Here is a 245,610-nt window from a genome sequence, read left to right as displayed (position 1 = left end):
AGATCTGCCTCTTGAAACTTCGTTAGATAAAACTTTACATTAATTGACACTTTTGGGGGTCAGTTGTCCTTGGTGTTGATGATTTTCGTGTTATTTTCCCCAAAAATTTAGCGTTCTAGATATTATAAACAATTTCAAATGTTTGTCTTTATTTTACGATGACCTGCAATTTTTGAAACTGGGTAACCTCTGTCTGTGAGCTTTTTGTCAGTTTTCAATAGTTATGCCTTCATTTTCAGCTGCTTTCCTGAGTACGAGTCTGCTGCCGTACGAGGGTCGTTCAAAACGCTGTTATGTCTCGCATGGTTTTGTCCTTCAAAAATTTTAGCCACCGTTTTTATTAGATGATCATCATGTTGTACTCATCCTCGCCGACACTTTGCCATGTGTCATTTCCGACTTAACCATTCCCATTACTCCTGAAACAGAGAGTTTCTCAGCCGACCCGATTTTGCGACCTCCATTTTCATGCTTGACCCATGGTCAGAGATGAACCCTTTTTGTGGGCTCATGAAGGGTCGAATGCGCTTGAAAACAATGCGACTGGGGGAAGGTTGTTACCAATGCCCATGCAAAATTTCGACTGTTAATTCCTCGTTTATTCAGAATTATTGACAAAAAGCATGGCTGGTACCTGTATGCGAACTTTTGAGACACCCTGTAAATCTTGAGTGCCTAGATCCTCTAACCGTTATCTCTAATTTGGCCTCTGCTCTGGCTCGTTCGAACAGCGCAGCTCTCGGCCCAATTCCGCGTAGTGCTCGTTTTTAGCGGCGGCGGCGCCGTGACCCTGGCCAAAGTACAGCGATGGGCGCGCTCCGCTGACTCAGGACGCGGTGGCTATCGTGGCCGCGGCGTCCGACGGTGACCGCCCCGGGTCCGACCGACCCCGGGTCGACCTGCGCGACCTCGGGCACGGGGCGTGTGCCGCTCGGCAGTTCCGACTGGCCAAGAGGTGTACGATCGGCCGGCGGTGTCCCTGGCAGGTCTGTCGGTGTTCATTTCCTCTTGACAGCGTCAGATCGACTGGGGATTGGCTATTTGCGTGCTGTCGCCGGTAGGTCGTCGCGGGTCATTAGCTGGTGTCGACTCGATATGATGTAATGATTTATTGACGGCTGATTATTCCGTGGGAAGACGGCCAGCGGTGCCTGATATTTGCCGAGTGGGCCATCACACGCATGGCTGGCCAGCCGCAGCTGGGCTAGCCAGAGCCGTGTTTGGCCTTGATCGATCAGAGTGGCACCGGCGAGGGCTGGCCGGTTTTATTTACCAGACCCGTCCTGCTTAACGCTCGAGCTCTGCTTTTAGAGTTAACAACTACTCGAGTTTCAAACAACTGGCGCGTGTGTATGCCGCACGTGAAGAGCTCACTCGAAGCTCTGTTTCGCTCAGGAGGTGGAGGTATGTTTGCGGTCTGCCAAGGGAAGCGTCCACTTTCCGGTAATGGTGTTAAGTAGCGGTCAGCGGCTGGATTGATGAGATATCCGGCGGTTGAGCTAATATCCGACGGTCAACAGCTGCCCGCTGACTGTCGAGTAACTGGTCAATGATAATTGATAACTCAAGGGTCACCACCGACCGGTGACCCGCGACCGTTGGGCGACGACCGGTCATTTGTGACCCATTGATGTTGGCCAGTGATCCATGATTGCTAACCTTTAACTGAGGCAGCAGCGGAAGACTGATCTCAGACCAAGGCTGTTGACCAGGGATGCGGAGCCGGAGCCGGAGTCGGAGCCGGAGCCGCCGGAGCCGGCATATTTTGCCCGGAGCCGGAGCCGGAGCCGGAGCCGTGAAACAATATAGCCCGGAGCCGGAGCCGGAGCCGGAGCCGCCAAAAAAGGGGGCGACTCCGGCTCCTTTTATTTTTTGAAGAGGAAAAAAATAATTGACCTATTTCGGTTTGACAGTACAACGCAGTGAAACATATCGTACTATTGGTCTCAATATAAGTGCCCAGGCGACCTGTAGTTTTGATGCGGTGAATACCCTCACCCTCGCCACAATGCGAGTGGGGGTGGCGCTGGCTGGGAGGAGGGGTGCACTCGGCCCGAGTTGTGGCGAGGGTAAGGGTATTCACCGCATCAAAACTACAGGTCGCCTGGGCCCTTATCTTGAGACCAATAGTACGTCATGGGCCATCAAGTGAATGAAAAAGCCGAATATCCCCAGTATCCCACAGTACGCAATCAACTTCCTGTCTGCTCCTCCTCCCCCCTCACGTCTACTGCATCCCCAGGACATGAGGACCGGTCATCAGGTGACGGCCATTGTTTTGAAGCCAGTGCAGTGGACTGCGACTCCCAGCACCGTCTCTTCCCACCCCCACCCCCCACCCCCCAATGCAGCCGAGATTGGTGTCAGCTTACGATGGTTCAGTGAACTCCGATTCGCGGCGACTGCGTTTCCAATGCCATCGCTTCCTAGTCCTTTGTTCTGCCAGTTCTCTCCGAGGTGCGTTTGCGCGGGGACGCGATGAGCCGGTCATGGCAAGAGTAGGTAACGCGTATAACCAATCCAATTTTTCTTCCACCCGTATTTAATTGATTGCATAGGGGATGTACTGAGTCGGAGCCGGAGCCGCCGGAGCCGGAGCCACCGGAGCCGGACCATTTTATTCGGAGCCGGAGCCGGAGCCGGAGCCGCCATAACATTTCACCCGGAGCCGGAGCCGGAGCCGGAGCCGATTTTTTTCTCCGGAGCCGGAGCCGGAGCCGGAGCCGTTTGAAATTTCCACGGCTCCGCATCCCTGCTGTTGACCCTTTGATGTCGACCACCAGATATCATCAGAAGTCGGCCACCTACGTAAGAGTGGCGCGTGTGGCCTCTACGGCCGGGTGTGTGCAGCCTCTGCGGGGGTGTGTGCGGCATCACACGTCGGCCGCTCCGCCGTCCTCCCCTCTCTCACGACGCACACCAGCTGGGGACTGTCGTGGGTGTCCCGTACCGCGCGTGACCGCCTGTGAGGTCCCGGGAGCGGGTCGCTGGACCAGCGCTGGTGGAGAGGTACCGCCCGCGCCACGCTGTTCGCTCTCGACGAAGGGAGAGGTGCCGCTGCTTACAAAAACGCGTGAATCATCCGGTATTGTGGGATGGCCTTGGGTCTACAGACTGGTTACGTTTTTGTGAGCCACCTCAAATCCATTTTGGAGCGGTGGCTGAGATTCGGCGAAGAGCTATTGATGTGGTTTCTCTCGTCAACGAAATTAGTTTGATTTTTTTCTGTATCTGGAAATGTAATTTGTCGCTCTGTCGGCGGAGTGCATTGAGAGCTCTGATGAACATTGAGCACCCAATCATACGGTGTTGGCAGACTTTCATCGCAGCGTCATTTCGTGATTTCCCTGCGGGTAGCCGTAGCAGACGCTGGTCGGGGAAATATTCATCATGCTCTCGATCTGAGCGACTCAAGAATCATTTCTCCTCCTCAGTCGCGGGGTTCTCAGTAATCAGATATCCCTCCTCCACCTCCGCCGTCTGGCTCCTCTCAGAACCTCTGCGGACCGCTCCCTGAGCTGCCGGGTCGCGTCCCTGCTACCCCGGGGGTCTCGCGGTCCGGAGCTCCTCGGCGCGTCTCCCTGGCCCGGGAGACAGCCGCTCCATCAGTGGCCCACTCCGGCCGCTCCTGTGCATTCCCCGGAGATTGGCGACGTCGCTCCATCCAGCGCCGCGCCCGCTGCTCAATTGGATAATTGTGCGTAAATGGGATTGACCTTTGATTGGGTCGGGAGTGCTTCTATCTCGGCTCGCTGCCGGAGGTGCCTCGCGGGATTGGCCTGGCTGGTGGTCAGGTCGTCTCCCCCCCCCCCTCGCCCATGGACAATGGTGGCTGGACGCTGCCCCACCGCCGCTGCATTCTGCGTGTGTGTGTGCTGTAGCGAGCCAGTCGCCTGCTCCACAGCTCAGACGCCGCCCGGGACAGTATTGTCAATACAGACGGCGGCTAACAGTGGCTTTCGGGCGGCTGATTGAGAAAAGTCGGCCCGGTTTCCTGTTTGCGTGCGGCGAGAACGCACCTTGGTGACAGGCTTTGGCGCGGATGAGGCATTCCGACGGCGCAGATGAGAGGGTTTGTCAGAGCAGATGATACATGCCGGCTGCGTACCTGCTCAGATGAGAGGCTGGCTTGCCGGGGATTTAGAAGGGAAAGGTATGATGGAATACCTTCCTAATCCCTCGGATGCATTCCGTCTATCAACTGACCATGACGCATGTTCATCTGAGATTTTTTGCATACCTATCCTATATCTATCTCGATGTCTGCTGTGCCGCTCTCAATCGTCTGTGACGTTTGTTATGTATCCTGTGACATGCATTTGTGATACCTGGCGAGTGACCATTTGTTGGTATAATGTGAACACTATCGCCCCAATAATCGTAAAATGTTTATTGGGTTGCGTAACAAGGATAGGCTCCAGATAAGGATCAGAATCGGTATCCAAGGAAGTCATATAAGTCAGGCGCTGTTTCTCTACTTATTGGAATGTGTCAGAGCTTAGCAGCGCAAGTCATCGATGAGCTGTCCCATTGCTTAGGACGTTTTTTTTTCTGTCAACCCACATTTGCGACGGTCACGATCCCGACAAGGCGCCTCACTCAGTCAAAGTCAGTGTCACAGCAGAGACTCTCCTCAATCGGACCGGCTGCGACCTCTGCCGTTCTGCCGGGTCATCCAACTCAGAGAGGTCAAAGTTACGGCACTCACTGGCGCAATCAGGCGCTGACTAAGCGGCCGGCACTCAACTCTCGGTTAGTAGGTGTTCAGAGCTTCTCCGAACGGCGCTCGATCGTAAAGCCGAGCACGCCCTCGCCCCCCGGGGACGGCCGTGTCGCGCCGAGCTGTGTCGGCCCGTGTCCGCCTCTCAGTCCGGCGCCGCGCTCTCTGGTGCTGCGTCACTCCCGGGAATCGGCAGAGGTGATGGCGCCGGTCTCACTCTGCCGGCTCGGCTGGACGGTGAATAGGCGAGTGGAATGGACGCGGGACGGCCGTTATTGTCACCGTAAACCGGACTCGGCGCTGCCGTAAAGCTGACGGCGATCGGTCGGCCGGGCGGGTCGGGAGATCGGGCCGGGCGTTACCGGCACGAGCGGGGCGGACGGTATCGCTGCCGCTGCCGCCCTGCCGCCTGCAGCGACCGCGCCTGTTGCCGTGTGGGCGGCGCGGATGGCTGCCGTCCCCGGGCCGACTGGAAGACTGAGCTGTCGGCGGCAGGGTGGGCGGACCGGCGCCTGTGAAAGGGTCCGGTCTCCGGCCGGCGCCAGGCAGCCGTGCCAGAAACAGCGGAGGACTGCCAGCGCTGCGCCGGCGCCGGCCATGCTCAGTGCCAGCGCGGCGCTGTGTCTAGCGTCTTTGTGAACGGCTGGTGTGAGTGATCGCCGCGTCACGGGTGATACACGTGCGCCGCCGTGAGCACTGACGTGCCTCCCCAGCTGGTTGTAAGGCGTCTTGGAGGGTCCGCCGCCACGGACGGGGGCGGCACGCGCCGCACAGGGCGTTCACGTGAGACTGCATAAATACAGCTGTCTCCGGCCGTCCAAGGCTACGTGCTGGGTCTGGCCGAGTGGCCGGCCGGCCGACTCTCTCCGGCCAAACAGCGCGCCGAGTGCGGCCACTGACCCCGACTGACCCGAGCGGCACTGCACGACTCCCACCGGTCTCTGCTGGTCCCTAGAGGGCCGTCCGGACCGGCACCGGACCGGGCGACCCACGTCAGTCGACACATACGAAACTGGACCACACGCATAGATCAGCGGATAGAGGTCGCCGAACTGTACTGTACCGAACTGAACTGGAGGGTGTTCTGCAAGGGTGTTCATCGGGTCCTAACTACTTGTTTCGGTTCTTTTGGATTTGCTTAATCGCGATATTTTTAGAGGTGCGATATTTATGTGTAAACAGAAATGAATGAGCACCAGATGTGGCGTTTTTCGCCTCATCCGTCAGACCGATTGTTTGCATCATCGGGTATCACGCGGTGTGTCTCTCGGCTGACAACATGGTATCTCGGTGCAGGGAGTCGTGTCGGGCCGGACCAGGCCGCTCAGTGGTGTTTATTTAAAGCATGGTCATCGCACAGGGAGTGTGCAGGCTGGCTGGGCTGGCGTCATCGGTCCGGCGGCTGGGCCGCGAGGGCAACTCTGCTCGGCCGTGACACTCGCCGTCCGCGACTGGGCAATGAACAGCGTGGGATGCAGCCGTGCATTTGCAAAACTATTGCGCCGCTAATGTTCTACAATTGAATTATGTTTGACAGTGAAATCCTGGAGTGGTTAGTGTGTTTGAACGAAAGAGCCGGCTGACATGCCGTGGAATTATTCAGCGCTGGCATACCGCTTGGCGTTTGCTGTGCTAATGCTGAGCTTTCTGCCAGGCCGGGTTGCATCTCCAGTGCTGTCTGACCTGATGGAATTATATCCCCCCTGGTGGTGCTGCGGTGTAATTCATTCGCTGTGTTGTAGCGCCCGCGGTGCAGCTGCACTGCGGGCCGACGACCGTGGCAGGAGAGCGGGGCAGGCGGGGTCACAGCCGGGGTCAGGGCACCAGCCGGACTCTGCCGACGTTCGACCGAACTGTAAACCTGGGACCGGGAGCAGCACTGATGAGCACCTGAGCCCTGGCAGTTTGTAAAGACCGCGTGATGAAAGGATTTTCCGGTCTGTGTTGCATGAATTGGGATGACTTTGTTAGTTAATACTTCACATCTGGCGGAAGTTGTCGCTAGGGCCGTCTTCTAGTGTGCACGTGTTCTTTAACTAACGAAGCTGTCTGTGCAGCTATAGCGTTCAGATGGCCTTGCATTGCGAACACCTGTCGGCGCGCTGTAACACTTGGTTAAGCCCCATCTACTCACATACCGGAAACAGTGTACTGATGCACTTATCCCGCGTCATGCTTGTAACGGTGGCATTAGAGACCCGTACTGAGTGCTGTGGTTAGGGTGCTCGCCGCGACCAGGATGTGTCAGTCTTCGCTAAGCTGCAGAGGCCGATTTCTCCAAGTTTGCATCCTTTCAGCGTTAAGCTCATTTATCCAACGGATATAAGTTGAGAAATACCGTAAAAACTTTCAGATCCTCTCAAACGAGAAAAGGAAAAATGGAAGTACTTTGGCTCTTCCGTTCTAAGGGATTTCAAGTTTCCAATGTTTGAGATGTGAGCGTCGAAATGAGATAACTTTGGCGATCGCTTGTTCTGGCAGGCGCCCGCTGTTTGCCGATGACAGAAGTAGTTGTCTCTGCCGGCCTCGGGCGCGGCGAGTCGCCGTCGAACGATCCTCAATCTCCGTCGGTCAGGCTCTAGGTTCCCGGGTCCGGAGCCGGGCAGCTCGGCCGTAAACTCGGAACTGATCGTCGCTATCGGCGCCGGACAGAAGCCAGCGCTGTGCAGGCGGCCGGCGCGGCCGACAGAGCAGGGGTTGCCGGGGAGCTGTCCGGCAGAGCAGAGGTTCCCGGGGACCCGGCAGCGGATCTGGCAGGGAGCTCCGCTCGATAGTAGCTCATTCCGCCGGCCGAGAGGGGCGCGGAGAGGCCTGGCGCGCTGCCCTATCATTGTCGGCGTTCCTCCCCCGTCTTCCTTCCTGTCTGCCGCTCTGCTGGGAGGCTCGGAGTCTGCTCCCATCCGCTGGAGGCCCGGTCCTCGGTCGGTGGTCCGACTGGCTGGCGTCAGAGCAGCTGGACCAGCCCGGACCGGGTCGCGGGTCCGGCATACCTCCGCGCTGCACGGCGCGCCAGATGAGCCGATATACGGCGCACTGGAGGCGACAGCGGCGCGCCGCGGCCGCCTGGAGACGCTCCTGGAGCTGCGATAAAGCGGGCCGCGGCCGGCGCTCGGGGCCGGGTGGACGGGCGCCCGGGGAGGAGTGGACGGGCGCCCGGGGAGGAGTCACCAGAGCTCCCAGCGATAGAAAGGCCGGCCGAGTCGGGCCAAATGGACGGGAACGGCGAGGGAGGAGACGATATCGGATAAAATGGCCCGATCTGCCGCCGGACTGGGGCTGCACCGGGACCGGGAGACAGGAAATTGCGGGAGCCAGTATAACTGTGGAGCGATAAAACTGACCGCAGTTAAGGAAAGCAAAAGTGCTGTGACTGCCGAAAGGCAAAATGTCATAAAGACTGTGCTGAGAATCTTCTCTTGATACCCGTCGGGATGGTGACGACGAGCTGTGCTGAGTGTTTTCTGTAGGCATTCAGACCTAGTGGCATCAAAGGAACTCGGATGATAGTAATGCCGATCGGATTGGATCAGCTTTCCCCGTGGTGTTTCGCATTCAGTAGCGCATTTCCTACGAGGATGAATAGCTTATCACCAACCTTGGTCTGTCACATTAAATATTTCCGGTTACCTCCCACATTCTTTCGCCGAGTCGGACAATTTCCTCTCGTTTCTCATCGTCCAGCTTTTCCGGATGCGTCGTCGGGCAGATTGTGACGGACATTAGCGCTGTGACGGGCAGTGCTGACTGCCGGCGGCCGGGCGACCGGCCGCAATCCGTCCCATCTCCATATCTGCCACTGTGACTGCCTTCAGCTCTGTCTCGGCGGTGAGCGATCGTGTCATCATCATCCATCGCGCGCCCCGGCGCCGCCCCGCCGTGACCGACTCGCCATGCGACGGTAGCGACGGTAGCGACGACGGGCGACCTCGATCGGTCTTTATGCCGACCGTGCGACGCATTCGGGGCGTGACGCTTCTTCCAGGGACCGGCGAGCGACCGTCAGCGAGGACAAAAAATGACCCGGAACGTCGGTGCTGGCGACCCGCCCCCTTTCCGCCCGCCGCCCTCACCCCCGGCCCCGTCCGCGTCACTGCCGGCCTCCGAGTGCCGCAAAGTGGCGGAGGGGGCCGGTCGACCGGCGGACTAGCACGCCCCATTGTCTGGCTTCCGGACGCCGGCGTCGGGGGCTGTGTCAATCGACGTTGTGATTACCATACACAGCCGGGGGCCTGCGTTTGCTCATCGCGCCGATGTAGCTTGCAGCGCACTGAGCGACAGAATGCGACTGCCGGGGTCGAGCGCCGAAATGCGGCGCCGTGGGGCTGAGCTGTTGCGCAGATCGCTGTGTGATAAGTGTGGTCGCTGATCCGGGGATGAGATGTTGATTTGGTCGTGACATTGGTCCGGCATACCGCTGCGATAGCCGTGTCGTGGTGCGGGCTATCTTATCGTCTGGTGTCATGGGCAGCGTCGCGCTGGCCTTAAGTAGGGACTAATTCTGCCTTAGTTCAGGGCCTGAGCTGGGTTGTTCTTGAAGTCAAGTCATCCAGCTTTCAGCTCTGGTGCTAAGATAATATCTGTGATAATCTACAGTAGCTGTGTGTCCCCACTTGCCTTCATTTCTGACCGTTATACTAACCACGCCGAGTGTCTCCCTCTTCTCTCTGTCCTAGTTTTCTTGTCACCTCCCCTCTCCCTCCACTCTTTCCTTGCTCGTCCCTGGTGATGCCGATCTGTCTTCGTTCTGCGTGGACAGGCCCATTCACCGGCTCCCCTCGCCTTGTCCGTCTGTCGTCGCACCCGTTCGGGTCTGTTCCCCATCCGGCAGCTGTCTTCTTTGGGTCCGGGAGACAGAGCTCCCTTACGAACAAAAGACCCTACAACTAGAGATTGCAATCCCGGGATCGGGATCCCGGGATCCCGGCGGGATTTTAATCCCGATCCCGATCCCGAAATTCCGCCAATCCCGGGATCCCGAAAAGAATCAGCAAGAAATTGCAGCCGCTGCACGAATCTTGTTTACACTGTTTATTGTGCTGCGTGACATAAAGCAGATTGGCACCCCGTATTGGCCGTCCACAATCGACCGTGTTGGTAGCTCTCGGGTATCACCCACAGCGGTTAAGCCGCTTAAATACGTACGAAAAAAGGTCCCGAAAGCCCCCCCCCCCCAAAAAAAAATGCAGCATCAGCGCTGCAACATCTTTATCAGGATCACAGATCGTTCAGCGATTCTGACTTGCCCGTCCGTGGCCGGAACAAAGGAGGTCATCAAGACAGTCTTTGAGCTCGTGTCGCAGAAAGATGTCACAGATGTCACGCAAGTGACGGCAGAGCTCACTGATTCAGACGTTGAAGACGGTAGAGTGGAGCTCTCCCAGTCAGTGACTCTGCTCACTGACTGGGAGGTAGATTTTCAGCGACTTTCGAGCAAATTCTGAGAGACATTAATGATGAAAGCGGAACCGGAAGGAGGTAAAGTGACCAAGCGACGTTTTGAAAACACTGTGAAATAGGGAGCTGCCAAAGTTGGCGTACACTGGTTGCGAGTTTTTAAATAGACCAACATGGCAATGGCTTAAAACTGTCGCGCTAACTACGAGTAGCGTAGACGAATAGTGAGTGAGGCGTGGATGTGCTGGAACCTGTCTAGTAAACGATCTGGTCGACGCACAATTTTATGAAGGCCAATTGGGAAGAAATGCTAATGCTAATCAAATCGAAACGTTTTATTCGCAAATTCAATCGTTTTTAATGCAAATGACATGGCCTAAGGATGGCTTTTGGTTGCCTCTTTGTTTGTGGTAAGCTTAAAGACACAAAATATGTCAGTAGGAAATCACTCTTACGACATTTAGTGACAAGGTCGGGATCCCGGGATCCCGGGATCCCGAAATAAAAACTTTCGGGATCCCGGGATTGGCAAAACGTTCCGGGATTGCAATCTCTACCTACAACCCCGTCCGTCTCGTCCCTGGGCCGACCGGCCTCGGTCCCGTCCAGTCTCGAACACTGTCCCTCCTGTGTTGAGGAGTCGCTGTGACTCCGAGTGCCATCTTTTTACCTCCTCCTCCCCGTCACCCCGTGCTGAAGCCACTCTGTGTACGCCGGACACAGACAGACACTCAGACGCAGACGGGCACAGTGACACGCGGAAGTGAAACCGGCCGCCGCTGGCAGGCTTGGTAGCGGGGCGGTCTCGGCGGGTCCGTCGGCCTCCGCCCCGCGTGCCGCCGAACGGGGAGCGACGGACCGCACCGGGCGGGGCCACCGAGACGGGTTACAAATAATCCTCCTCACCTCTTGGCTAGAGCGTGGGACTGAGACCCACGAGAATGTGGATCAGAAGTTTTTCTTCAGCGTTTTTTTTTTCTCCTCCGAACAGGCCGTGAACGATTCAATATCACGACTTGAAATTCCACGACCGTTTTTACTGGCCATTGTTTTCGTATCTGTTGGCTCGCGAACCTCTAAAAAGTCATCCGCCCGGAGCGGGGCCGGCTCGGTGTGCCAAATACGGCGCTTTCGATGCGGTGCGCCGGGTTTCGCCGCCGCGCCGGCCGGAATGCATATTACCTCGTTGTCGCCGGCGCCGGCTGCTGGTGACGTGTCGCCCCGTTCGGCCCGCCTCCTCCGTCTTGCCCAGCTGCTGTCCGGAATGGTAAATAGAGGCGGTGATTATGAGCACAGCGTCGCCGATAGAGAGGGTGACACGCGACTGGAGCTGCTGATGAGATCAAGCTGGATCGCTCGCCGGCGCTGTTTTGCGCCATGTAAGCCAGGATTCGGCGGAGACTGTCGATGAGGATTATGGTTGGATGAAGGAAGTCCTCGCGGGTTTTGTGGCTGCTGTGGCAGAAAGATTGGCGAAGGCTGCCAGCCTGAGATACACAGCTTGTGGGTTTTCACTCTGACCATGGGTCTGGTTATTTCTGGCGGTGATGTGGGAAGTCGGGATGACTTGGCGACTCGATCGCTCTCTGAAGCTGATCTCCCCTAACCTGCCTGTACTGCTATCGTCTCCCGGACGTGTCGATTCCGTGAAGCTGTTTTGAAGTGTCGCCTGGTGATCGCTCGGCGTCTATCACTGCCTCGGGTTCGGTGTGAGGCGCTGATTGGATGGGCGCCGTCGGCCCAGGCAGTGGCCATTGTGGACACTGGCGACCATCGATTATCGCCTGAGGCGTCTGACCTCTATTCCCAACCCCTCCCTTCGACTCGCACTGCCTGAGTGGGGCAGCCAGACTGCCGGCTGGGTAGAGCTCCCCGGAGCTCGTCTCACGGATTTGGAGCACCCGACCGGGACTCGTGACAAACGGCCCGTCGGACCGACTCCCGACGGCGATAGATCGTCGTCACCGCCTCAGACTCCGGCGCTGCCGACGGCAGAGACGGACCGTCGGCGACGACAGCGACGAGTGCCGTAAAACCGTGTCGAGACGCCGGATGTCCTGTAGACAGAGTTCAGCGCGTTGTGTCCGAACTGCTAGTCGTGCAGTGCCGCTATTCTGTTACTAACGAACTCCACTCCTAATGCCGTGCTCACGGGGTCCACTCGTCATGCGGGACTTTGCGTGCTCATAAACGTCACTGGAGTGCAGGTCACGCCTGCATAAATCCCCGGTCGCCGCGGCTGGCTGCGGTGAGCGAGCCTGTGATGGCCAGAGGAGCACCGCGGCCATCGCCGCTGATACCGCTGCCATCGACTCGTACTCAAATGAACGTCTCTTGGCCGTGGGGCAGGTGTCCGTAGTCGCATGTGCTCCGTCCGCCAGGCTGGGCTGCTTGGCATGAGCCAGCCGGGAGACCAGCTGCTCTCGTTGACAGCCGTGTCCCTGTGTGTTATCAGTGGGGGCCTTGACGGGTTAGGAACATTATGGGGTTCTCGGGTCCCCTTGTAGGGCGGGAGGATGAGGGCAGGTGGCGCGCAGGTGAGGCGCGTGCCGCTTTGTAAGGCGCTCCGACCACCTGCCGCGACGGGCCACAAATCAGGGTGCAAGGCCCCGCGCTGGTCTGCGGCGGTGGTCGGTGGCTAGATTGTCGTCTCAGACTGAAGTGTCCACCTCAGGGGGAGCTAAGAGGAGGTGACGTTTGCCAACCGTACACACTCCAGGGTCTCAGCCGTCTGATCCGCGGCGAATCCCGTTCCCGACGGACGGGCGGGCGGCAGTGTTTTTTGTTGTCATTGTTTGCAGGTAAGAGGCTACGATGACATTTAGCCTCAGGTGAAGCCACTTGACTTGGTGACGGTCTGTACCATTATAAGCAGCTGTGCCGCCGGCTTTGCCGCAAGCCCTTCTTGGCGGAGCTTGCAGAGCGCGGCGCAGCTGTGCCCCAGTTTCCCCTCCCTCCACTCCGCCGCCCAGCCAGCACTCACTCCAGCCATGTGAAGGCTCTGAACCGTCTGGCACATATGTTCTGCAGCCGGGCGGCGTCCTCACGCTTGTGTGTGTGTTCTCTGCGACTGTTTGTCGTCCCAGCTGTGTGCCAATAGCCCGGCGTCTCGGACGGCAGGTGCCGCTCCGACACCGGACGGCGGCGCTGTTTGCTGCGATACGCCGGCCGGTTAGTGGTCCCCTGGGAATCACCTGGCGGTAACGAGGTAATTGGCAGCGCTAAAGGTGCTGTGTAGCGTTCCTACTTGTCTCGAACCCGGATCGGCGTCGAAGATGCCCTACCGCGTGCGCACAGCCCCCAGCGGCCCTGAGTCGACCCTTGGCCGCCCTGTGTGGCAGCTGCCGCAGCCGTCCAACCGTCTCACGGTTCTCGTTCATGGCGGTGGGGAGCTCCGAGTACTGGGTGGGGTGCGCGGTCTACCCTTTGCACGATAGTAACCGGAGCCGACCGCCATCTGCCGCCGCCGCCGCCGCCGCCCAGAGCAGTGTGTTTACCTTGGGCGGCTGGGCGGCGGCGGCAGGAGACCGGTTCCATGCCGCCGCCGCCGCAGGAGCGAGGCGCTGCCTGCTGGAACGCCCTGCTGCCTCCGCGGTCGGAGGGTCGGTCGCCGAACGACCGGTCGTGACGGTCGGACTGCTGACGTCACAGCGGTACTGGTCAGCTGATCGGCAGGTGCTGGGCCGGCCGACCTCGCCGGCGCGGCGGTAGGCTACCCGTGATGGAAGGCGCCGGGGTCGGCGGGCGCTCCCGGACCTGGGCTGTGCTTTAGAACAAGTGGCTGACTGCCGGCCTGGCTAGGTCGGTGGGCTACGGGTCGCGCGGCCCACTGACACGGAGCTGACTGGTCGGTCAACTGAGCGCTTCTTAGACAGCGGACAGGATGATGAGCAGGTGACTAGGCCGTTCCAGGTGTTAGCATCCTTCGGAGGGAGCTGTTGAAGTCCCTGATGAATCGCACTGATTTCGGGGAAACGAAGCTTCAGAAAGGCTGTTCTGTGATGAACATATTGCAAGTAAATTTCGTGTAGCTCACTTGAAATACACTTTCAAACCTGTTGTTTGTGCTTCTATATTTTGTTTGTTATCCTCTCTGTTAGCCTGAGACCCTGTACCCAGGCACTCAGTGATCATCGTGAGACCATCCACCACTCCCTGCCCTATGTAGCACCCTCTGCAGCTCCACCATCTCGCTGCGACCGTCCACTGTTTGTGATGACGTGATAGCGTCCCCGGCGCCGCCCCTGGCCGGCCGGCCGCTCTGTTTGTTTGGTCGCGGAATGTGACGCGACGCTGCAGCAGCCGCAGACGATCGCGCCGCAGCGCTGCATGACCGGAGACGATCGCACCGCAGCGCTGCATGACCGCAGGCGATCGTGGCGCAAAGCGATGCGGCTATTCGTCAGGACACCGGACGCCAGCGGGGTCACTTGGTGTCATTCAGCGGCGGTAGACAGGACTCTATGACACTACTGCGCCACTGTTCATGCAATTGTTTGCTGTTACACATGGAGGGTACCCGGCGCAGACCTCTGACCTGGCTTTGAATGGTATTGCGGTAGAGCTGCCAGTTTTCCTGCATGGATAGACCGCCCTCAGACGTGAGACTCTTCCAGACCGAACAAAGAATGTTATTCCTGGAGGAAACGTGTGGAATCCCAGTGAGTTGCACCAAAAACATCAGCTGTGAAAGCATTACGTTAGCCGGAGAATGGATCACCACGTCAGCGCGGCGTCACGTCGTGAGTCAAAGACCGCTGTTAGACCGTCCGAGGTTACGGGTGCACTGTGCTCTGTTGTCGGCCGCGAACAAATAGCGCCCCGTGCAGCTTTGTTTGACTGGCCGTGCTCGTCAAAACGGGCGAGTCGTATCGCCTTTGATACGGTATCGGCACCGGAGCAACAGCACCCGCGCGCGAACGGTGTGCGCGCTTTTTATGGCGCGCCATTATAGTGAGTCGCGGGGTTTTTGTGTGGTGGTGTGGTGACCACCACACCTGGCGCACGGGTGTGAACGGCCAGCCTCGGGAGGTAATACCAAGCGGAGACTGGAGGGCAAAGATCAGCGAGGTTGGGGATGGGCTTTACAAACACTGACGCGGTGTTTTGCTCCCACGAAGGCAGTAGATCATCATCGGAATTCTCTGTGATTCGGACCTTCATGCGATCGAGCGAGGGTGGATAGTTTATGAGCGGAGCTTTGTCCCCCGTTTGGTGGCTATCTGATCGCGGGCTCCCGTCATGCCTGTCAGCGCCGATAGTGCAAAGAACGGCTCCCCGGTGCACTGCAGCCTTGCTTTTTGTACGGCGCGTCCGTGTCCGAGCCGTATTAGGTCAGTGACGCACCGGGATGGGGGCGGAGGCATCTCACCGCGACTACAGAGTCGAGTGAGCGGCCATTACCGACCAAACGGCCTTCGTGGAAAGGCAGGCCGCGGATGAATCACACAACTTCACCATGTATCACCGTGGGAGGTCAGTAGTTCGCCCTGGGGTCACTAATATCAACGATGACCGGACAATGGCTTGGAGGCTGGCCATTGGTCACCGGAGCTGCAGTGCCGACGGCGCCGGTTGACCGATGGGTCACCGAGCCTCGGGTATCCGCTTACACCGGAAGGCGGCCAATTAGCGACCGGTCTCCGGGGCACGGCACTGTGTGTGCCCAGTGGCAGTGGGGTGCCGGTGGGCCGGCCGTCCCTCTGAGAAAGGGTCGCGGCGGCGGTGACGTGGGAACGGGTGACGGTCGGGGTTCCTGTGGTTACAGGCCGTGTGACTGAGCGTTAGGGTCGCCGCACTTGTCCGAGGCTTTTTAGCGGGCACGTAGAGGGGGAACCTGTAGTTATATCACCTCCGTGGTCGCTTTCCGCGTCGAATTCTGTGGAACCAGCGGCTGTCAGAACATTATCTGATCCTCTGCGGCCGGCCAGTAGCCGTGATAGTTCCAGTGACATCAGTTGTCTGGGGACTCTCTTCTGGGTAGGGAATGTAAGGGGAAGAAGTCGCGGTGGTTCACGGGAAATGTCCAGGACGAAAGTTAAGAGAACGTGAAGCTGAGGTGCTATGTCTTTGCCTTCCCTGTTTCGGAGGCTGAGTGATATAGACCTTCTTCTAAGGGATTTTATGCTCTGAGAGCTTCACAAAAGCTGCGTTTTGTAGCGTTCTTCTGCGTCTATTATTGGTTGCTGAAGGCTCTGAGGGCTAAGCTAAGCAGGATACTGTGGAACTAGACACTGTTGCCAGGGACGTGTTGCCGTGGGGAGGACTGGACCGATTGCGGCAAATCGGGTCGCCCGTCGCCAGCACTCTCTCCCGATATAGACGGCGGTGGGGTGTGTGCGTGACAGAGACACGATCTGGCGCCGACGGGTCCGGTCGGCCAGGACGAGATTGGCGCTCTGCGTGACCCAGAGACCGCCCCGCGGCCTGTGTGGACCAGCCCGACTCGGCAGAGTGACGGCCGGGTGACGGACAGGAGGGACGAGTGTCGGCGTGTCACGGTGTGACGTGTCGGTGGGTGGGTGTGACTTGACGCTGGGCGGGATGGAGTTCGTGGGCGGACAGGCGGACTGACGGTCGGGTCAGGGGTGGGCGGGACTGAGACCGTTATCCGTGATACACGACTGGCTGTATTCAGTCGATAGGTGCGGGTGTCTGTCAGCTCGGCAGCTCCGCCCGGCGGGTGAAGCTCAGCTCAGCTGGAGCGCCCGGTGACCGGTGGAAGGACCGGACCGGTCGGTGACGGCCGCTAGTACCCGGTGACAGTCGCTGCAGACCGACTGACCGCTGTCAGCCAGTGACAGTCACTGCAGGCCGGCAGGCTGTCAGTCGGTGACGGACACTGCAGCCGCTCTCTGTCACCACCCGGTGACCTCTGGTGACGACCCTGACGTCAATCGTCGCCGTCCAGTCCCACTGTCGACCTGCGCTCGCAGCCGGTCCTCGGGTCAGTCGGGCCGCCCACCGACTGGTCCGAGCGGCCTCGGTCAGCCGGTATTTACGTATTGCCAAGGGCGCCGCGGCCGCGACACTGATGACGTCACGGGGTAGCTAATGACGTCACTGGGGATCGGGATGGAGCACTGTCGACCGACCAGATTTATACACAGAGAAAAGACTCGACGGCGGACCGTAGTTGAAATACATTCGTATCCGTGACTGGGGTCCGCTGGCTGCAATATCTGAGCCCGATAAGTAGGCCGCTGAATGTGGATCAGAGAAACCAGAATGGAAAATGGAAATAAGATGTGGACTTTGTCTGAGAACGGAATGCATTGCCTAGAAATGATGATGATATGGAAACCTGATGCCTGTGTTATCTGGAAATAATGACGTGGTCTGATGGAGTAAGACGAGCATGCAATCGGATATTGTTCGTTAGTTGTGATTCTCTCTCGGTTGATCTTTACCTGGGAGGATTATCTGACCAGTCAGTCTCGCTGTCTGGTCAATCAGCCTCACTGCTTGTTATGCTGATTTCCCGGGCTGCTGGGCTGTAGGTCCCAGGCTGTGCTATTCCCGCCTGGTCTGACTGACGGTAAGGGAGGTGAACACTGAACAGGGGAGCCGGCGGCGCCTTCACGGCGCTGTCAGTCTATATTGAGCGGCCCGTTATCCTGGCCTTTGTTGGCTGGGTTAGGCTGTCAGGCCGGCGGGCGCGCAGCTGGCTGCTTTTTCCCCCTGGATCGCCGCTCAAATCTGGCTTAAGCCGGCGCCTACCCTATCGACCGTCCTATATCGCAGAATCAGCGCTCCGGGAGGAGATTGCGGAGACTTCTTGTGTGGGGAGATTGCCTGCGGTGGTGCCGCTGCGGCGCTGCTGACGTGGGGCGGTCTGCATCAGTGACGTCCAGATTGAGTTATCCGCGACATTAGCTGTCCTGTACCGCTGGCCGGTGTCATAGAAGCTGCCTTGACCTTTCAGCGTACGTCACATGCTCCCGCCCCTGCCTTTGCCACCGCCCCCTGCTCGCTCTGTTATGCTTTCAGCTGTTCACCAGATAACGATTATGTGTCTGCCGATTATGCCGGTTATTACATGCCGGATCCGGATGCCGGCGTGCGTTGCTTTGATGCGTGCATTTATGCCTCCCCTTCCTTCTCTCCCCTCCCCCTCCCCTCCCCCTCCCCCTCCCCCTCCCCCTCCCCCCCTCTCTCTCTCTCTCACTCACTCACTCACTCACTCACTCACTCACTCACTCACTCACTCACTCTTGCCATCAATGTGCTCTCCCCGTACTTACTCCCCTCTCCGTTGTTTCGACAGGCGTGGTGTACGAGCACCCCCGCATCGGCTCCGACGGAGAATCGGAGGAGGCGAGCGGCACGTCAGACGAGCTCACCAGTCCAGTACACGTCAAACTACGGCAGAGGAGGGACCGGGAACGGCGGCCCAGTGCTAACGTAAGGAGAACGGCCGGCTGATGTGGTAGCGAACGGCGTGAGGGAGGGTCACGGCACGAGACGGCTGTGACAGGGACAGTGAGCTTGTGGGGATGGGCGGCGCCGGAGAGAAATGAAAACGGATCAGAGGAGTGATCTGGTATATTATGTGCTACTGGGCTGAGAGGGAGGGCTGGTGGGCTCTTTGTCTTTCAAATGAATTTGATTTACTACTTGCTGCTAGGTCGCTAGGCGTTGCTCGAACCACGGTCGTAATGGGATGTATGCATGCAGTAAGGGCACTGGTTATACTGCATGACGCTGGCTACTAAAAAGACTGATCAAGCTGATGCATACAAGGAACTGCTATCGTCCAGAGGTCGCCGTAAAACGTTAGTCGCGATTCGGAGCGTGCCATTCCGATTGCCCAATGCCATTTCGCTGGTGCGGTGAATGGAGAGAAAGTTTTACGCACTCTGCCTAAAAACGTGGCCGCGCGCATTGGCACATGTGGAATCGTGCACGTCGGCAGGTCCGCTCTGTGACAACGTCCTTGGGAAACCGGTAGAGGAAGAAAGAAAGAGAAAAAGAGAGAGAGAGGGAGGAGGAAGAGAAAAAAGTAAGAGAGAAAAAGTGGAAAGAGGGATAAGAGAGGGATAGGCTGGATTAAAGGATGCGGAGGGTGAAAGGATCAGAAAAGAGAGACCGAAAGAGTCGTCGTTTCTGCGCTCTGGGCTGTTTGGGGAACTGCTTAGATGCATGAGCCGATAAATTGCAATCATCTGGAACCGGATTGTGAAGGTGTTGTCAGCACGTGTTTGACGCCGGAGGTACGACCTTGGATTGTGATGCATGCTGCGGACCTTGAGCAGCTGGGCGCTGGAATTCGTTAGCCGTGTTTGTTGGATGACAAAAGGTGATAACTTACCTGCCCGTCCTGTTTGGCAGCAATGCTAATTATTTCGTGATGTTTGCTGCTTGTGAACAGAGTTAATCCATTTAAGAGCCTGGATGAAGTGACGGTAGCTTTAAATTGCTCGATCCAAGCATCTTCAACAAATTATTGGCATCTTGCTAGACGACGATAGAAGGTTCAGTTTAAACTTTAATGTTTCACTCCGGGGTTCACTAAAAGAAATAACATTTAACGTCAGGGTAGAGCCACTGTGACTTTATCCCTGTCCCACTGATAAACTCTACATCTATCGACTATCGCTCGCAAGAAGTTCTCGAGGTCGTACCTTGCCAACGTCTGGTCTGGCTTTAAAGCATGCATTTCAAATGCGTCGGATCGATGACGCCGGGCTCGCTCGCACTGTCGAACTGGTCTACGAACCGTGGTTGTCGATCGTCGTACGGGTCACTGGCCAGTGGCCATGTTTGTGTCGGAGTCGCTCAGCGGTGGGGGGGGGGGGGGGGGAGGGTCTGTATCGACGTGTGGAACCCGTCCTACACTGCCCAGTGTAGCGTGGCGCCCCATCCCCAAAGTTGGCCCGGGTTTGGGTACGCGCTGTGGGAGGAGGGGGAGAGACTCGTGTGGGCGGGTGAGTCATTGCCGTCTCTACAGAGTGCAGCTGACCGTCCCTCCATGTGTCGGCATTTCATAATGTATCAGTCTGTTTACCTGTCTGTCTGTCGGTATGCCTATCTGTACGTTTTCTTATCCATCCGTTTAGACCTGCTCCAGCACCAGCTCTGACCGACTCCAACCAGACCCGGCGCCGATCGCGGCTCGCGCGTGACTCATAGATGCACGTGCACGGACTCAGGGGGAGCCCGTGAGCCGTGAGCCAACCGGCACCGCCGCCCGCCGCCAGACGGCCAGGTGGCAGCCGGCGACGCGCCGCTCGCGCCGCGATCGCGCCGTTTTTCGTCGCGCCGCGGCGCTGTTTGCCGTGCACGCGCCACTATCGGTGCCCGGCGCCGCCGTGTGGTGTCGGTCGACCTTTGCGTGCAGTAGCGGCGGGGGCGGGGCGGACCGTTCCGCCCGCGTGTCTGTGTGCCGACGGCGGCTCACCGGGTCGGCCGGTGAGCGTTCCTCTGCCGTGGAGAGACGCTCTGCCGCGGCGCGATCGTTCCGCTGTTCATCTCCTGTTCTGGTGACGTAGCCGCCTGACTGGTCCGGCGGAGGTGGCGCAGTGGCGGCCAGGGTGGCGCGGCGGCGGCAGTGGCGGCGCCAGCGGGCCCATTGCTGCCCGCGTCCATGCGCCGCGTCTCTGTCACGGTAGATATCGTTCCGGGGTGGGGCAGCGAGTGTGATAGCGAGTGTGGCGGGGGTGGAGTGGAGTGCGGTACGGGAGTGGAGAGTGGGTTGAGTGAGCTGTGTGGATTGTGAGTGTCGGCCATGTCAACTATCAGTTTTGCCGCGTATGGTGGATTCGCTCGGCTTGGCAGGGGTCTGGGAGTTTTGGGAGAGAAACAGTTGCCGAGTGGTGTGGTTAGGTTATGTGAGTGCTGTGAGTGCAGAGTGCTCTGTGAGTTATGAAAAGTGTTTCCTGTGCTCGTCAGTGTATGCAGAGTGACTCGTCCCCATTGAGGCAATGTGCTGTGCGCTGTGGCTATTTGCAGTGCAATGGATGTGCTCTGTTGTCATTGAACCCATTGTGAGGCTCCCAGCATGCATCATTGCATCTGCGCAGCAGGATGGTGTGCTTAGTTGGCTGTGTGTCAGTATCTACGTTCTCTGTTGCACCTCTTCTAAATCTACGAGAAGAGTATCTATTTTTACTACTTTTGCCACTTTTTTCTGGTTATTCCCAGAACACATCATGTGTTTAAGAACAGAGCAGCCCCCACACGCGCTGTGCGTGTTTCACTGCTCGCTGTTCACTGCTGCGTGAGTGTTCACCAGGCTAGAGGGCCTTGGTTCACCAGTGCGTGTGATTGACGGCGGTGAGTCGGCGCACCGGCGGCTGACTCACCGCGCCGTCACCTCCCCATTTCTCACCCGAGCTCGCCGGCCACGTGCCGAGTGTGACGTACGCTCCTCTGTCGACAGGAGATCAACAAACGGCTGTCGCTGCCGGCCGATCTCCACCTGCCCGAGTCTTTCCTTCAGAAACAGTCGCTCAGTCCGACCCTGGATGGGAGTCTGACCCGAGCCACCCGACGACAGTCACTCTCAGAGATCGGCTTCGGCCAGCAGGACACCTACATCAAACTCGACAAACTCGGAGAGGTGAGAGTTGAAAATTCGCGGACACCGTTGCCGGCAATGCTAAGATAGTGTGACAGACGTGTCCCAGTTTGCTTTTTCTGCGTCAAGGTTTTCATTTTAAAAGTGTCAATAATCTGACATGGCATCGACAGCACTTGCTCTGTCGGTTGTTTTTGTGTCAAAGTTAACCCCCGAGTAGTGCAGCCCAGCTGTGGTATTTTCCTTGCCATGGTCTTATCTCGCCTTCCTGTGCAACTGCCGGCCACTGCCGGCGATGTGGTGTGGCGACAGCGCTGTGCACCCGGGCCGCTGCACTCGGACACGCCGGTCTGACGGGGACGGATGCGGTAGTGCGTCCATTCATCTTCCTGTACGGTACTGCGCGGGGAAACTGGCACATCGGTCCTTCCCTGACGGGTGTTCAGTCGTGGGCCTCCTCGGCCTGGGGAGAATCTCGGCTGCGATGCGACCGCGCCAAAAAAGAATCTTGGCGTTGATATGGTGTTGTTAGGCAGTGGTTGTAACCTCGTGTATGTTTTGTTTGTAATTCATTGATAGAGGGTCAGGGAGAAGATGCGCATTTCGCCATGTGTTCGTTTCCGGAGACAGCTTATGTAATGATATCGTGAACTTCTGAGCTCATGCTGTGTGGAGCAGCAAACAGAAGATATTTATTTGTGGAGTCCCCAGCCGAGTTCTACGGTCCTAAGCACTTCGGTTCCGGAAACCAGACTGATGTTTTGATAGTGGAGATTCGTAAGTAGTAGCCTTCTCTGATGTTGTCGCAGTTGGCCCGTGCTCCCGTGTTTCAACATCCTTGGATTAGGTCAGGTTAGGGTCGGGTCAAGTCCGGTCAAGGCAAGTTAGGTCAGGACGGGTGGGATCAGATCAGGTCAGATTGGAGTTTGGTCAGATCAGGTCCTGTTGACCTATTTTTGTCGGTTCGTGTGAGGTGGGGGTTAGTTCCAGCTCAGGTCGGATCAGGTCGGGTCACCCTGACCGACCACGCGACTGTCCAGTGAGCGGGTGTTGGACACGGACCTGGCCTCCACAGCACAGTCGCACGTGCAGCTGGGGCTCCACCCCACACCATGTAAGGCTGTACCGGCCGGCCAGCCGCCGCTGCACCGTGCTATCCACGTGCACGCCGCCTCTCACGGCCGGTGTGAGGGTTCTGCAGCTCCGCCCCCGCCCCCGCCCCCGCCCGGCGGACCCGTCCCGGGCAGTCCGGCCGCTATCGTCGGCGCCGTGTTTTTGGACGGGTCCGGTGCCAATTAGGGCTTCCGGGCGGCGGGCCGCGCCGGGCGACGGTCGATACAGAGAGCTGCTCTGTGATACCGCTGCTGGACTGTCACCCCCGGAGGCGGCGGCGGAACGGCGCGGAGGAAATTAGCGCCGCCAGAGCCGTCCCCACCCCTCTGTCTCTGTCCCCATCTCTGTCCCCATCTCTGCTGCTCCGCCCCGCGGGCGCGCCTCTGAGGATCTTTGTTCGCCCACGGGATGGCGCTTCTAGTGAAGAGTTTGCAGCACGACCTCTGCCCTTTAAAAGTTGACGTCACCTATCTTTTTCTTCTGCTGTGTCCGTGTTCTCCCTCCCTCTCTCCCTATTCGCCGGCCCGCTCTTTCTTCACCAGTCACTGCCTGAGGGTCCTTCCTTACAGTCACGGCTCCTCAGCGCCGACCTTCTCAACACTAGTCTTCTCTCTTGATGGCTTATCACGTCCAATTCTATTTCTTTTCCTGTTTTTTTTTTTTCATCACCACTGGATAAAACCACCGCCACTACCAACGGTCTGAGCTCGCAGCAGCACTGCAGGGTGGTAAAAAATATGTTTATATTCTGTAGCTATCTTCCAAGATGTCGATGTTTTAATTCTTAGCACTTCGTAGTTCGTATAACATCACGGACAATGGTTCTATTTGCTCTCATCTCGGGCTAAAAGGATGAGTCCTTATGACCCCTCCCTGCAGTGGCCCGCGGTCCTTCCCCGCCCCTGCGCGGCCTTCAGACGACCTTGCCTGTGGCCGGGCGGCCGCCGTCTCCCGCGGTAGCCATCTCCATATGGATGGAGCCATTAGAGGTGCCATATTTTCCCGTCAGACAGACAGACAGCGAACATTCCCAGTACAGACTGGAATCTGTGCGGCTAATGGTAATGTGCGGTCCGGCTGGTGTAATTCTGTTGTGAGGGGCGGTTTGATGGTGTAATTTAGCACTCCGGTGCGGTGCGGTGTGTGCTGAATTTGCTGAGTCGTTGCACCTCTGAAGGAGTGGCCGTCTGCTGTGTGTATTCATGCATACATAAGAGCGTGCCCTGTTGTGGATGGTCACCTGTGTGTATCACTGGATCGACTGTCTGTTCGGACCAGGGCCGTATTCACGTCGATCTTTTTCGTAAGAATTTTCTTAAGTTTGACCTACTTCTTAAGTAAATTTTTTTAATCACGTGAACTCCATCGATAAAAACTTAAGAAGTGTCGACGTGAATACCAAATTATACTTACGAAAGAAAATCGACTTACGAAGTCGACGTGAATACGGCCCCAGAACGCCTCCCGTCGCCAGTGTGTCTGTTCTGAGGACACATCTACAAACCATATCTACCTCGGGCCTTGTCCGACCCGAGTGGCTTTCCTTCCTCCTGGTGCGACCTTCTGGTATTACCTTCTGGCGACCGCATTCGGCCGAAAGGCTTGTTTTCCTGACCACTCCCGTCTAGCATCATCTCTGTCGATCTCGTTACTATGATGTACTTATGTTTTTGTGTGTCTGTGTTATGTCTGCATCTGTCTATCCATATTGTCTTTTTGCCATATGTCGGTCTGTATATGTTTCCATCTTCAACCTTTCCCCTCCATCAAGACACCAAGCTCTGCCGTATGGAAAATCCGCCACTGACGTCTGTTCTCTTCCCACAGGGTACCTACGCTACTGTCTATAAGGGCAAGTCGCGACTCATTCCGAACCGGATCGTGGCATTGAAGGAGATTCGGCTGGAGCACGAGGAGGGCGCGCCCTGCACCGCCATTCGCGAGATCTCCCTGCTGAGGAAACTCAAACATGCCAACATCGGTCAGTGGAAGAATGGGAGGGATGTAACAGAAGGAAAGGGAAGGAGGGATGGAGGGAGAGATGAAAAGAGCTAGATAGGGAACCAGAGGAAGCGTAAGGTAAGGAAAGGCAAAGCGTTAGGAAGAGGGAAGAGTAAGGCAGGGATGTGATTGCAGAGTGATGATTGGTTGTCAGGTTTTGGCGCAGCACTGTTTGATTCGCTGTGAGCGCAGAAGGGGGCGTGACAAAGTAGACGGAAATGTGACGAAAGTCGATGTAAGAATGTGACATCCAGTTATTGCTTCTGGAGTTTTCGTTCGGTTATTGTTTATTCCCCGGTGGGCAATATCTGAGTACATTTGGCTCTTCAGGGGCATGCTGGGTTCCCGTTATGTAAGCAATCAGCTTCCCAGCAGTATCAGGAAAAATACTTGCCTGCAACAAGTGATATCCACTTGACATACGATCCTTATCACAAATGTCGTCGACGATTTTCCAATATCTTCGCTATCATAGCCAAGTTTATGAAAAACATTTTCCAAGATGCTTTCGTAAAAGAAAATGTGTTTATGCAAAAGATGTGTGACGATCAATGGCAAAAAAAAATCGTTGAAGGAATGCTGCCTAGGTATGCGCTCAATCGCGGACCTGCGTGGTGTGGTAATTACTAATTAGTTTTGCGCCTAATGGCCACGTCGGCAAACTAAGCGGCAACTGCGTCGTACTGCTGACATGACGCCTGCTCTGCTAGCCGGCCGTGCGGACGGCCGCGTCGCGGAGGGGCTAGGAGGGGGAGGGGATAATTAATGAATAAGGATATCACGTCTGACTGGGGGTAGCTGGGAGAGTGACGAACGCAGCGAGCGTGCCGGCGAGGTGAGCGGTCGGTAGATCTCTCGGCGCAATCTCGCCAACCATAGATCACTCCCGGGGGATGGTGGCCGTCCGTACAGCGCCCGGGGGCTGGCTTCCCGCCGGTGGATGTGTTAATATCGTGTTTGGTGCCCCGCATTGGGTAGCGTGTCGGCGCAGATTCTGGTTTCTTTGTTCGGCTGAGTCCGTATCGGCTTTGCGGTATTGACGTGTCTGTATCGCCAATCGGGAATGTGTGTGTGTAGGTCGGGGGGATGAATCACCGCTGTGGGTTCTGGGAATGTTGCGTGACCGCTCCGCCCGCTGGGTATCACATCCGGTAAGGCGTCTGGGATCTGTGAACGGTGTTCGCCACCCTTCTGAACGTGCCTAGCCCTTATTTATCCCCCAGGAACCCTAGGGAAGCGAGGCGAAGCCCCTAAGCATCCGATTGTGAGATTTTAGAACGCCCCTGTCGACAGCCAGTGACTGCTATTCCCGGAAACCCTTCACTCTGTTTCTCCCGCTCTACCCTGTTTCTCCCACCATACCCTGTTTCTCCCACTCTACCCGGACCCAGGCCGCAGGTGCGCCTCCACACAGTCGACGTCCCTCCCGGGTCCCCTCTGACACACCGTCCGGCTGTGTCCGGGTAGAATGGGCGGGACAGCGGCTCTGTGGACAGTGTTCTCCACTCCCCGTACCTGTCACCGGGGACTTGCTTTATGTCGGGGACGCTGTGCGGTGGTGGGGGGAACGTCTGATGGCTACCCACTCACACCTCTGGCATGTCCTGCCGGGGTGTGGACGGACGACTGCGGAGGCAGGGGGAGGGACTGGCCGCTCCATATCGGGCAGTGAGACTTGCGGCGGATTGGCGGGGTGTGTGCACTGTGCAGGCGTCGAGGCAGGAGGGAGGGTAGGCTCCGGCGATAGCCTTTTGTGTGATGGTAGGCGTGACAGTGCGTATGCTAAGTGGGATTTGGTGCGTGCCCGTGAGTGGGTTTTGAACAAATTTGGTGCGATTAAAGACTCTGTGCGTGTCTTTTGAGTGAGGCTTATGTAAACCTAGTGAGCTTTTATGTGGTTAAACAAAGACATAATCTTCGATTATGCTTCCTTATTTGCTTCAGTAATCAGTGTTCAACTGTTCTTTACTTATTAGTGTCAGTCGTTCATCCTGTTCATGTTAACAGCTCTTCTATTAATGGTGACTCCCGGCCTTACGATATTATCTGACCTCATGGTGACCTGGAGACATCCTCTGACCTAAGCGCGACCCCTATTCTGCCCTCAGTGACCCTCCACGACGTGTGTAACACCAGTACGTCAATGACGCTGGTTTTTGAGTTTCTGGAGAAGGATCTCAAACAGTACATGGAAGACTGCAATAACGTACTCAGCCTCAACAACGTCAAGGTAAGCGAAACGGTAGGCTAATCTCTCAGGGTTGTCTGTCTGGTAGACATGTTGGAGTTCAGTCGTCATGTGCAGTCACTTTTAGAAACTTATGAGAAGGGGACATTGGGGAGTAAGTTGTGGCACGGATGATTGGTAGAGCAATTTCGAAAGTGATGTTAGCATTCCCCAAGCTAGACTTCCGCATGATTGAAGTCGTTCCGAGTGTTCACATTAATCTTGTGATGACTAGTGTTGCGTGACGTTTTACTATCAACTAAGTTGTCGTCACTGGGCCACTCATTACTGAGTGAAGTCTTTTGTATGGAATTGCAGGTCCCAGAAGTCCCATCCCAGTTGCCGATTAGGCCGGTGGGCGGTGGGCGTTAAGCGCTGTAAGAGGGACTCCCTCCTCTTCCATCCTCTCCTCTCTTCTCCCCTCCCCTTCCGCTCCTCCCCCTTTCCTTCCCCACCCCTTCCCATCCGTCTTTGGCGACTGTGCCGGCTCCCCCCGGCGGCTATCGTCTCCACGCCTGACCTGTCCCCGGCCCGGTTAAAGTGTCCGCCTCAGCGCTTCCCGCTGACGAATGACACCCATATATCTGCACGGCATTGTCATAATGTCAACGTAGATCATCTAATATTTCAGCCAAAGTGGCCGACTTCGTTATGGACGGAATCTCTGTATGAAATTGCAATGAATTTGAGAACTGGTGGTCCCCTAGCGACCTGTTTTACTTACGATTTTAAGCCGTGTAGGAATGTATGTTCAGTTGGTGATTTCGTCATCGCATGGGCGATAGATCATATTTGAAGGACTATCGCCGAAGGAATTTGTTTACTTGTCAATATGGCCGCTACTTTTTGCAAAGCTCTCCTCGAGCAGCACTTGACTGAATGTTTACATAGAGTCGATTCTCACCACACTTTCTGAATTTGCACGAGCCGCCACGCCGCTTCACAGCTACCTCCGCTACACGGCTGGAAGCCCGTTTTGGTCAGAAATGTCTCATCCATCAGTCGCCAGTGTTTTTGTGAATGACATATGAGGAAAAGTGGTGCGGCGCGTGTCACCCGGGTAGCCGAGCTCTGGTTCAAAGTATAGGTTTTTGGCGGCGCGCGGCAGGCCGGTAATACGGTCTGCGACGACCGTTAGTTGCTGAAGGGAGTGTCGCGGTGATGGAAGCGATATGCAGCACGCGAAATACGCCCACCGCTGGTCACTAGTGTGTGACGGCAGCGCGATGAAGCTGCCGGAGAACGCGTCGAACGGAATGAGACCTCAGGACGGAGATGGGGAACTGATTTGAAAAAAATACGGTCTCTTAATTTGAGAAGTTACTAGTGTCTTAGACCCGTGTCTTGGGCAATGTTTTTAGTCAAGAACCCAATTGGACTTGCATTCATAAGCACATAGGCTCACGTAGGTATCAGCTTTCTTCCCCATGACATATGATATAAGGTCTGGGGTAAGGCTGATAAATTGGGCTGTGCCGTTAGAATTACTGAATTCTGGTTAGAGTCTGCTTCCGCGTGGGCCGGTTCGTCGGCACGGCCACCCCATCACCCCAGCCTTATAACCGGCCGTGGCCGCGGCTCCACTGCCGGCGTCTCTGGGCCCGCTGAGTTAGACCGGCGCCGGCTCCCCGACCCATTGTCACGCACTTTTTACGGCTGAGCTCGTGACTCAGCGGGCGTCTGGACCTCGTGAGGCGGCCACAAAAAGACGACCTCCCTCTGCCGAATAGGCCGCTTGCAAATGGCATGTGATTTTCAATCTTGGCGTGGCGCTGCTGAATGGGCCGACTGATACGGGCCTGCTATTGGAGCAGCGCCGGAAATATGTGGCCCAAATGGCCTCCCCCGGGAAAATATGTGGTAGCGATTGGGGCCGCGCCGGCCGGAGCCGCGCCGAACGGCCGAATAATCAGATCGCCGGCGGGCCGTCTGTAAATTCTCACTGTCGAACCGGGCGCCGTTGCGCCGTCTATTGGACGTTATAAGAATTGATGCCTTGAGCTGCTTTGGTGTTCCTATGGGCTGTATATCTTCGGCGTTTTGTTAATTGCAGCTAAAGGGATCGTTATTGGTTGTGCCGCTCCTACAGCGCGCGGCTAGTTGGATTGCTGCAGACGAATTTCTAGATAGGAGCTCATTAGCGCGAACGAAACTTGGCCATCTCATGCACATTTGAGGCGATCGATGCTAACGGCAAACTTCCCAATTTCGTTTGTTCGTTTGATGCACTTTTAGTGCCCTGGATGTACTCTTTGAACTGTGAGTCGTGCACGATCTGGTTCATTGTATTGCCATGGCTTTACTTGGCCTTCTTTCTGTTTTCACTTTAACGACGCGGTCTGCTCCGTTGTATTTTGTGCAAAGTTTACCGTTCTGAGCTATCTTCGGGGTTGGTTATTATGTATGTAAACAAGGCGCCCTCCTGTATGGCAGCCCTTCCCTGCCATCGTTCATCGTTTGACCCCTCTACGTCTCGCCAATCAATCCCCTCTCACCCTTCAGCTCCGAAATTCTCGTCTCCCGACCCTACCATCTATACAGTCTTTCTCTTAGACATCACATCATCACCCTTGCTTGTATGATTGTTGCTGCCGTGTCTTACGTCCAACTGTGCTGCATCCCGCTCCCTGACCCCACCCAATTCCCTCTCTCGACTGCTGCTGTCCCGCTGACCGCCCCGTGCGCCCGCCCAGACATCTGTATATCTGTCCGCTGCTATATTCCGCTCTCTGACCGCCCTCTGTGCCCTCCCCGGCAGCTGTTTCTGTTCCAGCTGCTGCGCGGCCTCGCCTACTGCCACCAGTACCGGGTGCTGCACCGCGACCTGAAGCCGCAGAACCTGCTCATCAACCAGCTGGGCGAGCTCAAACTGGCCGACTTTGGCCTGGCGCGCGCCAAGTCAGTGCCCACCAAAACCTACAGCAACGAGGTGGTGACACTGTGGTACCGGCCGCCGGATGTGCTGCTCGGATCCACCGTCTACTCGACGCCGATCGACATGTGGTGAGTGGCCGCTATCCTCCCTGACTCTTCCGTTGTTCGATCTTCCAAGCAGATTTACTGTAGGTTCTTTGCCGTTTTCTGGCTGGTTTCCCGTCGATTACCTTCCTGACTCCCTTGCTGTTTCCCCTTTTGCTTCCCAACCACGCTCCCGTCCTTATCGATATTCCTGCTGCTTTCCCGTCGTTTTCTTCAGGACTCTGGCTCTGCGGTGCTGAGCCGTTAGCGAATCTCGGTCTGGTCTTGGTCAGCTCCCGTGCCAATATTTCCTCCGGTGTAGCGTCCAGTGGTTCCTCTCTGGGTGGGCGCCGGACAGACTAGCTCATGCTGATGTTGGAACGGGAGGTGTTGATCCAAAGGCTACTGCCAATCACTGGAGTGTGATTCGTGCTCAGGCTTAAGCCGAGGAATCTGTAAGGGGCTGCTGTAATCTCAAGCTCATCAGTATCACTCACATACGCGCTTCAGGTAACTGAAGGTAGATCTTTTGGTTAATCTCTTCTCGGCCGATCGCCAGAGACGATAAAAGAGCCGTGTAGATGTTTCCAGTTTACGTTGAGCATTGCCTGGTCGTGTGGTCTCGTTACCTTGTGCCGTTGGGCCCGAACCGCCCACTCCGGATAGTGCGCTCGTTAAACGGAGGACGATCGTTGCCGTAGGGGTTGTATTCTCTCGGTTAGGACGATGGTGGCCACGGGGGGCGATTCACTCGATCGCCGAGAGTGGAGGAAGCTGTAACCGTGGGTCGTTTGGTCCAAAGATCTCGTTGCTGTGTGGTGTAGAAAGGATAGTCGGCACTGCAGAAATCTGTTGGTGATATGGAGGATTTTAATGGTATTGATGCGAACCAACCTACGAGGCTTGAGCCTTTGCTTCCACCATGGTTTCTCTTGTGGTAGAACCCAAGAAGGATGGAAAATATTGTGCTTGGGCTGAAGACAGATAAAGACAAATTCTCTGCTTACTAAGCAAGGCAATCGTCTGAAATGGACTGCAAGTCATCCGCAGCAACAATATCTCCATAGCGAATCCAGCATCGAATGCCTTTCGGATTTGGGCCACGACATCCGTACTCTGTTTCTCACACAGGGCGAGCCCACACGGAAGGATGCAGGTCATCCCAAACGTCCCGTATTGCGTCATTTCGGTTGGCGTCGACAACGAACGCGCCTGTTTGTCTCCGAATGAATGGCGCAGCAGTCGGAAGTTACCCCGGGTCCGTGTCCGCTGTTACAGCTAACGGCCAAACACTTGGCCGCGTCTAAACTGGCGCGCCGGTGGCGTTTACAGCGCAGCGAAAGGCGCCACCAGTCGCCTCCAAGGTAAACAGCGGCGGCGCCGGCGGCAGCAGCTGCCATGTGCCGCTGCCAGCTCCGGCGTCAGCGCAGAGTTTTACCCGTCTATTTTGGAGTGAAATTCTGGGAAACTGAACAGTTTGAGGCTATTTTGAGTGCGGTATTTTGGGGCGGCCGTGCTGACCCCGAGTCCGTGCGGCGGAAGGGGGTGTGGGTGTGTCCGGTTGGCGCTGGGATGTGTTAGATCACTGTGGGATCAAGGTTCCTGCTGTTATGATCGGAGTGGGATTTTTATCACGATGGAGAAATCGCTGTTTCGAATTTTCGCTTAGGTGCTACCAGATACTGCGGAGAAGCTAGGATGTATTAAGTTGCGAAGGGCAGAAAGCAGATAGTCGAGATGGACCAATGAATGAGAATGAATTGCAGCCGAAAGATCCAAAATGTGAATATTTGCATGCCTTCGTTTTTGAGTGATCTCGACGAACGTTTGGATGCCATTCGTATCATATCATATGGAGCGACGGCTGCCACTTCTGAGACGGTCCTACACCGCTATTTTGTGGAATAGCTGCAGATGCTGATTCCAACCTACAAGATAGTGTTCCGCCTTGAATCCGGGAGCATCCCGACTCCCCTGGCGGGTGCTGTCGGTTGCTTTGGGTCGGGTTGAGAGCTGTTTTCGATCTGCATATGTGCTTGGGTGTCCAGAAGTAGCGGAATGCTATCACGTTGGGTTCTTGTATTCGCCGCTCCCCGGTCGAAGGGCGTGTCCAGGACGAGCCCGAGGCATGGCTGCGTAATTCGTTCACAGAAATGGGTGTAACTCATCCGGCACAGCAGACTAGGGCTTGCGACAAACATGATTGTGGCATTGCCAGAGAAATGAATTGGATGAGTTCCATAATGAAGTCGAATTAGCTATCTCAACACAATTGTCTGCGACGTAGACGGCATTGTTTCTTTAGGTTGGGCTGAGGGGAGGGAAGCTGCCTGAAAGTAAAGAAAATAAGCCGTTCCTGTTCCAAGCATGTTCCATGTTGTACATCCACCGAAAGCGTTTTTGCTATCGAAAGCACTAACCAGTCGCCTGTCAGCATCCGTGTATGTCCGTATCAACTAGTCTGCGTACGGAGAACTAATCATCCAGCGCTGCTTTCCACCCTGCTCTCCACGTCAGTGGCTGCTCTGGAGCGCTGACGAGCCAGCCGTATCCCGTTCCGATGGGCGTCAGCCCGCGGCGGTCTGCGACTCCCACCCGTCATCCGCCACGGCTAATGAGGCTGTGCGCCGCCATCCGACACGGGGTCCCTCCGGGCGAGCGAGATGGAGGTCCGTGTGCTGTCATATGATACCCGGTCGCCCAGGGCGAGATGAAGATATGGATCTGAGCCTCGCCATATGACAATTTGTCCTCTGGGTGACCTGGAGACAGGTCAAGGATGGGCGGGGTGGGAGCTGGCCTGGGTGGTCTGCGCAGCGCTTGTGTGTGAATGTAACGGGACGGTTGGACGCTAATTTTTTGTAGTCCGTGGAATCTGGACAGAAGCTGGTCCTTCCGCACTACGTCGATAGTTGTCGCGGTCAATGATGGTGACACGGCTGTCTTCGATCGGGATTCGAAAGGTCAACCTAAATCAGTCAGCTGGAGTGGAACTGAGCGTCGTTACAGGGCGACAAAAGTTCGCCTCCTAACTCTGGTCGAGCCAGAGCGGTGTGATCGGACAGAGGACGCCTTGGTTGGTTTGATGAGGACTGGGCAGAGAGTGACAGTGACTAACCAACCAGCAGTGATTGGTTGGGCAGTGACCCATTCACAGACGATGTGAACTGGAAAGGACATTACCATTCACCACGGATGCTTGGAGGAGTCCCCGCATTTGATGGAGCAGCTTCTAATGCTCGTTGTAAAAAGCAATGGAATTGTGTGCTGCCTGAATAGTTATTGTGGTCCTTGCCGTTATGCGTGCTGCCACGTCTGCATGATGACTCATTGCTGTCAGTTGTCAAGAACTGTCGTCGTTCACTTTTCCCTTTATAAAACATTGTCCTGCATGCCATCATCGATGTAAGCTTATCTTGAAGAACGCCGTCGCTTTCAACTGATCTACACAGTGCGCAGTGCGCACCGTCTGGCCAGTCCGGTTGTGCGCGGTCCAAGGCGAATCCCGAGTAGTGTTGTGGACGTCCTACGACACTGAAGCCCCACAGGACACCGCAGTCACGCAGAAACGCACGCCGCATTGACGCGCATTGGCAGCTCTCTAGGACGGCATTGATTTGCTGAACAGCCTTGGAAGTTAGTTCCGCGATTATCGTAATTGCTACTAAGGCTTCGTCGTACGATCAAATCTGCTGCTTACATAATATGCTTTACTTCCAAGTGTGTCTGTGTGATGTCAGGGTAGCCTATGTTTTAACCGAACCGTTTATTTTGGTTTGCGATCTGTTAGTTAACGTTATTGCGCATATGTGATCGGTGGAATCCCAAACAGAGTAATGTAATCCACCCTTTTTTGTGTCCAGAAACTAGGTTACGTGATGTTCTGTCTTCTTTCTCTGGTCATTGCTCGAGACTAGCTTTTGGTCAACGTGTATCTGCTTTTTTCCTTCGTTGTGTGATTTTCTAATTCAGCAGAGAAGTTCAGAAGGCACCCATAGCGTATTAACCTGTATGTTTTAGCGCTGTTCTGTGCCAGCAGCCATTTCGCTTTCTGTCTCTAACCGGACTCTTCCTTCAACAGGGGCGTGGGCTGCATCTTCTTCGAGATGGCGGCCGGCCGGCCCCTCTTCCCCGGCTCCACAGTCAAAGACGAGCTGATGCTCATCTTCAAGACACTGGGCACGCCGACCGAGCAGACGTGGCCAGGGGTGACATCTATCGACGAGTTTAAGCAGTACAACTTCCCGCCGAGCCGCTCCGAGTCGCTGGCGGAGCGGTGTCCGCGGCTGGGCGGCGACGGTCTGGCGCTGCTGCGACAGTTCCTGCTGTACGAGGTGACGGGGCGGATTGCCGCCGCCGACGCCATGCGACACCCGTACTTTGGCTCCCTGGGACCGGCTGTGCTATCACTACCAGACGGTGAGTATCGGTGGGGAGAGAGTGGGAAGGAACGAGTTGGGGGAGATCGAGGATCGGAATGAGGCGGGGAGGAATCAGATTACGAGACTGTGCAGGGTGATACAGCATTGTTAGGCTTAGAGGGTAAAGTTGGGTGGTATAGGGGCTGAGGCCGTGATTGTGACACTTGTGACATGGTTTTGCATTGGGGAGATAGCTGGGAGAACCAATAGGATTTCAGGATTAAGATAGAAAATAATGTGAGCTGATTGAGGGCCTGGCAGCTCGTGCAAGTGTCAGCCATGGCAGGGTTGTTTAGTTGGCACATGCTTTACCAGTCGTAACTCGTATCGTAACGTTTCTCCCTGCTCTGTGTTTTCAGATGTTTCAATATTCACGCTGCCGGGCATCAGTCTGTGCCGGGAGCACGGCCGCGGCGGCAGCAGCGGCGGCCAGTCGCAGTCCGGCGCCAGGCAGCGGCGGCAGACGCTGCTGCTCTGAGCCGGCCGCGCCCAGCGCCGCCACGCGGCAATATTCCGAACTAGTAGTGTGTGCGCCGGCCGCCGGGCGGCGCGGCTCGTCATTCCGGCCGGTGATGCTCGCTCGCGGTGGTCCACTAGTCTCTCAAGGTCCGACCGGTCGTCTTTCAGCCGCGCCGGCCCGCGCCCTGGCTGACCGTCTCCGGCCCACGCGGCAGCGGCGCTGACAGACAGACAGACATACGGGGCAACACGCCGAGCGAGCGACTGAGATAGAAAGAACGAGCGAGAGATAAAGGGAAATATTTGTCAAATCGCGTGGCTGTAACTTCTTTTGCGCGTTCATATCTACGTATATAAATAACCTTATGATGCGTTCCCAATGTGCCGTGTCGTGTGTGCGACGTGACTATGTGTATTTGCCGGATCTAGTGACATAGCCGAAATCCGAGCGTTCTCTGACGCTCTTCAGTGGCGGAGGGTCGGCGGGCGGCGCTGGCTGACCTGGGGTCCTCGCCCCGACCCGGCTCCCCGCCGGGCCGGTCGGACGCGCCCCGGCCGACCCTCCCCGCAGTTGTTTAGTCGTGGGAAGTCTATTTTTGCAGCGTTCTGCGGACATTGTGTGGGAACGGCTCGCTGGGTGTTGTTGTGATGTGCGGTCCCGAGTCCCTTGTCAGAGGCGAAATGTTCACACACAAACACACACACATACACACACATACACAGTGTTGCCCGACCAAAATCGTCAATAAAGCTGTTTGTATAGCTGGTGTTTCACGTCAGATGGGGGCGATATGTCGATGAGTCTGCGGAGCGTGGGTGGGCGGCCGTGGCGGTCTATGCAGTTTGGGACTTGATGGAAGTGACTTCTGAATGGGTCGAAGCGATGCAGTTTGGGTTGAAGTGTGTCAGTTGGAAAGGAAAAATGCCCATTGATCACCCACAGACATAAGCTAGCGTCGCCGTCACTGAAAGGGCTATTCTTCGAAGTTCGATGCATCGCTTTCGGCACCCCATCGGCATACGAGACTCCCCCGGACGCAATGAATCTGCTTTTTTGGGTATCGTTTCTCTCCAGTCTCCAATGGGCAGAGCAGCTACCTCGATTTCCACCGGATCGCAGTAAACTCGTCAGCACACCTCACTGCCCAGTAGCAACCCGGAACTTGGCCAGGTGATGAGTCAGTTCGCAAAGTTCAGCCGTCACTTATAACAGGCGGCGAACATCTCACCCTACCGCGTCACGGTTCTGATTCATACGCTGTTTGAGAAGTCTGTCACCTGTTAAAAAGACCAAATCAGCCCTCACTCAGTATCTACGTCGTTTGCGTTCTTTTCCCATTCACTCCTTACCTTTTACTTCCCAGAATCTTTTGCATTTTCCCGAGTTCCGTCTCTTCCCTTACCTTTTTCTCTCAGTCTTCTCTACTCTAAACATATCTTCTACCTCATCTTCAGTCCACTCCCGCTCGCCCCCCCCCCCTATTCCCTCCCTCCTCCCCCTATCTGTATCTGGGCCCAGCTCGCCGTCACGTCTTTATTTCTATGGTCGTCACCATCAGACTGGTTCCCGATGTGGTTATCGTCCGTCGGCGTAACAGCAGGCAGTCGGATCATACGGCGTAACGGCGACGTAACGGCGGCGTAACGGACATCAGTCGGCGCCGGTCCCGGACGGGTGGTCCCAAGCCGAGTGTGTTGATGTGTTTAGTAGCCGTCCGTGACCGATCAGATGGTTTATCAACACCCCGAGTGTGGAATGATTGACGCACCGTGACCATCGGGCCGCCAGTACCGCACGGACATAGAGCCATCACAGCGGACGGGGATGGAGGGCGCCTTCTGCGCGTGCAGTGAACTGTTACAGCCCGGGCTTCGCTATACGTGTTTGTCAATTTAGTGTTAGCCTTCAATGTCTTCATCTGTCTCGTCTATTGCAGGCATTTGGGTTGTATTCCTTGGATTTCCTTGGGTGTTTCCCTTGTGTATATGCCCTGCGGCTCACCGCCCTGACCTACCCCTGTGTCCTAGTAAACCCTCCTCTCGGGTAAGACCCCAGCCGAAGCCAGGTCATACTAGTCCCGACGACGAGCTGGCCGGCGCGGAGGTGGGCGGCCGGCATTGTGTCAGTAGTGTGGGCCGCCCCGATGGGTGGAGTCGCTGTCTGAATCACGGTTAGAAAGTGTCTGGTGAGGCCAGGCTGCTCCCGGGAAGCATTGTTCGGTGCCAAATACGCGGTTTATGCTGAACGTTACTGCACGTATGGTGGTCTTTAGGGGAACTAAGTGAACGGTTTTGATGGATGGGATTTTGTATCGATCAGCGTACCACGAGATCATTAAAAATCGCCGTAGTCCACATGAATTAAAAGCCTTCTGCTATCCTTCATGGTTAACTAGGCTTCATGGCTAAGCCCTTTCGTGCCGCCCTGATTGACCCAGCGAGGTGACGTGACGGTGGTTTTACCTCCTGGGCTGACAGATCGGCGAGGTGGTGCCGAGTCAGAGGTCAGGCCCCAGCAGATCGTGGACGTGGGTCTTTCAATCACCATCTAACCTTCAAAACCGCACGGCGCCTTACAACACCTTATAAATCCATCACACAGCCGCAGACAGATCTATCTAATCACGCTGCCACGCGCTCTCCAAGGACCCGTCTGACCCCCGAATCTTCCATCGTGCCATGCCTGCGGCAGGCTTTGCTTTGTAACACGGAACACCCAGCCAGTCATGCCCTTACGGTGGAGATACCAACCGGATGATTCTGTCGGTATAAACGGGCAGAATGTGATGTTGCTCATTGTTCATGATGCAGTGTACTGATTGGTCACTAACCAATGTTTGTTCGATCCGTGCGGGAGTCGGCACGGGCGCCGCCGGCCCGCCATGGTGACGTTTGTCGCACGCTCTCCTGTCTCTCCTCTCCTCCACATCGGTAGCTTGAACGTCTGCGGTCTGACCCTCGTCCGGTTGGTGAATTTGTCACTATCAAGTGTCAACACAGTGACAAGTGATAAGCTGGTCTTCGATATCAACGAGACTTGCATCATAGAGGTGCCTCTGAGTTAGCACGGCAGGTGCACCTAAGTTGACGGGTCTGAACTGTTCGTCGAAATATAACACCGAAGTCGAGGCCCCGGGGTGTGGGGAGGGGGACGCTGACGCGTAATTCTTTTTTCCAGCGACGCTGACGGTAGGTGTGACGGGGGGGGGAGGTGATACTAGCGCGTGCCCGGCGGCGGCCCGAGTCGCTTCTTCTCAGACATACAGGACATCTGGGATGATGATACGGATGATACGGCACGCCCCGTGAGAGTGACCCCGGAGCCCGCGCGGGGATTAGAGCTGATCCTGAACGATCGGTTTACGACGCGTCTCGATGGTCCTCGTCCCCGGCTCCCGGTCGTCGAGAGAGGAGAGCGGCAGCGAACGTCGCACTTTGAGCCGGATGAGGTCTTACCTGCATGTCGCCGGTCATAGGGCGTGGGATGGTCCGATGTCCGGCGAACAGTAACGCCGAACGCGTGTCCCGATAGGCCCATTAATTCCGCTCGGAAGATCTTATCTGCAGCCGCAGTGCACGCACTGTCCTCGGATTTATGCGCTGAAGTGGAGTGGGTACGTAACGTGTGCATGTGCGTGACAGGACAGACGTACGTACCTGCTCAGAATTTCAGGTATTTATACCTACCTATGACTTAAAAATTGATCCTATACTTAAGGTATAGGTAATTGACTGAGACGGATAAATGCAATGCTTGTCGTTTTAACTCTCCCTCGGTGCTCGCTGCTTTGTAAATGTAAAGTAGGTACCTAAACTCACCCAATAATCAATATACCCTGTGTAAGCATGCATTGATGTTACAGCTCCTGTCACATGGCTTTGACGACAAACGCTTGGATTTCTGCCCTATTAGCTCGTGCCTCGTGTTTTCTGTTTTCATTACGCCGAGGTAAAACCCTCAGCCTATGTGGAGAACGTTAACCCTGTTTGCATTATTAAGCGATACCTATCTACTTCTATCTTCATAATCAGTGTAGGTATGCGTCATGATTATATCCTACAGTTATCACAAACGGCAGCGCACAAGCCATGACAAAACAAAACTGATGCCATACACTTTTATGATCTATATAATCATATCATGATGGATGCTGTGCGACTGCGTTTCATGGTGATACAACGGTTTTGTCTATAGCTCTCCTGGTCCTGAGATTTATCGTTTCCAGTGTCATTAAGCATGAGTCACACAACATATAGACTAAAACTTCCGGTGCCATGATGCATTTTGTTGAATGTTGGTCCTCCCAGTTAATTAGTTTCAACTGGAACGTGTCAGTGAGCTGCACATCGGTAAACTGAGAGGGCGTCGAGTTGCGCAGTAATACCGCCTCACTGACCTGACACCGGTCAACACACCCATTTAGGTGCCACTATTTATTTCGAGACATTTTCCGTTGCGATGATTGGAGTACGCAGTCAGAAGTCGTTAGCACGTTACCTTTTAACTGCCTCCAAGATGTTACGCTCCGAGTTTCGCTTACTCTCAATTCTCAAAGGTCAAATTACCTTTATTAGGTAAGTGGCTTCCCCTGTCAGCATCGCATGCTTTGTCGGAAATCACAATTTAAAGCCTTGCTCACATGACTTCTGACGAACGGTCCAGCTCTCAGGGGCTGTATCTGGAGCACCGTCCGTCGCCGCTGTGATGTCGGGCCACCCCGAGGGCCGCTCCTTTCCCAATCCTGAGTGATGAGCCGCCGTCAGCCGGCGGTCAGCGCGGCGGCGGAGGACGCGGAGTTTTTCAACGGGTGACGGACCGTCCCGTCTAGTGGACGGACCGGCGGTGTCTTCAGAGTGACACCGACACGTCTGACCCCCGCGGTGACACTGACACATTTGACCCGACCCGGGACGGCGTGACCTCGAGACGGAGCGATCCAGGTCAGAGTCGTCACGAAGGGCGGCGGCCGCATCAGACTGATGAAAGGCGCTCATTTCGCCGGGAGTTATCGACGAAAGGTGAGTAGAAACACCTTTTGAGGGATGGGCCAGTCAGCGGAGTCGTAAAATGCCGGGGTAACGGACCATTACATGAACAGGTTCATCAGTTGGTCAGCGGTTAAGGCTGCCTGACATGGAACGGAACACAGTAGGTAAGCGTGCCATACAGCGCTTACCGACATGTTTCGTCAATGGAATGTGGCATTCAGCGAACACCGTTTTACCCATTTACGAAATGACCAAATAGGTAGCAGTCGTTCGCTTTACAAGTTTAGTAAGCAGGACTCAATGTCTAAGCTGGAGCTCACCGAACGGTGTTGTGTCGTCTGATTTACACGGTAACAAAAACGCAATTAATCGTTCACATGACATGGCACACCTTTTTCTCACTAAGAACCGTTTACTCGAACTGTCATGATGTGGGTAGGCTAGGGTTCTTCATTCTTCCTAGAAAGAAAGTCAAAGACGACGATGCGTAACACTTTTATAACTACTCTGCGTATGCATTTAGTGATCATCTTATTCATGCGGTATACGGTGAATCCGAGTCGCTATGTTGATGTGGCATATGAGCCATGAACGATCAAACATCATTCATTCTATCAACTAACCCATGAAGGATTCCATAGGCGGCCAGTACAGTGGTGAGCCTCTGCAGAATCTCACATGACCTCATCTGCCACGTAACAAATGACCCGAGTCCCGACTCGTGCATCATCGTCGCACCCTCGCCGTCACGTCACGGTCTTGAGAACGGCTTCCGTCGTGAGCCGCTCGGAACAGGGTTACCAACAGGAATTTTTCTAAATCCCAAGATCGCCGCGCGAATTTCCCAAAATCGAGCTCCATATCCCAAGGTCGACAGGATCAAAGCCCAGTGTGCATCCCAAGGTCTATAGAAACCAAATATAGAGCAAATAAAGTGTATTTGACATATTTTCAAATCTTTGGTTGACTAAATAAATCAATATCGTTAACATAACTTGCATTCGACACAGTTACACACGCAGGCATAGGTACAGAGACACAGCAAGTTACCTGTCTGGGTTTTACGAGTTGAAGCATGATCCGTCGCAGTGGCGGATCCAAGGGGGGGGGGGGGGGGCAAAATGGGCATTTGCCCCCCCCCAAACGGCATAATTTTGAACATTACGCCTATGGACGATGGCATGGAAAGAATCGATAAATTTTATGGTTTGCCCCCCAAAACTCTGAGCTGGATCCGCCTCCGATCCGTCGGGCGTCACAATTCGCAAACAGCGGCCAGGCCGGGTGTTAATCGACGCGGAAGCCACTGGGTATTTCGCTAAATGTCTCACTTGAGAGCTGAGACGGGAGAAACAAAGTGAAGACGCGTCAAATAAGGATAACTTATTCGTGCTTCGTTGGTTGCTTGGTAAGGTACAGTGAAACCAAACGAAAGAACGCTCGGTTGTGTTCGTCCAAAAAGGACGGTTTACAAAAAACAAACAATTAAGTTGTGTTAGATGTGTTCCTGATTCCTTTGTTTGGTCTTTATTAATACTTTTCCTTTTTCCAATGATTAAAAAAATGTGCTAAAATTAGCGGGAGTCGTAAGCTCGGGACAAATCCCAAGGTTTGCTGTTGAATCCCAAGGTCCCAAGGTCGGGTTCAATATCCCAAGATCTTGGGACAAATCCCAAGCTTTGGTAACCCTGGCTCGGAATTTACAACTCACAAACCAAGGGCAGGCAGTCGCCTTAGCCGTATATGGGCCAGAATGTCTAACGATTTCGGCCATGTTGTGTATACCAAAGTCTTGAAAAGTGTGAAAAGTTGATCGTTGCAAGCAAACTGCAAGCATGAACAGCAGCAGTTTTGAGAAGTGTACCTCTCACTAAAGCCGGGTTCACACCGGTTTTCCGGTCCGGAAAAATTCCGTCTGCCGGGCCGGCACCAAAATGTTGAAATTGTCGCTAGATGTCAAAAAAGTCGCTAGAACCGGAAAACCGGAAAGTCGAGCCGGAAATGTCATTCTAAGCACGATAAGTAGGTACCAAGCAATCGCGCGAATTATTTTTAAATCGAACATACTTGTGTGACGGCTTTACAAGTCCCTGATGCAGTCCCATCCAACCGAAAATCATCTATCCTTCACTGGTAGGTATATTAGCAACATTAATACAATTTCACATTTACAGCATGCGGGCTAGGTATCGACAAAAAGACACTGATTTATTTCAATCGCGCTTTGGCTGTTGTTGGTTTAAAAACACTTGTGAACAAAGAGGAATTGAGGGCTGGGCAGGGCGCATTAGAGACGGCGAGGTTGATATTACGCTAGCTGATGTAGATGGCTGGGTCTCAAAATCGGTCATCTGACTGTCACTGAACTCTGCCGCCATAACCCGCGCCCCGCTGGGGGTCCTAAATTTCCACGCCTTGCTGGGGGTGTCTAACACCCCCAGCACCCCCTTCTAACTCGGCTCTTGGGCCACGTAGCGATACGGGGAAGGCGGCGTTCGAGTGTCAAAAATAATGACGAAATTAATTTGGTCACTGTTTTGGTCAAATCAAAGGTCAGGTCACCAGAGGTCATGGAAAGCCGAATTTCACCGATATTCAGGTCGAATGTCGACGATTTATAACAAGCCAACGCATAACTTGGCATCGATTTTCTCCCATTGGCTTATAATGGGTAGGTTACAAAGTTGACCTGACCTTAGGTCACCGATATCAAAATTCCGAGATAGCTATTCATTTAAATTGTGTACATATTGTTGCCCTCATCAATCGCTGAGAGGTTCAAAGAGGTCGGTCGCTCGATGTAGCTATGGAAGACGTTAAAACTTTGTATGAGGTGAGTTCACTTGAAGTGACCTGGTGACCTGACCTTAAGTGACCTTGGTCTACAATTTTTACAACATGTGCAGACAAGATGCATGATAAGGTGTGCCAAAAACAGCCACCGTTTTTAGATATTCGCGAAAAAACAGCAGGGAGGGTTCAAAATAATACCCCCAACCCCAGCAGGGCGCGGGATAATATCCTTGGCATTCAGTACCATCGCATTTCCTGAATCTTCTTCTTGCGATTGAATGGCAAAACTGCCTCCACCCTCCCGAGCTGCTATGTGCTTGTGTAGGAGGGCATCGAGGGCAGAGAAGTGTAATTGTCAGCGCGTCTTGTAGAATGTAGATTTCGGAATCTGCTCGGCTGGCTCCATTTCGTAGACGACGGAAGTTAGCAATACGTACATTGTGCTACCTGTCCTGTGGCCGGCTCCAGCGCTTGCTAATCTCTTCTGCAGATACTGGCTCCGCTCCTTCTACAACCAGCGCGTCCGCAATGTTGTTCCACAAATTCGCCCTTTTCACCGCTTCCTTATAATATTTATCTTTTTTATTATAGTCATGGATATTTTCCAACCAATGAAATTAATATATAATTTGAAAAGGCCATGAGTTATGTGAAATACAAAAACAGAAGTGTAGCTATCACTCCGTTTGAGATGCAAATGTTTTGAAACAAGGCCCTATATAGAGTTTTGAAATTAAAATGAAACGCCGTCAAATCAAAAATACGCTTGAATTTTATATTCTCGTGAAAATTCGCGAGACTATTAGGGCACCGTTGGTTAAATTGGGCCTGTAGCGCTTAAACATAACATTATTTCCCTCGTGCCTTAATTTCATATTACAAACGGTGGCTATCCGGCAAGGCAAAAGTTGAGATGATTTCAACTTCTTGCCGGACCGGAAAATCTGGCTCTCCGGCCTGCCGGACCGGTCAAAAGAAGTTGCCAGATTTGCCGGTTCACACCAGCTTTCAATTTTCCGGCACGGAATTGGCCATTTTCCGGCCCGGCAGACGGAATTTTGCCGGCCCGGAATCCGGTGTGAACCCGGCATAAACTGCACCTCTGCTACCGTACATGTAATTTACATTTCTGGTATACACGACATGGCGGAAATCGATGGACAAAAACAAGCCACCGATGCTCCTTCCAGTATATATTAGAGTTCAGTGTCACAAACACGCCTCAATGAAGACTCCTGACTCAGAACTGCGCGTGACATATGCCGCCGGGCACCCCTATGGGAGGGAGGAGGCAGTGCGCTGCTCGTGTTACGGCATTGCCGGCGGCGTCATAGAAGGGGGATGGGCGACACGACCGGCCGGCCTGGGTTTTCCGCCGGAGGCTGAGGAGAGGCGAGCGCTGGGGTCGGGACTCGGAGAGCGATAGCCCCGGTCGGAGGTGGTGGGGATGAAAAGGAAGCCGACACAGCGGGTATAAACTGGGAGGGGGAGTGAGGGCGGTAGACGGCGTGACTAGACGACGTGGCTGGGGCTGGGAAAGCCCTTCAGTCCGGTGTTAGCTGGAAATCGGGGCTTTGGGATCAACCAGCCGGTCTTCTTTTTAGTTCACTGTGATCGAGCTAAACAGGGGAAATGACCTCTAAATCAATCTCTTGCAAGCACAAGTCAACGTGAACGTTAATCTTGTTTAGTGATTTACGTAGGGCGCGTGTATTATACATTTGCATGAACCCTTGCATAAAAATTTCTTCATTTGGAAACAATCTGGAAGCAAATCTTTGAAACAAATGTGGCGTGGAAGACCACGTGATTATTCACGCAAGGCAGTGCGCAAGGCCGATTCACGTGTGAGCTGGGGGTGATTATTCTCTTGACTTTGTTCTTCTGTATTTCAATTTTCAGGGTCCAAAACTCAGATATCAAGTGGTTAAGTCCGGTATCATATTGATATAGGTCTTGATAACCAGCACCTTCATCTGCCTTGCTACAAGAGAATATGCCCAACGTTTTGGTTAGGTGAGTACAAAGAGACATAGGTATGTACAAACACGGTACACGGACTTCGTTTACCACAGTGACGGTTGAAAAAAGGCCGAATGATTGACTACTATATCAATAAGTATGAATTGTTTGTGACTGTATCAAAATGCTCACAGATGATATGAAGCGTAGAGCCACTTATGTAGGTATGTGTTTATCATATCCTCTCAACCAGGTCGAAAGCATAATTGAAAGACCGTTTTTGTGCCCATGTTAATGACCGTGACCCATATAGGAGCGCCAGCTCAGCGTCCGCACCTCTGCGTCCATCTCTCTCCCTCTCACTCTGAGCTCTCCCGTCTCCCGTCTCCGTCCCGGTTCTGAATCCATCCAGTGACCTCCCCTCCCTCCACAGGTCGAGGCCCGCCCCCGGCGCAGTATGTCTCACGACTCACGCACCTGGGCGGGATTCCCGCGATGGGCGGCCCACAGCCGCGTCTCTCCGAGCCCGTCTTCCGGAAGGACCTCAGCGAGCCCGGGGGGCCCGCCGCGCGGACCGCCGCCGTCGCTATGACGTCACGCCTGGCCGCGGCGCGACTGGACGCGGCCGGCCGGCCAGTCAGTTGTGTCTGGTCGCCGGTGCCGCGAGGATTGCGAATACGCCGCTGCCGCAGCTGCGCAACTGCCAACCACGTGAGAAGGACAGGACGGTGACCAGGCTGTTCTAGAAAGGAGTGTCCGAGTGTGAAGGGTGATATTCACCTTCGGAAGATTCTGATTCGACCCAGGAGCTCAGGTGGCCGGCGGACAACGGTGGTTGGCACGGGCCGTGACCGTACTTTCAGTGAAGGTCGGAGCTCCGTGCCAAATCGGACCAGCTGACCGGCCCGGCGACACCGGCTCTGCCTACAGGTTAGTACCTACAGGATAGTGTGTTTTTTTGGACGTTGGTGTGTTTTTGTCCGATCAGCTGATCCAGTGGTACCCTGTTGACGGGAGGTCCCGTGTCGTTCGTGAAGGAATGTCGCCGTCGGCGGCCGTACGCGGCTATCGATGCTGTGATAACACGACGACGTAGCTTGCACGCATTTTCATACGGTGTCCTTTGGAGTGGATAAAGGCGAGCTTTTTGCCTTTGCGGACTTCGTGTGGTTTTCGCTTGTCTTCAAGGTATGCATCATAAGAATTACGAAGAGTTGGAGCCAGTATCAACTGTTGGTCAGATTAATTGCGGTGGTCGAACATCACATTATACCTTTAGAGCGGTGTTACAGGTTCAGGACAAATTAAAAGGTTTGTCTAAAATGCATTCATTGTCAATGCGTCCTGTTCCAACGTTGATATGGCTGGGCGTCTATTTTTTTTCTCACAGCTAATTTGAGCGTACATTTTCTGGGAATGTCGAAATTCTGTTTTATTGCTCAGCAATGGACATTAAAGGGACCCTCCCACCTTCAAAAAAGTTAATGAATTGGCATGAAAGTGATGTTGTCCCTTGGTTCAGAAAGAGCGAAAACGAATATCTACCAAATTTCACCGAAAAATATTCACTGCTTTTCAAGATATTAGGCTTTTACTTTTGTTTACTTTTTGGGATCTCCCCTGTTACTAACGACTTTATTTGGAAGCAATAATTTGGCAGCCTTAAAGTGCGGCAGACGTTGCGCGCAAAGCAGCGTATACCACCACGTGTTAACGATGGTTTTAGTCTAAGATTTAAAAATCGTTAGATCTCCGCTGACGTCACAAATTCTAAGGGGGCATTCCAATACATTAGCCCCTTAGAATCCGAAAACTGCAAGTTTGAAATTCCATATCTTCGAATTAAAGCATTGTTCGATGTTGTGAGTGCCCAAACCGGTATTTGCAGGCCATGGCCACCAATTTGGCTATCTCATCTCAAAACTAATGTTAAAGGGACCCTCCCACCTTAACATTAGATTTGAGTTGAGATAGCCAAAATGGGGTCCCTGGCTCACAATTACCGGTTTCGGCACTCACAACATCGAGAAATGCCTTAAATCGGAAATATTGAATTTCAAAATTGCAGCATTTTGATTCAGAGGGGCTAATGCATAGGTATACCCCTCTGAATGTGTGACGTCAGCGCAGATATCTAACGATTTTTAAATGTTTGACTAAAACGTTTTGTAGCACGCGGTGGTAGATGCTGCTTTGCGCGCAACAAATGCCGCACTTTCAAATAAAGTCGCTATAGGAACAGCGGAGATCCCAAAAAGTAAACAAAAGTAAAAGTCTAATATCTTGAAAACCGGTGAATATTTTTCGATGAAATTTGGTAGATATTCGTGTTTGCTCTTTCTGAACCGAGCGACATCACTTTCATGCCAATTCATTTACTTTTTTGAAGGTGGGAGGGTCCCTTTAAGGTGGGAGTGTCCCTTTAAACGTCAGACATACAGTGAGTTGTGCGTCGAAAACTTCCTACACTCTGTAGAAATACATAAACAGAGCGACACGTCGTTGGCCATTCCTTGCTGCGGAAACATGGCGATGCTATAGGCATGGCGACCTCCAAACCGGTTTATAAACCACAAGTTCAGCAAAAATCCACCGCATGGTGGCTTCAGACGTTAGAGTGCCTTACGTAAGGTTTCGTCAGGCATGAGTTTCTGACACGCCAGTTCTTCGGTAGGAATCCGGGACCTGTTCGCAGGAGTGAGCAAAAATCACCCAGCCTCGGCCAGCGCCACAGCTCGCTCCCCATTCATTCACCGACTCGTGACTGGTGAGCGGTCACCATTCACCACTCGGTGCCGTGCCAGTGTGACACCACGCCGTCGGTGGTGACCCGTTTGGCACCACTACCGATCAATCACTAGCACCACAATCCATCACAGGAGTCTCAGCCGCTCCGTCGGCCGCCGGGCGCCGGGCCAAACAGAGGTCAGTCACTGCGGAGGTCACCAGGTGTAAAAACGCAGAGCCCGATGTAACTGGCACCCCATCGGTCCGTCGTGTCTGACGGTCCGACGGGAAGCTTGCGTCCGGCACGGCACCACTCGTCCCGTCGGGTCTTCCCTCGTCGTTTTCTTGTTCGGTTTCTTATCATGGTTTCTCCTCATGGTGTGCCGAGCTTTCGCAGCCCGACAGCTGTGTGCCGCGTTGCGTCATATGTATCGCCTCCCGACTTGCATTGTCGTCAGCGGATTAGTTTATCTTGTGCGGCGCAATACGACGAATGCCGGTCGACGGGACACCGGCGGGCTTCCAAACGAGTTGTGGGCCAGCGCGGATGGTCCGACTTCAAGGTCGGCGGCGGCTGGCGGCGCCGGACAGTGCACGGTGCAGCACGCGCTCTGTGCACTAGTGGTGCACGCTGGTGACCGGCTGCACTTGTGACGTGCATCCATAGACAGTACACCGAAGGACGGTGCGAACACTGGCATGGGTGGATGCGTCTTGGACGCCGAGAAGCCTGGGATAATTATGGTCACTGAGGTGGTAGTGGGATTGGGTGTCTTATGAACGCTGTCCATGGCTGGTCGCCGCTAATGGCACAGCAACTGGCAGTGCCAAAAGCGGTAGCCAGCGATGACTACCTATCTTTGACTGCGGTGCCATAGTGGTGGCTCACTTTGACTAGCATAAACCAGCGACAGCTAAGGCCTCTTTTTTAGCTCGATTATGAGATGCCTACCCCAATCCTATCCACTCGTGAAAACATTGCCGTGGGCTGATCCATGTGAATCGGAGCGTGTCCAGCCTTCAGGCCCGCCCAGGATGCCTACCTCGCTCCACTGCTGGATGACAGCTCTGGACTAAAAGTAAACCAATCAGGAATCTGCTCGTCCAGTCGGGAGCGGAACTGTTTTCACACGGCTCGGTTCAGTGACAGTGCCAGCTCCTAATCGGAAAACGGCCGCGCCGCCGGCCCGCGAACCAACGGGCCGTGACGGCTAAGCTGAGATCACGCCTCCTCAGGGCTCACGGCAACACCGATACATATTGATAGACACGGCTCCCGGCCATAGCGGCAGCATACTGGGACGCTGTTCATGACTGGTTTGATTAAATTCTTGGACAGTGTAGCATACAGCTGCACTGAGTGACCTAGTGTTTATACCGTGCTGATTTATCCTTGTGAGATCTTGCTCCAAACGGGTTCTTTATAACCAGCTAGATATCGGTAAAGACAAATTTATACATCGCCAACTGAAATGCAGAAAAACGATTCAAAGGTGTATCTGATCAAAATATCTATCGATTTAACTGCGAATACCAAAGCTGTGTATGTAGGGGAGAGTGGGGTAAGATGCCCAGGGTGGGAAAGACGCCCCAACCCCTTTAGCGGCGAAACAAAGAATCGAACCTGGAAATTAATGTTCTTAGCGTAAAGCGGAAGCCTGCCTTGTTAACTGCACAAAAATTGGCGAAGCTCAGTTGGGCAACGGCTGGCTGGTGATTGCATGTTTTTTATTTGCTACTTTCAAAAAATATTTTGGTGTTAAAACATTGTAAATATCAAAGAAGGTAGATAATTTTTGCGTCCCTTGCTATAGTCGTGGTACATTAGCATGCGTGTACTGTGTCCCAAACAGTTTGTTTCAGGGTGTAGTTTTATGGCTAACAAATTGTACTGATTTAATGTTACTTTGGTACCTTGGGGTAAGATGCCCCCTGTCTTGATGGGGAAAGACGCCCCCCTAAATCCGTAGGCTGTCCGTCAAGCAGCCCGTCAAATCATTTATTACATACTTGTGATGAGAGACTAAAGCCGATCTGGGACTATTGAGAGCCGAGTACGGTCGGGTGCTCCCCATGACGGTCTCTCAGCCCACGTACAGCGACTTTTTGGGCGGCATCTGACTCTGAGAGCCCTCACGACGGCCTCTGTGGGCCCCATTATTGGCTCCAGGGCCCCTCACGACATCCTTTGAGGGCTCCCACGTTGGCTCCACGGGCCGCGCTGGCATCTGAGGTCCCCACGATGGGCTCGAGGGCCCTCAAGCATCATGAAGACCTTTAAGGGCCCCACAGTGGTCTCCGAACGCCACCACGGAGGCTTGTTTGGCCACGCTGGACTAGGATGGCCCTAACGATGACCCTTACGACTACTTTTGAGGGCCCTTACGATGACGTTTGGTGTCTACTGCAAGCTCGAAGGGACTACTGATTCGTACAGGCGATTCACGTGCCCATTTATGCCACTTATTGTGCAGGGGGCATCTTCCCCAACGCCAGGGGGCGTCTTTCCCACCCTGTGGGGTAAGATGCCCCCTTTCACTTCTTCAGGAAAATGCTTAATATCAAAAAAGTTATCATATTTCAGGCACGAAAGTGTGATATTTTTGGAGAAAAATGATGTCGGCTTCCGTTGAAGCTCCAAGTTTTTACTGTCCGATCGTCATTTTCGAATAATATATGACATAGCAAAACCCTGGGCATCTTTCCCCACTCTCCCCTACTCGAGAGTCGTGTACCGTTGTATTTCGGTAAGCAACACAAGGTGATTATTTCGAGACGGCTCGTTTAGAACTATGTAGGTCATTCCCTTTCTCACGGGTATCCTTTTACAACAGATGTGACGCCAGCGAAAGCGACAACCGCCTTTTTTTTTACTAAAACCGTGATCATGGGGCGATCCTGATAAGGTCGAACAGGGAGGATTTCGAAGACGACACCGGCCAGTGTCGTTCATCAGAACAATATTTATTTTTATAAGTTCTTGCTGTAATTCAGGGTCTTTGTAGAAAGTTTCTTTCGGACTGGACCAAGGTGTCTGTCTCGACCGATTCTGCCGGAAATGTTTACACTGTCATTGTAGACAGGTCGCTGTCACTCTATCACTGTCAAAACAAGACAATCTGGTACATTTGATTTTGGAGTTCTACTAGAACGGCATGAATAAGCCGGGATAACAGCCACACACTGTTTTGTAACTGGTGTAAGTGATGTAACTGATGTAAAACCGGTGTATGGTTTTAAACTGTCCAGTGCAACCGGAGGTCTGCATGGGCTTTCGACAGGAGTAATCAGCTGCGGCACAAACTTAACCACAATAGAAGTCCACCTCGGTAGTTTACACAATATACCAACCGCAAACTAACCAAGACAGGAAGCAAGTGGTGTCGCGAATGCATTATTTGTCATGTCGGTTGTGTCGATCGGAAAACTTCACACTCATACCGCGGAATAACGTGCTCCACTGACTCAATCGTTTCTTTGTTCCATGGCGTCCTGGAGCTCCGTGACCCCACCAAGGCTTCGGTAATATTCAGCAGCTCGCCTGGTCGCTGCAGGCATAAACCCAATCGTTTGACCGTCTATATAGTGGTAAGGTTTTCCATACGGGCACATGTGGGCCAAGTAACAAGTGATTGGGTTCTCCAAACGGCTTAAGTGCGTATGATGGGCCAGTGAGGGGTTCTGACTTCTGCTCTAAATATTCGCGTTATATAAGAAACGCTCATGGGTTATCGTTATATGCAAGCACCGCTCTTGCTACGCAGCACGCGTCCATTCAGCAGTTCCTGTCGCGCCGCCAGCCGTCTGGAGCCGCTGTTATCTGTGACGCCGCCGGATTTGACGGGTGTCCGCCGTCCAATCGCCGCATGAGCTCACCATTGCCACCGTATCTGACGCCGCCGGGGGCCCTCTCCGCGCGCATGGTGTCTGTGGCTCACACGCGGTCACACGTGCTGTGAGGTCAGGACAGGGCGGCTGACGAGCGGCGCCGCCCCCGCCCCCGCCCCCGTCCCCGCCGCGGGCGGACGGCAGTTGGAGGGGTCCGTGTCATGTTGTCCGATCTATGTCAGTGGTGGGTCATGTCAGCACATACCATCCGGTCCGGCGGTGATAATTTTAACAAGCTCCGCACCGCTATGGGCGCCGATGATAATTTTAACCGTCTCCGCAACCGCACTACGCTGAGGTCAGGGGAGACGATCATGTTCGCGCTAGAGGTCACAACCAGTACGCATTTTCGGAGGTTAATTACATGTCCTATACAGCACTACCGCAGCTGCCGTCCTGGACTCCTGATCCCCAGAGAAATCGCGAAACGCGGCAAGTTTTAAAGATTAATTATTTGTGTGGCTCCGGCCTTTCTCTCTCCCTCCTCTCCCTCTCTCCCTCTCCCATGACCCGCTCCGAAGGCGGATGTGGGGTGAGGTGATCACTGATCACACTCTCCGATCTATGACAGCGGGTGCGGCGGCGTGCCGGACTGATTGGCTCAACTGGTTACCGCCCGAGCTGTGTGGTCAGTATCTGGACGAGCGGAGCTGGTCACTGCTGGTCAGCTGAGGAGAGCCGGACGCCCGTCGACGTTCGGCTGCGGCCTCCGGCGCTCATCGGAGCTCGGTATTCGAGTCGGTGTTGGGTTGAGGTCTGATTGGATTCATCTAGCCGAGATCATGTGTTGAGATCCACGGAGGCCAGCAGCTCGGTATTCCTATCCAGTTGCTGGGCTCGCTCTTACATCCTTGTCAGGGACACCGACCGAGGATGAACCCGGGCGGGTTCATTGACCCTGTCTGGGGGCCGGACGGTCGGCCAGTCGGTCGCCTGGCCGGCTGGTCCCGCCTTGTCGCTTACTTTCACAATACGGGTCGGACGGCTGTTGTATGCGCCGTTGTAAATATGTCGCTCGCCGGCCGAGTTTAGCCCGGGGCGGAGGCGGTGCACGGCGGGGATCCCCGGCCCATTCCAACAGCACGTGCCGGGTGACCTTGGGGTACGGCTAGGCCCGGGCCAGGCCCAGAGAGTTAGTCACGCACCGTGACTCATCCCACGGAACTCGGCTGCTGCGCCGTCCAGTCCGCCGGGCCGACCGGTCAATTCAGCCCGGTAGCGGGTCTTTGTATTACTCAGTGGCGTCCCGGTCATTAATGGGGTGACGCCAATGTGCGACGCTCCGCCGCTTGTGATCCACTCTCAGCGGCGGCTGTTGGCGTTTTTGCGCAGCTCTCAGCCGGGCTCTCGCGGTGGCTGGCTCTCACTGGCGATCAGGTTACCGCACGGTGACATGGGTCGCACAGCCGCTCTGCCCGCTCGCAGATCCCAGGCGAGCGAGCCTGGCCCCTGGGATCACGGTCATCTGGAGGCGCACCGTGACTTGCGGGGAAATAGCGACCCAGTGCCTCAATAAAGTCAGACTGATTGATGGAAGTTTTCCAAATAGCGCCGACGCTCGGACAACACTGTCCATTATCGGGTCAAAAGACGGCATTTCTAAAGCGAAGGTGGACTGAGTCACATGGCTTAGATCATCTCCAATGTGCTACTGATCAGGTCGGTCCATGAAACTTAATTGCTGTGACCTACTTTCTGAATGACAGATTTTCTGCGGCAAAACGTAACCAACCAATGACTGCGCGTAAATCTTTGTTGGTTATTCTGTGGCAGTTCTTTGAGTCTTGAAGGCCATGACCTGTTCAATGTTCATCATATTATGTTGTGCTTTCACCCAGCGGCGTCATATAGGAAATCGTCTGGCTGCATCTCACTGCAAACCGGTTACTGCAGTGCTAGAACTGTACTGTGTAGTGTGCAGTGTGCAACGTGCATGTGTGAGAACAAATATGCAATGTAAGAAGCTCGCGCCATGTTTCCTCGTGTTGGCTCGTGTTGCCGTGCCACGTTCCCCCATGCCCTACCGTCTCTGACCGTTTACTGTCCGTTTCAGGAACGCCATCGCACCGCTCCGTCCCTGTCGGTCACCCCACCTCTCACCGCCGCCCGTCCGTCGCCCTGCCGATGGTCTCCGTCGTCTGACCCGCCCGCTCGTCGGTGACGGCTCCCGCCCGCCAGCGGCATGGAGGCGGTGTGCGGCGGCCGGCGGCCGGCCCGGTGGGACGACCCGTGCCGGCTGGACCTGGTCACCGCCGCGGCCGGCGTCACCTACTCACTATTGGTGCTGGTGATGGCCGTCGTGTGGCACACGGCGCGCCGGCAGCGGCGCAGCGGCCCGCCGCCGCCGCCGCGCCGCTTCAGCCTGCACTCGGCGCGCTGGCTGCTGGCGCTGGCCGTGGCGCTGTTCTCGCTGGCCGCCCTCATGGACGCCGTGCTGGCTGACTGGTACGCCGCAGAGAGACGGCCGCACGTGTGGGCCGCCCCGGCTGCCGCGCTGCTCGGCATTTTTGCCGTCACAGCACTCACCGGACTGAGTGAGCGGGATGCGGCGCCCGGCCGGCTGCTGGCCAACCTGCTCTATTGCGGGCTGGCGGCCGCCGTCGGCGCGTGCAAGGCGCACTTCTACCTGAGTGTGGACGGCCTGGACGTGCGCCACGTGCGGGTGCTCGCCACGTGGGCCACGATGTTCGTGTACGCGGCGCTCACGGCGCTCGAGGTGTACTTCGCGTTTGTGGAGGTGAGTACCGGGTGGGGGGGGGGGGGGGGATTTGAGTCAAGGTCTTGAGCTTGAGTCGGTGTGGGAAGGGAATCTCGGGTCATCGCAACAGCTAGTGCAGGGCTCTGCGTTTGGTTTGGAAGAGCTCAGGTTAGGTGTGTCTGTGTCAGCTCGGGTCAAGGCCATGGGACAGGTCTGGGTATTGGCTTTATTCGGGTGGGAGCGGCGAGAAAGCTGCGATATGTCGTTTACCGTTAGGGCTTACCGTTAGGACGATGCCAAATATCATGCGATCTACATTACTAAACATAGCGCAGGTTTTATGTGAGGAAGCAGATTGCCTGATCAAATTGCGGATTTCGCCAATGCCTCTAAAAATAAACACCGAGATCCATCACATTAATCAACTCAGTGAGGGATCGTCCCAAACCCATCTATTACCGCCCTCACTGGAGGCAGATCTCTGCTATAATTTAAATCGCCCTGACGCGTAGCAGTTCCGCGTACACTGCTGGTCGGTGTACCGTGTTATGGGGTCCTCTCGGGGTTAATGATGCGAGTCTGCACAATTCGTCACAGTCGACTCTGTCAGCCGTGCCGCTGCAGCCGGGAGGAGCACTGCACGGCCACACCCTGCACCGCTGACCCGACGACGTACGTGTGTGTAAACCATCGCTGCCATTGGCAGTGAACGGCGGAGGCCGGGAAATGTGCACCGAAACTTTCCCATGCCTATCGACGGTCGGTGGTGTTTGTAAACATCGGTGTGAGATGGAACTCTGGTCTGCACAGTAGCTGCAGCGTGGTGTTATGAATTCCGAATTTATGTTACTGGGCGGGGTGGTTGTAGTGATCGTTTGATTCAGGCCGCCACCGTTTGAAGACGGGAGAGCCGATGAATATTGTATGAGCTCGTTGAAACGTCACCGGATCTGACAGACGTGTTATTTGTTCGATGGAGCTAATGGACCCGTCACTAAACCATCACGGCGAACCCATCCCTCCAGCCTGATAGCAAACCACGTCTCTACAGCCGTCTCAGTACAGACTCCACCACGTAAGGCTTCACCACACAGCTCCTCGATCGACCTCCTCAATACTACTACCCTTCACACGAAGCAGGCTTGGTCGCCGGCTCGGCCAGTTTCCGTGTCCCGGTTTTCCGGTTTTGACCGCCGACTGTTCAGACCGAGTGGCCTGTATTTGACCGTGTTTGGTACCGACCGTTTTCCGGCCGTCCGTGTTTCGACTGTGTCCGCCATTCACTGTGACTGTGTGCTGGTCGGGTCGGAAGTGTACTGGGTTCCACTCGTCAGCGGCGGCGGCGCGGGGTCCGGCGCCGTCACGGCACGCGTCGTTCCATTCACTGGTGGGTCGGCGGCGGCGCCGACCTCCGCCGTGGGTCGGCGCCGGCCCCCGCCGCTGCCCCAGCCGCACTGAAGACTGTTTGGGCAGTAAAGGCTCGGTTAGATGGGTTAAACGGGCGGATTAGATGACCACTGCAGTCAGACGAAATGAAGAGGCGCTCTCTGGGCGGGTATTAATGCACTGTTGTGACATATTAATGCACTGTTGTCACCTAGAGCCGGAGCGTCTTCTGCGTCTTCATCTCCGAGTGGCCCTCGCTGGGCTGACAGACTAAACGAGTACTTCGCGTCGGTCGGCCCGAGCGTGGCCGCCGCGCTGGAGGAGGCGCAGCGCGTGACCGAGCCGCTGCCGCCGCGGCCGCCTCGCGTGGTCAGCGGCGCTTTCCGCGTCCACCCCGTGACACTGTCAGAGCTGTCAGCTGCCGTGAAACGTATGTCAGCGTCTAATGCGAGTGGTGGTGACGGTATCACGATAGGTATGCTGCGCATGACTTTCCCAGTGATAGGCCCGCATCTGTTAAAGGTCATTAACTCGTCGCTGGTGTCTGGAAAGTTACCCGCCGACTGGAAAGTGGCTCATGTCATACCGTTGCATAAGTCTGGCTCGATGGATGACCCGTCTAACTATCGTCCGCTGTCGCTCCTGTCAACTGTTGCTAAGGTCGCTGAGAGTGTTGTTTGCGGTCAGCTGATGACTTACCTGCTCACGCACAATATTCTCTCCGAGGTGCAGCACGGCTTCCGGCCCGGCCGATCCACGGAGTCGGCGGTGCTGGATACTGTCAGTTTTCTCATGGATGGTCTGGATGACGGTCTCATCGGTTCTCTCACGACCGCCGACACTAGCAAGGCTTTTGACAGTGTCCAGCATCCCCGGCTCCTGGAAAAGCTGGGCTGGTACGGCATTAGCGCACACTGGTTCCGTGACTGGCTGAGTGACAGGTGTCAGATGGTGCGGGGTGGTGAGGAGGTGAAGCCAATCACCCACGGCGTGATACAGGGATCACTTTTGGGACCGATCTTATTTTTGCTATTTTCAAACGATCTTGCGTCTTATGTCGACTCCAAAATAGTGATGTACGCCGATGACGTTCAGTTTTTACATCTAGCATCACCGAAGCGAATTTTAGAGCTCAAGACAGATACCGAATGTACTTTAGACATTGCGAGTCATTGGTTTGTCCAAAACTGCCTAAAAATCAACCCCAAAAAGACCGAACTGTTAGTTGTAAAATCACGTAGGAGGCAGCTTGACTTTGATTTTAATGTACAGTTTGGAGATGATGTTATTCAAACTTCCGCTAGCATTAAGGTATTGGGTGTAATTGTCGACTCTGGCTTGACCTTTGAGCCACATGTGACGGAGGTGATTCGCCGATGCTACGCCACATTAGGAGGACTGTGTAAATCTTCGCGATGCTTACCGAAAGAAGTGAAGAAACTGATCGTTGAGATGCTGATCTTCCCCCACATCCGCTACTGTTTGTCGGTCTGGTCGGGCTGTGGCGTTGTTCAGCGTCGCCGCGTGCAGCGAGTTATTAATCACTGCGCACAGGTGGTTATGGGAGCGCGCCGCTCAGCACACGTGACTCCGCTGTTGGAGGAGCTCGGGTGGCCCCAGATAGACGAGCTTGTGGCGGAGAGTGACTGCGGTGTTGTTCACTACTTGGTTAACAATACCAGTGCGCCGAGGTGTCTCTCGGAGCGGCTCGAGCGCCGCAGTGACGTCTCTAGTAGGGAGACTCGTGCCACTGAGAGCGACCTGCTCCAGCTGCCGAAACCCCGCACCGAGCAGGCGCGGCGGTTCTTCCGATACCGCGCCGTTGCACGCTGGAACTCACTGGCCCTGGATGTGCGTGACAGTAAAACGTCTGCTGGGTGTCGCAGGCGCTTTAGGAGGGCGCTTTAGGCTCTTATAATGTGTGATACCACGTCATATGTGCTGTACTTTTTTTTCCTTTAACATCTTTACCATTCAGCGTATATGTATTTATGTATTGACACTTGGACAGAATAGCCGTGAATACGGAGTTCCAAACGAAATAAATGATGATGATGATGATGATGATGATGATGGCTGATGCCGGTTTGGACGTCTGTGTATAGTCTGTGTGAGGGAGGGGCTGTGGTGGAATGCGACACCAGAGCTTCCTCACTGCAGCGTCTGCCGCGGTGGCCTTTCTGCAGCATTTTAGAACATACCGCTCGGTCAGTGACTCTTCAATAGCGGCTTGTGCCTGTTTTATCGTTCAACACCGTCGGCGCATCTCGGTTTGGGCCCCGCTGTGTGAAAATCAAATAAACCCAGACCATGCACGAATCAAATTATCGCTCTGAATAAGCATCTGTCAACACTATCAGTGTGTTGACATTGAGTTTCAGTCAGCCATGCCGTTTTTCATCAGAAGGCCTTCCGAATTGGATAACACCCGTCTGGTAGTTTTCACAGTGAAAACTGACGGCCATGGTCGAGTTATGCGCGGCATTTGACTCACTTCTGTAATGGCTCCCGCGAGACGTGCCCTGCCGTATTACGCAGCGGACTCTGTAAAGCCAAACATCTCACGGGCGTGTTTTGGCCTGGATCATCACAGGCTCTCATGCATCAGTCGTGCATGAGAGATGCGACGTAACGTTTGGGTTAGTCCAGAAAATTGTCCGTGGTTGTGACTGTTCTCACGCCTGTTTGCGCAGCGTCATGTCGAGCGTATTTCAGCGGTTCAATTTGCATTGGTGCTTTATAGCTGATGGCTCACATTCGATGTGGAGGAGAGATGATGCTGCATGTGCTGGACCCTGTTTGTGATTTGGGCTATAGGTGCATGATGTGGCGTAGTTGATGCTATACCGTCGTTTCCGTCTTTTAAATAGCCTATGTCATAGATAGCATGAATCATGCCAGCTAGGTCGGTAATTATGTCTGGGCTTGCGTCCATGTTTTTGATAATGCCTATATGCCTATATGCCCGTGCATGTCCGCTACTGGGACATGCCTATATTTTTTATAGGCATGATACAACGCTTTTTTGACGATGGCACTGTGTGCTCGCATCATTTTTTTTTTTTTTCACTCGGCGTATTTGCTGCGTAGTTGAGTGTGAGTGATATGGCATTTTTCTCTACAACTGCGTGACTCGCAAAATGATGTTCTGCATCTCGCAAATTGAATTTTGCGCGTCTGGTGTGCGTCTGCCCCGAAAACAGCGCACTTAGGCCGGACGAGCCAGTCATATCTAACCCTCAATTATCGTTATCAATATTCAATTTATCGACGGTCAAACTGATCATCTCTCACATAAACTGGCCTTGTGGGACGCGTCTGCGTCGCCTCACCAGCAGACTTGTAAACGACTCAAATTTTTTTTGAGTCGATTCTTTGTTTGAGTCTGGAAATTTGAATCGATTCAGCAAACGACTCATGATGTTAAATTTAATTGATTCGAATCAACTCATGACTCAACAAGTTCCTCGATAAAATGATTCGAATCAACTCATGACTCGAGCAACTAGCCAAGGGAATGATTCGAATCAACTCATGACTCACACATTTTGATGAATCGATTCAAATCAACTCATGACTCACACGACATTTTTATTGAACTTATTTCATTCAACCCATGACTCACTATAGGCATTTGTTGATTATTTGACTCAAAGCTATGATAAAATGAATATGCCGCATACCACAATTGTATTAAGCAGCATAGTAGCCTTGACCAAAGATTCAAGCAGCTACCTACCTAGTAGGACTAGGTAAATAGGTAGGGTAGCCTGGGGCAAGACGCCCCAGATAATTTATTTTGCTACATAAATTTTGTCCCACATCACCTGAAAGGCCAAATTTGTGCTCAATGCGTTCTTTGGACATTTTACTTTAAATTGCACCCCTCAAATTGATTCACTTATGATCGGACTCCAAGCTAGGAAGTGATTTGTGAAGCAACTGCAAATGGGGCATTTTGCCCCAACCCCAGGGCAAAACGCCCCACGGCCTGGGGCAAGTAGCCCCATACCTTAGATTAAAGATTTAACATGGTAGTTGGCTAAATCTTATGTGAGAGGTCCGTTAGACCTCTGGAGGCACGGCACTGAAGTTAGCACATTCCATCCTTTCAGGTGCTCAGCATATGACACTGTTGTATGAGCAGGTTTTTCACCTACCTCATAAGACCAAATAATAAATTATTGCAATGCAAATGCTAACAAAATACTTCCTTTGCCATCCAGTTGCTGAGAAAAATACACATAAAGGCATAGAAACTTACTGTTCGCCAGCTACCGAACATTAGAAAGTGGGTAGCCCCAACAACACAAGAGGTAAAACGCCCCAGGGGCTTTTTGCCCCGCGACCTTCTGGGGCGTTTTACCCCATCACGTAGTTCGGTCAGAGAACAACGCCTTGCACTCCAGTAAGACATAATTTAACACGAACCAACCCGGCATGATAAGCGTCAGACAATAGTTGTTCAAAATACATAAAAGTCGTTAACCTAATGTGGACCATAAAAGAACGCCATGATTCATAATCTGACAACAAAACATAAAAATCACTCAAAAAACACTTTTTTAGCTATATCTCCCGAAAGAGTCATCACAATTTCTTTCCAGTCTGCTCATATAATGATCATATAGTGCACGTTTTATAGAAGAGATGATGTTTCCCCAGAACCCTGCCAGTTCCGAGAAACATCGGTGAGGCGTTTTACCTCGGCGGGGCGACTTGCCCCGGTCTACCCTACCTACCTTACACCTACCGATCTTCAACACTCAACAGTCAACAGTGCAATGTCAGATAAATTTGTAAGTAACTCTGAGAGACAATTATAATATAAGTAAGGACTAAGGAGTAGCATAGTAACCTATCTCCTATTATTACCTAGAAAGTCTTATTTGAAAATTCAAAAGCACAAGTTCCGAGGGGCATTCATGTTTTTTTTTATCAAACTTTTTCTACATGATAATGAGACAAATGTTACTACTTCTTACTTATCAGATAAAATTATTCAAACAGTACAACCTCAAAAATAGGATTAATCCCACCTGTGAAATATCCAGCATCAGCAGGGACTCCATGGGCCACTAGGAGGCCATGACCTTGCATGAGTGGCTCAGGCCTCAGAATCAGATATGATCTTGAGTTGAGACTCATTGAAAGTAGTTAATGTTGATGTAGGTATACAATATACATTCTCCAAACGGCACCGTAGTTTAGCAGTGCCAACTGGCTGCCAGCTAGATAGAGCCCATCCGTCACTTACCATTTATGTTGGCTCAACGTGGAGATTAAAATGAAGGAATATAAAAAATATTGTTAGTCTACAATTTTAGATTGAAAATGACGTCATTGAATATTAATCGATATCAGGAGCACCGGGGCACTGACCAAGTGGCTCTTTTGGTAAAAATAAATTGCCATTGGTGCAATTCGGGCAACGTCATCCGGCCAAGTTGTCACGAGATTCAGACGTGAAAGTTATTAACTGCGCCATTAATGTAGTTTTCTTAAAACATACTATGACTTTCACATTCTATTCTCGAATTCATGACGTCACTCATAGTACATATTTAAGGCGAATGGAGATCGCTGAGGAAATATTTCAAAGCCGCTCCTTTACATTATTCTGAAGATTCTATGATGTCATAAGACAAGTTTCTTTTTAAACTTCTATTTCATGGAAAATGTGCATTTTGTGGTTTATTGGCAGTTGAGCATCGCAATTTTGCGGTTTATAGGTGAGTTTATTTATATTATAGCACAGCCTATAGGTAGTTTATAGGCTATAGGTAGTTTGGGCGTATTTGACTCTATAGACGCCCAAACTCTTATGCTGTTGATTGATTATTGGGACCAAATTGGGACTGGGAGAAGGGGAGGCAGCCGCAGGTGTCAATTCTGACTTCTGACATGTAAAATGTAGGTACACCGTACCTAGGTAGTGTAGCAGGTACTTGGTTTGGTAAGACTAAGTACCTACCAACTGCCAAATGCTTTTGGCTCATTAGGCGCCTGTGCCTGAGCCTCTGAGGCTCTTGTAAGTCTGAAATATGGAGTTAAGTGATGGCTAAAGCTGAGGGGGTGATCTAGCATTGATTATTAGGGTGTTGATGGTGACTTGTAAACGACTCAAATTTTTTTGAGTCGATTCTTTGTTTGAGTCTGAAAATTTGAATCGATTCATCAAATGACTCATGATGCTAAATTTAATCGATTCGAATCAACTCATGACTCATCAAGTTCCTCGATGAAGTGATTCGAATCAACTCACGACTCATCGAAAAACGGTTTGATTCTGAGTCGATTCACGAATCAACTCAGAGTCGTTTACAAGTCTGCTCACCAGCCACTTTTTTAATCGCCCGCCCACACGTAAACAGGATATACCGGGTAGCGCGGCCGTTTGATGGCACACTGCATCGCTGACCGCTCACTTCGTCACTTTGTCACGGTCGCCGTGACGCGTCACCGGCTGTGCAGTGACGCACGCAGCTCCAGGGAGTGTCACTGCGAGTGACCCAGAGTGTCACCGGTGCCTTTCAGTGACACGGGGAGTGCTTATCATGTGTGGTGCCAACGCGCTAATGGTGGCCTGGATGGACCGTCAGCTGAGGTGGCTGGTTGAGGTCTAACAGAGTCATGGATAAGTGGTGACGGTGCCATGGGTCATGGATCGCGAGAAGATATGAGGTAGTGATCTCACTGGTCACTGGTAAAAGAAATTGAAGACGTGGCTCAGAACCGTTGAATGTGAAAGGAAGACCGTCAAAGCCAACTGCTAATTACATCGCCTCTTCAAAAAATCTGAGGCATTATTTTGGACTATTGCGCCATAGCGCTGATCAATAACCGGCGCGTACTCGCTCCCCTTTTCATGGCCGCGCTGTCACTGTCCCGTGCAGATGACGTGACGCGTGCCGTCACGGCCGTCACGCCGCACCGCGTCACGGCCGTGACGGCGCCGGCCGGCCGGGCGGGCGTCACTCCGTGAGGAGCGGATGAGAGCGGCGGCGGCGAGCTGACGGGTCTGAAGTGAGCCGCACCGCCATCAGGCGTCTCTCCGCGACTGATAGATGCGCCGCGTGCTGACAGCTCGGGTGGCTGCGTGACGCCCTAGTTAGCCGGTGGGCTGGGCCGCTGGGGTGTGGATAAAATGCAGCAGATAGCTGGGCGGGCCGGGTGGCGGGTGACTATGAACAGAACCAGAGGCTTGTCCTTGGTCAGCTGATACCTGCATGATACCCAGAGTAGCGAGAGATGAGCGTTGGCAGCTGAAGGATACGGACTTTAGAGATGAGTGTGAGGCGATGGCAGATCACTTACAAGTGAAAGGTCAGTCAGACGTTAGGTTTAGAGACCGTCGGAGAGTAATCTTTAAATTCGGGAATTCGATAGTCACGTTTGTTCTTTTACATTCAGGATCCCTCACTGTTGGATGCGGTGGTGTGGATGTATGTAAATGTACCTACTTTTCTCTTCTTGCCTAGCCTTTTTTCTTCCAGTTTCGGCAGCTCTGGCATCCTATTGCAGCTACCCGAGCATTGTTTTACCCAGGGACATGCCGTACCGCTATGCAGCTATGCATCGCGGGCCTGTCTACCCAACAGGCATTTTCAACATTGAACTGTAACCTTCATCTTCCTCATATTATCCAAAACATACGGAACTCTAAAACAACCCCGTTTAGCTAGACCGCAGACCATATTTCCTACTCGGCCCGCAGATTTCACGGTGGCTGAAAAAAAACACCAAACAACCAGTTAGCGGCTTCTGCAGCATGCATGTATCAGAGTGTAAAATTCTGCTGACCTTTGACCCGCGGGTCGGGTGGAGATACTCGTCACCCGTTACTCATCATTGCCGTCCCCCGGGTTACACCCGTTGGTAGGCTTGTTCAGAGGTCTGACCGTCCTCCGGGCGGTGGTCGGTGGGTGATGACGGGACGGTGGGAGGGGATTGGGCGGTGGTCGGCGGCGGCGGTGGCGACGGCCCGACCTTGATGTGGTCGCGGTCTCTCGTCGGTCGCGCCGGCCCATGTCGCCCGCTGCAGCACGGCTCCGGCCGTGCGGCTGCAGCCGCCGCCGGCAGGCTGTGCTATCTGTCCACGCTGCATCCCCCCTCCCCCTGTGACGTGTGACGTCACTGTCGTCAGTGGCGGAAACCCCCCTCCCCTCCCCTTCTGCCCCGATATCCTCACAGCGTGTCCTGTAATGTCGAAGGAGACGGCGTGGCTAGCGCAGCTTCTCGACAGCGTGGCGGGGGTAGTTCCCCTTTTCCTTATCGTGATTGAAGATTGAAGAAGGCAAGATCAAATTGTTACGTTTTTGCATCCTTAGGTATTTCGTTTGCTTAGGAAATGTTTTATCGGGTAGATGCTGACGAAATGCTTTGTACCTTTTGTTGGAAATCTAGCATGAAAAGCGGTTGATGAAAGTCAATTTAGCCAGCAGTGAATTACTGTGTTACGTGGCCTTCAAGGAAACGCATGCATACAAATGGTCTCGCCACTGTTCCTGTTAGCTCAATGATCGTCCCAAGCAAGCTATGACAATGCAGAACAGACGACGGCTCCTCTCCGGGGCGCTTTAGTGGAACGTTTAACGTTGAACGCCCGTGAATGGTTTGACAGTCGACAGGTGACACCCTGGTCATAAACAGTCGTGCGAAGATGACCGTGGCTTCGAACGAAGCTCCTCTAAGCCCCTGCGTGCAACAGTCATTGTTGATCCAGCTCAACCTGGCTCCCAGTCATGGACGACTCGCCGCCACTCATCCCACATGATGACGATCTATGGCAATAGCGGCCATGGTTTCCGTCTCCTGTCCGGAAGCCGCGCCTATAAAACTGACGTCCTCTGCTACCGACCGCCGGACGGCCGCGCCGGGCTGGTCGGTTGTCGTGACAGTGACTGTCCCGTGGTAGACTGGTTTAGTCGGACGTTAGGGCCGGCTGCGTGACCGGTTGATACGTAGCACTAGTGCGCGGCTCCGTACTGGCCGATAGCATCTGGACAGGTTGTGAACGAAGGGACGGGTTCTGCTACATAAATTACGTAGATTGAGACGCGGTATGTGAGGCGTGCTTTGGTGATGGAAATATCGGCATTCCACAATCCACATGCAATTCGGCGCAGGAACGACTGGTGTTCGAACCCTACGTCGTACACAGTTTTGGTTAGTGGTAAATGTCATGCATCATTCAGATGTGTTACCTAGACCCATGTTGCCACGAAATGAAAACGAAAACGAAAACGAAGAGAAGCGAAAACACAAGCACCGCTTTTAAACGAAGGCCTTATAAACATTTAACACTGTTGCATGGTTTGTTTTCGCAATGGGAATATATGATCTCGAGGCGGATTTGTACTTCCTTTGGGTGCCGCCCGTGAGTTATGTTTGCTGTGTACTCGTATAATACGACAATACGGCAGTCGGCAACCGTTGCACCCAATCAATGTGCCGAGTTCGTTTACTTTGGTCTCACTGGGTAATTGCCCACCGCATACCAATGTTTCCGGTTGGAATGACCTGTTGGAACGACCTATTCCGTTTTTTTTTTTCGATGCCATGAGGTGCCGATTGTAGAACATCACTCGATTCTCCTTAGACAAGCGGAGACAAAGCTTTCGAATGTGCTCCTTACTCGAGGAGATGCTTCAGTCTGTTCCCTAAAAATCACAGAAAAAAATGATTGACCTTGACTGACTTGACTGACTTGACTGGTGGGATACTGACCGCCATCGTGTCTGTATTTCAGCGTTACATGTGTAGCTCGTATCAGCTGAACGCCGAATCGGACGGCGTGGATCTGAACGAGTTCGCCTACAAGCACCCGTTCGCCAGTGCCGCCGAGAAGGTGACCTTTTCATGGATCATCGGCCTGCTGCGCCTCGGCAACCGTTGGCCCATAGAGTTCCACAACCTTGGCAGGTCAGTCGCAGTGGCGGCGAGTGAGGGAGAGGGAGGAGGGGGGGGGGGGGGGCGAGAGGGGCGAGGAAGTATGGCGATCCGTAGAGACAGTCCGTATCTGGTTATCCTCCATCAATCGAATTTCGTCTTTCATTTACTTTTTTCTGGTTGAATGTTTGTCATCGGTGAAAATGATGATTGTTTTGTACTGGCTCGTCTAGTAGGAATTAGTGTAGTTCTACGTAGGTACGAGCATCTGGTGCTACTGCTGGTGCACTGTCTTTAATTTGCCATTGTTTGGAAGACTATATACATATAGCTGACCGCATGTTTTCTGTTCATAGTTTGCCGCCGGGAGAGGGAACGCTCCCTCATTATGAAAGATTTAGCAAGCATCTCAACAGGGAAAAGGCAAGTATTTGCTTGGAAACATGTACATAGCAATAAGCATGCACCGGTTCCCATATTCAATCGTATTTTGCTAAAGGTCGCTGTTGCACTTGCCTCGTTTCTCTAACTGTAAGAACAATATTTCGTCTCAAACAATGCAAGAATCAAGATCCATTGCAAGTGATTATGCCGCTGTTAATCACCCATTATGTAGCTCTCACGGACGTTTTGCCCACAGCACCTCCTATCCCTGCTCCATGTGACTGCTCTGACCGTGCTGGTCCTCTGGCGCCGGGCAGGGTCTGTCGGGCGCCGGTCGGCAGCTGAGCCTCTGGCGGGTGGTGTGGCGCACCCACCGCAGCCGGCTGCTACTCGGTGGCTTCCTCAAACTGTGCGGCGACATGGTGGGATTCGTGGCACCGCTGGCACTGCGCAACATCGTCGAGTTCGTGATGCGCCATCGGGCCGGCACGCTGCCTACCGATTTTCTCGAACGGGACGGGGTGAGTATGGGTGTCCGGGCGGCCCGGCGGCGGTGGCTCATGACTGGTGTTTGTGCGGTGCTGTCACCACCCCCTGCCCGGCCCTGGGCGGTGCTGCACGGTACATAGCCGTACCGAGCGGAGGTGTCGCCGCGCCCCGCCGCCGCCGCCGCCGCCGCCGCCGGCTCCTCTCTGCTGCTAGCCGCGGCCGGTGAGGTGTGGTTGCAGCGTGTGAGGACCGGACTGGGCAGAAGGGAGGGGAGGTGACGGGTCACACGGAGACGGAGGTGAAGGGTGGGGCCTGGTCTGTCTGTATGAGCGGCAACCGGCCGACGGTGTCGACAGACGGTAAACCGACGGACAGACGGACAGACGCAGTGCAGACACACGGGCAGACGGACACGCAGACATATGGGAATACACAATGGAGCCGTGAAGGCTGCACATGAGTGCAGCTGGACGAACGGACAGAGAAAGAGACGAATACAAATCACACTGAACACTCGTGTTGCGTCTCTTTTTTTCTCTATCTCTGTCTCCGTCTCCGTCTGTCTCTCCTCTCTCTCTCTCTCTCTCTTTCTCTCTCTCTCTCTCTCTCTCTCTCTCTCTCTCTCTCTCTCTCTCTCTCTCTCTCTCTCTCTCTCTCTCTCTCTCTCTCTCCTTCTCCCTTTCCCTCTCCTTCTCCTCTCCCTCTCCCTCTCCCTGTCCCTCCACTCCCCCACTCTCTCACCTCTCTCTCATCTCTCTCTCTCTCTCTCTCTCTCTCTCTCTCTCTCTCTCTCTCTCTCTCTCTCTCTCTCTCTCTCTCTCTTTCTCTCTCTTTCTCTCTCTTTCTCTCTCTCTCTCTCTCTCTCTCTCTCTCTCTTTCTCTCTCTCCCCGACCCAGCATGCGCTGAGAGCTAAGTGCAGAAGTCATTGTTTCAGGTTTGCAAACCAGCTTAGGTTTGTTCTGTAATGCTGACATTCAAGCTGTGGATTTGCCTGAAGGTTATATTAATATTTATACTATTAACGAATGCCTCTTTTCGCTCCACGCTTTATCCGGTATAAGAGACAAGCTACGCTTAAGATCATGTTATCGATGAGGGGAGGGACGGCCTCTATCAACGTAGCTTCCCATGGGGTTGGGTATGCCAGAGTAAACAGTTTAGTGTAGACTTATCGTGCGAAGGAGGGGCGGCAAAAATCTGGGTTTATTTACACCTGTCGTCGGTTGCTAGGCGACTCTGGTTTGCCGATCACTTCCCTGTCCAGTGGTAGCGCTAGATCGCAGCTTCTTTCCCGTATAACAGGTTAGCTCGCACCTCGAGAAAATAATTGTCACTATGCCATCCAGCACGGCATCCAGTCTTGATGCTCAGCTTGTCACGAGGACACAGCTGATTGTTGACCTACCAGCGGCCTCTCTAGCAGCTCGTCAGGTCATCTCACTCAGAATCTGACGGCCGTCCTCCCCACCGACTATGTCCGCAGTACCTGTACCCGACCGTGCAGCAGTTCCTGGCCAACGGCTTCGTCATGTCGGTGGTGGCCCTGGTAGCGGCGCTGGCGCAGGGCACCTTCTCTCAGTGCTGTACACACGTCATGGTGACGGAGGGAGTCCGACTCCGCAGCGAGATCCAGGTGAGTAACGAGCGGGCGGTGATTCTTGGTGGAGAGCTAGCTCATAGCTGGGTGACCCGGTGGACAGCGGGGCGAGGTGCGGTAGTAGCCAGGCGGGTGGGTAGGCAGTCGTCCAGTTGTTCAGGCTGGATGATAGAACCTCTTCTCACAGTGAAATTGTGGCCCAGTTTTGATGTTGGGTTGTACTGTTCGGCTTGAGTTTGATGGTCATGAACCCTGTGTGATTTGTTGTTGGTTCAAGCTGCTAAGCACCGTGGCGAAGCGCGATGCAGATAAGCGTTTTTTTTTTTTTGTAGCGTTCAGCAGGTTTTTCGCAGGTCGTGCGGTTTAGTAATTACAAAGTTTCCGGGGGTAGCGGTAGTTTAAACCAAAACCCCATCCTGCCGGACGAGGAGTTATATCTGACGGACGTGGGTGAGAGATACGGACCGGCGTGTCTCCTTCCGGCCACATATCTACATAGTCTCCGCCCCGAGTTCCCGCTGAACCACTCTGACTCACTGAGTCCGTGACTCTGACTCACCGAGTCAGTGACTCTGAGTCATCGGGGGCGGACAGGAACCTCGAGGGAGTGGAGTCGGTGTTCCCCGCAAAAACTGGCCGCACGGCAGCCGCACGGTGGCCTCAGCTATCGACTCGGCGGTCACATCCACCCAGCGCCCCGCTGGGTGGAAAACATGTCACACGTATCCGCTGTCTCGAGTCTCGACCTCTGGGTCTCCTCTGGGTCAACAGGGAAGGGAGGAAAGGCAGGACCGCAACTAACCGCGCAGGATCGCCCTGCCGTCTGCTGTTACCGGCGACTTCCGTCGATAGTGCAATAAACACGGCTGTCCGGTTTCCCCAAACACCCCGGTGTGGCCTCTGTGTCACCCACATCTCCTGCGCCGCCCCAGCGTTCAGTAGTCATCACTCATGGCTCGGCGGCACGGCGGTGTTGTGGCCAACGGCGCGCGTGCTCGTATATTAGTCTGCTGAAGGTTTACGTTGGTCCGTCGACAGCGCGGCTGGACTCGAACCGAGCTGTGTCAAGGCGGTTCGACTTAAGATCGATGAACGATGGGCTGTGGTCAGGCGAAAATGATCTGTTGTGTATCAGTGAGTGTGTGTTTGTCAGAAAGATCCCGATCTTTGAATGATCACATTGTACGACGGATCCCTATCTTCTGCAGTCGCGGTGGTGAAAGGAACTTCTAGCCAGGATATCTCGGGGGGAGCTAATATGTTTCTGTGTGAAAGCTTTGTTGTGTGGATATTCAGGAAGATATGGCAGTTATCTCAGCGGGCTGTACCAGCACCTGCCGATGAATGGCTGCTGTCTGGCTCAGCCGGCAGTGCCGCCGGGCGGGGTGGGGTCACAGGGCCATTGTTTAGATGATGACAGTTTGACGGGCTGGTGTGTCGGGTACTGATGGATGAGGCGGGAGTGGTGGGAAGGAGCGAACGGCACAGAACAGGGTTTGTAAAACACTGTTAGTGGGGCTGATTGTTCGAACGACGTGTTGTCATAATGGGAGAGAAGGGAAGAGCAGGGAGGGGACTCAGAGTGGTAGCGAGAAAGGAAGGAAGAGAGAAAGAGAGTTGAGTGAGGGAGAGGAATAAAGTTGGTAGAATTCACGCGTGCACCTTTTCACGGGACAGAAAAGTAGCTGTTTCGTCCTATTCCACGAAAATCGAATTTCGCTTGGCTATGTAAATGTTCTGTGTTTATAGTCCCTTTTCTGTCCAACATGTCTGAGTTCAGGAAACTACGAAAATTGAAGTGAGTTCCTTTCGAGCAAATACCTCGATAGCCTATGGCTAAGACACCAAACAAGTAAGCCCCAGCTGTAGCTAGCTGATTATCTGCTTCCACCCGCAACTTTGGCGCATCACACTATCCTGCTCTGACCTAGAAAACTCATTGCGTATTATGTAGCTCTTGTCTTCATCTGACTTGTTCTGTGTTAACCTAATGCGTCGTAGTGTCATTATCATTGCGCTGTCACCTAACGCCTTCTGTACTGTTCCAGGCACTGATCTACGAGAAATCGCTGAAGATTCCGTGCATATCCAACGACCGCGGAGCGAGCGACGACTCTCCGGATCCGCTCGGCTCGCCCGGTAAATAAATAAATAAGCCACCCTCGCCGCTGCCACCGCCGCCGTCAGCGCGGTCCCTCCGTAACGTATCAGACCAGCGCCGAGCGCAGTAACCAGAGCGCAGTAAAATCGCAGTAACCCGTCAGATACCCAACGGCGAGCATGAGGCTATCCGGACTGCTCCAGTCAACATAATATCAGAACTCAGAAGCCAGTCGCTCCAGATCAAAGTTGCAGTGGCTGATCTATGTAATAAAGTCATCGAAAATGCCAGATGACTACTAAAGTTTACGCGTCGCAGACCCAAACTGCCTAGCTCAAATCTTGAAGTCTACGTGCCATGGTCGTGGCATCCAGTCGCATTTTCTCACGACGGCCCACTTTCAGCCGTAGGCATGTTAATGAATTGCATGGCTTATGAATTGACGGGATGATTACGTCATTGCTTTATACAATCCGCCAGTCACCAATTAGCATCGATGACAGAACTCTACATTTCCCATATCACTGCTGTCAAGTCCGCCACCGCCCCTAACCGTCCCGTTTTTCGGCTGTCTTCAGATGAGACGGATCAGGGTGATCACGTGGGGAACATCACCAGCCTTCAGACGGACGACGCGGACAACCTCACGGAGCTCATATGTCAGACACACTACGTCTGGGCCATCCCTCTCAAGGTCAGAGAGGTCACCAGGGTCAGAGAGGTCACTGAATTATTGGAATGTTATGCAATTTTTATGGAAGGTTGTGCTTTGATGTGGTTGTGATGGATGTGATATGTAACGGGATCGTGCATGTGTTTTAAGTTACAGAAGTCGCTAGTCAGGGTCGTATTGCACAAGGTCTGGTAGGTCACTGGTGATCATTGTGCTTTACGTAAGAAAAGGCGAGGTATATTTTGTAGGACAACCCAGAGAAGTCACTAGAGAGGTCGTCCTGTACTCGCAATCTTACCAGACGGCAGCTATGGGCTTATGCAATGCAACCTTTGGCTGTGTTTTTGCAATTCGCCTTCGATGTTCATGCTGAATAACAAGGACAGATAGTGGGGGGTTTGGTAGCGCATGTTATCCGGTCAGGATGTGGTGTCCCGATTCAGTCTGTTCCGGTCTCCGGAGGCCTGGGCCGGACCGGGAGAGGGCCGGTGAAACTGACCGACCACTGGGCGATGGCCGCTGGGGTGAGCCGTCACTGTGGTGGATGGATGCGATTTCCGGGACATCGCTGCACAAATTTAGTGAAGACCCCTGCGAAGAGGAACGTACCGCTGTTTTTTCCTCGTCCACGGTCGCCGCATCCGTGAATATTATCCGGTATCAGCCAATTTGATGACCCGTATCTATCTGATCCATGGTATGAAGCGTCACCCACGCGCTGTCATGTGGCCTTCATCCTCGTGTTTGATGAGGCTCTGAGGCTAGATAGGTCGGCCAGCGGAAGCTGACTTTTGGTGCTATCAGAGGCTCACTGTACGTTGCACAATGAATGCCTTAAAATAGTAGCGAGCTCGGCGCCAGATGGGTGGGGAGAGGATCGTACTGCCCGGCTGAAAGTGATATCATGGGTGGTGTAATGTCTGTCCTGCTGGGACGATTAATGAAAGGACGGTGACATTTGGTCCGGGCGAGAAACGAAACAGCCTAGTGTTTGTTTTGTGTGAGCGCCATGATATCATCATCCTGGCTAGTGTTGAAAATAAGCATCATTTGTGACGATGTATGGGGGTAACTCAAATCCCTTATTCCTGGCCGCTCCTCCATATAGTGAGAAATATCGGGCCGGCATTCAACCCACATGCCCAATGTTTTTACCCGATGACCGTGGATCAACTGGCCTATGATACCTACGTTTAGCTGAATACTGACGACTTGTCGACCTCTGCTGGCCCCCGCCGACCTGCCAACACCTGACCTGTGACCGTCTCCCTCCGTCCCCTGTTCCCAGATCGTGATTCTGCTGGTACTCATCTACCAGCAGCTGGGAGTCAGTGCCATCATCGGCGCCCTCGTGTCCATCGTCGTGTTGACGCCGCTGCAGTTCGTGGTCGTCTGGTTTCTGCAGAAGAACAAAAAGGGCCTTCTGGTGCGTGTGACAACAGATAAACTCGACAGTCAGCTATTGGGGCGCTGCTGAGTCGGTTAGCGACAGACTGTACTTGAGTCAGTTGATTATTACTGTCGGTCAACGCTCGGAGATAACTTAGGATAAAGTCCACAACGTTTGATTCTTTTTGCTTCGCCGAGCTTACTTTTTCTCTTCTACTCCGTTTTAGCGCGACGCCACAGTAGGTACGCAGCTCAGTTGCAGAGCTCCCGCTCAGCAGTAAACTGCCTGATCATTGTATGGTATCATCATAAGATGCGACCGCTCTGTATATTTTGTCTGGCGGACTGTTTCACCGATTAAACAACTCTTGTGACGATTGAACCTGACTAATGATTGGTGATTGTCCGGTGCAGCCCACAACGATTAGTCTTCCTTACTACGGGCTCTGGTACCTTTCAATAGCACTTTGAGCCAATGCTGTTATATTGTCGTACAACAGTCAACAATCACATCAACGCCTATTTAATATACCATCGATGACACAAACAGACCATTATCCAGCCTATACATTAAGTGAAAGGCGCCAGCCATCCTGTTTAGATAAAGGCGACGAAGGTCTTTCGCAGTGCAATAGTATTAGCGCTAGCCTAGACTTTTGAATAGTTCTTATTTTTTAAGTGCCGATAAGCATCCATTTCAGGCTTATCCACTTATGGCGTGAACGTTACCAAATGTGTTTTTTTTTTCATTTCAGAAAAAGGGCGACGAGCGTCTGAGCCTGACCGCCGAGTTCGTGGGCGGAATTCGGATGCTCAAGCTGAACGCCATGGAGTTTGTATACAAGGACAAAATCCAGAAGATCAGGAAAGCGGAGCTCAAACTGCTGATGAAGGACTCACTCTTCTGGGCTCTGAACAGTACGTCATGTGGGAGGTCATAGTTTGGTGGAACGGGAGGCGTATATGGTGAGGACATACACGGCCCTGTATGGTGTCATGTATGAATTATGGACGGAATTTCTTATCGGTGACGGTGTTGTATTCCTTTAATACCTCTCTTGTATAGACCAAATCGCATGTTTTCTCTGGCCTGCCGTGGACCGTCTCCCTATTGTACTTCTGCAATCGACTCGTAACCTAATATGACCTGACGTGTGAGCTGATCTCTGATCTGACCTGACCTGTGACCTCCCGTGCCTCCATTCTCTGCCCGGCAGCGTTCCTGACCCAGTCGTCGCTGACCGTGGTAACCGTCACCACTTTCGGCCTGTTCGGCGTGCTCGGCCACGAGCCGCTGGTTTCTGCTCGCGTGTTCAGCGCTCTGGCGCTGTTCAACCAGCTGACCGTGCCGCTGTTCGTACTGCCCATTGTCGTCAAGGCACTCATTGATGCTAAGGTGAGGCGAGGAGGGGATGAGTGTGTATGTGTGTGTGGGGGGGTGGGGGGGTGGGGGGGGGGGGGGGCAGCAGCTGGGGAGACGGATTGTCGTCGAAGCTTATCGATGAAGTTTGTGCTGTGTCGCTGATGAGTTTCGTTAATAGTTTTCTCTCTTATGCGGGGATGTAGAGCAAATGGGCCAGCAGTATACTTAGATGTAGAGATGTCTGAAGCGGTTGCTCGGTTACGGCGGTATTAATTACTAATCGTTGCTTATTTTGAGTCATGCTGACCAAGATGACTCGCAAAATATAGCTTCCTCGCTCATTTGCTCTACAATCACCTGATTTGCCTAGTGTGTACGTACATTTTTTAGTGTTTTCCGGCCCAGCGCACGCACGTTTTGTACACACGGAAACGCACCGAGCACACAGTTGCACGCCGTACGGTCTGAGTCGGCGGCCGGCGCGGTTGATACCTTGCTTGTGTTTAATGTGTGCATTGCTAATTGCATTTTCAGCGCAAACTCTACGCCGATTTGTCTGGAGTCAATTTCAGCGATAGGCTGCAGTGTTGTCGTGACCTAATAGTCGCGGATTTATACAAATCCGCAATTTCCGTCTGTCCGATACAGACCCTCCCCTCGTTCCAGTGGATCCCCCTGTGATTCCCTCCCCCGGGACCCATAGTACATCGTTCCACGGCCGTCTAACGTCTGTCTCCCGGCTGCTGATGTCATGTCAGTGCCATGTAGCGGGCCGGATGCGGCCCCGGCAGCCGGCGACTGGACCGTCAGTCGCTGTTTACCTCTAAGGCGGTTTACGGTTACTGAATGTTGACGGTAGTGCCAGATTGGGCTCCTGTGTTGCCGACGGCCGACAGAATATACCGCAACTGGTTACGGGTGATAAGTGCGAGATATTCTGTAGAAGAGTAACAGTCACGGATGTAATAGCCGCGGATTGCGCAATCAAGCTTAAATTAGCTTTTTCGTGTTTACGCTATGGCATATGGAATATCAACCACCCTCAATATTCCATGTGTTGGTGTTTTCATGATGACTGACGCCTTAGAAATCACGCGTCACATTGCTAGCTTGGCTGGTAATGTCGTGGACAACATCAGACTGGCACGACAAACTCGTCTACCCCGAAGACTAAGCGCTTTCCATTGGAAAGAATCCTCCCCTCCGCCTTCAGGCCCCGATCTTGTCTTCCCTGAACCCTGACACTGTTGAAGGTCTCCAGTGCTCGGCCATCCCCTCTCGTCTCTGTCCTGCTGGGCACTGTCCTTGCCCGTCCCGAGCCTGCCCTGCTGGACACTGTTCTTTCGCACCCTGAGCCCGCCCTGCTGGACACCGTCCCTCTCACCGGCTCTCACTCTGCCGACAGGCGAGTATTCGCCGTCTGACCGACTTCCTGGCCCTGGCTGACGTCGAGGGAATTGACGAGGAGCCGCCGCAGACCGTGGCGCTCGCCTCCAAACTCTCCATCAGGCTCAAAGAACGCGACGCGTCTCGGGTGAGTGATGTGTCTCGTGGAAGGATGGGAATGTGAAACATGCATGGAGTGAATGAGTGTAAGGCATATTTTGATAAGGATGGGCAAATAGGGGGAGCTAAAAGGGGATGGTGAGTGGCAAGTCGCTATCACGGCGTGAATTCCGCGACAGTGAAGGGCATTTGAAAGAAGTAGGGGTCAGAATGCGTCGATAAGTCCTCAAACATTAAAACAATATATCATTGAACAATTGAAACCGCTTTTAAGTAGTATCGGTAAACCAGCCCTGTCACTCTGGTAATGGTTTGCATGTTTGGTTTATCGGTGTTGGATGACTGGCTGAAAAGTCTCAGAGTACGGCAGCGGACTGTTCCAAACATCCCCTGGGAACTCTGAACCACGCAGGGAAACTTGGCTGCGTGTCGGGAAACCCACACGCGGCTGGCGTAAAGCGGTGTTTACACTACGACTTTGTGTACTCCGATGGGTAAACCGTCACTGTGTATCTATGTGGGGTCTCTTCACGAAGTCTGCGTGCCTTAGAGGGGAGAGTCCGGCATTGACAACCACGCAGTATTGGATGTCTCAGCCCAACTATACACGGAGTTGGGAGATGCGCTCATTAATGTGACACCAGCGCTGTGGCGTAGGGCCCATAGTGCGTCAGCAGTGCTCGGTGTAATATTGCATCTTTAATGTTCTGCACAAAGTAATGAGCGGCCGTCAATTCAGGGTGTGACTGCTCTGAGATCGTCACACGTATTATTAAATACGATTAGCCTTCCACTTTGTCTCATTAACATCTTCGATAGCGTAATCACCAGTATAACGCCTTTTGGGGCGACTAACGGAGCGAGCGAGAGGGTGGGCCTTGAACGTGCGAAATTTCGAGGGGGTACCTCCAACTGACTTGTGCACGGCACCTTACTAACCGGTCTCTAGCGATGTGCCAAATTTGAGCACAATCGGCCCAGTCGTTCTCGAGATCTGGAAGCGGCACCCTGCACGTGCGCACGTGCAAAATGGGTCCCAACTGACTTGTGCACGGCACCCTACTAACTGGTCCCTAACCGTGTACCAAATTTGAGCGTCATCGGTCCAGCCGTTCTCGAGATCTGGAAACGACCCCTGCACGTGCGCACGTGCAGCAGCACCCCAACTCTGGCACATGGATATGCAGTGCCTAGTGGGAGCCTACCTACATGCCAACTTTCAGCGCAATCGGCCAAGTAGTTACCGAGATATTGCAACAATTACAAAACTGACACCTCTTCGTTTTGCACGTGGCACGTGCATAAGGGGTCACCCACATGCATCGGGAATAGTCTAATAGTTGGTAGAAGGAATGAAGCTACCCTACAAAAATTACCGCGTGTAAATCGGTCAAGTGGTTGCTGAGATATAAGCCTCGCAAAAGCGTCCGCACGGCCGGCCGGCCGGCCGGCCGGCCGCTCATACTCACCAGTATAGCGCCTTTTGGGGCGACTAACGGAGCGAGCGAGGGGGTGGGTCTTGCACGTGCGAAATTTCGAGGGGGTACCTCCAACTGACTTGTGCACGGCACCCTACTGACTGGTCTCTAGCGATGTGCCAAATTTGGGCACAATCGGCCCAGCCGTTCTCGAGATCTGGAAGCGGCACCCTGCACGTGCGCACGTGCAAAATGGGTCCCAACTGACTTGTGCACGGCACCCTAGTAACCGGTCCCTAACTGTGTACCAAATTTGAGTGCAATCGGTCGAGCCGTTCTCGAGATCTGGAAACGACCCCTGCACGTGCGCACGTGCAGCGGCACCCCAACTCTGGCACATGGATATGCAGTGCCTAGTGGGTGCCTACCTACATGCCAACTTTCAGCGCAATCGGCCAAGTAGTTACCGAGATATTGCAACAATTACAAAAGTGACACCTCTTCGTTTTGCACGTGGCACGTGCATAAGGGGTCACCCACATGCATCGGGAATAGTCCAATACTTGGTAGAAGGAATGAAGCTACCCTACAAAAATTACCGCATGTAAATCGGTCAAGTGGTTGCTGAGATATAAGCCTCGCAAAAGCGTCCGCACGGCCGGCCGGCCGGCCGGCCGCTCATACTCAGAAATTTCCGTTATTCTACGTAAGACTCCGCTCGCTTCGCTCGCTCCGTAAGAAATTTCCGTTATTCTACGTAAGACTCCGCTCGCTTCGCTCGCTCCGTAATCAGCAGTGTCCATGTCGCACGGTGGGATGCATAGATAACGTGGAAATTACTGTACCTACCTCCTGTTTTTGAAGTCATCATTATGGACAACCGATCGGCGATCACCTGTGACGCACATATCTCTGTCGGCTTTTCTGTTAGTTTTTACTGTCCAAGTGTATAACAGCCCAGCTTTACTGATATCGCTGATAGTGGATCGTCCCCTGTAACTCAACTCTCGATCAGTTCTTTCACCGTGGGATCCGCCCCGCTCTCCCAGTAGAGTCAGACCTCCTTGGTGCCCTCAGCTGACCCTCCCCTCCCGCTCCCCGCAGAGACAAACCTCCATAGTGCCTCAGCTGACCCTCCCCTCCCGCTCCCCCTTCCCACAGAGGCAAACCTCCGTGGTGCCCTCAGCTGACCCTCCCTTTCCCCCTCCCCGCAGAGACAAACCTCGGTGGTGTCCTCGGCCCCGACCGGCCGATCGACCAGCACCTCGTCTGTCGCCTCACGGACTGAACTCCCCGACTCTGTGCCGCGCCGAGAGCGCCCCACATCCCTGGAACTCTCCTCACCGGCGACCCTAGGACCAAGACTGTCCGGATCCCCGGCCTACGCGTGGGGCAGCCAGGACTCTGTGTTTAAACTGGAGGAGATTCCGGAGGGTGACGAGGAATTCACGGCGACGGAGACGAGTGAGGAGTCGACTTCGTCCTCCTCTCCGTCCCCCACTGGAGGAGAGGGAGGCGGTGACGGAGAAGGAAGGGATGGAGATGGACAGGGAAGTGGTGGAACAGATGGTGATGAGGGAGGAGGTGGAACTGGTGACGGCGGCGCTGGCATGGAAGGTGGTGATGGAGCTGGTGGTGACGGTGGTGCCAGTGGTTCTGGTGCGGACAGTCAGGGTGGCAGTGAGCGGCGCAGGACGGCGCCGGCCTCACCACCCCCGACAGACGGAACTCAGGACACGGAGGAGCGGACAGCCACCGAGCCAGGAACACAGCCAGCCGGTAACAACTCCGACCACGCCACACCCGCGGTCAACGGGAACGCCGTCCACCTGAGCCAGCCACCCACCAACGGAGCGGCGCTGACCGCCTCGAACGGCTCAGTCGCCCGCGTCTCTCCGCGACCAGCCGATCAGCCGGAGGGCCGCGGGGCTCCGTGGCGCTTCCCACTGCCCACCATCACCCCCAAACCGGCGCTGAATCTGCAGGGCGTGCGGTTCACAGAACCCGGGGAGGAGGCGCCGCCGTCCGCCGGCGCGCCGCAGACCCCGGCCGTGACAGTGACGGCAGCCAGCTTCTGCTGGCGCTGCGGCGGGGCCACGGCGCTGCGGGACGTGGGCCTGACGGTGCCGCGGGGGAAGCTGACGATGATTGTCGGGCCGATCGGCTGCGGGAAGTCGTCCCTGGTGACGGCGCTGCTGGGAGAGCTGTGTCGGACGGCCGGCAGCGTCACATGGGCCAGGTGAGACGGGCGACGACGGAGTGGTGGGGAGGTAAAAGGGTGGTCGGGCAAATCATGTTGACGATGTACTTGACACATCACAAAAGGTGTCTTTAAGGACAGCTATTTTTCAAGCATTGATGTGATGTGTTAGCGTTGAATAACGGAAAACGGGTGAGTGATTTATCGTTATTTCAACGCCAAAATTTGTATGTCACAAAATATGCTACAACTTACAATATACAAATGGTAGTTTGCCGTTCCTGACATTTTTTTATCCGCTTTACTCCTCTCTTCAGAAACACGACATTCGCCTATGCCTCTCAATCTCCATGGCTTTTCAACGACTCTCTGAGGGCAAACGTGCTGTTCGGCCGCCCATTGAAGAAGGGTCGGTACCAGCGCGTGCTGACTGCGTGTGACCTACGGAAGGACATCGAGCTGCTCGGCGCGGACGAGGACAGCACTGCCATCGGCGAGCAGGGCAGCGTGCTGTCTGGCGGTCAGCGGCAGCGCGTGGCCGTGGCGCGCGCGCTCTACTCCAACGCCAACTGTGTTATACTGGTAAGCTGCTGCAGGGGGGCGAGGGATGCTAATATCGCTCGTGGTCTCCTGATCAGAACATAATGCCGTGTCATGTGTATTTTAGTGGAGTACGGCGGGATGAACTGGGTACGTACTCTGCCATTGTGGGCTCAGAGGTCAGAGCTGACGCTTGTCGTGTGGGCATTGTCGTGGGATAAATGGGGCCATGTCGACGTGTGATGTACTGAAATCTGAGTCCGTTCTGTGTGGGTTATACCGTGAAATAGTTCAGACCTGTGTCGTGGGATGCACTGACGCCGTTAGCCGGTCTCGTGTGGGAGCTCCCGTGGGATGACTCGGACCCGTGTCGCAGTGGATACATCCGGTACGACTCCCTGTTGGGTCATCGTTATGAACTAAAGTGGGCAGAGGTGCGACTCCTGTGGGTTTGCATCGTCGTATTCTATGACAAATGTTCGTCTGTTTCTCTATAGTTAGCCCAGCTCTGTATCACAAGGATTAGTTCATACTAGAATGTGGTACCTGCTAACCTTCCTAAGGCAGAGTCGCTGATAGCAGGCTCAGCCACCTGTTAAAACGTTGATAGCTGCGACGTAATCCTGATTTATACCATGGTACTGCGTTGTTCTCAGGTCACATATCCCTGATGCTACAAATCACTCGCTAACAATAGTTACCATTGTAAATATACTTATTTCGATAACTGATGCTTCTACTTGTCAGGCAGTCAGGCAGTCAAGCTCATTTGTCAGGCAGTTTCTACGTCCAGTGTTCCTCACCTCCCCCCCCCCTCTTTGCTCCCAGGATGACCCCCTGTCGGCGCTGGACGTCCACGTGGGCCAGCACGTGTTCGAGAACGGCATCAGGAAGATGCTGCTGAAGGAGGGGCGCACCGTCATCCTGGTGACACACAAACTGCAGTACCTCAAGTATGCCGACAAGGTGCGTGGTGTCGTGGTCAGTCTGGGAGCTGACTGTATGTGACCTACGAAGCCTGTTGTATAAGGCTACCATAATAGTCTGGGTGATGAATAGTGGTTTTAATTCTGGATAACGGTTTCCGCTCTCGACTCTAAAGGCTTACTTTTTATATCGGCTGGTGCAAGCTGATGGTCATTTCGTTATCTTCCCGCTAACTGCCGGGCTAAGCCGCTGTCATTGAAGTGCTAGTTGTACTTCAGCGCCAGGCACACCCATCCCTTCTGTTCCGCAGATAATCGCTCTGGAGGCGGGCCGGGTGCGCCAGCAGGGGACCCTGCAGCAGATCGAGGCGGCCGAGCCGGAGCTGGTGAACCGCTGGCAGGAGCTGATCCGACTCGACCAGCAGCAGGAGACCAAGGAGGCCGCCGCCGAGACGCGCACGGCACGGGAGCGCTGGCGACTCATCCAGGTCATACAAAAGTTCCGCAGACTGCCGGCGGTGAGTGGCCAGAGGACGGGAGACTCACTGAGGGGGGGGGGGGGGGAGCTGCAGACTGCCGACGGTGTGCGGTAAGCAGTGATGAAAGTGGTTGTTTTGAATGAAGTGAAAACCGAGGTAATTTGAGACGGCTCGCCATCCAAATAATGGCGTCTTCTTTTGGTAGTGTTACAATTTTACGGCCTTTTTGACTTGCATGTTTTAAACCAATACTGTTTCGATTACATACACTCTCTTTTCAGCAGTCGTTCTGACTATATCCCCCCCCCCTCTCCCCTACAGGAGGGGCCGGCGCTGCCGCGCGACTCGTTCTCGGTCCGCCGCTCGGCTCTGCGGCGAAACACCTCGCTGCGCCACCAGGTGTCGCACCTGCTGCCCATGAGTCTGGACGACGGCGACGAGTACGGCTCGGCGCCGCGGCGCCGCTGGACCACCTCGGCTCGCCGCGGCCGCGGCTGGGACCTGCTGGCGCGCCAGTACGGCCGCTCCAGCTCGCTGCGACCGGCCACCCCGGGCACCCCTCAGTCGCTGACGGACGGGGCGGAGGGCGGCGACCCGGCGGCCGCGGCGCGACGCCAGACCCTGCAGAGGATGGCCTCGCTGCCGCCCACCATGCCGTCGCCGCGCGGCCCGGCACGCAGCGGCTCCGTCTCGGAGGCCGGCAGACGCTGGGCGGATGGCTTCCACCGACTCATGGGCAGGTGAGGGACGCGGACGGCCGGCGGTCTGCTGAGAGGAACCGGGCTACTGGGGCTGCTAGAGTCACTGTTGTCAAAGTGCATACATTGTGATACCTCTTCCCAGTCAGGCTGATTTCTCTTGTCGCAGCATCTCTTTTCCGCAAAGGACTTTAGGGCATTCGTCTCGTATGATGTATGGTATAAAAACGTCTCCTTCATTTTCTGCCATGCTTGGAGCATTATGCCGTTTATAATTGGGAAAAAGAAGGCGGATTTGTTATATTGTCGCCTTTCATTATCAGGATATCACGGTATTACTGGACTGAGACGTTACGGCGCACCAGTATGTATCGGGGCTCCCTCCCCACCTAACACCCGTCCCCCTCCGGTCCACAGGCCGTCTCTGCGCTCCAGCTCGCGTCCGACGCCATCGTCTGAGGACCTGTCCGGCCACCCGCCGTCCGACCAGCTGACGGCGCTCGTCTCCCTGGATCCGGAGCCGCCGGCGGCCCGGCCTCAGGTGTCGCGCAATGTCTCCATAGCGTCCACCCACAGCGAACAGACCTGCGATGGCGAGGAGGGTGAGAGGACGGCCGTGGTCGGACGCAGAGGACTGAGGAGGCACAGGACTGTGCGCTGCACGGGGCGGGGACGGACGCTAGTCCTTTCGCGATTGTAGGACAGGCTGGTCGAAGGGAAGAGCTCCTTCTAGGCTTCTGTTGTTTGGTTCTTATGGTTAAGTATTTGTACATTTTTTCTTCACTTTTTAGTGTAGCGCTTGTGTTTTAAAGCATCGTGCCTCATCTTTTTTACTCGATGGATTTTAAATGAATGTTCAGCTCCGTGTGTTAACCAAGTTAATTGTTTTGGGATATGCTGGGTCACAGATAACAGTAGTACTACTAGTAGTACTACTGTTATCTGTGGCTGGGTGAATTAGCTGCTGACGTATTTCATTGCGTCTGGTTCTGCAGAGGCCGAGGTGGACTCGAGACGATACTCTGAGGAGGAGCGGGAGAAGGGCAAAATATCGAAGAAGCTCTACCTCAAGTACATCCGGGCGTGCGGCTGGGGCTTCGGAGCCCTCTATCTACTCATGTTCCTGCTTACTCAGGGTCAGTGTTGTTTATAATAGATTATTGTATGGTCAGTTGTGGTCGTCATACACGAACTGTAATGGAATTTAAAGACAATGCTGAACCGGCACTGCTGCCATTTTCTCTCTTTTACTTGGCATTATACGCGGAAAAATCCCGGTCAGTCTCGACTGCACAGCTTTCTTTTCTGCCCGTCTCTCACTGGCTTCCACCTAACCCTGTCTCTCCGCCCAGGGATGCACTTCTTCATGGACTACTGGCTGAGTTTCTGGAGCGAGTCGGCCTCCGAGTGGAACATCACTCACGCCCGCCAGTGGCGCCAGCGGCAGGAGGCCGCCGAGGCGCGCAGTGCCGTGCTGCCCCAGAACGTCAGCCAGGCGTACGACCAGTACGTGCAGCGGCAGACCCAGTACTACCTGACCGTGTACGCTGTGTCGGGCGGCGTGGCCGTGCTGCTGGCTCTGGCGGCCAACGTGAGCGGTCAGTACGCCGGGGCGCGCGCGCGCCGGCACCTCCACAACCGACTGCTGAACGCTGTCACACGCAGCCGGAAGGAGTTCTTCGAGCACACGCCGGCCGGAAGGATCATCAACCGGTTCTCCACCGACGTCAGCTTCATCGACAAAGTGCGTGGAGGGAGAAGGGATGAGAAAGGCAGGCTACAAGGCTACAAGCACGTGTTTTGCATTTGCATTTTTTACAGGATGTTGTAACTCGGACAGTTTGTTACTAATGTGTGAAGCGCTGGTACTGGCTGACCTCTGCCCTCTGCTGTGTTTCAGAAACTGGCGACGGCGATCCACATCCTGCTGTACTTTGTGCTGCAGTGCTTCACGGCCGTGGTGGCCAACACCATCGTCAACTGGTGGTTCATCATCATCGCCACAGTCATCGGCTTCATCTACTACTTTCTGCAGAGGTTCTACCGGACGTTCGCCATGTGAGTCGCTCTAACGGGACGGAGGTGGGTGGTGGGATGACTTGGGATTGGAGTGAATATATGAGAACATTGTAACGCGCTCTGGTGGAGTGCGACGAACTGTCTATAGCTACTATATAAAACGCCTCTAACTTTGACATCGGCAATGCACTCCCGTGCCCCAGCTGCCCGCCAGTCTCCACTGACTTCTACTCCTTCTTCTGCCCGTAGCGAGCTACAGCGGCTGGACAGCATCGCGCGCTCACCCATCCAGTCTCATTTCGCCGAGACCCAGTCGGGCCTGGCCGTGATCCGCGCCTACCGCTACCAGGGCCGCTTCTTCTCGGCGCTGCTGCAGGCGGTGGACACGCACCTGGTCACCTCACTGCTCTACGAGTGTGGCCAGCGCTGGCTGGGAATCGCACTGGTGAGTGAAGTGATGGGAGGGGAAGGGGTTGCTAGCGAATAGAATGTGATGGGTTTGAGTGGGAATGGGACAGAAGATGCGAAGAGTACGTGATGAAGATGATAAGAGTACGTCAAGCTAAGGCTATTTTCCCATTCAAATGGTCGGTGTAATTGGGGGCGGAATGGCCTATCAGTTAATTACGGCCTATGTTGAAGCAGTGAATTGAACACCGAGTTCTCGACCAGTGATCATCAGTCGTACCACCACTGCCTTCCCTCTTTCCCTCTGTATCATAGAGCCACTCCATCTCTGCCTATGTCTAACCACTTTCTCTCCCCCTCCCCCCCATCCACAGGACTACCTGGGCGCCGTGATCGTATTCGCGTCCAGCATCACGGCGGTGGGTGTGGCTGTGCACAGCGACCAGCTCTCGCCGGGCGTGGTCGGCCTGGCCATCAACTACACACTGCTCATACCCATGTACCTGGTCTGGGTGGTGAGGTCGCTGAGTGACGTCGAGATGTATATGTGCGCCGTGGAGCGGGTGGAGAAGTATGGAAGCCTTCGGGCAGAGGACTACAGGCAGAACAGGATCGGTGAGTAGGAGAGGAACAGAGGAGAGAGGCAGGAAAGGAAGGGAAATAAGAGAGGGATAGGGAAGGGAGTCAGGGAAGAGAGGAGTAAAGGAGAGGAACGGGAACAGGAACGTGACGAAAAATCGACCATTAATAGTATTGAGGGGTACAGGTCACAGGAGCCAGGGAACGCCACGGTTGAGCACCCCCTTGCATGTGCTACACTAATTGTCAACAGTGTATTGGCTCTTCGATGACTTTGTTGTCAGTGCAAAACAGCGTATTCGAACTGCGATCAACCAGTTTGCAGCCCGGCGGTTTGTCTAACCGATTTTGACTACCAATCTGTGTCTTCTATGAACTCTACCCGTCAGAGAAGATACCACCCGGTCACTGACCATCCCTCCCTCCCTCCCTCCGTGCCACAGTGGCCGACTACTGGCCGCGGCACGGCAAGATCGAGTTCTGCGGGGCCACGATCGGCTACAGTTCCGAGTCGGCGGCCCGGCTGCCGGCCGAGACGAACACGGCTCCGGCGGCGGCAGCCATGTCAGCGGCCGTGACGGCGGCGACCGAGGTGGCCGCCGAGGTGGCCGAGACGGCGCCCCTCACCCCCGTCACCGTCACCGTACTGAGGGACATCAACCTCACCATCGAGCCCGGACAGAAGGTGGGAGCACGGGAGGCGACTGTAAGGGGTCCCTAGGACCGCGGAAGAAAGATCGTATGACGGAGTGTAATGGAAAGAGCCATTGAGGTAACGCATAGAACCTCTGAGTGTGGCTGAAAAGTCTTATGATGGAGATTTTGCAGCAAGTAATGGAACCTTCAAAGCCTTCGGATCATTCGGATCTTCAAAGTTTTTGGATCAAAATCATTCGGAATGTAGAACGAACCCTACGGACCGTGTGTCTCGTCCCCCGGCTCTCCTTAGTTCGTAACACCACCATTCCACATTCTTGTCCGTCCGTCGGCACTAACTATGTCTCCGTTCCCTCTCGACAGGTGGCGCTGGTGGGCCGCTCGGGCAGCGGCAAGTCTACGCTGGCGATGGCGCTGTTCGAGATGTCTGACCTGCTCGAGGGCAGTATCAAGGTGGATGGACAGAGCCTGTCCTCGCTGCCGCTGCACGCGGTCCGGTCGCGGCTGGCGCTCATCCCGCAGGAGCCGCTGCTCTTCTCCGGGACAGTCAGGTCAGTTAGAGAGGATGACAGGGGGAGGGAAGGGGCGCTCATCCCGCAGGAGCCGCTGCTGTTCTCCGGGACAGTGAGGTCAGTTAGAGAGGATGACAGGGGGAGGGAAGGGGCGCACCGCGGGAGCCGCTGCTCTGCTCCGGGACTGTGTGGTCAGAATGTGGTGTGATTGAGGAGTGCGTTGGGGTTTGGGAGGTTGATCAAACTGAAGTGGGAGTGTCAATTATGAATTAGTTCAGGACAACTCTGAACGATGTGCAGTCGCGGCTGCGATGCACGTCAGATCAGAACGGCACGAAATCGGGACTGCGTTTGAAGGCTGGAGGGCTGGGTTGGGTCATGAAGAGGGCGGAGAAGTCTGTGGCATCCAGCTGGCTCTGACTTTGTGTGTAGTCACAGCCAGCAACCTCTGTCATTCCCCCAGGTCGAACCTGGACCCCAAGTGTGAGATGGCTGACGATCAGGTGTAAGATACTCACAGCTCACAGCTGACACCGTTTCGTATTCTCAGGTCGAACCTGGACCCCAAGTGTGAGATGACCGATGATCAGATGTGGGAGGCGCTGGAGTTGGTCCAGCTGAAGGACTTCATCTCCAGCCTCGGCAGGGGACTGGGTAAGTCATACAGCACAGCCTTAGTCGGGTCGAAGCCGTAGTTACTTACATAGCAGAGTACCTGCTGGACATAGCTGTTCGCATAGCTGTCGTATAGCGGGGTACCTGAAAGTGAACTTGTCATTTATTATATTGTATGTACTATTTAGTTCGCATGCCTAAGGTGTAGAGTAGGGTAGAGTGGGGTAGTGGGCCTTGGCTGCAGATGCCTGCCGTATGTCTATGGCAGCAGTGGCCATTCTCCCCTCCCCATCTATGGTAGTAACCTGCAGGGCTGGAAAAAGTGTTTCGGTGGTTGTCGTCCAAAGAAAAACGGGCTTATTTGGTTGTCAACTCAAGATGTCTAACCCGCGCCCCGCTGAGGGTCCTTGATTTCCACGCCCTGCTCAGGAGGGGGGGGGGGCGGTCAAACACCCCGCCCTTTTAACTCGGATCCTGGGTCACGTAGTGACAAGCAGGAAACGGCATTCGAAAGAACGTCCAAAAATAAGGGCAAAAATATGACATTCGTTTTGTAGGCTAAGTCAAAGGTCAGGTCACCAGAGGTCATTAAATGAAAGATATTGCCTTTCAATATTTTTTTCAAAACCCGCGCACAACTCGGAAACCAATTATATAGAGCTGTACAGCGCCGCGGAAAAGAATAGATACTGCCCTTTGACCCTTTCGGTGACCCTTCGACGGTGCCACTGGTTGACTTCCACTCACCTTTGAACAAAACGTGCTCAAGTTGGTACACTTCAGTCGTGCAGACGCCGTGTTCCTCGACCTTGGAAGTCCCGAGACACCATATCCCCGTGGGCATGTCATGGCGTGCCCTCCCCTCGGCCTCATCAAAACATTACCGGCACTGACACGGTCCCACTCAAGATGTCCCGCCGCGGACCTACCCCCAGGCGCCACCGGGGTGGGTTTTGACGTCACAAAAGGAGCCCCGGCGGATTGGAGGGGACGCTAACTGGCCGCCGGCCGGGGGCGGCGCTGAAGGGTGCGGGCAGGGGCCGGCCGAGTCCTGGAATGTACTAGATTTGCCAGACACGTGTTGCCAGCGGACAACCACGGCGACCACTTGGTATGCCATTGGTCGTCTTTATGAGGGTCACCGATCGGCCGTCCGAACGATGGTCGAACGACGCAGTATATACTAAATAGCTACGGGGAGCTGGAATATGTCTGTAGCTACCAGGAAATTTTCCACTGGGATGCCGCCGCGTACGGGAGGTAACGGACTCGAGAACTGCGAGTCGATGTGATGGGGAGGGACAGAGAATGGTTTGCGTGGGCAGAGGTGATTGGGTTGCGTGGGCAGAGGCGGATGGATTGTGCGCTTCTAACCGCACTAAGCGGAAGGAGTTAATCAGTTCAGGCGCTGCGCGTGGTCGCCATAAGATCGTCTCCTCGGTTGTCGTCGACAACGACAAAACGATACAATTTTTCACCCCTGGTAACCTGTAGTTGTCCCCACACCTGACCCGTCCCCTTCCTCGGCAGACCTGTATGTATTAGCGATCCCCACACCTGACTCCCCTCCCCCTGCAGACCTGGAGGTGCAAGAGGGCGGTGAGAACTTCTCGGTTGGCCAGCGCCAGCTGCTCTGCCTGGCGCGCGCGCTGCTCCGGCGCGCCCGTGTCGTGGTCATGGACGAGCCGACCTCCTCACTGGACGCCGAGACTGTGCGCGCCCTGCAGGGGATCGTGCAGCGCGCCTTCCGTGATAGCACGGTCATCACGATCGCCCACCAGATCGCCACAGTGCTCGACTACGACCTGCTGTTGGTGCTGGACGGCGGGAGGCTGGCCGAGCAGGGCCCGCCCAAACAGCTGGCCAAGAAGAGGGACGGACTGTTCGCGGGCATGCTGCGAGCTGCGCTTGACCAGGGTGCCAGTCTGACCGAGAGGATAGGATGAGGGCGGGTCACGCCAGGGTGGGTGGGATAGGGACAGTGAGATGGGGAGGGGTTAGGGGGGACGAGGGATGCCAGTGTGATGAAGAAACGGACAGGGGTGTGGTCTTTACGTTGTCCAGCAATGGAACTAAGATTGACTCGGTCAGCGGGTGCGGTAGACTTCAAACATAGGGTTGGGAATCCTTACTGCCGGGCCTGCAGTCTGCACTGGGGCCAGGTAGCCTGCCTCGGGTCTGAGACTATCACATTGACGTGGTGACTGATCGGCAGGGGCGGATCCAGAAAATCTCCAAGGGAGGGGCCATTAGAAACCATAATCCCACCTGTTGGAGGCCCCATCTTCCCACTTGTTGGCCCCCCCCCCCAAAAAAAAAACTGCGTCTATTGAGCTTATCTAGCTGTTCAGGCAACATTTTTCGGATTTCGGCCACTTTATTTTCAGGAGGCCTCCTTTTCAGCTTTTTAACTTTTTATTTTATTTTTGAAAAAAATCGGCCAAGGGGGGGGCATGGCCCCCATGGCCCCCCCCTTGTATCCGCGCCTGCTGATCGGTGCTATAACGTGATGACGTTTCCCTCCGCTCCATTGGGAGCCGGGAGACAGAGCCAGCGGCGGGTGGTGGCCGTCGGGTCACAGGTCACATGAGATTACGCCTTTCGATGGTTAACTCAGATCAGGGGACTCCAAGCTGATCAGTTGGCCCGTGCCGCCGTGCGACTCGTGCGTCGGGAGGATTTTGGACGGACGATTTCCGACCGTTGGTTCCCGACCAGTCACGAAGGAGTCGTGTGTGAAACTGACTTCGCGATTTATATGTGCTTTTATCGTGTATGAGATTCACCGGCGTGCTGTGTTTTATCGTGTAAAATCGACTCAACTGCGCCAGTCGAGTATTACGTCTTCTATGACCTGTCATTGACCGTGTATTGTTTATATTGACTCTGTTGTTGGACGCGGATTGGCTGTGTGTCCAATACTCTGCCTGCCCGGCGCGGTGGACAGGCCGGTGGTGCCGAGCGTCCCGCCCGCCCCGGTCTGCAGGCCAGTGAGGGGGCGCCGCCGCCACGGCCAGTCGGGTGGACACTGTGCGCCCCGCCCGAGTATTACTACGTGTACAGTCTGTCTTAAAAGTACCGCGCAAAGTGACGGTGGATCCATCAAGCCTGACCGAGGAAGGGCCTGCTATAATTTGAAAGTCACCGAACCAATGGAGCTGGGGAATGGACGAGGATGTCCATTGCTTCGGTGACTCAAATTTGGCAGTCCTTCCTCGGTCAGGCTTGATGGATCCACCGTCACTTTGCGCGGTACTTTTAAGACAGACTGTACATTGCACAACCATCGTTCATTGAGCGCGCTTTTATACAATACAGAGGCTATATTTGTATGAAACACGAACATGTTTGATGGTGCATGTAAAGACTTTTAAAGTCTTTCCGGAGAATAGTGCCAGTAGAATGGTGCAATTTGCCACAAATAGTCTGAGCGGTGATGGGTATTTGCCTAGATCTATAGCTGTGGCACCGTAGCTCCATTTATCATCTGGTCGTGAGATTCATCTGACGCTGCGCAGCATGCATGCTATTTATTCCGCTGTTCATTTATCTCTACTTGTGCTCGCGTTTGACGCCGACCGGATTCAGATGCCCATCCAGAGTTGTGGTGTGACGACGGCTAGTATCATTCTATCATTTTTAATACCCAACGCTGATGCTCGACAGTAGTCCTAGCTCTTAGTTGCAGGATGAGCTGTTCAACGCAGGTATATAACTTATGCCATACAGTTGTCCAGTTTGTCCCCTGCCAAGGACTTACCAACACTTCCCAGGCTGTCCAATTGGAAGCGGGCCCTGAAAAAAGATACCGAGATCCGGCTTTGATCCAGGGACCTCTCGCTCCCATCGGACTTCGGAGACGCGCAGTCCAACCACCACACATCTGTGGCCTCCCGAACCATCCGAAACTCATTACTCGGTGATGCTGACGCCGCTGGCGCCCCCTCCCCACCCCAGTCCAAACGCGTCGTGCTCCGAGTGGTCCGTGTATTGGTCCGCCTCCGGTGTCGGGTGTCGGTGTCACCGGGGACCGTCTCCGGCCGGCGACACGGCCCGGCCCGGCCCGGCCCACCCACTCGCCGCTGAATTGACATTCGATAGTGCCGGAGACGGGCGGCGGCCGGCCGCCGGAGTCTCCGGCGTCCGCTCCGGCCGGGGCGGGCGGTCTCCGCCGTCCCCGGCCCACAGTCCGACCACCTTTGTACAGTGCGACGCCGCGCGGGCCGCAGTCGGCCCGTTTGGCACCCGATATATGGTCACTAATTCTCTACAAACAGCCACAGGCAGGCCGACGGTTACACTGAACAGACGCGCGGTGCCTAATATAACCACCACAGGTCGCACAGCACTCTCTCACCCGCTCGGTCTCCCGGTTTGTACAATTTATACATATTGCACTCCCTTTTCGGCACCTGATAACGACCAAAAATAAACAGGAATACTTCCAACATACCAGTACACTCAAGCGTAGAATCAAATCCGACGGTCGGCCGATATTTGTAACACCTAAACAGCGTCTGGTTTACATAACAACGCTGGCCTCGGGCGTTGAACAGCAAACACCAAACAACGAAAGCACTGGAAACGCACGCTCCGCCACACCTAACTGCCGTGACAGCGGGTTAAACTCTGACAGCGAGCGGCCTGAGAAAACGGGCGACTGCGACTCGAGGGCCCCTCGAGGCCGCTCCGTCAACAACTTGACACAGCACGAGCACTGGCAAGAGTCGTGAAGTTGAACGCTCCCGTAGAGCCCGCAACATTCACGGCAACAACACGACCGGCAGACGCTTCCACAGCGGGTTGGCGCGGCAGTCGAGCCAGCGGCGGCCGCGGGGACTGCCGCCGGGCCCGGCTCCGGACACAGGGACAGAGGTGCGGCCCGAGGCCTTCTACACGACATCTACAGAAACGGTACAGTACAAAAAGACAACTACCTGGCTTAGGTAACTGCATGCGAGACGATATATACAGGATGGCACTGTATGTACAAAAATAAGGGAACAGAACTGTTTTGAAAGCCCCTCCATTGCTGTGCTGACGCAACGTTTAGTCTCACTCCACCTCCTCTAGTCCTTCTCCGTCAATGTTCAAAGTCCACGAGTCCTTCCTCCCCACGTCCACTGCTCCCATCGCGCTGTCACTGTCCACTCCGCAGCCTGCGCAATGCCGCCATTCTCGTCTTCACCCACATGGTCAGAGCGCGATCACTCCAAGCTCGTCCAGCGGCGGCCCGGGGCCGTCTTAGTCAATCACAAACACCACAATCACCGCGGGTCCACTCGAGAGCAGAGCTGCTCCGGGGTCGCAGGTCTGTCCATCACCCGCAGTTCGGGTCAGGGCCGCGGGAACCTCCCGGACGGCCAGACGGTCACACCCAACGCTGTGGACAGTTCACGTCCCGCAGTCGGGGATAGCAGTGAGTTCAGTCTCAGTCCCGACTGGTCCGTTCAGTCAGACTCGCCAGTCTGTTCAGTTCTCAGTCACAGACTCGCCAGTCTGTTCAGTTCTCAGTCACGTATGTAATTCTCAGTCGGTTTGATGGCCAGGTAGGTTGGCACCGGAACGGAGTTGATACTTAAACTGCAACAGAAACAGAAAAGCTACGCTGTGATAATCCGAAACGACGAACAAGGTGAAAGGGGGAATAAGACATAACTGACAATCCATGAAAAGAGAGTGAAGGAATGAAGACAATGAAAACGCAAAGAAACCGGTAAAAAGGTACAAGGGAAGGCAACATGATAACAAATAGAGACGCAGTGAACAAAGATAAAGAAAACGCCAGAGCTCAACAAATGAATTGGGCATTTGGATTTGACTTGGCAATTGAATTTGACAAATGTCGCCTCTGCGCCAGCCAAGCTCTGCTCACGCGGGATGCGTCATCACTCACCGCTGTCTCCGTTGATGTAGTCGATCAGTCCCATGCCCTTGGGCAGATCACTGAGCGGGTCCTCGGCCGGCGCCGCGCTGGGGGCAGGGAACGCCACCTCGCCCCACATGGGGTCACTGCGCCGGCTCTGCGCGGGCGCAGGGGCCGGCTCCGAGGCGGCCACCGTCTCCTGGAGCACGTCCGCCAGCTGCTGCTGCGACCAGGTCGGCACCTCGGCGGCCGGCGTCCACTGGGGCGGCTGCTCGGCCGGCGGCTGGGGCTGTGTGTGCTGTGTATGCTGCTGCTGCTGCGGGGCAGACCACGTCTTCTCCACCTCCGCTGCGGTCCAGGTCTGCACCGGCGCCGGCGCCGGGGCGGCCTCCTTCTGCGCCCAGCTGGTCTTGGTGTCCACGGCCAGGACGGACCAGGACTGCTCGCCACTCGCCGTCTCTCCGGCGGTGGTCACGGCCGTCCAGTCGGACCCCACCCGCGCCGTCGTTGGCTCCGACTCGGGGTTCCAGTTGCGCCCGCCCTCCGCCGGCGCAGTCGGCTCCAGACCGTGCCAGGCGGACGGAGCGGTGTCGGCGGCAGTGGTGACAGCCGTCTCGGTCTCCATCTGCCACGTCTCGGCGGCCGGCTGCGGCGGGGCGGCCACCGTTTCCGGCCAGCCGTGCTGGGACACGGCCTCCACCACATCGGCCGCCGTCCACTTCTGCACCACCACCGACTCGGAGACGATGGTGGCCACCTCGCGCTTCCACAGACTGTCGGCGGCGCCGTCCGTCGACGCCGACACGCTGGCCGTCCAGCCGCTGGCGGCGGGCGTCTCCGTCTTGGGAGAGCTCCAGGCGGTCTCGGTGGTCGGCGGGGACCAGGCGGCCTGCGAGGCCGGCGCCTCGGGCTGCGGTGACGGCCAGCCGGTGGTCTCTGCCGAGCCGGGGGCTGTGGTCGGGGACCACGCCTCCTGTCCGGTGGCAGCGCGGGTCTCCGTTAGCGACTGCGGGGGCCAGGTGGCGGCAACCTGTGACGAGTCCGCCTGGGACGCCGCTGACGGCCAGACGGCCTGTGAGGAGACGTCAGTGCGCGTGGCAGGGCTCCACTGGTCAGCCTCCGCCGCGTCAGCCGCCCGCTGCTGCTGCTGCTGCTGTTGAGCCTGTTGCTGTTGCTGCTGCTGCTGCTGCTGCTGCTGCTGCTGCTGAACTTGCTGTTGAAGTTGTCGCTGTTGTTGCTGGACCTTTTGCTGCTGCTGCTGTTGTTGTTGTTGCTGCTGCTGTTGCTGTTGCTGCTGCTGCTGCTGCTGCTGCGCGGCCCAGCCGGTCGGAGTAGCCACCTCCTGTGTCACGGGTACGCTCTGTTCCTGTCGGCTCGTCCAGTCAGCCCCCGCCGCGGCGGTCACCTCCTGGATCAGCGGCGCCGGGCCGGCCGCGTTCTGAGTCAGGGCCACCGTGACGAACATGCTCGGCGAGCACCCGACGTCCGGGGCCACCGGCACCAGCTGCATGGCCGGCACCTTGTCCGTCCGCGGCTCCAGCGCCGCCGGCTGCTGCACGGCCACTGCAGGACACGTAACAGAAAGTCAGCGGACCGCTCAGTCCTCACTGAGCAATTTGACGATTCCCACATGATCCAGCAACGAACGAAAGTGGATCGCTTTATTCGCAGGCCATTGAATCAGTAGCATGATGGCGTAGTACACAAATTAACAGGTTAAAGGGTAAACAATTATTGTCATGTTTCTACCACGGCCTGCATACAAATGAAAAACAAGCCCGATCTAGTATCCCCTTCATTACATAAGACAGAGACCGTCCGTCTCAGTTCGACTTACCTGAGACAGCAGCGGGGTCTGCGAGTTCCGCGCGCGCCGATGACGACGTCTTGATGGCCGGCTCTGACGGCTGAACTCCGGCTCCCAGCAGGATCTCGCCAGTCTCCGCAAAGTATCGGTTTATCGCGATGGCAGCTGTAAAGAGAAGAACGTGTGTTAGACCTAAAGTCGCAAAAGCTCGAACAAATCAATAGGCATCAATTGTTTATGCCGTTCTTGTAGATCAGTATTATTGCGTAGCCACAAAACAAATGCATGCAAAGCACATCTCAATTACTTATGCCGTTCTTGTAGACCAGTATTATTGTTTAGGCACAAAACAAATGCATGCAAAGCTCATCACAGAGTATGAACATGTATATGTAAGGAAACTAGGAGCAGATGTAACCACCAGGACGGCTCGGCCGCCCGGCGCGGGTGTTCACCTTGCGACACGCCGTTGGGCAGCTGCTTGCCGCCGGTCTCGGCTCGGTCAGGTGTGGAGGTCAGCTCTGCAAGACCGCCACAGTCAGAACGGTGGCGGCGGACGGCGGGCCGCGCGGCCGCACCGGTCACGGACGGCGCGCGCCGGTCTGTGGCGCCGCCGGACGGCCTCTGAGCGGGCCGGCGCGGGGCCACAGACCGCGGAGCGCGCGCCCACAGACCGGGCGGCGGCGCACGGCCGGCGCGGCGGCCGTCCTCCAGTGAGTGGGACGGCGCGCGCCGGCCGCCGCACACCGCCGCCCGGGCACAGCACACAGCTCCCTCGGGTGCGGCCCTCCTCAGTCACACTCGCGGCACTCAGTCGCCCACTCAGACAGAGGCGCGCGCCTCCCTCCCGGCCCGCCCCGCCCCGATCGGCCCAAACTCGGCGCTCTATGGCCTCCCGTCCCGCCCGCCCGTCCCACCCCCCGGGCGCGCGCCTCCTCTCACAGACGGCAGCTCTCGGACCAGGTTGGCAGGCACGCAGGGCGGGTCCACTAGCGCGCGCGACAGCCACTCTCCGGCCGCTCGACAGGGGCTCGCCGCGGCTGGGCGCTGGCGCCGACCGAGGCCAGGCGCGCCGGTCCGCGCCCCGTCCGTCCGGCCGGCCGGCCGCTGAGGGCGACGCCGGCTCGCGCTGAGGGCGCGGAACGGGACGCGGCCGGCGGAGTCGGCGTCGGCCGGCGCCGGGAGTGGAGCGCGGCGCGCGGCGCCGGGCGCTGGTCAGCCCGGCGGCGGGCGCCTCCAGCCATTCTGCGGACCGAGAAGGGCGAGCCCCTGCCGGGCGCGGCTTTCACACAGCCAGTCACACCGCGGCGCTCACATTCCGTGCACAGGAGAGCCGCACCCCGGGCGGGGCGCGACCCGGCACAGGGCGCGGGCCGGCCCCGAAACAACACTCTACACATGTACACAACAGCAAAACGGCATAGCATACACAGCGGGAGCATAGAAAACAACAAAACTCTCCGGTCTCGGCAAAAAATCGAAGAGCAAACTAGTACATGTTGCCTCCGACAAAGTCAATCTGGCTGGCGGAGAATCTGTTAGCACAACTTTGTACAGAACTCAGTACTCGACTCTGCCCGGCGGGCGACACGCCAGGCTCGTTACGTTGAACTCTGAGCAGGTACGTTAGTGGCGCCGCGCGGAGGCGGCCGCGGCAGCTACGTTACAGAGCGACTGTGTCGGCAGTGCTGGACTGCGGCAGCTACGTTACGGGTGGTGTGGGGAGGCATCTGGACGGCGTGTCAGGCCAGGTCCGCCGGCCAGTCCGCCGAGCCGACCTCGGCGCCGCCGGCAGCCGCCGCGGTCACCGAGGCCGGCCGAGCAGCCCGACAGGGCGCGGCAGGAGCTGCAACAGGCGGATCGGGGACGCGGTGAGAGGCGGGCTCACCACACGGAGGCTCGGCCGCCGGGACAGCGGGCGCGAGCCGGATAGGCCGCGCTGAGGGGCGCCGGGCGACTCTGGACGGCGTGACGAAGGATCAGGAGGCAGGACGGAGGGTAGACTGAAGCTGAGTCTGTGGAACAGGGGACACAGCAGCGGTCGGAGAGGAGAGGGACTGTGGACATACGGAGGGACTGCGGATATGGAAAGAGCGGTGGGGTTGCGATCTGCGGACACAGGAAGCAGCGGGGCTGTCGGGACTGCGGAAGCACACGGAGGGCGGCCCCTCAGCCGGCGCGGACGGGGAGCGGCGGTCAGTCAGGAGCGGAGCGGCGGGCTCGGGACGGACCAGTGAGGAGGGCGGACGGCCGGCGGCTCTGACCTGGGCACACCGGCCGACCGACACTGGACCTGATCCGCGCTGGAGGTCGGCCGCCGCGCCGACGGCCCGCGCCGAGGGAGGCCCGCCTGGGGCGCTGAGGACAGACAGAGACGTGAACGGGACACCCGGCCCGGCCCTGCCCGGACCACAAACAGCCGCTACAAGAGCGGTGTCGGCAGGTCCACTCCCAAGCTTCAACCAGTCTCCTCCCGACCGTGTCATCTGCCAAACTGTACTGACCAGAATTCATCTACCTTGGAAGGATTTGGCTCGTTCTGTTCAACTTTTGGATAAAATAGCAAGTAAAACAATTTTTTGGTGAAATATTCGCAAACTTTGCCCTCACTTTTTCCAATTCCCTTTCAATTTCAACCCCACCGTATTCGCCCAATTTCAAGTTGGATGCTCCCGATTCTGGATATATCAACTCGAAGTTTTCAAATGAGCTAAAGTTCCATTGAAATTCACCCAAGGCTCAAACTTTCCCGGTTCGGGAAGCATTCACTTTTGTTTCAGCCTCCCTCTTCCCAAGAAAAGTGTCCAATATGACTGAACAATATGGAACTCAGACTTAAGTTATTACTCATTACCCCATTACTGCCCTTGCCAAAGATCTGCTGTCCTTCACCCCGTAGACTCCCAGCACCATACTCCGTCCGGCTGTTCTATTTACAGTCCGTCAAAGCCAGCTACGCCAAAGCGGAGATAGATAGTCGAAGTGGCTTTGGAAATTGCAGAAGCTCCGCCACCAAACCCACCACCTTCTACCAGCTAGCTACTAGGCGGACGGCCACTGGCCGCCAACATACACCCGGTTGGCGCCCCCGAGTAGGGCGCCCGGGTCTCTACCGTCAGGTGGGGGACTCGGTCTGGTCTGGGTAGCCGACAGCGGCCGCTGGGCACGGCCTGAGCCACCCGACCGGCGCTGAGGGGAGGCAGATTGGTCAGCTGGTGAACCAACAGAAGACGCGGTCTGAGGGACCCTGATCCGACCCAACCACCCACCGCCCGTGACGTCCCCCTCCCTGTCCGACCACCGCCCCCGCCCGCCTCCTGACTCCGACCCAGTCACCGCCCGCGCTGACCCGACCTAAACCGTATCGCCATGGACCCAGTCAACCGTGCGACCCGACATCAACTTTACCCGAATCCGTAATTCCAAGTCTCGGTCCTTTGGCTTCCTCAGACCCGAACTTTACCAGACCCCAGCCGATCATCTACCGACCCCTTACACCTCGGCTCAATTTTGAAACCCCCATACCTCGGCTCCAGTATGACCGCCAAAACGACCAGATTCCGTCAGTTCCCAACTGCCCGGACGCGAGGAAACACCCGCTATTCATTTAACATCCCTAACGCCTTTGATGGCACCTCGCAGAAGTGATCACAGATCACCCCAACGTCCCTTTTTGCTATCCCGACGTCCTTCCCCTTTACTACCTCACATCTCCCCACTCGGGACTATCAGTGTTTTGCATCCCGGATGTCTGTTATCTTCAGACTACCGGGCTTCTCAAAAAAGTTGGACGATTTTATAACTAACGTATTGAAGGGTGTATCAATGTAACAAAACATAATTGGGTATCACCTAAAAGCCTCATCAAAGACATTTCGTTTGAGGGGATTTCGATCCTCGGCAGTCGCCTTTCTGAGCCGCGTCGAGGTCATGTTCGAGATGATTCCCTATTTGCTTGATGCACAGTTTAGCCCGGCGCAGCGCGTCCTCTGCTGCAGCACGGCCCACGGAAAGCTGCAGACGGCACACCGCTGACTTCACTGCATCCTTATGATCTTCGGAACTTTTTGGGTGGTTTCGGTACACCTAGAACTTGATGTGGTCCTATAGGAAAAATTCCGGTGGGGTTACGTTCGGAGAATTCGCCGACCACGGGCGTGTCTCGAACCTCGAGATCACGCGCTGCCCGAAGCGCTCCTACAGCCCCTCCCGGTTTTCTTTAGCGGTATTGGCGTGGCACCGTCTTGCTGGAACCATTGGATCTTAAGCGTTTCCGGATCTCTGCTCATCCTGATATTGCAGAACCCTCCAAAACGTCGCCAGAGCCACCCGATATCGCTGACCATTGACAGTCTGAGTAGCGCATCTCTCACACGAGTGGTGTTCGCCGTAAGCCTTTGATTGGGTTTATGGCCGCCGCTGTGTTCCTTGAATTGCGTGAACCTATTGTTACACTTCCTCGAGCCAGAAACTTGTCAATAATGTGGAAAATTTTGTTTCAAGATGTTGCTCTCTTTGCCCTTAAGTGCTTGCGGATCTTCCGTGGTGTCGAGCCGACCGACTTAGTCTGGGAAAGCATAATTTCACGAGTTTTGCTTTTACTTCCTAAGACCACGGCTTCATTTTTTAATTAACCCTCGCACGACCAGGCCATTTCTCATAACACGAAAGACCAGGGGGGGGGGGGTTGTTACGACCCCCCCCCTGGCGTTTCGAAACGGAAGGTCGTAGAGCTTAGCGGAAAAAACCAACGGATTGCTCTCAACGAGATCTCGCGATTGGTGGTATATTTTTTGGTCCTAGGTCAACATTTGACCTACTTTTGACCGGTCAAAGGTCAAATTTTCGGAAAATAGACTTTTTTCAACTTTCGGCGGCGATTGCGGCAAAACGGTGGGAGATATCAACTTGAAACCTTCACTATCGTGTTCCTTGATCAATTCTCTATCGTTTGGTATGTATTTCGTTTCCCTAGCTCTAAAAATGGCGCGTTGGGAGCGCCGGAAGTCGGCAAGGTCACAGTCGGCGGCAGAAATTCGAAAAATCAAAATTTAAATTTTTGAAATTTGATTGTATTTTTGGATTTGGGAGGTCCATTTGCTCCCTATAGAAGCTAATATTGCTGCATATTCCCATTGAGGTGACAACAATTAGCAAAATAGTGGTTCGGGCGCTTTTCAAAAATAGTACCGGACGCTGTTCCTCTTGTGACGTCATAGCTCCGTGACCTGACCTGACCCGGTCAAATTTCTTATACCATATGATAGCCAATACTTGCCCCAACATGCATGGGAAGTTTCATCACGATCCATCAACCGATGTCCGTACCACCGGCAGGAAACCTCGGGCGTTGGCACTCAGTTTGTGAAAATCCGGCCGGAGGCTGTACCTCTTATGACGTCATAACTCCGTGACCTGACATGACCCGATCAATTTTTTTCGGCAAAAGATGCGCAAAGGTTGCCCCAGAGGGTATTGAAAATTTCAGCCCGCTACGACAAGCCGTTTAGCGTGCACTTCGAAAAAACCTCAGGGGGGGGGGGGTTGATACAACCCCCCCCCTAGGCGTTCTAGGGTTAAGCTCAAACCATGGTGTCATATAAATCTACGAAAAATTCTCCGTTTTTCCACGTGCATTGATTTTGCTTAAATGTTATTAGGGGTCCTCTGTTCGCAAAAGAAATCCGTCTAACTTTTTTGAGAAGCCCGGTAGAACCCTTTGCCATTCTTCAATCAAGATGGTTCTTATGGAATGTTCATTTCATCGCACTTAGCAAATCAGCACACGAGTGCTCAACTACGCTTTTCATTGCGAAATATTTCGCTTTTATATCGGAAGACGAAATGATTCAAACATTCCGGAAGACTTTGCATCTTGCGAGAACCTCACACGTCAAAAGCGGGTACAGCCTAACGCGAATTTCGATTCACCTTAACTTAAATAAGCCCAGACACAACGTAGCCTGATTTTCTGAGGTCGTTTTACTGACTCATCCCCAACATCTTTTAAGATCATCCACAATCCCCAACAGCTCGCAGCCTAAAAACAAGCATTTAATTTTTCTTATTCCAACAAATAAAAATGACCAAACACAACCCTAACTTAAACTCTTCAGAAACAAGGAACTCCCAACCTTAACTTTTCTCTTTCCAGTAAATGAAAGCTAGCCTAAATAGCAGTGAGCTAGTCAATTCCCCACCGCTGTGTTTAACTCTGGGCTTACTGGGGCACGTTACGCCGCCTTCGGCTAACCGTGGCCAATGGGCCCGCTAACGCCTCCCTTCTCTCGCGCGCTCTCTCTTCTCGCGATCGCCTGCAAAGAGAGCACAGTGAGCCAACACAGCCGGCGTCGACACAGCGCCGCCCTGACCCCATGCTGGCTGGCGTGCTGCTCCCGCCCCGCCCCGCCTCCCGTCCCACCCACCCCTGCCCGCCCCACCCACCCACTCCCGCATGCACGGTTAGTAGCGTCCGGGGCCGCGGCTGGTCTCTGGTGACTGGGGGGCGGTGTCAGGGGCGGGGGCGGGGCGCGGGCGGTCGCGCGGCGGCGGCGGCCGGGCCGCAGCGACGCGCCGCTCGGCGGCTGCTGTCCGCCGCCAGCCTGCCGGAGGGGCGGCCGGGCGCGAGCAGCCGCCGCCGGCGCCGGCACGCCGCTGCCGCCCGCCCGCCGCCGCCGCCACACTCACGGTACACTCGTTCACACACACACTCACACTGGCTGGGTGGCCGGCGCGCGGAGCTGGGAGGGAGAGTGTGAATGCCGACCTCCGGGGCGGGACGGGCCGGGTTGTGCGGCTGTCCTAGTTCAGTGCTGCCAAACCTGCTCTGACGCACCGAGGGGCGGCGGCGCGCTGGCCGCCGCCGCTGCTCTGAGCTCAACGTCGCACCAGACAGCCGCACGGCACGTCCATTGCCTTAGGTCGCCGCCGAGCCGCCAGCTCGGCCTCTGTCTCTCTGCAAACTGCCTCCTCTCTGCCTCTGCCTCTGTCTGCTCTCGCTCATCTGCTAGCCTCCATCCATCTGTACTCTCGCCTGCCTGAGTACGCGAGCGATGGCGCGGCGCCGGGTGCGGCGAGCGCGCGCCGGCGCCGCGTTACGTTACGTTACTCTGCCCATGACGTGCGTTACGTTATAGACCCTCGGCACTGGACGGCACGACCCGGCCACGGGGGGCGAGGAGGCCGGGCGGACGGGCGCGCCACTCACCGGCACTGTCTGCCACCGAGCCGGCTGCCGAGCAGACGCCAGACGAGCCGGCCGCGCTGGCGGCCGTGTACCAGAACGGCACACCGTCCGACTCGCGGTCACCGGAGCGGACGGTCAGAGAGATGGCGCGCGGCGCAGAGGGTCGGCTGTCCCAGTAGGCGGGCACCTCGCAAACCAGATGAACCTGCAGAAGGGAGGGGATGGGGGTCAGACAGGCGGCGGTCGAGGGGAGTTAACATACCCTCGGTCTGCAAAAGTAGATTCAGAATACGTGTAAACCGCATTGCACATTTTGCTGCTGATAAAACAATCATACCATAGACAGTTTCGTGTCCACCTTTCTCCAGCCGATTGTGTCTCCCGTCTCAGTTCTTCCGCCACCTTTATCAGTCCCCTTACCAGCTCCAGCCTCCTACCTCTGTCCCGTCTCGCTCCTGTCTCCCTCCCAATTTCCCCGTCCCCATCCACTCACCGCTTGCAAATGGTCCTTGTGCGGCGTGACCGTCTGGTGCCAGACAGTGGCGCCGCTGTCGGACGTCTCTGTAAACACCACGCGCGAGTCCTTGACGAAGTTCTTCCCGAGCACGATCAGCTCCTGGCCGCCGACCGGGGAGGCCTCGGTGATGGACAGCTTGGTGACCTCGGGAACACCCTGTGGCTGAGCTGAGGGGAGGGAGGGGAGGTATCAGCGGAGAGCCAGACTTCAGTCAATTCACGAGAAAAGAGCACAATATCCGAGTTATAAATATAACGATGGCTGTATGACGTAGAATGCATGGGTAGAAGTAGATATAGATTATAGTAAATGTTTAGACATCACATCAATTTCTGAACACTCTCGCCCAACCCCACTACACCCCTACCCTGGGCTAACCTACTATGCCCGCCCCTTATCTGTCCTACACTGCAACCAGTACCCCAAGCCCGACTCACTGCAGACGATGGACCGGGAGGCGATCTGTAGCGTCTCGACGCGTCCGTGTCCATTCAGCACCGTCACCCGGAACACGAGCCTGCAGCTGGTGGTTCGCGCTCCCTTCCTGACCGTGGGGCGCCGGCCGCCGGCGGCCACCGCGTTTGCCGCCGCCGCGCCGCCGGCCGCCGCCACACGCGACTCGATGTCGACGTTACGCTGCTTCAGGATACCAAGACAGTCGCAGCTGAGGGTGGAGAAGGGGAGGACGTCAGATTGTAACACGGATACGGGAAAGAAAGAAGATAACAGAATGAAACAGCGCACAAGACCCGCTCGGAGTTTGGTAAGTTAACACTAGCGCCCTTAAAACAAGCTTCAAGCCTTCAATAAGCGGAAGTTTCTGACCAAGTGGCATGAAAATGAGATGAGATCAGCATCATTTAAAGTTAAACACATTTTGATTCAGGCAAACTAAGAACCTTTACATATTTTACACAAAGGTTTCCAAACCTCCAACTTTCAGAATACCACCCGTTACAACACCACATCTCCATCACCAGCCCCTCAACCTCCCCGTCCTCCTCCGTCCGGTTTCTCACCGCGCACTGACGCTGTCGCCTCCCTTATCTGGCGTCATCGTGGTCTGGATCACCACGGTGCCACTGAGGTTCAGCTCGTCACTGGGACTGGCCGTTTTACCGGTGACCCGACACGACTGGTAGAAGAGGTGCGGGCTGCAGCCGTCGGCGTCCGAGCCCACATACATCTGCAGCGCCACCGGCTGAGTGTAGCCGTGCAACTGTCGGAACGAGACAGACAGACAGACAGCGTCAAATGAGGCCAGAAACGAGTTACACAACAGAGCAGATATGAGGACAAGCTCACATAAGAGGACGGGCATGGGTCAGACATGGGTTAGAGAAGACATGATGAGACTATTGAAGGTAAGGCGAGAGATATAGGCAGATAGGCACAAGACCACTCACTGCAGCTTCATGTCCTTTATGCTACGGATGCTGCCCTCGTGGTGAGCACGGCAGTAGATATGGTTCAGGCGTGGTTCAAACATGGGTCGGAGATAGGGGTAGACGCGTGGTTTGACACGGCGCAAAAGCGGTATCAGAGGCGAGTACGACGCAGATATAGCACGAACTGTGACGCATCAAACTCAGGTCAGAGGTGACGGGTCATGAAGTGTAAGATCAAACGGCCGCATGATCTCAGGTCTGAATGTTGCAACACGTTCATGATCCATTACATGATCAAAGAATTTTGAGAACGCCCACTCAGTTAGCTGACGGATACCACGGCGCTTTGGTGTACCTGACAGGTCAAAGGTTGACAGTGCAAGTGCTGGGGTCAAAGGGTGAATGGAGAATACCAACTCTACCTATGTACTGAGAGACCTATCAATCCTCAACGACTATGCTTCAACACTTATCCATTGTACCATCTGCATTCAAACGCTTAGCATAATGAACATCATAAGCATCATATCCTTAAAAACAGCCCACGGGACAGAACACAGCCTCTGCGAATGTGACCAACTGTGCCATGATTGAGGTCCGGTAAGGTCACAAGTGGCTGTCGTCAGAAAGAGAAAGGCAAAAAATCCACTCAGTCCATAATGTCTCCCATTACTGTGATCTGCATGGCGACATGATCACATATGTGCCTGAAGGTCGGCATGGTCGCGATATGTGGCACCGGCGCCGGCGTCAGATTAAGGTCCCACCCTACCACTGACACGGGGAGAACACATTCCACGAACACCCCCCTCCCTCCCGGTGTCACGACCCGTGGGCAATCGGCCGAGACGGTGATATCACGGTCACCACAGCGCCAAATCGTACTGCAGCAGGGAATGTGAACACCTGGCCTCTGGAAACGTCCAACTCTAAGACGACCGTTACACACCGCCAAATACAAGAGATCTGCCCGATTGTTCAGCTACAGGCAGCTGAGCGCCTGGCGGCCAAGCAGCATTTTTTCTTCGAGCAAGCCGGCAACCTTTTGCCTCACTCATGACTCAACAGGGTGATGTTCAGAACCGCTGCTGTGATCGTGAAGCCCACTTGAGAGCAGTTACTGCATTTGACAGCGGGGACGATTCAGATGTAAATTTATGAAGGTGACAATTCGCCAGTCGGTCTGTTCCGATACTGGGGCCATTGCACACCGGCCTTCAGACAAAAGAAGATCGTGACCAGCGAATGAAATCAGCTCAGTATGCAACACAACGAGGCCATTTGCAAGACATTTGCAAAACTGTCCACAAGGCAGCCCGCAGCCGTAACGTTTGCATAATGCTGAATCTACCACCTACAAGTCTCCTCCACCACACAGATATGATACCCAAGACTATGTAAGAGTGGTTGGCTAAAATTTCATCCAATACCCCTAGAGAGGTAGCTCAGGTTGGGATTTTCAATAGAAAATCACAATTCTAAAGAATAGTGATTGTCTAATTGAAAAGTCCCAACCTTCGGATATACATGATAAGTGATCACCTTAACTTCCGCCGCATTTAGAACAGGACTCCTAAACTAGCCTGAACTGACTCGGGTTGGCCCGCGTGCCGGGGGTCACCGTCTGTGACACGCTGCGGTCGACGCGGCCCACCAGTGACACTTGGTGGTCTGCCAGCTACCTCAGAATGACGGTCAGAGCCACTTCTGTGGTTGCCGCGGTCAGTCTACGTGACCCGACCCGCGACCTGTCACACCTGACACCCTATGCTGTCTCAGTGACAGTCGGCGCTGCCTCCGCGGCCGAGGGTACCGCTGGATTACGTGACCTGACCCGTGACCAATCACAATGGACATCTGGTGGCCCGATTGTGGTAGGGAGGAACTGACGGGGTGACCACAAAGCCAGCAGGTCAGGCCGGGGCGGCATAGTGCAGCCTTTGTCCTTACCAGATCGAATGGATGATCGGACCTAGAGAGCTCACCTAGGCCTAAATCACAACAGGTGTCTGAGATAGACCAGAGACGAAGCCATGGGACACTAGTGAAGTAACTTTGCTATTATCTCTGTGTAGCTGATGGCGGGAGGAGCACTTACCACGACCTGCGGCGACGTTTTGCCGGTGGAGTCTTTGACGGCTCCGCGGCTGCCCTCGGTCTGGTACCGGGCCCGGTGACGCGTCTCCGGCTCGCGGGCCAGCGACAGACGGTACCTGACGGGCGGAGAGGGGTCGGTTATAGGGGGTCATCAGGGGTCACACAGGGTCATAACGGGGTCATACAGGGCCAAAGAAACAAGAAAAGGCCAGTTTACTGGGACGAGCATTGCGCACAGAGAAATTAAGCACAAGGATGAGAAAATACACTTCATGAGACGGCACATCTACCGGAGATCATAGAAGTCCAGGATCGACGCAAGGGACAAGCGTTCACAAAGGAAAGTAGCGTTCCAATCCGCCCCACACAAGGTCTCGTCCAAGGCCAGATTTAAGATTATACAATACATGACGCAAAGTGGCGCCTGATCTTGATTGTGTGCGAAATCAGGTGCACAATAGCCGAACTGCGGCGGCGTAAAGAAAGGTCGCGCAGGGCTGACATTCGCGCGGCTTCCTCAAAACCGTCTCCCACGGACAGGGTGGGTCCGGTGTCGCTGCCCTGTCCGCGTGTCACCCCACGGAGCAGGGGGTCCGGTGCAGGTGCCCCGTGCACGTGGCGCCCACGGGCCGAACCGGCAGACGGCCGGTGGCCGCCGCTGGCGACATGGGACGCCTGAGATACAGCCCAGCTGATACGCCACAAACCGCCCCGTCATCTCTGTACGACGGGAACAAATGGCAAAACTAGCGTCCGCACACAGCAACAGAGGCTCTCCGAGTAGCAGATATCTGGGTCAGACGAACTAACAGGACACATACAACGGCGCTACGTATAAATACAATCCATACATAGTCTGGTATGGATGACCTCGGCATCCTAAACTGGTCATACCTCCCGCCTTATCCGCTTTTTTCACCGCCCATCCGTCCGTCTGTCCGTCGGTCCATCCGCCCGACCCCACGAGTGCGGGTGTCCGCGGCGGAACCGATAGCACCGTTCAGTGTCCGTCCTCACGGTGGGTGGACTTTGGTCGCCGGTGGCGTGGCCCGGGCCGGAGTGCGGTGACGCATCTGGCTCGGCAACAGGGAGCGCCGGCCCCACCCACCGAGCCGGCCGGGGGTGGAGTGCAGGTGTCTCCGGCCCGGGGGGGGGGGGGGGTATCGGGTCCCAGCCCGGCCAGAGGAATGAGATGGCCGAAGGACGACAGTTGATGGACAGCGGCGCACGGCCGGATGGGGCAGCGAGAAAACAGCGACCTCGGGATCATGAATGAACTAATAGCCGAGAAGACAATGTACCATGGCACCTGCCAGATGAGATGAGGTGCACTGATAAAATCGCATTTTACGGGAATGTTCAGTTATTGCAATGCTCACTGCACAGTGAACAATGAACATATTAGGCGCTATATCTAGAAAATTGTGCTATTTTAAATTCAATTTCTGATGAAACGGATGTGTACTTGCTATGAAATTGAAAATTCCTCCAAACAGACTGTGATTGACATGAAGTATTTTAGGTGGACTGGGATGGCTATTTTGCTGCCAAGTAAAATATTGCACCAGGTCCGGCGCAATAAATCAACACGGACCGAAAATAGTGCTAACAGACTTCAGGTATTTCAGAAAGAACGCAGATCGGTTCGAATTAGTCAGAACATGAGATGTACGGTCCAGCTGCCGGCGTTTGTCGCTAGGACTAACAGCAGAGGAGTAACACACGACTCAACTATGTAGTGCGGCTCAGTGAATAGCTACTACGTAAAACGGATGACCTCATGAGGTGGGCGTAGCTATAGGTAAACCAGGCAAGGCAAACAAACAAACTATGAACTAAAATGCTGGAAAGCCTGCTGAGGGTTGAGTCAAAAAACGGCTAGATCATTGCGCGCATTATTTAGTTAGAGGGTCGTTGACACAGCAAAAGTTCTTGGGACGCGAGGAGACGTAACATGTGGTGAATTAGAAACATAAACTATTGCTTCGAGACATGGCTAGCGTGACCTTATTTCGGCTACCCAGCGCTAATCATTATCAAGCTGAACATCTAATCACAGACGGCGCGGTATTTTCCTGTTTGTGTTATAGCTCCTATCGTGACCTCGCCTGCTCATTGCCTATCCACCTAACGGTAAGCTGTCGACCTGTGGGTCTCTCCATCTCTTCAACGCTGCAATTCACACATCTATTATGTCATGCCCACTACTACCAAAGGTCACTGAGTCCTGTCATTCAGACCTGTCACCCAGACCTGTCACCACTGAGAGCCTGTCACCTAGTCCGTCACTCCCGGTGCTGAGAGCACTCAGCGAGTGACGCCGAGTGCACCCAGTGGGAACTCCGACCCCGGCCTCCGCCCGGCGAACACTCCGCTCCGGTACATAGCAATCAAACTAATCAGACGGGAGGCAAACAGCCGGGTGGTCCGCCCCCTGCCAGGCTGCAGCAGGGCTGGGAGCGGTGCCGGCCCCCGTGGGACCCCCGCAAAGACGGTCTGCAAAGTCCGGCGCCCCCCGGGGGCCATAGTCCATAGTCCATACTACGGGAATGGTCTTGTCTATTGGGGTGGGAGACATTTGACAACGGACCTTTCTCTTCCGTTGATCTGCCCAGGGCAGCAAAAGTAACTGATGCAGATCTAAAGGCTTCAGTTGTAAGGGCAGGCAATTCATGATTATTGGCTTCTTTCAATGTTTCTGCGTTTTAAAGCGACAATTACGTGGCAAAATAGAAAACAATATGACGTAATGCTTTTAGTAGCATTTATGCTCCTTTTGATACCATATAAAATACCTACTTTTTACGATAAAGTACATTTCCAAAAGAAATTGCGTCAGTTGGTACAAAATGTATTAATAATACCACTAACTTCTCAGATGACAATAGGCAGTTATAGCTATAAAAAAATATTGCGTTAATCACTGCCCTGTTCCACTCCTCCCAGGCAGTGCGCCGAGTCCATCGTCAGACTACGGGGAAATCAGGACCCGGAAGGAGCCGACTCCCTCCGGAAGAGGTTCCCTCGGCTGTGCGCCACTCCGGCCGATCGATAGCACCTCGCACCGACCGCCGAGCGGCCGAGCGCCACCGGCAGTCGCAGCGGCCACCGACGAGGTCACATCGGACACCGGCCGTCGGCACAGACGACGACGATAAGGACGGACCGGCAGCGACAGCACCAACGGACCAGCAGCGTCGAAAACGACGGACCAGCACTCAGCAGGGACCAAGGGCGAAAACAACTGAGCGATCGACGGACCGCGACGTTAACACCCAGGGCTTCAACATCGTCACATGCCGTTCTGGTGTAGGTGGTGGGTGGGACTATGACGAGGAAAGATTATATCCCCACTGAATTAATTGCCATTAAAATGGATATTAGGTGGATCTCAAACACGACTAGCGTGCGTCGCTGGAGGTCCTTAATGGCCTACCGTCGTGCGTCACGACAAACACTGCTTCATTAGTGCGGTACAACCGTCTAAAGCTCCGAACGACCTGTCTACTGCGCTGTGGCTGTAACGTCGTCCAACAGCCTGTGCATTTTCTGGGGCCGGCGTGGACACGCCAGTCTGCAGCTGCCGCGCCCAGAGCCGATCCCAATCAGCGTTTGGAAAAGGCCAAGACGTTGTAAAGGGAGCGGGAGCAGTGATGGCCGCACCCTGATACGGGTGAACGAAGCCGGCGCGACCGGTATAACATTTCCTAGAGAATGAACGAGTGTCCGTACCAGAGAAGGTCTAGATTCAGAAAACCCTCTCCATGACAGAAGAGGCTCATGACTAGCAAGCTAGTAAGAGAACCACTCGCATTAACGGCGACCGAGCACCCAGCCAATATTGCACCTGTTCTGTTCTCAGCAGCGCTAACAGGATCAATGCGGCTGCCAATACACAGACTATATGGGGCGACACGACGAGGGCAGCAGACACGAGGTCAATACCGAGGCGGGCCGACGGGGCCGAAAACTACAGCCGAGATGACAAGATGCTTCATTTTAGCAGGTCCATTTTGAAGCGCCTCTGAGCGCACGTTCCAAGTCATTACTATCTTGTGAGAGGATTCAATACCAACAACACCAGAGTTCAGCGAATAGCGAAATAGCGAAATAGTGAATAACGCAGAAATGTTCTTCGATCCCTTGCTCGGCGTGTTTGAATAGCAATCCTTTGGATCGAGTATTGACATAGTTTGGACCATGACGATTGGGTTGACTGAGTCATCGCTGAGGACTTATCAATAGTGCAGCCTTGCAACCCAAATGCAGCAGTTATTCTTGAAGTTACAGGGCACTACAGCACGTAAAACGATGGCGAGTTGAAAGCATACCTCATAAGCCGAGAATGCATACATGCTGCAACCGTAATTCCTTTGGGCTCTTTCTGTTCTCTTCGACAAGTATCCAATTGGAGCAGCCTGCTCATGTTCATTCTCTTCAAGAAATCTTGCCTCCTGCATTCCGAAATTCATCTACTTCCAACTATCTTCCCTATCACAGCCCTGGCTCCTTAGTGTCACCAGCGACATTTCCAGCTCTCCGTGTCTCCGTGCGATCGCCCCGCCGTGCGTCCCGTGAACCATATCGCGTGACCGGCCAGCCGAGGTTGACACCGCGGGGACACGGGCCACCCAAACACACAGCAAACCAATCATCTCAGCTGAGGTCGGAGATGGCCGGTGGCGTGGCCGGCGGCTGCGGGCCGGTCCCTGCCGGGTCGGTCAGAGCACGGTGAGGTGAACCCGGAGCCCGCTGCCCAGCGCGCGGTACACCCCGCTCTGCACGGCGTGCCACGCTCACTGCACGCCGACCTTCGCCGTTCTCAGGGGCGCCGGTGCACGTATAAAGCCGGAGGTGGCCGGCGAGTGGCACCAATCGGCTCTTCAGCTCCCTCCCGGCGGACCCGTGGCAGTCACAGCGGCACACCACACAGCAGACATGAAGGTGAGAAAAGTGGCTACGGAGTTCTGAGCATCGTTCTCTGCAAACTTCTAATGGTCACTGAAACATTAATTTACTATTACTTAGGTATACCAGAATAGGTAAGCTAGCTTACATTGCTTTAAAGGGAATTTCGAAAAGAGCGTTGGCTCTAGGACAATTGTCATAAGTAATAAAATGTATTATGGATAATCCTCGATCTAGAGCGGCGAGGTCCAGATAATCAGTAATCCACCTGTTTGATTTTAAAATATTTACTTTACTATGTAAAAACACTTTGTTGGAAAGAATGCCAAAACAATCATCACAGGCAGAATTTGCATATCGCAGTTGGCCAAAACATTCTTCAGAAAAGGTTCAAACATTTAGCACTCACAGGACCACTTTCGCCTCACGTTGCGCTCCCCTTTTCTGCCACTACCGGCCTAACCTCTCCGTCACTCGCATGTTTCAGGTCGTCATCCTCGCAGCTCTGATCGCGGCGGCCGCCGCCAGCGGCTACGGCACCCAAGGTTCGGCCGGCTACGGCTCGGGCGGCTACAACACGCCGACGGCGTACCAGTTCGACTACTCCGTCAACGACCCGCACTACGGGCCGCAGTTCTCCCGCAGCGAGAGCAACGACGGCCGCACCGCGCGCGGATCGTACAGCGTGGCGCTGCCCGACGGGCGCGTCCAGCACGTGCGCTACTACGCCGACCAGGAGGGCTACGGCGGCTTCAACGCCGAGGTCACCTACACGGGCGGCTACGGCACGCAGAGCGGGTACGGCGCGCAGGGCGGGCAGTCCTACCACTGAACGAGACAACTCGGGAGGACAGACAACAGACCGAGACCGCCCTGATGCAAACAAATGAATCTCACAGCCAAAGACTGCCACGATCCAGACAGAAGGATCTCGCAAGCATTTAGACTGCATGTCCCAGAGGGACATATCTTGAATAACCAAGACTAACTGCTGCTGGAGGAAAAAAATCGACATAGCCGCGTCTGTAAGTCCTACCCGACGCGACTTGACCTGACCTACGATATCTGGCTGAATGTCCTTAAAACTCCAAGACAGCCGTCCTACCACACAACAATCCGTCCTTCCCCGCCAAAGCGAGAGATACCGGTGTACACATTGTCTATTTATGGGAGAGTGAATACACAGACCCACCGAAGGGACCGCTGGTATTGAGTATTGACGGGAAGAGACAGGTGCGCTACGGTGAACACGATTTGTGGACATGATAAGAACATGGGCGTGACCGACAGGAAACTGATGGTCTACTAGGACTGTAACCTAGGCGTACACAGGCGGTTGGCAACAGTCCGCGCCGTTATATAATGATAAAAACGCTAATGGACAGGTGCTCTAGCACAACGTCTGTCCAGACAGCAACAGCATCCACATAAATACGTCAGCGACAGAACAACTGGACGCTACACCTGCGCGGTGAATTAACGATTAGTAATTAAATTATGAAACTAAACACAGCAAAGGCCCAAGAAATGACGCATTTCAGCTCATGTTTCAAATGAAGATGAATCACAAAAAGATGTTATATTTTACGGAGGGGTAAATCCACACTAATGGTGTTATTTATGAAGGTAATGCCACCAGCACCAACTTACTTGCCACACTTGGAGACGGGGTTGACGCCCTTGAGAAAACCTGCAGGGGGCTGAGCGGCCGACCTGCAGAACGGACGGGGAATACGTCAAACGGGGCCACATTTACACCAAAGGTCGCAGGTCACAGCCTGCCAAATCACACCTCATCCAGACGAACAGCGCCCACTGAGTTACATAAGACACAAATGGTCACAATATTTCCCCCATCTGACTCCTGCGACTGCAATATTAGCGGTTTTAGTAACGTTTATCTGCAGCTGAGCCGCGGTTCACACAAAATACCAGTCAAAGTTCCAGCGCGCGGGACAGCGGGTTTATCGATAAACACAAGACGGAACTCACTTTCACCGTACTTCTGAAAATGTCACCAGATGTAGGATTTGCTAAATACCACAGAGCAACGCCCACCAAAACAATTCCATTGTAATAACGGATTCTGAGGATAATAACTAAAGGTCAGGTAATCAATCATATAGACCGGTCATATCATAGACCCGTGTTATGTCAACCGATCTCGTATCCTCCTGACCTTCACATAGAATTACTGAATTTGGTGGGTCCGACTACAGATCAACGTCCCAGCTGTTACCCGGCCGGGCCTCTCGCGATTTCTGGCACCGCCCTCCTAAGGTCACCCTCAGACCTTTCTCACGTGGCCCGCGTAGTGTCCCGCCCAGACCGTGCCAGATCGGCGGTATTTCGCCGGGGGGGGGGGGGGCAGGGGGACGGGCTCTGACGTCACAAGTTGGCAGCGCTGGTAAATGAGTGACGATATCGGCCGCGACTGCTGCCGTCAGCAACACTAGGATGATATATGGAGGTGGACAAAAGGGCCGTGGGGACGGTGCATTCAGGGGAGATGGATATGGCGTATCAGAGAGCTGACTTTGGTGGATTGCAAACGACATCACACGAATCTTACCATGAAAATAACGAATGATAGCAAATACGCAGTTTGTCTTGTGAAACATTTCAAACCAAACCAGAAAATGTCAGCTTTCAATGATTACGTCAATTACTGAAGCAAATAGCATAGATTCAAATGCATTGATAAATGATGTTGACACGTTTGAACATCGTAGTCTCGAAAATGAAACACGAACGATTGAATTCGACCATCATTATCGCCCATGACATCATAAATGTATGACTTTCCACATCCAAGTGATGCTAGATGGACTTCTGTAGCTAAATGTGGAAACGGCGTAAAAGCATAATTGCTCTAAGCCGCATCCGCTCGATATCCGGACTCTGGGGTCACGCTACAAAGGTCAGAACGATATCAAAATAGTCCACTAAGTCCGAACCGTTATTGCAATCAACGGACCTGTATCGCGTTGAAACATACAATTAGTCATGATGTACGGTGAATTAGATGATTTACCAGAGCGATTATGCAGATTACATTATGTACTTTGCAGAGCGATGACCCAGGGAAGGGTCACATCATGAAATGAGAATAAGAATGCGAAACACGAAATAGGAATCGCGATGAAAAATTGTGCAAACCTGAATGCCATTTTCTTACTCAGAAATTTCCGTTAATCTAAGGAAAGACTACGCTCGCTTCGCTCGCTCCGTAAAAACGACTGCAAAATTTACTGACGCATACCATATCCAACATTCAAAGCTACTATTGTCGCAAACTCAAAACTTATGCGTTCGACAGATTTCATCCATGAAAAAAAAAAATAATCCACGATACCTTCTACCCATTGCGTTTCGCCGCCGGTTCTCCCGTTTCACTACCGCCACCAGTCATTCCTAGAGTCCTGGCTGGCTGTCACTCGACAGAAACACACAGCCTGCCCTGTGCCACTCCACGACCCGGCGCCGTCCTCCGCCGCCGCGTCACAGCGTCAGTCGTTATGTCACTGTGATAACACAGCCAGTCGTCGAGCCGGCAGCTCCTTGATGACGAGTGCAACAGACAGACAGCAGGGGACGGACCGGGCCGGGCCGGCAGGGGGTCGGTTTGTCCCCACCACGCGCTGATAAACTATATCGCACGCTATCAGATGGTGACGTGTGATAGGACCGTGAGGTATTGAAGTTGGAGTTTGGACGCAGTATCAGTTGCTAGAGTGGTCAGATATTGCACGGCGCATATTGCAGTTCTCCGCCCGGGAGTTGCACAGCGCCGCCGCTGGATGGCGCTGCGGTCGCGGCTGCCGCTCGCTGCCGATAGATGTCACTAGCTGCACCTCAGTGTGAACCCGTTCGTGCGCCCCCGGATGAGCCCCTGAGTGGTGACCAACTTACGCTGAGCGGGCGTCCCGGACGAAGCACGAGTCTCGGGCGGCGGCATCCTCCCTCTTGGTTACCTTCCGTACCTGAGAAAGATAAAAGAGGTCGAGTCACGGTATGCGAGGTCAAATCAGATGGCGTAAATCACATCGAAACAGATACGACACCACCCTGCCAAGACTGAGTTCTCCGGACAACCTCACACCTACAAATAGCAGTCAAATACGCCTCACCCATCCCAATCCCTCAAACATGTTCGGAACAGCGGCCGACCTTACACACCGAGAGACGACTGTTTTAGACCGACGTACGACAGTGTGACATCACAGGGCGGTAACACAGACGAGACACCCGGCCACCGACCGGCGGGCCTCTGGCGCCCCTGTTGTCCTTGGCGGCCGTCCATCCCGACAGCGAGAGAGGGGGACCCGCCGACAGCTGCACCTGAACTCACTAACCGACACCAACGGCCAAATTCGTTCCTCCGGTGTCTTCCGCGGCAGGAAAGGTCAGTTCCTATTGACTATATACAAGAAGACCATCGCTCATGGGACAGGAAGAACAAAACAAGTACCGATTACAGCAAAAACGCTGACTGAAAACCCTGTGTGGGTGGTGCCAGCTCATTACAAATCAGTAATCACCATCTCATTCTTCAACTGTATCCAGAAGCTCCAAGCTCCTCACAAAGTTCGCCATTGGCATGCCTGGAGGCGTATCCCCAACTAACCCCGAAGAAGGGCCACATCTAAACACCCCGAGAGTTGCTGACGTCAGTCCAACAGAGCCGAAATAGCGCCCGAAATGGAACACCTCTGACGTCAAGGGGCCAGACGGACCCCGAGGGTGAAACAGGGGATGGAGGGAAAGGGGGGAGAGGGGAGGGCGGGAGAGGGGATGGAGAGCGGGAGGAAGAGAGAGGTAGGGAGGGAGATGTGTGGTAGGAGAGGGAAGGGAGGGATAAATTCAAATGGTGGGAGGAAGGGAGAAAACCATTGGCTCCATTTTATGTTTCGCCATTCAAAACTGCGCACCTCAACGCGGGGTTTGAAGTCTATCTGGTGTCGCTCTTCACTTCTATGCATTCCCATGGAGGCGTCATCCACATCAAGGTGCTATCGACTCGCAGTGCACATCTAATAATGTGCAAATTATTGCCAAATGTATCTACTGTTAACGCCAGACCCCTTGAGACCCTAATTTTTCGCGATTACTTTTAAATGCGTGAAGGAATTTCAACCAAGCTCAGGACATGGCCGTTTCAAGACAGGCCGAAACTTTTACAATTTAGATATTTTATCGCCATTTCAATATTTCAGGCACTTGTCATTGACTCGTAATGTTAACTGTTTTTCCATCCTGGATAGAGGCTTTCTACGTCCTATGACATTAGGCTCCGCCCACGACTGCGGCATTGACCCGTGCCCATCAGCGACCTCTGTACAAACGACACCCCTGCCATCTGTGAAGGACTATGAATTTCGCTGACGCTTCACGTGCTATGAGTCAATTGCAGCAGACGGTCAAGTAAATGTTAGGCTCTTGTTGACTCTTGTATATAGGACCAAGAGGACCATCACTCCTCAACCTACTACTCAGTCGTGCTTCGAACAAACGTTAACGATTCCTAACAAATACGATTTTCGATGTAGGGTATCTGTTTGAAATACGAGCGAGCCGTATGATGTGAAGCTCAGGCAATTAACTTATTATTGCGTTGTTCGATGATTGCATAGCGATGTACAAATCGGCAGCTACTTGGTGACATCCGACATCCCATTATCGCATTATCTGCAACGCCATAGGCTTTAACCCTATTCCTGGCGGGGGGGGGCCTCAGGAGCCCCCCTGAGGTTTTTTGGTTATTTCTCCCAAACGCGTTGAGCTAGGAAGCTCAAATTTTCGACTTTTCCTATAAGGCTTCTACGCAACATGTCTGAAAATTTTGAGTTGATCTGACCTCAGGTCAGGTCACCAGAGGCGGTTTGGTGACCCTACCTCAGAAAAGTTTGCAATCACGCCAGAGCTAGAGTTTTCGACCGATCAATTTCTTCTCTTCAGGCTTTAGTTAGGGTACCAGTATGTGCAATTTGTATATCTCGGAATTTTGATATCGGTGACCTAAGGTCAGGTCAGTTTCGCGACCTCCCCATTATATCTCAATGGGGGAAAAATCAACTCCCTGTTTTTACCACTAAAACGGGTCGGAATGGCCCCATATACCATACATGACTTCATATACGATCAACCTTCACTACCTTGAGGTCTGTTTTGCTGTTGGGCAGCTGTGAGGTCATGTGACGTCATCAAAGGTCACCAAAGGTTTTTGGCCAATAACTCCGTACAGGAACAAGATACAGACGCGTGGATGGTCTCATTGTGTTCAGCTCGTCAAGACGCATCGAATGATATACATGATGACCTCGAGGTCACGTGACCTGAGGTCAACCTTTGACCTTGACCTTTCGAGGTCAACATATATATCATTCGACGCGGATTGACGAGAGGATCACGATGATGCCCTTAGTTTGTTCCTATCTTGACTAATTCGAAAGTTATTCGAGAAAAACTCTCCATATCTAGCGCCGCCATTTTGACTTTTTCGACCCCTGTGACGTCATCTTTGACCTGACCTGAAAATGACCTTAGTAAAAATTGTAGACCTTGTCCATGCGTATCCGATGCCGTTTACCGCTTGTCGCTATCTTGCTTCGTTCTCGAGATCTCAGGGGGGGGGCCGAATCGGCCCCCCCGCTAGTTTCTTGTCCCGGCGGAGCCCGCCAGGAATAGGGTTAAATACAGGTGAATATTTCCTAACCTTATGTCAGTTATATGCCATCTGCCCGTCATTTGCAGCTTATAAAAAAATATATATCAGCGAACATGAGTGGTGGATGCGCATTGAGTGGTGGATGCTCAATGCACATTGTAGAAGCAATGCGCAATGAGCATTTATGACTCCTTAGTCATCATGTCGCTCTCTGGGCACTGTCAGCCAAGACGCTACGCACAACTCCGCCGGCTTTCGGCACCGCTCGCCCGTCGCCCGTCCCCGCTCCCCGCCACAGCGAGAGTGACCGCGCGCCGGCCCGAAACCGCCGCAGGCCAAGACCACAGAGGCGGGGCTTAGCTGTGACGTCATAACGTATCACAGACTGACTGGTGATAGCCTCTACACACCGGATGAAAATCTTGCTCGAAATTTAACATTACGAGTCAATGACAAGTGCCTGAAATATTGAAATGGCGATAAAATATCTAAATTGTAAAAGTTTCGGCCTGTCTTGAAACGGCCATGTCCTGAGCTTGGTTGAAATTCCTTCACGCATTTAAAAGTAATCGCGAAAAATTAGGGTCTCAAGGGGTCTGGCGTTAACAGTAAATCTACTATCTAGCTTCATCAACTATCCACAACATGAAGACAACTGTGGGATGAAAACATGTTTGTGAAGACATCCAAATGGCGAAGTAAGAGAAACGCTATGAATAACTGAGTTTGATGTATGATGTTGCTTGGCCAAAGCACGGGACCAAAGTCTCTCCAAGCTGCACAAAAGCTGCAAAGGCCATACCATGAGGGAACCAAAATACATTGGCATCCTGCGCTCGGATGCGTGGGCTCCGTTCAATTGCCGCACTGTTTGCTGCCGTAACTCAGCCGATGATAACAGATGGCAAACCTGTCCGCGTCCCACATACGGCCGCATCCGGCCATGTACGACAATGCGGCACTCGGCAAAATGAAATGCCGTTTGGCCGGTTTATAGTTAAGTTAAATAAATCCTAAATCATGCTTTCTATAGGGGCATGCGTCACGCTAAACTGCGCTGCAGACAATGGGTTATATAATTATAATCCGGAGGAAAGATGGGATGTGGAGCATCAAAGCAGCACGGACTGCGGCCATTATCGCGCAGTCGGGCGTTAATGGCGCCAGCAATAACACCAGAGCCTTTGTCAGAAAAGCCGGGAGCAGCACTCCAGCGCAGGTGCCCAGCGATCACGTGTCAGCGAGTCGGGCCGGATCGTCATGGCACGCGCTGGCGGACGCAGGAGCGCACCGACAATATCAAAATAATACGCACGGACAGGCCTCTTTTGACGCTCCGAGATTTCACTGATGGCAGTGCGTGGTGAAATGGAGAAAAAAATCACCGCCTTCACCTGCAGCTGAATACCGTTCCAGCGGGGAGGGAGGGAGCGAACAGATATTGATAGTGGCACATATGACACCGACTCGGTGCGTGTCCCGGTAAAAGGGAGGACTGTTAGCTCAAGTGGTCCCTCAGCCACACGGGCCGCGACCGTCAGCTGCCAGATCTGACCGTGATTGGACACAGCTATGGCGAGTAACGATCGGCTTACGGGGAACTGTCAGAACTGAACAGTCATCCCAGCACACCCTGCTCACGCCCTCCAACCCCGCCCACTGCCATCGGAACCTGTCCGCCGGCCGCCGGCGGCCCACACCTCCCCGCCCGGCCTCCGCCGAGCCCCCGACCACACCACCTGGTGACGTCACAGTGACGTCACTGGCCACCGGCGGCCGGTCGAGAAGCCGACCTCGTATCGACCCGACCGGCGCGGCGGCCGCGTCCCAGCGCGCCGCCTACGCCGCAGCCGACGTGGCCACGTCAGACACCGAATCAACGACAACAACCCCTACACCTCAACGTCGACGACGACAAGACGACCAAGTCGACGACGGCACTGACCTTACTGAGCAAGATAGGTTGATCGGCTTTACCCCGTCCGCTGCTACGAAGCCCAGAAAGACTCTGATGTGCAGTGTGGGTCTGTCAGATTTACGAGGCGAAGAGACGAAGGCTGGTAGTGCGCAGCAGTGCCGGTCGCCACAAACATTGGCCAGGCTATACGAAGGCCGGTTCTAAGCCAGCGAATCGAGCCGCGTACGGCGATAGTTGTGCTGGGGAGTGATGGAATGGCTGCTCCGCACCAGTGATGCTCCGGGAGAAAGGAGAGACGGACACCGGTGCACTATGGTTGGAAACGGCCTCACGGATGGCCGGGGGTCAACACGAAAAAATGTTTTGCCCATAACTTCTTAATGCGTAGACCGACTGCGATGAAACTTTGCATAGGTATACCAGTGTCTTTCGTGCATCATACAGTAACTCAGAAATGACGAGGTCACGTCACGCCACGCATGTGTGACGTCATCATTGCAAGTATGTTATAAGTCGCCTATGTCTTTCGTTATGTTATCGATATCGCGAGGCATTTTGAACATGTTTTGAATACTGCTATTACTGAATGGATATTGTTGTTATGCTTTAGGGTGAGAAATATCAACGTAGTGACGCACAGTGTCTTACTATTGGTCATAAAGGGTAAAAAATTTGGAGAAAGAGTATTTATGATTTTTTTTAGATTGGGCAAAAAAGTAAGAAATAAAATGACGATCAAATGACAAAACATGCGTCAGATTAACCCGGCAGTTGCTGGGGTATTTCCCCATCCGCCGTTTGCCGGGGGGGGGGGCGTTCAACGCCCCCAGCCGATAACTCGCGAACAAATAGGCGCAGCGAAACGCACGAGGCGCGGCAAACGAAAGAAGAACGCGACGAGACGATTCACATGAATACTTTAAAGCTGAATTTCGAGGTCACAGGTCGGGTCAAAGTCAGGTCAAACACTTGAAATCGGGCTTTCAGTAGCATGGACTTTAGAACCTCGCAATCGGTGCCTCGCGTTTCGCGTTTCGATTATATCGTCATCAGTTGGTCCTAAATAAATTCAGTCATCAGTTGGTCCTAAACAATCTGTCACAACTGTCACAACTGTCACAACCCTTCATATAAGTGCTAAAAGAGTGTCAGATCAATGTAGGGGTCAGTCAAACATAGGCCACTGGCCAGGGTCAAAGTCAGGTCAATCAGGTAAGCACATAACCCCGAAAATTAAAACTGGTACCTATTCGCAGCCCATGCACGACACATGTTTTATGGGTACTTTTGGGCGTAGAACACGATGGTGACATTCATTTTATCATACGAGTACCTGGCTGGTTGAAAAAAGATCAATTTCAGAAATGCATGCGTCATGGTCGTGAAGTAGTCACGAGAAATTGCCAACATTCAGTTCAAGATTTTGGAAAATGTAGAACGATGATCAAAAACCATAGATAGCCATTTGATTTGCCATGGTATTGGCAGTGTAATGGCGTTTACAGCATGTCTGTATGTCTGCTCTGTCGGTGGATATCCATATCCATACTCCAGGATATCCATACACGTTTGCACGATATCCATACTCCAGGTGCAGGAGTGAGCAGTTACTTCTTACGAGGGGTGCGGAGTCGAAGTCAGAGTCGGAGTCAGAGTCGGAGTCGGAGTCAGAGTCGCCCAGAGTCGTGGCAACGAGCCAGGAGTCGGAGTCGGAGTCGGGGTCGGTCAGGAGCCCGCAGTGGAAGTCGGAGTCGGTCCGAATCGGAACAGCTCCATCACGACTCCGAAACACTGGCAGGGGTCCGGAGTCGGAGACAGAGTCGGCCGGAGTCATGGCAACGAGTCAGGAGTCGGAGTCGTAGTCGGAGTCGGATTTGGCGCCACCACGACTCCGCAACCCTGCTTCTTACCATCATTTATAAGGATAAGCGATTGCAAGACTGACGAGCCGACCTGGTGCTAACGAAGCGACGGGTAGGTACGCCTCGGGAGATGAAGCTTCATGGACGATTTTGCGCACAAGTGCGCAGTCTGCTTTTACGTTCCCCTTACGCAGAATTGAACAGAGATTTATTCTGCCAAAAAGCTCAATGGAGGTCGATGGAGAACTTTTTGTATGTCCAATGAAACATAAACGTAATTTTGCAAATATTGCTGTGGTGACACTGCAAACAGAATGCAATGCCGTTCCTGATTTTGAACACTCATGGGAAAAAGAGTCACTCCACTCGATAGCCAACATAACAAGGATTATTTTGATATATAATAATCCAGTTTTACAACGTCATGGAGGTACTCCACATGCTATCAACAGCGCGGTTGTTTAAACCTTTGACGGCGCACCAAAAAAGTCACTATCAGAAACTCCCGATTCCACGTACAATAATGGAGACTAAATAAGCAACTAAATAATTTTTGCTGCCCAATTCAAAACATTTCATCAATTTCCAACAGAATGACACCCCAAATATACATATATTCCGAAATTGCCCACGGCCATCCGTGAGGCCGTTTCCAACCATAGTGCGGTGGGCGCCCCGCCCGCTCTGATCTTTACATCAGTGGGCGTCCGCCTGTTCAGTATTCACCAGGGTCTATAGAACAACATTCACCATCCTGCTACACAGGCTGAAGACTTGTCCGGTTCATCCTGACTGTGGGGCTGCGCTCAGTTCTCGAAACTTCACTCAGTACTACAGCTTTAATGCTCTGTGGTGCTTTGAGGAAGCATCCCCTTAGCCAGAAATCAAAAGGTAGGTACAGTCTGTCTTAAAAGTACCGCGCAAAGTGAGGGTGGATCCATCAAGCCTGACCGAGGAAGGGCCTGCTAAATTTGAGTCACCGAAATAATTGACATCCTCGTCCATTCCTCAGGTCAATTGGTTCGGTGACTTTCAAATTATAGCAGGCCCTTGGTCAGGCTTGATGGATCCACCCTCACTTTGCGCGGTACTTTTAAGACAGACTGTACAGGCCGGCACACACCAGTTTCTCGCCGACCAAGCGCGTGTCGACAATAGACAACCGTTCCAACCGGTGGCGACACCAGACTCGATGGCTGGTCTGTGACCCCTACTCTCGCACCGAGCGCTGAAAAACAAGGGCGACTGGGCACCGAACGGAGAGCTAGATGCAACATAGGGCGCTAAATGCACCAACCTAGTCACTGGATCGGTGGATAGCCCCCACTGGTCAGAGCAGGGCACACGGGCACGCTGATGGGAGGCACCAGACGCACAGCACTGGGTAGGTATTATTTATTGGGAGCACCGACAGCGGTGGCGTTTTTAGAGATCAGCCAAATATGCTGACTCAGTGGGCGGATGGCCGGATTCAGTGCGCGGCTCGGATACGAGCTAACAAACCGTCAGAGGCCACAGAAGGTCGGACAAGTCGCCCACCACCCGAGGACACTATCGGGCAGATACGGCGTCGGGTGGAGACACTTTCAGGGGGTAAGACCATGCTGACTGACCACAGCATAGGGAACCACTACCAATTTAATTCAAGCTACTAATATATCCCAATTATCTAAATTAGCGTCATTGTAGTTGCACACCTCGCCTGTCGCCTTCCTTCATCTACCTTCCTTGACCTCCCACTACCCTTTCCAGCCGACTCCACACGCTGTCCCCGTATCCAGGCCCCTCTCGGCGCCCCTGCGGGTCGACCGTTTCGCCACCCGGTGCGGACGGGCCGGCAGCCAGCACACCGCGCGGCGCGGCCGGCGGCAACTGCGGCGGGCGCCTGGCGCCGTCCGCTCCTCACAAACACAGCGAGCCGGCCGGGGCAGCGCTGGCGACCCGACCGGCCGGGGCTGGATCTGATAACTGAGAGCGAGGCGGCGCCAGGCCTCCACAGGAGCGGCGAGCTGGACCGGGAGGCTCGGCCGAGACAGACACCTGTGGCTCGGACATGACCGGAGTGGTGAGGAGAGAGTGGTAGTACAGCCGTCGACGGAGTCGCCACTGGACGGGTTAGGTCCCATATAGCTCGTCAGTTGGAATAAAGCACAAGGAGTTCCACCATGACATGCCCCCGCCACAGTTTTATTATTATGATCCAGGCACGATGGCTTGCTCAGGAGCTCGGTTCATTCCAGCCATATCTAGCCTCTACCAGACGCGTGCAGTATGGCGCTGTCGGTCAGTCCCTCGCTCGGCCGTTCAGCGGGCGAGCTACACCCGCAGCAGTCGCCGCTCGGACAGATTACTGCCCGGCCGTGCTGATGCGGTATAAACAGTTCCAGGAATCCTGCCAGCCCGTGGCCGGACGCGAGGGGAGCGCGGCGTCACTGCGCCACGGGGGCCGCCGCGCAGGGGACGCCGCGGACGGTTGAGGAAGGGACTGTGCGGTCAAGGGGTTGAGAGGTAATGACACGTGAGATACAGGGGAATGGCCCACCGGTCACCACGTGGCGCAGCATTTCAGGATGCCAGCTGACTAACTGATGGTCAACACTATCGGTTTTTACTCCCTCCAATAGAGGACAATCCGAAGGCCGTTTGTGGTTCATGAATCATATCAGCAAATACCCATGTGTAATCTCTAGAAAACGAGTTGAGCAGGACGGCAGATTACATGAGGATTAGATAAGTGGTTGGTGAATCAATATCAATGTCCATTGTGCAACAGTAGGTTGCGGTGGAGATGCTCGGATTCCGGCAACAGAATGACCAGGAAGCAGGAAATGCAACTCTACAAAAATATTTGCTAGTCCGGTCCAGCCGAAATGCCAGCATGGCACCATGGCATTCAGCACCCTGCCGAAGTATCGTAACAGTAAGTCGGCAGTGTAAACTGCACCAACATTCCGCTGCTTACGACCAACTGACAGAGCTGTCAGCGGCCGTAAATACATACAAGCATCCGCCCGGGACCAAAATAGCTACCAGTTCGGTACACCACACACTCAACAGGGTGCCCTAGAAGTAGCTCACGGCCACCGCTCACGGCCGCTCACGGCCACGGCCAGGGCCACTAGGTTCGTGACTCGTGAGTCGTGACGTACTCAAAGGGAACGTAGCGGCGACACAAGACGAACGGTCGAGAAGCTTCAACGAGACGTTCCGACTCCCGAAAGCAAGTTATGAAGAGATGCAGTCGTGAAGGATAGAACAAAGGTCGGGAGATGTGACCAAATATGAACGCTAGGACGTGCCGCAGCGGCGGAGAGACGTGCGCAGTGATCCGCGGTTCACGGAGTACGCTCACGTATTGCAGGCAGAACCGGCTGCTGCTGCATCACGAACCGCCGGCTTGTTTCGCAACCTTCTTAGTCATCTTGGACAGGAAAATTGCTGCATTAAGCAGCTGTCTCTTCTTTTCAGCAGACGCATGCGACGAAAACAAACATTATAATGTGGCAATGACAACTTTAAGTGCGCTGTTTAACCCTGCAGCGCAGCTAGGCGCGCCTCTAAACCTTAAACACTGAAGCGTGGCATCACGTGCTTGTAGTTTAGATCTGCTCAATATCATTTCAGCTGAGACTGGATCGAAAACAGGGCGCAGACATCTGCCTGACAGGAGCACATGGACCGTCCAAAGTCCGGTACGCGCCTCCGAGTAATCAGGTCGCCAGTACCCCGGGCCGAGCCTGGAGAGCGCTGTGGTCCTCCAGCGCACAGCATACGACATTCCTTCTAACTCATCCCACCAGTCAGCAGCAGCTTCAGCCACAAGGAGAGCCCGCATCGGTTCCAAATTAGCTCTCATTTGAATCAGACTGATGACGGTGAGTCATGAAGGGGTGGATGTGAGAGTCGACCTCTCTTCAGCTGTCGGCTATTAGGAACACTGTGCCAACGGTGCATCACACTACCCTCAGGGGCACAATATGGCCCAGAGTAGCAGCTGTGTGAGGTCACCAATGGACGGGGGCGCGAACGGGTAGAGGAGGCGGACAGCGAGCGATAAGACAAATAACGACACTGTCGGCAACAGCATACAGTGAGAAAAGTAAGCCCGAAATGTGTCAAATGGTGTTGCGTATTTCGGTTCTGAGGCGTATTTGGGTTCTGGGTGAGTGAGAAATACGCGAAGATCCTGAAGGCAAATGCCGGAAAATGGTTTCCTAAAAAAATAAAGTAAATATCATTTTTATATCGACTTATTTCAGCCCACCATCCACCCCTTCACGCTTCCCTAAGCCTTCCATAACCCCCCAGCTCCATCTCCCCAGTTTCCGAGTCGGCTCCCTCCCCAGTCCGATGACGTCACCCACAGGTCAGACAAGGCCGCCCGGGGGCGTCTGGGCCGCGGAGGCGTTCATTTATGCCCCGCGGCGGTCGACCGGCGATGTCTGGCGCTGAGCCAAGGCACCCGTCCGTCCGCCGGTCGTCCGAGCCGCGACGGAACGGGACGGGTGCGGAGGAAAGCGGTGGGCACATGTCGGCCCCGTTGACACTGCTGTAATGGTGCAGGTCAAGCAATCAATGCAGCGACGAGGATGATGGGTGGATAGACAGGATTTATTGTTGGTTCGACTTGGGTGGGCAAAACGGCCACAAGTTACGGAATGTCTCCAGAAACCTTCAAAAACGTTATGGTATGCGGCGTAGGCGCCAGCTACATTGCATTTTATAGTCGATTTGATCTACGCAACAGATAAATCGGACAAAAGTTTTAACCCTCGCACGACCAGGCCATTTCTCATAACACGAACGACCAGGGGGGGGGGGTTGTTACGACCCCCCCCCTGGCGTTTCGAAACGGAAGGTCGTAGAGCTTAGCGGAAAAAACCAACGGATTGCCCTCAACGAGATCTCGCGATTGGTGGTATATTTTTTGGTCCTAGGTCAACATTTGACCTACTTATGACCGGTCAAAGGTCAAATTTTCCGAAAAAATCAAACTTTTTCAACTTTCCGCGGCGATTGCGGCAAAACGGTGGGAGATATCGACTTGAAACCTTCACTATCGTGTTCCTTGATCAATTCTCTATCGTTTGGTATGTATTTCGTTTCCCTAGCTCTAAAAATGGCGCGTTGGGAGCGCCGGAAGTCGGCAAGGTCACAGTCGGCGGCAGAAATTCGAAAAATCGAAATTTAAATTTTTGAAATCTGATTGTATTTTTGGATTTGGGAGGTCCATTTGCTCCCTATAGAAGCTAATATTGCTGCATATTCCCATTGAGGTGACAAGAATTAGCAAAATAGTGGTTCGGGCGCTTTTCAAAAATAGTACCGGACGCTGTTCCTCTTGTGACGTCATAGCTCCGTGACCTGACCTGACCCGGTCAATTTTCTTGCACCACACGATAGCCAATGCTTGCCCCAACATGCATGGGAAGTTTCATCATGATCCATCAAACAATGTGGGTATCACCGGCAGAAAACCTAGGGATTCGGCGCACACGTTTGGTAACTGTCGGCCGGAGGCTGTACCTCTTATGACGTCATAACTCCGTGACCTGACATGACCCGATCAATTTTTTTCGGCAAAAGATGCGCAAAGGTTGCCCCAGAGGGTATTGAAAATTTCAGCCCGCTACGACAAGCCGTTTAGCGTGCACTTCGAAAAAACCTCAGGGGGGGGTTGATACAACCCCCCCCGCCAGGCGTTCTAAGGTTAAATAGGTAGATCACGCCAATACCAAGCGTCCGCCGGATATAATCATCCACAACGATTGTAAATCTAGTGCCGTTGATTTTGCGCAACGTCTTGAACTACACCTGGGAAAAGGTGACTAAGGGAGCCCAGCTTAACTCGACTGTGGAGGCCATCCATGGTGGTCTCTGGTTCTACCCCCGATGACGTCAAATCCGCCTCGGCACGGCAGAAACTTGACTAATGGCCGCAAATGACGAATGGAGGCCAGTAATATAGTATCGCCGGTCACGGAGCGAACGGGTTTCCCGGGCAAGTTCACGGTACAAAAAGCAGACGAGACGCGAGGCAAACAGCTCTAAGAACGCAAAAGCTGACATGGGAAGTCAACTAATGGAGTCACGATTTTCAACTCGCCCGTCCTGTTCGTGAATCAGACTCAAATAATTTCTTCCACCGGACCATCCGACTTTAGCTACCTAGCGCCATCCATCCCAGACCCTATCATTCCATGAGGCGCCCCTATCCGAACGGTTAATCTGGGACTCCGCCGAGCCCTGCCAAGCCAAAGCTGTTCGCCACCGAGTGCCGTTTATCGCTTCATGCAACACTGCTCAGCCAGAGCCATTGGCCGGTCGGTGGTTCACAAATTAGCTGCGACCGCTGCTGTCGGCGCTCGGCAAACCCTCAGACCCTCGGACCGTCTCCTTCCAGCCTGCACCGCCCGGGGCTGGTCTAGTTGGTGGTCCCTGGCAGCCCCAGTCGGCCGCCCGGCCCCGCTGGCCCACTGCGCTGCCAGCACCGTTCACGGTCGAACGGTGACCCGGGTGACGGCCAACAGTGACCGGGGTCACGGCCGAACGGGGACCGGGATCACGGCCGAACAGTGACCCAAAACGACCGAACGGTGACCCAGGTTAGGGCCCAACAGTGACCCAGAATACGGCCGAGCTGGAGCAGTAACTCGGCTCATACCGGACAGTGAACCAGGCCTCAGCGGAGCGATGCTATAACCAATACAGCCGATTCGTGCCAGCCGCCTCAGCCGTCCGGCCGTCGCGCGCCGTTTATTATCATTCTAGCCACGGCCGGTGGCCTGGTCCGGCCGCACCAGGCACGTGGTTTCGCATCTCGGCGCCGGCCGAGCGGCTGTCGCCTTCTGCTGGTCGGGTCTGAGGGTCTACCGTATCCCTGAGAGACCTGCAGATGGACCCGGCGGGATGGAATCATGTCAGTCCCAACCGCTTGCCTACGTCACTTGACCAGTCCATTCAAAGGACGATCTAGGACCAGCATAAACCAGCAAAACCAGCTTATATCATCCGGGACCACCCAGTACCATCTCAGACCGGCAAAGACCATCTGGATTCCGGACCATCAAAAGGCCCGTCTCTGATCGTTGTCATCTGTGCGCCTGCTGACCGACATGTGACCTTCCCTGTGACAGACGGTCGGCGGCCGTGCGGCCGTCCAACGCACCAGAGCCCACCGGCCGGCCGGCCTGCACGCTGCACACAGGACCCTGTTACCATTATTTTGGCAACTGGCCCGCCCGGTCTGCTTCAGGGACAGTGTGCGCACGACGGCCGCGTGGGACAGCGTGCGCCTGGCCATACCGGAAAGTATTGCAATACGCAGCTGTGGCACTGTGGGCAGCGGCAGTCCAAACATAGTCCTGGGGTAATGGACTGACGCAATAATTCAGTCATGAAATGTCACCGTACAACGCACATACCGAACATGTCAAATGTTCAGAGTCGTCCTCAAATTCTGCGCAGTTGGCTAGCTGGTAGTAACAACGAACACTGAACCATTAGCGACAAGAAAAACTGCTGGTGAATCTCAGCCTGACAGTGCCCTAGCAACGGCTGCAATTCCAAGAATTCGCGGCGACCGCAGGGAGGGGAAGAAGCAGCGGAGAGGGACGTTCACATTGCTCCAAGCTGGCACGCAGACGCACCGAGTCCTGTGCGACCTTGATAACTCTCAGACGTTCTCACAGACATTCTTTGTGCCGCCGGCCGGCCCGGTCCCCAAATAAGACAGAGCACAGCGCCATGTAACCAAACCGGTCTGGGCGGTAGGCACGCACGGAGTTTGGCTCAAAGACACGGCTAGATTCGGGAGAACGGGGCGACCGGCGAGCCACAGCGGGTCTGGCAGTCGACGCAGGACGCGGTAGGTCGCAAGTCATCCACGCCAGATCGAATTATGTCGCCAGGATATATTTCTTCCAGTCAATAGATGAATTCGACGCGTCATTGACAAACACATCGCTTGCGTTAGTCCTCCCATCACAAACCGCCCCGCCCCCGGGTGACCCGCCCACCTCCACCGCTCTCCGGACCGGTCGGCCGGGCCTCCAGAGCGGGCCACCCTCCCGCTCTCGGTCGGACAGAAGGCGGCAGAGTCATCACTAGCTACGGTGGCGTGATCGCCGCCGGCAGGCCCGCGTCCAGGCAGATGGGAGGGGAGGGCTGACTCGTGTTGGTGCCTCTCCTGGACAATCTGACCAAGAGGGTGGCATTTCTGTCTCATAAGTGACCTCTCGTTGGTCCGAAGATGAGTTTCTGGTCCTCGGGTGACCTCGTCCCTTGCGAGTGCCAACCCTTGCGCCCCACAACCCTCCACCCTGACGCCGCCCCTGCCGGGGGTGTGGCGGCACCGCGCGGCCAGCCTGACCGCGACGCGTGTCGCGCCCCCACAACAGAGGCCCTGCCCCCGGGCCAGTGTCGACCCAATCGGTCCGCGTCACTTTTTTACACCGCCGCTCCGGGCAGAGTTTTTAGAGAGAGGCTGTCGCTGAGCGCCGTGACAGAGCAGGTTAGCTCGGGACATCCCAGCCCCTGCCTCAGGAGAGTCATACTAGGAGATTCGCTTCTTCTATGTGAGCACCTGCTGTCAGCCATCTCCCAGCCACCGTCGCGCTGGCCGGTTAGCCAGGGACGGTGAAACTGCCCATCACATCAGCTCCACTGAGCCGGCGGGGGCTGGCTGAGAGAGCCGCACAGCAGCGTAGCGCTGCAGCCGACCAGTGAGCGGTGACAGCATTAATGAAACCACCGAGGCATATGCTCGGAGCCGCCGCGCGGTGAGCTACCTTTGGCGAACCGGTCGGAGCCGCGCTCACACAGATGGTGCGATAGCAATGAGCCGGTGTGGGCGCCCGATCCGAGCCAGCCATAACCGGCCGCGCGGGGTGTCATCGACCAGGCCGGACACAGCCCGGATCTGGTGTATACGGCCGGCCATACGTCGACGGGCTGTGGGCGGCTAGGTGCCCGCATACCACTGATGAGAGCGCTCTAGAACAGAGCGCCTCGGAGGCCTCAAATATCTCACCGCTCTGTATCGAGACCAGGCACGGGCGGAAGCCATAACTCACTTAACCACCGTACCACTCGGCAAATAAACCAATGTTTGAGTATTCAGCCGCGGCAATACGCTCCTGCGGCTGTATTAGAAGCCGTTCCGCGCCTACCCGCTCATGAACGTCTCATTAACGCGGCGGTTGAGAGGTTTGTCTCACCCTACCGCGGCGAGCATATGCAAATCGGTGGGCGTTCACAGGGCGGCTAGACACGCCAGCCGTGGTATTGCGGTAGTACGATGGTTCGTGGCCCGTGGGAGCTCGGTAGTACCCGCGGCCGGCCCGCGGCGTACTCTGGGAACGGCACACCACAGCTATCGGCCAATTAGTGAGGGAGCGGCGCGCCTATTCACAATGAGTGAACAGAGTGCTAAAATACCCTCAGAGTAGCCTCCTCCTGACTACCGAGTGCTAAGTACTCGATACGCTACAACACACTACGGTACTATACGGCAGGACATAATAAAAGGCGCGGCAAACACATGAAACAGTCAAGCAAGGAGCAACACAAGTTCTGGTGCCACCGGTCGACCGGGGTCCAATCGCTGAATGTTGTGATCTCACTCAAGAGCCTTAGAGATCGTGTCAGCTGCTACGCCGCAAGACAAGCCTTGACGCTGGACATGCCACCTCTCCTCACTAAGCCCACCACCATAGCCGGGTACTCACCGATCCGACCAGGCCGGCTCGGAGCAGGTGCGCCGTGTCCGCAGCGCGCGCCGTCGCCTCGTGAGGGTCGTCAAAACCAAGGCCCGAGTCCTCGTCGGGCTCGGCTGCGGAAGGTAGGGAAAGAGGGCAGGTCAAAGACTTGGAAACCAGGGATGCGGAGCCGTGGAAATTTCAGACGGCTCCGGCTCCGGCTCCGGCTCCGGAGAAAAAAATCGGCTCCAGCTCCGGCTCCGGCTCCGGGTGAAATGTTATGGCGGCTCCGGCTCCGGCTCCGGCTCCGAGTAAAATGGTCCGGCTCCGGCGGCTCCGGCTCCGGCGGCTCCGGCTCCGACTCAGTACATCCCCTATGCAATCAATTAAATACGGGTGGAAGAAAAATTGGATTGGTTATACGCGTTACTCTTTGCCATGACCGGCTCACCGCGTCCCCGCGCAAACGCACCTCGGAGAGAACCGGCAGAACAAAGGGCTAGGAAGCGATGGCATTGGAAACGCAGTCGCCGCGAATCGGAGTTCAGTGAACCATCGTAAGCTGACACCCGTCTCGGCTGCATTGGGGGGTGAGGGGTGGGGGGTGTGTGGGATGAGACGGTGCTGGGAGTCGCAGTCCACTGCACTGGTTTGAAAACAATGGCCGTCACCTGATGACTGGTCCTCATGTTCTGGGGATGCAGTAGACGTGGGGGGGGGGGGGGAAGAGCAAACAGGAAGTTGTTTGCGTACTGTGGAATACTGGGGATATTCGGATTTTTTCATTCACTTGATGGCCCATGACGTAAGTACCATATATTTTACTGCCTTGTACTGTCAAACCGAACTAGGTCAATTATTTTTTTCCTCTTCAAAAAATAAAAAGGAGCCGGAGTCGCCCCCTTTTTTGGCGGCTCCGGCTCCGGCTCCGGCTCCGGGCTATATTGTTTCACGGCTCCGGCTCCGGCTCCGGGCAAAATATGCCGGCTCCGGCGGCTCCGGCTCCGACTCCGGCTCCGGCTCCGCATCCCTGTTGGAAACACTACCTAGTTACGGAGCAGGTTTCAACGGAAAACGTCATTGGAAGACATTACGTTATAGCTTGCCACAGCCACAAGACAGGACATCAGATGAAACCAGACGACTTGGTGATGATCAGACAAATGACGACATTGGCGCGCAATGAATGAAATACCGATCATAATCCGCAGACTATTACCTACTGCATTACATACAAATGATATCATATATAACTGAAAGTAACGCAAAGTCTTTACATGACTCAACTACGACGCAATTCTTCACATGACATAATATGAGGCCCAAGTTTTGGAGGGATTATAAAAAGTTGCATGCTGCAACACAAACGCAATGTGGTTAGCTGATGACTGCATTCTGCGAAACTCGCAATCTGGCCCCTGCAAACAAGTTTTTCGTGTTTCTCTACGACGCCAGCAGTGAGTGTTCAACAAATAAATAATCAAGACATAAAATAAACAAGGGCAAAAGGACAAAATATCACGTTCCAGAACAAAACCGGTCCCAGCAGCTGCCTCTCCTGACCACAGCCACTTGCCGCAAGTCGTGCGCGAGCGAGACCCACGGCCACGGCGCACTGCACACCCGGCGGTACTTTTCGGGCCTTGGGCGCTCCGAGCTCGCGACACATAAACAGGCGTTACTGGTGACACACAGCCATCCCGGAGATGTGGCACGTGACAAACACATTCCGGATCATCTCCGGAGGCGATCCGCCGGTAACATCACCAGAGACCGGTGCAGACAAACAGTACATAAATATCGCAGACGTCACCGCTACGACTGTGGAGCGTGGGACATAATAAGCAGGGCCGACAGCGTCCCAAGAGAGGAAGTGCACTGAGCCCGATGCTGGCCCGAGACGGATAACGTGGAGGGTTGAGTACTCACGCTTGGTAATACGCTGCGCCGGCGGCACTGGCTGACGCCGCGGCGCTTTGGTACGCTCCACCGCGCCGGAAATGTCGCTCACTGAAACCCAGTGACAACACAAGTCAGTTAATCAACCTTAGGGTACATTGAGAGAAGCACAACTGAGTGAATGGATTTAACATGCAGCAATCACCAAACACTTGAATCTAAATCCAGCCAATCCACACACAAAAATGAAATGGACCTGCCTAGGTAAACATGAAGAATTTCTGTTTTACCTCAATAGTCAATAAAGATCAGTAGTATCATATGATGCAACTTCAAATGCAACACCTACTAAATAACAAAAACAAAAATACTATGCCTTCAGGCTACAACCATCTCTTCCACAGAATATGAGCACAATGAAGTAACAAAGTCAGCCAGTTTACAGCCCAGTAACTGTACAGCACAGTGAACAGTACGACAGTCCAGCACTTACCCCGTGCACGCCTCTTGCGACCTGGTCGGGACAACATAGTTTGCTGTGTCTCTTCCATTGCCAAGTGGTCCACCAGCATGCTGGATGGCTCCCTCTTGGACAATATCTGTGGATGCAGGGAAATATGTGTTTTTGATCACTCATCTAGTCATAAATAATCAGAAAAATATAAGTTAGCAAAGAAAGTCCTAGTTGGACCTACTGTAGGGAAAAGAGAAGACATGCCAATGTAATGTTGATGCTAAGTTAATTGTTATTAAGGAAAGATCTCCTGTATGCTGCCGTGCAAAGGCAAAAACATTTACATTCGGGTGACCTCTGGCCTGACGTAATGACCTCCGACCTAACACAATTGTGTTTGCCTTTGCAAGGCAGTATGATGATTTGCTTATAGCTGAATATTCATTACACCAGGCCATTTAATAAAATGGTGTTCTAAAATAATTCAAATTAACTAGGAAACAATAACCATAGCATAATTTGATGGTTCACATCTGATTATTACAAATAAAAACATTTTTATTGTAGCTTTGATACATTAAAATTGTGTACAATATATTTTTTATTTGCATAGCCTTATCATAATTATAGGTGCCATGACCAGGAAAGTGAAACTATAGGTACATTGGGAAACATTTGATGATCAACACCGATTACATGAGCAAATGCCAAGTACATACAGTGGAGAATCGGTCCAACAGGCCTAAACCAACACAGGCCTCCAAATACTACGTACACCAGAGGTAAGGTACCTAAGGTTTATTAATTGCCATTTTACACAATTACACAAGCTGAATCCCAAGCTAGAAACTAATTAATCCAATATTCTAAATGATCAATTTTCCAGATTTGGGCGAAATTGTACAGACTATCTTAATACTGAAGTGCAAGGAAAATAGGGACATTTAGAACAATCCTAATCATCAGTCAAATACGTCTTCATAACAAATCTTGTTGGCATTTTCCTGCCAATGCCACTTTAATGCTATGACTTTTATGGTATCATATTGTATCATCAGTTAAATGTAAATTGCTATTTAAAATGAGGGTGACAGCACATAATCGTTAAAAATAGCCAGAAAGATGGGATGAGAAGCTTGTCATGGGTGCGCAATGTTTGTATTAGCTGCAAAACAGCAAAGAAAGAGATTAACAAGCCACGAACAATACCTTTGTTGAACGAAATCTTGATAAGCTCTTCCTCGCAGTTCAGAATTGGATAAAATGAAGCTAGTGGATGCGTGACTTCAGTTGAAACGACTCACAATCGGAGAGAGTACTTTCATATACCGCACTCCACAACCTCTCGATCAAAACTAACGTAGTGATGGACAGCATCTTCTGAGCACCGCTAGAACTGTGAGTAAGTACTGGTACTTGTAGAAAGGACAAGTGTTTCCCCAAGTTTGTCTCTGTTCCATACAAAAAAATAAAATATTTTCATACGAAAAACGCTAAATTTCTTATTATTTAATCAATTTGTATGCTCAAACTTTTTTTTGCCCGTATTGAAGTGCCTACACGAGTACCTACTTGTACTTTGACTTTTAGAGCAGCTACTTTTCAACTCACGAATCACGGAATCCTCCCGGCTCCTGTAGCGAGAATACCAGACGGTGGACAGATGTGCGAATGCGCAAAAAAAGAATGTGCGGTTGCAGTCTGGTGCCACCAGATACGGCCGAACAATCAGCCAGCCTTCGTGACGCCGAGTCGGAAACTGATTTTCGTAAACTGATTCGCTCTTGTGCCACATAGTGACCGAGCCAACGAGTGTCAGTGGTCTGTAATTTAGGCGAGAAGCTGTTGGTCGCGGAGGCCGGAGAGAAAAAGTTCGCAAAATAAAATTCTTAAGCGAGGCGCAGGGATCCGACAGTGAGCTGACCTAGCCTGGCTCGTGGCTGGCTTATAAGGTGTGTACTTGTAGCTATAACGTAGCTTGAGGCCTTGATTTAATCGCTGATCAAATAATGTACTCTCGAGGTTTTTAGGGGTCATGATCTCGAGCTCTATGTTCTCCTTGCTAGTAGGCACGTAGTAACATCAACCAATTACGTCAAGCCTTTTATCTACGTTATAAATAAGCATATGATTCCTGAAGGATGTCGTGGTTTTCATTACGAAGATTCAGTGTCAGATATCTCTCATCTCGTGTCAAGACTCCAGTGCTGGGGAACCGACCATTGTATTATGTAACGAGGGTACAAAGTTCAGTCTATGTCTAAGGTCAGACTCGGGACGTAATCCTGCTAGGACAGAAACCATTGCTTCCGACGCCTGGATTTCTGCAATGGCCGTCACTACCGCCGCTAGCCACGGGACGGGTGAATTCAGGACGTTTTTACTCGAACGGCTATCTGTTTGCCGAATGCTTTGACATGGCCGTCTCGGTGAGATTTTGAACTTCCTGATTTCAAATTTTCTATTGTTCACACTTCACAGTGTAGTTAGTGAGGACGGTCACAACTGCCCTCACTCCATCTGGATTCTGGGACCCACTGTAGTGCAAGTGGCAAGTGACGTTTCCGAGTTCGAGGGATCGTGATAATCAGGAAAGGGAAGAGTCGATGACAATTGAAGCCCCTGACATCCATATCTAGCCATCAACAAACTCACTCAGTAACTATTTCTTCTCCTCTTATTCACCAACGACAAACACTAGCCCATCTCGATGAGACACAGTTCAGTGTATTTGGGCCGTGTAGGCCTGTGTTCGCGCGCATTGCAAAGAGGTATCACAGTCACGCGCCCCGACATCACAGTTAACACACACGCGCCACCCGCACACACACACACACACACATACACACACGACCGCACGTCTATGGATGTATGCATAAAGTATATACAGACACCCGCGTGCTCCGGACGCGGTCCGTCCTCACCGAAATCCGACCGACGCGGGGTCACCGCGCGCCGACATAACGACTAACGTCACGATACCGTACAAAAACCGCGCCAAACGCTCATAACTGGCGCGCAGATCACGCCCCGCGGCGAACATACATGGCCGACAAATACGCCCTCGCCGCACGGGACGCGCCTTCGGGTCGCCCACTGGCCGTGGTCACCTAGCGTCCCCGTCCCGAGAGACGGCCGTTCTGCGAAGGCACGCGGCACCGGCGCCGCCGACGTTTGCGGACGAGCATGGTCAGCCTGTGTACCGTGACTCCACACAGGGCTCAGGCAATGCAGCCGATACGGCCACAGACTAGAGAGCCACACCACCCAGCGCTGGGAGGCCGGGGCGCGGTAGGCACTGTCGGACGCCGATGGGAGCTCGAGACGCCACTGAGGGACAGTCAGCCCCTCTCACCGTCGGAACGGCTCGGTACCGGCGCTCTCACCCTCTCACATATCTCACGGCGCGGCGGCGACTACATGGACATGACTCAGGCAGTGAGGTTACGGCGCGGTGTGGGGAGGAGAGCCACCGGTGGCATCCGTCAGTCCAGTCTAACCCAGCTCAGCTCAGCTCAGCTCAGCTCAGCACTGCTGCACCTGAGCAGCCAGAGTCAGCAGGTAGTGCTGCTCTTCTTCGCTGAGGCCGTTCTTCAGCGTTCTCCGCACTGTAACGCGGGGTGGGAGATCGGTGTCAGACACGATACTAACAGTGGGCACACGGCTGTGTTCCGGGGAGAACGGGGAAAAGGGCGGTGCAGTGGGGTAGGCCACTGTCAACTAAAGCAGCCCTTTGGTCTGGACATTGCAGGTTGGTGGGCATTTAAATGTGGTGAAAAGCACTCACAATTACAAAAGGTCACAAAATTTGTTAGGTGTTTTATTGAGTTATCGGCACAACTCATACCCCAGTTGGTAAAAAGCAGCCAGTTCTACCAAATCCAGCTTTGTCGATTGATAACTGGAAAACCGAGAGGGTTAGGTTCAATTTAAAGTTAACCCTTAATTTATCAGGGGACCATCCTCCGGAGATTTAGGTGTCAGTTTCGGCGTGCAGGTATTGAGACCCTTATGCTCGAAACGCTCGAAACTCGGAACCTTCGGTCAGTTTTCGCCGTATTCTCGTAACGTAGTGGTCTGTGAGAGGGACGGGACCAATGTCGGAACTTCGTAATAAGTGTCACGATCGTTGTAGCTTCCGGTTCATACGAGCTCATACCACGAAGTCTAAACATCACCGGCAATCGTAACTGTCAGCCTGTCAATCTGAGATACTGCTGACGGTATGTCTCCTAGTTCACCTCCCAGGAAATAAACACGAAACAACGTATTGAATAGCATCTGAAATCAGAGAGCACGCCTCCTTTTCACCGGACATACTGCGGCGCACCCACGAGTGATAGTCACATGATTCCGCCGCCCCCCCCGTCTATTGTATGACCCGGTCAACCCTACACCAGGCGGGGACCCATTGTTCGGCAGCCGGTGTCAGGGTGTCACCCGTACGGGTCACGAATGCACCGTATGATCACATTACAGTCTGGTGCTGAGGCTGCGGGGACGCCACACCGCCGAGCTGAGACCTCCCCAGATATCGGAAATACGACAGATGCAGATCTGTAGCTGGTATTTATCAATTACTGCTCATTCAGACCTTGATAATGAACTGAACAAATCACTCTGCATGGATTAAGTTACACGTTCACTGTTTATTATTGACATTTCAGTTGATCAGATCAGAGCGAGCGTCATATCCGTTTATGGCTGATCGGTTTAGTGGTGGCAGCCAATGAGCTCAGTGCTGAAAGGCTGGGTAAGCTGTCAGTACGGCAGAGCTGAGCTGGGGAGCTGCGTCAGCCAGCCTGTAACTAGTCACATAGCTGCACAAACAGTGCGGACTGTATATAGTACAGTGAGGCAGCTTCACGGCACACACACAGACACACTAGCAGCGAGTGGGTCAGCCACGGGCGCGCTGGGTCACTCAGGGTCATAAAGAGTCACAAGGGTCCATCTAGATTACACAGGTCATATAGGGTCGCAAAGGGCTACAAATGTCACACGGTCACATTGGGTCTCACAGGTCACTCCGGTCATATAAGGTCACACAAAGAGAGTTTGCTAAGTACGCAGGGTCACGTGTTAATATGAAGGGATGGTCACTCTGGATTCTGGAGGTCTACGCAAGATCAAAGACCTCCTAAATCAAGGTTAGGGCTTCACTAAAATCTCTATTCTACACGGGTCATGATGGCACCAAAGGAATTCGAGAGCTTAGCACAAATTTAATCTGGTCTCAGGTCAGGGATGCATCGAACTAGAATTTTACAACGCTGAAGTAACTTCACGTCACAACTTTACAACTACACCCGGGTCAGTCACAGGGGTCAGGGTCACTGCAAACCAGGACACGCGGCACACTGAGGACACTCGAGGTCAGGTCACTCTGCGGGGTCACTCGGGTCAAAGCGCCGACCTACCGCCCCCGGTCGGCGGCTCTCACTCCTCCATTATCATTGTACTGTCCTCCCTCGTGCGAGATCGTTTGACTGGGGGTGGGCAGAGGGATCATTGAAACACGCGCACTTATTTAGCGGAGAAAGGGATTTCAGCGTCGCACGGGGGCAAACAAGCAAACGTTCTACATGCTTCAATCTGCTCTCAGAACTTACATCATTGATAGGCTCACGCACTGCATTTTCGGACAAGTACATATACCGCGGATGTGATCGGCTATGAAAATGAAGACGAGCCATCGCGTTCAAGAACGGACCCATAAAGCATAACGATTAACGGGTTTTACCTGACTGGCTCTACCTTGCCTTACGATACCTCTTCCTCCCCACTTAGTCCCCACTTTTCCAATCCCCCTCGGCTACTTACGCGACTTTCTATCAGCATTACGGGACGTCCTTCGTCTCTCCCTGGGTGTGGAGCGGGTGGTTGGACCGCGCGTGGCCGACTTCACCAGCGACTCGAGGATCTCATCGCCGTCAGTCAGCGAGTCGTTGTGGCTGCCCTTACCTGCAGAAGTGCAGAACGTACATCACACGTCAGAACATCGAAGGAGTTTCCAGCATGTTTGACTGTCACTGGACTAAGCGTTTTAACATTTTTCCACCTGCTCCTTTAGTTATGGTTGCATAAAAGTCAGCTCACTTGGGTGCTGATTATTTGGACGATTTTATATTACGTTAAATACAATGCAGGTCAAGAACAGTTTATATCACATAATAGTTACATAGATAATTCAGGGTTGTTTTATAGTCTTCACTCTTCACTGAAGCGACGCATGTACGAGTATGAGCCCGGATTCAGCGAGATCGATAAATATGTACGCTTTTTATGTGGCCATAAGGGATTTAAACGTCAAACACACAGCCTGTGACGGAAAACAGAAATGAAGTAAACACTAACTTACATCTGAGTGAGCCCTCGCCGCACCCAGTTTTAGACATCGTGTTCAGAAATCGTGTGACGTCACTGCACGTGTTGTGTTGACGTACTAAGAACAGGTGCACTATATACCGTTCCCATATCAAGTACAGCTGCACTATATCCCCTGAACAGTATCTAATGACAACAGCACACGACCCACAAGAGGCATCTGCTGTACTGACCACCCCTCTGACTCTGTCATGAGTCTCACTCTGACTGATTCCGACTTCTTAACCGATTCTGATTCTGACCGCCACTGACGCTATTCGACTCACTTTCCCGTTTCCGCCTCCAGTGCATGGAGCGCCTCAGAGTCTCTGTATCGGACACGTCGCTGGTGCCGAGCAGCTGCTTCAGGTCTTCGTCTGCCTTCTCCTCCTTGGTCCGGTACCGACGGTTGGAGCTCGACCGGCCCGCAGGGTCGTACGCCTGACCCGTCTGAGGGCCAGGGGGGGGGGGAGTCAGATGGGGATCAGTAGGAGGGTTTGAGCTTTAATCCGGCTAGTCAGTAGTCAGCTACGAGACTCCATCATAAAGTCGATTAAAAAAGTCAAGAATTTTTATTCGGATTCTACCGGTGCAATTTTTAGCTCTCGAAACGTGCGACTCGAATTTTAGAACGGTGTCAAACATAGCGGTTTCAGCGATGCAAAACCAAGCAAAACTCGACCTAGCCCATTCATACAGAGATCCCCGGTAGCTGACCCACCAACAGGCCAGTGCCACACCCCTCGCCCCTCCCTCTCTCCCGCAGCCGTGTTATGCGATGGGAGGACGCCAGCTGAGCCCCTCCCCCGGTGGGGTCCACACATTGCACCGTGGGAGTGTGGGTGCCCACCTCGCCACTACGGTACAAAGGTCGCAGAGGTGTGACCATGAGCCCCTCTCTCCCGGTGCGAAGGTCGTACGGTACGCTACCAACGTCATTGGCAACGAGTTGTACGGCTTCCGGGAATTAATTCATAAATGTGTTATCGATGCGGTATTAATAAGGTAATGAGGTCGAGCGCCATGACTGCAGCACAATGAAGCTGATGAAATTCGGGGAAGAGGTGTATGAACGGTACTAAATTTGGCAGATAAAACTGACCGGAGCAAGCCATACTAAATGAGGTAGAGCAGAGACCGGTGGGCAAAGTCCTGTGTGCTGCTTAGTGACGTACCTACTTAAGAGTTTGCCAACAATGACCTTATCTCACCTACCTCTCCATTCACCCCTGGTCCTTCATCCTTGGAACCTCACCCCCATCCTTTCGACCTTTTCCCCGCCCGTGCCACTCACATCGGTGATCATCTTTCCTCTGGTCTTGTTCCTCTCGCGGTGGTTAGCCTTCTTCTCGAGCTGTTGGAGGACGCGCTCGCGAGTGGTGCGGTACTCGAGCGCAAACTCGGACACCACCTTACAGAAGTGGTGCGGCTTGGTGTCGCGGAGCTGGTGAGGGGCCACGCCCAGCCACGAGAGGAACTTGCAGAACCTGGCAGAGGGGTGGAGGCTCGGGTGAGTGAGGGAGGGAGAGTGGAGGGAGAGAGGGTGAGACAACAGGTGGGGAGACTCCCAGCCGTCCGTGTCTACCCTCAGGGTGAGCGATGCAAACTGCAGAGCGGGCTCGAGCTGAACTTCAGACCAAAGTGTAAATTGTCTTAATTAGGCAAAAGATCTGGGTAGCAACACAACACCTGATTAGCTAAACGGCACACTAAGAGTTAAGAGCTTGCATGAAGTAATGAATAGTGAACAGTTATACGGACAAAGCCTGCAAGTAACTTATTTCATAAAGTCAACGATGATCGAAATTAAAACATACCGCTGGCTGTAATAATGTGCAGCTAAACCTGACGTTCCGTGTTTAGACAAAGTCTGCCAACACGAACACAGCCCTGCAGGTGATCAGCCATAAGCAAACGCCTACCACATTGTTTCCCGTATACATGAAAAGGAGGCCCCTTTTATCTCATTTTCCGCTCCTCTCGCATAGCTTTCTACGGTCTACCCCACTCTCCTTCCAATCCCTGCCCATCTCCTGTGCCGGCTTCCATATACCTGGCTAACCCCGCTGTGTGATGTGTCCTGCCCCTCTCTCATCCTCCCAAAACCCACCTGTTATTAACCCGTCGGTGGATGATGCCGAGCACAATGATCCTCTCCGCCGAGTCGGCCAGAAACTCCGACATCTTCTGTCGCATCGGCGTCGGCCCGTCGTGCTTGGCGATCACCTTTAGGTGGTCCCACGACGCCTTGCACTCGCTCTCCATCCGTCGAATGGTCGCCTCCAGATCGTCGAAGTCGATACGAGAGGCGCGAGTGACCGGGCCGACCTGGGATGTCGCGGACAGGGGGGAGGGGGCGGTCAGACGAGGGGTGAGGGGTTGGCGCTGTGGCATGACTATGAAGATAGTATGGCGATGATAATGAATGATGATGCTAATTGCTAATCATGATGATGATTATTATATCAACGTCTGATATATTTTAGTCCCTTGCAATAAAACATTGCACTTTAAATAAAGAGCCATATCATTTCAGGGGACCTAACGACGTAGGATGCACTGGTCTCAGTTGGTAAATACCAGACTGCTTCATTATCGTGAATTTGCCGCACACCCCCGAGACCTGCAGAGAGGGGCCAAACAGACGCCAACGGTCGCCTCATCTCGCCGCCCGCTGTTTATCCATACCATAAACAGCCGACAACATGTCCAAGTATGCAGCCATCCACCGGCGCCAGAGCGCTGCCAGCGCCGCCGACCCGACCCGACCCGGCCGCCGCGGTACTGTGCAAAACACACGCCTGGTAACAGAGCGGGTCGGGCTGCGCTCAACGCACCGTGCCACGTCTAATCACCTCCGGCGGCTCAAATCCCGTTTGAGGCGGTTAGTCGTGAAGCTGGGTTTCTACTACGTCTATCAATTCAGCAGCAACGAATATCAGCCTCACAGCAGCATATTTCGGGGTCTTTCGATTTGGCTGAAAATCGGTATACAGGGCCTCCTCGATGCGCTGATTCCGAAAATGTACCTCTTTGGGGTGGTATTTTGCACCGTTAACGAGTTAACGGCCATTTAACATTTTAACGGGAAACGGCGGGGTCTTTCGATTTGGCTGAAAATCGTTATACAGGGCCTTCTCGATGCGCTGATTCCGAAAATGTACCTCTTTGGGATGGTATTTTGCACCGTTAACGAGTTAACGGCCAGTTAACATTTTAACGGGAAACAGCGGGGTCTTTTGATTTAGCTGAAAATCGGTGTACAGGGCCTTCTCGATGCGCTGATTCCGAAAATGTACCTCTTTGGGGTGGTACTTTGCACCGTTAACGAGTTAACGGCCAGTTAACATTTTAACGGGAAACAGCGGGGTCTTTCGATTTGGCTGAAAATCGGTGTACAGGGCCTTCTCGATGCGCTGATTCCGAAAATGTACCTCTTTGGGGTGGTATTTTGCACCGTTAACGAGTAAACGACCAATTAACATTTTAACGGGAAACGGCGGGGTCTTTCGATTTGGCTGAAAATCAGTATACAGGGCCTTCTCGATGCGCTGATTCCGAACATGTACCTCTTTGGGTGGTATTTCGCACCGTTAACGAGTTAATTATCCATTAACATTTAAGCAGCATATATCGATTTCAGCAGCAAATTTTTGGGGTCTTTCGATTTGGCTGAAAATCGGTATACAGTGCCTCCTCGATGCGCTGATTCCGAAAATGTACCTCTTTGGGGTGGTATTTTGCACCGTTAACGAGTTAACGACCAATTAACATTTTAACGGGAAACAGCGGGGTCTTCCGATTTGGCTGAAAATCGGTATACAGGGCCTCCTCGATGCGCTGATTCCGAAAATGTACCTCTTTGGGGTGGTATTTCGCACCGTTAACGAGTTAACGGCCAGTTAACATTTTAACGGGAAACAGCGGGGTCTTTCGATTTGGCTAAAAATCGGTATACAGGGCCTCCTTGATGCGCTGATTCCGAGAATGTACCTCTTTGGGGTGGTATTTTGCACCGTTAACTGATTTCGAAAATGTGCCTCTTTGGGGTGGTGATTTGCATCGTTAACGAGTTAACGATCCGTTAACATTTCAGCAGCATATATCGATTTCAGCATCAAAATTTTCGGGGTCTTTCGATTTGGCTTGAAATCGGTATACAGGGCCTCCTCGATGCGCTGATTCCGAAAATGTATCTCCTTGGGGTGGTATTTTGCACCGTTAACGAGTTAACGATCAATTAACATTTTAACGGGAAACGGCGGGGTCTTTCAATTTGGCTGAAAATCGGTATACAGGGCCTCCTCGATGCGCTGATTCCGAAAATGTACCTCTTTGTGGTGGTATTTTACACCGTTAACGAGTTAACGACCAATCAACATTTTAACGGGAAACAGCGGGGTCTTTCAATTTGGCTAAAAATCGGTATACAGGGCTTCCTTGATGCGCTGATTCCGAAAATGTACCTCTTTGGGGTGGTATTTTGCATTGTTAACGAGTTAACGACCAATTAACATTTTAACGTCAAACGGCGGGGTCTTTCGATTTGGCTGAAAATCAGTATACAGGGCCTTCTCGATGCGCTGATTTCGAAAATGTGCCTCTTTGAGGTGGTATTTTGCATCGTTAACGAGTTAACGAGTTAATGTTCCGTTAACATTTCAGCAGCATATATCGATTTCAGCAGCAAATTTTCGGGGTCTTTCGATTTGGCTTAAAATCGGTGTACAGGGTCGCCTCGATGCGCTGATTCCGAAATTGTACCTCTTTGGGGTGGTATTTTGCACCGTTAACGAGTTAACGACCAATTAACATTTTAACGGGAAACGGAGGGGTCTTTCGATTTGGCTGAAAATCGGTATACAGGGCCTCCTGCATGCGCTGATTCCGAAAATGTACCTCTTTTGGGTGGTATTTTGCACCGTTAACGAGTTAACGACCAATTAACATTTTAACGGGAAACGGCGGGGTCTTTCGATTTGGCTAAAAATCGGTATACAGGGCCTCCTTGATGCGCTGATTCCGAAAATGTACCTCTTTGGGGTGGTATTTTGCACCGTTAACGAGTTAACGACCAATTAACATTTTAACGAGAAACAGCGGGGTCTTTTGATTTGGATGAAAATCGGTATACATTGCCTCCTCGATGCGTTGATTCCGAAAATGTACCTCTTTGGGGTGGTATTTTGCACCGTTAACGAGTTAACGGCCAGTTAACATTTTAACGGGAAAAAGCGGGGTCTTTCGATTTGGCTGAAAATCGGTGTCCAGGGCCTTCTCGATGCGCTGATTCCGAAAATATACCTCTTTGGGGTGGTATTTTGGACCGTTAACGAGTTAACGACCAATTAACATAGACCCCGCCGTTTCTCGTTAAAATATTAACTGGCCGTTAACTCGTTAACGGTGCAAAATACCACCCTAAAGAGGCACATTTTCGGAATCAGCGCATCGAGGAGGCCCTGTATATTGATTTTAAGCCAAATCGAAAGACCCCGCCGTTTCCCGTTAAAATGTTAAATGGCCGTTAACTCATTAACGGTGCAAAATACCACCCCAAAAAGTTACATTTTCGGAATCAGCGCATCGAGGAGGCACTGTATACCGATTTTCAGCCAAATCGAAAGACCCCAAAAATTTGCTGCTGAAATCGATATATGCTGCTGAAATGTTAACGGTTCGTTAATTCGTTAACGGTGCAAAATACCAACCTAAAGAGGTAAATTTTCGGCATCAGCGCATCGAGGAGGCCCTGTATACCGATTTTCAGCCAAATCGATAGACCCCGCCGTTTCCCGTTAAAATGTTAAATGGCCGTTAACTCGTTAACGGTGCAAAATACCACCCCAAAGAGGTACATTTTCGGAATCAGCGCATCGAGGAGGCACTGTATACCGATTTTCAGCCAAATCGAAAGACCCCGAAAATTTTCTGCTGAAATCGATATATGCTGCTCAAATTTTAACGGTTCGTTAACTCGTTAAGGGTGCAAAATACCACCCTAAAGAGGTGAATTTTCGGCATCGGCGCATCGAGGAGGCCCTGTATACCGATTTTCAGCCAAATCGATAGACCCCGCCGTTTCCCGTTAAAATGTTAAATGGCCGTTAACTCGTTAACGGTGCAAAATACCACCCTAAAGAGGTACATTTTCGAAATCAGCGCATCGAGGAGGCACTGTATAGTGAGTATACTGATTTTCAGCCAAATCGAAAGACCCCGAAAATTTGCTGCAGAAATCGATATATGCTGCTGAAAGGTTAACGGTTCGTTAACTCGTTAATTGTGCAAAATACCACCCAAAAGAGGTACATTTTCGGAATTAGCGCATCGAGGAGGCCCTGTATACCGATTTTCAGCCAAATCGAAAGACCCCGCCGTTTCCCGTTAAAATGTGAAATGGCCGTTAACTCGTTAACTTTGTAAAATACCATCCCAAAGAGGTACATTTTCGGAATCAGCGCATCGAGGAGGCCCTGTATACCGATTTTCAGCCAAATCGAAAGACCCCAAAAATTTGCTGCTGAAATCGATATATGCTGCTGAAATGGTAACGGTTCGTTAACTCGTTAACGGTGCAAAATACCACCCCATAGAGGCACATTTTCGAAATCAGCGCATCGAGGAGGCCCTGTATACCGATTTTCAGTGAAATCGAAAGACCGCGCCGTTTCCCGTTGAAATGTTATTTGGTCGTTAACTCGTTAACGGTGCAAAATACCACCCTAAAGAGGTACATTTTCGTAATCAGCGCATCGAGGAGGCCCAGTATACTGATTTTCAGCCAAATCGAAAGACCCCGCCGTTTCCCTTAAAAATGTTTATTGGCCGTTAACTCGCTAACGGTGCAAAATACCACCCCAAAGTGGTACATTTTTGGAAGCAGCGCATCTAGAAGGCCCTGTACACCGATTTTCAGCCAAATCGAAAGACCCCGCTGTTTCCCGTTAAAATGTTAACTGGCCGTTACCTCGTTAACCCGCGCACCGACGGGGGGGGGGCGGATATCCGCCCCCCTGAGGTTTTTCGCGGATAGCGGGAAAACCGCGGCACGTAGCGCCGCGAAATTTGGTACGACTATTCTCTCATCAATTTTACACATGGTGTGCAAGTTTGAACCTCCTAAGTTTAAAGGTCAGGTCACCAGGTCACTTTGAATGACCCAACCTCATGTCACTTTTTTGCAACTTTGTCACCGTGCCAGAGCTACAGTAGATGTCGGAGGCCTTTGAAAGTCGCAGGATGTTATTAGGTCATTAGTAGCTACAATTTGTATATCTCGGAATTTTGATGTCGGTGACCTAAGGTCAGGTCAATTTCGCGACCTCCCCATTATAAGTCAATGGGGGAAAAATCAACTCCCTGTTTTTACCCCTAAAACGGGTCGGAATGGCCCCATATACCATACATGACTTCATATACGATCAACCTTCACTGCCTTGAGGTCTGTTTTGCTGTTGGGCAGCTGTAAGGTCATGTGACGTCATCAAAGGTCACCAGCGGTTTTTTGCCAATAACTCCGTACAGGAACAAGATACAGCCGCGCGGATGGTCTCATTGTGTTCAGCTCGTCAAGACGCATCGAATGATATACATGATGACCTCGAGGTCACGTGACCTGAGGTCAACCTTTGACCTTGACCTTTCGAGGTCAACATATATATCATTCGATGCGGATTGACGCGAGGATCACGATGATGCCCTTAGTTTGTTCCTATCTTGACTAATTCGAAAGTTATTCGAGAAAAACTCTCTCAATATCTAGCGCCGCCATTTTGACTTTTTGACCCCTGTGACGTCATCTTTGACCTGACCTGAAAATGACCTTAGTAAAAATTGTAGACCTTGTCCGTGCGTATCCGATGCCGTTTACCGCTTGTCGCTATCTTGCTTTGTTCTCGAGATCTCAGGGGGGGGGGGCGGTCATCCGCCCCCCCCCCCGTCGGTGCGAAGTTGGCGCAGACCCCCGTCGGTGCGCGGGTTAACGGTGCAAAATACCACCCCAAAGAGGTACATTTTCGGAATCAGCGCATCGAGGAGGCCCTGTATACCGATTTTCAGCCAAATCGAAAGACCCCGCTGTTTCCCGTTAAAATGTTAAATGGCCGTTAACTCGTTAAGGGTGCAAAATACCACCCCAAAGAGGTACATTTTCGGAATCAGCGCATCGAGGAGGCCCTGTATACCGATTTTCAGCCAAATCGAAAGACCCCAAATATTTGCTGCTGAAATCGATATATGCTGCTTAAATGTTAATGGATAATTAACTCGTTAACGGTGCGAAATACCACCCAAAGAGGTACATGTTCGGAATCAGCGCATCGAGAAGGCCCTGTATACTGATTTTCAGCCAAATCGAAAGACCCCGCCGTTTCCCGTTAAAATGTTAATTGGTCGTTTACTCGTTAACGGTGCAAAATACCACCCCAAAGAGGTACATTTTCGGAATCAGCGCATCGAGAAGGCCCTGTACACCGATTTTCAGCCAAATCGAAAGACCCCGCTGTTTCCCGTTAAAATGTTAACTGGCCGTTAACTCGTTAACGGTGCAAAGTACCACCCCAAAGAGGTACATTTTCGGAATCAGCGCATCGAGAAGGCCCTGTACACCGATTTTCAGCTAAATCAAAAGACCCCGCTGTTTCCCGTTAAAATGTTAACTGGCCGTTAACTCGTTAACGGTGCAAAATACCATCCCAAAGAGGTACATTTTCGGAATCAGCGCATCGAGAAGGCCCTGTATAACGATTTTCAGCCAAATCGAAAGACCCCGCCGTTTCCCGTTAAAATGTTAAATGGCCGTTAACTCGTTAACGGTGCAAAATACCACCCCAAAGAGGTACATTTTCGGAATCAGCGCATCGAGGAGGCCCTGTATACCGATTTTCAGCCAAATCGAAAGACCCCGAAATATGCTGCTGTGAGGCTGATATTCGTTGCTGCTGAATTGATAGACGTGTTTCTACTCCACTGCGCCGAACCGTCGCCAGAGCGCTGGATTTGCCGCGGTGGAGGCTACTCACAATCGGCGCACGAGTGAGCCGTGTTCCGCTATAAACGGCACGAATAATTCACTCAGTCCCGAGCGGGCATCGATATCACGCCACTCAGAGGCGGCACGAGACAAACTGAACGGGCGAGCGGGATAGACTGAATGAGTACATCAGAATTCATGCATACAGAATCCAGCGAGTTCTTCTTCTGACTCTACTTCGTCTCATTCATACAACAAAATTAATTGAAAGGATTGTTTGGAGTTTCTGGACAAAGAAGTCCTTGGTTTTTGCATTCACTGGCATTTAATTACATATTGTTGATATAAAATCGGTAACCATAACAAGTAAACGGATAATTGGCTAGGACGAGCTGTTTTGGGAACCGAACGACCTCCTCAGAAACACAAGCACAATAACTGATGGTGACAATGCTCGCTCGATAAATGATCGCATAACTTTATCTTGATCATTACTTTTTACGATAGTTGCCGTATATATCGACTGGGTAGTGTAGAGGAGGATGCTTTATTGATTGTGTACCTGACGCGCATGATTTTGCGATAGCTGCGGTCAGACTTGGAACACCCAGCTGTGGCTCAATACTGGTCTTCGAGGGCCCCGAACCGGGCTCTTCTGAGGGACCCGCACTAGCCTCTGATGAACCCACTTCGGTCGCTGGAGGCTCAATATTGAACTTAGGGTGCCTCGCACTGGGCTCTGAGGGCCCACATTTACCTCCGAGAACTCCACACTGGCCTGTAAGGGCCAGAGGTCTAGCTCCGGTGACTCCCCACCAGTCGCGGCGTTCTGACTGACCCGACTCAGCTCCAGCCGAAATGAGACTTACCTGACTCAACTCCAGCCGTAGTCTGAGTCGCGACTCTCACCTCTGAGTAGAGATCGGACGAGTCGGGGTACTTCTCCATCACCATGTGGCAGAGATGGTGCAGCAGTGAGTGCTTGTGCACCGTATCCTTCACCTCCGGGACCTTGACCAGGTAGTCCACGTTGAATCCCTTCGCCTGCGGAGGATGGCATGGCGTCAGCTATGTGCTAGTGTAGCTGTTTTTACACGGGTTATATGTTACAAATATGCAAAAAAATAGTCCACACTTCACAAGACAACGTAGATATCGAGGGACCTGTCATCTTTCACTTTTACATTATAAATCAATGCATGCTAGCCAAAAGCCTCAGTAAACATTTTCCTTTCTTCCACCCCCTCCTCGAATATCTCGCTCCCAGTCCCCGCCGCGGCCTCTGCCAGTCCCGTATGATCGGTCACGTTTCGTCCTAATACCACACTCGCGCCGATCGTCTCGGAATACCTTGCCCATCCACCCACCGTCCTTCTATGTCCTGCCCGGCCACCCACTCACCTCCGAGCCGTTGAGGAAGTTCCCGACGCTCCTCAGCACCGTCAGGATCGACTTGAAGGTGGCGTTCTTGGTCAGCAGCTCGATGCCCTGCTTGAGGTCCATCAGAGGCTCGGCCACTTCCTGCCGGTGAAAGGGAAGAGAGGGGCGTTTTAACGGTGCCAGATCGGTTGAACGACTGTGATTAACGTATCATGTTTAGTTTCGAGCCCCTGAAACGCATTTTATCCTGAAGTGTCCGTACCTAAGAATAAACATAAATATGAATCGGAAACAGGCTAAAACGGGAAAAAGGCGTATATTGGAGTCGTTGTGACAAGGACACGATTAAATCCTCAGTTTCTTCCATTTCTTCTTGTTCTACACGGCCTCGCTAATACAGATTTAAAAATTATACAATGCTCCGCTGTAAAATTGGAGTCCTGGAACATCCGCGATCTGCCTCCGTCCCAGTGCCCCCGGCATAGCCCCTTCCCCAGACTGGTCACTGAACTTCTCCCTCCCCCACCAGCCCACGTCATAAGCGATTACGACAGAGCAATGCAGACACAAACATTGCCCAGCCCCTGGCGGGAGGGGAGAAGACTGCACCGCCGCTAATAGGACAGAGGTCACCGTCAACTGAGCACCGCAAGGTCAGAGGGGTCACAGGAGCTGGAGGGGGACGACACAGCATGTTTTGGAGCATCAGCCCTGAGAGAGCGCATTCCTGGCTAGATGTGTGTCAGAGTAGACATCATGGGTCGTTCACCGTGTAAGTGACCGGTCGAAATGATGTCATGGGCTGTTGACTAGTCTGAGTGGTCATATGTTTTCGTGTTAGCTCGAAGTACTATGTGCACTGCGAAACACAGCCAGTGACCATTATGTGGGATGACCAGCGGTCGATGGCCAGTGACCTACTAGTAACCAATGGTCCGTGACCGATGACCGGTGGCTGACCAGCGATACTGTCGGTCAGAGTTTAATATGTAATCTATTATGTAACTTGAAAGTAATTTACGATATAATTGTTGATCAGGGATTTAAGACTGGCCAGGGATAGCTGACGTGCGACCACCAACCATCAATGACAGGAAACAAATGAAATATAATCGCTGACCGATGTTCAAACAGTCAATGTTGAACATCGGCCGCTGGCCACTGGCCGACGTCCGATGAGTCGATGACTAATGACCATCCAGGCCGCGTTCATACGCCCCCTGTTTACTCAAAGCCGCAAATCATGATGTTTACATTGCGGCCTGACCGTCCATGCAGCGGTCGGCTGGCGGGCGACACTGTCCGGAATCCGGTCCGGCCCGGTCCTATCCGCCACCGACACTCCCTCGGCGGATAGGAGGCGGCGCCGGCCGCCTTCCGCGTCTAGCACGTGGTGATTCGTACCCAGTGACCGACCCCGGGGAGCAATAGTTGGTCCATGGGTCCGTCCGTCACTCTTTGGTGTTTGGTTCAGGCTGGTGCCAGCTGGCTGGTGATCACTTGCCGCTGGTCTTTCACCCACTCGTTGGTACCCAGTCTTCAGTGCTAGGTTTTCAGTTTGTAGTCCCTAGCGCTTAGAACCTAGTCGCTGAATTAAGCACTTGATTTCTAATCATCCGTCCCTGGTCTCTGGCCCCTGTTTCTCTATTCTCGTTATAGCGGGTCTGCCTCCAAGTTTCCCTCACCCGCACACACGCCGTCGCCTCTGCCCTGGCGCCTGGCCCGTCAGTGGGACGACTCGAGCGCCTCAGACGCAGGAGACACTATCCAGACGGTCAATGTTTCTCAGAAGGCTGCATTCCTCCGTACACAGAACATGCAGACCACATTGGCCACCCATCCGCCCCGGCCAGAGACTTCCGAACAATTCCGGAGAGGTCTGGATCGGGGTCTGACGGAGGGTCTGCCATCTGGTGGCGGGGGTGGAAGATGGCACTTGGCAGTTCCGGACCGGCCTACGAGCAGCGCTAGTGGCCTGCACGGATATAAACCGGACCGTAACTCTGCCCTAAACTGTGTACTGTTATAACTGCCTTGCACTCCGATGTGAAAGGCGTAGCAATCTGTCCCCTGACCACAGTAATCTGTCCGACACCAGTTAATCAGACAAAATTTAACACGTAAGAGCAAGCACCCAAGACTTCAGACAAACCAGCAAACCGGCTATCCCTCGGTTTACTTGGCCCGTCCCGGTCCACAGCGCATACGCACCTTCTCTGTGTTGTCATAGTCCAGTTTGAAGACCCACAGTTTGAGCCGTGCGGCGATCTCTGAGATGGAGCCCAGAGTGAGTAGGAAGTTCTCCGCCGAGCCGAGCGGCAGCTCCGGGTTAGCCACCTGGGCCTCGCTGATCTTACTGATCTCTTCATCCGACGGCAGCAAAGAGAGCAGCTTCTGTGGTTGGTGAGAAGAGAACATGGTTGTCAACAAAAGGGCGTTATGATGCTTCAAGAGTCAAGTATAGACAGAATTATGGTTGACTGTCAACGGCAAATCTAGGTTTTAAGGCACTTTCCAACCGGGTCAAGTGTCTATGGATTGGCCGAATCGGACGGTGCTTTCATTACAGAGCCGCGACTTTACGCAACACAAACTAGGCATACTTTATCATAACACAGTCACCACTACCAGTATGTTCTATGGACTCGCCTCGATGCCCTCCTTGTTGATGATGGTGGCGTCCATTTTCAAGATGGCCGTCTTGATGGTGCGCGGCGGCGGCAGCTTGGTCATGCAAATGTTGATAGCGTTGGACCGCTTGTGGTCCAGCACTACGATCTCCTTGGTGCCCTTCGACTCCTGCTGCTTCTGTGGTCGTGACGTCAGCGGTCAGGTCAGCCATGACGTCATCAGGGGAGGACAACTGTGACGTAGGCAAGTGAACACCCAACACGGCACGGACGTAGAGTCGGGAATATTTTATGAAAGAGTCGAACTCGCAAAGACGCTCCTACACTAAGATCAGCTTCTGCAGTCTGCACTGAGCATCTCAGAAGGATTTTATGAAAATTACGGAAAAAAACAACCAAAGTTTGCAAACCTACAAGTTTATGAAAACACTCCAGATTAAACCCAGCCTTCGAGGTGGGTCGCTTTGCTCAGGCCTAAGCTTAAAAACGTCAAGCCAGCTGTTGAAAACATATTTAGCCCCTGGTGTCCAGAACTCCAGAGCAGTTGTAGGGTCAGATTATACGCGCAAATATGTTAATTGAAAGAAGACCCCATCATTAATGTTTAGCTAATTATAACTGTGCAACGAACACTTTGATTGGGTTGAAGGGAATTTAATGATATTTTGCAGCTATTATGATAAAATTATGTTTAATATGGCGATTAATATAAAAAGTACCACACAAAGTGCTTAAAATGCAAAGAGTTTCGTCAAATACGATATGATATGTGATAATGAAATGCGATGCGTAGCCTGGGTAAGCGTGAGCAATGATTTGCCGGGATAAGCAAACGCCATTATTAATCTACACAATACGGCAAAAGAAGCAGGGGAACTTGTAAACCTTGGTTATTGCTTAAAACAGCCAGCTCCCTTCGATTTGAGGAGTGAACGGTTTTCAGCACACGGGATAATGTCAAAGCACGTGTTACGCTTGGTACACACGTTTGAAGTACCAGGGGTTACGGTAAATTGGGTTACAGTAAGTAGTAGCAAAATGAATAAGCTCAGAGCGCTTTAATAAAGGTTAAGCAGCAAAATCAACAAAATAGCAGACGGCCTTTTGGAAGCGTCATGCAAGGTATATTCCTTTACCTTCAACGCACAACTTGAAATAACATATCATCCTGCCTGAATTATTTAACGTTACAGAACGCACAGTTTAGAGGTCTAACCGCCCACAAAGACCTGCACCTCAGTTCGGGGAGGGCCGGGGGAGGGGGCGTCCAGGGGAGCGGGTTGGGGAAGCCGGGGACACGCCGCACCCGGCGCCGGCGAGAGCTTACCTCCTGCACGTGATGGGCGAGGTCCCAGCGCAGACCGGACAGACAGAAGATGACAGTGGGGAGAGAGATGCGAAAAGAGACTCGGATTAGTACAGCGTCCACAGTGGTCGGCCGGCAGCCCTAACTAACGGCCTCAGCGGCCGACAAAACGGCAGAGGACACGGCCAGCGTTAGTGAGACCCGCCGCCCGCACCGGCCCGCCACCAGCGAGCGCAGCGGCCGCAGCAGGCCCAGGCGGCACCCAGCCGCGAGTTAGTCCCACCTAGGTGGCGCCGGCAGCGCTCACCGCTGGCTACAGATGGCGCTGGCATCACCGTCAGCGTTACCCGTGTTATACCGCCACTGCGTCCCAGCTCAGTCATTGGCGAGTCTAGCGACCCCAGCCACCCGCGCCGTCCCCAAAATCACCCAGAAACATTCACAGAGCCTCGCTGACCCGACGGCGACCGAAAGGTGATAGTTACTAGTTAGTCCCGTGGCAGACCACCGAACCCGGCTCCTACCTTGACGATCAGATCTTTGGCGCGAGATTCGAACAGGTGCTCGAGCTTCTGCGTGTCGACGGCCACCTCGGCGATCTCGTCCCAGATGGTGGTCTGGTTGGCTGGCAGGAACTCGTCCCGAACCTGAAAATAAGCACGGCGTCACCCATACGGAAAGGCTTGGGCAGAGAACACCAGTTTCCGTCACAATACCACGCAGAGCTAGGAAGTAAGCAATTGCTGTCCAATAATTTGAGCGTGTCGGAAGTATTGAGTTTTAAAGCCAAGCAATACAACACGAAACCACTAAAGCAATAAAACACGTCTAAGCTGTGCACTTACCTCCCTCCAGAACAGTTTGACCGTCTTCTTGGTTTTGCCCGGTATCGTCGGGGCGGTGCCGTTGGTCCTGTTCTGATAGAATGCCGACTGTTTGCCGTCTGTGACCGTCCTGCCGGGGCGGCCGCCGGGCGCCGGTGGCGGGGGCGGGGGCGGCATACCGGGCATCCTGGGCGGCGGCGGCGGCACGCCTCCCATGGGCGGGGGCGGCGGCACGCCGTTCGTCCCCACCGACATCGAGAGTGTCGGAAGATCGGCGTCATCTCGATCGTTCAGATCGGAAAAATCCAGATCTGCCAGCACCAGAGGTCTCTCCAGCCCACGGATCAGCTGCTCCCAGTGCAGGTCGTTCTCGGACTTTTTGGGCGCCTCGGGAGCCGCCTGTCGCACCACCTCGGGACTCTTGAGGTCGTGTTTGCTCTTGGAGCGCGACAGCTCCTCCTTGGCTTTGGAGATGAGCCCGCTGGTGTCCCCCAGCCGTCCGGGCCGCTCCTCGCCCGGTGAGAGCGGGCTCGGCTGGCTCAGCAGCTTCTCCCGCAGGTCCCGCACGCTGTCCTGTTTGAGGTCCAGCTCTAGTCGCCGCCGGGAGGCCTCGTCGCCCTCCACGCCCGTGGTGGGGGCCGGTGGGTGCTCGTCGGGCGCCTTCTGGTACATCATACCCAGCACCCAGGGCTTCTTCAGGATGCCGGACTCAGTGCGGCAGAGCGGCGCCGGCCCGTGGTCCGACTGGGGAGACAACGTCAGAAATTGTAAGTGAGGGAAAGTGAAGATAGACGTAATTGGGGGAATGTGGAAGAAAATACCTAATTGACACAATGTAACAGCTAGAAATAAAGCAACAAAGTTGGTTTATCACGACGGCGACGGTTCAGAGAGTCGTTGCACCATTCAATGTTACCTCAACCCTGTCCCAACCCCATCCTCACGCAGCCGTTGCCCATTAGGACCAAGTCCCCTTCCCCACTCACGCCCAGGGAGCTGGGGTCGCGGTTGAGGGGCACGCCGCCGGTCGCCGGCGGCTCCAGGCGGCTCAGCTGCGCGTTCTTGCGGTTCTGCTCGTCAGTCCTCCTGTCCGCCTCCTCCTTTTCCGGAGAGAGTGATCCCCGCTCCTCCTGTTCGCGGATGAAGCTCCTCTGCCGCTCCTGCCTCTCTCGGCGCCGGCGGAGGCCCGGGGTGACGCCCATCTCGGCGTCTGGGGGAGCAGGGGACAGTGGGTAGATGGGCATTGTGCATGGTAGATGAAAGTTGGTTAAATGAAAGTTATACGATGCCCAGCCGTTACAAACCTATTCATGAGTGTAACCAAGCCACCACGCCACCGTTTACATGGACAATGAGGAGCATGGGCTATCATATTCATAGACTCTACTCTGAGACGATTTGCAAGACAAATTAGCACCCAAATCGTACTCCGTCCAGCTAAATGGCTGTCATTGAACCCGTGCTTTTGTAGTCTGCACCAGGGTAGGGATTTGTCTGCACAACGCTCACGCTGCACGAACAGGAAGCTGTGTGCGTTGAACTAATATTTGACGGCGCAATACAACCGAGCAGTTTGCACCTCACACGTGGTGAATTTACGACCTGTCTTAGCTCCGAACGCGAATGTCTTGAGTCACTGCCCGGCCTTGAATTTTGCACATGTGCAAAAAGGTGGATTTGTAAGCAAACGTCGGACGGGTGTTAGCGAAGCTGTTTGGGTGCTTAGCGGTGGCGTAAGAAACGCGCAAAGGCTCGTGTCCGGTACCGGGAAAGGTTAGCTGACCATACCAAAGTAGTGAATTAGCGCTCAACTAACTCTCATTCTTTCCCGTCGCACCATGAACTCTGCAACAAATCGCCACCAGTCTCTTTGATCATTTGTCAGCCGTTCAAGCATTCAAATAAACCATTCATGACATCTCGATCACCTTTCATCCACCGAACAGCCGTTGCCTTGTGCCTGCCCTGATAGGTTCTCTGAAATTGCTTCCGTCATACTCCGGGCCCTGCTTCGATATACGGCGTCCCCAATAATATACAGTTACCTTCAATATACCCTCATACAGGCTGCTCCTGTCCTCTTATCGCCACTACGTTATCAGATCCATCCCCACTAGCCGACCTCCACCCCTCTGTCCAACCCCCTCTCCCCCGCTCCAAGTCCACCCACCGGCACCTAGATGGTCCTCTGAGAGTCGCCCTATGCCGCCCCGACTCCACGGCACCCAGCCTGAACTGGCGTCCTGTCTGCCCCGTCATCACCGGCTCTCAACAGCGTCTCTCTCCGAGGAACACTTTGTCCTCCTTCTGACATCATCCAACATCGGCTATGACATGCCGGCAGGGCTAGAGAGCGACGCTTCTGACGCAGTAGCGACGCTCTCAGCGCAGCGGCGGTCGGCGGTGTTGACAGGTCGCCGCCCGACGCAAATAGTGCCGACGCACGTTCAAGTGCACGCGGCGCGGGTCAGCTGAGCTCCCACGCCCACGCAGAGGCACGAGCGCCCTCAGTGCGACCCAAAACACCCACAACAGTGCACACCTGGCTCGGCAACGGGACGGGACGGGACGGGGCGGGGGTAGCAAAACCGACCATTCAATGATGGAAGGTCGGGTAGAGGGGGTCTCCGCCTAGTATGAGGAGTCCTTATAGCTCAGCGATGGAAGACATGGGACATTGACGGGTAGTTAACAGTGAAAGATAACTATTTGTTGGGAGAGGGATAGTGGCTTTGGCAGCCCATCGGTATTATTACCAATGCCAGGAGTGGGATGATTGAAATGAATCAGTGGGCTTATTTCAACAATGGTTGGCCCCAGTCCAGATTAGTTCGGTGCACTGAATCATTTTGAGCCGTGGTATCACTGCAGACAGAGTTTTCTGTAAGAATTGGCGCATTCGATCACATCCATGATGAAAACAAACGAGCAAAAAGAAGAAAAAAAACGGAAGCGTAGAAAGCTCAGACAACAAAATGTTATCCACCATCACTCGGAAGCATGCCCCTTTTCCTGATCGATACAAATACTGACCTTTCCCAATTATTCCCTTTGCAATCACTATTTTCAAATATGCCGCCCCGCCCCTCCCCTCCCGTCCTCCCTACCAGTTACCACTCACATTTGGCGGCGTCCTGCTGCGAGCCCGAGTGTCCGTTGATCTCGACCCCAGCTCCGGAGCTGCTCGGCCCGTCTCTGGCGAACATGCGCCGCCGGTCGCTGACGGTCCAGTTCTCGCCGACCGGTCGGTAGAAGGCGAACGTGGGCGCTCCACCCTCGCTCTCCTCTTCCGGAGAGCTGGGCGAGTCGGAGGAGACGCGGCGCGTCGAGAAGCGTCGCGAGCGACGCCGCTGGTCGGGCTCGCCGGCCGCGCCGCGCCGCAGCCGCGGCAGCGTCCTGACGGGGGAGCCGACAGTCAGACTGAGAAACCGTTGTGGGGATTCGGCACACAGTGGCCAACGGGGCAAGAAAGGTGCTGATTATGGATCGGGAGTCACTGACATGAAGCAACGAGGTGGAGGTTACGAGTTGCGACTACCAAATGATTGTACGCTTATTTGTGACGTTTAGTTATCGACGCAACTGAAATAACACAATTAACATTGGATGAAAGGCTTGGTCAAAGCACCTAGACCAGCCACACTGCCGTTCCCAATTGACCTAGCGCGTCACTAAACTGATGCTGGTGTCCGTCCTTCCACCACTGACCTGATAGGCCACTGACAGTGACCTGTCTCACCACTGACCTGATACTGGCGTCCGCCGGCATGCTGTTGCCGTCCGACTCGCCGTCCTCCTTCCGCAGCACGGCCTCGTAGATCTGCAGCTGCTGAGAGAGCTCCGGCTCCGTGTCCGCACGGGAGAGGTACCTGTCGAGAGGACAGTGGCTGTGAGAGGGACAACACACGGCCTTTTAGATCTGCAGCTGCTGAGAGAGCTCCGGCTCAGTGTCCGCCCGAGAGAGGTACCTGTCGAGAGAGGACAGTGGCTGTGACTCAGAGAGCGTAGGTACAGCTGTAACCGTTATACCAGCTCAAAACAATGGCAGATACCTACTGGGAAGGGAACGGGGAATACACTTGTATCGCTACGTCCGGCTTCAGAATCATTAGTCGATGTCTGGTAGCATTATCCAAGTCCTTACGTGCGTGTGATGTAGAACTCGGAAGTAGTTGTTTGGGTCATCTTGATCTCAGCTCCGATGGATACAGATCACACAGACACACCACTAACACTCAGCTACCACACACGCATCACCGCTAAATACAGAGTGCTCGTGACACCCACGGCGAGCACGGCTCAAAGATAGCGGGCACAGCGTGGACAGCTGAGGCACCAGCGCGGAGACGGGAGACACGACGGTGCACTATCGCCGTTGTGTTGATTCTACCGCGTACACAGCCTCCCGCACTGTCACCGGCGGCTGCCGCGGCTGCCAGTACAACTACCGTCCCGTCCCGTCCAGACTGACGGTGGCAGCAGCACACCCAGGGGCTATGGCATGCTACCTCAGTTCGCCGGTCCAGCACCATTCGTTGATCACAACTGACGCTGTAGATCGCTCATGGTCGACCTGATCCGCCGACAAACCCTCAACCACCCCAGCCTTACATCAGACCTGGCCTCGTCGTCACACACACAAAATCTCCATCACATCCCCTCAGGATCCACAGCTTCATCAGAGTCCAACAGCTGCACCTGAACTAGCCCTGGACGGTGCGGGACCAGGAACTGACCGACCTGACCCCTGGCACCGCCCCTGCCTCCACCGATTGAGAGCTCGTGTCCACAATGGCGCTGCCGCTGCGTGCCGGCCCGTGTCGCGCCGTATACCACACAGAGCGAGGTGTCACTCTATTTACTGTACCACAATGTGTGGAGCGTAAATGCAGAGCGGGGAGGGGCGCCCTTAGACCTGTCAATGTGACCGGTATGGGAGTAGGGTCGGGTGGTGTCCGGTTGGGGGGGGGAGGACAGGCAGGAAGAGGGGACAATGGGTGATTGGGGGAATGCTACAAAAACATGCAATGGACTGGAATAGATGCGTCATACGCATTGAACCGTGGTAAGTACTATGGCACACCAATGACATAGTAACTCATCCGCAGGGGATACGAAGTGGATAATAGTCATGTGTCATGGCGGGAAAACATCGCGAATAAAGCACTGTTGTATCTAACAATGCAACAATGCGGGACACATAAATGATCGTAACGCATCAACTATCACACTATAAAAAAAAAAAATGATCAGAACACGTACATTCGGACACCGATTTAGAACAATCGGCAAGCACAATTGATAACGGAAATTTAAGACATTTAAAAAATTCAGTCACCTTGTTTGGACATTTGATAACCGCCTAATATGTCAAACAATCAATAAACCATCCCGACATTCAATATCCGCTCCTCTCTCGCAGTGACGCGATCGATCCCAGTAATCTGTCCGGTAAACAAACAAACAGAGCCGGGAGCCCCCCCCCCCCCGTCGGCTGTCACACCAACTCGAATAGATCACACCTCGTTCGGGGCAGCATCATCACACATCCTGTCGCTCGTTTTCACGCATCGGTGCACAGTGCACAGTGCACACTGGACAGCACGGCATCGTGACGCAGTAGGGACGCGACTGAGGCGTTCAAGTGATACACGATGATGTGATCACCGTTAGTGGACGGTTATTGACGTGACATCATACTGACGTAAGCGAAGCTGGCATAGTGTGACGTCATAGGAACGTGACGATAACGTCACCACGATTCGATCGTGACCATGATATATCACGGAGCCCTGCTGACCGCACTGACCGCGTGAGGTCGTGTTGGGTATGCTGACGGAAAGGGAACACCCGTGGCAAACACCTCACCGCACTACGACCTTCAACGAGACACAACACTCACGTGATTGGTGCGTCCGACCACAGCGGTCACCACAGCAGGTCACGAGATCGACGTTGACTATAAGCCTGTGGCCTGTCACATATCAGAGGTCGAACGGCCGTGTGATTTGCATGCTACAACGACGCGAGCTCCAGCATTCCTTCTACCGGTTGTATAACATACCCTTTCTGTGTCCCACCTTACCACGACTTGCACCTTCCAAAATTACGTGTCTAATACCATCATACACAATCACCCCAATACCACCGACCCAGTCCCGTCCCTGCCCATTGCTCACTTGTTGGTAACGGCCTCGATGCCGAGCTCCTCGATCCAGTCTGTGTTGTCGTAGAACACTGACTGGTCGTCCACAGCGTTCAGCGCCTTGTTGATGAGGGTGATGGCGAACACGAGTAGCTCGGCGTCGGCGGCGTCCGACGACTTGAGCAGGGTCATCAAACCGTGCCACGGAGTCCGGCCTGGGGGGATGGGAGGTCAGGTAAGGTCAGGTCAGGTCATGACAGGTCATCAGATCGTGCCACGGGGTCCGGCCTGTAGGGGAGGGGAGGTCAGGTTAGAGCGTCATCAGACTGTACCATGAAGTTACTACGGCCTGTAGGGAAAGGTTAGAGTGGGTCAAAGCGTTATTAGACCGTGCCACAGAGTCTGGCCCGGTCGAGGGGAGGTCAGGTCAGGTCAGGTCAGGTCACATCAGGTCAGACCGATGAGTCATAAAGGAACGCAACGATAAATGAGACTAAGGAACATGCATGACTCTTTTACATCCATTAAAATGTATAGTTACTGTACCTAGGCCATGACCTCTGGCAATTCATTCATTAAGGTCCCCTTTAAGTTAACAACATCCTAAAACTCCTAACTCCACTATCCCTCCTCTTTCCCACCGGCTGCCTCTCCTCACCTCTCTCGCGGTCGACGGCTCCGACGGCCCTAACCAGCAGCAGTCCATTGGGCTCTGTGTACTCGACGAAGACGAGCAGCAGCTTGAGTGCCGTCTTGACCACCAGGCGGTACTGCGAGTCGAGCAGTGTGTACAGCCATTGGATGGTCTCCGGGTGCTCCATGACACCGTTCATGCCGTCCACGTACAGCATCACCTGGCCGAGAGCTGCGGGAGGAGGTATGGTAAGTAGTGGCAGGCCCAGGGACAGCATATTCAGCTGGTCGAGAGCTGCAGGGGAAGGCACAGTCAATGAGACATCTTCAGACGTAGCATATTGGGCTGACCGAGAGCACGCGAGGGGGCGATACGGTGATTGCAAGTTATCAATATACGACACGTTCAGACTAAAAGGAACCATTGAGAGATACAGGAAACATGGTTAAAAGTGTGGAACAAATAGATACAGTTAATTGAAGAAGGACCAAAACTCAATAAACATCGGCTTTCTCGAGCATACCATTTAAAAGACAGAACGGGCACGTCCCGGCATTTCGATGCCATAACCACTCGGAAGGAGATAAATAATCAAAAACACAGAATGCCGGTCACGTCTAGTAGCATTAAATATTGGACTACGGAGGTGGCAAGGTGGCAGTCTAAACCAGCTTGTCAGCAATATTTCAAATAGCTCGCTGCGATAACGAAACGTGACTTTATTCCAAACATCTGTGGGCGCGTGTTTTCGCTCCGATCCGGACTAACGATTAACAATCTGTCGCCGCCGCCAACACCGATTCGATCGAAACTCAAACGTCACTGCCACTCGAGCCCCGGCGAACCGCGGGGTGCGCTCTCAACAGATGACCGTCACCCCAGGCCTGAGCGGTTCACCAATCACCCTCGGTCGCAACAAGAACAACAGGACCGCCTGGTGAGCGGCTCGGGATGGAGACGTCACAACCGCCGACTGGGGTGGCTGGGTGTCCGTCTCTTACCGCCCACCGCCTGATCCCTTCCTTATACCGATCAACAGCGCCCACCCATCGGGACCATTAGACCAGCTCACGACCGGGCGGGTCAGATTAACTCAGTATAGCTGCAGCGAGGGCGACTGACAAGGCCCTCGCTTCCACTACACCAACTAACCATCTACATTTATCGGAACATATCGCAGCGCCGGGCGCCGCTAATTACCACATCTATCCGCGGTCTGTTCCTCGCCGCAGTTCCGGTGCTAAGATCCAGCGTGTTTCCATACTGGTAAGGAGACAAACCGCGCCGTTTAAAACACAGCGCTGCCGCCCTGTACCAATTATTCAGTGTCGCGACGAGAGCGCTCCCTCCCTGTTCTCCTTCCTACAGAGCTAACTCCTCACACAAATCAAGAGTTCCGCCCAGGGTGGGAGATACAGCCCTGGCCGAGGGAAGGGCGGGCTCACCTCGTAAGATGTAGTTCTGGTACTTCTGGTCAGCCTCCATGCCCACTTTGATGAGACATTCGAGGCCATCGTTACAGACAAACTCGTGCACAAGATCCTTATCGTCCTGAAATAGACCAGCAACGTTAGTATAAATGGCGTAGTTATTTATATACGAGGTGTTTATCAACCATTTTAAGGATTTACTGATTTACTGATGTGACAGAAACTTGGCAATGCTCGCTGTGCACAATTAATGTTCACGCGTAATCTGACGTACGTATGTTATCAGATTCAGTAGCGTCGAGTCGACAAAAATACACCGTTATCCAAACCAGGACCTGGTCCGAACCATAAACCATGCTTGCGCAGTTAAGGCCTCAATTTTCGGGGAGCTTTAAATCCCGTATAAAACTTGCCACCAAAGTCAGCGTCATGACCGTGAGCTTAGTGATGTAGAGCAAAGTCTAGTCATTGTATGCATAGTAGGTCTGCCTGCGCCCTGGCTGAGTGCGGGTGCTGACATCCCGACCAATCCCCATTCTGACAATGTGATGAACACAGATCCTTCCAAGATACCCAGGGAACAGCGAACCCGTTACTCTCAGCCTGATGGGACAGAGATACAGGCCGTATTCTACATAGATGAGGTGTCGACGCAGAGACATTGTCTCCGATATGAGGTGACAATAGGTGTTCTGCGGTGCAGATTCATAGAACTACCGTTCGGTGCGGGTCCAAGAAACTGAACTTCGGCAGCTAGTGCCATTTGAAAGGACAGTTAACTGCTCCATATGTATCACATATGCAGAATGCGACATGGACCGCTACATGACAGAATTCATGCAATGCGAATTTCGTTCATTCTACACGACAAATTCGACCTTCCTTTTATGTATGTTAAATGTACATGCACAGTGTGAAACGCATAGTCTGTCCACGCCCCACCATCACTGCCTCGCAAACGCACCTGGAATATCTGTTTGAGCGAGAACAGCGCCCTCCGCAGGTCCCGGTCCTGAGAGTTGAGCAGCTTCTCTGAAACAAAACAGCACCATCGGTTAATCACCTCGTCAAATATTGACTCACGTTCCGAGCCTATGCCACCGTCCCGTCAGAGGCGGTCTCGCACATTCGTGCCTCCAGTGCCGGAGCCGTCTTGGCTCAGAGCCCAGCGGAGCGGTCGCCGCCGCTCGCGTTTGAAAACAAACGTGCCGGCGATCAGACGGCAGCACCGTCCCCGCCCCCGCCCGCAACCTTGGCGCACATCTGTCTGCAGCGTTTGCGATCGCAGGCATCATCAGTGGCTCGGTTGCAGCCGCCGAGGGACCGGGACAAATGGCACTTCACGGGGACTGCAGCGGCCGCAGGGGAACATAACACCAGAGACAATCTCCAGACACGCCCGTCGGCTGTTCTACAAACTGGGCCCATCGCAGAAATATTGAAACGTTTTGTTCTTAGATGGTAGTTCAGAATCTGACTTAGGTACGTGGCATGGTTTGCCATTTCCTTCCACACTTTGTCAACATTTTCTGAGGCACGACAGTCATCCTCAACATGTGCCAACGCCAGCTCATCCTAGTATCCAAACCGACCGTCTCTGAGCTGAGCTGGAGACCCCGGCCCGGGGAGGGTGGGACGGGGTCGGAGCAGTGCCCAGTGGAGCAGACAGTCGGCCGGCCGGGGCGCAGGCAGCAGATGTTGCCGTGTCAGTGAGCCAGTGACTGCGGCAGAGCGGCTGAGCCGCAGGTGTGACCTGGATGAGCCCCGGAGCGCCGGTGGATGGTGACAGGTGATGGTTTGGGATGCCCTAATGACCGTGCGCGGGGTATAAGCGGGTGCTGGGGTTACAAGAGAGGAAGGTGAGATGGAGAGGCGTCATGTTGCAACGTTCGTAGAGCATCCACTGAGGACATCCGATGCATGTGACGATCGCAGAGGGCAGGAAAAAGCGATGTTATCAGAAAGACGAGCCTCGATAAATAAAGACTTTCTCAACAATTAAATCTATTCGTTTCCAAGGCACATAAGAGCATCATACCCTGTTAAAAGATACGCATCAAACTCCAAAAAATAAGAGATACAATTGTCCTTATAACATTCAAATAAATAATTCAAAGACGTTTTCCGACAGCAACTCTCTGCCTAGGGAATGGAGTACTGCCCCGGCGGTAGCTCCGATGTTCCGATTACCGTCAGTTCACACTGACATCCGTGATCAAAGGGCTTCTGTGGCTGCAAACCATTTAGCAGAGTCCATCCCTGACGGCGATGCCGCGGCATTTAGACGATTTATTCCCACGATAAGGAAGCAAAACACTTTTCAAGGACAGACAAGAAACAGGTTAGGTAGCATTCTACATGCCATACCTGCAAACCACAAGTCGGATGCTTAGAAAAAGTGATAATGGATAAGAGTGAGAAAGTGACTTGTATCTTGGAAGCGGTCGCCTTTCAGACCAGAGTCACGACCCACTCACAGCAGAAGCAAAAATTTCCAAAACAAAATACTGTGAAGGGAGTCGGAAACAGGGAGCCAAGACAAAGGGAAGCGTTTAATTTCATGACCCATTCGGGTCACGGGAAATGAGGAATCCACCATTTCTCTTTGAAGCCGATATCCTAACTGGCATATGAATTCGCTGGCATATGACGGCTGTCGGTTTGGACTAGGATGAAAATGGAAAGGATATAACCATTCAAACGCAGCCTCAGTTTTTACATCTTTCAGTACTGAATTTGTAGTTTGTAATTATATTAAAGAAACGAACAAATCATACTGCTCGGTGTGAAACCGTACTTCGACGCCGTAAGGATTCCCAGTCTCGTTCAAACAGACCCGAGCATGTCTGTCTGGCGTCTGCCCCCGGTGTCATCTCACCCCGGTACTCGAGTATATACCAGCTGCACTCCCCAAGTAGCTCGGCTATGCCGTCACGTGACGTCGCTGTCGGCGGCGACTTTATTGTCGTTTCCCAGCGTCACCCGCCGCCGACAGATCACGTGTCAGCGGTTCGGGCCCGTCTGTCGACATACCGAGCTTGTTTGGCGCTGCGGTCCCACCACGGATATCGCACCGGCGCATATTGCTGTTATCCAGTTACCGCGGCTAGGTCTGCTGAACTTTCACTAAGAACGTTGGTGATCGACCATACCTACGGATATTTTAAAACGTTGTGGAAATCGAAATATGAGACATTGAGACAAGTGTTAGGGTCAAGTGTTAGATTGAAGCCCAAAGTTGTCGCCTGTTTACGCTTATTAGCCCGTTCTTCCCTACACAGTACATATGCACGAAGTGCACAAGTGCACAGTGCGGTCGTGAAGTCTTGCTCCCGCCGTGGGGGCGGGGGAGGGGGCAAAGGTGACCTGACATGAAAACCTCACTGTCAGAAGTGGGATTCGAACCCACGCCCGGAGAACCGGACTGCGACCTGAACGCAGCGCCTTGGACAGCTCGGCCATCCTGACGTCTATCGTCATGAATTTACGTCCATAAATATTTTTTTTCATAATATTTTACACCGATATAGCCTGTAATATTTTGGCTACAATCCCACCCATCATCAAGAGCAGCCAAGAAGTTGTGAGAAACTATTGATCCTAACCGAACGAAAAGACGGTACAAATTGACCTAGAGTGACCTAGGCTTTGCTTTACAGGCATTCATGAAGCAAGACAGTGTCCGAAATAGGTATAGGTATTTTAATTCAACATGGCTCGACCGTTTTGTTTTAATTATATTGACACCTATCTACTGGAGCTGGAAATAGTCGGGACACGGTCAGAAAAAAAAAACGAGACACCAACTTACCGATGATGGCGTGGCACCGCACTGACAGCTGGGTACGAACCACCAGCGCGTTCTTCGGACTGAAACAGAGGAGAAATAACGGTGTCAAGATAGCTCCGGTCTGACAGCACATCGAAAAGGCACGGGTTCATAGCATCAGCATTAATGTGACAAGACGGACCGCAGGGGGGGGGGGGGGGGCTGAGGAGGCCAGACGGTTAGCGGTGCCCGGTGAGCGGCTGACAGATTCCGGAACTACTGTCAATGGAGGCCGATGGTTGAATGCGATATGATATATGTGCGATATTGCACCCTTCACTTGGGTGACAAGTGGACATCGACAAGCTCGTAAGCCGTGGCAATGCATATCAAGACACAGTTCGAGGCATGATAAGATGGTCGAATGGCTATGCATATAACCCGGGAACGGGACTTATAAGCTCAATCGAAGCGAACGAACAGCTGTTCGCCGTCACAGTTAGCAAGTTGAAGCTTTACAGCACATCCTACCAATATGAAGACAAAATGTCTTTCAAATCTGTTGAGGAAAACATTCCGCTGCCTTCTTTCATCAAACTCAACACACACCCGTCAAATAAAGGCTGTTTTACGACCTCCCTACATCTTAGCCTATCCGCCACATCCCTTCACCCGGTAGCTCGATGAGGGGTACGCACGCGCCTCGATAAAACAGCCGCCCGGTGTGTGTGCACGGTCATCCCGGTCCCGGATTAAACTCGCCACAGAGGAAAGAGCCGTGAACAGTGAACAGCCCCCGGTCACGGAAGGGGTTCATGGCGCATGTGCTGCCACGGGTCAATGACCGGGCACACAGAGCCAAGAAGGGAGCTGATCTCTTCGTTGACACGCACAGGATGAAACATGGAAGGGTTCATAGAGGCCATTGCATTGGTGTGAATTGATTTGCTGTTCCTTATGTGACTTGTGTGAAACTTAAATCTACTATATAGTTCGTGCGGGTATCTGATATCTCAATAGCGTATGGATGTATAAGCTTTTTAATTTCTTGACAAACTCAGTGAGTCAGTGTGCATCCTAGTCAGAAGCGTACCAAATCCGGTCTCGTTTCGAGACACGACTCTCAATCCAACTGCAACCAGCCCATAGCAGAGTCTTCCATTTCAATTGTGGATGAGCCTAATAAACCCCGGCATGTGCGCAACACTACAGCACAAAATATCTTGTTACTACGCCCTTGCAGGTTACGGTTCGCAGCTGTTCTTGCTACTGCCTGCACCAAATGACAACTGTGGCGCCCCTCGCTGCAAAGTGCCCACTCTGATAAGATAAACGATGTCAATAAGCGCCACAGACAACATAACTGGACCCGAGTTGCGGACAAAGAGTGACGAGGGGTAGGCAGAGTGTACTAAGATTGGCTGCTTATTTCAGGAGCGATTGTGCATTGTGCACTTGAAGCCATCATTGGCTACTCAGTTTCGCATCGCATGGTAATTTGAGTTTGAACTTTGAGTGCTGTGCATACTGTATGCGACGTTTTCGCACGAGTGTCACAAGCACGCATATCCTACATAGGTTTAATTAACACGTAAACGATGCTATTATTTTATCGACAGTTCAGCGTGATTTGCAACGACAGCTTCAGACTTTTTCACCTCAAGCCTAAGGGAAGAATAAATGCGGACATTATACCTATCTTCCCATGCATTATCAGCATTATCAAATACCCATCGCGCCGCCTGAAGTTAAAAGCGCTGCGTTCCATTCCGTCAACCCGTTAGAGGTGATGTGACCGTCACACTCACTATCTAAGCGGGTTCGCCGAAACACTTTGCAGCGTTCATGTCCCGTGTCCACTATAGCAGTGAAAGATAATGCAAATACCCAGACCCCTGACAATTTCGAGGGGCTCAGCTACTTCACTCCGCACGCCAACATGAAGCCGACAACACGCTCCGTGAGCAGGGAAGCCGGCGTCACCGACTGGGTTACACCCACAGCGTGGGCGCACCGGACGTCCAAAAACTGGACTTCAAACGGTACGGCGCATAAAAGATACAGGCGATATATAGGTACAAGAGATATAAAGCAACCAAAGCAGCTAATTCATATACGAGCTGGTCAGCGATTCCGCCGCCAGCAAAGGGCTTTCCAAATTCCAATCCCACAAGTTACAATCGACTTCCAGTTGATTTCAATAGGCGAGGGAATTTCCAAACCTATAAATAAAATACGCTGCTATCTGCGCAAAAACTCTGGCAAAGTATATCGAAAACGCCCTAAAAACCCCACCGCCGACGGCTGTGGGTAAATTATCGGCCGATACCGAACCAGAATCGAGCGCTTCCGTGAGCAGTATCGGTGTGAGATCTGACAGCGTGACTGGGCCAGACACCACTTGCGCTGCCCCGCCCTCTGACGCGTCAGGTCACCGAGTCGAACCCACCAACCTGACAGGGCGCCGGCTATAATGACGTCGTAACTGTGAGATGCCAGGATGTTCACGGCCAGTCGATCATGAATCCTTAGTGGCTGGCATCCTGTCAGGGGAGATTTGAGAGCCCTTAAACGACTTCAGTCGTTCGAGCCAAACCCTCCTTCTTTCCATACACTATGCAGACAGACATGTGACTGCTCACTGCTCAGATGCAGATAAAACGCAGACTGTTTCTCTCACGCCACCCACAAGACCATGCCGTCACCGCCACCTGCGCCGGCCGCACCGCCGTCGGTACCGTCGGGGTCCTCTGGCCGGCCTCACACACGCTCACACGGCTGGCAGCGGCGGTAGGAAGCTGGCGGAGGGCCAGACCAGCCGGTGGCAGCCGCCCGCTCGGCCCCGGCCCCGTCCCGCCCCGCCCCGCTCTCTGCCCCGCTCTGTCCCGCACAGGGTGTCCGCCTGCAAAACCGGTCCACGCGGCGCACCGCCACACCTGGACAACGGGTGCACCGCGACTGGCACTGTCATCACTCAGACCGGGAGAGGCGGCATGGAACTGAGTGGTCTGGCTCCTCCTTCAGTCCAGTCTTCACGCCGCTGCATAAAACCCATTGGTATCATGCTAACGAATCGACGGGAAGAAGCGACACATGGACCTTCAGTGACCTCAAAACTGTGCGTCACCAAACTAGCCAAATGGGTTGAATAAGTTCCATAACCACTAATGACTCAAATGGACTCATCTCAGATTTGCTATCCTTGCAGCCACAACAGTCCGACTCTTTTTCGGTCCTGAGCCCGCTCCCGCTCGTCCTCACAAAAGGGCGGGGGCGTTTGTGAGCTCCCGCCCGTCTAGCTCGGCATTCTCGGGCGCCCCGCCGGCTGTGTGTCAGTACCGACGCGTTTTAGCCGGGTTGTGTCAACAGGCGAGCGCCGCCCACCGGCGGCTGATCTGGGACGGGTCGGTCGCCAGCGGTGAGTCAGCCACAGTTGTGACCTGTGGGCGCGTTGTGTGGAGCCACTGCAGGCCCAAGTCTGTCAGTATGACCCCAACAAATCACCATGTGGGAGCGTCCCTCAGCAGTAGAAGCATGGCCGTTCGGAGTTTATATAACTAGCACCGCCTCTATATGCTGCAGACTGTCAACCAGATCCACATGGTCACAGGAGTGGTCGCCGGTTAGGACAGCAGTCAGCAACAGCCCCCTGCCCTGTGACCAGACCGGTCCAGTATTCTGATCAGGTCTCGCCTCGGGTCACAGCGGCCCTCTGATCAGTCCTCCGCCGAGCGACCGTTCAGAATACATGAGCCACTCGAGAGCGAAAACGGCCGGCATTCTTTGATCGGCACTACCCATCACCTAGCGGCGGCTTGCCACCGAACGTCATCCATTATTCTAGCAGACAATTTATTCCCCGATGCACTATTCATTTCACATGTTGCCATGCGATGTAGTGACACGTCAGCCGTTCATGATCAGCCGTTCAGGAACAGGGCCTGTCTTTGTCATCATAGGCGAAAAAAAAAAACTCGAGAACATGATATGGTCAACGCTATACTGATGAGTAAGTTATTACCAATAAGTTAGCAGTTCGAATATTTATTGGCATTGCTCCCGCTAGATGGCACTAGCATTCTTGCCTGAAGGTAGACTGTACCGCAATGCACATGACAAAATGCGTGCAGTCCCATAACATCGTCCTTATTCAACAAACGTTTTGAGCATCAAAGAGGCGAAGTATCTAAGGGGCGGTCGTCTGGTAGGACCAATGATGCGTCTAAGCTGTTATCGTGACACGGATGTCAGGATCAGCAGGCGGGATCTCGAGTTGACAGGCTGGGACCAGGTGATGGGACAGGCAGTCTCGACGGACGTAACTAAGCTGGCATTTGTGCTCTACTCGACAACTTCCTGCCTCAGCCAAAGCAGTGCCAGTTTCTATTCTAACCCATGCATTCACAGTCACACCCACTCACTCACTCACTCACTCACTCACTCACTCACTCACTCACTCACTCACTCACTCAGTCACTCACTCACAACCAATAGGAGATGGAAATGTCCATTGTTGACTTCCTTGCAAGAGAAACTCAACATACCTTTCAATACAAAGTAATAATTCATGGCTTATGCATGCATCAGTAGTTCAGATATGCACTTGACTAGCCAAAGCGATAAGTATACACTATACAGGTAATGCCTTGGAACATTTCGTGACAATGCTGAGGCATAAATGTCGAATGCTGCAACGAATGACATTTCCCACATGGGGCACCACCGGAATTATGCCTCAAAGTGGTAGTAAAAGTGCGACCATTCTTTACTTGAACCAGTTCGCCAATACTTTTGCGACATATTTATGCTCAAACACGAATTTCCACTGATGCTGAGAAATGGAATGCACTCATTGCATTCATGCAATGGACTACACACAATCATCATGACAATCTCAGAATGTGAGGAAATTTGAACTCAACCAGCGATTCAATCGAGTGTGCGCCGCGTTTTTAGCTGATCTCTGATCCCGACAGCCGCGATATGCGAGCGATTCCCGAGCTGCGAGCGAGCCGGGATCGGGTCGAGCCAGGTATACAGGGTGTCCGGAAAGTTCTGGCGCCTTTTTTGGACGTCGTCTAACGCGCGCTGTGATTATTGGACTTTCAACCAATCACCGCAGATATGACCCCTCGTTCACCGCTCAGCTAGGGGTCGCGTAAATATGACCTTGAAACCGTTTTCAGTGCTAGGTATATGGGCGAAGATGCGCCTTGTCGCTGAGAGCCCGCGCGCGGGGGCCCGGTGCGGCTTGAACGAGGCGCGAGTTGCAACGCGATGCGGCGTTTCCCGGCGAACGGTTGAGCAGGCAAAGGTGCACTCCAGATCGGAAATGTCTTAGAAAATATTCTCACTCAGCTACAACCACGGTATGCCAAAGCTGCTGAGACTGAAGCAGCATTTCAGCGGCAATCGAAGAAAATCTTGGGTCTGATGGACACAAATGTCCCATCATCTTCGTCAAGGTCAAATAAATGACTGATAGGCTGGTCCACGAGGGGTTCCTGGACACGACAATCAAGGCGACTTGCCCTAAGGGTCATGTCGCACTTCAACAGCACGGAGCGCCCTCCAACAACGCCGCTGCCGTCCAAACCAAACTGACAGAGGAGCTCGGCGGACCAGATCACGAGATTAGGCCACCTTATTATCCCAGCCTTAACCCGCTCGACTAAGGCATGCTACGCGTTTTGCAGAATAAGCTCTAGGCCACCTCTCATCCCAGCCTGGAGTCCCTGAACACTCGCATCATGACAGCATGGGAGGACAGGAAATGTCCTGCACCGTCAAAACCCGCAGGCGTTTCCGCCCTTGCGTCGAGGCCGTCGTCGGCACAGACGGTGGTTACAATGAATGGGCACTTAGCAGAAGGATGTGGCTTGGTGTTCCTGGTCATTGTTTCGTTCTATTGTTGAGTATCTATGGACCAAAGGCATTTATCTTAACAATGTTGAAAAGCGCCAGGACTTTCCGGACACCCTGTATCATTGTTGGCAGCGGCCTGGAGTTGGACGGACGCGTCAATTGCCGCCAATGCTGCAGAGCGCCGGTCCCAGAGGTATTTCGGTCGCACCGCCCCAGAAACGATCGGTACAGCTCTGCGGATCCGAAGGTTGGGACTTTAATTGTGAAAAACCGCCCGCCCGCCGCCAAACGCAAAACCGCAAAACGCACGCCCAAAACGCAAACGCAAACTTCGCAAAAAAAACAATCGCCCGCCCGCCGAAAACCGCAGAAAAAAACGCAAAAAAACGCCACAAAAACGCCCGTCCGCCGCAAAACGCAAACACTGCCGCCGCAAAAAAAACGCATCGCCCGCTGCCAACCGCGCAACGCCGCAAAAAAAACGGCCGCCCGCCGCAAACCGCAACACCGCAAATAACGGCCGGCCGCCAGCAACCGCAAAACGCCGCAAAAAAAACGGCCGCCCGCCGGCAACCGCAAAACACCGCAAAAAACAGCCGCCCGCCACAAACCGCAAAACGCCGCAAAAAACGGCCGCCCGCCGCAAACCGCGCCCGCAGGCAAACGCAAACACCGCAAAAAAAACGCATATACCGCCGCAAAAAACGCCCGCATCGAACGCCCGCCCGCCGCCAGCCGCAAAACGCCGCTAAAAAACGGCCGCCCGCCGCGAAACGCAAACACCACAAAAAAAACGCAAAATCGGCCGCCCGCCGCCAAACGCAAACACCGAAAAAAAACGCAAACACCGCCGCAAAAAACGCACGCCGTCCGTTAAACGCAAACACTGACGCATTAAGACAAATATGGCGCCTTGCGGCAAGTGTGGTGCATTCATAGCTGCCGTTTAAGCAGCCATCCCTCAATCAAAGCGCATCCTAATCGTCCCATGTTCGACAAAGTTACGCATATTCTGTGATTTGCGGCAAAAATGGCACTTTGAGACAAACGTGGCGCACCGCGACAAACGTGGCGCATTCGTTCCTGTCGCTTAACAATTCATCCACCCACCAAATTCTAGCCCAATCGGACTTAAACTGACAAAGTTATGTACATTTAAATGTTTCACTTTAAAATATCTCCGCAACGGAGGTGCCCAGATTTGCACGTGTGCCACGTGACCACCGGTGGTGCAAGCAGGACTTGTCCCCTCACTGATTGCACCATTTTAGTGTTCCTGGCTTGTGCTGTTTTGGTGCTATAAGGCCACAAATCGGCAAACACACGATAATCTGGGAGGTACGCGACTCAAACACGTGGCCACGTGGCACGTGCCGGACCTCTGATAGCTTCACCGTTCACGCCACGTGATGACCCATCGACGTGGCCATCAGCAAGTAAAAGATGACCCCGGCAGGTGTCACCGTCCCTGAACAGTGGACGGCTAAACTCGAAAAACGGGAAAATTTAGGGAAATTTCACCTTTCGAATATATAATTTCACCAGAATTTTGAATTTTTCATTTTACAAAAAATCCGAGATAGCAGTTTTTTAGCCCCCTTCATTCTGTGTTTATACCCGTTTTCAGATCGAACCTATCATAAAAACTGATGGCCTGACGGCTATTTCCCCCATTCCTTGCATTTCACAATGTTGGTGTATTTAAGAACAAAAATTGACCCCGTGCCACGGCACGTGCAATAGCACGTGCGCCACGTGACCACTAGTGCGACAAGCTGGACTCATCTGCTCACCGGCTGCGTTGATTTGGTGTCGCTAGGTGGAGTGGTTTCCACGCCATAGGACCCCAAGTTGGCCAATGTCGGATTTTCCCGGAGGTTACCCCATCAAACACGTTTGCACGTGGCACGTGCTTTTCAATCGCCCCATATCTGACCCATACCACGTGGTAGCCGACACCCTGGTGCACAACATATTGGAACTTTTTCAAAATCTAACGTGGAAATTTTTTGTAAAATCGATTTGAAAATAATTTTTCGAAATTGCCATAGGCTCAACATGGGGTAACTGTCGGCGTCGATTACCCGAAATTTTGTCATTTATATTTTAAATAATTACATCCAGAAGGTGAGGTGCCAGCCCAAGAACTGACCCTAAAAATGTGGACAAATATTACTGAACAGATTTTGCGCAAATCGCATTTTCAATTTTTCCCCATGTTAACCCTATGGGAAAATGCACGTGCCGATTACCCCAAAACGGGTTAATTATATTTCAAGCGACCGATGCCAGCCGGTAGCTCCCCCACACGGGACCAAACGCTGAAAATGGCAAGAAAATCTAACGAGCCGTTTTCGAGGGTAGGGGAAAGTGGGGTAAGACGGTCAGGGTAGGTAAGACGGGCACCCCTTCTGCAGACCAAACCAATAGCGCTACGAGCAAGAAAAGTTAGGACCAGAATTGCCTTTCCCACTACACACCACCATTCAAGTCTGGTGAATTTGTGTTCAGTCGATAATCTTTTATTTTGATTTCTTTAAAACACTCATTTCATTGAAAACATCCATAATGTATTGTGCAAGCTTTTGTGTACAGCACTATAGAGTTAAAAACTCGCAATCACTTGTGGTACACTCATATGCCAACAGTGTTCATTTACGGCGGATTTGCTTTGTCTGCATCAAATTGTCCACAGCGAAAAATCGTGCTGAACTTCTGACATTGAGTTTGGGGTAAGACGGGCAACTATGAACCCAATGGGTCTGTAATGGTGAAAATATTTTTGTTGCTGTAGGAAAAAAGAAGCATTTCTAATAAGAATATGTTCGATTCCGATACTCACAGACATGTTAGCAATATTCCTTCGGCACAGTTTATTCTCGAATAATGAATGTGAAAAACGGTTCTACATGGCTTCTGAACTAGGGCCTATATAGGAGCATACGCCTTCTGCACGAATCTCGTATACTGCCATTTCCGAAGCACTTGAGACCAACGAGCGACTGTATAAATGCGGCTAATCTCGGGCATTTGTTGCGAGCTGCGCTGATCGGTGAAAGAAGCTGGCCGTCTTGCCCTACCCATGTGACCGTCTTACCCCATGGGGTGGGGTAAGACGGGTTTTTGCAAGGTTTTGCAAAAATAGCTGCAGTTTATTTGTTGAATCAGGTCTAAGTCTCATCTTCTGGCAAATGAAAGTAAAATGTCTGAAAAAGGTTTTCACCCAGTTTCCCGTTTCTATGATGTTTCTAACCGGCCGAAAAATGGCTCCAAAGTTAAGGTGCCCGTCTTACCCCACTTTCCCCTATCAAGATGTCCTAAATCGCGGCCGAAACGCTAAACACCCCCCTAGAGAGGTAGCTCAGGTTGGGATTTTCAATAGAAAATCACAATTCTAAAGAATAGTGATTGTCTAATTGAAAAGTCCCAACCTTCGGATACAGACAGTCAAATGCCAGGTCTGGTCTCAGCATCGTTCCCAGACATAGTTTTTCAGACATTGTTGCATTCAGGATCTAGACAACACGCGAACATCGGTGATGTTAATTAGAAAACATTTCCGATGTTCAGTGCCTTCGACTTTGATGTAGCACGGTCATGTCCATTGCTCAGCGTTCTGTGGGTCCAATGGAAAACTGCAGACATGCCATTCGTTATAGTCAAAAGCGCGCAATACTTGTTGGGTGACCAATGGAAGTCCATAAATTAAAATATTCGGATCCAAAGAATGCAGGGGATTTCTGTCACAAATGATAGAGGTGTACAAGGTTTGCAGAGGTGTTATAATGCCAATCAATGGTGAAAACGTCTCATTTTCGGAGTCGAATGATGCTGTAAGTTGATAGCAATGCCAAAATGCGATCGCATAAGCATTTTTAGATTCTGATCGCTACCTTCTTTTTGCACTCACTGCACCAAGGAGGGCGAGGAAAATTTGGCACCGTTTGTACTTTCCATGTCGATTGAGCATCATCAGATATCTGCAAACTTGGCGAGTGACGTAGAGGATTGTCGTATTGCGCAGGTGAGGCCACAAAAGTCACTAAACCCCATGTTTTGCTTCTCAGAGTCTGCTACTGTGCACTCCCTCTGTTCCAGTAGCGTATAGCACTTTCGAGTAAACGCGAGGCTGTTGCAGGATCATTCAGGAGTTTATTCCCTCGGTAGGCAATCAGGTTCGAGAAAGAACGCATTTTTTATAATCCAACTAAAGCAGAACTTCATCTTTGCCAACACCGCATTAACTTTCAAAAGATTAAAACTCTGGGAACAATGACTCAGTACACACGACTCAGTACACACGACTCTCGTTCGTTGTACGCTAATCACCGACCTGACCATGACCTCCGGACCCACATTCCGTGCCCTGAGACCCCGCACGGCGTGGGACATGCTCCCAGCTCTCACACATCCTCACACGCAGCGCATGTGGCCGACCAGGTCACGGTCAAGCATCTCCTCCGCTCGAAAAAAAAAACGGTGTCTATTTCCGCCTGAGAGATACGTAAGGCATGCCAACTGGTGGGACTGGGCTGGGCAGGGAGTTGAAGTTGGACTCTGCTTCAGTCAAACCCAGAACAGCTTAGATAAGCTAAGGAAAATGACATCACCTTATTGTTTTAGACTGGGTGATCTCACACAGCCAGCCAGGTGACCACTGATGATGTTTTAACCAAAGCAAAATAAACTGTCAGTTAAAATTTCATTAAAAACGGAAAAATGTTCGTCATGTAACTACATAGGCCTTCAGTGTTGTGTGCTGACTGTATGCAGATAATCTGGGTTCTGGTGCTGCGGTTGGGAAGGTGTGAGGTGGTAAGGCGCAGTGTTTACGTCTCTGTTGGCCTTTGGGAGTCGCTGGCAGGTATAAACACACGCCCAGGGCAGCCCACCTTCACACCCGAGCCCTCTGTAGGTAAGATAAATCCACCGAGCCGTGTTGCCTACGATCGGAACTTGCCATTTAGAACCCAGACAGGGCTACTGGGTGAGACTGAATGTGAAGTGGCTGAGGAAAATGAGGACAATCATAAGTCACAATCGGACACACCCACAGCACGGGAGTATATGAAAAAACGGGATAATCACCCAGCGTTTACCTTCCATAAATAGGTATTCAAACACATAAGCAACGCAATATTTTTAGGCGTCTAATGACAAAATATATTAAGACAAATTTGACATTGCGCGTCGTAAAGTCAGCTTCAGTAACGTTTCCATATTCTCATCTGTGCTAACAAAAAGATAGCAGGGTTTCAGTTCCCGCTGCGTCTGGGCTTCTGCGGTGTCTTTTGAGGACACCACGTCGCATGTATAGGTCTTCGTTACTGGGCCAGGGAAGCCATCAAAATGTCACACGCAATATTGTGACAGCAGTGGCTAAAAGACGGGAATGGTGTCAAGGGTGCAAAGGGTTCCGCATATACAATATACCAAGGAAGCCAAAAAACAACTGAAGTCAACTAATAAGCCAGTAAAAGGTCATATCCACTCCATTTCAGCGTTGGTGTTTGTCAGACAACAGAGACCGGTAAACTAATGCCAGTGATTCAGTCTGAATGTTCTACAAGGCAGTCCGAGTGCTCGCTCTGTCAAACTGAAGACCATGGACAAACGCCCATGAAAGCAACACGTCGCGTCGCATGAAGACCCGCTCTAACGCAGCCTAGCAAAAACTCGGGGCGACGAACCGCGCGGCAGAGGAACGGCTCCTGGCTCGCGGCTTCACCACTACGCTGGAAGGGCCGTCTTCCCAGAACCACATGTTATCGATTCAGTCATCCACGGTCCGTGCAGTGGCTGTGCTCTGCGACCGCCGCACCTCTCAGGAGTGCACTTTGGGTCCGGTCCGTCCCGGTCCGGCCCAGTCCGACCCGTCGGTCCACCGTGCCGCTCCGTCCTGCCCCACACCATGCCGCGCCCTGCTGGCTGCCCGTGCAGCCGCGCCGGAACACAGTCGTATAAACAGGAAGCCCCGTGTGTGATGTAATACCGATGCAGGACTGAGGACAGAGCGACGCCGCAGGCAGCGAGTCCTCGAACTGACGGGGTAAGACCGACCCGGACTGAGGCCGGGGTCAGTTGACCCTCGCCGGATAGCAGCTCATTGTTCGACGGGCGAGGGCAGAGTCACGCGGTCACCGCGATCTCAGTTTGAAGAGACCAGCAGAGGCAAGCCAGTTCCGTCATAGATCAGCCAGTCATGAGTGCACATCTGTGACGTGCACTGACTTAACAAATATCAGACATCCGATCTTACGGGAAAGGAGAGCTCAGGTCAGTTGATGACCTTTGACGTCATGAGGATATGATACTGATTCACAACGATCAAATAAGCGCGCTCGGTATTGACACGGCTGCTCGTTTACGGTGCTCTTCACAGGAAATCTACAGACCGCGGTATGAATCAAGTGAGCACGCACTGAATCTGCCACAAAGATGGCTGACACCGTACCAGTCTCCAATCAAATCCCCCATCTCTGAGCTTCTACCGTCAACACAGAGCTACGTATCGCTCATCGCTTCTTGCTCATGCGCCACACACTCAACGCCACTCTCTCCAGACCACTCGAAGCTCGAGGGAGGACAGAGAGAGGAGGACAGGACAGGACACTCTCTTGTGTGTTCGCCATGAGACGGCTGTATGTTCGCCATAACGCGCCCCAGTCTCGGTGTCAACAGGGCCCACTTCGCGGTCGGTCGGGAGCTGCCCGGCCTCTCCACACTCGAGAGGGTGCGAGGGGTCGACAGAAACTCTACCTGGTCCGGTCGCACTTGAAGGGGGTGAAGTGGGGTATGACCCGGATTTGACAGGCAGACGGCACACTAAGACTTGGTGCGCAGAAGATATGGTCAGTAAAAAGTCCCAATTATTTTGTGAAGCGCAATATAGAGTCGAGTGAATTTTAAATGACAATTGCTCTCAAAATGAGACAAGTTGAGTATCACATGCATCATGCAGTGTAAATATAGAGATGCAAGTGGCACAACAGTGCAGTACCGGGATGAATGATGGGAAATTTCCAAACGCTTCATATGACAAAGGGAGAATTTGAATAATTAACAAACGCAGCATCGGAATATCCACAGACAGCTCGCAGCCAAGTGTGATCCATTCAGAAAACAAACCACTGATGTTTCGCGGCAGCTGACTGCCGATATTGCCGACGCATTCTGCGAACGGTGCCGTTCCAGCCGCGGCCCCCGAAACGGATCTCTGCAGTGAGCCCTGCCAACTTCAGCACAGGGTGCAGCGGGGCCAATCGCTGCGGAGCAACGCTACGCTCTCGTAATCAGGAGTATATCTGAGCCGAAGGCAAACCACAAAGAGAACGGCCTTCGGGATTCCGCTTCCTTAGCCAACAAGCAGGAACAGCGTGTGTGGGAACAGCTCGGGCACGCCCTTTCACGTGAAAGGTCACCGATAAACACATCCTATCCCCGGCAGGAGCTATAAAAGAGCTGAAGAGCACGGCAGCAAGCTAGAGAGTGACACCCGTCACCTGCTGTCAATTCGATGCAAAGTCAAGACATTTCCATAGCTCAGCACTCAGCAGTCTAATACAGTGACTTCTGCTTGTTCAATGACCACCGTGCGGGTCAGCTCACTTTATCTCGCCCATCGTTCATCATTCCCGCCCGACTACCGCGCTGTTAGTGCTATGTTACATTACACGAACCTCTCGAATATAGCTCTCCGTGATAATACGAGGCTTTGCTCTCGTCGTGACCGCATCCATCAGATCTGGCTCACGCGAGAGCTGGTCATTGACAGTTCACTGACCGAACCGCAAGATATATACCTTCACTTTGACTTGTGAAGATACACACTCTTTTCAGGAAGTAACTGAACTTGAGCACATCCACTCTCTTTACATTAGGTATGCAATCATTTACCTCACCACAACCTGTCCACGGCACTCTGGACAAGCCGACATATATTGTCGCCTGTCTGGTATGCAAAATATCCTGCAACCGGCATCCTCTCCTTCCCCGTATAAATATGCGTTTCTGCCGTTTGCTGTCGAACGACTGTGCGGACCATGCGTGCAGGGACGAGGGCTAACTGCATGGGCGAGGGTTCAGCATAGTCTGCCATTAGTCTGGAATCGGGGTCGTGACTCGTCTTAGAAAGAGTCGTGACACGAAGGGGCTCATCTTGCACCGTCTGTCATTAGAGTTCTCGTTGGATGGATGTAGTTAGCGGGAGGAAGGAGGAAAGGCGTGGTGAACGTGGCCAACGTCAGAGTGCTGTCACGAGAGGTCAGTGACATGACGCCACGCAAGGCAAGTGATGTCATATATGACCAATGACAACACAAGTGGTCTAGATAAACCTGTGACTGGTGAGGTCTTGAAGGACGGCAGGAGATCAAAAGATTATGAAAAATCACACCACCGTTTCAGTCATTAGACTCGGTGGCTTTGTTTATGCGATCCCTAAAGGCCATGAAGAGCTCGGATGGAGATCAAAATCGAACCGGAGACCCAGTCCAACGCCTGATGCAAGAACATGATGAAAATGATTACAAAACAACATGATTAATGCACCCAAATATAGGTACAAGTGGATATTGTGCTGCTTTGCCTTGCGAATCACATCAGTGAATGGGGCTTGGTGAAGCGCGAGCGAGGGGTTATTTTTAGTTTTTAGATGCGTCTGGTGGCTGAGGAAGAGAAGCGACTCATACAATGAAGGAGCTGTGTTCGTCGTTTTTTTTCCGTGAGCCGGTTGAGTGCCGTCTTTGTCATTGGACACAACAGCCGCGATTGTTGTGCTCGGCGGCCGCATCTGTTTGTAATTCTCCACCCATCCCAACCCCACCTGGCACAAACTCACGTCTCACCTCTCTTCCGCGCAACCCTTCGCACACACGACAATCGTCGCAACTACTACTGAACACCCTCCATTCCCAGGGAACAGCCCACTACATCAGCTTTAATTACGGCTAGACACAGTGCCGATTAATTGACGGCACTTGGCACCGTCTAACCGCTCGCAGTCACGAGACACCGAGCTGCGGTGAGCCGTGTGCCGTACTGCCCGCGGCTGTAGGTGACGGTGGCGGCCGGCGGCACCGCTCCGAGTCCACAGACTGCCAGCACGAGCGGCAGCGTGGGAGCCGGCCGTGGGAGGTAGCGCGCCAGCCACTACCGGCGGCACCGGCAGACCGCACCGCCCCTCATCTACATCTGGGCCGACGCGACCAGTCACACTGGCCCCGATCGCACTGTGACAGCTTGCGGCAGAATTGGTGGGAATCGTGGGTAATGTGTTTGTGTGTCTGTGTGTTTACTGCGCTTCTATGCAGGCTTCTGTGTTTGGAGTTTCGACAGGTGACAGACGGGTCTTTGATGACAGTCTATACTTCCCTCACGCCAGCGTGAATCTGTATTACTGAAAGAGACTGCATATTGTAATTGTATATTGTATGTATTGTTTAGGTAGGTATAAACGTCGATTGTATAGGTAACGTCGTTCTGTTGACATGTGCCGATGTATGCCCTCCTCTGTCGATCAGTCAGCCTCCCTTTCCGCCGGACTAAATGCCTTTTTTCTGTCGGGCCACAGCTGTAGACTGTATACAGAAACTGGGGGCGTTCCAGGCCGGGTCACTGGCTGACCTCTGGCACGTAGCACCTCTCGCTGCCAAACAACACAGCGGCGCCACAGAGCCGACCTGGACGGCGGAGCAGTGGAGGCAGAGACGATCCAGCATAGTCCTCGGAAACACGCTGCGGTTAGAGTCTGAGTGCTAACGGGTCTGTTGCCATGGCGGGCTATGAGAGCCCATAAGCATCTGGGTTAAGAAGAAGCAAAGTCGTTGTTTTCTTTATACAGGAGATGGCCAATAATTTGCGTTGGCAGATGAGAGTACGGTTTGTGCCAATGGGGTCAGCCAGGCCCATTCCATTGGCTGTAAATCTGTCAATAAATATCCCTTTGTTATAGCCCAGCGGACATGAAACAACCCAGGTGTGTCCTGTTAAGCGGTTTTAACGAGTTCAGATATACGAGTCCCTCCTAGAGTTCAGGGCAATTCATGACACGATCCACATTATCACTCCTGACACAATGGGCCATCCCCACCTAACTCCGCCACTTGTATATGACACCTCCGAGCGGCCAGAGACGCAACCTACACCTCCCCAGGATCCGTGCAGGTGGGGCGAATCTCCCTAGATATACCTCGAGGCGTTACGGCCGGGTCAGGTCGGATTCAACTATAGGATTCCGCTCATGAGACGCCACCCGGAGCCGATTTGTGGTCACACAACACCGGATAGGAACGTTAATGACCACTCAGGAACGTGCCACTCGGCCAGAAAAGTACTCACCGGACACCCCAATGGTTCTTTGTGTGCGAGCTCACCCGCCTCCTGCCACCCTACTAGTAGATGACGGCATTCGTTTCAGACAGCTTACGCTTATAGTCGTCTCTGGCAGCGATCAATTTATCCAAACGCCGCGGATGTTAGAGCTAGCCGGAACTGGCGGAGAGACACTTTAAAATCGGTGAAAAATCCGCTCGTGACTCCCAAATCGCCTTATTTCAGGGCTGAGCTGTTAAATGGAGAACATACCAGGATGTTGTGTCATGAGCGACAGAGAAAGGTACAGCCGTCAGCGTCTTGGTATGTATCCGACACCGCCAAGAGAATCACGTTTGGAACAATGTACAAATATGCACTGATATTACGAAAGTTGATAGCTCAGGCATATCAAACAAATAAATAAATGTTGTGATATCAGCGCAATCCTGCAATGCAACCGACCGCAATAATGTAAACACCGCGAATTATTTTCATGCCAAATGATATTCATGCCATTAAAAATCAGCGCTGAGTTTACACTACCCAGCTCACCATCGCATTGTTGAGCGATGCGGGCCGCTAATAAGTCAGTCCAAACCGTGCACGTAGTCTATCCACGCCACTGACCGGCTGGCCCTCACTGGACCGTCCCGTGACCCCAGCTGCAGCGCTTTACTCCCGGGCGGGACCCCCGCCGGCGCGGCGCTGACCCCCGGGTCGGGTCAGGGCAGCTTCAGGTGCCCAGCGACGCGCATGGTAAGCCGGAGAGACCCTGGACCAGCCCGGGGCGCCCGGTAAATATTTGGCTGGGCTGCCGGCCGGGAGGTCGAGCTGAGAAGCCGTGAGCGAATACACACAGGGGGAGCGCGATCGACAGGGCAGGTCATGGAAAATCCATCGACGGGGAATGGCGTCATGGCGAGCAATTGCGCCGCGCAGGTAAACGTTGAAAGATCTGGCTTCTTTTCATCATGGCGTAGTGTCGTAAGAAGAATACAATGAACTAAAAACATGATATAAACACTCATGTGTATTGTATAGTGTGTATTGTGTTGTCTACAACATCAGCCACTTTCTTTCTTTACGGGGGTGCCCCTAAATCCATTTAGTAACGGGATCGATCCTCGGTTTTAGCCCTTGCCATTCAATTTATTTAGGGTTGCTACTGCTAGACAGCCCCATTCAGTAAAAACAAACGCACGATATCACTACCAAGACGGCTAATGCATTCAAAGCTGCTGGACACACAGGCCCTCTTATTGCCGTCTTCGTTATCTGTAATCGTATCCCGCCGGCGCCCATTTAGCGGCTAATGAGCCACTGTTCGTGCCTGTCATGGCCTTGATCATGATGACCAGACTGGACAGAAGAGAGGGCCGGAGGAATAGGGTCGGAGGGAGCATGGGCGTAGGAACGGCTGGAACATTGTGGGTGCATGGGTGCAGAAATCTAGCCATGGCCGGTGAAGCGGGGATGGGGGGGGGTAGGAAGCGACACCCGAGCGAAGGCTCGTTACGAGTTTTGAGGGTGTACCATGTCGAAAAGGTACCGACCGATAAGTGCATTTGGAAGCATTGACCCTTGCGTGTGTAGGGGGTCAGATGAACCCCCTCCCATGGTTTTTCGCAAATAACTCGCGCAAAAAGCGGCCGATCGCGACGACACTTTTAGTACCCTCGAGTTGATCAGTTTTACACCTACTCTGAAAATTTCATGACCCTGACCCAAAAGACCTTTGACCTGTGACCTGGTTCTCGAGACCATGTTCGGCCGGAATCGCGATTTGGCGTATGTCAGAGCTCACATTATCCGCGCGTTTCCAGTCTTTTTGTGATTGTAGACGTCCAAACATGTGAAATGATGTTCGTCCCATGCATCATGGTGGGTATGAAGGTCACCTGAAGGTCAGGTCAGGTCATTGACCTTTGATGACCTCGGCTCACTTTTTCTTACATGTTTCTAGGGTAGTTTTTCGGGCGAATTTCGGATTGAGCATCATTTTGAACGTTTACGAAGTAGTTTTAGTGCCTTCGTAACATGCTACGACGCCGTCAGTGGTAGTTGACACCTACTATGGATAGCCGGTAGAACGCCTAATGGTTGACCTGACCTGACCTGACCCGATCTGGCCTAAATGCATGAAGGAATCATCTGTGATCAAAATTAGCATCAGATATTCGTGATCAGCACCCCAAAAAACCGATAACAGATTCACTTTACGCAGTTCTAGCAGATCCTGATTTCCCCGACCTTTGGAATATTGACCTGACCTGGAAGGTCAACCAATGACCTAGGACCTTAAAATTGGGTATCACCGGCTTCCTCTCGTCACGGGCAGCACCCTCGTTTTTTCCGCAAAGCTCTAGCTCGATCAGGGGCCGAACGGCAGGGGGGTCCGACCGACCCCCCCTCCCCCTACACATTAGAAGCTGGAAGAGGCCACACACATGCGAGGGTTAATATTGTCAATATTGACTACCGCAAAAAGTAAAAGCGGCCAACTTAGCCATTTTCGAATATATCGGGCTAAAAATTTTGACAGTGGGTCATCGGTTCGGTATGTGTTCAATCACATGCTCCATTTCCCTTTTTTCTTCAGCACAAATGTAAGTTTTGAAGACATCACAGTAGGAAATGCTTCGAAAGATGGATAGTAGGCATAAGGCAACATATCCTGAATTTATCCGTGCTGCATGGGAAGTAGTGTTGATGAGAAAAGGGGTTTTTGGTTCAGATTATTGTGGGTGCAGAATACATTGTCTGCACCCACTGGAAAAATATTATGGGTGCAGCTGCACCCTTGCACCCATGGTTCCTACGCTTATGGGAGGGAGAGAGGGCTGGGAGAGAGAGAGAGAGAGAGAGAGAGAGAGAGAGAGAGAGAGAGAGAGAGAGAGAGAGAGAGAGAGAGAGAGAGAGAGAGAGAGAGAGAGAGAGAGAGAGAGAGAGAGAGAGAGAGAGAGAGAGAGAGAGAGAGAGAAATGAGACGAATGAACGAGTGGGGAAAGACAGAGAGCGGCAAGTCCTAGGCACAAGGCCGGAGGGGAAAGGAGGATGGGGGTATTTCTTTACATGTGGAAGTAGAAAGGAACTAATCATTTTAAGGATTTCCTTTTAAAATCTCCCTGAAATATTCCTATATCAGCCCAACAATTATAAAACGTTATCAGATTCCCCATCAATAGAGCGTCACGAAATTATGCTGGTTTGCATTTCGCTCCGCCTTATTTCCCACTGAAGTGTACTTCGCCTTTTCTTTTCAGCTTTCGAAGTCGTCTCATGAGTTCGAACGGAGCTATTTCGCCTACAGTTGTGATTGCGCAGTCCGTTTGCAATCATCGTGTTCAGAGAGGCGAGACGCGCACTGCGAGCGCACCGGCAGCAGACTGAGCGGAGGCTTTCTATTTCCTGTGGGAGACGGCGCCGTCCACTGGCGGTGTAGGCTTACGTCCGCGGTCAACAGTGACTAACAGTGACCGACAGTGATTCAACAGTGACCGACAGTGGTTTGAGCTAACCCACGGCGGCCGACAGTAAAGATGACGGTGGTTATTTAACGACGTCATTAGCGGGGAACTCCTGCCTTCCTGGACTCTGCACTGGACTGGGGCAGTCTAAACTCCCGGCAGTGACTGTTCAGTATACAGTGATCCACCACGGCAGTCACAGCTGTGAGACGGAACCCGTGGGAAATGACACAGCCAGTGCTGGGTGGGCGGAATTCTGAGCGGGGACGGGCACAAACGAGAGCGCTCCACATAACCTGCGGTTGTTTTATGATGCAAGCATCATGTGAATTGTGCCTGTCAGTGGCCAATTCGTGCCCGGAAGCTGGGAGTCCCGAATAAAAAGCCGACGCCTCCAATGAGCGCTGGCTATAGGGAAGAAGCTCCAATTTATTTGCTAGTGTGTCCGATCAATAAATAATCGTAGAATAAAACAGTCAATGACAAATAAAGCTATGACGTTCGTTATCAAATGCCCACGTGACCGATCGCATCGTCCCCAGTGATCACTGTCGCCAGTCACGTGACCGTGCGCAAATACATGTCTGACCGCTGCCAGCCTGTCCGGTTGTCGTGGCGCCGGCGACACGGCCGACTGCCAACTGGGCTCCTCTCCAGACAGCGTGTGCAGGGACAGACGGTCCGGCGACACTAGACGGACAGAGAACTGGGCGGGCGCTGTTCCGGGTTCGAACTATCGCGCTGGGTGGTGGACACGTGTGCGGTGTGGACGAGATATGAGTTGCTTTGAGTGAACTTTGAGTGAACTTCTGAACTTTGTGAACTTATGAAATTAGGTCGGGGTAAATACAAACCTGGTCTGGGCTTTCATAAACAAAACGAAATCGAATTACAAAATGAGAACGGATTTTCTTTGATTAAGACACATGTAAACCGGAATCGTTGGAATTTAAGCGCTCTTTCCAACCATAACCGATCATCGAAGATCTGCTGGGAGCTGATTTACGCCTCCGAACGCACCGGATATTTTTGTTGCGTCGGTCTCCAAACACACGCAGTTGGGGGTGAAATGATAGCCCTATCATTGATAATTTGTGTCCTGATTCAACATCGTTTGTGGAGCGCCGAGGTTAAACGAACGGCCGCGAACTCCGGATTGCCAGTAGAATTCTAACAGAGAACTCCTCGGGGACTATACCAATCAGAGGCGGATCCAGCTCAGAGTTTTTTGTGGGGGGGGGGGGGGGCAAACCATAACAATTTATCGATTCTTTCTATGCCTCGTCCATAGGCGTAATGTTAAAATTATGCCGTTTGGGAGGGGCAAATGCCCATTTTGCCCCCCCCCCCGATCCGCCACTGATACCAATCACACAAGCCATCCAGCCTCAGCATGAATGACTGTAGGAAGAGCGTTGGTGAGTCCGTGAACGATGAAGAGCCACTCTCCACAAGAGGCTGTGAGTGCCATGGGTGGAGTGACATGCTGACCCGCAGGGCGGAGCCTGTTGAAGAGACTGGGCGGAGCCGGTAGAGCGCTCACTGTATGTGTGCCTGTCAACACGGGAGTGTTCTGGATAGAAACTGACAGCCGCAGGGCGGACAGGGCCACGGAGAGGGTCAGGGGAGTCGGTACTCACTTGTCGACGAAGCCCTCGAACTCGTCATGCTGTTCGTTGATGGACAGCTCGGGGTCCAGGTAGCTGCCCAGCTCGCCGTCTCGGTAGATCTGCAGTGTAGCGTCCGAAAGCTGAAAACAGAACAGAAGAGTGGTTGGTCAGGTCAGGTGGGATTATATCGGATTGACTCGGGTGGGTCACGGAGTAACCAGTAGTCGGTTCAATTCAAGTCAGGTCAGATGGGGTTAATTCGAGGAAGGTAAGTATTTTTCCTTGCATTAGGATGAGCGTATTTTCACAACCAAAAATAAATTGTTCAATTCGGTGTTCTGAAGACCGTATGCCCGGCACATTTTTTATTGCTTTTTTTATTGCTTTTTTTATTTGCCCGGCACATTTTTATTTGCTGAACACATTTTTCTTCCGGAATGCCAACATCACGATGTTAGCGCATTTCAGGTTCAATAACCCTCAATATTTTGGAAATGTATTACAACAGGCGATAGCTCAGCCCTCTTCAGGCATGCGCTCTCCGTTCGGACACGTCTGACCGGTCTGTTGTGTCTCCACTGAGCAGTGCATGATAAAACCTGCAGCCGTTTTGTCCCCGCCGCCCACCTCTGTGAACCGTATATACCGGTGCTGCTGGAATTTCCTGCCACCCTGTCTCCCAGCAAGGGACACGAAACGGTCAGCGGACGGGGCGGGGGCGGGGGCGGGGGCGGGGGCGACAGCTGCCAGACCACACACCCCGGACACTGATAGGCTGACATCACCAGCAAACTTCAAACGGAGACACTCCTCGGCTCCAACGGCCGGCCTTCGAATCCGCGGACGGCAGTCCCTCCCTCCCTGTCGGCGCCCTTCGGCACACCCGCGCAGACCGCGCCCTGCCGAGATCAACGGAAACTGCTCACAAACCAGCTGCCCTTCATTTGGCTATCCGGTATCTTGCACAGTCTCAGGGACGCTCGCCAGCTGCTCTTGTACATACGGAATCATGTATATCATGTGACAGGTCTCGACAGTGAAGTTCAGGTAGCTTCAAAAATAGCAGTGCACTAGGATTACCTGCGTGCTCCGCAACGCGAAGGGGGGATTTTTTTGACCCGTGGGTATTGGGTTGGTCTGTGTCGATTTGGTTGGTAGATATCCATTTCGTTCGATTGCTTTTTGACTGCCAAGCATTTTGTAAGAAAACAAAAAGATACATCGCATCGAGGTGCCCGTGTCGTATTATCATGCGTTCTACCTTAGAATGATTCGAAAACTGGCGTGAAGTCTTTTGAGGGCCATCGATGACTTTCGCTAAAAATGACAATGTAATGGTTTGGAACATTTACATTTTTTAAGGATACTGTTGCTAATCATGCAAAAATGAAGAGTGAATATTGGACAGAATTGAATGTTCTATCCAATGGTACCATATTCAATTGCCAAAGGTATCAGGTTATGCAGCAAACCCCGTGTGATTAATAAAGTGGCACAAAATTGACAAACACCATTTTCTCCTGTGATTTGCACCATCTTGATTTGGATCAATCAGCTTTTCACAATTTTTATATGAGAGGCGGTACCTTTCTCTTGCAAATAGGCGTTGATTCAACTCGCTCCATTTAACGGTCACCTAAAAATAAAATTAATTCCAAAATCCCTCAAAAACCGCAATTTTTCAAATAAAAGTGCCCTCTCCGGTGCACGTGGCGCGTGCTATCTTCTGCATTGCACACCATTCAATAGCCCGTTCAATTCTGTACACGATGCTGTTTTCCCCGTGCCGGTCGGACCCCTGGTCACCAAGATATTGCACGGGAACTGGACCCGTGTCGGCCAAAATTAGCCGTTTTCGCCCGATTTATACATGTAAAGTCTATGACGCGAATTTGCACTTTTTGAGCACGCGCCACGCGCTCCCTATCAATCCGATCGAGCTGAGACCCCTCAAAGGCACGTCGCGCATCCTTGATCTATAAGTTGTGCAAATTTCACCGGGCTAGGTGCAACGGTCTGGCCTGTAGTCCACGCAAAGCACCACCAAGTTGGGATCTCGGTAACGGACAGACGCACCCTCCTCAAATAGTAATATAGATAATAAGATAGAAGTGCGAGCCACGCCCAAGAGCTCCCACTTACTATTGTCCCTCTTTTGTCTCGCCTCACTAGCCCCACACACACTCTCTCTCTCCCTCAATCCCCATAATATCAAAACTAGTCTGTCGTGTAACAACATGCCTATGTCGCACAAACACGCCTAGGTCCGTGCAGGTAATCAGCGCGTCGGACGAGGGTCACGCCGGCCGTGACACCGGCCGTCACCGAGGTGCGTCACGTCACGTCGTCTGCCGCGTCACGTCACGTCCTCGGCTGCGTCACGCGACACGTGACACGGGGACACCCTGTGACGGTCACAAACACGTGACATCCCTGTCGCGGTCCCATTACAGCACCCGGGCAGTGTTTGTGTCCTCGGCCCCGTGGTAATTGTATGCTCGTCCTTTCGTGAGCAGCAGCGCTCTGCGTTCGAGGCAGGTGCAGCCCGTCAATGCCGGCCGGGTCAGGTCAGGATCACCGCCGTGATTTCAATCTGTTGGCGACACTGCACACAGTGGCAAAAACTGACCAGTGCGCCGGTTCTGGGTGAAGGGCGCCCCGTGCCGAGCCGGCACCTAAGGCGCCGCCGGCCACGGGAAACAAACGTCGCACTCGTGCGTCGCCGCGCCGGTTTGTATGCGCCACGCGTCACATTAGCGTTTCTTGTGGCGCGGCTGAGGGGCGGCGGTCGGGGTGCTGCGGCGACAAACTCGGATACGAGGGAGGGAGCGAGGCGGTCAGCGGCGCATCACCGACTGAACGCAGAAAGGAGATGACGTGAGGTCAGAGATCGTACCTGATTAGAGGGCCAGGAAGGGTGGAGGCTACGGGTGGCAGCTGGAAGTGGTATTAGGTCAGGGGTTGAGGCAGGGTGGAGTGGCACCAGCTGTCATGCCAAGCAATCGGAACAACGGAAGAATGAGAACCGAAGGAGAACAGGATGCAGTGAATGAATGAACAGATGAGCTGATAGGTGAGATAAGGTGACGGAAGATATCAGCACAAAAACTAGCAGATTGCTTCCGTAAGCTTGCTTATTACATAGATTTAGTGGCATAAATGTAAACGAACCTTCCAAAGGCAGAAAGTGCGTAATTTCGCAAATCATTTACTATTTACCAGCTAACGAAGTATGAACGTTCTTCTTTCTACACCGTTCTGCAAATGCTCTGCAAAAGACTGGGTCGTTTGCCAATGACGCCCTATTTGCGCCTCATGCTGAGTGATGTGGACATGCGATCAACACATTAGGCAAATCAAACTTCCCGGCCCAACAGAGGATAAGTTTTCAAGTCAACAGCGTGATGCTGATAACGGCGGTCCAAAATGTGCACTTGCTTACATGACAGACAAATGCCAGCATCAATATGTCAGCTCGCATGTGGTTCTCTGCATATTTATACATTCTGATCAGTATGACGTTGGCACTGATTGTACACGTGTGACAACAGTCGTACCTACATCAGAAGTCAAAAGTCATCTCCATACGTCTCCACACGTCAACAGCAGGTCAAGGGAGATACTTGGTTTAATTCCGTTAGGAACTGTTGCCATTTGCCAACATATCTGGAAATCCATCCTGTCCTCATCAATATGTCAGCTCGCACGTGGTTCTCTGCGAAATCCGAACCTCCGACGCTCTCATCGCCAGCCTGAACCGTGTTTCACCGCCTTCCGTTTCGCGTCTGACTCGAATATCCATCCCCTCGTCTTGTCTCTCTGCGCCAGAAATCTGATCCATTTCCTCGTCCGATGTCTCATCTTACTCTGAGAAGCCCCGACCACGCGCAGGTCGATCGGACGTCTGTCATCGCGAGGTCATAATTCACACCAATCACTGACCGTTCTACCAGCTGTGCCCACATGCACGTGCAGCTGATCAGCTGAGCGGCGGGGCGGGCTTGGGTACACGTGTATTTTATCTCGGCGTATGAGTGGGCGTTACGGCGTATGACCAAAGACGGTCAACCGCGTCGTATCAGAAATCTGAATTGTGTTTGTGTGAGATTGGAGAGTGTGCGAGTGATGATAAAACATGCAATGGTCTCCAAGGGTGAGGGCAAAACCAAACTGTCCAGAAAAAGCCTCACTCTTCAGAATTGCGTTCCGGTGCAACCACTAAGATCCAGATGACTGAAACTTGAAACATCCACAGCGATATCATTCCGCTTATATTCACTGCTTAGCAACCAACACTTGATGCAGGAAAGAAGCACTCCTTTTCGAAAAGAAAACACCACTGAGCGGTAGTGGTCAGTCTGACGGGTTGACCTGGTGCCCTGCTGACTGGTGACCTGGTGCCCTTCTGGTGCACCACTCAGGTGCGTGTGCCAGCTCCGGTGGCGGGGCGGACCGAGACCCGCTTCTCCGCCTGATCACGAGTACAGGGAAGTGTGAGACGTGATTGGCACATTTACACAGCCGGCGTCAGCCCAGAGGAAACTGACTCAGAACGCCAGCTGTCTGTCTGGGAGCATAGGTGACGTCAGAGTGACGTAATACACCGCCAAGACAGCCGCAATGTTCTGCAGTGGAGCATACAGCACGACTTCACGAGAGTGGCTGCAAATTTGATCAACATTGCACGGCAATTTAGGAGTGAGATAATGCGTGTTTGTTCAGAGAACCCGCGTAATTCAGAGTAAGAATACGTTTTTTTTTTTTGCAATCTAAATCAGGCTCATATCAATAGAAGCGGCGAATGAGCGACAATGTTCCCTCTTAGCAACAGTGTATCTCTTTCCTGGACCACGCAAGACGCAGAGATGAAAGGGACGCCAGCCAGCCCCGTCCCGGTGTGACGTCCCAGGTCAACGGACGGGACATGAACTCCTCCCAGTCTCCCTCCTCCCACCACCGGCTTACCGGTCCGCTCCTCCGCGATACAATCTCAGCGATAAATCTGCAGTGGATCTGTGGTTCAGATGTGAGGGCCCGAGAGTCCAGAGCACGCGATCACGGGAGATGGAGTAGGCAGGAACACGAAAAATGCCCGCTAACAATAAATCTTTACGTAATTTGCCACTTCCCGTCTGCAGACATATCCGTTGGACAGCCTGCATATGATTTATGGAAGTTCATTCGCCTCTATATTATCTGTACATGGAATTCTGCCATTATGGCCATCTTTCCGTCTGTCTGTCTACATGTGAGCTTACCAGCAACAGTTTACCATTTGTCTGTCTCTCCGTCCGTCTGACCGTCTGCCCGTCTGTCAGTCCGCCTGACCGTCCGTCAGTCAGTCAGTCCGTCTGTCCGTCTGTCTGCCCGTGCGACCCTTTGTGTAATATCGTTTGCCTGTCTGTCTTCTCCCAGACATAGCGGGCAGGAGCGATGCTATCTTATTCCCCGCGGCCATCCAGCACAACAACCCTCTGCAATAGGCGTACTCGTGCATCGGCACAGAGGGCATTCGGGCTGCCCTGCAGATCATACCTCAGGTTTGTCCATGTCTGTCTCCCTCCGGTTTTTCACCCAGGTGTGTCTGAGAAGGGGCGGTGGAGGGCAGACGATACCAGAGGCCATCAGAGGTGGTGTGGGGGCGGGTAATAATGTGACTGCAAGCGTGCAGGGATGGACGGGATGACTGGGGTGACCGACCGTGCTGCATGGCACCCCACCGCCACCAGAAGGTCAGGCTAGTCGTCTTGCCAGTTGCCATTGGGTCGTCCTACGCGGAATCAAGTCCACCCGTTGGCTCGAAGGTCTGCTGAGTGCTGAGGCCTTATGGATGAATGAGGGTTTGAGAGCGTCATTTAAAGGGACTATCCCACCTTTAACATGGGGTTTGAGTTGAGATAGCCAAGTTTGCGGCGAGGTTCAGAAACCACTATCTATCTAGGTTGCAACCCCCTCGGCCTCTTGGTGTTAAAGAAATTCGTTCCCTTCATTTGAAAATGGGCCTTGTACAAGGCCCTATCTTCAACATGGAGCGACCGTTAGTGTGACGTCACCTCGTTTAGTCATTCTGATTTAAATGGATTTGTTCGTTGAAAAATCGCTTAAAACTTGGTCTGAACTTTGTTGTGGTGCCTACCATAGGTGTAGCAACGTATCTCTTTGGTGAAGGATACCTTTCACCAAAGTTTCAGATTGGTGAAGGATCCTTCACCAATCTTGGACAATGCAAGGGAGGGTCTTCACCTACCTATGCTTAGAACTACTGGATTCGACGGTTGATCAAATGTCTGTTTTTTAACCCGCGCCCGGCTGGGGGTCCTGGATTTCCACGCCCTGCTGGGGGGGGGGGGGGGTGTTTGAACACCCCCCCCCCTTCTAACTCGGCTCCTGGGCCACGTAGCGATACGCGGAAGGCGGCGTTCGAAAGAGCGCCAAAAATAATGAAGAAATCACTTCGGTCACTTTTTTGGTCAGGTCAAAAGTCAGGTCACCAGAGGTCATTGAAGGCAAAATTTCGCCGATTTCCAGGTCGAATGTCGACAATTTCCAAGAAGCCAACGCATAGCTCGGGAACCAATAGAGCTACAGCGCCACGGAAAAGCGCATTCGATAGCCCTATTAACGCCCTTTCTGGATAATTCGCTCAGATTTGACCTAACGTCAACGGTTTTGCCTGCAGGGGGCAAAAACTGCCAAAATAGACGATTTTTCGGGAACAGTTTTTCTGCAATAACTTTTGACTCAAGCCGTGCACGAGCTTTCTTTTACCGACATCGTGTTCCTCTTGTCAAGACGCATCGAATGAACTATAATTTGACATTGAAAGTTCAACTTAAAAATTTGACCTCTGGTCAAGGTCATGATTTGACCGGACATTGTCATGTTGCATATTAGTGGATCTGTATCGTCGAGCTGAACATATATACCTAAGGCGTTTTCATCGCTCTAGCATGCCTCTTTCAAAAGTTAGTCGCAAAAAACTGTTAGATACCATTCGTGACCCGAGATGACCTTAGGGGCATAAACAGGGGTCACGGGTGCCGTTTTCATGTTCAGTGTGTCAAAGTTACTTGTAATTTAGTGTTTGAGAGTGTTTAGAATGACTTTCGTCCGAAAAAGACGGTTTTGAATTTTCTCCCATTGACTTATAATACCTAGAGAGGTCGCAAAATTGACCCGACCTTAGGTCACCGATATGAAAATTCCGAATTTTGTACATAGGTACTGTTGCACTTATCAATTGCTGAAAGCTTCAAAGCGATCCGTCACTTGGTGTAGCTATGGCATACATTGAAACATTTTATGATGTGTTTATGAGGTGAGGTCACTTGTAGCGACCTGGTGACCTGACCTTGAAGGACCCTGGTCTGAAATTTTCACAAAATGTATAAAATTGATAGATGATAAGGTGCCGCCGTTTTTCAGATATCCGCGAAAAACCGCAGGGGGGTGTCCAAAAACCTCCCCCCCCCCCCTCCCAGCAGGGCGCGGGTTAACACACTTTGACCATTTGCCCCAGTAGTCAAAATCCCTTATGCCGAGGCCCTGATTTACATCTTGCTGTCATGGCAAGATGCACAATTCAATTTTAGGCAGGCATTGAAAATTTGACGTTAATGGGATGATAAGGGCGTAAGATATCTGCGAAAAAACAAGGGGTTGGCGAAATTCGCCCCCCCCCCCCCCCCCGATTGCACTGTGCGTGTTGGTTGGCACGGTCCTGTCCCTTTTCATAAGGTTCAGGTGGCATCCTTCACCAATATTTTTGGCGCTCCTACACCCATGGTGCCTACAGAGTAAAAAGAATCAGCTTTATGACAGTAATGTGGCCTGGGGAAGGAGGTAATTTTGGGCTGTGACGTCACATACTTGAAAGTTTGTGTTTGGAATATGGGAAGCCTAAGATGTTTAATGAAAAATAAATGCCAGAACCGTGTTCCTGGTAATCCAATCTATAAAGTCGGACACAATTTAACTGGTTTTAACAACATTTTAGAAGGTGGGATAGTCCCTTTAACCCGCGCCCCACTGGGGTCTGCGTATAACACGCCCTACTGGGGGGGGGGGGGGGCTATTCATAGCCCCCCCCTCCTAACTCCGAAACTACTGGGCCGATCGTCAAAATTCAAACGGCGTCTGATAGCCCCGGAAAAACTGTCGAGCGAAACCTAATTTCGTTGACCTCGAGGTCACCGATGACGTCACAGGTCACGTCAAAGTAAAAATTATTAGCATTTTGCTTGTTCACGTTTTGGGCTCTGGCCGCCGTCTTACAAGTCAGATCAGGCTCATTTTTGGATCACACACTCGTGAACAGATGCTCTAGATACCCCGAGGGTACCAAACTTGTACTTTGATTTTCAGGTCAATGTCAGGTCATCACAGGTCACGAAAATATTATATCATGCGTCGGTCACGTGACACATGTTTTATGGTCCATTTAGGCCAGAGATTTCAAATGTGATGTCGTCTGTGTCATTCGAGGTCATTTTGAGTGGAATTTAGCTTAGGTCAGGTCACTTTCAGGTCAAAAAAGGTAAAATTTTGAAGTTAAAATTTTTCAACAAAAAAGGTGTCTATTGGATGCAGTTTGAGCTCAGGAACACGATGGTGCTATTTATGTTGGCGTACGATGTCAAATACATGCTGAAAAATTGATTTGAAAAATTAAGAATTGTGAATTTTTGCAATAATGCGTAAAACTTGGCCATTTTTTAAGATATTTAGCTAAAACCTGCTAGAGTTAGTCTTGATAATGCGTTCTATCACATATATTCCGGTTTTTTCGAAAAGTCAAAAACTTTTTGAAAAAATGTAAAAATATAAATTCTGGATTTTATTATATCAAATTTTCGAAATTTTCAAAATTTCGAAAATCCGAGATAGCAGTTTGATAGCGCAGTCTATTCTGAGTCCTTTCATGCAAAGAAATTGGATCTAGCTTAAAAACTGAGCTCTTGGGAGCGATTGCCGTGGTTCAATGTTTTGCGTCGAAATCGGCCGAACATGACGTCACTCTGACGTCATTTCCGGCCGACCTATGGTAGGTACGAAGTTCAAATTTTGACACAAGGTGTCAAATTGATGCAGCCGAAGGTACTGAAAGTTTGGCGTCGATACGCCATGCGGTTTGGAAGTTATTGCAGAAAAACGGGAGGGGGGGCTATAAATAGCCCCCCCCCCCAGTGGGGCGCGGGTTAATAATCAGTGCATCCAGCCGACCACCAAGCGTTGATCACCTCACACCGCAGGCCCGCCGTCTGGACGTCGGAGTTATGTTGATCACAGGTCGTGCGGGTCGTGATATCACGGCGGCAGTAACGACCACAGGCGGCGGGGGCGTGATCGGACAATCAAACCAAACGGACACCGAAGGACGGAGCTAAGAGGAAAGTTGAGAGGTCACGGACAGCCAGGCGAGCAGGAACAGATCGAGCCTGATCAGAGCAAAGAACAGACGAGATATGTCAGGTCGGTGGCCCGAAAATACGGAAACAAGAGAGCTGAGAGAATAGAGTGAATGGAGATCTAGCCACGCAACGATTATTGAATAGGTAAATGATTGTCAAAGATTCAACATAATCCAGTGCAAAACTTCAGCTAAATCAAACTAGCGATGTCTAGCCGAACTTAACGTCCCTGTACACGACAATGGCGCTAGTTCTCTTCAGTCCTTATCGCAATTGGTTTTCTCCGCGACTGTCTGGCTGCATGTCTTTCTGTTCTGTCCGGTCCGGTCCGGTTCACCAGTCCGCCCGCCTGTCGGCTCTCCGAACAGTACCGAGCTGTCCCGTGAATCAGCCCCCAGCTGACCGTCAAGGGCAGACGGGACGGCATTCACGGCCCGAGGTGGAGTGGCAGGTTCCGTGAACAGGGAGCCCCGGGCGGCGGGTTCCGTGAACAGGGAGCCCCGGGCGGCGGGTTCCGTGAACAGGGAGTCCCGGGCGGCGTGACATTCAGTGATCAGTGCAATCCCGCGGCGGTGAGGACATTCAGTGATCAGTGCAATCCCGCAGCGGTATGACATTCCGTGATCGAAGCGCCCTAAGATGCAAGGCATTCCGTGATCACTGGCGCCCTGGTAGTGTAAAATTAGTTGCACTTCAACGCCCATTCATTTACCGCATTTCTAAAGTCTGTGACTGTATAGTGCACCGATGTTGCCTCGAAAGCGTATCGTAAAGGACTGGAGTAATGAAACTGGGATAGTTAGTCGATAATAACTGAGAAACATATAATAGAGACTGAGATAGATCGTCGGGTCACGAGTCAGTGGTCGATTCCAGCGGGAGAGGGAGCGGACGGCGACTGACCCGCTGGAGTTTCCGCTGGTCCTCTGTTCACGGTCCACCGAGGGCACCCCACGGCGGGCGACGTCGCGTCGCACACATCACTGCCCCAGCGGGGGGCGGCGGCGGCGGTCACTCGGCATACTGCGGATACTCCCTCTGACAGACCCCGGACAGACAGAGCTTCCCGGACAAACCGTCCGGTGAATTCCGGAGCATCCCACCGGCCAACGGGGCATGCCGGAACGGTGTGGGCTCACACAGCACCGCCAAAGTAAACCAAACCCGTGACGATAGGGGGAAACCGTACCTCCACCGACCCAGCCCTGACCTTCTCACATTTGTGGAATTTGTTTTCTGTCTGTTCCTGGAACGGTCTCTGACGACATTGCGGGATCGGGTGGTTCGGGCGAGCCAGATGCTGTTTATTCTGACACAAGGGACCAAGTTTGTATGCATCGCTCCACGATTCTCAGCTGGGTGGGACATGATGGCATGGCGACGATTTGACATGATGACGTGTTGGGATCATGATCAGTGCGATCAGTGAGGCGTAGGGCGTCAGAAAACGTACACAATGGAGTTACATCGATTTAAAGTCGTGACTCATATGAATAAGGTTTTTCATCATTTCATTAAAGAATTGATTTTTATTGTTACCAGCCCGTTTTGGATATACTAATTTGAGTCATTGGCTCTGCTCTCCTAGTTATCAATCCCGTAGGCAAACTGGTGTCGCCACTGTTTTGTCGGATCTCACAGTCCGTCAGTCTGCAAGTGGCGCCTCCCGATGTGCCCACTTCTGACGTCGTGACAAAGCTGAGCGTCGCGTCGGTGCGATCCTCCGCTGAAGACCCTTTGCACTAATCCATGCGAATAACCGGGGGTCACAATCTCACAGCGATAGCATCACTGTTTGTGCTTGGTGCTAATCCATCAGCAAGATACAATCTTATCTGCATCGAATATGAACCCCTTTTGACTAAACTCCAAACGATCAACGTTCAAATGATAGCTCACATTGACGTCATTAGCACCATCACGATATCCGAGCAACAGTCGCCACATAAACTTGATTCACGGAACAAATCTCAACCCTCCTGACACCAAAGCGATCAGCTGAATCCTAAAAACGCAGCCTGCATCCGCCGTGTGATCATGTGATCACTGTTACTAACAGAGATCCAGCTATCTGTTCAGCAGGCTCGGAGGCAGTGAACGGTCCCAAACAGAGAAGCCTGCCGTGTTTAGCGTCACTGGCTGAATAACGTATACAGCAGGGCGCCGGTTGCCATGCGACATCACTGCATGGGCTATAGGATGTGATTAGAATGTAATTACCAGGGTGAAATGTGATGGGCATGTAATTGAGACAAGCATGTGCGAAATGACAGACTGTGAGCATGGGTGATTGATAAATGAGTCCGTCAATTAGCATGTCGTACAATGTGACAAGCTTGATAAAGGTGAGAGCTCAAAGCTAGAGACGTGCCAGACTTGGATTACCATAAAATATCCTTCACGAGTTGACGTGACAATCGGAAAACAGTCTGGCATCTCCTGCAAATGTATCCATAAATATCCAAAAGGACTAACAGAAACGCTAGACACATGACACCTCATATCATCAGAGAGAGGTTTCTCATTCGTCTGTACGAAGTATCCTTGAGCCACATGTCGTCTCTCACAGTTGAAAAGCGCGCCACCGTCGACCGTTGGCTGATACCGCGCCGAGTACCTGCACCTGCATCTCATGACTCGTGACTCAACGACTCCATGACTCAACGACTATGAGTCGAGCTCGGCCCGGTGGCGAAAGTGTCGAGACGCGAAAAGCCTCGGGACTTGACGTTGATCAAACACTCGAAACGATTCGACAGACAACAGTGGGACATGTCCAACCAATGAGGTAAGACCAATCATCGTGCACATTGTGTGCATGAGCTATTGACCTGGTGCACAGTGCACAGTCCCCACGCCATTCACGAGTCACGGACACACGAGTCACGAATGAATGAGTCACGAAGGTCGCTCGGAGGGTGCATGGTAAAGCCTGGTCGACTATTCTCCCAGCAAACGACGATCCGGTCAACCAACATCGCGAATTCACTAGATTCGCGACTGACCGTAATTATTCCGCCTCTCTTATGTTTTCCGGCGAGCTGCACCAAAGACAGAGCATTGGCTCTGCTTCCTAGGCATGGAATCAGACGTCGTCAGAACTGGGGAGCGGTCAGCGTCATCATACTTAATCAGACGTCATCAGGTGTCATCTCATCAGACGTCATCAGCCGCCATCAGGCGTCATCAAGCACCATCACCCGAATCAGCCGCCCTTCGTGTCGAGTGGGCGGTCGCACCTGCAGAGTCTTGCCGACGTCGTTCGGTCCTCACGCGATCACGACTCGAACTCGATCCAAACTGGACCTGTGGCGCCGGTGGTCCAAACTGGACCTGCGGCGCCGTCCCACAGCGCTGGCCGCTTCATGAACCCCACAAAAACAGTTTATGCAGCCATCAGACACAAAAATGGTCCGTCGTTGCATGACAAACGGGTTAATGATTAGATTGAACACCGCGCGATGGGCCGGCACACGCCAGAGATCGTAATCGCCGGCAGAAATTCGGTAATTGGTCGGAAACGGCTAACGATGCCGGGAACTCACCGTGACTCGTGAAACGGAAATGTCATGGATCATCACTGATTACCTTTTTCATAACTCTAACGCTAAGTTTATAGCGTCCACGTGCCACAGACCAGCAAAGCCATGTTTTTAATTAATTCGGTATTCTTCTGTAGGATGACCGTTTATGACTCGCTGCTAAGCAGCTATAAAGCCTTTCGAGCACGATGCTCCACTGCGAAGAAAAACGTAATATCTAGAAACAGACGAATGTCTCCGCCTGCTAATTGCAATCAACACCAGCCCCGACACAGTCCATGTCTCGGCCAGCCCAGCTGTCAATACACCACAGCACCTCTACTGACCGATCCAATATTTACGCTGAAACCAGAGCACAAAGCAGACCCGTACCTCCACCATAGCCTGTGGCGATACCAGCTCTGGGCCTGAAGTTACCACCCAACTGACCGGCGTCGGTAGCGACATCGATAACGTCGGTAGCGACGGTGCTACGTGGCACGTGCAGCTGCCGGTCACTTCCTGAGCCGGCCACCGCCGCCGGTTGTATCGTTTGGCAGGCGGTACTGAGAGCTCGGGCGGGAGGTGCGTTTATTTTCGCAGCGAGGGCGTCCAGTGCCATGACTGAGCGGTACAGAGCATTCACTGAGCGGTGAGTTATTCGAGAAAGGACGGTCTGTTTTGGAAATGAGTGCCAGGTGCCTTGAGCTTTTTGAGTAATGGACGTTTTTTCATAGTTAAGGACTGTCAATGTCAAAAGCCTGAACTAAAGATTTAATAGTATTAAATATAAGGAGACAAGAGTTTCAACATCGCTTCAGACCTCACGTAATATTTACGTGTATTTCAGAACGAGGCAAATCAGAATGGACCTATAGCCAACAGCACTATAACTTAACGAGTTTATTATGCCTCTAAGTGGACAATGTCACGTCCTGCCAACCGCCTTAGTTCTACGGAGAAGGGCAAATTGCTGTCTCCAAGTGGACATGGAGACAGCAATTTGCTGTCCCGTCCTTTTTCCTGATATAGTTGTCCAGATTATCGGCTTACCTTACCACGAACGGGACCAGTGGCGGCCAGGACGAATTCTGACATCAGTGTCGCACGCTTCGGGCGCGCGACACGTGTCCAGGAAGGGAACAAAGAAAAACGGGAGAAAAACTATGTGTTTTTATGGGCGACTAAGCTTATCGCGAATCAACGCTGCTGGTCACCCCTGTTATATGACTTGTGAAATGCAATGAAAGGGGGTTATCGGTTGTATCAAAAAGGCATCGAAACTCGAAAGCACAGGAAACGTGGCATTATGAGTGTCAATCGTGCGACAGTATAGCATTTTGACAAGACTCGGAACCTCCTCGACCTCATTGTGATGGCAATCACGTTATCCAGCTCGGAGTGAAGAACAGGTCGCCCGATTAAGAAGCGAAAAAGGGATCCAAACTTTGGACGATCCAGAAAATGCCGGAAGTAAAAGTAGAGGAACGGTAGCGGAACGACTAGGTGTTATGAGAACGGAACGGAATACCCACCCAGAAAGCGGTCATGCTCACGCTAAAACTGACTTTACCTTTACCACAACGAGGCTACAAGGATATAGCGAAGCTCAAAATTAGCAGCATCACATCAAATCGTACCGGTATAATATAAAAACTAGTTCACCTGCCCCCTTTACAAACCCGGTTACGTATCACAGCCATCATAAGCCGATCGAACTATTGCCTTCATCAACATCAAAGGGTCTGAACGTTTCCGTTATTCTTTTTGCACACAACTGGAGCAGCGGTCGGTGCATCGCTGAGCTGGATCAAAGCGCTGTCAGGAATTAGGATCATCAGACTGCGGATGATAGACTAACCCAGATCTCTCGGCCTCAGTGGAGAGGGTGAACTGAGACACGGAAACGTGAAACGGCCCAACTGCTCAGCTGGCGCGGTGAAAATCATGCGCTTCAAGTTTTCGCCGGGCAACTCATATTACGTACAAATATGACTTATTCCGTCCACGGATCGGTGGAGCTAACCAGACCAACTTAGTTCGCTGCTTTAAACGCCATATCAGAATAATATGCATGCTTCGTTACCCGTAATAAAGATGGCACTTGGCAGTTCCTCACGCACACACGTTACTAGCCATGAGGATCGAGTACAGGCAGCATTCTGGAGACCTTTTCTCTGGCGTTTCGCCTTAGAAAACCAGAAGGCGATGACGTAAACAATAGTAATCCAAACCTTCATTTGAATATAAATATTACGGACGACAGTCGAAAGCTACATAGGTGCATACAAACTACATGCATACAGAGCTGAAGACGCAAATCGATTCCACATTGTTGCAACACAACAGAGATAGGATCTTCTGCTGTAACAAATATCTGCGCTCTGGGCATGACTCAGCCGTGAGGGCCAACTCCCATGGAAAGTAGACGGATCGTCGACCCAATTCGGAGAAGGGGGCGTGTGCCCAGGCTCGGTCAGCCGATCCCCAGTGATTCTGACCGGTTACCCAGCCCCCATAATCCATATACCACAGATCGTGAGGGGGCCTCCCTGAATGGGTACAGGTCGGTCGGCAACCCCTCCTTGTATCAGACAGATACGATCAGTCAACGGTGTCCGTTCGACAGGCTTTGAGGAAAACTGACATCAGCTGATTTGCACTGAAGGGTGTGGTTGGTATGCAAGTCTCCTTTGCCGAAGTATGAAAAAGCAAACAAAAAATAACCATTTATATCTGATAGGTTCTAAGTGTTGACGTTTATCAATCCAAAAATATTTTCCGAATAAGAATTCACAATTTTAAAACCAGACACTGTTCGACTACATCCTCCCCAGAGTGTAGCCGGTACAGCCCGGCAGCCTGTGACTTGTTTCAGTCGCCCTCCCCTGTCCTCTCATCCTCCTATAACCCTCCAGCCCAGCCCATGACCGCTCCATCTTCACCACCTTGATCTCCCTCTCCAGCCCTCGCTCACCTTCTGTGGCGCCATGAGCTGACGGTGCACACTGGGCAGCTGGTTCCCCAGCGGCAGGCGCGTGTTGAACACATAGGACGGAGGCCGGGTGGGCTCCAGACCGGCACTGTACCCGAACGGGTCGACGTCGTTCAGGAACTGGATCCGACACGTCACGTAGCTGATCTTCATGGTGGACGGCAGGAGGAGATGCAGTCAGTCAGAAGTCGACAGTCACTCGCCGGTGGTTACGGCACGGCGGCAAGCATTTAATCACTACGTCTTCAATGCTTAGGTGACAAGATGCATCACAAACTGTCTAAGTAAGGTGCAAGATATGTTTCACAAATCCGTTTGCAGTTCAGGACGAAGTGCTCATCACCTCCAAAACGCCCTCACACCAAATGCCGAAATCTGCGTCTTCTACCAAAACCCCGACCACCACAGCACCGCCCACACCGCCTCCTCGTGTCGCGCCGCCGCCGCGTCACTCCCGGGCCATGCACCCACCGAAGACGGCGTGCAACTGACTGCGCCCGCCGCCGCCGCCGCCGCCGGTCGACTCGAACAGCTGACGGTCGGCGCGCACGGCAGCAGAAGACGCGGTGGCGGCGGCAGCGGCGGCGGTGGTCCAGGCCGCCCCCGCCCTCAGTAGACATGCGCACTGCGCGGCCGCAGTTGGACCAGGTGGGTGGGCGCCGGGCCGGGGCGGGGCGGGGGCGGAGGCGGCGGTAGCGGCGGGGTGGATTGACAGAACCAACAGTAGCCTTTCTCATAAACATGTTTTACTATTACTGGTGTATAGTAGAATAGTGATTTCAAGTTTACTAATCACTGTTGCCCTCTGTCTCATAAACAATAGTGAAAAGTAATTAGTAAAAGAGTAAGACTTCGAAGCTCAGTAACGCTTGAAAACGAGTCATGGGACCTCCGTGTGGAAGATATCTTTTTAATTTTATTTTGACCGTCGAAATGCGGTAGACACCGTTGCAGTTCTGGCTATATATCTTGGTAGCTAGACCAATGATCGGCACGGGACCAGCATCCACGTATCGATAATTGAACGAGCTATCAAATAACATCGGTTTATGCCATGAAGGAACCGGCGAATGTTTGATGAATCATGCGATTTAGAGATAGCTGACGCAACTAGATATTGTTTTCGATGGAAGGGGGTCAGAGTTTTTAAAGCAGGCCCCCACGGCACACCCACTTTTAAAATATTTCAGCATTCCGTGCGCTTCTTGCCATTAAGTTAAGGATCCCTGCAATCAAGTTGGCTTTGAATTTTGACCTAAATTGGCTCGAGCTCAATTTTTAATGTGGAGATTTATTTTGTTGCGACCTTTCGTCTGGTCACTAAAATTTCATTTTCGGTAGCTGCTTCATTTACAGAGCAATGCAAAGGAAAGGGAAACACCCCCAGACCCGGGCACTGGATTGGACTAGACTTTCCCTGGGTTGGATTTCCCTGCCTCGGCTAGCCTAGTCCGTACCAAATCTGTACGTGGCTTTAAAAAATGCCCATCACATTTCAGTTGCATGTATTTTGTTGTAGCTACATATTCACATGGTTATATCAAAGATTACAAACGCACAAGCCACAACCGCACAGACACTTACGTATCTACAACACATGGGCGAGAAAACAGATCTCCCACGTGCCGCCAGTACGGCCCAATATGAGCTCGTACGGGCGCTCCCGCGCCGCGGTCAAAGTTGCTATTTGCTCGTCGGCCTTCTTCACACTGTGCAGTGTGCACGGTTAGTTATTTGAGCACATGACTTCGATAGCCGGCAGATCCCGCTCGTAGCTGACCGTCACTTACCTACAACGCTGCTTGTAGGTGGGCATACGAGAACGTCGCACACAATAGCCCCAGTGGATGGCATCACTGATGTAATGCATGACTCCGTCCGATGCGCTGCGTCGAATGCGCTGTAAAGTCATTGGAAGATCCAGAAGTTATTTGATATGCTGGGGGAGGCATGCTCCCCAATAATGTGCTTCATTTTTGCTTTTTTCAAAAATTTCTCGTATTGTGATATATTATGCCTATTTGTGCTGTTTAAATCAAACTTCTTATAAAAGTTGTTGATTTCCCTCTCAATGCGAGGAAAAATGCGTAAGTTCGTACCTTTGGGCGCTGCAGAGGGGGACAAATACTCCAACGTGCCCCTCGAACCAGGGGGCGTCGAAGTCTAGTTCCTACCAACCTGGCACTCCCATGCCTACGTCACCACGAGGACGCCCGAGGGCATTTACATGTTGAAGATAGGGAAAATGCCATAGTTTAGAGCCGCCTGAAGGGCAACCTTGAGATAGATGATAATGTAAATGTGTGCTAATATGATCATCAACATGTTATTTATCCAAATCCAGGGCCAATTAATCGATAACTTGTCACGCTTTCCAGTGGTGATGCGCTAACTTTCGTGATTCTTGCAGCCAATAAGGGTGTTTCATAGTGCGATTCAGCCGCATTATCGACTTTAATGCCATAAACCGCCACGGAACATATGATTTGCAGCTCCCTGGCGTTATAGCTGCCAATAGGGCTCCGGAGTCGGAGTCATGAAGTCGGTCGGAGTTGACAGTTCTGACCTGAGTCGTAGAGTCAGAGTCAGAGTCGATTTTAAAAGCTGGAGTCTGAGTCAGTCACCGAAATTCGATCCCCTCCGCAGACCTTTCAGGATTCCGTAGCCGGAGTTGTAGTCAGTTGGAGTTGACAGTTCTGCCCAGAGTCAGAGTCAGAGTCGAATTTGAAAGCCAGAGTCGGAGTCGGAGTCACCAAAAATCCATTGCCTCCGCAGACCTGCTAGGGCTGTGCAGTCGGAGTCGGTCAGAGCCGACATTTGAAATCAAAGTCAGAGTTGATTTTTGAAAGTCTGAGTCAGAGTCGGAGTCATCAAGAAACCCATCGACGATCTGCAGTACCATGCAGTAAGGGCGGTGCCGATCGATGCCCTGAATTGCCTATGAATTGAATGAATAGATGACAATTAATTAGGTAGGTACCTTCTTTTATTCATCCCAGCTGTCACTTGGAGGACTTAATTTCAGTAGAAAAAGGCGCATTATTTGTTGGTTTATTTATTGACAAATATTTATTTTAGCAGTTAGGGATACAGACACAAAAAAACAATGATAGCACCTCGCTGGTGCAAATAATTGCTAAATAGATGTTGAAATGTGTTGCCATTGAAGAATCTACTGATTTTCCTGGCGGCTCTCGTTTTCAAGTAACTACTGGTCTTGTAAGATCTTTTGATTACTCACCGATCTGGCGTCTTCCAAGTTTTTCTGAAAGCTGATCAAACGTTACCACGGCTGCTCTTGATTACATGGCGCTTGCTGGTTCTGGGTTCTTAATTAGTGGTTCTTGCGTCTGATGCTGTTGCTTCATGTTCCATCACATCACATTACATTTTTCTACCTTTTATTTCACTATCAGTCGACTTGCATTTACCCCTGTGGCCTGCTCGCCCTTTTATTTCCACGCTAGAATCTCCCAATTATTGAAAACCTTCGGATAAAAAAGCAAGAAAAGTATGTCAAGTTAAATAATTGAGACGGTCCTAGAAAACCAGAAAAAATTCAAAAAGCCTGTCCATCTCACTTCCCTCACTTCATAACAAAAACCAGGCAGCAAAACATGCGAAAGAGTCCTTAGCAACGCCCTAGCAACGCATTTGTCTGAAGTGCGCAATATGTGTCACATCTGGAAAATTTAGTAGCTACTTGATTATTCAACTAGAGTTGGACTATATAAGCTAGGCTTTTATATAAAAAATAAGTGTTTGCTTATCGAATTTATAGCTACTGGTAGCTTAACTTCGAAATAATGATTTATTACAGGAAAAGCTTGTTTGCGACATATTTGTAAAGAAACAACGGAAATAGCTTTGACTCGTGCGCTATTCTAGTACATTTTTGGTAGAAAACTTCGTCCAACCTTATGTTTTAGGGCCTTGCCTCGAACCATCAATGGTCATGGCGGTGAGCGCTATTTTTCTTCAAGTTGTATCTAAGTGTTCAGCACCCACAAAGTATTCAGCGTCGTATTTGTTTTGTACTCACAAGACCAATTACGTTTCTTTCACTTCAGGTTCAGGTTCAAGTAGTAGGATAATGTTGGACTTGCGTTTATTCCAAGGCTCTATAGGTTTATTCTATGCCGACATCGAAAATGCTTCGGTTACTGGGTCTTCCTTTATTATGTTTCAGTGATAGCCCGTTGTCCGTGTGTCTTGTCCTTTTTCAATTAATGTCTCTCCTTCAATGAAAATCCATCGCAGTTCACATTTTGAACGTTTTGAACATATCTCCACTTCACATTAGCTTGCTACAGCTTGCTAGAAATACGCTTGACCTCGTTCAGTTTGCCAGGATGGAGAGCCAACTTTTCATATGATTTATCGTGAGGTTTTAGCAACAACAGATGTTTTTAAAGAAAAAATGAAGTTTGTTATTTGTCAATAAAAGGCTTATGCCGAAAACTCAGGGCATGCATTAAGACATAAAGTACAATTAAAGCTAAAAGCAAAACTCCTAAGCTGTTTTACTGCAAGGTAGAGCAAGGGTGAAATCAAGGTATATAAAAACACTAGGTAACACCGAAAAATTCCTTCAACATGAAGGCAACGGGTTCAGGTCTTGACAACTAGTGCTAGCATGATTTGCAAGATACTTGCTACGTAACTACTTTACAGATTTTCCTAATACTTTGCTATTACTTATGTTTCGCGATTTAATAAAGACATATTTTAAGTTATCCTCATTAAAATTCGTTCTTGCCAAGAAATTTGTAATTTCACGGTATGACATCATGCCTTCAGGAAGCCTCGGATATCTCAGTATCTAGGCAGTGAACCTACTTAATTCTGATGTTTTTAGAAATGAAATTGATTTTTGCATTCTCTTGATATGAACTTTTTGGAAAACAACAGAAAAACATTAAATTATCGCTTTTCAAAGTGCCATTTTGTGCTTGATAAGAAGTGATGGCCCTTAGACAGAGCGTTCCTATAACCTATAAAAAATCTAGAGTGAGCTGGCCTCTATAAAAATTAAAATTAGCACCAGTATTTAATTGTCTGTTAGATGTTAATTTTCATTAAGCTTAAGGTTCTACGGAAAAAGGCGAAATTCGCCCCTAAAGGCTTCAATGTCTGAATGAAAAAAGGCACTATGGTAAAGAGGTAGTTGAAAAATGGGAGGGAGCTGGCCTCTACAAGTTGTTGATTGAGATAGATTAGCGTATTGACTTTCGATTGATATACCTCATTAAGCATATGGTTTTACGGAAAATGGCTAAATTTGTCGAAAACTATCTCGTTTTTGTTATAAACCGTATATTAGAAATGGCGACGTGCGCCACTTCCGTCGCCGACGCCATTTGGACGCCATGTTGCCCGAGATTTGAGCGCTTGTACGCCTTGGCTTCTAAATTTCAAGATGAATATTGACGGCAGAAGACGGCGTTGTGCATATGGGGGGCACGCACTGATTTCAAGTGAGTCGGAAGTGCCAAAATTGAACAAGATTGGTTCCAAGTACGTTTCGAAGTCCGTCATTCAGGCCCTGGGAATGGGTGACCCTGGCAAGCTTGCTGGACGATACCTGTGTCATAAGTGTATTTCCTATGGCAGGTCGCAGATGAAAATTGTTCAGGTGAGATTACTTGACTGATGTGTTGGCTCATAGCTGGGCTCTCCATTGATGTTTGCAGTGTGAATTTACTCTTGTGCTGTGCAGATTCACAGGAATTTGTATCAGTCTGGGAGGTTTGGTCAATCAGTCATTTTTATCATATGCTATTTTTGTCACATGTGCTAAAAATGACAACGATTCTGCTATTTTTGGGAGCGATCCAGTCTGCAAAACGTGGCAGGGTTCGACAAGATCTGGTTGGGGCAGACACATGCTGCGTTCGGATGGGCGGTTTCGTTTTTTCATCGGGGATCAGGTACTCTCTTTGCAGACGTCACCCGAGCTGCCATATCTATGTCTCACTTGCGCAACAATTGTCTTTTCATGGTTAAATATATAACAAAACATATCTAACCTGACCTTACCTTACCAGGTGCGGTAAGGTCGCAGGTGCGGGGTCAGGAATGCCAGCGCGTGTACCTGGCCGCCCAGCTCCTCAGTGAGCGCGTGGCCAAGGCGGTCTCGCACATCTTCGGTGACCGGTACCGGAAGGAGGCGGAGTTCATCGCCCTCGTCGACCAAGCCTTCGACACGTTCAACTCCCGCCACGTGTCGGACGGCAAACTACACCGGTCGGCGTTTGGGCTGGCCCATACCATCGAGGACCAGTACTCCTGCCTCCTCAAGTTCACGAAGGTGATGCGAGACGCGCGCGTGGTCGGCAGCAACTCGATGCTGCCCTTTCAGAAGGGCTTCGTGATGTCCTCCACCGCTCTGCGCGGCCTGTACAGCGCTGTGCAGCGGCATCACGGGCTCAGCTACCTACTGACCTCCCGGCTCAATCAGGACTGCGTCGAAAACTTCTTCTCGCAGGTAAGCATTCTAACATCAGTCACACATTTTGATGCAACTCAAATAAAACACGGGCGATTCTTTTCTTTCTTTCTTTCTTTTTTTATGCAGGTAAACATTAAGAGCAATATGCACATAGACTATCACGCAAAGCCCTTTGTCCTGGTATTGTATCTAGCCTTGAAATTTATTTTAATTTGATTGTTTTAATACGTCTCGCCCGAATGTGTAGCTTACTACATATCTGGGTTGTGTATATAAGTACTTTGACGGCATTTTTTCTATCCTTAAACAATAAACATTCATGGTTTACTCGTAATGAAGACATTGGTCTTTTTTTATATATATTAAGTGTTACCCACTCACACTCACCTCTTTTGTGTTATAATAGACTTTAATTACCTCACTCTGATAAACTATGTTTTGTTTCACTTCTTTGATTTCACTGGGTGACCCGGTAATGGTAAAAAACAATAAATATTAGACCTGTTGTCACAGTGGTTAAGTTATACCCCGCACCTTTAATGCCCACCTAATCGAGTCTTTTTTTAGGTATTTTACCAACCACTGTTTCTATTTCAGTTGAGAGGCATGGGTGCGGCGAACACCAACCCCACGGCAGTGGAGGCCAAGAACCGCCTCCGCCTGCTCCTCATAGGAGCTGCGCCGACAGTGGCCGCCGCAACCCACGATGACCCGCGCGAGTCCGGGGCCTCAGTACTGCTGGAGGAGAAGGAGCCGACTTACCTGAGCGCCACGACGCTGGACCTGGACCACGAGCCGCCAGTGGAGCCAGAGGTGCCGGACGCGGACGTCACCGCGGTGGAGAACCTGGTGACCGCCCGCCAGCCGTGTCCGGGACCCGCAGCCAGCGCCGGCGCCGCCCCGCCACCTGCAAGCCTTCCCTCTGGAGCAACCGGTGTCGCCAGTCTCTCCAGGCAGGCGCTGGCGTACGTCGCGGGGTACGTGGCCGCTAAGTGCGCCACAGTGGACAGCACGCTCGGCAAGATCACGTCCGATGCCAGCGAGGTACCCCGTGACGAGCGCTACGCCTGGATTGACACCCTCAGCCGCGGCGGCCTCACGGTGCCCAGCGCGCGGTGGCTCGATGAGGTTGAGCAGCTGGAGGTGCTGTTCACCACGATGCACGGAGGAGATGTCGACCGCGGCCCCGGCGTCGTTAGGCGACTTGCCGAGGCTGCTGCGCTGAAGTTCCCGCAGCTGCATCCATACGTACTGAGGAAGTACGCTATGACTAGGACGCAGCTGCGGGTACGTGAGATCCGGCGCCTCATCGGCGACAGAGAACGTCTCCGAAAGGAGCAGCCTACCTGCAGCCGGGAGGCCAAGCGTGCGCGCCTGTACGTGCATCCTGGTGATTAGACTTCAGCGTGGCCCTGCTTTGTGTGCCGCGCCGGCTGTGGCGGAAGCCGGCGGCGGCGTGCCACAAGACTTTAGCGTGGCCTCGCTTTGTGTGCTGCGCTGGCTGTGGCGGGAGCCGGCGGCGGCGTGCCGCAAGACTTTAGCGTGGCCCTGCTTTGTGTGCTGCGCCGCTGTGCTGGCTGTGGTTGGAGCCGGCGGCGGCGTGCCGCAAGACTTTAGCGTGGCCTCGCTTTGTGTGCTGCGCCGCTGCGCTGACTGTGGCGGGAGCCGGCGGCGGCGTGCCGCAAGACTTTAGCGTGGCCTCGCTTTGTGTGCTGCGCCGCTGCGCTGGCTGTGGCGGGAGCCGGCGGCGGCGTGCCGCAAGACTAGCGTGGCCTCGCTTTGTGTGCTGCGCCCCTGCGCTGGCTGTGGCGGGAGCCGGCGGCGGCGTGCCGCAAGACTTTTATGGTATTGGTGATCAATGATCATTCACATTCGTGATCGTGGTAACCTCGGTTATTTGCCGTTTGTGAGACTGTTTGGCGCGGTGAGAACTGATATTTGCAGAGCTGAGTTCGGACCGAGCATGTTGGTTCTGCGCTGTTGGTTACTACTCTGTGCTCGTGGTAAATTCACATTATCATTTATACAATTAATGACAGCTCAAGTTTCGCCTCAGTTTTGCGTGTGAGTGGTGAAGCTTGTTTCCGTTTTAAAGTCGTTAATGTGTGTTTTGTGCGCATATTTTTAACCCGGACTTCTTGAAGCATTGAGATGAATATACGAATCGCTGGGAGGGATGCAGATTTTTGGCTCCTCATCAAACTTCCGAATGGATGGTCGAGACAGATTTTTTTGGTGCATTCTCCATCAGTAGGTCAACAAGTCACGTCGATGTCAGGTTAAGTCTGAGACAAGTCACTGCATTGGGTTTAGAGACCAGCTAACGTCATTCAATATTGGAGCGTCCGAGTTCTTAAATGTATGTGGAAACCACTGAACTCTAATGGTGGAAACCGATTTCGCTGCGTGTGGTGGGAGGGTGCTAGCAGCGGCCGTGAAACGTCGCTCACGACGACGTACAGTACGCCGGGATGTCATATAATTAAAACTTTCAGAAAGCGCGTTCTCTCGGCCTTCATTTACACTGGAGATAATAGGTGGACAACCAGCACCATTTCAGAGTTATTTTATTTACAGAAGCGGTTTTGCATCAAAGTCCCTGCCGTAAGTGTTGTGTCTATGCCTGCCGCTGGATATTCGGCATCAGGGATATATAGTTGCGGATGTAAAATAAGAAGCGATGCCAAAATTAGATCAACCAGGAAAGCGACTCTGCCTAATTCAATTCTATCCATTTTCTCACAAATACGCCTATGCTTTACTACGCGGATAATATGCTATTTCTATTTACTGGTAAAGACTCAATTTATAATTTAAGCCTTTTGATAGCTACTTGATTATACATTGAATAACACATTATAATGATTATATTTTGACACAATGTAATAATATAAAGTGTCAATTTATAATAATAGAATTTGAAACATTGGTTAATTTTTAATGTGAACGATATGTACCGTACGCAACTGTTCAAAAGCAGCACACGCATCAATCAGCTGACGCCACATTCCCGGTGGCGCTGCTCACGGTGCACGCCTGGGTGAAATCCTTGGGTGAAATTGACAGCACGAAAGCAAACGTCATTCGACTTTTTTACTACGGCACGTGCTTTTATGAAACACAACCCAGGATCTTCCTACTGGTCACCAGTAAAACTGCGCTATAGTAACCTAGTAAATTTGCAACTCTAGGTAAAAGTAATTTTTGCTTTATGAAACATAATTTTACTGGTTAACAGTAAAATCGTGCTTTTTACTATTACTTTTTACTAGACAAAGCTTTATGAGAAAGGCTACAGGTGGGTGTATCGGTTATTCAACGCCAGTCTATCAGCCCGGGATGTCTGTCGGATGATTGCGCGGCAGCTGATTGCAGCAGTAATCCTCTGTCTGTCTGGGTTGTTTGAGAGGTGACTCACCGGCATCCTGGCACAGTGATCGAAGCTGAACGGGTGACCGAGCTGAGGATCACCTGGGTGACCCGTGACAATAGAACTGAGAGCGAAGATAAACTATGGACCGATAGACCGATATGGCCGAATGATAGAATGAGTGCAACTGTGACCTGTAAATCAGGACTCCCGATCATCGAGATCCTGTGACCGAGTAGTTACAGGGTGCGTCATAAGTTCTGGTACACTTTTTCTTTTATTAATAAAAAGAGTTACAACAGGTTTACAGAGTTGAGTATTTCAGTAGAGGATCTCTATGAAGTTAAGTCAAAACACGTGTAATATCATGAAAAAAATATTTACTAGCTGAGCCTTAATGAAACAAATGGTAACTGACCGGCCGACAGCTAAGTGCACACCATGGCGCCTTTCTCCCCAACAAAGGAAGTTCGCGGGGCCATCGTCTGCATAAAGATGGCGGATATCTCGGTAGCAAAGATATGTCGCGCGCTTCGCTGCACGCGGAATCTTGTATATCGGACGTGGACCCGGTACCAGGAGACCCAGAGTACCGGAGACCGATTCCGTTCCGGCCGCCCCCGGTCCGGAGGAGCTTGAGAGCGCTTTCCTTCCGTATGTGGCGCTGTGCAGCGTTGAGGGAGTGAACGTGCTTCTTGCGGAGGCTTTTCACGCGGATATCCTTAGAAATGAGTCTGCGCATGGAACGCTCGGACACATTAAGGTCCCGGGCCATTTGGCGCATGGGACACTCGGGGTTGCGGACAATCCGGCTGCGAACCGCGGCTTTCAGCTGAGGCGTGTGGGCGGACCGGGGGCAGCCGGAACGGAATCGGTCTCCGGTACTCTGGGTCTCCTGGTACCGGGTCCACATCCGATACACACGATTCCGCGTGCAGCGAAGCGTGCGACATATCTTTGCTACCGAGATATCCGCCATCTTCATGCAGACGATGGCCCCGCGAACTTTCTTTGTTAGGGAGAAAGGCGGCATGGTGTGCACTTAGCTGTCGGGCGGTCAGTTACCATTTGTTTAATTAAGGCTCATCTAGTTAATATTTTTTCATGATATCACACGTGCTTTGACTTAACTTCATAAAGATCCTCTACTGAAATACTCAACTCTGTAAACCTGTTGTAACTCTTTTTATTACTAAAAGAAAAAGTGTACCAGAACTTATGACGCACCCTGTAGACGAAAGATCGGGCGGACTGCAGTCGAATGACAGCGAGAATCACTGGATGGCCATGCAGTTCTATAAATAATCCGACGACCGGCTGGAAGACAAACCCTGAACAACATCTTAGCGCCAGCATCTTGATAACTGGACTGTGGAGTTGGACTCTGGAAGGCGATTTCCGTCACAAGTAGTCGGCACATAAATGCTTCAAGCAAAAATGTGTGTGCTAGTACATATGAAAAGCCTAATATGCCTGTTGTATAATAACGCTATCACGAATTCAGTATACAACGATTGCGAAATATCGCCGAATTTGGGGTTCAATCGCTTATTTTCCTTCGTCAACGGCCAGAGTGTGACAGAGCTGTCATAATAACGCGACTTCAATCACAGGCCGCTCTGGGTAAAGATCAGGATCACCGCGGTTCAACAGCTGGATGCCTATTGCCTAAGTTACATAACAGACGTAGGAAATTGTTCTTGTCACCCCCAAAAATTGTTGAATTTGAATTTCCTTAGCAGATAGCCGAGACACTCATAATATAAAGGCGCTTATATCGGTGACCATTTCCTTAATTTTGTCGTTTTTAATCACAGTCAACAAAATCGTTCCGTGGCGGGATTAAAAATGTTGGCCGTTTTACATGGATTCAGTCCGACTTTATGATCGCTGGGCTGGGACGTCAGTTACAACAAAGACAAATGGTAAGTGAGTAGGAGCATTGTATGCACATCATGATGCATTGTATTCCGGCTTGACATTTGGTGCCATCGAAATCACGGGAAATGACGTAACCACCCCATCCGCAATCGAACACTAACCATGAATCGAACGCCACCATTGTTGTCTTTGTTCACAGCGATAATGAAAAGTAACCACCAGCTATGTGCAGATCCGCTTACCGTCAGCGAAAATGTTCAAAGGTTGATTACAAGTTCCTTGACATTCATAGAGAGCAAAATTCGTCCCATTCCATGTGTAAAATGAAGAAAAGATAAAGGGGAACATGGGCGGATCCAGAAAGGCGACCATCGACGCTGCGGGGCATATCTTCAAAAAAGTTATCTCTTACGAGTTATCTCGTAAGAGTCAAAGTTATCTCGTATTTCATTTCTTCGTGTATTGTAGTGCAAAGCAAACAATAATGTTTTCAATCATGCTCGCTACCGCAATGTGGCTTTAGTTCCACAACATGGCCCAGATACGTAAATAATTTCGGTCCCACAACAAAGAGCACCTGCCGGCTCACACCACCAGCTCCCGTCCTGACCTGACACAGGACCGAGGTGTGTCATGTTACCGACCACGCAGCCTGTGGCTAGTGATATACGAGTACCACCGAGGCGAGCGATACTGCGATCAAATGACATACACGGTGTGTTTAGGGCGATCGATGCGAGTTATTGATATTCAGCAGGCGCGCGGAGTAGGTATCGGTCGATTAATTGAAATGGAGCGGTTCAGAATAAGACGTAGCGACTGAAGGAATAAAAAAGAAAGAGATAAAAAGACGCGTAAGAGAAAGATGACCCCCTCATAAAACCAGACATCCTCGGAAATATGAATGAAATATGTTGTAATATATGAGCACCTTGGGAAAGAATGCTCTTCTCAGAACACTAAAATACGACGAACACGAACAGATTTTAGGCTTCGAAGCGTTAAGCCTATAGGCCGTGTGGGCATATATGCCCACATGGCGCAGTTGGCTTCGTCGTGTTGTCGCGTGCCCGACGGTCGGATACCAATCGCTACTTCAAAAGAGCCGACACACTACGGGACAAGTGCTTCACTAAGTTTTTCGGTGCCACTAAGTTTTTAGTGGCATCGAAAAAACACTAAGTTTTTCGGTAAATGGACGCTGTACGGTGCCGCGGAATACTGCAATCAGGAATGTGTAGCTGTGTTACATCACACTAATCACATGACATCAACTGTTCAGAAAACGCCTCGTTTTGTGCCACTATACTTGACTTTTAAAATCAGCGATACAGGACCACGCATTAATCATGCTTGAGCAGTTTGCTAGTGAAGGATAAAGCACCAGGCGCATGCTACTGTGATGCCTACTGCCTAGTCGGTAGGCAACAATCCCTCAAAAACACTGAAGTGGTCGTATTGAACAATATTCTCACCATCAGGCATCAATTGAACCAGCTCTCAAACGTTTCTTATTCCCTTATCCCCTGTTGAATCTCAGGAGAAGCAACCGCCTATCTTTCTTCCCCTCGCCATTAATCTTTGAGGTCATTCATGAAGGCGAGTGCCGGCGGCATAGGCGCCAGAATGGCGTGCAGTTGTTGTCCATGCTACTCACTGAGCGGGGCATGGAGACACTGATGTAACCAACTGCTCGAGGAACCGACAGGGGCGAGGGCGGCGCCCGGAAGCTCACCGTTCAGCCGTCAACGCTCCAGCCGCGGTCTGAGTGGCGGTGCAGCGGAAGGTGGGACGATTGGGAGCGTTGAATGGAAGGGTACGGGGTGGCGAAACGGATATCCGGCGAGGCTACCGCGAATCAGAGGGCTGCATCAGGAACTGGTCCGACAGGCTACTGATCAGTTGCGATCAAACAAACACATCTACACCCGTTAAACCCACTGGGAGAAGTGTACTCGTATCTTGGCCTAATTGGACCAATCATCTGCGAACAAAAAGACTGGTTTGAATTCAGCTCAAACTTCCGCTGCCGCTGGGTTAGTAGGTCAGCGCACAGACAAATTATACTTCCCCGAGATAAAAATTTAACCCGTCGTGAAAACATTTTTTACCGCCTAAACCTTGGCAGCTCGGCAGAGCCGTTGTCTTCAGGGGGACAAAAAGATTGGCGGGTGCCAACGGAGCGATATCGGCTGGCGGGACCCGCATTGCCGCCGACCAAACCGGTCTTGGTTGAAGAGAGGGCCGCTAAAATGCAGATCAGAGGGGCGACAGAGTGCCAACTGCACAGCGATGAGCTGGGACCGTTCTCTGAGCATGATGGACAGACAGCGGATGGAGCCGGCCGAGCGAGGTCACGTCATGTCTTCAGAGGTCAGCGGGGAGCGCACGACTCGCGAACACAAGCGCACCTCTAATTTCTGGACACGATAATAACGGGGGTGGAAGTCCACCAGCTTCCGTCCGAGACCAATACGAAGTGACCCAGCTCAAGGAGACAGGTGACGAGCTATACGGCCTTCTACGTCGCTGTTTGCTCTCTTGTTTGGCACGATGATTCTCGGACACTTCAAACAAGGCTGAACATGGCGTTGCTTGAGCGGAACCAGTCGGCTCCTCTGATGTTGCAGACTTGTTGAACGTGCAACGGCAGCTGTTTGCCCTTGTCTTCAATACCATGGCAAGGCCGTTACGAGATATTGGCACCTTCGCATAAACGTTACGAAATGGTGATTCTGAGCCAATATCCATGACGGATTTGCTAGCAGACATTCATTTTATAATCGGCTACATTTCATGGCTTTGCGAAACCGAGAAAATGCATATAGCTGTCAACGTTACGGAGGAGTGGAAGCAAAGTGGAAAAGGATCGAAATTAAGGCCATCGTGATATTACTCTGCACCTGAAGCGCGTACGTTTTAGGGTATATCAATCAGAGGTGTGATTCTTTGTCGATTTTTTACGCACTTGCAACTTAAGAGTAGCTTTAACCATCGGAACCGAAGTGCAGGGTCCAAAAGAGAGTCTACACTCGTATCAGTGGACAGAGGACGATATGAATCACGCTCCGAACATCCGAGTGGAGTTGTGTCTGCACAGTGTCAGATCAAAACAAACCGACCAATCAAAACAGGCCACCCTTAGCGCCACAGACGGCAGTCGTCGGCCGGGAGCGCTGAGTCCTATGTAGTCTGTGAGTTACGGTTAATTCCAACATTGATGGCGCATAAATAAAACCATGGAACGAATCTGTTCGTTCGAAGAAAACATGCTCGAACTAAGAAGTACTATTTTTATGATACAGAAAATGAAGAGGGCTGGTCGATAACGTTTTGCCGATCCATCACGTTCTACTTAAAGTAACAGCACTCATGCCCAGTGACCTCCAAAGACCAGGCTTTCCACAACACACTAATTGAGAGCCCCGCCAAAGGCCAACATTCTGGCCCAGTTATCGGCCAAAACAGACCGTCCCGCCCCCGCACCTGTCCAGAGTTGAGAACACCCTGAGGCTCATGAGTCAGATGGATGGTGAAATTTAGCCGCCGTATAAAAGCGGGAGCAGCGCCAGACATAACAAAAGACTCGAGAATAGAGTGGTCCCAAAACACACGGACGATACTAGGCCAGCAATCATGTTTGTCGGCCTCAGCCCTCAAAGCCCCCAAACAGCTGTATATAGAAATGAAAAACACCATACGGACATAAAATAGGTTCGGGCTTACAATAACATTAATTAAGGATTACTTACGCATATGGATCACTGAAAAAAGTTTTGCAAAAAAAAACATTATTTCGTATTACCTGTGCACCGAAACACCGGAAAGATACAACTAAATATTTTTCGCTTTACAACGCTTCGCTTTCCCTTTACAATAGAGGTGGCAAAATGTGGACCCGAGGACCCGGTCCAAAGAACCAGTCTGGACCCATATGGGTCCAGACCGGTTCCAGGAAATTTTCTGTCGGGTCCAACCGGGTCCTTCCATAAACTATACATATTGCACACTACACATTATTGCAAAATATGAAGTGAAAGAAGTGAATGTTTCTTTGCACACAATAGCTCGTGAGTATTCCCAGTGGGAAATAGGCTGTTTTACTTGATGCAACTAACGATACCTACAAGTAGTTTGTATTAATTGACTTTTGGGGAACGGGTCCAACTGGTTCCGATTCCAACTAAGACCGGGTCTGACTGGTTCCAGAAATATCCAGCCGGGTCTGGTTCGAGTCTGGTTCCCAAAATTTTCATCTTTTGCCACCTCTACTTTACAACGACCTAGTCCTAGTTATACCGACTACGCAAGCACAGTGAAAGATCGACCTGGTGACCAGCGGGTCAAAAAGCACGTGCTCTTCTCTGTTCATTCCCCGAATAAATGCTTCACTATGATTTTATAGCGGAGGTTCGTGTCCGACTCCGTGGACTAGGGTCACAACCATCATAAATGTCATGCGGCAATTTTTACGACCATCGTCGTTCATTGTTCCGTAGGAATGTCTGTAGTCTACTCCCATGGAACTAGCTGGAGACATTAATTGGGGAAGAGCCTGTAAATGTGTCAGCAACTACAATTGTTCGGTTTTCACCGATAACTAGCCACAAATTATCTACGTCCTCGTCCGTCCCACACATCGGACAAACTACGCATTTCGGTGACTTACCTTTCCGGTGCCTGCACCTCCCTGTTGTTCCTCTGAGCCGGCCTCCTCTCTGAAAAGAAAACGAGGCATTTTGTGATGGTGAGGAGTGTCACTTGACAGATGATCAGGCATGCCGGTTGTGACTAACTGCCGTACTGGAGCATATAGTGAACGGCGTCCTTTTGGCGACATTAGGAACTGGCACGCTCAGTGTAACGTTTATCTGTAAACTCCCTCCTAGGTAGGACGTTTGTTGCTAGCAACATACATAAGTAGTAGCAGAACAAAATGATTGATCAGAAAGAAACACAGCTAACCTTGCGTTCGGTTCGTGAATGGCAACGTCGGAAGGATCGACCACCGCGGCATCTAGCCGAGGCGCGTCGCCTGCAGTGCTGCCATCTTCTGACGAGTCGGACGAACCAGAGCCGCTCGATGATGACTCGTCTGCGAAACGACCAATAATCACGCATAAAATCGCTGCGAGAAGTGATGACACATATTCCGCTCCAGTTTCGTATTCACTTTAAAAGACTTAACAGCAAAAGAGCAGTATCACAAGTTCAACAGAAGATATCAAACTAATAAACGGAGTGCGAGCAGTCTGGGGTCATCACTCATAGTATGAGAGACCAGCAGCTCTTGATCCCTGGCATAACATACCTGAATGCTTCGACTTCTCGGCTGCTGCTGCGGCTGCTGCCTCTGCGACGGACCGCTCGTGAGCCGCCGCCTCGGGAGAGGTCACACCGAGCACCTCGTCAATATTGGTCATCTGACCTGAGGGCAGCCGAGGTTAGCAAAGGTCATCGAGATGGCGAGAGAACAACATTTTATTGGCAGTCAATGGCATAACGAGAGAACGGCGATGGACGCTGACCAATGATTTAAAATTGAGAAAAAAAGACATCAAAACAGCTACTAATAAAGCTTTATTAAGAACAGCCTAAGCTGCAGCTAATCGTCAAAGGTCACATGTATCGCGGTGTCGCGTGGTCCGATGGGCTATGAGGGACGTCGAACACCCGCAGTGGATACGACGGTGTCATGTTCGGCACACAGCCACCGCGAAACCACGAGTAATATGATCACCCCGCCCCGGTCACCTAACACGGGGAAGGCATCGTATAAAAACAGAACCGTCGGCCACCGCAGTTGCGTAATGGAACCGCAGGACAGACAGTAAACATAGACGGTGAAACGCACCGGGCGCTTTTCACTTACCACAGAGGACAAAAAGGGTGAGGCCTGGTGGCTGACTGGCTATTTAGGTCCGCCGTCAGACAGAAATTACACCCGCACAGGAGTAGAAAAGGCAAGCATACGATGCATTCGCATGCATGTCGCATTAACAATGAATGACAACATTGCTTCATTTCAATTTATTGCCGCAGCCGTCTATGAAGTACTAACAGCAAATGGGTGATGAGCGACGCATAATAAAAATTGAGAAATAAAAAGAAATCAAATTCGTTTCATTGGTTTCATTTTTCTAATAGCCGGTTCATAATGAAGAAGTCCACTTTTAAAATAGGTCTGCATCAGAACCTAAAAATACGAACACCCCCCCCCCCCCCAATCCCCGTGTTTTCCAACTCACTTATGAACAGGGAGAGGTTGCGTTTGGCGGCGCGTCGCTCCTCCTCGCTGGGGCTGAGGGCGGCACACGGGTCGGCACACTCCTGTCCTTCCGGCTCGGCCGTCGCGCTGGTCGGTACCTCCTCACTGGCCACAGCGCGCTCGAACTCCTCGAACGACTCGGGCGGCGGCCCGTCCACCGGCAGCAGCGCGTCAATGTCCTGGCAGGCGCCGATGAAACTGAGTGCCTCCGTGGAGCCGCGGTCGGCGGTGCCGTACCCCGAGTCTCTCTGGCACGGCTGGAACACAAAGTCAGACGCTAGCACCACGTCGGCAGCGGCAGCGGCGGCGGCCAGCGCCGAGGCAGCGACGGCCGCCGAGGACCCGGACTGAGTCGCCGAGGAGCCCGTGTCGTCGTCACTGCCCGCCGCCGGTACCATGGACAGTGAGAAGCGCAGGTCGGCGTCGGAACGCGCGGCACCCTGCTCCTCGTCAGCACTACTCTCCTCAGTGCCGACGTCCTGGTAGACAGACGAGCCAGAGTCGGAGCTCGAGCTCTCCGTCTCTGTGGAAGAGCTCACAGACTCCTGAGGACCGGACAGGGCCGACGGCACCGGCTTGGAAAGTCGCGCGTCGACGTCAGCCGCACTCGGTCGCGACTCGCTGCTCGATTCGTCCTCATCGTCGTCATAGATGCCGAGCATTTCGTTGGCGGTTCGGAATCGAACTGGTGCCGGCGATAGAGAGGCCGGCGGCTGGCGGAGTGGGGGCTCAGCCTCCTCCCCAGTATCATCCTCCCACCAGGCGCGAGGCTCGGACAGGTTTCTCCGTACGGGAAACGCCTGGAAGCGTGGATCCACCTCCGGTTCCGCGTCCGGCGTGAGCTCCTTGTGAGCCGGAGCATCTTCGTTGAATTTATTCTCGCTGAGATCCCACCAGACAGCGGCGCTGGAGTCGACAGGCCGTGGGACGTACGCGGGGTTGTCCTGCACTGTGCCGCCCGTCGAGAGGTCTAGGGAGTCCCTTCTGTTGGTGTCCTGGTTTCCGGGTAGCGCTGAGTCTAACCGAAGAGGGTCTGCTTCGGCCCCCGCCGTATCTGCCGCAGCAGTACCAGAGTTCACGTCCTGTGTGGATGAGTTGTCATCCTGTGCCCACCATGGCTTAGTCTCCGAATCAAACCGGCGTACTGGGTAGTAGGCTGTCCTCGGGTCGGCGGCAGTTGTGTTCCCTCGGTCAAACGTCCAGAACGATCCCTCCTCGGCCTGTGAGGACCGCCCCGAGCTCAGACCGTCCCTGGAGCTGTGTCGAGAGCGCCGCTTGTCCAGCAGCTCGGCCGACCCGGGCCGGGAGCGGTCGGTGCCGCCAGCTCCCCGCGGTGGTTTGCCGATGTCTCCGTTCGAGCGGCGCACGTCATTAGCGGACCGTTTTCTCCTCAGTCGACGCTCCACTGACGCCGCTGAGCTCGTCTCGTCCTCTGAATCTGAGGAACTCGACGCAGCGGCAGCGGCAGCGGTTACACTGCGACGGGAGGCCTCCCGGGAGATAGCTCTCCGCGAGCCGCTGCTTCGGACCGACAGTAGTGAGCCAGTCCGGTCCGCGCGTCGGGCCGAGACGGAGCTCCCTGAGGCGGCGTGGCGCACCGCTGGACGGCTCGACGATCCGCTGTCACTGCTGCCTGAGGTCGTCCTGGAATGTGTCTTGGGCAGCACGCGTCTCTCGTCGGCACTGCTACTGCTGGTGGCACTGGTGGTGCGCGCACTGCTGCTGGTGTCCCGCCGGCCGGCCGCCGCGCCGCCTCTCGCCACCGCCGCGCCACGAGCGGAGCTCCTGGACGGCGGCCGCGCGGGGTCGGCGCGGGGGAGATTCGACCCACTCGGACCCCGACTCAGCCTCCCACGACTCGACTCACGGGAAAGATTACCAACACTCGAATCTCGTGACAACTGTCCATGACTTGGTCCCCTGGTGGGTGTTTTTACCGCACCCTTTCCACGACCGGTGGCTCCTTCTCCGTCACTGGTCTCACTGCTGCGCCGACCAGCACCGGACGAGCTCCTACTCAGAGTACGACCTACTCTCCGCGCTCCGCGGTCCCGCACCGTCACCGCATCACCGTCCGCCATGTTCACTGTCGACTTCCTGAAGTCCTTGTTGGGTCGTGGCGGCAGTGGCGAGCGGTGAGGCGAGGGAGTTGTTTGCGTGGGAGAGCGCGGTGGTACTACCGATGAAGAAGCAGTCGAGGCAGCAGAGGTAGCGGGAGCTGTAGAGGTAGCTGGAGTGGTAGGACTTGTCGTCGTCCTGGCACTCCCCGGTGGCTGATATGGCTTCGGAGCCGTCACCAGCAGATGATCCATGCTCTCCAGAGGTGATTTGGCTCCTTTACTGCCGTGCGCATCGCCTGCTGGTGAGGTCACTACACTCTGTTTGGTCGGGGCAGCCGTCCTGCTCGTCCCCACCGCCGTCTGCTCCGCCTCGCGTCTCGCCCGGTCCCGCTCCAGATCAGCCGCCGTCTCCGCCGACATGGCGTATGTATTCGATGGCTTCTCTCGCACCAGATATTTCTTGTGCGACTCAAAATCAAAATCTGACGGCTGGGGAATGGCGGCGTTGGTCTTGGCCGCGACCTTGGCATAGCCGGGAGAGTAGCCGCTGGAGAGAAACCGCAAGGGTCGCTGCTCTGGCTGGGCTCCTGATGGTGTTGATGACGTTTTGGCTGATGCTGACGATGATGTAGACGTCACTGTTGATGGAGATGACGTAGACGCTGTCACAGCTTTCGACTGCGTCGTCGCCGCAGAAGTTGTCGTTGTAGTTGTGGTACCGGTGGCGGTGCTCGTTGAAGGCTTCTCGTCCTCCGACTCCGATGAACCCGAGGACGAGTCCTCCTCAGACGATGAGGACGATGAAGTTGATGATGAGGAGGAGGACGGTTTCCGTGCAGGGGTGACAGTGGATGTTCGTGGAGTGGTGGGAGGGGAGAGGGCGGCACTGGCGGCTCGGAGGCTGCTCACAGTCACCACTGGCGACCGGGACGAGAGTGGAGATTTGGTCTGAGGTGCCACAGGGGACTTGGCCTTTGAGGCGGCCGCTGAACCCGTTTGTGATCCCACTGACCCCGCCTGCGACGCTGCCGTCGGCCGGGTCAGCAGAGACGTCGGTCGCGCCGGCCGGACATCCCCAGCAGCAGTAGATGACGCCGGAGTTTTGTCTAAATCAGCTGCAGTCGGCAGTGTCTTAGTCGTCGCCTTCCGCTGGTAGGGCTCCTTCTCCGGCTCTTTACCAATCGCCTTCAGGTAGGCCATCCTCGCCGAGGAGGCCGGAGGGGCGTTCCGCGACACCCCCAGCCGATTCCAGCGATCACCGTCCGCGGAACTATCATCACCCTTCCCCGCCGCAGCCTTCCCAATGCCACCCGTCGTCGTTCTCAGGTAGCTCTGCTTTCCGTCCGTTTTGGAGTCACCACTGCTCTCCCCGGCTCGCCTACTGAGGTAGCTCGCTTTGGCCTCCTTGGGCTCAGCTAGTCGCGACCCGAAGCGGCTCTGGTAGCCTCCGGAGGCGGCGCCGCTCGTTCCAGAGCCGGTGTCGCGGTCCGCGCCGGCACGGGAGGTCGCCGAGGAGTAGCGAGAGGCGTAGGACGGTGTGTCGGACTCTGTACGAGAGGAGGAGCCGGCTCGACCAGTCCGGTCGGAGGTGAGACCGCCGCCATACCGGTCCCGGGACTGTGACCTGGGGGAGAGAGGGGTCAGTGAGAGGTCACTCAGGTCACTGTCGAGCTTAAATGACAAGGACAATTAATGACCTGTTGGAGCGATAGGTGAATGAAAAGGGCTATATAATAGTATAATTACGAGCATTGTACAATACGAGAATGGATATAGCACGTAGCAGCTGAACGTTCTTGTAAGAGCGAATAGCCACCCCCTTTTTATTGGTGCTATAAGAAGAATGGCCGCCATCAATCACGGCCAATGTGACAGATAGATGACAAGGTACGCGAGTGGTGACATTATCATGACACGAAAATTACCGGATGATGGAACACAAATTAAGGTAAAATGAGACAGGATTATCAAGAAAAGTTTTCTTTTGTTCGTTAAATTTATAGACGGTCTCGGTCTCCTCGAGATGGATCGATAACTGCAAGCTACTTAAGCCTGAAATCAAGCATAGTTACCCCACAAACTCTTGACAGATACGAAATGCCTATCTACAACGCTATTATGCTGACCGACCGGAAAGCTTCCTCTGTGTATATTCCTAGTATGATTACGCCAAATTCACCCAAATTTCCGCCCACAGACCCACCTATCCCTGGTAGTGGAGGAGGCGCGAGACGTCGATGACGTCACCGCCGGCTCGTAGCGCGACCGAAAGCTGGACGCCCCATAGTTCTGGAACACAAACAAAACATTCGCCGTTAGGTAGCCCGAGAAACGGTGGCCGTTAGCCAAAGATAACTCGGCCTCGTGCACATGGAGGGACCCCAAACACGCGCCCGGAGAGGTGTAATTTATCATACGTGTGGAGTGCTATGCGAGAAGGAAGGGGGTGGGAGAGAAAGATGAATGGATACGAGAGAGAGAGAGAGAGAGAGAGAGAGAGAGAGAGAGAGAGAGAGGGAGAGAGAGAGAGAGGGAGAGAGAGAGAGAGAGCACCGTGCTTTATCGGCTCAGAGAGGAGGAGGAGAGACAGCTAGACATGATGAACACTATACAGACAGACATATAGACAGTCTGACAAACCGACATATTGTATTGAAAGATAAACGTCTGTATGTTAGTAGGTATACCTACTAACATACAGACGTTTATCTTTCAATACAATACCAAAGCACGTTCATCAAAATGTGACGATAGTTATGTGATAGCATTGATATTCGACCCCATAAAGACGGGCCATCCCCAGAGGCACGTGCCCTGCACTGAACTGTAACCGCTGACCCAGAGGTGAACGCACTCCCAAGGTAACACCCGGACAGGTGCGAGCCTCTGTGATCTGTGCGCGAGTCAGAAACCCAGTCTGGTGGTATAGTTTTCCAACCACGCACTTTCAGGAATTGATCTTACAAGACGGTACGACAGAGGCTGTCGGATTGAACGTTTTATGATCGGGAGAAAGGCTTCTTTAAGGAGGGTGAACATTTATGAACAACTATCATCGTGCGAGCGCATTACCTCTTTCTTTAGTCATCGGGAAGTAAGCGATTCGGAAAGGAGCTATGTCATCCTTGGAAAGGAAATGTGTTCGGTGAATTGTTTATTTTAGGCATAATAGGCAAAAATCAAGATAAATATAAAACGAGTCCAATAGTTCGGGATATTTCAGGCCTTATTTTTCACTTTATTTTTCCATTCAATTTTGTTTATTCCTGCTGCTCTGCGTTTTTCCATCACACCGAGCTGCCGAGGTCCGACCTACCCTCCCCCAGCCCGGCTCAGCCTGAGGGCAGGTCAGGCAGCGCCGGGGGCCCCCGAGGTCACTGGCGCCATTGTGTCGGGGTCATACGTGCGCCCGACACCCGACACCGGCGCCAACCGACGGAGGTCGACACTGACATCAACACGTTTCCGACTCCGCGGCGCCGGCCTCTGTGCCCCAGCTCCGCACAGTTGAGTATTTTCGGAGCCACTACCGGTAGGCCGGACGGCGACCGTCTCTCCGCAGCCGCCGACGCTCGTCGTCGTCGTCGTCGTCGTCGCTCGCCGTTCCTCGGCGGCCGAGTCGTCGCTCGTCGTCGGTGGACCGCCGTCGCCGGCGTCGCCGCATACTTGGCACGACGGTCGCTTCCCGGCGGCGGGGCGGCCGGGCCTCTCCGCCGTGCCGGCGCTCACTCAGGCTGCCGAGACGACACGGCACTGGGCGCACCTAGATGTACGTCCTCACTGCACGTATATCGCGGGAGGTAGCATACATTACGCACATCCTGCGCGCCGACGACACAGTGCGTTGACGGTAAAGCGTCCGAGACAAGCGCGAGTTGGGTCCTCGTTTTAAACGGCGTGGTCGTCTCAAATGGCGTGTGCCGTATCGCGTGAATTAATGTGCAACGCATGATGTGTTAGTGGCGGCACTGCAGCCCACGGTGCCAAGAGGAATGTTTATTGCAGGACTAGGAGTGCACGGTATCACAGCTCAGTGTCAGGAATTTTTGCAGCTAGCTATGATTTGAGCTCTCAGCTGATGATAAACTTATCAAACCGCCATGAGGACTCTCATAAACTTATTTCTAATGAATGTAAACACACGTGTTGATGTAACTTCAAACGCACCGCACTCTCCAGACAAAATATGCGGTTATTAATGTGCTGGATCCCGCCGCCAACGGAAGTGGCGAGCACTTGCTGCCACCGGTGGGCGGCTGCTCAAACAATCAGACCGTGACTGTGTGGGGCGCCGTACAAACACAGGTGCGCCGCCGAGACGGCTGCTCCTCTCTGCCGCCTGTTCTGAAAGGTAGGCAGAGAGAGGAGAGAAAGAGAGAGAAAGAGAGAGAGTGAGAAAGAGAGAGAGAGAGAGAGAGAGAGAGAGAGAGAGAGAGAGAGAGAGAGAGAGAGAGAGAGAGAGAGAGAGAGAGAGAGAGAGAGAGAGAATGAGAGAGTGAGAGAGTGTGAGTGAGAGTGAGACAGAGAGAAATAGAATTGAAGTGATTAATTTCCAGATTTTAGCAACGGTTGCGTGAGAGTGGAGTGCCCCTAAAGACTAAGGTTCACATTCTCTGTGACCCATAATGCAAACTCGGCGTCACCTGCGCCGGTGTAGTCTTCGCAAAGCCACCGCTCGCCGGTCGGTGTTAACACGTGGGTGCCGGGGCTGACAGACGCCGGTCCCCCCTCTACCGATGGGGGGGGGCGGGCCCGGTGCCAACCACCGCTGGCAGACGGCTGCGGATGTGCCGATCGTAGGCGCACCGGTCCGTGCGCAGGCGCCACCTCTCGCGGCGCGTTCAATGGGTCACGCGGCCGGATCACAGGAGAGCCGTATGATGTGGGGCAGTTACGCCATATCCCAGCTGATTCACAGTGAGCTGCATTGTAGTTTCGATGAAGAATGACGCGAGACTCCAGCTAGCCATCCAGCGAGGACTGGCGTCACGTTGGAGTGACTAACTGCAGCTGGCGCCAATTAGGAGTTAATCCATCATCACCTTTGGGTCACCGGGCTCCTTGACGAATTAACGAGCGGCTGGGCGGAGAGGGGGCTCGTGCACAGCTGCGGTAGCAGTCTGACATTTGAGTGGCACGTCCATCAAGTGATAAGCGAAGACGCAATGCACTGAATAGAAAAATAGGAACGGAGGGAAAACGGAAAAGAATGAGGGCGTGTGCGCCCAACATATAAAAGCCAGGAAAGGCGGCGTGTTTGCATGAGCGATATGCGTTGGACACGAAGCCCCGGTGAAGCTAGTTCACCTGCACGGCAGATCAGCTGTACCCAGCCTCAAAGGCGGCCCAGTGGGACAGCAATAGGATAGAACGACGGTAAGCACGACGTCACGGCAGCACTTACCGAGGAGAGCGGAGTCCTCCCAGAAGACGTCGAGCTGCCGTAGCTCCTGCTAGAAGAGCTGCTGTAACTCGAGGGAGACGTTGCCTGGAAACGAAAGTATTCTGTTAGACAGCACTGGCAGGCAGCGTATTCAGCCAGTCAGTCATTTCAGGACTGACTGACTGACTGACTGACTGACTGACTGACTGACTGACTGACTGACAGACTGACAATCGAGGAGACAGACGGGCAGGTGGGAGGCCTGGCAATGACTCATCTTCTGGCGACGGTATGAGAGGTGTCGGAGAATGAGTTAGGGTGGACGGACATGATTCGTTTCGACCCAGAGGCATTGTGGAGGGTGTTTGATAGACAAAATGGGCGATGTCAACGATAACAGCCACAACAGAGTATCTGAGAACGGACTTGCCTTCGTGTTGGACCGAGATACAGTTATTTTAATTCGGTCTTAGTGTCAACGGTAAGTAATGGCTCACATGATTCGAACCTTTGACGTCATGGGTCAGGTGGTTGTAGCCCATGACGTCATGGGTCAGCGATCCGGGTCGCCACTGGCCGGTCAGCGACGCGGGGGCGGGAGCGGGTCACCCTTCTGTCCCAAAATACCCGCCAGCGCCGGCGGCGGTGGCCGGCCGGAGGACCACGGACTGTGGCGCCGGGTCGCGGGCCGGCTGACCTGGTTCTGAGCCCACTGCCGCGCCGACGGGACCGTAGAGACCGACGGCCGGTGTGCCCGCCAAGGGTCAGGTCGAGCCGCCGTGAGGCAATACGTACAGACCACGCCGTCTGTGACCCTTTCGTGACCTAGCTAACTAGTTAGTGACCCTGCCTGACACGTCCCTGATCGTGATTGACTCGATCGTGACCCCGAGCGCCCCATTTCGTAATTATTACCGGCAATAGAGAGAACGGTTAATGAATTATTACACCACACACAAACAGCCGACTATGTACACAGGGAAGGCCCATGACCAATTGAGTTGGGTAAGAGCTCCCGAGAAGATAGGGGGGGGGGGGGGTGTCACAATCACTACTTGGTAATGACAAGGATTTTCAACGAATCTCAGCACGAATACGCGGCAATAACGCTAAGATTTCGAACAACACGCCACAAACGTGTTTCCTCCAGACAGCCACCACGTCGTGGCTATTTCCGATAGCTCGTCGACCTGTTTAGGAGACTGGGGCAGCTTGTGTTGGCTGCGCCGACAAGGAATGATGGGGTCATTTCACAAACCCTCCCCCTCGTCTGACAGCGTGGGATCAAACCAGGCGCGTGGGCGCCGACAGAGGTTCATGGGGGTGTTCATCACGCGCTCTGGCTCCGCAGGAGTAGCGACCGTCCGGACCAGTCCAGGGGCTAAAAGACCATTTTTATTTTTTTTTCTCATACCATGCCTTATTTATGTAAGCACCTGGGACATGATACATACAACTTTTAGAAGTCCTGGATTGTGCAATTCAGAAATCAAATTTGCTCCATTACAAAGGTCTTCAGACCATAACTTGGCTTATCTCTTAGGCACAGCCAAAAGAGAGAGAGAGAGAGAGAGAGAGAGAGAGAGAGAGAGAGAGAGAGAGAGAGAGAGAGAGAGAGAGAGAGAGAGAGAGAGAGAGAGAGAGAGAGAGAGAGAGCGCGAGAGAGAGAGAGAGAGAGAGAGAGAGAGAGAGAGAGAGAGAGAGAGAGAGAGAGAGAGAGAGAGAGAGAGAGAGAGAGAGAGAGAGAGAGAGAGAGAGAGAGAGAGAGAGAGAGAGAGAGAGAGAGAGAGAGAGAGAGAGAGAGAGGTAAGTGGGTGACTGAGGCTAAGTGGGAGCACTGGGGAAGGGCCTGTCCCGTAGCTCAGTTGGTAGAGCATTGGACTCCCGGTAGTGAGAGCCCGGGTTCGAGACGCTAACGGCGCTCAATATTTGAGACTCCTGACAGGGATGGTCTGCGGTTGGTGGGAGCAGCCGCAGCCAGTTGAAGTCAGTTGAGTGCGGCAGGCCGTGTCCGGCTTTGAAGGGCACGTTAAACTTTGGCATCTAAATTCTCCCGATACCCGGAATTGCGCGATCGCACGGTAGGGGTCGGGGTCTACGCAACAAGCTCTGCTTAGCGTGGGCTCCGGCTCTGTCAATCCGTCTATTCAAACATTCGAGCGAAATTTATATAAAAAACAATTCCGTCGCCCAACAGTTATGGCGAGAGGCGAAGCATTAGAAATCATTCAAAATCAAATCAGTCAACCCGATACTAATCACAGCCGCAGGTTCAACCGTCGCCGCTGTCGAGAGCACAGGTCACCGACCTCCGTCAGTTCAGTTCAGTTCGTTCGCCTCGCGCCGGCCGGCCGGCCATCCGCCGCCCATTCCACACATTGTCTGCACGTCAGTCCGGCGCCACCGGCCGGCAACTCAGCGTCGCTTCTGTCGATCGCGTCATCGGTCTCGTCGATAGCGACGTCAGTGACGCGTCGAAGTCGACAGATCACTCTACCTGCTGATGGAGGCTCAGGCTCAAAATCAGGTGACGCGGGATGTGTCATCGAGAACACGAGAAGAATGGACGCTGAGCTTCGGTCCGGGGTGAGTGCGAAGGAAACTTAGGTATACCTACCTTAGGTACCTATACATATAACGATTGACAAAGGATAACATAGGTACCATGAGTACGAATGATTTATCATTAAATTGTTTTAAGTAGGAAGGAGTGAATTCAACTAGTAACAACGGACAGGTTAAAAAAACATCGCTTCTTCACTTCGTTCAGCATTGAATCCGATCCCTGCGAAGCTTTTCTATTGGCGAGCTATGCGGCACAGTATACTTGCAGGCGCCGACCGCTGCTGCCATCTATGTACAGGGAGCATTACTAGAAATGCATTGCGGTACAGCATAACTACCGGCGCTTGACTACTCCTGCCATCTATTGGCAAGATTGTCGGCGGGAAGAGGCGCACAGTTGTATGGCTTTTAGCTTGCCTTGTGAGCAATCTTCGTGAGTGGAAAAGCAAAGGAGCTGGCAGCATTTAGTGCACTAGTGACACGTTGGTAGCAAAACCATTGATTCACCGCACTACAGGCAAGCCCGGGTGTGGGGATAATAACATTATTCATAAAATACTGATGCCAAAATCAAGAGCGACATAACGATTCGATAAAATGAGTGAATCACTCTTCCTCGAACCAAGCGGTAGCTCATTTTTGTGACGCACATGAGCACATGAGGCAAATAATATAACAGAGCATGCACAGGGAATGAACACATCATACATATGTTGTAAGGACAGCCCTATCCATCAGCTGAAGTCCAGTCTGGGAAGGCAGCGGAGTGGCTAGCGCGTCACTGTTGGAGCTGGGGCCGGTATTCGCTGGCGCCCTGCCCATCCACCACGTCACTGCCTACACAGTGGCCCACTCTCAGCCGGCGCCGGGAGACCCCGAGTGAAAAGTGTGCGCGCCCGCCGGCCGCGACCGGGGCGAGCTAAGACGCTGATGGATAATGAAAATGCTCACTCAAAGTCGATGTAGATCGATTTATCTTGACTTGGTCGGCTCTGAAAGTTTATCAACGTATCGCGAGTCTTTCGAGTAAAAATTTGGCAAAAAGAATATGAAAGTTTAACCACGAATAGACGGCAACCTCACTTGTAACACGGTCAAATTTTAAGCGCAGGAAGATGAAAAAAATCCAGTCAATGCAAGCCTGGGACTAAGTTCCATAGGCAATATCGGTCCTAAATGCAAACAAGTAGGGACAAGACTGTGAAATAACCCAGTCATTCCTTGTCGATGGAACGAATATCACTACCTCTCAGAATCATAAATTAAAAGCCAATTTGTACTACATTTTGTGGCTTGTCGGAAGCCTTGATCTTCCTGCAGGAGCCCATTAAACTAGCGCTCACACTTTTTAAGCCTTTCAGTGCACATGTGTTACAAGTCTGTCAAGGATCCATACCCTCTAGTCTCCTACGCACAACACTTTTCACGCCGGTCTTTATCCGTGAGTGACGCTGTCACAACACGCTATACGCTGTCACAGACACACGTATGACCGAGTCTCAGAGCAGATTAAATTCATCGACTACTATGGGAAATAACGACAGTTTACCTTGCGGGATCTCTTTTTTTTTAATTTGTCATAATTGATGAAATGATTGCTTTGGACCCTTATCGAGTCCGTTCTTCTACGGCAGCTCACTTAGGCGACCAAATTGCTAGCGATTATTGAAGAATGCGATAAAATTGGGAATAAGTTGCGAATAATGGAGGGTGGTCACTGGTCAATCTTGGAAGATAGACTGATGGTGTGTTTGTGTGTTTGGGTTTGGGTTTATGTTTCGCTAAATGCCGGGCCATCGTCGCTCCGTTGAAAGCGTCATAACAAATCGAGCTGTGTAAATAATTGAGCTGAAATTGCGATGAGAAGGAAAACCGTTTTGCCCGTATGAAAACAGCACAATACTCGTAGCTTTAAATAGACAGAAGAATATAAAAAACAATGATGCTATTGAGCCTGTTAACGTCCCACCTGTTCATCAAAGAGGTCCAGCATGCCAAACTATTCCATTCAGTACAAAACACCGGGTAGGTAACTAGGTATTGATGGTCCAACATGAAGCTCAATACCACCGTAGTTTCATTGAGCCATGCCAAAGTAAGCAGCTCCTATACGAAAATATCCCGATTATTGAGAAATAGTAGCCGAGCAGTGGGGGCAATAGTTTGATGTGCACTTCAGGCTGGCGTTTACGCAAACATACGCCTCCGATTGGGCCAGATTCGCGGTAAATAAACCGACAGTTTTCGCAGAATTGACGTCAGGCAGACAAAGGCTGGATCGGAAATCCGAGAAGGTAACCCAAGTGACCCCAACTCTACGAGATGGCACCGACACTCCCACCGCTCATGACCTATCATCTAAAACACATCACAACCACGCTGACCGGAAGAAATTCGTCCATACAGCGACCTACTTCACTCGGCCCCTTGGGGACGGCCAGCCCCGTCTAACACTCACGTATCGGCTCCTGTACGAAGACATGCCGCGGGCAGGTCACCCGGCTCGTCGGCCGACAGTAGCGCGGTCACTGGTCGGCGGCGGACATGGCGCACGGGCGGCGCACGGCGCGACGGCCACTGGCGGCCGCTGTCACCGCCGCCGCCGCCGCCGCCGCCGCCGGGCCGCCGCTCGCTAAAAGTAGCGCCCAGCGTCGGGGTCGAGCTGGCACCGGCACCGACATTCCGGCTTATGGCAGAACCGGCGAACGGGGATCGGTCCGCGATCGGCGAGCGGGTGCGACGGCGCGGGCCGTGGGGCGCATCTCACACATGGGGTACTTTCTCATCTGTCTCCTAGTCTGCATTAGAGGGGTGCCTGACGTAATGGCACACGCGCAGCAGGCAGCCTTGGCCCAAGGTAATGATAACACCCGTTAGAGGAGCACTAAGCCAGCACCCACCACCTCCACCTAATGTCTAGGAGTGGGCAGTGGCATTAGCAGCTGGGATCACTTGCCGACGAATAGGGCACACAGACGCTGCAGACGACGGGCCCTGTTCAGCTCCCAGTCTACCCGCCTATAGCGCGGCGTTCCACTTCCGTATGGCGGAAAACTCCCACCCTAGCGACCAAACTCCCTCGGCTCGCGGGTCCCAGCGGAACAGACGCTTTGTCGGCGGACGCAGGGGATAACATTTGGTGCTGGATCAGTTATTATGACAGTGCGCCGCCCGGTGACTTTGTTATGGTTGTGATCTGATTTGGGACACTACTGAAACAACGGGGTCAAAGCCAGGTGATTGACCTGGATAGGGAACACCTGAGGTTAGTTAAAGAAGCTCTGAACTACCTGACCTGACCTGAGGTCATGGCCTGGCAAATAGCACGGCTGGTGAAAGAAACTGCATAAGTTTTACGCCTACAGCCTTGCATAATCATAATTATTTAATGTATTAATATTAACCTATGCATTGTGGATGTCACCCTCACAATTAGAGCGCATTTTCCATTCAAGGGTGATTTCAGAGCAGAAGTTGAGAAGTTGATTTTTGGTCACAAGAAGGTAAGCGTCATCGTCAAGCGATTTTAGCGTAATGTACCTACGATTCGTCAACGGACCATGCTTTGGTAATTGGTAGCCATGACCATTTGACCATTTACCTATACCTACATAGAGGTCAATGGCCATCATCAAGGTTTGTCATAGCCGTGCACTCACTCAGCTGCACCACAAGACACAATCGCATCACAATCCATATGTAGCATGAGATGAGAGCTTCAGCCTTCATTTCGAGTCGGGAAAACTTTTCATCCTCGGGCCATGATAAATGAAAATGCCAATCAAACGATTCACTTTGAGCTCAGCAATCCTGACCTATCTTGGCGGAGGTGTGTGGTTTCATAACTGGCAAGAGTCACCGAAGAGGCATGGCACCTATCGTCATTCGTCCCTCATATCAGTTACGTATTTTTTTTATTTACCATCGTACGACCATCGTGCATCATATCAATGCGTACATTTTCCCTACCATCGTACCACCATCGCAATCGCCCATCACATCAATTTACGCCTACATTGAACAATGAACATCCTATTTGATCTCCCGGTGCAAAATACCTACTCCGCTCCAACTCACCTTCTCATCTGTCGTCTCTCTTGATGACGTTTTCTTCTGCGTCTGTCGTTTCTTTTCCGGGCTAGATTTGCGTCTCGTTCCGTTCTGTGGTCTCTTCCTACCCTGAGGGGGTTTGGCCGGCGCCTGCGCCGACCTCACGGTTTGCTGAGCCGGGGTCGGCATCACGACACCGTCCCGGTCACTTCCCGCGACCTTAGCCGCGCACCGCCCGAGGCACTTTGCCCGGACCGGTTCCGCTTCCATGCGCAAACTGGAACGCTCCAGCGACGTTGCCAGCAGGTTCTCAACTCCGGGCCGGCCGGCCGGCTGATAGCACGCGCGGTGGGCGCGGTGGGAATAAGTTTGAGAGCCCCGCACGCAGCCTGTTCGGTTTGGGGCCGCCGCGATTGCCGCGGGTCAAACGCCTCGGGCGTGAGACTGGGGAGGGAGGCCCGGAGGGGAAGTCGGAACTCGGAAGTGGGGGGGGGGGGGGGCTTGGAAGTTACAAATGAAAATCATTGAACGTGGATCATGCATACATCGGTAGTGTTGAAATGTCGGAAGTGGTGGGCATAGAAATAAGAAACGGGTTCGGAACGAATTACCAATACCGTGTTTTTTGTTTATTATTGACATTTCTTATCTGAATGAGTCACCCCGAAAGCAGTTTAAAAATTTCTTTGAGCAGATAAATGACAAGGGCAGTAGAAGATAATGATACGGAGATAAGCAGCACGAATTGTATGGGTTTAGTATGTAAAAGTAGACACCATTATACCTATACTGCATGTGCATATGTATTACATCAAGTGATCAAGATATCCTTCCAGGCGGTGGGGGGGGGCATTTTTTTGCCCCCCCCCCCTTTAGTTTTTTCAATATATCTCGAGAACCGCTGCGCCGATCGTCACCAAACTTTCAGTACCCTCCCGGGAGCAGCTAGCGCACATGGTGACCAAAATTTTTTCCAAAGGCTATGATAGGTTGGCCGCTAATGACGTCAGAGTGGCGTCATTTTTGCCATTTTCGACCCAAAAAAAGGTTTCGCGGGAAGAGCTGTCAGGCCTACAGCTTTAGAGATACAGAAAAATTTTCAGACATAAAAGGTGTGGAATCAAAAGGGCTACAAAACTGCAATTTCGGTTTTTCGATTTTTTTTTATTTGGCCCCCAAAAATCAAAAAATAGATTTTTTGAATATAATAGCCCAAAAATCCAAAAAGTTTTTTGAATTTCGAAAAAACCGAAATATATGTGATAGTCCCTACCGCCTTCTATCTCCATACCAAATTTGAGATCGATACCTCTTTTTTTGGCCAAGTTATAGCGAAAAAACTGTTGAAAATTGATGACCTCAAATTTTCAAACTCAATTGTTAGCAATTCTAGACCTTGTAGCGCAAAACAAAGACCACCATTAGACTCCCCGTGACGAGCTGCATCGAATCGATACCCATTTTAGGTATGCAAAAATATCAACTTTGAAATTTGACCTTTTTTGACCTGACCTTGACCTGACCTCCACCAGAAAGTGACCTAAACCGTACCTGATGGTCTTATAACCAACACCATTGAGTTGGAAATGAAAAACTGGCCATAAAACATGCATCGCATAACCTTAGTAAAGTTGGGCTCATGTGGTGACCCTTGGTGACCTTTGGTGACCTGACCTGTGACCTGACCTGGTATGACCAGTGACCTCTAATAGCAACATATGTACTAGACAACTGACGCCTTATCGCTGATTTTCGACAAAATGCGTTTTACTCGGTGTTATAGCGCTTTCCCTAGAAGCCCCGTGAACGGTGAAACATTTGTAAGTAGGTATAATATTATTTAGTGGCCGAGAGCCGTGAAGGATGCACGGCTAAATCGTGTTCCCGGCTGTGGCGGGAAGCGGTCGCGCGTCGGCGCGCGAGCAGAGCAGAGCAGAGCGCTGGGCAGAGGGTGTGTGTGTGTTGTGTGTTCGGTCAAGCTGAGAACACAGGAATACAGAGACATGCAGTAAGACCGGAGGCTGTATCTGAAGACTGAGGTGTCTTACATTGGTGGCAGCGGTGGTTGTGGTTGCGAACCGGGTTGTGTTGGCCTCACACAGTCTTGGCCTGATAAATTGTTTGACACGGAACCGATCAGCTGCGAGCTGTTATATAAACATTTGATTTTTTCACGCCCCAAGTGATACGCAGTGATTAACGACGACGTCGTGATTATCTCAAGAGGAAATGGCTCACTTCGCGCCACCCAGGTATGACGGTCGGGGGTCATTTCGTCGTTTCCGAGAGGATTTTAAGAGTTTTTGTGCCGTGCAGTCGTTCACGGGTGAGGCGACTCTGAACTGTTTGCCGCTGTGTCTGGATGGAGCGGCCCGAGAGGCGTTCGACACGTTTGAGCGTCCTGCTGACGGCTCAATCGACACTCTGCTAGACCGTCTCGGAGCCGTGTTCCCGGACGCTAGCGCCTTGGACTGCCACAGCGCGCTGCAGGCGCTCAAATTCGACCCGACGGCTCAGTCACTGGACACCTTCATTGTTCAGCTGCGCGGCCTGGTCACTGCCGTGTTTGGCGCCCACTCGCCTGATACGCATCTCTATCACTATTTCCTGGCGATGGCGCCCGGTCCGAGCCCGCCCTCGACCAGGCGGAGGCTGGGCCGGCCGGATCGGACTCAGAGCGACCGGGGGTGCGTAAAGTGGGAGACGAGGCTGCAGAACCATCAGTGCTGGAGCAAATTCTGCGCCGCATTGCGCAGCTGGAGTTACAGCTGGCTGCTACTAACCGGATGGGACAGATGAGGCATGACCGGGCCCGGGGCCGACAGGAGTGTGACGTGTCAATGCCCATATGTCTGTGTTGTGGGGAGACGGGTCACGTGAAACCAGATTGTCGTTTCCGTCTAGCCAGGTGCTTTGCCTGTGGGAAGGTGGGCCATGTTCAGCGCACGTGCCGCCTCTCGGGAAACGCCGGAGGGGAGGGCGCTCAGGGCGGCGCGCGCGCTCCCCGGTCACTCGGCCGCCGGGACCGAGAGTTTTGAATAACTGCGCTGCATCGGCGTCGGACATTACGGTCAAGGCAAAGGTTAGTGAGGTGCCAGCGCAGCTTGTTGTGGATACAGGAAGTGCTATAACAATAGTTCACAGGCGGATTTATGATCAGATTTCAGCGCGTCCCCAGCTACAACGTTGTGACGTCACCGCTAAAACTGCAACTCAACAGCCGTTGCGTCTGCTCGGTCGGTGTGCAGTGCATTTTGTTATCGATAATGTGTCATACCCGCTCTCTGTGTTTGTATCCGACGAAATCGTTCCCATCCACTGCCTCCTGGGCATGGATTTTTTTGCGCAGTATCCGTTTGTTCTTGACTTATCGACGAAGCAGCTGACACCTGCAAACCAGGTGAACCGTCAGCCGGTCGCCACGGTGTTGCCTGAGCGACCGAAGACTCGTGTGTGCAGGGTGTCTGTACAGGAAACGTACGCTATACCCCCAAACTGTGAGGTTGTGATCCCCGGCCATGTCGATGATGCTGATTTTGAGGGAGAGGCTGTGTTCATTGCCGACGTCGCAGTCAGTGGGTTGACGTTCCTGGACGGACTGGTTGATGTGAAGCCGGGCGGCAGTGTTCCGGTCGTGGTGCGTAACGTGACGTCATCCTCGGTCTCGGTGTCTAAGGGCAAGGGCCTAGGATCAATGGAAGCCGACTTCTCCATTGCAGGGGAGGGGAATGATGCAGACAATGGGGTGTCAAATGGTCCCAGCTCTGGCGCGGGTTCCAATGATGCAGACAATGGGGTGTCAAATGGTCCCAGCTCTGGCGCGGGTTCCTTGGAGGATTTGGTCGATCTGTCTGATGTGTCGCTAACGAGTCAGCAGCGGGAAAAGTTCTTTGCTCTGTTGCGCCGGTACCCCTCGTTGTTCTCAGACCAGCTTGGTCACTGCTCACTAGTTGAGCACGTAATCGACACGGGCACTGCCAAGCCGGTGCGATCAGCTCCCAGACGAATTCCCCCACACCTGGAGACAGAAGTAAAGCAGCGCGTGCAGGATATGGTAGATCAGGGGGTGCTGGAGCCGTCTGATGGCACTTGGTCATCACCGGTAGTCCTGGTGAAGAAAAGAGACGGTTCTGTGCGAATTTGTGGGGATTTTCGAAAACTTAACCGCGTGTGCCAGGTGCCAGCCTTTCCAATCCCAAGGGTTGATGTCCTACTTGACAGTCTGGGAGGCAACTCTTTGTTTTCGGTGCTCGATCTAAAAAGCGGGTACAACCAGATGAGCATCCGAAAGGAGGATCGATCCAAAACGTCCATCACGTTGCCGTTTGGGCTTTGGCAATACACAACGTGCCCATATGGCCTCAGTGGTGCCCCGAGTTCGTTCGCCAGACTGTTGAGTCTTGTATTGGGTGATTTGGCTCCCACTGATGCAGTGAGCTACTTTGATGACATTTTGGTTTTCTCTGGCGATTTTGACACGCATCTTTCACGTCTTGAGAAGGTGTTCCGTCGTCTGTCGGCTGCGAATTTGACTCTCAACCTCTCAAAGTGCAAATTCTTTCAATCAGAGTCGATCACTTACCTGGGTCACGTGGTGTCGTCTGATGGGGTCAGTCCCGATCCAGAAAAGGTAGACAAAGTAAAGGATTGGCCGGTGCCTATGAATGAGAAGGCATTGTCACAGTTCTTGGGATTGGCAACGTACTTTAAACGGTACATCAAAGATTTTGCTGCTATCGCGGCTCCGCTGCATCACCTCACCAGGAAAGACGTAGACTTCCATTGGGATGCGGAGGCTCAGATGGCTTTTGACTCGCTAAAGGCGGCGCTGTGCACGGCTCCGGTTCTGAAATACCCTGACTTTTCCCCGGGAGCGAGCGAATTCGTACTAGACGTGGATTGTTCAGGGTCAAAGATGGGCGCGGTTCTGCTGCAGAGGGATGGACAAGGTGAGCGGGCAGTGGCATTTGACAGTAAAAGCCTGTCTAAATCCCAGCGGCAATATTCAGTCACTAAAAAGGAGCTACTCGCAGCTGTGACGTTTGTGCAGCAGTTCCGACATTACCTTTTGGGTCGTAAGTTCACGCTCCGCACAGACCATGCCGCTCTGCAGTGGCTTGTGAATTTCAGAAACCCTGACGGGCTTCTGGCGCGGTGGCTGGAGATTTTGGGCGAGTTTCAGTTTGAGATTGTTCATCGGCCAGGTAGGCTACATGAGGCTCCGGATGCGCTCAGTCGGAGGCCGGACCCCACGCAGGAGGTGTCTACACAGACAGACACAATGGATTTTCAGTCGCCTCCCGTCGCAGCTCGCCACGTTCAGTCCATGTGGCCTTCTGATTTCATGTGTTCGGCGCAGAACTCAGACCCCGCCATGGCGGAGGTGAAGAGGCAGCTTGCTGGGAGCACACAGCGGCCCTCCCAGTCCTCCGTGTCAAAGGGCGCTCTGCCGTACTGGAGGCAGTGGTCACGTCTGCGTTTGATTGATAATGTTCTGTACAGAGTGTTCCGGGCTGGGCCGAGGGGGCACGACCAGCTGCAGCTGGTAGTCCCACCCCAGCTCGTGCCTGTGGTGCTGGGGTCGCTTCATGATGGTCCGTCGGGTGGGCACTTCAAAACTTCAAAGCTGGCGAAAGTCGCGCGACTCAGGTTTTGGTGGCCGCTCCTGGAGCGTACGGTGACTGAGTTTTGCGAACAGTGCCGCCGCTGTGCCTCGCGAAACTCTCCGACTCCCCGCCCATGTGCGAGTATGGGGCAGTTGTCTGCGTCCGAGCCGATGGAGCTGGTGTCCATGGACCTTGTGACCAACCTGCCGGAAACCGCTCGAGGCTACAAACACCTGCTAGTGATCACTGATCACTTCACACGCTGGGTTGAAGCGTATCCCCTCGCGGATGAAAAGGCTACTACGATTGCGAATGTTCTTGTAAATGAGTTTATTTCTCGTTTTGGCGTCATGAAACGTGTGCACTCGGACCAAGGTCGGAACTTTGTCGGTGCGGTGATGAAAGCTGTGAGCGAACTGCTCGGCATTCAGCAGTCTCAGACATCCAGTTATCACCCTATGGGCAACGGGATGACTGAGCGAGCCAATCGCACCATTTTGAACATGCTGGCTAAGTTTGTTGAGCAGCACACGGAGTGGGATAAGCATCTTCCGATGCTCATGCTCGCCTACCGGAGTCAGGTGCACGACAGCACGGGATACTCTCCGTTCGCCTTGATGTTTGGGCGAGAGCCCCGCCTGCCGGCGGAAGCCTCGCTGGGTGATCGGCCGGTTGTGGATCGGGCCCCAACCTTCCCCCAGTACATAGACGATTTGAGAGAGACACTCCGACTTACTTTTAAGGATGTAATTAAGCGCGATCAGCGATGTCCCATGACCGCAACATGACCGCAACAAGATGTCCCATGACCGCAACAAAGCTTTGTATGAGCGCAGAATGAACGAGTGGTCGTATCGCCCGGGTGACAAAGTGTTCTTGTTTCGCAATGTACCGAAGCGCGGTGAATATCATAAGTTTGTGAGGCCTTGGCGTGCGGCTGAGATCATAGAACAATGTGGACCAGTGGACTATCGAGTGCGCGAGGAGGGAAAGCGGCGCAGTCTGGTGGTGCACCACAACCGCTTGAAGCCGGACAACACAGTGGAGCGCCCGCCGGCTGTGAGTGAGGGGCACAGGACCACGACAAGAGCGCATGGGTTGTCTCTCTGGCGAGATGTGCCGGAAACGCCCATTGCCCGGCCCCATAGTGTGCCTGGTATGGGTGGGGCGCCAATTGTATTTCCGCCCCAAGGTGTCACAGCTGGCCGCTATGTACCGCAACCTGTTGTTTTGCCGCACGTGCCGATGCCGCGTCTGCCCGAGATGCGACCTGACTGTGTGCCGCCACCTGACCCTGTACTGCTCCATGACGCTGTGCCGCACCGGCCGGAGGTACCACATGTTCCGCCGCCGTCCCCGCCGCCGCCGTTCGATGCCGAGCCGCCGCGGGATGTGGATCAGCGGCCGCGAACTGTCACCCGTTTCGGGCGTGAGGTACGCCCCCCGAAACGGTTCGACCCTGCTCACTGGTCTTTTGATTAAGCGTTTGTTGTGACTGTCGTTGGCATATCGTTCAATAGGAGGGGAGGAGTGTAAGTAGGTATAATATTATTTAGTGGCCGAGAGCCGTGAAGGATGCACGGCTAAATCGTGTTCCCGGCTGTGGCGGGAAGCGGTCGCGCGTCGGCGCGCGAGCAGAGCAGAGCAGAGCGCTGGGCAGAGGGTGTGTGTGTGGAGCGCGGCCGGAGGCGCGGCTGGTTGTGTGTTGTGTGTTCGGTCAAGCTGAGAACACAGGAATACAGAGACATGCAGTAAGACCGGAGGCTGTATCTGAAGACTGAGGTGTCTTACACATTTAATCTTTGACCTGACCTGTGACGTCATCAGTGACCCCGAGGTCAATGAAATTTGGTTTCCTTTCACAAATTTGACAGGGCTATCGAACGCCGTTTGAATTTTCCGGATCCGTCCAGTAGTTTCGGAGATACGGGGGGGGGCAAAAAAATGCCCCCCCCCTCCCCCACCGCGCGGAAGGTGGCTGGTAGGCCCACCGCCTGCCGGGATATGATCAGGTAATCGGGGAGAGTACCCCTTATGCGCCCGGAACCTATTGTTGTGCTTGAACGATGCGTTTGGTGAATGCGGTATCAATTCCCAATTTCCCAAACTTTTAGGTATTTGGGAGCATCAACCGCTGCCTTGTTACGGTAACAACTAACAAGTAACAAGTGCGCACTTTGGCATGCACTTAGGCCGACGCGTCGGACAGTCGTCCGTGTGTGCTCAGCTCAAGACAAGCGTCCTTCTGTTCTGCACTCTCCGACTTTTAGACCCGTCCGGATAATGGCCTGTGTAATGCTCCACATCAAGGGCCAGAGGAAACGCCCTGTGCTGTTGAGACTATCTGCAGATAGCAGTCGTGGGCCATGATATCCGGCAGCAGTCAGACCGGTCCGTCGCAGAGACCCAGTGTGCCGCCCGGACAGGTCCGCAGCAGGTCAGGTCTCAGGTCAGTGCTCGCCAACGGTACCATGGCGCGAACTGGGTGGGTCTCGCTGCTGGTTCTCTGGCTGACCGTTCAGCCGCACCGGTCTCTCCAAGTGCAGGCGCAGACAGAGCCAGCATGTCCCGATATCGGTACGGTGAGAATAAACAACTGGCCGGAGACAAATAAGTTGATCATGTCACAGGACGCACCCGGAGTTTCAGAAGTCTACTGGGCTCCGTACGTCGATACCGATGACACTATTGATGCCAGTCAGTATGTGGACGTTACATTTAATTCGACTGCCCAGGCGATCGAATTTACGGCTCTGCCGTCTTTGGATGGTGTCAGAGACTATCTACAGAAGGGCTACCCCACGCTGGCGCAGCTTACGGGCACCTGCCGGATGATTTGCGGTTCCGACATAGGAGAATTCCAGTTTATATTGCTGGTGCAGGACCAGAATACGGCCAGTCCCCAGTTCGGCTCGTTTCCCCGTAGTGTCAACGTGTCGGAGGTGTTTCCAACAGGCTTGGTTCTACCCGATCTGGTCATTGCCGCCTCAGATGCTGATGCCGATGCGACCAATTACGCTCTGATCTTTGCTATCAAAGAGGACAGTCCGTTCAGTCCAACCGAGCCTGTGAAGACCAGTGATGTGTTGCCGACATACACGACCCAGCTGAAGCTGGAGAAGCCGCTGGACTGGGCGAAGAACGCGATTTACCAGCTCACTGTCACTGCCCAGGATCCTGGAGGCAAGTCAGCTGAGATCACGATCACAGTGAACGTTGTTGACGTGGACACAGCGCAGCCTGAGTTTGAACAGGACGTCTACTCTGTCACCGTGGAGGACCCGGAGACACCGGGGCCGCTGGACGTCTCCATCAGAGCCGTGGACCCCGACGCCCCCGGGAAGTTGATCTATGAACTGCTGGTTGATCCCGCTGAGGGTGAATACGCCGACTACTTCTCACTAGATCCTGACACTGCCGTGCTGAACCTCACCAAGAACATCACGGACAAGCTCCAATCCGACAGCACGGTCGTACCCTTCCTGCTGCAGGCCACAGAGGATGGTGGGTATCGGTTCTCATGTCGAGCTGAGCTGCTCGTCACTCTTCCTCCGCGACACTCAGGGTGTCCCGAAATCAGCCCAGTCGTCATCGGCAGCTGGCCAGAAAACCAGGCCGGCCTGGTCGCCTCTCGGGACGCTCCAATAGTGACGCACGTCACATGGGCACCTCCCGACGGCTCCAACCAGTACTTGGATGCCAGCAAGTACGTGAGCGTCACGATCAACGCGGACCTACAAACGCTTGAATTTCTCGCCACGTCAAACATGTTCGGCATTGTGGACTTCGGAAATCCAACGTTTCCAAATCCTGCAGTGATGAGAGGAACGGTTCTTCTGATGTGTGGCGCCGACGTGGCCCGGGTGCCGTTCACGATGGAGGTGGTGGACGCCAACACTGCTGCGCCCGTGTTCGACTCGGAGAGGTACACGACGCACGTGATGGAGACACTCCCGGTGGGCATGGTGGTGGGCAGTCTGGTCATCTCGGCCGCCGACGCTGACGCCGACGTTGCCAATCACGAACTGTCCTTCGGCATACAAGAGGAGAGCCCGTTCAGTCTGACCAAGCCTGTGAAGACCAGTGATGTGTTGCCGACCTACGCGACCCAGCTGAAGCTAGAGATTCCGCTGGACTGGGCGACGAACGCAACTTACCAACTCACTGTCACTGCCCAGGATCCTGGAGGCAATCAGGGCCAGGCTGTTATTGAAGTGTACGTGATTCAGGTGGTCACCGTCAGACATGATGGCGTTTCTGCTGGTGCTGACATGGGGCAGCCGACCGACACTCAGTACCGTGAGCAAGACGGTGGACAGTAAGTCAACCAGTGGAATGTGGATGGGCCGATAGCACACAGCGATGTGCTGCTAAACGTCACAGAAATGAGAAAGGTAGAATGACGACTGGGTTATCGCTGGGTTACAGGCAATGCATAATCGGTGTTACGGGGTACACCAGTGAGTTGCAGGTCGTTGGTGTTTGCAATTATACTGGTGTTGTGTTAACTGGTCTCATAGTGATGTTTGTAGCTGGCTCTGCCTTCTAGAAATCGAAATGGCGCTGCTGGTAGGCGCCGCCGGTTTTTTTAACGAAGCAGCCATGCTTTGCTTCCGTGTGATTAAGGATATAAATGAGGAGCAGCCCGAGTTCGTTTCGTTCGTTGATAAGCGCAACTTCTGTGACCTCGAGCTAGGTCATCGCGGTGCACAGTGCACACTCTATGATAAATAAGAAATGCACCAACACTGAAATTCTTTTTTTTGTTTGTTTGTTTGTTTTGTTGGGTTAGGCCCTTTCGGTCCAATTAGACCATTACAGAGCCGGAAGGATGTTAGGAATTAGGGGGAGACATTGGTCTGGGCAGGCACCCTAGTGAGTCACCGGGGCTGAGCCCATCCCGAAGGACAGGCCGATCAGGCCCAAGGTACTCACTTCACCCGGCTACGGGGTGCGCTCCCTCGGGAGCAGCGGTGCCGCTCCAAGGGAGCAGCCCGCATGAGATAAAGTTGCCCGTCCAGCCCAGAGAGGGGTTGCGGCGTGGAGGAGAAGGATTTCAGTATCCTGAGGATAGAAGCACGGAACGGTGACTGAAAATTCCCGGATATCATATGGTCATTCGCGATACCACAGTCAACGCCAAACATTTCAGCCTTGTTCCGCGGATGGCAGCACCTATCAGAGTCCAAAGTGCGGCCAGCAATCTACAGAAGCTCGTGAACAGATGGCAGCACCGGTGGTGAGACTAGTGAACACTACAACATGGATCATTTCTGGGGGACAAGGTTTGGCGAACGGGCGTCACTGTAAAAGTAATGGCGGGCAATGGTGATGGCCGGACAGCGTATTAAGTTAGAAGGAAACGTGCCG

General features: G+C 52.9%; 5 protein-coding genes and 1 non-coding gene across 7 annotated transcripts; 3 read left to right on the top strand and 3 right to left on the bottom strand.

Moving 5' to 3' along the window:
• Positions 1-18,376: 18,376 nt before the first annotated feature.
• On the top strand, positions 18,377-35,573 carry LOC122393042 (cyclin-dependent kinase 17-like; the record flags this gene model as incomplete). The annotated part of the gene is made up of 7 exons (XM_043388622.1): positions 18,377-18,517; positions 21,495-21,674; positions 24,573-24,726; positions 26,855-26,976; positions 29,732-29,976; positions 34,013-34,350; positions 34,712-35,573. Coding segments are annotated over 7 exons (1,299 nt in total), but the record flags the coding sequence as incomplete, so codon positions are not given.
• A 9,623-nt stretch (positions 35,574-45,196) lies between these two features.
• Positions 45,197-87,991, top strand: LOC122393043 (ATP-binding cassette sub-family C member 8-like). Its single transcript, XM_043388624.1, has 27 exons — positions 45,197-45,485; positions 53,224-53,907; positions 65,006-65,178; positions 65,502-65,568; positions 65,847-66,050; positions 67,503-67,652; positions 69,665-69,755; positions 70,296-70,411; positions 71,679-71,816; positions 72,535-72,697; positions 72,997-73,175; positions 74,548-74,676; positions 77,281-78,305; positions 78,584-78,848; positions 79,635-79,772; positions 80,044-80,250; positions 80,533-80,951; positions 81,327-81,511; positions 81,905-82,045; positions 82,262-82,653; positions 82,810-82,967; positions 83,178-83,373; positions 83,711-83,951; positions 84,359-84,600; positions 84,936-85,123; positions 85,635-85,738; positions 87,278-87,991. Exons 2-27 carry the CDS (start codon positions 53,353-53,355, stop codon positions 87,643-87,645), a joined length of 6,234 nt encoding a protein of 2,077 aa, XP_043244559.1. The 5' UTR covers positions 45,197-45,485; positions 53,224-53,352; the 3' UTR covers positions 87,646-87,991.
• Positions 87,992-89,669: 1,678 nt separating this feature from the next.
• Positions 89,670-133,324, bottom strand: LOC122393046 (nuclear factor of activated T-cells 5-like). Its single transcript, XM_043388630.1, has 15 exons — positions 133,176-133,324; positions 132,006-132,111; positions 131,543-131,623; positions 129,644-129,747; positions 113,381-113,451; positions 111,119-111,181; positions 104,562-104,676; positions 102,095-102,294; positions 101,513-101,739; positions 101,052-101,242; positions 100,580-100,763; positions 93,828-93,893; positions 93,403-93,537; positions 91,596-93,128; positions 89,670-91,282 (listed from the first exon to the last, which is right to left on the bottom strand). Exons 2-15 carry the CDS (start codon positions 132,082-132,084, stop codon positions 91,278-91,280), a joined length of 3,054 nt encoding a protein of 1,017 aa, XP_043244565.1. The 5' UTR covers positions 132,085-132,111; positions 133,176-133,324; the 3' UTR covers positions 89,670-91,277.
• LOC122393047 (pro-resilin-like) lies at positions 109,433-110,668 on the top strand. The gene is made up of 2 exons (XM_043388631.1): positions 109,433-109,504; positions 109,956-110,668. The coding sequence occupies exons 1-2, from the start codon at positions 109,499-109,501 to the stop codon at positions 110,298-110,300; spliced, it is 351 nt and encodes a 116-aa protein (XP_043244566.1). The 5' UTR covers positions 109,433-109,498; the 3' UTR covers positions 110,301-110,668.
• A 1,349-nt stretch (positions 133,325-134,673) lies between the features above and the next one.
• LOC122393045 (FH1/FH2 domain-containing protein 3-like) lies at positions 134,674-233,144 on the bottom strand. 2 transcript variants are annotated; one of them, XM_043388626.1, is made up of 27 exons: positions 233,043-233,144; positions 228,041-228,124; positions 224,840-224,925; positions 220,557-224,260; positions 219,620-219,736; positions 219,274-219,403; positions 218,978-219,026; positions 186,711-186,820; positions 165,467-165,525; positions 162,620-162,687; positions 161,671-161,776; positions 160,250-160,456; positions 159,626-159,806; positions 157,193-157,315; positions 156,568-156,842; positions 154,433-154,656; positions 153,468-154,190; positions 153,147-153,269; positions 151,336-151,494; positions 150,898-151,080; positions 148,708-148,827; positions 148,216-148,350; positions 140,443-140,660; positions 139,627-139,819; positions 138,620-138,782; positions 137,790-137,930; positions 134,674-135,574 (listed from the first exon to the last, which is right to left on the bottom strand). In XM_043388626.1, exons 1-27 carry the CDS (start codon positions 233,064-233,066, stop codon positions 135,492-135,494), a joined length of 7,788 nt encoding a protein of 2,595 aa, XP_043244561.1. In that variant the 5' UTR covers positions 233,067-233,144; the 3' UTR covers positions 134,674-135,491. The 2 variants fall into 2 exon arrangements, with proteins under 2 accessions (XP_043244561.1, XP_043244562.1); XM_043388627.1 differs by lacking the exons at positions 218,978-219,026; positions 219,274-219,403; positions 219,620-219,736; ... (2 more) ...; positions 228,041-228,124; positions 233,043-233,144 and adding an exon at positions 202,589-203,169.
• Trnal-cag lies at positions 165,040-165,123 on the bottom strand. The gene has a single exon. It is a non-coding gene; the product is annotated as a tRNA-Leu (tRNA).
• Positions 233,145-245,610: the final 12,466 nt, after the last annotated feature.

The sequence above is a fragment of the Amphibalanus amphitrite genome, unplaced genomic scaffold (assembly GCF_019059575.1).
Source record: "Amphibalanus amphitrite isolate SeventyFive unplaced genomic scaffold, NRLGWU_Aamphi_draft 000513F_arrow, whole genome shotgun sequence".
Classification (NCBI taxonomy): Eukaryota; Metazoa; Arthropoda; class Thecostraca; order Balanomorpha; family Balanidae; genus Amphibalanus; species Amphibalanus amphitrite.
This window is presented reverse-complemented; position numbering and strand designations above follow the sequence as displayed.

Coding starts and splice junctions, on each gene's coding strand:
- LOC122393043 (XM_043388624.1), top strand. CDS start 53,353: ATGGAGGCGGTGTGCGGCGGCCGGCGGCCGGCCCGGTGGGACGACCCG. Junction 66,051..67,502: donor ATTTTCTCGAACGGGACGGG/GTGAGTATGGGT, acceptor CTATGTCCGCAG/TACCTGTACCCGACCGTGCA. Junction 70,412..71,678: donor TCTGGGCCATCCCTCTCAAG/GTCAGAGAGGTC, acceptor CCCTGTTCCCAG/ATCGTGATTCTGCTGGTACT.
- LOC122393046 (XM_043388630.1), bottom strand. CDS start 132,084: ATGCTGGTGGACCACTTGGCAATGGAAGAGACACAGCAAACTATGTTG. Junction 101,243..101,512: donor CTCCCGGTCCATCGTCTGCA/GTGAGTCGGGCT, acceptor CCCTCCCCTCAG/CTCAGCCACAGGGTGTTCCC. Junction 100,764..101,051: donor ACAAGGACCATTTGCAAGCG/GTGAGTGGATGG, acceptor TCCCTTCTGCAG/GTTCATCTGGTTTGCGAGGT.
- LOC122393045 (XM_043388626.1), bottom strand. CDS start 233,066: ATGTCTTCGTACAGGAGCCGATAC. Junction 156,843..157,192: donor CCGGCGGACGCCAGTATCAG/GTCAGTGGTGAG, acceptor CTCCCCCGTCAG/GACGCTGCCGCGGCTGCGGC. Junction 140,661..148,215: donor CGTCCGATCTCTACTCAGAG/GTGAGAGTCGCG, acceptor GCGACATCCCAG/GTCGGCCCGGTCACTCGCGC.